This window comes from Rhinoraja longicauda, chromosome 10 (assembly GCF_053455715.1).
Source record: "Rhinoraja longicauda isolate Sanriku21f chromosome 10, sRhiLon1.1, whole genome shotgun sequence".
NCBI lineage: Eukaryota > Metazoa > Chordata > Chondrichthyes > Rajiformes > Arhynchobatidae > Rhinoraja > Rhinoraja longicauda.
Window position 1 is genome coordinate 34971151 of NC_135962.1, and position 288358 is coordinate 35259508.

The window sequence follows — 288358 nt, forward strand, 5'->3', positions numbered from 1 at the left end:
TCCAAACATAATTTCAGTGATTTATTTATTTAAAAAGCAACATTACGGGTACAAGAATCTTATACTTTTAATCATATACATTCAATGGAAATAGCAAGACTGCGGGAATAGGTAGCTTTCAGGCAGTACTTTCAACATATTTACTAATTAGCTCAAAGTTGTAACGAAATCCATATGCAAGATGGCTCAGTTACTTCGAATTGACAAACTTTATAAATACATTTCAATTAATATAATCGGGTCTGATCATTAGGTGCAACCATTACACTCTCAAGTTTTGCAAATAATGCTCCTGCAATTACTATCACATCAGCAATCATTTATGTTCTTTTAGAATAATGGTCTGCATGGAGGTGCAGAGCTTTACATCCGATTTGTCTCTTCAGAAATTTGTTCATAAACCACCCAAACTTGAGAGGTACAAAGTTACATTACATGAAGAGTCCTAATTCTCTTTTCAGATCTATTTTTACCAAGCAAATTTATAATATTGGTCATCTTTAAAAGTGATATACATCATGCAAACATTTGGATTCACCTTACCCTGCAGAGCAAATACTGTAAAATAGGTTGAGCAACTTAAAAGAAAATAGTTAGAGAATAAATGACATAAGAAAATGTAATTATATCAGCAATCCCAATATGTTTTCTCTAATTGGTAAGATTAGATATATTAGATGTCAATATGTCAAATGCTACTTTCTCACAAAAAAGAATACATTTGAATTAATTTTGGTTTATAGGGCGAGCACACAGAAGGCAATACACAGACAATCCTCTCAATTCAAGCAACAGTAGAAACAAAGTCCAAAAGAGCACAGACCCCAAATAAAGCAAACATTAGACCGAAGATCAGTATTGTAAGCTGAACGTGTGGATATCCGAAAGGATTAATAAATGAGACACAACATAGAATTTCAGGTACATTAACAACCATCCACAAATATAAATACTGGCCTCTCTACCGACCACAGCACTGTTTACTGGTCCTTGCTTGATCTCACACTGCAACTCTATTTCTGATTACTAAATAAATGTGAGCCACGGTCTGTTAAAAAATATTCTGTAGTTCTATAACACAAAAAGTCAAATAATTTAATGTACTCACGACAGGATTAAATGTCTTCCTGGCCATTTAAATGAAATATGTTTGATTTTGTAGGAGTGCATAAACTCATGAGGGGGATAGGGTGAATGCACGTTGTCTTTTACCCCCGTTAGAAGAATCAGAGTAATAGAAGAGGAGAGAGCTTTAAGATGAGAGGCAAGATTTAGTAGGAACCTGAGGGGCAATCTTTTCAGAGGTAGTACCTGAAGCAGGTACGAAAACAGCATTTAAAAGATATTTGGACAGGTGCAAGGAAAGATTTCATGGAATATGGGCCAAATGCAGTCAAATGGAACTAGCTTAAATGGGGCACCTTCATCGGCGTGGACAATTTGGGCACAGGGCGTTTCCAGGCTGAGTGACTTTGAATCTATGTCAATTGAATTGTCCTAGATTTGGAATCACATAAGGCCAGGTAAGTAAAGAACTGGCAGAAAGAACATTTGTGATTCAGGTGGGTTTCATGACAATTCAGATAGTTTCATAGTCATGATTACTGATCCAGCCTTAATTAATTATTCAAATTTAATTTTCTTGATGCATACACCAGCATTTCCATTGTTCACTGATGTATTAAGACCCGATGCAAACTCCAACAAAATACTGTGTGTCATTTTTGATGGGCTTTAGGTAGTAATCTAGTAACTTAATCATTGTGTTGCCAGACTAAGAAAGGCAACACAACACATGACATGAATTAATCCTGCTATTCATATCTTGTTTTCTTAAAATAAAGTACAAATAAACATACAACAAAACTTTACAATGAAAAGATATGGCAATGGAGTAATTCATCGGATCAGGCAGCATCTAAGGTGAAGTTTCGGGGCAGCACCCTTGTTCAGACTGAAAGGTGTAAGGCGAGCATGAATCTACTACATTCTCATAAAAACTCTACTGCTCCACTAACAAATCAATGGAACCAGCAAAAGACTAATCGGCTCGGTATGTAACTCAACAGAGCAAAATGGCCCATTCAGTTCAAGATTAGTGATAGGCAATAAATGATGGTCATTGCTTCTTGTGAACCAACAAAATTCATCTGCTGGTTTACAAAAAGAGACAAAAGTGCTGGAGTAACTCAGCAGGTCAGGCAGCTCCTCTGGAGAAAATGGATGGGTGACATTTTGGATTGGGACTCTTCAGATTGATGGTGGTGGGGTGAATTAACATAGATAGAAAATAGGTGCAGAAGGCCATTTGGCCCTTTGAGCCAGCACCGCCATTCATTGTGATCATGGCTGATCATCCACAATCAGTAACCACAATCAGTAATGGAGGAAAAACTGAAAGTGAGAAGGGGAAAGACAAAGCCTGGCAGGTAATAATGGTTACAGGTGATCAAGGGGAGGGGTTGATAGGAAGATGGTTGGACAAAAGCCAGACATGAAAATATAGGTGTGTGACAAAAGGATTGAAGTTGCGAATTGTGAATCTAGATAGAATGTACATGGAAGGAGAAATAGGTGTGTGTCCAGGTGGGGCACAGGGGGAGAATTGAAATATGGGAAGGGGGTGTGCAAGGTTAGAGGAGAGGGGTGGGTTTGGTGGTTACCTAAAATTAGTCAATTTGATCTTCATAATGTTGGGTTGGAAGCTACCCAAGCGGAATGAGGTGCTGTTCCTCCAGTTTGCATATGGCCTCAATCAAACATTGGAGGAAGCCCAGGACAGAAAGGTCAATGGAACGGGACGAGGAGTTAAAATGGTTAGCAACTGGGAGATCCTGTAGACCTTGGAAGTCCAAGCGCAAGTGTTTGATGAAACCTGCTAATGATTTAGAACTTGAACTTGCATCAATATTAATTGGAAATTCTATTCACAACAAATTTTTAGATTCACTCAAAACCATCAGTAAAGACCTAAACACTCCAAATATTATTTCCATTGTAACTGTACGATACAATTTACAAAATCTTACATTATTTTTTTTAATCTCTAAAGATGTTCAAATATAAAATTCACTGTCCTCCTTCATCTTATTCATTAGCTGACAATCAACTGTGTTCCCACACCAGTCTTTGTGATCATTAATTTGAAAAGTTCTTGTGTTATCAATTACTTAAAAAATTGTTTTGCTTTCGAATACATATTGACCAGTTCCATTACCAAGTTTCTGAATTTCATTGCACCAGTGTTAGGGTCATTTTCTCCCCATTCAACACTGTAGAAGAGTACCCAATTGATATTTGTTTAAACGGATATCTTAGTTAATTGATTTTTCTTTTCAGTATTGGTTTTCATGCATCATTGCTTTGTTTGTGTGTGTAATGTGCTATTTCATCTTGTACTATTTTGTTCCACATTGACTGATGTTCAAAATACTAAATTTCTGTTTAGTGGTAAGTGTTTGATAAAACAACAAATAAAAATGTGCTTATACATCAGCACAAAGATAGTGCTTGTTATTTTTTTTTAGAGGAACTACATCAATATTGTTAATTACTCTCCAAATCTACAACCAATTTCTTCTATGTGGATCCATCAACTTAAAATTGCTCTGGCGAATCCTGTTGAATATATCAACAGGTGTGCAGGTACAAACCTTCCTTTGTTTAAAAAACTAAATAGTTAGCCACTCCACCAATGGTAACTATGCCTATGTTCAAGGCCCCAATTCCTCCCTAAACCTTTCTGCATCTCTTTCCTCCTCTAACATGCTCCTTAAAACCTACGTCTCTGTCATCTGCCCTGATCTCTCTTCGGCTTGATGATGTTGCTTTGAGCAATATCCTTGTGAAAGCATCTTGATACATTTTACTTTGTTAATTCTGCTTAAAAATAAAATGTTATTCTTGCGAGCTTCTAATTAAGGATTCATACCAGGCGCAGAACCAGACTCTTTCAAAGTTAGAATGATTTGCTTCACTAAGCTACTCTCTAACAGAATGTTTTTTTTTGCTGTAATGATAAAAATAAACAGGGAACATCCCTTCTGGCTCTACCCACTTCCAATTATTTCTAGGAAATATGAAAACGGAAACATTCACTTAAAAACAGTCGTTAGTTGGGAAATTTAAGTTATGTAGCTTTTTAAAATCTCACTGGATATTATTACCTAAACTATATTGTGGGACATGCAACTTAGCACAAAAGAACATAAGACATACGATGTCTTATCAGACATCAACAAATATAAAAATAACTAATTAAAATATAAACGTAACCCCCCAACTCCAAAATCAAAATCTGCAACTGACAAACAGCTGTATAAACTAACAAGAGGCACAAATCCTGAATACAAATCCCCCAATTAAAAAAATAAGATTGACATTCCTTGAACACACCATTAGCTACAATCAAAATTTACTTTTCTTCTGTCAGTCACTTGCAAAATTCAAGCACCTTAATGGAAATATGAAAGTTTTGAACTATTAATGAAAATATGAACTTGTCAAGGAATCCAATAAACCATTGATGAAACATTTATAACAGGTTTGACATTAAATGCCTCAACTCTCACACTTTCCGATCCCAATTAAACTGATACAGTCTGTCACTTGACTTGACATAAATTTGCAGTAGGATGAATTAAAAATATGCCAAATGTTATCACACCTTGCTGGTCAATTTAGGCAATGTTCAGACCCTTTTTTTTTTTTGTTGCGAAAATTGAAATTATTTTCATTATCAGAGAAAGTGCATTTCAAATATTTCAAGTGTGCAAAACTCAGAAAATATTAAGTGTAGCAGTCCAGATGCAGCACTCTAATGCAGAAAGTTGTTTAATAGACATACTGTAGAACCATAACAATTATCAAAGGGTAAGCTACCAGGAATGTAAACATTGTAAATGCAGAAAATAGAAAACTTCCCAAAAGTCTAACAATTATCATGTATATTTGTATCTGAAGACATTTTGAACATTTGCAATAAATATTGAACTGCACAATAATAGTGCAGATCAATTGAAAATATTAAATTTGGGATTTGGAGTAAACTGCCTCTGATCAAGATAAACAGCTGTTTTTGGTGTACCATCTGTGTTCAAACTTGTTACAATTATCTAGACCACCATAGTTAACCACCACAGATTTCACAGTAACATTCAATCAAGTTTATTTAATCTCAGAAAATTGTTTAAGATTGTGTTTCAGTTAAATAAGTACAACCTGGAAGTCGTCAGGTATTAATTCAATAAAAAAACCTGAATGGTAAAACCTGAATCAAGTTATTTCTATAACCAGCAGTCAGGTAATTTGTAAATAAACACGCTCTTTGCCAAGTAACTATTGCAATGATAGTATCTGATAAGAATGGCTTCTCTAAAAGAGCTTGAAGAAATAAGATTTTCTACAGCAATAAAGACAACCAGTTTCTCTCAGATAAATGCCTGTCCAATGTGTTTGCATTACTGACGCCTGTAAAGAAATTGACTACTCAGGGAGCTTATTCATTGAATTTATTACAATTTATTCAGCTCCAAGGCACATTACAGTCTTCTGTTACTACAGAAATGTATAAAGAACAAACAGAGCATTTTGTCATATACAGTACAGCATTTTGCTCTACTATTTAAAGCATTCGTGCATCCATAAAGCAAAAAAAAAAAACACATAAAAAATTCAGATCACTGAATCATAAAATGAAAGATTTTGCCCTTGGAAACTAATATAAAGAACCCCTCACCTTTTTTAAAAAAAGTCACTTTGTAGACTATCCCTAGGGCTTGTAACATAACTGTAACCATTTTCGTTGTAACAATTTGTTTGCATTTCTGCAGACGTCAACACTGGCCTTGGCAATTCAGCGAAGTGCATACATTTACAAAAACACACCAGCAGCGTTAATTGTTAAGTGCTATGATTCTGTACCTAGCCAACACACTGCCATCGATAAGTGAAAACAGTATTAAGCAGTAATATTGGATATTCTTTCATAAAACCAGGTTCATCCTTCAATTGAAGAAGAGTACATACCTTGTTTCAAAATATAGAAACATACGACGAAAAATGAAAATGTCTATACATAAGACTAAATGCTTAGTTCTTATTCACATTTGACTTCAATCACTGAAGTTTAAACAAAGATTAAGGGTCTCTTTCTTTTTTGACCTTAACGTCCCCGGCTAGGATTGTAGCAATCTCTCCTTGCATGAAGGCCCAAGGAACATTTGAACCTACTAATGGGCATTTTTCTCCACTGGGGCAATAAACTTCTCCATTAGCCCCCTGAGCCTTGATGCTCTCCCGTGAGCAGGGGAAACAAAATTTGTGATTGGGCACTGATGGGCATTGCACAAAGTGAGTGTCCTCCAAACGTTCGTGACAAATGGTGCAGCAGAGGGGCCCATTGTTGGCCATCGGAGAGTCTGGAATGTTTGGGGGGTGAACTGGATCGATGCTGGGGTTGGGGTGGCTGTTGGAAGGAGCAACGGACAGAGCAACATCTCCGTTTCTGGACACCATGCGGCGCTGGCTGCCCCCTGACGCCGGGGACACCGGGCTGTTGCTGTTCCGCCTGGTGTTGGTAGTAGTGGTCGAGTGCACGGAATTGCTGCCGTCTTTCGGCGAGTGGGCATTACCCAGGGTGTCAGCGACGGACATCAGAGCGGCCATGGGCGACTGTCCGTTCTGGGGGCTGCATTCGGGAGGGGTGGTCCGGTTGGGAGGAAGATTGGGAGCCCCGTGCGCCACGCAGGCCGCTCCAAAGGCACCGGATGCCGCCAGGGTGAGCTTTAAGGCTTCGTTTTGGTTGGGCAACCATTGTTGTTGCCGCTCTTCTTTGATGCCACCCGTTTCTGAGTCAGGTTCGGGAGAAGCTTTCCGCTTGCGCATCCCGGGCCTGGAGCTGCTTGGCGGGGGACGGGGCAAGTTGCACAGGGCGGTGGGCAAGATGGGGCAACTAGCGTCGATGTGGGGTTGCGGCAGCATGTCGGCTCCCACTACCTCCTTGAAGAATCGCACCGACTCGGGCAGCAGGTCCCCCAGCAGCCGCCAGTCCCCCGAACCGTGTTTCTTCTCGTACTCGAGGTACTTGAAGCCGGACGAAAGGCCCCGGCCGAAATCCTTCATACAGTCTTGGTACATTTGCTTGGCCACTCCTGAGGCGCTGGAGAAGACATTGGCTGAGCCGCTCGGGTACTCGATGAAGATTTTCAGTTCGTAGTCCATGCCAGGTTTGGAAACGGCGTCGAAAGCGAAGACCCGACCGAGCAGAGTGTGGTCCTTCTTGAAGCGCACGTCGAAGGGGTTGCAATTGGAGAGAGTGAGCAGCGTCTCCCGCACGATCTTGGGCTTGCTCACCCAATCCTCGGAGCGGTTCCGCAAGCTCTCGCCCAGCTCGGCCAGCGTCTCGGCATTGCGCTGTTTCTCCTTCAGTTCCCGCTCCTGGTCACTACTGGACACGGAGCCGGGCCGCTTGTTGACATCGCTCAGCACCTGGCTGCTAACGGTGAGCGAGGTGCCGGCCAGGCTGGTGGAAGGAGACGGCCGGCCAAGTAGCCCGTGCGAGCTGACGGCTCCTGTGCTCGGACCGTTCAGGGTAGTCTGAGGCAGGAGGTTGGGCGGCACCGTCACCGGGCCCGGGGGCACGATGCTGTGATTTCTGCGCGATGAATTAGGACTCTGCCGATTAAGTTCCGGCGGGACGTCCTCCGATTTAGGAAATCCATTGGGTCCATTCAAGCCATTGGGAAGCCTGCCAGCATGGGCGAGCCCTGGGTACTCGAAACGAGGTCTCTCGGCGCTCAGGGAGTAACGATCAAGAGGTGGCTGCGGCCCCTTGTTCGGACCGTCGACGTGGTTGAGCTGCTGGCCCGGGTCTTTGCTGGCAGCCAGCGACTGCACTTTGACAGGCGGAGGCCCCGGAGAACGTCCCTCTTGGAAGCCGTGAGCCCGTTTCAGCTGGCGCGCTGTCTCGATCACAAACTCGATCCGATCGGCCCCTTCATAGTTGACGCAGCCTCGGCACACGGGTTCGGTAAAATCCCAGATCATGGCCCATGGCATGCGGGGCAGATCGCAGAGGTAACACGATTGTCTCCGAGCCGAAGACACCTGTGCGGCCGACATGGTGCGAACGTTTGAATTCCTTAGGTGCAGAGCGTGGAGTGTAGGTAGGCCCGTTGGTTCCGCGGTGTGGCCGGGCCCGGGCTCACTTCGCTCGCCTTCCCTCTCTGCTTTCTCCTCTCTACTATCGGCCGCGCCACCGAGCTCCTCCGAGCACCACGTGACGTCAGCCGCGCTCTGCAGCCTGTAACCAGGCTAACGCGCAGGCGCACCGCCACATTCTTCGCCTTCCCCACCCCCTTCGCTTCTCCTGCAAGTCTGCTCTGCTCCATAAAATCTCAAATCTCTGTTTACCAGAGTACTTGCATTCAGGCCCAACGCATTTGGTAGCAACGCAACCTTCTCCCTCCTTCCCCCACCCGTTTCGCGTGAATCAGCTTGTACTTAACTACACCAAGCAATTTCAGCGTAATGCTGGAAGGTGACGTGTCTTGATTCCAAGCCCATGGATTTTTATGGTAATGCTACAACCTTTCCCTTTGATCACACATCTGCTGGCATGCATTAAAATATGGCTGTTGCAGCGTGAGGAACTCGCACCTCGTGCTTCAGAGAACGTAATGTACATTTAAGCCTGAATTCAATTCGTTTAAAATTTAACCAATTACATTATAAATCCAAGAATGCAACTAAACGATGAAAGTCCAGCCTGAAAGGGCCAAAGCAATATTTACTTTGCCGAACAAGTGACCTCAAAGAATAACATTGCGGGCAAAATGTTAAAATTACCGAAAACAAAACTGCGATGAGGATTTCCTTTAACCGTCATAAAGGCACAGCCCTTCTGATAATAAAGTAGTTATTGTATAAATTGCATATTTAAATTGTGGGGATGTTATGTCAGTGTTTGCAATGTTGTCTAGGTTTTCCCCCGCCTCTCAGCTGCAGCTTTCAGCAGCAGCTTAGGTCCCTCCCCATGACGTCAGGGCCTGTTCTATTTCAGTTCTTTTCACAATGTCGCAACTCTTCGGGCGTTTTGCGCCATGTCACTCACAAATCGACCCCATATTTTATTCTTTATCATCGAGCCACTATGTAAGCTCCCATTATATTGGTCAAAATTCATTCATCCTAACACATTTAAAAATCTATTGCTACATTAGTAAACGGACATTTTGTTTCCCGGCCAGAAACAAAGGGTTCACAAAATTAGAAGGAAAGGAAATCTCAGACTCATTAAAGAGCGATCTCTAGAAGACTTAAAGAGAAATGTTAAGATTAAATCAGAGATGAAAAAGCTTGTTACATCGTAGTCTTATAATGATGCAATTTCCACCCAAATCTAACCAATCCCTTGCCAGTTTCCTGTTGTGCAATTTGCTGCGGGGAAACGGCAATCGAAAACAATAATATGTCTCCCAATGAATGCTTGTTTTTACTTCTCATTAAAATAATTGTTCAATGGTGCGTGACCCGAGGTGAGGGCGGTGCTGCTTGTTTTTCCACTACGGTTCAATCATTAATATGGAGGTAGAACATCAATTTCGGAGGCTACGTCAGCACTTTACAATAAACAATTATTTGGTTACTGTTTGATAAAGTAAACAAAACAACTCGCACTTTTAACGATTCTGGAATAGGAAATATAAAATAACAAAACAAAGAGTTAGGAAAATCGTCGTTAGATTATAGGTCTATCTCTAGATTAGTGCCGATCATGGAATTGCAACAGAAATGTTGTAGGAAGAGACTGCAGATGCTGGTTTAAACCGAAGATAGACACAAACTGCTGGAGGAACTCAGAACGTTTCGGGTCGAGACCATTCTTCAGACTGAATGAAGGGTCTCGACCCGAAACGTCACCCATTCCTTCTATCCAGAGATACTACCTGTCCGCTGAGTTACCCCCGCTTTTTGTGTCTACCCATGGAATTGCAGCAAATATCCATGATTTTTAACAGGGCAAATAATTTGCAGATTGCATTTAGCTATTGTTAAATTTTAAACAGTTCTGAAAGTAAGACTAATTTCTCTGGGACTTCCATTTGGGGGGGGGGGGCAAAATAGCGTTCAAAAACATGCTGCTAAAGTTTAATATATTTTTCAGATTACAAATTATTTCACTGGACTTTCATGTTTTGTATTTATCAATAGTACCATACTGTATGCCACTGATGTCACACATAATAACATTCCAAATATCTGAGCATTTTATACGACAGAAATTTGGACCGAAAAAGCCGCTTAAATGTGAACCTCACATGGGACTCTGTGATGTCAATGACAACTCTATCCTAATGTTGCTTTCTGATCTAATCAACCTTAAAAGCCAACCTGTGCAGCAGACCAGTCCATGAGCCCTCGGGCAAGAAACTGAGAACCTGCCCAACTCCTCTCATTGCTGAAATTTTCAACTAATAATTAAAAGGCATGTTTTAAAGTTTACGGTGACTTTAGTTGAATAAAAATAAAAATCTTGAAATCATATTAAATTTCTATTAACACAATTTAAGTGATGCAAATTAGAAACTTAATTAATGCGGAAAAGAAACAAGCCACTTACCTTCTCCATCGTGAATGGTGATCCATTCAATGCATATGGCAGTGTTAGAAATGCCAGCAAAGTAATGTATAAAGCTGAGGGTTCAGAAGCGAAGTGTTTCTCGTCCCTCAAATCAGTACAGTGAGATTCACTTTGAACTCAGTACAATTCCAACTGCAGGAGATTAGGTAGGCTGACATTTCACCACCAATGTGCTCCATATTTCCACACCAAAGTGTATGGGCACAGACATCATAACCTTATCTGTAATCATCGCCCAAACAGAAGTATATTTTGAAGATAGACACAAAATGCTGGCGTAACTCAGCAGGACAGGCAGCATCTCTGGAGAGAAGGAATGGGTGACATTTCAGAACAAACATAGAAAATAGGTGCAGGAGTAGGCCATTCGGCCCTTCGAGCCAAAACTCCACAGATTCACAACTCTCTGGGTGAAAACGTTTTTCCTCATCTCAGTCCTAAATGGCCTACTCCTTATTCTGAAACTGTGACCCCTGCTTCAAGACTCCAATAACATCGGGAACATTTTTCCTGCATTTGGCCCATCCAATCCCTTAAGAATTTAATATATTTTTATAAGATCCCCCCCTCAGCCTTCTAAATTCCAGTGAATACAAGCCCAGTCGATCCATTCTTTCATCATATGTCAGTCCATATTGCTATCATACAATTCCACATCAACTTATTGATGAGATTGAATGCAAACCATAAAAGAGGCCTCCCATGCCTGAAACTACAACAACAAAGCAAACTTGTCCATCTTAATTTTGCCATTTATCACCACTATAAATGTGGTCTACTCCACTTCCACTCTATAATAATTTCTATTTTTTAAATCTTTGCCATTCATGTTCAGAAGTCTAAACTTAGCAGACTTAAGTCACAGCAGTTAATCCTGTTGCCAAGTTTTTGGTTTGTCACATTCAACAAATCTTTATGCAGAAATATCCAAGAGGAGAAGAAATAAATCAATAACATAAAGGAAGACTGTATTCACTTTCAAATAATTAAAAAATAGATGACACTTAAAAAGGATAAAGATGGAGAGATGTATATTAACTTGACCTGATCACATTCAATTCCTAATGATTGATCATGCAGAGAATGTAACCAGGGGCAACACTGGTTTCCATATAGCAAAGTGAGCCCAGTGTTGGACTCCAGTTAGATTCTCTACCGTCTTAATTTAGTTTAGAGATACAGGCCCTTCGGCTCACTGAGTCTATGACAATCATATGTACAATCATTTCTAAAAATATTGCTCTCACAGATCATATTTAAGCCAATAACATCATCAAAATAAATGTGTATGAAAATACAGCTGCGCATTCACTACTTTTGTTGGAGCAGCAAGTTTGGAGACTGGTCATTATTAACATGTCTGACATTTTCTGACAATAACAGAATTTCTGAAACAATCATATCAGACACATTTCCATCAGTCTGAAGAAGGGTCTCGACCCGAAACGTCACCCATTCCTTCTCTCCCGAGATGCTGCCTGACCTGCTGAGTTACTCCAGCATTTTGTGAATAAATCGATTTGTACCAGCATCTGCAGTTATTTTCTTATATCAGACACATTTCTTGTTTGAATAAATTATTTTCCTCAGAATTTATCAAAAGCTAGAAACCATGTTTAATTATTTGCTTTTATAATTATTTGAATTAAAATTGATGCATTACATTAAACAAATTCGCTCTTCACCCATGTCATCCAATGCAGAAACTGCTACATTGGTGTAGATTAATGAAAAGTGGAATAAATTTGCATTTGTAATTTAGAGTCATGGATGTGCAACAAGGGACAGACCCTTCGGCTATCTTGTCCTTGCCAACCAAGTTGACATATTGGGCTAGTACCATTTGCCTGCATTTGGCCCATTGCTCTCTGTTCCAAAATGTTAGATTTATTTTGTGTCTCAAACATGATTTCTGGCAAAATATTCAAAAACCACTCAGCCACTGTAAATCATTAAATTCACAGGTGAAATTATAGCGTGGTAGTTCACCTCAAATTAGAAATTTTGATATAATGATGCAAGAGAGATCTTATTTCTGTTAATGCAATGCATTCTTGACTGTTAATAGGACACGTTGTACAGTTAATCAGTGTACAGGGTAAGCAGTAGCTAGGAGGACTGTCAATTTATCTTTGGAGTCTGGCTTCAGATTTTTCCAGTTTTGCTCCTGTGGAAGTAAACTCATTATACAGTTCCTAATTTAAGATTTTTGTTAATTTGGACCCAGGATATTTTGTTATGAAACATTCATGTGCCATCCACATTGTAAAAGATATTACAGAGAATGAGGCAATATAAATATTTGGTAGAGATAAAAACATCAATCCACAAAGCCAGAAGATTTATGGTTCAACTCCCCCTTCTACTCCCAGTCTGACCTTTCTGTCATGGGCCTCCTCCAGTGCCAGAGTGGGGCCCACTGGAAATTGGAGGAACAGCACCTCATATTTCGCCTGGGCAGCTTGCAGCCCAGTGGTATGAGCATTGACTTCTCCAACTTTAGATAGTTCCTCTGTCCTTCTCTTCCCCTCCCCATTCCCAGTTCTCCCTCTAGCTTTCTGTCTCCACCCATATACTTCCTTTGTCCCGCCCCCTGACATAAGTCTGAAGAAGGGTCTCGACCCAAAACGCCACACATTCCTTCTCTCCTGAGATGCTGTTTGACCTGCTGAGTTACTCCAGCATTTTGTGAATAAATATGGTTCATAGATGTAATTTCTCTTCTGAGCAATCCACAAATAAATTAAAATACCTGTAAGTTATTTGGACAAATATACTTGCATTATGCATAATATTTTACTTTTGGAACTGTCAGCATTAAACTTTCCAGATTGTTTTCAGACAAGATGGAAAGAGGAGCTCTATTGGTTTAACTTCAACTGTCCCGCTGAATAGAATGAGCATCATATACTCACTCATCTGGCCTCAGTAATACTGCAACATTACAGTCGTAAGTTGATTTGCTGTGCAGTTGTTAAAGATTGAATATTAAAAATCTCTTCCTGTAATTGACACTCCTGTAATTGACTGAGTTTAGAAGGATGAGGGGGGACCTCATTGAAACTTACCGAATAGTGAAGGACTTGGATGGAATGGATGTGGAAAGGATGTTTCCACTAGTGGGAGAGTCTAGGACTAGAAGTCATAGCCTCAGAATTAAAGGACATTCCTTTTGGAAGATGAGGAATTTCTTTCATCAGAGGGTGGCAAATCTGTGGAATTCTTTGCCACAGAAGGCTGTGGAGGCCAAGTCAATGGATACTTTTAAGGCAGAGATAGATAGGTTCTTGATTGGCAGGGTGGCAGGCGTATGGGTGGAAGGCAGAGGAACGGGGTTAGGAGGGAGAGATAGATTAGCCATCATTGAATAGCGGAGTAGACTTGATGGGCCAAATGGTCTAATTCTGTTCCAATCATTTAAGACCTTATAACCTCTACTTATATTCAGCTTCAAAGACACAGGATTTGGGGCTGGAGGTCAGAGTGAAAGTTGGTTAGACTATGAAAAAATGAAAACTTATGAATCATACATTCAAAAGTGGCAGGAGTTGGAATGGTGGTAGCTTTGGCCCAATATATGTAAGGAATAATAGGAATATTAGGTAAATGAAAACATTTAAGTAAAATCAAAGAAAGGAAATTGAAAAAGAACATTTAAACAAAAATATGACAATCAGTATGAATGGTATTCAGAATTTCAGTATTATTGGTTACTTGGCATTAATCATGATATAACCCTTATAAAACTTTACTATTTTGAATGGCTATATTGTAACATATTTTTGCATGTTTAGTGCACAATTAGTGCAACTTCACCCCATTCAAAAGTTTGTATATGGAATTTCTCAGCAAGGTGCTGTAAGAGAGAAGCTTACACAAGAACATGCCAAATCTCGATTCTGTGCTTAACGGTCGCCTGCCACAATACCATTTATATGTTGGCTAGTTGAATAAAAATAGATTAACAATCCAATGAATCAGAATGTTGATGGTAGTACAATCTATTTCATACTCACATATTGCATTTTATACAGTCAATATTAACTATATAAAAGAACATTTTCTCTGTCTGGTTCTTTGCACGCAACAACCCTCTGAGCTGCTGAATAAAGCAAGATTTTAATAAGGCTGAAATCATTAAAGGATGTATATTTGAAATTGATTCTCCGAGTTTCAATTACCAAATATCATTACAAAGCCTCACAGAATTAATAAGGATCACATGCCAATGACGCATTTCACTTTCCTGGTGGTCGGCTACCCCATTTACCAAATTCAACCTGATGATGCACATGACTCGGTTTTAAACTTTGGTATTTCAACAAAGATTTTCTACTTTATTCAATATAACCAGCGACTTATTATATATGTCTATAGATCATAAACATTTCCAGGTGTTAACAATGTATTAAACCTTTTCCTACAGGATGATAAAGTGTTTTGCAAAATTTTGCTGACAGTGAAAATGGATCATATGAGTGAGCAGCTGAAAGCTCCATATTGATCAGAAACACTATGACTCTGTATTATTCAATTCGACCCCAACAGATGGCCTCGGAACTCAATAGTCACATTCCCTTGCATTTACAGCACCTAAACACTTTCAACAGTAAGATTACGGAATAACAATCCTGCTTTTGAGAGAGGGAAAGCAACTCACAGATATTATCTGACTCAATGCTTGAGAGAGATGCAAAAAGACAAAGGATGAAATTTTATTGCACATCCTAGGACTGGAGAAATGTTGGGTGAGAAACTATCTGAGGTGCGATCATGAAACTTTCAAATAAAGGGTGTGGATTTATGGGAATCAGTGGGACAAAATTGCACCATTAATGTGAACAGCAGCAAAGGCAGAAAAACTGAGAAAGACAGCAGCTCAGAGTAAGTCTTGAAGGTCATAATTAGCTATTTGGCTCGTTAAAATTCAACAGTCTAAATAATCAGCCATTATTCAAAATACGTTTGGTACCATGCTTTTACCAACTCAGGGTCAACTTGTGAACCCCTAATTTATCCAAAATCAGCCAATACCCATACGTCTTTAAAACTTTTGTGATAACCATGATTAGAATATTGGGCTCATATTGCTACTCATAAACTTCCTAAGTCAGGCATGATTTAATGTGCAGTAATGAGCATTCATGATTGAAGAGAGGAATTCAACATTTATGCTGCTTTCAGTGCTGTGAAAGAAAATAATTAGTTTACTTCAAAAAACACATCTCCCAGTTACAATAATATGCTTTAACTCCTGCATATGATTACTCAGTATTAGTGTGAATTTTCTATTTCCAACTGCTGGCATTTTTGGTCATGTAGAATGTACAAGGAGGAAAATATTTTTTTCTTATCATTTGTCACTTCAATTTTTCAATTCAGACCAATTTGTCTGCAGCCTCCTTCACCATTAGAAATAAACCTAATGTAAGCTTGAGGAACAGCACCTCTGGTTCTATCCGGACATGTTGCAGCATTCCTGCCTCAATATTGATTTCAACAATTCAGGACTGACCAGTTCTGCTGTAGGAAATTTGATCCGTACTTTTGCCTCCGATTTTTCCCTTCACACACAGCCTGACCTGGGCATTTTCTACAACCTTGCAGTTTGGAGTTTTTTGCACATCCCTTTGTTTGTGTTCTCTCTCTTTGACTGTCATTACTAATCTATCAATCAGTTGGATGCACCAACATGTCATCCCCACAGCAATCCAGGCCTTGCCCTATTAGAGATATGACCTTTGTTTTATTCATCCCTCACTGCAACTAAAACTGCGTTATTTTTTCATTAGAACAGGATGCTGCCTAACTCGCTGGGTTACTCAAGCACTTTGTGGCTTTTTAAATTTTTCATTATTCTGGTTCTGGCTAAAGATTAACCAATTTGCTCTGCTTAGATGTTGCTTGATATGTGAATGTTTCCAATGCTCTGCTTTTATTTCCTCATCAGTATGGTTGAGTTTGAATATAGGTTCCTCAGGTGAAAGGATACCTTGTTACATTCATTTTCTGTAAGACAATATGCCTAAAAACAGGTATAAAACTGTTCACAAGAGAATGAAAATAATAAGATTTACATACAAAAAAATAAAAACAGCAATGTCGAAAACACATTGTCCATAGGATGATTGTGCTTGATCTATTCTAGACTACACATAATGAAATGCTTAGCTTTGCATAGCTTTTGCTCTTCGTATCCACAAAAGTTCAAAATCAAAGCAATGCTCCAAATGGCAGATAATAAAATTATTTTCCTTATTTCTAATAAATACATCTCTGTATTTATTAGAAAATATTTATTTATTAGATGCCAAAAAATCATCTCTGCAACTATAATTGCCAGAAAAACTTGAGTTCAAAACAATCTGTTCTCCCAGCACAATAAATGTTCAGCAAGGAGAAGGCTTAAACAATCTCCTGTTTCCAGCTTCTCAAAGAATGATGATATTAAAAACGAATCAAAGTTTCTGTTATGATTTCACAACAAGAGTTAAGGATGGGGATGAATAAACAGCAAACCTTGGGACATGGAAACCTATGTGAAACAAGCTTGATAACTGAAAAGGAGGAAAAACTGGTCTAGTTTTTTAAATGCATATTATAGATAATTATGAAAGGTACATCATAGCAAATGTATGTGATAAAGTTAGAGATACAGTAAATATTCAGTGCAATGTACATAAAACACCTGCCATGAGACAATAAAAAACAAATTGGCACTGGAAAAATGTTGAGTCTATCAATGAAAATCAGCAAAATTATGTCATGAAAATGTATCTGATTAATTTGAAAAATTGAGGAGAGTCAATGAGGACATGTGGTTGATTTTGTTTATCTGGACATCCAAAAGGATTTAATAAAATAAAACTAATGGGATTAAAGATCAGAAACCAATGCATGATGGCTGAATAGGTGTTTCAGCGTGAAGGCAATACACCCGTGTAACCCAGGGATGGGCATAAGAATCATTCCTCTTTTTGATGTATCTTAATTATTTGTACTTGGGTGTACTGGGTACCATTTGAAATTTGCAGATGATCTGAAAGTCAGAAATGCAGTGAAAAGTGAGGAGCACAGTAACAGACTTCAGGATGACACAAATAGGTAACTAACTGAAAGATGCAGACACCTGGCAGATTAAAATTTACATAGCAATGTGAAGCAATACTTTTCTGGTCGAAGAGTAAGGAGAAGAACTGTAACCCGTATGTTACAATCTTAACAGAGGATGCAAGAACAAATACCTTGTGCACAAAAATCTTTGTGGGTGACAGTATAAGTTGAGAAGACCAATAAAACATATTAAACTTTTGGCTCGACTAGTACAAGCATATAGTGAAATCAATAATAGTAAAACGTCATGTTAGCCTTCAGCCAAACTATTGCATTCATTGTGGGCTCCACATCTTGAAAAATACTGTATCAAGGCCTTGGAAAAGATGAAGGAACATTTATTATGATAATAGAAGGTATGAAGAACATTTGGAAATAAATCTAGGGGGTTGTTCTCATTTCTAAGATACGAAGAGATTTAAGGTATGTTTTTTTTAAAAAGAGTAATTTTGCCAGAGTAAATGAGGAGAAACTGCTCCAGTGGCAGAAAAGGCAGAGAGACAAATGTATGGTGATCGGTAAAAAAAAGAGGCAACATTACAAAAATACTTATTATGCAACAAGGAGTGCATGCCTCAAAATGTGAAGATCATTTATTCAATTGGAACTTTGAAAAAGAAAGTGAGTAAATATCCAATGAAAATATATTACAGCCACAAGGACGAATTCAGGATGTGGGACTAACTGAATGGCTTTTTGAAATGCGGCTCACATTCACTGGACTGAATGGCATTGCTTGTGCTGAATCATTCCTTGGTTCCACTTAATATCCTTTCTGCACTTGGAAATGTAGAAATTATATTTTCCAGTTACAAGGGTTAAGAAAAGCCGAAATTTTGTAGCAATGTCATGGTGAGTGATTTCTTTACAAGAGATGAACCTGTCTTTTTACTTACATTCTTTTCAAATTTCATTTAGTTTTAAGTGTAAATTCTAGAATTCTAAACATCTTATATGTTTGGCAGTGGATGAATCAAAATTTCATTATTTAAAAAACAGTGGATAAAAACATGATGAACACTGTTCGTTGAACAATTAAGTCATAAAAATACTCTGGATTACTTAATATAATTTGTTTTGTTGGAATAGAAGAAAGCTATGTACAACTATTTGATGGTGCAGCACAAACTGGAAAACATTCTGCCACAGATAATAGAGTTGGTTTTATGGAAGTCTTTCTTTACATTTTATGCTAAACATAATTTTCCTGAACTTCCAGCTGCCCAAGTGACAATTTTGAATCCATTTGTACCAGAAATAGGTTAGTAACAGAAATGGGGAATGTGTTAGTTGAAAATCCATGTATATTTATTTCAATAACCCCTTTTGGCCCCTAATAATGAATCCATTATGCTTCCAGTAATCGTGAACAGTGCACAAAAACATCTAGTCTTCACATAATGAGGCAAAAAAAAGAAACAATGCTCATCTCTCGGTTGTATTCAATTTTTAACTGTATGTAAAATGAAAAGCAAATATAACAATATGGACACATGCTGAAACATCTGTTTTTGGAAAATTTGAAGTGATAAATAATAAAATATTAAAAATCAAAATTACTTTAACAAAAAACAAAATAGATTATTTACTTTATTTCATATGTTTGTTGCCATCATTTACACTGCACTGAATAGTGAAGGAAATTAACAATCTCAGTTTGTGCAATCAACTTCATGGGTTAACTTTTAGCTTCCGCTAAGTATTTGGAGAATAGCCAAATAAAGAATTATGGGAAATGAGAGCTTGCCAAGTACAAACTGCCACCATTAAGCAGGCTTGACAGCTATGCTTCTTACAAACTTGGCAGCAGTTCAAAGTGCTTTTTCAATTGAAATCCTGGAACCTTGCCACGTGCATACAGATTTGCTTTGCTTTCTCTCATAAGGAACTGATAAATGCCGTTATGGTAACCATAGAAACAGGATATCAGAGTGGCCTTGTGATCTAGTCTCCTATCTTCGCAGTTTGAGAAGCAAAAAAAAATAATTTGAGTTCATTTTCATTATGTATTTGCACAACATATATTTAGCATTAGAAAGCTTCAAAGTCAAAGACTTCGCAGTCAGTTAATTCGCATTAAGGAAAAAATATTGCTGAGAATATGCAGCTAAGTCTTTTTTTTTTACCTGGACCTTTCTGGATATCTGCTAGCAGTTGTCATGGCAACATTGGTCTTCTCTACAGCATGGGTCTCACTTGTTGGATTTTCCCGATTATTTAGAATGTCTTCCATAAAATTCCTATATCCTGAAACAGTAGAGAAAAACAAAGTTAATGTTACCTGCACAATTTGCCGAAGTAAACAAATAATTGGCTGCTCTGTAAATCTAGGTCACAGTGCTGGAGATACTCCAAATGGAAACCAAAACCCTGAAAGTTTGTTTAAACCAGCACTAAGCACATTAATTTGAAAGCAGGCATATAAAAGCTCTAAAACTACAGCAATCTCAAGAGATATTTATGCAAAGTCACCCAAAAGATGGGTCTAAAAAAACCCACAAGTAGTACATTAATTCAAATTTCTTTTTCGATGTGTGGCAGGAGTACTGAAATCTGAACGCACATCATGTGTTGCTTTGCTTGAACAAAATAAAACCAAGCACAGTATGAAGCACAAGCTGAAAGTATAACCTGTTCACAATATCTAAGCATCACCATTCCAGTCAAGTGAAGCATAATGTTTGCAAAATCAGGTACTTCCTTTGAAGAGAACACGAAGTTTTCCAAAATACTTTGTTCAAGCAACAATATACCAGAATTTTTAAAAGGATAAACATGTCTAATTGTGCTTCACCTGTAGGTGGCAGTGCAAGAATAGTAAAATATTGCCGTTTTACTCCACTGAGTAACATGAAACAAAATACTAATGTAGAAAAAGCAAGGGTAGAGCAGAAAAGAAATGAACCAATGAGCATACAGTAGATTGATGAGAAACAGCACCAAACAAAGTGAAACCCAGAATTAAATTCAGATCGGCAAAAGGAACACATTCAAACAAAGCAAGCAAGGAACAAACCAAACAGCAATCCCCCACCCATCCTCAGTGCCTACCCAAGCCAAATACCAATGGCAATTCATGGCTTATAAACTATCATCTACCAAACTGTTCATTCCTACCCAATGAACAGCTTTACAACCCTATTCTTCAAAATAATATTTGGGATTATTGATACTTTCCCTACGAATATTCCCACAGAGCAGATATGGTACATATTTAACCAAACTGAGCTTCTTCCTTCTATAATAATGCTTTTTTACCCTAATATCTCCTCAGCCTCATCCTTCATACTCCCACTTTTATCGTCTAATTCAATTAATTGCTCCAACACCATTTGATTTAAAGAGCTCCCCTGGTCTCAGCTTCCTGTGGGAGCTATTATTGTTAACATCCCACTGATAATTGCATTAAAATTCAATTTTTTCAGTCAGTATGAATGTAATTTAAAACCAAAATTTATGTGAAAATTAATTTCTATTATTTTAAGCAGCACCTTACATATTCTAATTTTTATTAGCACAATGGGATTTATACAGCATAAACAATAAAAACACATATGTCAGGCTGTTGTTTGTAGACTACACCAACACCATCATCCCTATGTTACCAAGCTCAGGGAACTGGGTCTCTGTACATCCCTATGCAACTGGATCCTCGACTTCCGCATCAACTGAACACAATCAATACGAATTGGCAGCAACACATCCTCCTTGACAACCATTCGTACAGAAGCACCTCAAGGCTGTGTGCTCAGCCCCCTGCACTACTTACTCTATAGCCATGATTGTGCAGCCGGACATAGTTCCAACTCCATGTTTAAATTCACTGTCGACACCACCTTGGTTGGACAAATTACAGATAATGATCAGTCAGAGTATAGGAGGAAGATCGGTCGGCTGAATGGTGCCAGAACAACCTTGCTCTCAACATCAGTAAGATCAAGGAACTGACTTTAGAAGAGAAAGGTCGAGTATCCATCAACCTGTCTTCATCGTTGAATTGGTGGTGGAAAGTTATTAACCTCAAGTTCCTGGGCATGCATATCTCTGAAGATCTGTCCTGGACCCAGCACAATGGTGCAATCATAAAGAAAATCTATCAACACATCTACTTCCTTAGAAGATTGAAGAGGTTCAGTATGTTGACAAATACTCTATTGAACTCTACAGGTGTATGGTAGAGAGCATACTGACTGGTTGCATCATGGCCTGGTTTGGCACCATCGAATGTCCAGGAATGGAGATTATGAAAAGTGGTGCCCAGTCCATCACAGGTACTGACCTCCCCACCATTGAAGGAATCTACAAGAGGCACATTCTCAAAAAGGCAGCCAGCATCATCCTGGCCATGGTCTCATTTCATTCCTGCCATCAGGAAGGTGGTATAGGGGCCTGAACATTTTAATATCCAGTTTCAAGAGCAGTTTATTCCCAACAAACATCAGGCTAATGACCTGTATGTCTTTAGAGTGTGGGAAGAAACTGAAGAACTCTGAGAAAACCCACAGATCACAGGGAGAATGTACAAACTCTGTACACTCAGCACCCGTAGTCAGGATCATCCCGGGTCTCTGGCCTGTAAGGCAGCAACTCTTCCGCTGTGCCCTATATACTGAACTTATTTTTGTTGTTTATTATGGTGTCTACTGAGTACTAAACCGATGAGCCAAAACATTATGACCACTGACAGGTGAAGTGAATAACATTGATTATCTTGTTACAATGGCACCTGTCAAGGGATGGGATATATTAGGCAGCAAGTGAACAGTCAGTTCTTGACGTTGATGTGTTGGATACAGGAGAAATGGGCAGGAGTAAAGACCTGAACGACTTTGACAAGGGACAAATTGTTATGGCCAGACGACTGGGTCAAAACATCTCTGAAATGGCAAGGCTTGTGGGGTGCTCCCAGTCAGCAGTGCCAGATACCACAGGACACCTTCAGGGGTCTTGTAGAGTCCATGCCTCGGGGGGTTGGCGCACAGAGGACCAACACCATATTAGGCAGGTGGTCATAATGTTTTGGCTCATCAGTGTATGTTTACATATCTGTTGCGCTGCTTCCAGTAAGAATTTCATTGTTTGATTTTGGGACATATGACGATAAAACATTCTTGCCTCTCTTAAACCTCTTTATGCTGCTCTATTTAAAAACAACTTGGGTCACAACTAGTAATGTTACAACTATGCTTCTAAAAAAGTTGTACCCAAGATGATTTTCACTTTAATTTTAATAGTGTTAATTTAACAAAATGCATGAGTCCATTCCCCACCTTCCATTTCTTTTCATTGTTCACTCTTCACAATTATACAAACTGATGGAAATTATTTCCCACCAATGGTGGTGGGTAAATAGAACGAGCTGCCAGAGGAGGTAGTTGAGGCAGGTACTATAACAACATGTAAAAGGCACCTGGGGAGGTACGGATAGGAAAGGTTTAGAGGGATGTGGGCATCACGTGGGCAGGTGGGGCTAGTGGAGATGGGGCACCTTGGTCAGCATGGGCAAGTTGGGGCTGAAGGGCCTGTTTCATGATGCATGACTATCCTCATCATGATGACTGCAACATATTAGGAAGGCAGCTTGCCAATATCTATTCAAGGTAATTAGGGAAAGTGACCAAATGCTGAACTTGCTGGTGACCCCCATGACACAGGAATTCGTTAAGTACAGAAATTACTAAGGGGCATTGAGAAGTACATTGAGGGAAATAGGTCCTTTGCTCACCCAGTGCACGCTGACCAGCAACCATCCATTTTAATTAATTTCATGTTAATCCCATTTTATACTCCCATTATATAAGTGGTAGCAGCAGATAAAATAACAATTTTTATAAGGCACTTGCACAGATATTCACGTAAAAAAATATGTAGATGGATACATGGCTGGTACAGGCAATTTGGTTTAGAATAATTGTTGGCATGGACGAGGAGGGCTAAGGGCCTGTTTCTGTGCTGTACGATTCTATGATTCTCCCCCGCAGACAGGAAACGTGCAAGACTCACACAGGCATAGGTCAAGATGAACCCAGGTCTCTGGTGTTGCAAGGCAGCAGCACTGCTGGATGCTTCACTGTGCCAAATTGTAAAGAATGTCAGAATTTAGTTTCACTCTCATATCCAATTGTATGTGTAAACCCTGTTCCCGATTAACCTGCAGCACTTCCAGTGGAACAATAATTGTGGTTAGCTTGACAATACATACAGGTAGAACTCGTCACCAGTGTTTAGAATCGCATTTCTTCGATCAGCAAGAAATCTGAATCTTTCTAATATAGTTTCTATCATTCTCATTAGATTCCTTGCAGTGCAAAACAACTGATGGTGGTCAAAGAAATTACAGAGCAATATAAAGGTGAGGAGAATTGAGCATTTCCAAATAACTCAAGGTTTTAGCTTATTTCCTTGACATTTAATCACTTAGGAATCTTTGGACTAAGGGGTTAAAATTATTCTTCCCATTTACCTATAATAGTATCACTGGATTTAATAGTGGCAATCCCCTGATCAATCAAGTCAAGAAAGTTTGCTATGCATGTGTGTCTGCATACTTTGTGAAACACAAATTTATCAGCATATTCAAACCTCTGGACAGAGGTGAATGCATTTATAACAATGAGGCACATAATTGCTTTGTAAAGGAAGCCAAGACAAGTGATTGCATTATAATTAAACTTTACTAATTTCTATAGTGGGCAGCATGGTAAGAGCAAAGTAGGTAATTATTCCTCTCATCAAGATCACACTATTAATTTCTGAAGCTCTGGTATAAGGAAATGTTAATAACATTTAAGAAGCAGCTTTCTTAGGATTGTGGTCGGCAAAGAAACAAACGGAACAGTGCCATCTGCTGGAAGATATCTGAGTTACTACTATATATAATCGGTATTAGCAGTGCCAATGCTTTGATGTGTTACTGCATGAAGTGACTGCATTGCAGATTGCCTTCTCTTCTATTGTAAGAAAATAATGCAGATGCTGGTACAAATCGAAAGTATTTATTCACAAAATGCTGGAGTAACTCAGCAGGTCAGGCAGCATCTCAGGCGAGAAGGAATGGGCGGCGTTTCGGGTCGAGACCCTTCTTCAGACCCTACTCTTCTATGTTCACTAACTTTTTAACAAAGAATGTTTTTGAATTAATTCACTTTTTGAGATTTGCAAAATGTTTTCAGAGTGTTTGATCCTTTCTGTGGTATTCTCTTTTAATTGTCCTCATCCTTCAATTTAAAGTTACATGAAACTCCTACATAAAACCTTGAGATCATTCCCTCGTTGTGTCTGAAGTTGTTAATGAACTGATTGAAGGTTTAAAAAAAAAACGAGCTCATTACAAGGTTCATGTTAAATTTATGCAAAACCCACAATAGCTATATTGACAGCAATAACTAGATTATGTGGGAGAACTGGGAAGGGGGAAGGGAAGAGAGGGACAGAGGAACTATCTAAAGTTAGAGAATTCAATGTTCATACCGCTGGGCTGTAAGCTGCCCAAGTGAAATATGAGGTGCTGTTCCTCCAATTTCCGGTGGGCCTCACTATGGCAGAGGAGGAGTCCCATAACAGAAAGGTCAGACTGGGAGGGGGAGTTGGAAGTGCACAGCCACCGGGAGATTAGGTTGGTTAAGGCGGACTGAGCGAAGGTGTTGAGCGAAACGATCGTCGAGCCTGCAATTGGTCTCGCCGATGTAGAGAAGTTGACATCTGGAACAACGGATACAATAGATGAGGTTGGAGGAGGTGCAGGTGAACCTCTGTCTCACCTGGAAAGACTGTTTGGGTCCTTGGATGGAGTCGAGGAGGGAGGTAAAGGGACAGATGTTGCATCTCCTGCGGTTGCTGGGGAAAGTGCCTGGGGAGGGGGTGGTTTGGGTAGGAAGGGACGAGTGGACCAGGGAGTTACGGAGGGAACGGTCTCTGCGGGACGCAAAAAGGGGATGAGATGGGAAGATGTGGCCAGTAGTGAGATCCTGTTGGAGGTGACGGAAATGTTGGAGGATGATTTGTTGGATACACTGGCTGATGGGGTGGAAGGTGAGGACAAGGGGGATTCTGTCCTTGTTACAAATGGGGGGAGGGGGAGCAAGAGCAGAGCTGCGGGATATAGAGGAGGCCCTAGTGAGAGCCTCATCTATAATGGAAGAGGGGAAGCCCCGTTTCCTGAAGAATGAGGACATCTCTGATGCCCTAGTGTGAAACACCTCATCCTGGGCGCAGATGCGGCGTAGACGGAGGAATTGGGAGTAGGCGATAGACTTTTTGCAGGAGACAGGGTGGGAAGAAGTGTAGTCCAGATAACTGTGGGAGTCAGTGGGTTTGTAGTAGATGTCAGTCACTAGTCTGTCTCCTTTGATGGAGATGGTGAGATCCAGAAACTGCAGGGAGATGTCGGAGATGGTCCAAGTATATTTAAGAGCAGGATGGAAATTGGTGGTGAAATGTGTGAAGGCAGTGAGTTCTGCATGGGTACAAGAGGTAGCACCAATACAGTCGTCAATGTAGCGGAGGTAGAGTTCGGGGATGGGGCCGGAGTACGTCTGGAACAGGGATTGTTCGACGTACCCAACAAAGAGGCAGGTATAGCTAGGGCCCATGCGAGTGCCCATAGCTACTGCCTCAGGTTTGGAGGAAGTGGGAGGAGTCAAATGAGAAGTTGTTAAGGGTAAGAACCAGCTCTGCTAGGCGGAGGAGAGTGTTAGTAGATGGAGATTGGCTGGTTCTACGGTCGAGGAAGAAACGGAGGGCTTCAATACCATCCTTGTGGGGGATGGAAGTGTAGAGTGACTGGACATCCATGGTAAAGATGAAGGAGTGGGGGCCTGGAAACCGGAAGTTATTGAGGAGACGGAGAGCATGTGAGGTGTCTTGGACATAGGTGGGGAGGGATTTGTCCAGGGGGAGATAGGATGGAGTCGAGGTAGGTGGAAATAAGTTCGGTGGGACATGAACAGGCAGAAAAAATGGGTCTGCCAGGACAGTTCTGTTTATGGATTTTAGGGAGAAGGTAAAATCATTAAGTAATGATTAAGAGGGCAAACTAAATAAACCAAAAACATTGTGCACAAACTATGGATAATTCACCATTAGTTTATTATTAAATGGCACTTCCTATTACAGCCATACAAATTTCTGGCAGGTTTCATTATTTTACTTAAATTATCATTTCAATTTTACTCTTATGATATTCCAAACAAAGAATGTTCCAGAATTGTCAAAGATTTATTCACAGTGCAATAGTGACAGTGCTTAGAATTTATCTTTCATTCCAAACGTTTAATTTGATACTGCCTAAATTATGTTTTCAAACTTAGTATCAGTGCCCATTATTTTGATAATAATTCATTTGCTATTACCTTGTCCAGGTGCAGAAATCCTTGCACTTGCTTTTGCTTTCTGAACAGCAGACCTCATCTTCTGTTGAACGTGAACATCCTTAGACATTGGCACTGGGGCAGACTTGCGGGGTGCTGGGGTCTGCAGTGAACTTCCTGTGCCAAATGCACGAGGACAACTCCGATAAGCTGAAATTAAAGCCACAACATGTGCCAAGTTATTATTTTCCGAAACTATAAACATGTTACCCCAAGAAAGTGGAGGCTTCAATACTTTGCCATAACAAAGCATTTTGGAATGACAAATATTGAATAGATTTGATTACTACTCAACACCTGACTGCAATCATGGCTCTGAGTTTCCAGTCATTTGCCACTTACATCCATAGATATCTACTCTATCCATCTCTCGGTCCTTGGACTTAAACTAAATATAATTATCCTGAAAGATTCCAATCAATAGTCTATTCAGAAGGCAGGGTTTTCAATTAGATAAGATGTAATGGTAGACACAAAAAGTTGGAGTAACTCAGCAGGACAGGCAGCATCTCTGGAGAAGGAATGGGTGACATTTCGGGTTGAGACTCTTCTTCAGACACGATGTAATGTACAACGATGGTGTTAACACTAGAGACATTATTTGCTCCTTCCATCTATCTATCTATCTATCTATATTATATTACTAAAACTGTTTGTTATTTGTTATGGGGGTCCATGTATATATAGGTTAGGATGTTTGTTATCAGCTGTGTTTTTGTGCCCCCGTCACACAATAGCGCTACAATTTTAGGACCACTTTACTCACCTTTGTCCTGGGGACCCTTTCACTCAAGTTTCATTCAAATTGGTCTTATATTTTTTTAAATACCGAGATTTTAAAGTTTAAAATTCCCTTATAAAAAAGATTTCTTGCCATGTTCAGCGTGTGACGTCACAATGGGACCCACCCGAGTGACGGCCAATGAGGGGGGGTGCTCACGATAACAGCCGGGGGTGGGACCCACCAGAGTGACGTCCCACGTGGGGGGACCGTCGCTCTTTTTAAAAAAATCGTTTAAATTTTCCTTCCATCCAACTCAACACCCGAGTCCCGGGTCCCACGTGGGGGGAGCGCCGCCCATTTAAAAAAAAAGGGATTTGATCAAGTGCGACGGCCGATTGGTCCGCGCCCCACTTGGGGGGTGGGGGCGCCGCAACCGCTCGTCCCGCGCTGCGCCCACAGCCCGCTTGCCACCGGCTCCCGCCCACAGACCCGCTCTCCGATCACTGCTCTCCGCCAACAGGTCCAGATCGGTAGGCTTGATTCGCCCACGGCCTGCACGCCACCGGCTCCCACCCAAGGACCGGCTCTCTGCTCTCCGTCATTCCCCCAGTCGCCGACAAACAGCGCTGAACGCACGGGTCTAAGGTAAGTGGCTTTCGCCGCCAACGGGTCCACGAATCGGTAAGGTAGCTGAGCGGGCAGTTGGGGGTGAGGGGAGGGAGTGGGACGTGGGGGGAGTGAGGGGGAAAGGTAAGTCGGGGTGGGGGGTAAGTAAGGGTGGGGGGGAGGGGCCTTGGGGAGAGGGGTCGGGGGAGAGGGGTCGGGGGGAGAGGGGTCGGGGAGAGGGGTCGGGGGCGAGGGGTCGGGGGGAGAGGGGTCAGGGGGGAGAGGGGTCGGGGGGAGAGGGGTCGGGGGGAGAGGGGTCGGGGGGAGAGGGGTCGGGGGGAGAGGGGTCGGGGGGAGAGGGGTCGGGGGGAGAGGGGTCGGGGGGAGAGGGGTCGGGGGGAGAGGGGTCGGGGGGAGAGGGGTCGGGGGGAGAGGGGTCGGGGGGAGAGAGGTCGGGGTAGAGGGGTTGGGGGGAGAGGCTTTATATTTTACAATTACAAATTACTACCAGTTTATAATAGTGTCTCCCTGAACAGTCCTGTAAGCAATAGGATTAAAAACATTCTGAGCAATTTTACAAATGCACAAATTTTTCATTTAAGAAGCTACAATATTGATGCAATGGGAACCACGTTTTAACTGGAATATCATAAAACTAATAATAAAACTCAGGGCAGCACAGTGGTGCAGCAGTAGAGCTGCTGCCTTACAGCACCAGAGACCCAGGTTCAATTCTGACTACGGGTGCTGTCTGGACGGAGTTTTACATTCTCACTGTGACCGCGTGAGTTTTCTCCGGATGCTCCGGTTTCTTCCCACTCTCAAAAGACGTACAAGTTTGTAGGTTAATTGGCTTCTGTAAATTGTAGTAAATTGTCCCAAGTGTGTAGGAAAGTGCTAGTGCCTGGGGTGATCGCTGTTTGGTGTGGACTCGGTGGACCTTGGGGCCTGTTTCCATGTTGTATCTCTAGGTCTAAAGTCTAATGAAGAAGGCACAAAGGGAAAGGAACAAATAGAGTGTAGAATATAGTTTTCAGCATTATGGAGCAATAATGACTATGGTTTTACACCAATAAGCAACATTCATTCTTTTCATATTTCTCCTATTAATTACACTGTAACAAGCATTCAGCTCAATTTCAAAGACACTGCAACTCTGAGTATTTTTCAACTATATTGTATTAGAAAATGAGGCTTTTTCTCTCTGACACAGAATTGTTTGCTCTTCTCACCTTGTGTTGCTGTAGAGGTGTCAGATGGCACATTCCTTAGTGAAACATAATTGATGTTGCTGCCAGGCAAGTGCTGGAGTCCTTGATTCAGTGTCCGTGCTGTGGTACATGTTGCTGAACTTTGCAACAATGTATCAGAATGTTCTGGCAACACACCATCTGGGTGAATACGATTTGTTGTGAATGCAGAAGTGAACATTCGTGACTGAAGGAAAGACAAAAATTGGAAGCAATAAGAGCCACACTGTGCAACATGCAACAAGACCTCCCAGATTCTACCACTCACCTCATGTGGGGCAATTTGTTTACCACCCACATCCCAAAGACATGAGGGATTGTAGGTTAATTGGCCTCTGTAAATTTCCCCTAGTGTGTAGGAACTAGATGCAAAAAGTGAGATGACATAGAAATAGTGTGAACGGGTGATCGATGGTCAGTGTGCTCAGTGAGGAAATATTTATTGGAAATATTGGTCTGACCCACTGGGTTACTCCAGCACTTTGTCTTTTGCTCATCCATTCATGTTATTAGAACTAAATCTTGGAATTTCCTGCCCAACAACACTGCAGGAGTACCTTCACCAAAATTATTTAAAGACAGCAGCTCACCACCACCTTCTCAAGAGCAATTAGGGATGGGCAAGAAAAATGATGTCCTTGCCAGCAATGCCCAGATCATGGAAAATGAATAAAAATACCTGGAGCTCTAGCTGACGTTCTTGAATTTTTTCCAAATGGCTCAGTCGTTGATTCAAGAGCATGCTTAACTGTGCTTCCAGTTCTCTGACTCTCTCTTTGTGATTCTTGGACTTTGGATCCTGTGTCAACACTTTTGCTTGCTGTTCTGCAATCTGCTTTACTTGTTGATCCATTTCCTGAAGTTTAGTTACCAACTCAGTCACAGTAGCAATCTTAGCCCCAAGGTCACACTGAGCCTACAGAAAATAAATTTCAGTTAATTGGAAAGATCTAACAAATATCTGAAAAACTTAAATGTGATTGTGCAAATCAAACATAGTTATATTAAATTCTCAAATGAAGAACTCATGACATCCATCTAAATAATTTGTACGGCATTTGGTCGTTTTTGAGGTTTGTGATTCAAGTTTAAAATTTATTTTCATGGTGATGTGGGCATCGTGGTGAAGGTCTGCATTTTTCTCATATCACTAACGCAATCCTGGTGAACCAAAATCATGAAATGTCTAATATGTAACATTAAAGCAAACCTGGAATTATTTACCCTATTGTAATGTGAGGCAAGAAGAATGGCAGATTCTGACTACTTTAGCAAGGCTGAAGTCTGTGCCGGCACTGTGCAGTAAAACCCCAAATATTACAGCTTCTCATAATGCTGATAAATCACCAAACGTAAAGAAGCCTCTGAAAAGAGATTTGGGCTCTGAGAAATACAACAGATGTGTGACAATAGGAAGGTATTGTGGATGAATTGTAAACTGAAGTCCTTCCAGAAATATTGAGAGACAGCAGTTTGCTTATACATGACTTGAGCATAACTTGTGTCCGACTGCTTTCAACATTGGAGCGAAAGTGCCAGGAGTTTCAAAACTTATTTCTTCACTTGAAAATGTCTTCTTATTATACAATTTTAACGGTGAAATTGGGGGAGGGGAAGGAGCTACGCCGATGCAGGAGAGGCTTTGGGTCCACGGCTTGCTCTGGCTGAGATTTTTTTTTAAATTAAAAAAATTAACAATTTATTTTAAAGAAAAAACACGATTTTCCCAAGTCACAATGGAAACCCTACGAGGAATGGGCCCAACGGGTCCACTTGGTCTAGTTAAACCATAAAAATGAGACCCTCAAGCATCAGAATTACTATATTCAGAACAGGAGATTCAGTCAGGACAGAGCTACAACAGAGATACTGTGTCCCAAAGGATAAACTGGTCATTTGTCAGTTGAGATGCTGACAGGTGGACAACTGGTATACAAACTGCTCTTCGTAAAATAAACTGGTCAATCAGTTCATTGGTACAGTGACCCACGAAGGGTGCCAGTATACATTAAAATTCTGATAATCTGGCACTATTGGGATTTTAGTAAACAAAATACCCTTGCCATGCATATGGTCCTCTTGGGTGAAAACTCTTTCTTGTTTGTGGCGTGTCCCCACCAGACTCAGTCCTTCAAAGTCTAGCAGTTGAAAATTTTAATTGGGTCATGGACAAACTTAATGGTATTAGACAGGAACTTGGTGAAGTTGATTGGAGTAGGTTGTTTGTGGGCAAAAGAACATCCAGAAAGTTGGATGCTTTTAAAGGGGAGATTGAAAGGGCATGCATATTCCAGTTAGAGTGAAGGGCAAGGCAGGTGGGAGTAAGGGAGAGGAATTGTGGCTCTAGTTAGGAATACGAAGAAGCACTAGGACAGGTATAGGCACCTGGGATCAAGTGTATCCCTGGAAGTGTTTTGGGAACCGAGGAGCATACTTAAGAAGGAAATCAGCAGTGCAAAAAGGAGGCAGGAGATAGCTCTGGCAGAAAATATTATGGAAAATTTTAATGAGATTTTATGTACATTAAAGGAAAGAGGGTAACTGGAGAGAGTACCGGAACCTCAGAAACCAAAAGCAGTCATCTCTGTGGGGAGCCACAGGAATTGCGCAAGGTCCTCAATGATCATTATCCTGTTGTTACCATGGATAAATTCATGTAGAATGGGAATTTGGAACAGTTAATGGATATGGCTTGAGAACGTTTATAATACGTTTGAGGTGGTGCTGGACATCCTAAGGCATATGAAGGTAGATAAATCTCCCGTGCCTGATCAGATATATCCGAAGTCACGGTGTGAAGCGTGAGTTAGTGTCATTTATGCAATTAAATCTTATTTAATAAGAATAAAGCATTTAGCAGAAATAAATCAATGTCCAACAACACAAGAATTGCCACAGAATTGCTGCCAACGAACTTTCATCACATTATATTTTTAAAATTATAATCATAATAAAGACCCAACTATGACTGCATATGCAACCAACCCCTAAGTCATGACCAATGCCGGCTGCCAATGGGCCATTCTTAGTCACGTGTGTGACCAAAAATGTGAACAATTGTGGAATACATCTCTTCTAATTCTGAAAGCATTACAGGTATATTGTTTTGCACTGTATATATGACTTATATATGTCGAAGTTTATCAAGTGAAATGTTTATATGTTATGCTGACAATGTTTGTTTATGGTCAGAGGTCAATGATTGGTCACGTGTGTGACCTCATGAGAGAGGGGTGTTGGGGGGGAGGGAGGGGGGAGCAGGGAAGGGGATGGGGGGAGGGTGTAGGGGAGGGGGAGGGGAGGGGGCTGCATGAATGCAGGAGAGGTTTGGACCCAATGGGTCCACTTGGTCTAGTTACTATTATAAATGCATCAACAGATTTCACCAACCTTTAATAGAGGTGCAGTTGCAGCAATGACTGATGCAGTGGCAGCTGCTGTCATAACAGTATTGGAACAATAATTGGTCTCTCTAGCACCCTGTGTAAAAGATTCCTTATCTTCAAAAGAAGGCTTCACCAAAGGTTGTGCTTCTACATATTTTCCTTTGGAACCACTCAGCACCTTTCTGAGGATAAAAATTGTACTAAAGTTCAACACAACTTTAACATATATATGAACACTTATTAAATTGAATACCGTTACCGTCTATGTATGAAGTTCCTTTTATAAAGTTAGAGAGAGATGTTTCTATAATTAATGGAAGCACCGTTTCTGCAATATTTTCACTTATTATATACCCATATAAATAGATTGTACTGTAGAGTAATCAAAAACTTACTGAGACTATTTTAAAACAGCAACATGTGTCAATTACAAAAATAAATATAATTGCATTTTATAACAAAGAATTGGAAAAGCAATGGTACTGTATTGTTGTGGTGTGTGCAGCATTGAACCATCCAGCTTTCCAGGATTCATTGATTTTAATTAGGGGAGAGGAGGCAGTGAGGGGGCAGAGAGTTGGGGGGTGAGGCAGACATCATATTGTCAGGACAACAACTTAACCCTTCATGCCAAGAAGACAAAATAGTTGGTTATCAATCTAAGGAAGCGACGGGATGACCAAAAATAAACCCTCTCCTCATCAACAGAGCTGCTGTAGAGAACCTTGACAGCTTCAAGTTCTGAGATATCCATATCACCAGCAACCTAACCTGGTCCCTTCACACTGAGGCAGAGATCAAGAAAATGCATCAGTATATTTACTTTCTTAGGCGTCTGAGAAGATTCAGCATGTCCACAAAGTTTCTCTCGAATCTCTACAGTATGCTGTAGAAAGTATTCAGTCAGGATGCAGTTCTGCCTGGTATGGCAACTGCTCTGCTTTGGCCACCTGAATCTGCAAAAAGTGGTGAACACAGCTCAGTCCATCCTTACATCCAGTCCATATGCAGGGTGGGTTGCATCAAGAAGGTTGGAAGTATCGTCAAGGAGGCCCTGGCCATTTCCTTTTCTCTCTTCTATTTTCTGGAGGAAGATGCAGGAACTTGAAAGCCCAGTTGTCCAGATTTAACAACTGCTTCCGCATGGCTATCAGATTCCTGAACGAAACTCCTCTTTCACACCCCTTTCTTTCCTGGAGGTGCTGCCATGTACTCTTACTCTATCTCATTCAGTTATTCCATTGTTGTAGTTGTTGTTTTGCACTTGTCATTGTATTTATCATTACTTTATGAATACTGTTTATTCTGTGATCAAGGAATTTCATTGCACCCTGGTGTATATGACAATCAACTGATATACAAATATTAATTTTATTCTGTGGGGATAAGAATTCACACTTGCCAAATTAAATCCAACACATCTAAAAGGATGCTACTGCCAAGCATAAGCCTCCTACTACTATTATTTCAGAATTCTAGATACCATTTTCTCCAATTCCATCTCCGTCAATACCTACACCCTTGCTTGCAAACCACAAAAAATGCACTTTTGGCAATTTTACCACTTCCCTTCTCACTGTCCAAGATTCTAAACACTCAATGTAAGCAAAGAGGCAATTTACGTGTACTTATTTTAATTAAAAACACTATATTCACTACTCATGATGTCTCTCCCAATTTGGGAAGACCAAGCAGACATCGGCTGACTGCTTCGTAAAACATTTCCACCGTCAGGTATAATTTTTCATTTGAAATGTTAAACTTAGTCGCAGCTGCTCTATCAGAATCTACAGCACTATTCCAGACAATGGCTTGATGTTCTGGTCAATATTTATTCCTTAAATCATCATTGATAGAAGCAAACACAAGTATCACGAAATAAACATGTTCATGAAGTTTGTTATAGACAAATTGTCTGCTATCATGCTTTGTGGCTATATTTAGAAATAGCTCGAAAGTGGTTCAGAACATTGGGGGCTTCAAAAACCTTACAGAATACAAGACTGCTTCACTGGAGATGGACTTCAAAAAAGAGTAACCATGTATAAATCAATAAGGATACCAATTTAATGTATGCCAAAAATACACAGAGGCAGCACATCAATAACAAATGTTGTAGGTGATTTCATTTTAAGAATAAATAAATTGTTCACAGGAAGTAGAATAGAGATTTAACTGAAGAAGTAACTGCATTCTAACTGTTGCTATTATAACCCCAGAAACAATTTGATTGGCTATTAAAATTATCACCTTGCAACTTACCGTTGAACAATGGCTTTCATTGCTTCTTTTTGCCCTCCAGTATGGTGGGAAATCAAAATATCATTTCCTGAAAGGTATGCAAATTGAAATTACAACTTTATGCAGCTACCACAGCAAATTACAAATAAAGGTATTGTTATTTTGCAACATTTGTCATCTACACTCTACCATTCAAGAGGATTGCAATATATAATTAAAATACTGCAATCATGCCTCAGGATATTTACAACAGCAAGCTGTTCTCTCATCTCATTTCCTTTCCTCACTGAATAGCACAACATTTGCCTCATAACAATTTGAACAGGTAAAATTAGAAACAGGTAATTCAGATTTGATTCCCCAAGGTAGCATCCCAGGCCTAACCATTTTCAGCTGCTTCATCAATGACCCTCTTTCCATCACAAATACAAGAATGGGGATGGCAACTGATGATTGTGCAACATTCAATTTTAATCATAACTCTTCAGCAAATTAACTAGTTCATGCCACAGGCAACAACACGCAGCAGTGTTAGGCATAGACTGATAACTGCCAAGTAACCAATATAGAACAGCAACAAAAAATAAAACATACGGAATGACCAATTCCAACAAGTGACAACCTATTCAATGACTTTACTATTGAAGGGTCTCGACCCGAAACGTCACCCATTCCTTCTCTCCTGAGATGCTGCCTGACCTGCTGAGTTACTCCAGCATTTTGTGAATAAATTCCTTCGATTTGTACCAGCATCTGCAGTTATTTTATTTTACTATTGTCAAGTCTTGCACCATCAGTATCCTGGGGATAATTGTTGAACATACACCTAAAACCCACTTTCCTGGACCCCACTGTCAGAGGCTAGGTATGCTGCAACTACTGACTGGCCTCCTGATAGCTCAAAGCCTTTTCACTATCGACAAGGTGCAGGTATCACAAAATGCTGGAGTAACTCAGCGGGTCAGGTAACATCTCAGGAGAGAAGGAATGGGTGACGTTTCGGGTCGAGACCCTTCTTCAAATTGTCTGAAGAATGGTCTCGACCCAAAACGTCACCCATTCCATCTCTCCTGAGATGCTGCCTGACCCGCTGAGTTACTCCAGCATTTTGTGATACCTGCAATTTGTACCAGCATCTGCAGTTATTTTCCTACACCATCTACAAGGTGCAAGTCAATAAAGTGATGGAATTCTCTTCACTTGTCTGAATAAATGTAGTTCCAACAACAATCAAGAAGCTGGACTTATCATCATATCATATATATACAGCCGGAAACAGGCCTTTTCGGCCCTCCAAGTCCGTGCCGCCCAGCGATCCCCGTACATTAACACTATCCTACACCCACTAGGGACAATTTTTACATTTACCCAGCCAATTAACCTACATACCTGTACGTCTTTGGAGTTCAATTGGGAGAAAGCTTACTTGATTGGCTCCTAACTGCCTACCTAAACATTTATTTTATTTGCCACCAGTGTATGATGCAGTGTATTTAACTTTCAAAATGCAGTGCATTTACTCACCTGGGGTACCCTGTTAGCACCTGTCTAGCCTATGACCCCATTCACCAAAAAAGAACAAGGGCAGCAGGTGCATGGAAATATCACCACTTGGAGGATGTTCTCGAATTCACATACCTTTCTAACGTTAAAATAAATCACCAATCCTTCATAATCACTGCATCCAAATCCTAAAATACTATATCCAATCGCTTACTGTCACCATCACAATTAGTATTGGGCAACAAATGCCTATCCTGCAACAACCAAATTAGAAAACTGAATAATTAAAAATGAAAAATGAATAATTTGCTTGCATGGAGAGAGGACTGGTTAACAAACAGAAGATAATAGGAATAAACAGGCTATTTTCAGGCTGGGAAACGACAACTAGATGGGTAGCAAGGGAATGGAAATTAATATACTGATGTCTCTTGGATAGAGAATTCCAACAGTTTGCCACCATGAGTGAAGAGATTTCTACACATTTCTGTCCCAAACATTCATTGGCACGTACTGGAGGCGACTGGATTAATCGCAACCTAATCCACCCTATTATGTCCATCAACATGGCCCCAAATTATCAATATCAACAGAAACGTTGCCACAAGAAGATATACCAAAGTATACCAAAGCTCTCAAGAACCCTCTTCTTAAATACCAACTCACAAAAATACTATTAACGCCCAGACGACGTTGCAGAATGTCCACAATTTATGGACTGTTCTGTAGTTCAGCTTATTTCACACCTGCAAAGAGACCTTGCTTATTAGTTTTAGAGGTACAGCGTGGAAACAGGTCATCGATCAACTATCACCCCATACACTAGTTCTATCCTACACTGCAGGGACAATTTACAAAAGCTAATCAACCTACAAACCTGCACGTCTTTGGAAACCGGAGCACCCGGAGAAAACCCAAGCGGTCACAGGAAAAATGTAAACTCCAGAATCAGAATCGAACCCAGGTCTCTGGTGCTGTAAGACAGTAACTCTACCGCTGCGCCACTGTGCTGCCCACTGTGATTCTATATCAAAAACATGGACTGGTTTGATGAGAGCCACGTGGAGACACAGGAGTTATTTAACTTCAAATGCAAATGTCTCAAAGGAAAAGTACCAGCTCTACATGTACCTGATTACCAAGGTCCAGCAGAAAACCAGTATCCTCATAATATGATTGGTCGGAGTCACAACAACCTGCTGTAATATGTATGTGTTCTTCAGCGTTAGGAAAAGGGAACGTACAACGAGATCTGGGTGTCCTAGTGCATCAGTCACTGATAGGAATGGTCTCGACCCGAAACATCACCCATTCCTTCTCTCCCGAGATGCTGCCTGACCTGCTGAGTTACTCCAGCATTTTGTGAATAAATACCTTCGATTTGTACCAGCATCTGCAGTTATTTTCTTATACTGAAAGGAAGCATGCAGGTACAGCAGGCAGTGAAGAAAGCCAATGGAATGTTGGCCTTCATAACAAGAGGAGTATAGGAGCAAAGAGGTCCTTCTGCAGTTGTACAGGGCCCTAGTGAGACCGCACCTGGAGTACTGTGTGCAGTTTTGGTCTCCAAATTTGAGGAAGGATATTCTTGCTATTGAGGGCGTGCAGCGTAGGTTTACTAGGTTAATTCCCGGAATGGCGGGACAGTCATATGTTGAAAGACTGGAGCGACTAGGCTTGTATACACTGGAATTTAGAAGGATGAGAGGGGATCTTATCGAAACGTATAAGATTATTAAGAGGTTGGACACATTAGAGGCAGGAAACATATTTCCAATGTTGGGGAAGTCCAGAACAAGGGGCCACAGTTTAAGAATAAGGGAGATGAGGAAAAACTTTTGAACGGAGATGAGGAAAAACTTTTTCAGTCAGAGAATTGTGAATCTGTGGAATTCTCTGCCTCAGAAGGCAGGAGGCCAATTCTCTAAATGCATTCAAGAAGAGCTAGAAAGAGCTCTTAAGGATAGCGGAGTCAGGGGGTATGGGGAGAAGGCAGGAACGGGGTATTGATTGAGAATGATCAGCCATGATCACATTGAATGGCGGTGCTGGCTCGAAGGACCGAATGGCCTACTCCTGCACCTATTGTGTATTGTCAGCGCAGTTAAGGCCATTTGAAGCTCAAACATTTGAGCTTCCAATGAGAGCTAAGAACGTATAAATCTATCAGATAGAGAGGCAGTCGACACCTGCTGAAAGGTACACTTCAACAATGGCTCTGTTTTTGATGTGAGCACCTTTGACTACTTTCCTTAGCAATCCATCCAGCTCTTCCTAACCAAAAATCCAAAAAGCCCATTGACCAACTAAAAACAAGGCTTTGAGAGCACATAATATCCCAGCTGAAGTTCTCAAACTTAATTATGCAGGATCCTAGTGAGATTGCATTGGGAATAATGTGTAAAAGCTTGGTCTCCCTTCTCAAGGAAGAATGTGTAATTATAATAGAGTGAACACAGCAAGAATTCACTGAATTGATTCGTGGCTGACCATATAAGGAGAGTTTAAGCGGACAGAGACTATGGAGTCGAAAATAATAAAGAATGAACCAGCGAAAACATAAAAGAATTGTGGTAACTAGAACTAAAGGAGTCAAAAAAAGAAATCAGTCATTCCATACAAGGATGAGAACAAATTTATTTACCCAGAGAGAAGTGAATGTATGGAATTCTCTACCCTTGTGAGCTATGGACTCCATCATGCATTTTATATAAAACATAGATTGACAAATCGTTGGATATTCTTGGAACTAAGGAAAATGGAATCATGTAAAAGATCAGGGATGAACAGCAGGCACAATACTGAATGGCCTTGAACTTCTTCTCATGTTGCAGGGGAAAAACCCCAAGAAAGAATAAATATAAATCGCCCATTTTACATTGAAAACTATAAAACTAATCATAACATTTTTGAAGTAACTAGCAAAAGAATTAGTGTGAACTGAGAAAAATATTTTTCACTCGGAGGTACTCACTAAAAGGGTACAACCTAAAAGGATTGTTGAGGCTGAAATCTTCATTTCTTTCAATTCAAGGGAGGTAGAGCAGAGAATTTCCAAATGGATGGAAACTAACCATTCAGAGAAACTCAGAGGTTCATTAATGTAAACTATGCATATTTGCAAAATAAATCCAAAAGCTGATAGAATATTAGCCTTTCTCTCAAGGAGTTTGCAATGCCAAAGGATATAAGTTATACCACAGTTTTATAAAACTCTACAGTAACATACTGAGTACAGAGCTACTACCTCCTGAAAGAATTTACTGACCTAATAAGAGACAGATTTTTAAATTATCAGATTACAATAGGGCAAAATATTGATTAAAACAAGCAGGGTGAATAGACCTGGCATAATATTTCCTTCAGTGCAGAGATTAAAAGTCTAATTAAATTGTTTAGAATGGCTGAACGATTTGGAAAGATTTATTCGATTTTAATGGAGTTCAAAACACAGAAGATAAAATTAAAATTAAACGACATTTGTCACAGGGAATTTGGAGCACAAAAAACAAAATGGTGCTGCAGCCATGTCCATAGAAAATTTCAAGACTAGTATCTGTAACTTTTGGGCAGCTAACATTAATGATTACGCTTAGATTGGGGTGAATGGAGTTAAGACAAAATTAAAAATAACGTAACTCAATAAGTCTGACAAGCCCTAGTCTATTCCAGCCTCTGCTTTCAAAATTAACAAAATATAATAACTCAACTAATAGCATTTTTACAGTAAATAAACAGAAACAGCAGGAACAACTCTTATTCCCATGAACTAAAGTGGAAAAGTATTCATGGAGAACCATGGCAAGTTATTTCAGTCTGCAACTGAAGGAGGAGAGGAAGAGAAAATGTCCGCATTTCACATATTAGTATTAATTTGTTTAGTGTTTAGGGATTCTGACCACAATTTGAGATTTGGAATGCAGCTGGAATTTTTACATCAACACTGATGGGAGATACTACTGCTGTTTATGTGTTGTCCCTTAAATTGAGGAATACCTGCATAGTAAAATATATGTCCAACGCATGTCAGAATAACGTTAAATCCGTATGGAAGGATGTGTCTTAGTCATACCTTTGAGTTTGCTGCCATCTGCTGCTGCTTTTGGAAGGTCTTCCACCGTTCTATGTCCATCAATTGAATTTGACCACTGTTTTAAAAAAATACCAAAAAATGAAATTCTCAAAAAACATTTCATAAATGCATCAGGCCTAAAAAATAAATCAAGAATATATTTTTTAAAACTACTACTTTGTTGGGGCTGGGAGCATGTGGTGTGGTGCTCGTGAAAAGAAACTGGGAGAGAAAAGAGATATGCCAGATATTTCCTCTATTTCCATGTTCTGCCATAATCCCCAACACCCCACCCCCTCACCTTTGTTCCCCATGTCACCAAGTCAGAGCCTTTCTTTTCCTTTCTTTTAATTATTGGACATCACTCTTCTGCCTGTAGTTTCTGTTCGATTCACCTCGACCCCATCGAGGACATTGGACTATGTCTAAGGAAATTATGTGCTACAATGCTGAGAGTTATATTGTGCACGCTGTATCTTCCCCTTTGCTCTATCTTCTGTACTTGAGTTTGAATTGATTGTACCTATATATGGTATATCTGATCTGTTTGGATAGTATGCAAAACAAAGCTTTGCAGTGTACGTGTGACAATAATAAATTTAAACTTAGATTTAAGTTTAAATTTAAGTTTCATGAAGCCAGCAAGTTTAAGGACAAAAGAAAAACCAAAAAATTAAATCCCAAGCTATAGAATGTGACTTAAATATGGTTTTTTTTAAACATTGTGCAACCTACTTAGATAGTTAATGATTTTACTTAATTTGTCGATACATGGTTCAAACAGGAAGACTGGTTTCAGTATTGCAAGACAAGACCTAGAAAACATAGGCACTGAACAGCTACTTGGAGATAGATCTACTCCACAAAGCGGGAGTTATTCACAAGAGAAATAATAGGATTTCAGGGCTATCATATTTCCATAAGAGTAAAAGCGTGTGGAGAACAGGTCCCAGGAACCATGGATGTTAAGAAGATTGACAACTGGATAAAGTTGCAAAAGGAAGCAAATGGGCTCGTCGGGAGTGTAGAAGATATAGACGGGTACTTATAAAATAAGTTAGGAAGACAAAGAGGGGACATGAAATGTCACTGGTGGGCACAGTTAAGGAAAATATCAAAACATTTTAGAAGTATATTAACGGCAAGGGGATAACTAGGGAAACAGTAAAACTAAGCTAAATAGCGAGGGGGGGGTCAGCAAATTGGAAGTGTAAGGGTGGAGTTCAAGGGAAAGAGAGTACTGGAGATGTTACAGAAGTCTTCCAAATGAATGGGACGGAAAGTTCAAGAAGGGATGAGAGTAAGGTCGGGTAAAATCGGGACTGGTGTGAGAAGGGAGGTGAATACCGAATTAAAGATGTTGTATTTGAATCCGCTTAGGACAAGAAACAAAGTGGATGAGTTTGTAGCATAGTTAGAGATTGGTCGGTATGATGTTGTGGGAATTACAGAGATGTGGCTGCAAGAGGATCGGAGCTTGGAGCTAAATATTCGGGGTTATATGTCATATCGGAATGACAGGAAGGTGGGCAGAAAGGATGGGGTAGCTCTGTTAGTTATGAATGAAATTCAGTCCTTAGTGAAGGGTGACATAGGATCAGAAAATGTCGTCATTGTGGATAGAGCTGAGAAATTATAAGGGTAAAAAGACCCTAATGGGAGTTATTTACAGGCCCCCAAACAGCCAGGATATAGGGCACAAGTTACATCAGGAAATAAAATTGGCATGTAAAAAAAGCAATGCTACGGTGGTCATGGGAGATTTCAATATGTAGGTGGACTGGGAAATCAGGTTGGAACTGGACCCCAAAAAAGGGAATTTGTAGTGCCTCTGAGATTGATTCTTTGAGCAGCTTGTAGTGGAGCCTACCAGGGAAAAGGCAATTTTGGATTTAATGTTATGTAATGAACCGGATTTGAGAAGGGAACTCAAGGTATAGGAACCATTAGGAGATTGCAACCACAACATGATAAGTTTTAATCTGCAAATTGATTGCAGCTGGGCAAAAGGAACGACAGAGGCATGAGGGAAAGCTGGCCAAAGTTGACTGCAAAGGGACCCGAGCAGGGAGGATGGTGGAACAGCAATAGCAGGAATTTCTGGGAATAATCTGGAAGATGCAGGATCTTTTCATTCCAAAGAGGAAGAAAGATTCTAGGGGGAGATAGAGGCAACCGTGGCTGACAAAGGAAGTTAAGGACAGAAAGGTAACAGAGAAGATGTCCCACATAGCAAAGATTAGTGCCAAGCGAGAGGATTGGAAAGATTTAAAGAACAGAGGGTAACTAAAAAGAAAATATGGGAAAAGATGAAATACGAAGGTAAACTAGCCAATAATATAAAAGAGGATTGCAAGAGTTTCTTCAGTTATATAAAGAGCAAGAAAAAAGCAAGAGTGGACGTTGGACCGCAAGAGAATGATGCAGGAGAAGTGATAATGGGGAGTAAAGAAATGGCAGAGGAGTTGAATAACTTTTTTGCATCAGTCTTCACAGTGGAAAACACTAGCAACATTCCTGAAATTCAAGAGAGTCAGGGAGTGGAAGTTAGTGGAGTACCTATTACCATGGAGAAGGTGCTTGGGAAGCTGAAAGGGCTGAATGTGGATAGGTCACCTGGGCCGGATGGACTGCACCCTAGGGTTCTGAAAGAAGTGGCTTTAGAGATTGTGAAGGTATTGATTGTGATATTTCAGGAATCACTAGTGTCAGGAGTGGTCGCAGATGATTGGAAAATTGCCAATATTACCCCGCTGCACGAAAATGGAGCAAAGCAGAATAGTGGGAACTATAGGCCAGTTACTCGGACTTTGGTGGTTGGTAAGATTTTAGAGTCCATTATAAAGAATGAGGTTACGGCGTACTTAGAAGTTCACGATAAAATAGGCCGAAGTCAGCATGGTTTTGTGAAGGGGAGGTCTTGCTTGACAAATTTGCTGGAATTCATTGAAGTGGTAAATAGCAGGACAGGCAAAAGATGATGTTTACTTAAATTTCCAGAAAGCCTTTGATAAGGTGCCACACGTTAAGCTGCTTAAGAAGATGAGAGCCCATGGTATCAAAGGGCAAATACTAGCATGGATAGCAGGTTGGCTGGGTGGCAGAAGACAAAAAGTGGCAATAAAGGGGGCTTTCTCTGGTTGGCTGCCAGTGACTTGTGGACACCTCTATTTCCTCAGTAGATTAAGGAGATTGGGTATGTCAGTGAAGACTCTGTTGAACGTGTGCAGTTGAGAGCATATTGAATGGTTGCATCAAGGACTGGTTTGGCAACTCGAACTCCAGGGCAAGGTGGCAAAGTAAATCCAATATCACTTTTTTAATAGGAGGCAGAAAGTGATTGTGGAGAGTTGCTTATGTGAATGGAAGCCTGTGAATGATGGTGCATCCCTGGAAATGGTACTGGGAGCCTAATATGAGGGTTCAAATTTAGGGACCCTGAATATGAGGAAACCTTAAATATTAATACGTTTGCAGATGACATGAAATTTAATAATGAAAGAATAATAAAAATTAACAAATAAAAAATTAAAATTAACGAATAAAGAAAATTAATAATGAAAAGAATAGTTTTAAACTACTGGATAATAGTGATATGGGCAGGGGAATGAAAGGTGAAATTTTATAAACCACAACGAACTTGCTAGAAATTTGAGCAAAACAGTGCTGGATAGAAGCAATGAGTGACGTTTCGGGTCGAGACCCTTCTTCACAGTCTGAAGAAGGGTCTCGACTCCAAACGTCATCTATTCTTTCTATCCTGAGATGCTGCCTGTTCCGCTTTGTTAATCCAGCATTTTGTGCCTATCTCTGGGAGGAGGGGTAGTCAAGTTATTTTGGACCAAACAGGAGTATTCATAGTTTTAACAATCTTTTTGACTGCAAGCTAAACGTACAATCTCATATAAATTCTAGCACAAAGACTATTTGGTTGGGATGGACATGTTAGACCAAATGGCTTGTTTCCATGCTGTATAGCTCCATGACTCCACAGGGAATTCTGTTATAAGGCAACAGCTACGTTATGGCTACAGTGCATTCAGAAAGTATTCAGACCCCTCCACTTTTTCCACATTTTGTTACGTTACAGCCTTATTTTAAAATGGTTTAAATTCTTTTTTTTTTTATCATCAATCTACACACAATACCACATAATAAAAAAGTGAAAACAGTTGTTTAGAAATTTTTGCAAAGTAATTAAAAAGAAATAACTGAAATATCACATTTACTCAGAACTTTGTTGAGGCACCTTTGGCAGCGATTACAGCTTGGGTATGATGCTACAAGTTTGGCACACCTGTATTTGGGTAATTTCTCCCATTTTTCTCTGCAGATCCTCTCAAGCTCTGACAGGTTGGATGGGGAGCGTCGATGCACAGCTAACTTCAGGTCGCTCCAGAGATGTTCGATCGGGCTCTGGCTGGGCCACTCAAGGACATTCACAGACTTGTCACAAAGCCACTCCTGTGTTGTCTTGGCTGTGTGCTTGGGGTCGTTGTCCTGTTGAAAGATGAACCTCCACCCCAGTCTGAGGTCCAGAACGCTCTGGAGCAGGTTTTCATCAAGGATCTCTCTGTACTTTGCTCCGTTCATCTTTCCCTCGATCCTGACTAGTCTCCCAGTTCCTGCCGCTGAAAAACATCCCCACAGCATGATGTTGCCACCACCATGCTTCACCGTAGGTATGGTATTGGCCAGGTGATGAGCAGTGCCTGGTTTCCTCCAGACATGATGCTTGGCATTCAGGCCAGAGTTCAATCTTGGTTTCATCAGACCAGAGAATCTTGTTTCTCATGGTCTGAGAGTCCTTTAGGTGCCTTTTGGCAAACTCCAAGTGGGCTGTCATGTGCCTTTTACTGAGGAGTGGCTTCAGTCTGACCACTCTACCATAAAGGCCTGATTGGGATAGTCAAGGGAAACAGAATGAATCTAAGCTCAATTTTGAGTGTCATAGCAAAGGGTCTGAATACTTATGTAAATGTGATTTTTTCAGTTATTTCTTTTAAATTACTTTGCAAAAAATTCTAAACACCTGTTTTCGCTTCTTCATTCTGGGGTGTTGTGTGTAGATTGATGATTAAAAAAATGAATTTAATACATTTTAAAATAAGGCTGTAACGGAACAAAATGTGGAAAAAGTTAAGGGGTTTGAATACTTTCTGAATACACTGTACAATGGCTACAAGTTTATTTTTATTACTGCAAGCTAAATACACTGAAGGTAGTATGTTACTTTGTTTAATAGAATATAATTGCATAAATGTCAACACGAGCAATTGCTTGTCGATTTCAGTGGCCACCCACAATAAAAAGAGCAGCAGTATTCTGAAGAAAAAATGGAGTTGGACCACTGCAAGAAGGATATGTTGTACGATTTCCCCCCCCTGATACTGTTTATATCCAAGACAGGTTTTGTTTCCAAATTAGCTTTTAAATGGTTCGCTTATAACCACTAGGCTCGCCTAATACAAATTCTGTTCCCTAATTCATAACCTCTATTCTATTCAACACATATTATGGAAACACCCATTCTAGGAAAACTACCTGTACTTCCACTTTCATATTATCTCCTACTCCACTGTCTCAACCAATATTCCTCTGCCCTGCTGTTGTCACTTCCAGATTTCACTGCTCTACTGATCTTCTGGCCAGCCATAGAAACACAGAAAATAGGTGCAGGAGGAGGCCATTTGGCCCTTTGAGCCAGCACCACCATTCATTGTGATCATGGCTGATCACCCACAATCAGTAACCTGTGCCTGCCTTCTCCCCATATCCCGTGAATCCAATCACCCCTACAGCTCTATCTAACTCTCTTTTAAATTCATCCAGTGAATTGGCCTCAACTGCCTTCTGTGGCAGAGAATTCCACAAATTCACAACTCTGGGTGAAAAAATTATTTCTCATCTGTTTTAAATGGTGTCCCCTTTATCCTTAGACTGTGGCCCCTGGTTCTGGACTCCCCCAACATTGGGAACATTTTTCCTGCATCTAGCTTGTCCAGTCCTTTTATAATTTTATACGTTTCTATAAGATCCCCTCTCATCGTTCTAAATTCCAGTGAATACAAGCCCAGTCTTTCCAATCTTTCCTCTTGTGACAGTCCCTCCATCCCGGGGATTAACCTCGTGAACCTATGCTTCACTGCCTCAACAGCAAAGATGTCCTTCCTCAAATTAGGACACCATCCCTACATTCTAAAACATTAGCTCACCACTCACTAAAAAGCATATTTTCATATCCTATTGGACACAAAATTGCACTTAATCATCACCCATCTTTGTTCACCTATGGTATTTCAACAATTTCTATTGATCTGTTTGAATCTTTCATGATCCCACGAAGTTTCACTCTTGCCACTTGCTCACACTGCCCCATGTACTGATTGCACCATTGTGCATTCACTATATCCTAGTGCTAATGTCCTTTGCTTGCTGAGCCACGGTGACATTCAGTTACATAATTTGTTTTAAATTCTTGTTCTTGTCTTTAAATCCCTTCATTTCTCACCTCCTCCTGTCCGTGATACTTTGAAATGCATATCCAAGTTAGGACATCTCAACAAACCAATTTTAACTGTTCCATCTCAAGCAGCACACAATGCTGGCAATCTTAATGTCTAAAATTACTTCCTGGAACTTTCTGCCATTTTATCCCCCTATGAAATACATCTGAAACCCCAATTTTTGATCACCATTCTGGACATCTGCTCTGAAATCTACTTATGTAACCCAATATTGACGCCAAACTAAAGATGCTAAAAAAAAGCAAGTTGCTTTTGTTATCAGTCAAAAAAATGAAACAGTGTGTAGGAAAGAACTGCAGATGCTGGTTTAAATCGAAGATAGACACAAAATGCTGGAGTAACTCAGCAGGACAGGCAGCATCTCTGGAGAGAAGGAATGGGTGACGTTTTGGGTTGAGACCCTTCTTCAGACTTCCAACAGAAATGAAACAGTGCACTTTCATAAATTTGACTAAAATTTGCAAGAATTTTCATTCAGGAAAATGTAGTTTGCATGACCAAACACTGTAGAGGAGTTAAGTTTATAAAACCTTTCTGACAATTGTAAAGTAGCTCTCAATGTATTGATAATAAAATAAAGCATTGTTTAATTGTTTACCCATAGTGGTAACTTGCAATGGTCACATCTGCCTTCTTTTTGTGCTCTCTGCCCAGTTGATTTTGTTCGAGACAAATCATGCACTGAAATCAAATAATCGTAAAAAAGATTATGTGCAACCTTCACATGAGAGACACAACGCATGTAATCAAAAATAAACAATTTCCAAAAAATTCACTAGGCTTTCAAAAGTATTCACATTTTTGACATTTTTTTCTTCAGGCAAGATATATTACATATCTAACAAATGCTGTATTCAAAAACCTAAGTCGCAGTAAAAGACCACATCTTAAATAATGTGTAAGAACGAACTGCAGATGCTGGTTTAAATCGAAGGTAGATACAGGCAGCATCTCTGAAGAGAAGGAATGGGTGACGTTTCGGGCCGAGTCCATTCTTCAGACGTCACTCATTCCTTCTCTCCAGAGTTGCTGCCTGTCCCGCTGAGTTACTCCAGCATTTTGTTTCTACATCTTAAATAATGCTTGCCAATGTAGAAATTGCTATAAAACATCCAGAACTTAATATAATTGATTTTTTAGTAGAGTACAAAAGCTTATCTTGAAGTTAAATGGAATATTCAGGATGCAGACAGATGAGCTGAGTTTCACACTGTTCCTAGGAAAAGGGATACGAAGTCAGTGTCAAGAAATAGGTTTTCTTCTGGGGAGCAAAGACAGTAATTTAGTCCTCATAGTGGTTAACTGCTGCTCATACAGTCTGAAAATGTATAATTAGTTGAGGAGCCAGGTGGGAATGAAAGAGAGCTGAGGATTACAAAAGTGCATGTAAAAACTGTAGTTGTGTTTTCAGATGAGGTTGTGGGGGCTTCTAAAAGGTAGGAAGGGGCGGGATAAACTAACTAATTCTCCTTGGATTACAGCAATAATGCTGCAGGGATGAGAAGTGAAACTATTGCAGGTGATCTTGTGTTGGTAAGAGTGGAAGAAGAAGGTGCTTCCATTCCATTGGCCAATAGAAGCGATGTTTAAAGGGAATGGTATTGTCAAAGATCTCCAATTTCACCGTTGTTCAAGAACTTACTTGTGATTTTAATTGAAGCTACTTTGTGCTACAAGAATACCTATACTCTTAGGGAAATAATATATCAAGAGCAAGAGCTACCCCACAGAATAAAAAGAAAGAAAATTATTTAGGCAGCCTGATTTGAGAATAGACAAGAATGAATTGACATATTTTTGATCGAAAGGTGATGTTATTCAACATGGTGAAGTTAGTATCAATGGGGATATAAATAGTTTACAAGATCCATGCACATGCAGTTTACCAATAAAGAAGCCGTTACAAAAACATCAAAATAACTGATGGAATATTAGCTTTAAATAGAGGTCTAAAATATAAAGCGGTGAACATCAGGTAATCTCTAGCTTGCACAAATTTCTACTAGGAGCACATCACAAATATCACAGAGAATTCTACCATTTTTCAATCTGAAACCGTTATTTCACAAGCCAAGAGTACGGAAAGATATGGAGTGAAGGTAGATGGGACTAGTTTAATTTGATATAATTATTGGCACATATATTTTAGGCCAAAGGGCCTGTTCCTGCGCACAATGTAAGGTGAGCAGGTGATGTTAAGATGCAGAATAGTCATAAGCTTGAGGGACCATTGTGCCATTAATGAGCTCATGGCTTTTATAAGGTATGACAGTCTGAGGGAGGGACGAAGCCTTCCATACACTTGAGATGATACTTGGTCCCTTCTTCCAGCATGTCATCTCCAAGATAGAAGAAATAAAAATGTGAGCAGGTCAAGCTCTGGGGAAACAATGGACAGATGTTTCAGGTCGGGACCCTTCTTCAGACTGATTTCGACCCAAAAGGTGCCTGTCCATTGATTGATTACAATCAATAACCTACGCACTTTGGTTATGGTTATGGATGTCTTAAATTAAAACTTGCCAGTTCAAGACTTTGAAAACTCCAACATGACACCGCTGCAGTGCTCTGCTCCCAAGAACCGTTTGCAAGTCAGAAATCTAATTTCAAACCAAATTCCCATTCAGCAAATGCCTGGAGCCCTGCAGCAACTGGCAAATATCCCGCTGGTTTCCCAAACATTCACTCTGATGGGAGACTGGCAGTGGAATGGTTAAAATGTAAAAGATCATGATTGAGCAAACTTGATGGGTCGAATGGCCCAATTCTGCTCCTATAACATTTGAACATGTTAGGGCATAGCTTTAAGGTGAGAGGCAAAGTGTAAATAAAGATGTGTGAAGCAAGCCTTTTTTTTAAGAGCAGAGAATGAACTGTCTGGAACAGGCTGTCAAGATGGTGGTGGAGGCATATATGATAGTGGCGTTTGAGACTTTTAAATGACACATGAATATACATGGCTGGAGGAATATGGATCGCATGCAGGCAGAGGAGATTAGTTTAACTTGGCATCATGTACTGCATAGACATTGTGCGCCAAAGGACCTGTTCCTGTACTGTATGTTTCATCTGAGCAGGTTAATAGCTAAGTGATGCATGAAATCCGCCCCAAATGCTCGGGTCGTCCATAACACTGGGCATTTGCAAGCTAATGACAACCTGCCGAGACTAGGGAACGACAGATGCTAGAATCTTGAATAAAGCACAGAGTGCTGTTGGAACTCTGCGAGTCACACACCATCTATGAAGGGAATGGACTGCTGATGTTTCAGGCCGGTATCCTTCCACAGTCTGCAACATAAACATTCATAGAGTCCTGGCCCAAAACGTCGCCTGTCCATTCTCTCCCAGGGTGCTGCCTGACCCGATGACTTCCACCAGCATGTTACATTTTACTGGAGAACCTGTACTTGTACATTTCATGCACCCTGTGGAAACCATTCACCGGGATCCTGTTCGATGTTTAACGTTGCACCAAAGTTATGGAAATCCTAACAAATCGAAACACAGGTGAAGAATGTCCATTAACCTCGTGAAGGTGCTCCTGCTGACACATCAGGTGCCAGTATTTTACAGGGTGGTCTGTTGGCCGGCAAGGCGGGTGGGATGTAAACAGAGTCGTCCGCCCAACGTGGAGGGAGAACTTGGCGCAACTTCTCACCCGAAGTCGGGGCTCTGTCCGAGGTCCGAAGAAGGGAGAGGTGGTCGATCTCCCGCACTGAGGGCTCCATTTGCCCTCGGCAGCTGCCACCACCTCCTGGGCGATAAAGAGTAGCACCAACCCGCCCGGTGCCGTGTCTCGCCGCCTTCTTCCCGCTCCTCAAAGTTTAAACCGCGACACCTTCAAAACGATTAGCGTCCAGAAACATAATTTCTCCAGTGGGGAGAAAGTAAAAGGTGGGTGCTTGTATGGGGGAGGAAACGGTCCACTCAGCTCTGGCTTCGCTTGCTACCAAATAAATTTAAGGTAGCTCTTCTTCTCCAAGAAGCCCTTCTTGCTTAAGTCCATACTCTGCCACCACCAGTTTAAATTCCATTTGGAATATTTTGTAGGACCAAGAACCAAGAAGACTGCCAGCTGGGTCGCGCACCCTCCGGTCAGCCCGCGCTCGCTGCCCCGGCGCGCGACCAACCGTCGCCCGTCTGCGGCGCGCGCGCTCCAGGGGAAGTTTCCCGGGCAACTCGGGGAGCCGCCTCACCTCGACGAACCCCGGGGAACTGTAGTGTGATTGAAGCCGGAGTCTTATTTTTACACCGCTTTGGGGTTCAGAGTTACATTAAATTCAAAAGAAATAAAGACTCGCGCCACATCCGGGTCCCGGCGCTGAACGTAAAGCTGCTCGCCGACTCAAATATAACTTTCGGTTATTCTAATCTTTTTTTTTTAAAGTCTTAACCGAAGAACTGTTAGCGGAAATCCCCCCCCCCCCAAAAAAAATCACTGTCAAATGTCTGCATGAAATGAGACAGCTTTATTCCAGGGATCTGTGGTGGTGAATGTGCGAGCGGGAGATCAGTGTTTGCGGCGGGACCAGGGGCGCCGGTAAGTCATGGCGGCGGCGAGGTGGTGAACGCGGTTCACTGGGAGCGCGGCGGGTTTGGCTGCTGACAGACGGTCCCTTGGATGGTGGGGTGGGGACGGGACGTAGGCAAAGCCCCGGTGCTCATGATGTGTGCTGGATTCGGACTGGCGAGTGAGCCGCTTCCTTCGGGTTTGTGACCATGGAAGGTGCGGCGCCGCATGAAGTGCCCAGCTCTTTGCCCTTCCACGTGTAGTTCGACTTTATTGCACCGTCTCTCCTCCGCTCCGGCAGTGGGATGGTGTGAATGTCAAAGCTTGGAGGGCATAAATAGGGTTAATGCGAGAGGGGTAAATTTTAAAGGAGATGTGTAGGGTAAGTGTTTTTTTTATGCAAAGTGGTGGATACCTGAAATCAGCTGCCAGGCGTGGTGGTGGAGGCAGATAAGACAGTGGCATTTAAGGCGCCTTTGGATAGGGGCACAGATATGCAGGACATGAATGGGTACGGATCACGTGCAGGCAGATGAGACCTCCAGTCGAATGAATAATGAAGATACAACTGCAGAAGAAATAATGCGGAAGTCGCTAATTTCCACAAATCGCTTCAAATAACTTACTTTGAGCAAAATACAAAGTGCTGGAGAAACTAAGCAGGTCTGGCAACATCCGTAGAGGGAAATGGACAGATGACAATCAGTCTGAAGAAGGATCATGACTCAAAAGGTCATCTGCCCACACTGATGTGGTTTGACTGAGTTCTTCCAGCATTTTGTTGTTTGCTGTTCCTTGTGTCTCCCTACTTTAAACGCCAGTTTATTCATTGATTGAATGCCAATTTTTGTTAAATCAAGAGTGTTTAGTTGTCATATGTGCCAACAAAAGAACAATGAGATTCTAACACGATATACACAGATAATATGATTAATTAGAAATTCAAAAAACTAGTCCAAAAATATCTAAAGTCCTGAGTGCAACCAAAGACAGGCAATAGAAGTTCATGGTTAAGGTTGGTGTGGTGCAGCAAGTGTTATTGGGAAGAAGTAATTCTTGAACCTGGTGGTCACTAAAGCCATGTAGTTTCCAAGTTCTTCAAGCCCTAAACTTCCCAAGTTAGAAGTTTCCTTCTGCAAGGACAGGTTAGCAAGTTTTGGTTCTCATGCTTTTGTTTTTTCCTACCAATTATTTTCCATCCCACTAGGCTTTATGGTTGATATATTATTTCCATTTTCAAATATTTGCACAATGATCACTTCTCAAGACAGACCTTCCCTTGATTCAAAGGTATTATTTAGAGTAATTTCCAACACGGAAACAGGCCCCTCAGCCCAACTCACTTATGCTGAGCAAACCACCCTATCTAAGGAAGGCCTGTATTCCTCCAAACCTCTCCTAATATCTTTTAAATGATATTTTATCAGTCTCAACTGCAACTCGTTTCATAATCCCACTACCCACAGTGTGTAAAAAAAAGTTGCTCCTCGCATTCTTGATTTTTTTCCATCCTGAGGAAGAGACTACATTCATCCTATCCCTTTCATGATTTTACACTTCTCAGCCTCCTGCGCTCAAGGAATAAAGTCCTAGGATAAAGTACTAGTTCTAGAATAAAGTACTTGATATCCCATGTTTCGTTCCCATGCTTTGACCTTGCCCATCTCTTCCCAAACCAGTTATTTCTCGTTCAGATTACACAGACCAGGCTAAGTCAATAAAAAATATCATCCTACACATGAAATTAGAAGGGTTCCTTATTACCCCATTTGTTAAATTAATCGGAGGATAGTTTGCTAAGAAAGTCTATTATTCAATTGAAAAGACAGGCAGGTGGGCAGAGTGGGTGGGATGACTCTGTTGGGAAGGAAATAAATCCATTCCTTAGCAAGAAACAACATGGTGTCAGAAGATGTAGAATCTTTGTGGGTAGAGTTAAGAAACTGCAAGGGTAAAAAACCCTGATGGGAGGTATGTACAGGCCTCCGAATAGTCAAGATGTGGCGCAAAAATCGCATCAGGAAATAGAAAAGGCATGTAAGAAAGATAGTTACAGTGTCAATGTGCAAGTAGACTGGGAAAACTAGAGAAGCGTGAGAGAGGAGTTGGCTAAAGTTGATTGGAAAGGGACCTTAGCAGGAATGACGTTGGAGCAGCAATGGCCATAGTTTCTGGGAATAATTTGGAAGACGCAGGATCTTTTCATTCCAAAGAGGAAGAAACATACCAAGGGGAGAATGAGGCCACCAAGGGTGACAAAGGAAGTCAAAATTAGCATTAAAGCAAATGAGCAGGCATATAACGTGGCAAAGATTAGTAGAAAGCTGGAGGATTGGGAAGCTTTTCAAAACCAACGGTGTCTGAAGAAGGGTCTCGATCCGAAACGTCATCCATTCCTTTTCTCCAGAGATGCTGCCCGTCCCGCTGAGTTACTCCAGCTTTTTGTGTTTATGGTAAGCAACTAAAAACGTAATAAAGGAAGAAAATATGAAATATGAAGATAGGCTAGCCAATAATTTAAAAGAGGGTATCAAAGGTTTTTTACAGATATATAGAGTAAAACAGAGACAAGGGTGGACATTGGATTGTTGGAAGATGATGCTGGAGAAGTAGTTATGGGGAACAAAGAAATGGCAAATGAACGAAATAAGTTTCTGTGTCAGTCTTCACAGTGTAAGACACTAGCACTAGCAATATGCCAGAAACTCAAGAGAGGGGGAGAGGGGGAAGAGGAGAGGAGAGAGGTGGGGTGGGGGTGGGGGGGGGGGGGGGGGGGGAGGGCAGAAGTGAGTGTAGTCACTATTACAGAAGAGAAGGTGCTTGGGAAGTTGAAAGGCCTGAAGGTGATTAAGTCACCTGGACCTGATGGACTGCACCCCAGGGTTCTAATAGAGGTAGTTGTAGACATTGTGGAGGCCTTTGTAATGATCTTTCAACATCACAAGAATCGGAAATGGTTTCAGATTGGAAAATTGGAAATGTGACTCCACTGTTTAAGAAGGGAGCAAAGTGAAAGAAAGGAAATTATAGGCCAGTTAGTCTTATTTCTGTGATTAAAATTTTAGAGTTCATTATTAAGGATGTGGTTTCAGGTTACTTGGAAGCTTATAATGAAATAGGCCATAGACATAGACAGATAAGGGGATATCTTGTCTGACAAATCTATTGATTTTTTTTTTTGAGGTAACAAGTAAGATAGACAAAGGAGAGTTCATCGATGTTGTTTATTTGAATTTTCAGAAGGCTTTTGATAAGGTGCCACACATGAGGCTTTTATTCTGCAGAAGAGTCTGACGCATAATGTCACCTTTCCATCTTTTCCAGAGATGGAAGAGGGGTTGGAGGGAGGGGAGGGGGGAGTATAGTTTTTTTTAGAAGCAAACTAAAATTGGAGAATTCAATGTTGATATCATTGGGCTGTAAACTACCCAAGCAAAGTACAAGGTGCTGTTCCTCCAATTTGCGTGTGGCGTCATTAGCAATGGTGGTGGCTCAGGACAGAAAGGTCAGTATGGGAATGGAAGAGGAGTTAAAATAGTTAGCAACTAGGAGATCTAGCAGACCTTAGTGAACCAATCGCAAGTGTTCAGCAAAATGGTCACCAAATTTATGCTTTGTCTCGCCAATGTGCAGGAACCCAAATCGGGACACCAAATGCAATTGATGAGGTTAGAGGAGGTACATGTGAACCTCTGTCTTGCCTCTCTCTGTCTATCATAGACAGCATTTTCCAGTAATGGGAGAGTAGTAGAGGGCACAGCCCCAGAAGAAAAGGGCATACCTTCAAAGTTGAGATGTGGAGGAGTTTCTTTCGCCAAAGGATGGTGAATCTGTGGAATTCATTGCCACAGACAGTTGTGGAGGCTAAGACATTGGGTATTCTTAAAGCAGAGATTCATAGGTTCTTGATTGGGAATGGCATCAAAAGTTATGCGGAGAAGGCAGGAGAATGAGATTGAGAAGGACAATTAGATCAATCGGATTGAATGGCGGTGCAGACATGATGAGCTTAATGGCCTAATTCTGCTCCTTTATCTTATGATCTATTTTACCTAATTTGCCTGACTGAATTTAGGAACGTGATTATAATATTTTACCTTTGGTTCTTTGCCAAAGGCTTTGGATTGTCAATCTGATCCACATGAAAAACAAAGTTGCGTATCACTTAACTAAGGCACATTTGATTTATTTAAACGCCATTGTTCTGGTAATATTTGGCCATACAATTATCATTTGTTCTTTCTTTCTCACTCACTCAGATTGGTCGTTGCCTTTGATTTTGCTCCAAAGATTTAAAGTAATTTCTCTCACTGTTTATCCTGTTTCTAGCAATTTGGAATAGGAATGCTGTTGGTTATGGGAGGGAAGGAAGGAATAGATTGCTGCTAGGTGTAGGAAATGCCCTCAACATAAATTGTTGTTAAGTGCAAAGAGTTTTCTATATTTTTAAAAACAGATCTCTCAAACATTGCTGCCTTTTTATCCTTATTTGACACTTTTACTTTTTCTTCCCCTTTGTTCTTACACTTGGCCAATCAATTTTCTCAGCTGTTCTTCACTCTGATGGACAGCTCTGCCATTTAACGACTCTGCCATCTTTCCATTTGTTCTTCCCCCTGTCTCATGTTCTATTCTTTTTTAAATAATATCCTAAAACTCTGAGATGGGAGCTTTCTTGGTTTAGTGTCTGTTGTGATTGAATTGGAAGTAACAAACTGGTACTAACCTTTTGGCATGAGACCTATGAAGAGAAATTGAATAACTAGACACTGTTTATTCTGAAGCAAGTATCAAGGGAGAACTTTTAAAACACAGAAACTGAAAGACTTCCCTCATCCCTTGGCCTTCTGAGAAAAGGGATTCAATATGTTTATTTTTCCTTGAGATGTAACCTCCATTTTGGTATCCTTTGAATCTTATTTGCACCTTTTCTGTTCTCTCCGTCATTTAAGTAACATGATTAGACAACATAACTCTCCAAGGCTAAACACAGATTTAAGATATTTTTCCAATTCTAATGTATATACTGAATTGTTTTGTTGCCAGGTACAGTAATCTTTCCCAAGGCCAAAAAACGTAGTAATGGCAGCACAAATATCAGAAACAGACCAGATAAAACAGGTAATTTTCATTTAATGTTTGCTTGACACTGGAAGTGAATTGATGCATTTCTGTTTCCAATGAAGCCAATATGGGATTTAATGTGATTATTTTTCTCTTCCATCCACGTGCAGTTTAAAGAATTTCTGGGCACATATAACAAACTTACAGAGCACTGTTTTATGGACTGTGTAAAGGATTTCACAACCAGGGATGTGAAAGCAGAAGAGGTATATATTTTATTATGATTTATTATTCAAGTTGTTTAAGCAATCCCAAGCATTACTCATTGCAACTGCTTCAATAGTACTTTTTATCACGTGTAGCAGGGTATAATGAAATTCATTTTTGTATACAGTTCAATACATTTACATACGTAAACACTTATATTTGTTTCATCCACATTCTTTCATACAATAACTGAGAAAGTATACATGTCTTGTTTTAATTTTCAAAATCCCATATGTGATGCTATTCAATGATTTCTCACTGCTGGTCTCAACATATGAGAAACAATTTTAAACATTCAGTAATCCAATTGAAATTGATCCATTTTGTGACTTCTAAAAGTAATTAAAATGTCTATAATTACTCATGAAACTCATATCATGTTGTTAAAATCCTATTGTTCGAGAAATTATGTCTGCCATTTTGTCTAATTTGTCCTATTTGGGACCAGACTCCGAATAATGTTGATTCCGGCAACTCCTTGAAATAGTGTATCAAGCCATTCATTTCATGTGTAATCAGGAACCAGCTAACAACCCTCATATTCATGAATAAATTAATGAAAGCCCAAACTGGACTACAGTAAGTAGATCTTGGATGATCTTGTGTTAATGTGGGATAGAATGAGGGAGGCTTGAATAGTCCGGTCTTTTGGAACAAAGAAATAAAGAAATTCTTCTCCCTCCCCACCCCGTATACACTGAAGCCAATGAAATCACCCTGGAACAACCAGCAAACCATCTTGAACCAAATGGATAAAGCCAGACAAATCCAATACTCTACTTATAATCATCAGGAAAGTGAGTGAATGTGTGATAGTCTGGTGCTGTCAAGCAGTGGGATACTCACCAATAAACTGTCAGTTTAGGCTCATCAAAAACAAGGACCAAGAGCTGAATCCCTTCATATCTTGGCAGTATTTGTCCAAGATGGTATCCAGGAGCCATGGTAAAACAAAAGTCAATGGCCATCACTGAGAACACTTCACTGCTTGGTTTAATAGAGTAAGATGGGTGTGATTGTTGGAGACCAATCATCTCAGCCCCAGAACATTACTGAAGTTTTAATTAGGGAGTGTCCTAAGCTTGTCATCTTCAGCAGCTTCATCATAAGGTCACAGAAGGGGAGGTTCATTGCACAATATTCAAGTCACCAGCAAATCAGCCAGACCAAGGTCAAAACAACATTCAGGCCAAACAGTAGCAGGCAAATATAATTTCCAACAAAGGAGTTCATAAATCAGAGCAAAATTAGACCATTCGGCCCATCAAATCTAGTCCACCATTCAATCATGGCTGATCTATCTTTTCCTTTCAACACATTCTCCTGCCTTCTCCCCGTAACAATAGACAATAGACAATAGGTGCAGGAGTAGGCCATTCAGCCCTTCGAGCCAGCACCGCCATTCAATGCGATCATGGCTGATCACTCTCAATCAGTACCCCGTTCCTGCCTTCTCCCCGTACCCCCTCACTCCGCTATCCTTAAGAGCTCTATCCAGCTCTCTCTTGAAAGCATCCAACGAACTGGCCTCCACTGCCTTCTGAGGCAGAGAATTCCACACCTTCACCACTCTCTGACTGAAAAAGTTCTTCCTCATCTCCGTTCTAAATGGCCTACCCCTTATTCTTAAACTGTGGCCCCTTGTTCTGGACTCCCCCGGTACAACTGTAGAAGGACCTCTTTGCTCCTATACTCAACTCCTCTTGTTACGAAGGCCAACATTCCATTGGCTTTCTTCACTGCCTGCTGTACCTGCATGCTTCCTTTCATTGACTGATGCACTAGGACACCCAGATCTCGTTGAACTCCCCCTCCTCCTAACTTGACACCATTCAGATAATAATCTGCCTTTCTATTCTTACTTCCAAAGTGAATAACCTCACACTTATCTACATTAAACTGCATCTGCCATGTATCCGCCCACTCACACAACCTGTCCAAGTCACCCTGCAGCCTTATTGCATCTTCCTCACAATTCACACTACCCCCCAGCTTAGTATCATCTGCAAATTTGTTAATGGTACTTTTAATCCCTTCGTCTAAGTCATTAATGTATATCGTAAATAGCTGGGGTCCCAGCACCGAACCTTGCGGTACCCCACTGGTCACTGCCTGCCATTCCGAAAGGGACCCATTTATCCCCACTCTTTGCTTTCTGTCTGTCAACCAATTTTCTATCCATGTCAGTACCCTACCCCCAATACCATGTGCCCTAATTTTGCCCACTAATCTCCTATGTGGGACCTTGTCGAAGGCTTTCTGAAAGTCGAGGTACACCACATCCACTGACTCTCCCCTGTCAATTTTCCTAGTTACATCCTCAAAAAATTCCAGTCGATTTGTCAAGCATGATTTCCCCTTCGTAAATCCATGCTGACTCGGAATGATCCCGTTACTGCTATCCAAATGCTCAGCAATTTCGTCTTTTATAATTGACTCCAGCATCTTCCCCACCACTGATGTCAGACTAACTGGTCTATAATTACCCGTTTTCTCTCTCCCTCCTTTCTTAAAAAGTGGGACAACATTTGCTATCCTCCAATCCACAGGAACTGATCCTGAATCTATAGAACATTGAAAAATGATCTCCAATGCTTCCACTATTTCTAGAGCCACCTCCTTAAGTACCCTGGGATGCAGACCATCAGGCCCTGGGGATTTATCAGCCTTCAGTCCCATCAGTCTACCCAAAACCATTTCCTGCCTAATGTGGATTTCCTTCAGTTCCTCCATCACCCTAGGTTCTCCGGCCCCTAGAACATTTGGGAGATTGTGTGTATCTTCCTCAGTGAAGACAGATCCAAAGTAACGGTTTAACTCGTCTGCCATTTCTTTGTTCCCCATAATAAATTCCCCTGCTTCTGTCTTCAAGGGACCCACATTTGCCTTGACTATTTTTTTCCTCTTCACGTACCTAAAAAAACTTTTGCTATCCTCCTTTATATTATTGGCTAGTTTACCCTCGTACCTCATCTTTTCTCCCCGTATTGCCTTTTTAGTTAACTTTTGTTGCTCTTTAAAAGAGTCCCAATCCTCTGTCTTCCCACTCTTCTTTGCTATGTTATACTTCCTCTCCTTAATTTTTATGCTGTCCCTGACTTCCCTTGTCAGCCACAGGTGTCTCTTACTCCCCTTAGAGTCTTTCCACCTCTTTGGAATAAATTGATCCTGCAACCTCTGCATTATTCCCAGGAATACCTGCCATTGCTGTTCTACCGTCTTCCCTGCTAGGGCCTCCTTCCAGTCAATTTTGGCCAGCTCCTGCCTCATGCCTCTGTAATCCCCTTTGCTATACTGTAATACTGACACTTCTGATTTTCCCTTCTACCTTTCCATTTGCAGAGTAAAACTTATCATGTTGTGATCACCTTTGAACCCCTGACTACTCGAGAACTTGTCAAACTCCGATTTAAAAATACCGAATGACTTGACCCCCACAGCCATTTGTGACGATGAATCCCACAGATTCATCTCCCTCTGGCCAAAGAAATTCCTCCTCGTCTCCTATCTAAAGGTACATCCTCTCATTCTGAGGTTTTGACCTCTAGTCCTAGACTTTCCCGAGTGGAAACATCTCCATAGTCATTGAGTCATTCAGCATGGAAACAAGCCCTTTGGCACAACTCACAAACGCCAACCAACATGCCCCATCGACACTAGTGCCACCTGCCCAAGCTTGGCCCATTATCCTCTAAACATATCCTATCCATAATAATCTGTCCAAATGTCATGATAGTACATCCACATCCACTCTGTCTAGGCCTTTCAGTATTCAGTATGTTTCATGCTGGAGCTTCTGGGAGTTACACCTGCAAGAATTGTGTCCAGGTGCAGCTCCTGAATGGACGTGTTGTGGAGTTGGAAAAGCAGCTGGATGACCTCAGGGCCATCCAGGAATACGAGTGTTTCCTGGACAGGACCTACTGTGAGGCTGTCACGCCAAGGGTCCAGGTCGAGCGAAGGTGGGAGGCCGTTTCAAAGGGGAGTGAATGTGGACTACAGGCTGTGCCTATTGCAAACAGGTACACCCTCTTGGGAGCTGTCGGGGCAGAAGACGCTTCCAGTCCGAGCGGCGGACAGGTTGGTGGCTCTAATCCAGGCATGGAGACTCGACCGGGGAGACCGAAGTCAGGAAGAGCCATAGTAGTGGGTGACTCCATTGTCCGAGGTACGGACAGTAGATTCTGTGGCGGCAGGCGGGACTTGAGGATGGTCTGTTGCCTCCCTGGTGCCAGGGTTCAAGACATCACGGACCGGCTTCAGAACATCCTAGCGAGGGAAGGCGATCAACCGGAAGTAGTTGTGCACATGGGCATGAACGACGTCGGGAGGAAGAGGAAGGAGATACTGCAACGTGAGTTTAGAGAGTTAGGAAGAAGACTGAGAAGTAGGACGTCGAGGGTGGTTATCTCTGGACTGCTACCTGTACCTTGTGCTGGTGAGGGCAGGAACAGAGAGATCGGGGATATGAATGTATGGCTGAGCGGCTGGTGCAGGGATTTAGATTTCTGGGCCAGGGGTGACCTGTACAAAAGGGACGGGTTACACCTTAACAGCAGGGGGACCAACATTCTGGCAGGCAGGTTTGCTAGTGCTACACGTGTGGGTTTAAACCAAGTAGTGGGGGGGAGGGGTTAACAAATTGGGAATATGAAGATGGAGTTAAAGGGGAAGCGAATATAGGAGAAATTGCAAAGGACTCTCGGATAAATGGGAAGGGAAGTTCTAGATGGGATAAGAGAGTAAGGTCAAGGCCAATTGTGGGGAGGTGAATACCAAAGTTAAAGTGTTGTATTTAAATACAATACAATATATCTTTATTGTCATTGTACAGGGGTACAACGAGATTGGGAATGCGCCTCCCATACGATGCAATAATTTAATTAGCTAGTCAGTATTAATTTAAACAACCCAACGAAACAAATTGTAACAGTTTTAAAACAGAATAAAGTGCAAGTGGATCTGTGCCGGATCACTGTGCGATGTGACCATCAGGTTCAGCAGGACCGGTTCATGACAGCTATGGCCCTGGGGATGAAGCTGTTCCTGAGTCTGGAGGTGCGGGCGTAGAAGGCCTTGTATCGTCTGCCCGATGGAAGAAGTTCAAACAGACTGTTGCAGGGATGTGAAGAGTCTTTGTAGATGCTGGTGGCTTTTATGAGGCATCGTGTGTTGTAGATGCCCTCCAAGGCTGGTAGCTGTGTTCCGATGGTCCTCTGAGCTCAATGGACTACCCGCTGAAGAGCTTTCCTCTCTGCCTCTGTGCAGCTGAGGTACCACACAGGGATGCCATGTGTTAGGATGCTCTCTATGGTGCAGCGGTAGAATGTCGTCAGCAGCTGTTGGGGTAGACCAGACTTCTTCAGTGTTCTTAGGTAGAACAGTCATTGCTGTGCCTTCTTGACCAGCGCAGCAGTGTTATTGGACCATGTTAGGTCCTCCGAAATGTGAGTGCCCAGAAACTTGAAGCTGGATACTCTCTCCACACTGTCCCTGTTGATAAAGATCGGGGCGTATTCCCCGTTATGTGACCTACGGAAGTTGATGATCAGCTCCTTGGTCTTGGTGGTATTTAGGGACAGGTTGTTATCAGAGCATCAGTCCGCCAGGTTCTGCACCTCCGCTCTGTAGTTTGTTTCATCACCATTGGTGATCAGTCCGATCACCGTTGTGTCGTCTGCAAACTTGACAATGGTGTTGGTGTCGAATGCAGGAACACAGTCGTGTGTGAAGAGGGAGTAGAGCATGGGGCTCAGAACACAGCCCTGTGGTGAGCCGGTACTCGGGGTGATAGTGGAGGACAGGTGCGGGCCCATTCTCACTGCCTGCGGTCGCTCTAGCAGGAAGTCCAGGATCCAGTCGCATAATGACAAGCTGAGGCCTAGCTGGTGGAGTTTGGTGATGAGCTTGGTGGGGATGACCGTGTTGAAGGCAGAGCTATAGTCAATGAATAGCATCCTCGCGTATGTGCTCTGTCTCTCCAGGTGAGTCAGGACAGTGTGAAGAGCCAGAGAGATGGCGTCCTCTGTGGATCTATTTGCCCTGTATGCAAATTGATGTGGGTCCAGTGAGTCAGGGATGCTGGTTTGATGTGTGAGAGGACCAGCCTTTCAAAGCACTTCATGACTATTGGAGTTAGGGCAACCGGACGGTAGTCGTTCAGGTTGGTGATCTTTGCTTTTTTTGGCACCAGCACTATGGTAGCCCTCTTCAGGCACTTGGGGACCGTAGCCAGAGATAGTGACAGGTTAAAGATCCTGGTGAATACCTCAGCCAACTGTTCAGCACATGTGCGAAGTATAAAAAATAAAGTGGATGAGCTTGGGGCTCAGTTAGACATTGGCAAGTATGATGTTGTGGGAATTACAGAGACATGGCTACAAGAGGACCAGGGCTGGGAACTGAATATTCAGGCGTACAGGTGGGCAGAGGGGGTGGGGAGAGGGGGTGGGGTCGCTCTGTTAGTAAGGAATGATATTCACTCCCTTGCAAGGGGTGACATAGAATCTGGAGATGTAGAATGTAGTATGGATAGAAATGAGGAATTGTAAGGGTAAAAAGACCCTAATGGGAGTTATCTACAGGCCCCCAAACAGTAGCCTCGACACAGGGTGCAAGTTGAATCAAGAGCTAAAATTGGCATGTCGTAAATGTAATGCTATGGTGGTTATGGGAGATTTCAACATGCACGTAGACTGGGAAAATCAGGTTGGTAATGGACCCCAGGAAAGGGAGTGCCTCCGAGATGGATTCTTAGAACAGCTTGTATTGGAGCCTACCAGAGAGAAGGCAATTCTGGATTTAGTGTTGTGTAATGAACCTGATCTGATAAGGGAACTCAAGGTAAAAGAGCCATTAGGAGGCAGTGATCACAATATGATGAGTTTTACTCTACTAATTGAGAGGGAGAAGGAAAAATGGAAAGTGCCAGTATTACAGTATAGCAAAGAGGATTACAGAGGCATGAGCTGGCCAGATTTGACTGGAAGGAGGCCCTAGCAGCAAAGACAGTGGAACAGCAATGGCAGGTATTCCTGGGAATAATGCAGAAGTCACAGGATCAATTTATCCCAAAGAGGAGGAAAGATTCTAAGGGGAGTAAGAGGCACCCATGGCTGACAAGGGAAGTCAAGGACAGCATAAAAATAAAAGAGATGAAGTTAACATAGCAAAGAAGAGTGGGAAGCCAGAGGATTGGAACTCTTTTAAAGAGCAACACAAGATGACTAAGAAGGCAATACGGGGAGAAACGATAAGGTACGAGGGTAAGCTAGCCAATAATATAAAGGAGGATAGTAAAAGCTTTTTTCGGTATGTAAAGAGTAAAAAAATAGTCAAAGCAAATGTGGGTCCCTTGAAGACAGAAGCAGGGGAATTTATTATGGGGAACAAGGAAATGGCAGACGAGTTGAACCGGTACTTTGGATCTGTCTTCACTAAGGAAGATGCAAACAATCTCCCAGATGTTCTAGTGGCCAGAGATCCTAGGGTGACAGAGGAACTGAAGGAAATTCACATTAGGCAGGAAATGGTGTTGGGTAGACTGATGGGACTGAAGGCTGATAAATCCCCAGGGCCTGATGGTTTGCATCCCAGGGTGCTTAAGGAGGTGGCTCAAGAAATTGTGGACGCATTGGTGATCATTTTCCAATGTTCTATTGGAACATTGGATAGATTCAGGATCAGTTCCTGTGGATTGGACGGTAGCTAATGTTATCCCACTTTTTAAGAAAGGAGGGAGAGAGAAAACGGGAAATTATAGACAATAGACAATAGGTGCAGGAGTAGGCCATTCAGCCCTTCGAGCCAGCACCGCCATTCAATGCGATCATGGCTGATCACTCTCAATCAGTACCCCGTTCCTGCCTTCTCCCCATACCCCCTCACTCCGCTATCCTTAAGAGCTCTATCCAGCTCTCTCTTGAAAGCATCCAACGAACTGGCCTCCACTGCCTTCTGAGGCAGAGAATTCCACACCTTCACCACTCTCTGACTGAAAAAGTTCTTCCTCATCTCCGTTCTAAATGGCCTACCCCTTATTCTTAAACTGTGGCCCCTTGTTCTGGACTCCCCCAACATTGGGAACATGTTTCCTGCCTCTAATGTGTCCAATCCCCTAATTATCTTATATGTTTCAATAAGATCCCCCCTCATCCTTCTAAATTCCAGTGTATACAAGCCCAATCGAAGGCTTTCTGAAAGTCGAGGTACACCACATCCACTGACTCTCCCCTGTCAATTTTCCTAGTTACATCCTCAAAAAATTCCAGTAGATTTGTCAAGCATGATTTCCCCTTCGTAAATCCATGCTGACTCGGAATGATCCCGTTACTGCTATCCAAATGCTCAGCAATTTCGTCTTTTATAATTGACTCCAGCATCTTCCCCACCACTGATGTCAGACTAACTGGTCTATAATTACCCGTTTTCTCTCTCCCTCCTTTCTTAAAAAGTGGGATAACATTTGCTATCCTCCAATCCACAGGAACTGATCCTGAATCTATAGAACATTGAAAAATGATCTCCAATGCTTCCACTATTTATAGACCAGTTAGTCTGACATCTGTGGTGGGGAGAATGCTGGAGTCAATTATAAAAGACGAAATTGCGGAGCATTTGGATAGCAGTAACAGGATCGTTCCGGGTCAGCATGGATTTACGAAGGGGAAATCATGCTTGACTAATCTTCTGGAATTTTTTGAGAATGTAACTAGGAAAATTGACAGGGGATGTGGTGTACCTGGACTTTCAGAAAGCCTTCGACAAGGTCCCAGATAGGAGATTAGTGGGCAAAATTAGAGCACATGGTATTGGGGTAGGGTACTGACATGGATAGAAAATTGGTTGGCAGACAGAAAGCAAAGAGTGGGGATAAATGGGTGCCTTTCAGAATGGCAGGCAGTGACTAGTGGGGTACGGCAAGGCTCGGTGCTCGGACCGCAGCTATTTACAATATACATTAATGACTTGGATGAAGGGATTAAAAGTAACATTAGCAAATTTGCAGATACAAAGCTGGGTGGCAGTATGAACTGTGAGGAAGATGCTGAGGTTGCAGGGTGACTTGACAGGTTGTGTGAGTGGGCGGATGCATGGCAGATGCAGTTTAATGTGGATAAGTGCGAGGTTATCCACTTTGGTGGTAAGAATAGGAAGGCAGATTATTATCTCAATGGTGTCAAATTAGGAAAAGGGGACGTACAACGAGATCTGGGTGTCCGAGTGCATCAGTCACTGAAAGGAAGCATGCAGGTACAGCAGGCAGTGAAGAAAGCCAATGAAATGTTGGCCTTCATAACAAGAGGAGTTGAGTATAGGAGCAAAGAGGTCCTTCTGCAGTTGTACAGGGCCCCAGTGAGTCCGCACCTGGAGTACTGTGTGCAGTTTTGGTCTCCAAATTTGAGGAAGGATATTCTTGCTATTGAGGGTGTGCAGCGAGGGTGTGCAGCGAGGTTAATTCCCGGAATGACAGGACTGTCGTATGTTGAAAGACTGGAGCAACTAGGCTTGCATACACTGGAATTTAGAAGGATGAGAGGGGATTTTATTGAAACATATAAGATTATTAAGGGACTGGACACGTTAGAGGCAGAAAACATGTTCCCAATGTTGGGGGAGTCCAGAACCAGGGGCCACAGTTTAAGAATAAGGGGTAGGCCATTTTGAACGGAGATGAGGAAAAACTTTTTCAGTCAGAGTTGTGAATCTGGAATTCTCTGCCTCAGAAGGCAGTGGAGGCCAATTCTCTGGATGCTTTCAAGGGAGAGCTAGATAGAGCTCTTAAAGATAGCGGAGTCAGGGGATATGGGGAGAAGGCAGGAACGGGGTACTGATTGAGAATGATCAGCCATGATCACATTGAATGGTGGTGCTGGCTCGAAGGGCTGAATGGCCTACTCCTGAACCTATTGTCTATTGCCATCTGAAAATCCAGGTTAAAAAAAACATCCACTGACTCTCCTTTGTCTATCCTGCTATTTACTGCCTCAAAGAATTCCAACAGATTTGTCAGAAACCTCGTGCTTAATAGTCTATCTACCAAAACTCTTGTTTGTTTGTCTGAACTACAGCCAAAATGGTACACGATAGCGTGACAATTTTAGGCCCATCTTACTTTGGTGCTCTTTTTGTTTTAATCAAAAAATGTATTAAATTATTTAAAAACAATATTTATAATGCAATAAAACAAAACAGAACCCAGCGCATAGTCCCTCTCCAGCACCACTCGGGCGCGGACGTAACCCTTAGTGCGAATAGAAGAGGTTTAATTGAAATCGGTGTTATATTTTTAAAGTTATTCACATTTTAAAGTTTAAATCTATCTCCTCGGGAGGGGGAGGAAGGGAGGGAGGGGGCAGGGGGGGAGATGGGAGAGGGGAGGTGAGGGTGCTGCACCAATGCAGGAGTGGTTTGGGCCCAACGGCTCCACTTGGTCTAGTCAACTCTAAAATCTTACCAATCACTGAAGTCAGGCTAACAAACTCCTATTTTGCCTCACTCCTCCTTGAACAGTAGAGTAACATTTGCAATTTTTCAATCCTCTGGAGGCACTCCAAACTCTAATGATTCTTTAAAGATCACTACTAACGCCTCCACAATCTCTAAAGCTACGTCTTTCAGAACCCTGGGGTGTAGTCCATCTAGTCCTGGTGACTTATCCACCTTCAGAGCTTCCCAAGCACATTCTCCTTAGTAATAGCAACTCCACTAACTTCTGCCCTTTGACTCTCTTGAATATCTGACACTGCTGGTATCTTTAGCTGTAAAGACTGACGCAGAAGAAATATTCGATTAATCTGCCGTTTCTTTATTCCCCATTACTACTTCTCCAGCGTCATTTTCCAATGGTCCAATATCCACTGTTGCCTCTCTTTTTCTCTTTATGTATCTGAAGAAACTTTTGGTATTGCCTTTTTACTTTCCTTCTATTGGTTTTTAAAAGCTTCACAATCCTTTAGCTTCCCGCTCAACTTTGCATTATGTGCCTTCTCTTTGTTGTCTTTAACTTCCTTTGTCAGCTATGGTCACTTCATTTTCCCTTTAGAATCTTTCTTCCTTTTTGGTTTGAAAAGGTCCTGCATCTAATGAATTACTCACGGAAACTCCTGCTGTTGCTGCTCCACCATAATTTCTGCGAGAGACCCTTTCCAATCAACTTTAGCCAGCTCCTCCTTCATGCCTCTTTGAGTTACCTCAAGAGAGAGCTGGATAGAGCTCTTAAGGATAGCGGAGTCAGGGGGTATGGGGAGAAGGCAGGAATGGGGTACTGATTGAGAATGATCAGTCATGACCACATTGAATGGCGGTGCTGGCTCGAAGGGCTGAATGGCCTCCTCCTGCACCTATTGTCTATTGTCTACCTATACTCAACAGTGATACAAGCACATCTGATTTCATCATCTCCTTCTCAAACTGTACGTTTCATTTTATCATGTTATGTGCACTACCTCCAGGGGGTTCCTTTACCTCAAGTTCCCATGTCAAATCCTGTTTATTACACACTAAAATCTGAATTGCTATTTCCCTGGTAGGCTCAACTACTAGCAGCTCCAAGAAGCTATCTCTTAGACACTCTACAAATTCCTTCTTTTGAGATACAATACCCACCTGTTTTTCCCAGTCTACCTGTATATCGAAATCCCCCATAACCACATTAACATTGCCTTTGTTACATGCTGATTCGATCTCCTAATGTAGTTTGTATCCTACATCCTGTCTACTGTTCAGCTACTGTACACAACTCCCATCAGGGTCTTTTTTATCTTTGCATTTTCTTATCTCTACTCAAAAGGATTCTACATCTTCTGATCCTATATCATCCCTTGCTAAGGATTGAATTTCATTCCTTACCAGCCCCTCTGCCTGCCTGCCTGTCTTTACCATAGGATGTGTATCCTTGGATGTTCAGTTCCCAGCTCTTATCCTCTTTCAGCCAAGTGTCTATGATGCCCACAATTTTATACCTACCAATTTCTGATTGCACGATAAGCTCATCCACCTGGTTCTGTATACCACGTGCACTCAAATATAACACGTTCAGTACTCACCACCCCTCTCTCAAATTGGTCCCCATTTTGCGTGATCATACACTCTTATCCCTCTCTAAACATTCTGTCCTCTTACTTATCTGGAGATTACAATAACTTCACCTGTACTCTCCTTCCTTTAACCTCATCCATATAATTACAATATGTTGAACCCATTCCTCCATCCCCCCCCCCCCCCCCCCCCCCCAACTATGGAGTTTAAAGCCCTATCTATGCCTCTGGTTATGCAGGTCAAATGAGTCTGTACCTTGCTTTGACATTCAACAGCATTATACACACAGTTCCCCCACCATCAACAAAATTGAGTTGCTGTCGATCAGAAACTCAATTGGGCCCACTGCACAAACATTGTGGATTAAAGAACAGGTCAAAGGCTGGGTGCCGTGCAACAAGTGAATCGCTTTCTAACATCCCCAAGCCTCTCCGCCATCTAATATTCAGGAGTTGGGAGTGCGATGGAGTACTCTCCACATGCCTATAAGAGTACAGGTCCAATAAATCTCAAAGCTGGATAGCATCCAACACAAAGCCAGCTTCTTCTTTGATACCTCCTTCACCTTCCCAAACATCCACCCCCCACACCACCTGCAGATGGTAAATGCAATGTGCAGAATCTGCAAATTGCGCTGCAATCACTTAGAGGTTACTCCTGTAGTACTTTCTAAATCCATTACTCTCCTAGTCATGCATCATCCTGACCTGGAAATGTGGTGCAGTTTCTTCATTAATATGGAGTCTATATTCTGGAAAACCTTGTCCAGCAGTCACAGTCAAGGTAGCAGCACCCATTTAAGGTCACTTACAGATGGAGAATAAATCCTTGTCTTGCCACTGACTCTCGCATCCCAAAAATTCCAAAACATACTATTTGCACATATTATCTTGAAAATTTGTGATTTTGCTTTCACATTATCAATATATACTGTAAAACACAGTATGTGAGAACTTTATTTTTGTTAGCAATATTCAATCTAATTATATATATTTTTAAACACAGATGACTTGTTCAGAACACTGCCTTCAGAAATATTTGAAGATGACCCAAAGAATATCTATGCGGTTTCAAGAGTACCATATTCAACAAAATGAAGCATTAGCAGCAAAAGCAGGACTAATTAGCCAACCTCGTATGTAACAAAGGACCATTTGAGAGGTAGGGTATAAATGGAGTGCAAGTCACTTGCATGAATAGAAGAATGGCCGCATTTTTAATGTCCAGAATGCTGGCGTCAAGCAAAAGGAGCGTTATAATCAAGTGAAGGTAGATGGAAACAGGAATTCAATACATTGATGGACCAAGCCTTCTGTTTTATTTTGAAAGTGATTGGTACAGTTTTTGAATTAGTTTGTAAACTCAATTCAACATTAAATCACTGAGGTTAGAGTTCACAATGATGGAATAAACTTTGTTGGAGCCGAAGAAAGCGTAAACATTTTATTCAACGTCGTCATCTATCAAATTCTGTCTGTTCATTCCTGCAAGGATACGCTGAAAGGTGGGAAAGAAATTATCAGAAATACTATAGTCAGACACGTCTTTAAATCATTAAAGTCAAAACAATCAATGTGCATTGCAATAATAACTTCACTGGCAAACAGTAGCAAGATTAAAATTTACATTGAGTCAGGTCATTATTGAAACCATGAAATGTTTAATTTGAAGTAAAAATTCTTCACAATCATTGAAGAAAATAATTGAATTGATATGGAAAAAGAAATGGGTATTGTCATACCTGTCGAACAGCTGGCAATCTTTGGACAAGCATTTGGAACACATGGTGTGGTAGTGTTTGCTGGAGAACCTGCAACAGTTGCTGGGGCTGACCACAGACTGACACTGCATTGCTTAAATGATCAATTCCTTTCTCATAGTCACCTGAAAAATCAGCAAAGCAATAGTATGGTGATTAAAGGCATTGTTCAGCAAAAGTATAAATGATCCAGTACCAGACAAATTGCAAAATAGTGTGGGAATAAATATGCCTTCCCATCACCACTAATATTCTGGAAATATTTTTTTAATCAAGATATTTCAATAATGTGTTACAGGACTAATAGTACAATAATCCTGTAATCTGCATCATTTTTTTTCCAAAGAAACTAGCTTAGATGTCAAGCAGCATATATTTGAAGAACAAATCTCATCCTTTTTTTTTACAGTCAATCATATCAGAACAGTAGTGCATCTGTTTGATCCAATCTCAATGACTGCAAGAGGAAACATTTCTCATCATCTATCTGCTCCTTGGCTTAATTTGTATTTGTTGGCTCAAATGAGCAAATAAATCTTTTTGCCCTTTTATTGATATGATTTATTAAATGGGCAAGTAGACAAGGGATACTGCATTTACATGCTTTGAACATATCCAGACTAGATTTCAGTATTTTCCCTATTGATGCAGATGCTGGTTTAAATCGAAGGTAGACACAAAATGCTGGAGCAACTCAGCGGGTCAGGCAGCATCTCTGGAGAGAAGGAATGGGTGATGTTTCGGGTCGAGACCCTTCTTCAGTTTGACGAAGGGTCTTGACCTGAAACGTCACCCATTCAGTCTGAAGAAGGGTCTCGACCCAAAACATCACCCATTCCTTCTCCAGAGATGCTGCCTGACCTGCTGTTTTCCCTATTGATGTCATGTTAACCCATTTCCGTTTTCTTTCCCACTCCTTTAAGTAGTGTAGTTACATTTTGCTTTTACCTTTCTGTAGTAAAATCTATGAAATGTTGGATGTTTATCACTATCTCCAGAGCTGCCACCTTCTATCGCAATCTGAAAGTGGCTGACATTGTATTTTGCTAATCATTTCCTTTTTAAAGATCTCTGGAAACTTTTACAATCTGTCTCGGTTCTTTGCCAAACTACCTTCATATTCTAGTTCTCATTTTCTTTTGTCTGCCCTGGTCCTATTTTGCCAAATTCTTTCTCGATCCTCAAGTTTACTGGGTTTTTGTTTTGGCACAAGGTAAGCCTTTTGCTTTGATCTAATACCATCTTTAGCTTCTCGGTACTTGCAATGGATACTTAACTTTTTTAAATCTTATTATGACTTGCAAATTATATATTCATTTGTTAACAGCCATATCTTGTTATTTGACAATCTACCACAGCCAACTCAGACTCAACTCAGTTTATTTTATTCAGATTTAAGACTCAATTTTCAGATTGAACTCAACAATGAAATAGCTTAAGTGAATACAGTATTAAAAATGATAAAATTGCAGAAGCTGAATCTGATATTAAAAAAATAACTGGAAACTTTCAGCAAGTCATACAGCTTGTGGAAAGAGAAACAGAGTTAATGTCTTTGACTTCAAGTGCTATGTCTGGTTTTTTTCTATAGATATTGCCCAACTGGTGGAGTGTTTCCGCATTTTTTTTATTTTCACTTAAGTAAATACAGTATGATTTATAAATGGTATATGGATGGTGGAAGGAGTTCTAGGCGATGGTTGGGTTGCAGTCAAGTGGCCTGCTTGACCCTGGATGGTTTTAATGTTATGAGATGCTCCTGAGACTGCATTCATCTTGGCAAATAATGTGTCAGTGCAAAATGTGGTCTGGTTGTCAAAATAGATAATGAACAATAATACCGCAGGTTTACCTCTTGCCAATAATTCTTCTCCCAACTGGACTTCTTCAAGAAAAAACTTCTGTATTGCTTCAACATCTTTTAAATCGGGTAACTGGAATTACAACATGATATTGAGAAACAAACATCCTAATTTTCCTTGAACCTGAAAATTGCATTGCGGTTACATAAAGAATCAGCTTGTTTTTACATGATATTTTTTACATTCATCAGTAGTGATAAGTTTGATCGAATCTTGTCACATTGCATTTAACTAAAATGAAAATTTGTTTTCACATTACACATTTAACACAATAAATTATTCCAGAAACAAGAGGTGAGATTAGATGAGACGAATAGATGTCCCATCAAAAGACGACATCTTGAGGAGGAGGAAATTGTCGATATTTAGAAAGGGAATTCCACAGATTGGCAAATTAGCCATTGAAGGTGATGATGGAACAACTAAATTAAGGAATAACAAGTTTGAAAGAGCACATTTATCTCAAAGGATCATAAGATTGAAAAAAGAGAGAGTCCAAGAGAACTAAACAAGAATGGAAATTTTAAAACTGAGATGTTGCAAGCTCAGAAGCAAGATTTGAACAGGACCTGATCCAGATTAGGGGGGACGTGAAGTTTTAACTTGAAGTACATGCAGAGATAAATAAAATATCTTTGAATACTCGTGTTCTAAGGTATAAAAAAAAACTTGGAGGAGGCTTTCAGCAGCTGTTGCGCAATGGGTGCAATGAAATGGAATTCACTGTTCTGACAGCATAGAAACATTTTCTGACATGTCTTTGTTCAACTATGACACCAAAGTTGAAACATTTGATTCAGTTTCAGACAGTCAACAGATAAAGAAACGGAGTCGGTGCAATGGAATGGAATTTAGTGGAGACTGAAGGGAACAGCTGAGGTCTTGCCAGAGACACTATGAACTGCAGATATTGGTTTTTACAAAAAAAACAGAGCAGGAGTAAATCACTGGGTCAGGCAGCTTCTCTGGAGGACATGGATAGGCAACTATTCCGGTTGAGATCCTTCTTCTGGCTGATTGTAGGAGGAGGCAGAAAGCTGGAAAAGCATTGGGGGCAAGACAGTCTGGCAAGTGATAGGTGGATACAGGTCGGGGGGAAAGTTGACTGGCAGATCAGTAGACAAATACGAGAGGTGAAAAGGAGACAAAAAGGTGTCAAATGAGAAACATTTGATTCAGTTTCAGACAGTCAACAGATAAAGAAACGGAGTCGGTGCAATGGAATGGAATTTAGTGGAGACTGAAGGGAACAGCTGAGGTCTTGCCAGAGACACTATGAACTGCAGATATTGGTTTTTACAAAAAAAACAGAGCAGGAGTAAATCACTGAGTCAGGCAGCTTCTCTGGAGGACATGGATAGGCAACTATTCCGGTTGAGATCCTTCTTCTGGCTGATTGTAGGAGGAGGCAGAAAGCTGGAAAAGCATTGGGGGCAAGACAGTCTGGCAAGTGATAGGTGGATACAGGTCGGGGGGAAAGTTGACTGGCAGATCAGTAGACAAATACGAGAGGTGAAAAGGAGACAAAAAGGTGTCAAATGAGAGGAGTGAAATATGAAGCCAGAGGAGATGGGGGGAAAGGGAGGGTGGAATAGCAGGAGAAAAGGCTGGTATATCCCCTGCAGTAGCTGGGGAAAGTACCTGGGGAGGGGACAGTTTGAGTGGGAAGGCAAGAGTGAACCAAGGAGTTGTTGAAAGTGTGGTCTCGGAAAGGGATGGGTAGGGAAGCTGCGGCTAGTGGTGGGGTCACATTGAAGGTGGCGGAAATGTTGTTAAATGATGTGTTGGCTGTGGAGGATGGTGAGGTGAAAGGAATGGACCAAAGGAACTCTCGGACACCTTCTCACGTCTATCTTTTCACTGTGACCCCACAGACGAACGCTGAGCCACCATCTCCCAGACAATTACCAATCTCATCACCACCGGTGATCTCTTTTCCACAGCCTGCACCATTATAGTTCTCAAACCCGTACTGCCATTTCTATCTTTTTCCCAATAGCCCTGGCAGACCCATTGTTTCTGCCTGCTCCTGCCCCACTGCCCTTGTCTCTAAATACCTCGATTCTATCTTATCCCTTCTGACCTGCATACACTTCACACACCCTTCAACACTTCAATAACTTTTAATCCCCAGGCCCCCATTGGCTCATCTTTGGACATTCGGTCCCTCCATTCTCCACGAGGAGGATCTCAGAGCCCTTTGTTTTTTTTCCTTGATCAGAGATCCTATCAGTTCCCCTCTATTCACACTCTCCTCCACCAAGCAGAATTCGTCCTCATCCTCAACAACTTCTCTTTTGATTCTTCTTACTTCAAGTTAAGTGTTGCCAATGGGCACTTGCATGGGCCCCAACTACGACTGCCCTGTTGTTGGTTATGTCTTATTCCAAACATATACTCGCACCATTCCCAACTATTTCTCTGCTACATCGACGACTGTGTCAGGGCTGCCCCCTGCACCTGTGCTAAACTCATTGATTTCAACAACTAACATTAACATACACAATTAGTGGCACCTCTCTCTACTTCCAGCACAGGGGACAGATTATTGATTGATGTTTACTATCAACCCACTAATTCCCAGTTATCTGCACTACACCTGTACTTCCGCCCTACCTGTTGCAGGAAAGTCACCCCCTAGTCTCACTTTCTCCTCCTCCGCAACTGCTCCCAAGATGAGGTGTTCTATTCTAAGACATCAAAATGTACTCTTTCTTTCGTAAACATGGTTTCCCCTCTGCTGTTGTAGATGTATCCCTCATCCATGTCTCCTCTTTGTCCCGCAGTTCTGCCCTTGCTCTCCCTTCCTCCAGATGGAACAAGGATAGAGTTCCCCTGGTCCTAACCTCTCACCTCATCAGCTTCATACAACACATTTGACATTTCCGCCACCTTCAACATGATTCCCCCCCTCCCACCAGTCACTTCTTATCATCCTCACTCCTTTGCTTAGAGACCTCCCCTTCTGCAACTCCTTGGTTCACTCATAATCCTCGCTCCTAAACTGCCCCCTCCCCAGGTACGGCCCACTGCAAGCACAGGAGATGTAACATCTGTTCCAATACCTCCACCCGCAGATCCATCCAGGGACCCCAACAGCCTTTCCAGGTGAAACAGAGGTCCCATGCACCTCCTCCAACCTCATTTACTGCATTCAATGCTCCCGATGTGGCCTCTTTTACATCAGTTAGACCAATTAGTCTAGGCAACCATTTTGCCAAACATGCTCGATATGTCAAGGCCTGCTGGATCTCCCACTTACTTATTATTTTAACTATCCTTCCCATACCGACCTTTATGCCCTGGGCCTCCATTGCCAGAGCGAGGGCACAGATAAACTAGAGGAACAGCACCTCGTGTTCCACTTGGGTAACATACAACTAAACGGTATGAACATTGACTTGTCCAATTTTTCCCTCTTCCCTGTGCTACATCCTGCTGTGCAGCCATTTCTCCTATAATTCTGCCCCCCTCCAATAAAGAATTAGCAATCTGTTCAGAAACAGCACTTCATTATCATCCTTCATATATCAATGTAGAGTATTAAATATAGTTAGACTATTGTCTCCACATTTCACCCCAAGCATGTCCTCGCCATGTATTTCCAGGAACGTTGTATAATGTAACATATACTCCAAACCAGATCAACAAAACTAATCAGAAATTACAAAGGCCCGACTGTGTGTAAGCAGAAACTAGGCACTAAACCCAGTCTATATGTATGCCAACATCTCAACAGTTAAGCATTTATGATAATGCCACTGGTACAGGAGGATGTTACCTTGCCAATACATTCATTTGCTTTATCCTGTTGTTTCAGTTTTCTTCTTCCTGTAATTTTTTGTTAAGTCAGTACAACTATTTAAAAACATAAATATAAACATTGTAATACGAAACACTATTTTGGAATTTGGAAGCAGATCATATATAAAATAAATGTAAAAGCATTTAAATACGATGTCGCTGGTGACCCAGGACTGCAGATTATATGAATGATAACAATGGTGTCTCAATATAAATTGTTCACGAGTATAAATGGTCACAATTTCACACTGTCAGTGACAATACCTTTTATGCACTTCTGAGTTTGTAAAGAAAATTAAAATCCATTATTTACCCAAGGAATAATTACGACAGTTGCAGCAATATATTTATCTTATCTTGTAAATAAAGTATGTCTCATCCAAACAATCACGTTTGTCATTATTAAAAAATATATTTTGCCTCAGTAGTGACTCAAATGACCAGAACTTCAAATGTTCTTTAAAGTTTAAGCAGACGTTTACCTAGATGCATAATGTTTAATTGTGATACAGTGATTATATACACTTTACCCATATATACACTTTACCCATATATACACTTTGCTCTTACACACATTAGTCTGATTGCAGTTGATAAAGTTTTATTTTGCTTTATCAGAGCCAAAAGCACACACAGCCAAGAAAATTTACAGCCAAGATAAAAAAACTGGGCCTTAAATGTCAAATAAATAGTTCTAGTCTCACTTTAGTTTTTAACCTTTCCTGATACTGAATCTGAATTACTAATTTATTATTGTTCTGACATGCACTTTAGATCTGAAATAGTAAACTGTAACAAAAAATCACAGACCTTGGATAATTGCAATAAATCGCATTAACATTGTACAAAAATATATATTTACTTAAAACAATCAGAAGTCACACTTCTTTCTATTATATGAAACAAATAAATCCATAAAACATTAGTCCTACTAAAATTCTGTGACCTATTTTAGTTTTTTTCTTACCCAATGAATTCAACAAAATAAAAGCAGCTGTAAAATGCTAAAATAAATGTATGTTCTGTCCTTGAAAACGTTGTAATTGTAACTAGATTTATTTTAGCTAATTAAATAACATCAGAATACCAACAAGGACGTGTTCTCAAAGTTTGCATAATAGCGATACTATAGCTGGCAAATCAAAAGTTAAAACAAATACTAATTGTTTTGAAAACTTCTAAAAATTCAGTGTTGCAACCTGTTGTTGCCACTCTTACATACTTATGACTGCCAAACAACTTTGAGAAGCCGATAGGGGGGGGGGGGGGGGGGGGACTGAGGGGGGGGGGGGGGATTTGGTGAACCACCATTACTGTTTGATTAAACATTTTTTTAAAGTCAGTATCAAATGAATCATTTGAGTTAAGATTCTCTCCTCATAATGTGTTTGACCTGGTTCCCCGTGGAACTAGTTATTGGCGGGCATGTAGCCAGCCAGCAGCTGTTACTGTAGTATCCCTTTAGCTCAAGCAACCATAAATGATTTTTTACTCCTATTCTTTCGTCTCCTTTTCCACTTCTACTTCACTACCATGCCCTGGTTTCTAACAAGTTTTAATCATGCTTTTGAATTAATTTCTACATGTGAAACACATGTAAATTGGGCACTTCGAAGAATGGACCATTCCCTCAATATTATGCTAAAACGTCAGGCAAGAATATAGACAGACACAAAATGTTAAAGCAACTCAGCGGGACAGGCAGCATCATTGGATAGAAGAACGGATGACGTTTCGGGTCGAGACCCTAAAGGGTGACCCGTCTATCTTCGGTGTAATCCAGCATCTGCTGTTCTTATTACATAGGCAAGAATATATGCGATTTGAGGAAATAACGCCAACATGATGCTGCCAAAATGGTAAACTAATTTACCCAATCTATTTTGGTGGTCAAGTTTTCCTCAGGTATTAACTACTCTAGTAGTTTGGCATAAGTGAAAGTCAACCATCAATAACTTGCATTTACACAACTCTGACAAACATCTCAATGTGATACGCAGAAGGGAAACCAAAAAATGTAAAAAGAGGTACAGCAAAAGACGTAATAATAGAAAGTGTAATGAAAAACGAATGACCAGAACTTAATTAGATGTGGGGATGTACTCATTCACGCAAAGATTTTGGAGTTAATGTTCTTGTTAGTTAACTCTGTTCCTCCTTGCACGGCACTCGGATCCACTCCGCGTTCCCAGTAAACGTCCATGATTTATTCTGATTTTCATGATTTTGCATTAGCATGAAACTCCTTGCACACGTCTGCCGCCACCATTAGATACAAACTCCCAGGTGTCGCTGGTAACAGCGAGGCGAAACCTCGGAGAGGACAACCACTTACTTTCCCGCAGTTTTATTTTGAAATCCGGAGCTGCTCTTCTTTTCCTGTCAAAGTATAGGCAATAACCGATGAACACCGCTCCGAAGACCCCGGCCACGATGGCCCCCGTCCTCCCAACCAGCAGCATTGCGACCTGCCGCCTTTCTCTCCCGCCGGCTCCCGGAAGTATAACCCGGCGGGAGTCGCCTTCACCCTGGCCCAGCCTCCGCAGAGCCGGAGTCCTGCCATCTTTCTGACTGGCATGCCGGCGTTTCTCTCCCTCTCGACAGCAGCACCTCGGCTTCGATTGGACTCAGCCATAAAGTTGTACAGCACAGACACGGGCCACCCTGGTATATTGGGCTAGTCCCAGTTGCCTGCATTTGCTCTAAACCGGTCCTGTCCATGTAGCTATCAGAATGTCGTTTAAAGTTGCAATTCTACCCGCTTCTTGCGAGTCAAGCAACAGCTATGGAGAAAATAAAGGTGACGTTTCGGGTCAGAACCGAACCCTTCTCCAGGCCTGAAGAAGAGTGCCGATGCGAATCTCCAGAGGTGTTGCTTGAGTTATTGCAGCACGTTGTGTCTCCTATCATCTTTCACGCCTAAATAAGGTGACTCCTCCGCCTTCTGTGCTCGAAAGAAAACGGTCCCAATCCCTCTCTATAAAAAGATTGTCCATAGGACCCGTTTAAATCTCTCACATGTGGGCGTTAGTTTGCCCTGCTACAGGAAGTATGTCATTAAATTGGATGCACAAAGTTGTTACCTGGTCTTGGGGGCTTGAAGTATAGGGAGAGAGGTTGGATCGGCTGGGACGTTTTTCTTTGGAACGCAGGAGGCTGAGGGATTACCTTATTGAGATGTACAAAATCACAAGGGGCATGGATTAAGTGAACACTCACCCTCTTTTTCCCCCAGGGCGGAGGATTCTAAAAGTAATGGCCACAAGTTTAACGTAAGAGAGTAGCAATTTAAAAGGACTCAGGGACAGCTTTTTCACGTAGAGGGTAGTCCGTATCTGGAATGAGCTGCCAGAGAGAGATGGATACAATTACAATTTTTAACAGACATTTTAATAGGACATCTATGGATAGGAAAGTTTGGAGGGTTATGGCCCATTTGCAGGCAAATGGGACTAGCCCAGTATGCCAACTTGATTGAAGCAAAGCAGAATGAGACATTAACCCAGACAAAACAATGAGGGAGTTGAAAAATGCAGAGCAGGACATACCACAGTAGGGCAGACTGAGCAAGTCCTCCACTTAGCAAAAAAACCTGAGGCCCAACACAAGCTTGAGAAACAGCATCCAGGCATGTTGCAGACTTCCAAACTCCAAAATCATTTCCACGACTTCAGATAACTTGATTTCTCAGTTGGCATCAGTCATTCATCTATAAATAGAATCCAACACAGAAACGAACCATTTGGCTCACAATGTCCATGCAGAACATGCTGCAAAGTAAAACCAATCTCCTCTGTCTACAAGTGATCCATACCCCTCCACACCCATGTGCCTGTCCAAAACCACTATTGTATCTGCCTCCACGACCACCCCCTGGCAGCACATTCTTGGCACCCACCACTCTAAAAAGTCACCCTCGCACATATTTAAACGTTTTTCCTCCCACCTTAAAACTATGGCATTTCCACCCAGACTAAATGGTTTTGTCTAACAATGTTATTTTCTTTGGGGGTTTTTTCTTTTTAGTAATATTTTGTATTATCTGCATTAGTTCAGGTTTTTTTTCTGGGAGTAGAGGACTTGCCCAATCTTACCTGCGAGGAATGTCCTGCTCTGCATTTCACAACTCCGACATTCTTTTGTCTATAATCTCACCCTCCAACTCCTATCATTGGCCAGATAACATTGTTTACACAGCTTATCCCCATGATCACCCTTGTTTTACCCTGGCAGAAGCACCTCCAACCCCACTCTCCTTGCAGCTTTACAGAATCCTTTATCTCCTTTTCTTTTCTGATGAAGGGTCTCCAACCTGAAACATTGGCTCTGTATCCCTTCTTGAAGATGTGGCCTGACCTGCTGAGTATTTCTGATTGAGTGAAATTTATAATCTTGTTCTTCCTCTGTGAATAAGTGCACCGTGCACTTAAACCTATTGTTAAATAGAGACAGCAGTCAATCAGTGGGGTTTTTATCCATTCACACATCAACAAAATCTGAATTGTGTGAAACCAAGATACCAGATGGCTTCTCACTGACATGGCCAGAAATCCAAAAGAGAGTTCAGAATTAGTCATGCAGCATCTACACACCTAACATTTTGAAATACGAGTACAGATGCTCCACGACTTACGATGAGGTTACGTTCCGATAAACCCATCATAAATCGAAAATATCGTAAGTCGAAAATGTATTTAATACACCTAACCTACCAAACATCATAGCCACCTAACCTACCGAACATCATAGCCACCTAATCTACCGAACATCATAGCCTACCTAGCCTAACTTAAACATGCTCAGAACACTTACATTAGCCTACAGTTGGGCAAAATCATCTAACACAAAGCCTATTTTATAATAGTGTTGAATATCTCATGTAATTTATTGAATATAGTACTGTACTGAAAGTGAAAAACAGAATCGCTAGCCCAGGTAAAGATCAAAATTCAAAGTACGGTTTCTTCTGAATGTGTATCGCCTGTGCACCATCGTAAAGTTGAAATATATCGTAAGTTGAAGCATCGTAAGTCGAGGAGCATCTGTACAATCATGTGTTCATTGATGCAGGTTAAACATTTCAGTCCTTGTTTCATTCATTACCTATTAGAAAAGTTTCAATAGGCATTAATTAAAGAGTAGGGATTAACAGGTCCCTTTCAGAATGGCAGCCAGTGACTAGTGGGGTACCGCAAGGCTCGGTGCTGGGTCCGCAGCTATTCATAATATACATTAATGACTTAGATGAAGGGATTAAAACTACCATTAGCAAATTTGCAGATGACACAAAGCTGGGTGGCAGTGTGAACTGTGAGGATGCTGCTATTAGGATGCAGGGTGACTTGGATAGGTTGTGTGAGTGGGCAGATGCAGTTTAATGTACATAAATGTGAGGTTATCCACTTTGGTGGTAAGAACAGGAAGGCAGATTATTACCTGAATGGTGTCAAGTCAGGAAATGGGGATCTGGGTGTCCTTGTTTATCGGTCATTGAAAGTAAGCATGCAGGCACAGCAGGCAGTGAAGAAAGCTAATGGCATGTTGGCCTTCATGACAGAGGAGTTGAGTATAGGAGCAAAGAGGTCCTTCTGCAGTTGTACAGGGCCCTATTGAGACCGCACCTGGAGTACAATGTGCAGTTTTGGTCTCCAAATTTGAGGAAGGACATTCTTGCTATTGAGGGAGTGCAGCGTAGGTTCACTAGGTTAATTCCCAGAATGGCAGGACTGTCGTATGTTGAAAGACTGGAGCGACTGGGCTTATATACACTGGAATTTGGAAGGATGAGAGGGGATCTTATTGAAACATAAGATTATTAAGGGATTGGACACGCTAGATGCAGGAAACATGTTCCCGTGTTGGGGGAGTCCAGAACCAGGGGCCACAGTTTAAGAATAGGGGGTAGGTAATTTAGAACAGAGATGAGGAAAAACTTTTTCACTCAGAGTTGTAAATCTGTGGAATTCTCTGCCTCAGAAGGCAGTGGAGCCCATTTCTCTGGATGCTTTCAAGAGTGTTAGATAGAGCTCTTAATGATAGCGGAGTCAGGGGGTATGGGGAGAGGGCAGAAACGGGGTACTGATTGTGAATGATCAGCCATGATCACATTGAATGTTGGTGCTGGCTCAAAGAGCCGAATGGCCTACTCCTGAACCTATTGTCTATAATTATAAACAGGAACAAATTAAATTCAGTATTTTTTCCAATTGCCTAGTTTTCAATTTATTTTTTTAAAGTTCAGTTTCTAGAATCACAAAGCTGTTTGGTAAATGGTCAGAACAAAAAATATTCTACTTCAGGGACACTTTTCAATTGTAACATATTAGGATTGCATAACAATACATCGTACTCTGAACAAGAGAGTATTTTGTTAGGATGCAATTAATTTGGAAAATTTCTCACATTTGTTAGATGTAATCTTTGACCCTACCTTCAATTCTCCAAATTGAAAATTCTCCGTTGGAAAATTTAGACATCATATCCAAAACTTTTTGGTAAATGTATTGCTTCGTCCAACAATGTTTATGTGAAAACTTTAACAATAGCAACACCCTAAAAAGCTTATTTTCCAAAGAAAGTAGATACCAAGCTAAAGCCAAATTAATGTTAGCCTAAATGTTGAGCACACCTGGCCTTTTAAAGGACTTGAACAGAGAGCACGGAAGAAAAAGGGGATTTACCAATATTTTCCGAGAGATTAAAATGCAGTCATTAGACCATAGAGATATAGCATGGAAACAGGCCCTTCATCTCAACGAGTCAGCGCCGATCAATGATCACCCTGTACTTAGCTGTATCCTACACAATAGGGACAATTTATCGAAGCCAATTAACCTACAAACCTGCATGTCTTTGGAGTGTGGGAGGAGAGTTCGATAGAGCTCTAGGGGCTAGTGGAATCAAGGGATATGGGGAGAAGGCAGTTACAGGTTATTGATTGTGGACGATCAGCCATGATCACAATGAATGGCAGTGCTGGCTCGAAGGGCCGAATGGCCTCCTCCTGCACCCATTTTCCATGTTTCGATGAAACCAGAGAAAACCCACATGGTCATAGGGACAATGTACAAACTCTGTACAGAGAGCACCCGTAGTCAGGATTGAACCCTGAAGGCAGCAACTCTATTGTTACACTACTGGGCTGCCCTGAAGGAAGTGAAGAAAGTCAAGGAAGGAAAAACTGTCAATGGTGTAATTAAGGCAAAAGTACCAGACAAACATTCAATGGAAGAAAGTGTACGAGTTATAAACCTGTTACATGACTATTTTCTTTTCAAAGTAGTCAAATTGTTAGCTTCCGCCATATGCCTAATTGATATTCATCACGATCATAATTGATTGAATTAATTGAGGCGCAGCCACGCTATGCCCAGTTAAGTTGTTGTAAAACAATAACTGATCCAACAGACCAGTGAAAGTGAAGGATTGAGAAATGGATTGCCAGGACACTCAGCCAGGAAATGGTGGATTAAGCAGTATATCCGGTGGCATAATGTGCAGCAATAAATTCAAAGTAGGTTTCTTAAAACTTGGCCTTTATTAAACTCTGTACGGAGCTCCATTTTATTTCACATTACGATACACCAGCTTTGCAAGTGGAGAGAAAAAAATGCTCTGCTTTTAGAAAGTTAAGCCATTGTCAAATTATTCTCTTCCCCTATACGTGGAAGAAAATAATCCATTGTAATAACTACTACAATTTCACGGTCAAGAAATACAAAAGAAAATCTCAAACATAAAATGAATGGACATTGATTTGTTAGCAGTTCTATGGAATACTATTACAATCCACCGCAGGCCCACTGCTGTTCTGAACCACAGTATCATAATATACAAACAGTCTAGAGCATTCACACTATAACTCTACAGTATTATTAAACATTGGGAAGGGACACCAATTCCTTACAATGTACAGTACATATGGATAAAAATTGATAAAATAATCACATCTGTACACAATACATGTGCAAACTGTATCTTTAAATACATGGTTCTGGAAGAGTTGATATATACAAAGTATGCAATGGAGGCACCATGGCTATACCCATGGCCTGGAAATACTACACAGCCACCTAATGGTTACCGTCATTTCTTGTAGTTGTGCTACTTTATTTTCCCACACATTGCAGTTGAATTTAAGGTAGTAGACAACTTGGCATAGTTATAAGGTTTTACCAGCCAACTTTGTTGAATAGGGCAAATAATATACATTTTACCATTAGGCAGTGTGACCGCAAAGCTAGCTAACTGAACTCTACAGGATACGTAATTCAGGAAAGCGAACCTGCTTTTGAAATTACTGAAATTGTAATTCAAGGTTTGTAACATCTTGTAAATTAAAATGAACAAACCTGGAAAACCGAACTAAGTCTGAAAATATTTTTCTTTCTTGTTTTAAAAATACATAAAAAATACAAGTATTATATCCATTGCCTTGTCTGAATAAATATACTTCACAAGTTGCAAGATAATACATTTTTTTATTTTACACAAAACTCTTCAGGTCTAGAAATTTTTGTTAAATAACTTCATTGTTGTGATATATTTGAAACTTTTTTGTAATAAAATAAAAACTCTGCAATTACATATAAAAAGAGACAAAATAGTCTTGCTATGGAAATTAGTCTACTGAAAACCAATTACTCCGATGACTGTAAACATTACAAAATTTAAATAAGAAATCTCATTTGCATAACTGTGCTCAAAATCCAACAGCAAAATAGAGGAAGACTTTTTCATTACAGTTTCAGTTTTCAATATACTAGATTTCCTGTAACAATCTATTTTGTCCCATTTCCAAATTACACAAAATAGGGCACTCTGCTCACTGTGTACTTTGGCAGTTCAACATAGCTAATGCTCCCACAACTAAGACTGAACTGGAACCACTAACCCAACCTATGAACTGAGCTGAATGGGCTCGTACAAGGCACCTTCCGTTCCGTTACCGGCAAAGCTATTTATTTCCCTGCTGCAGTTAATATTCTGCAAATGTCTTCAGAAGGTGGTCACACATTCATTTCATTCAGTCACCGAGAGGCTTCCACAAAGTGCCATTTCATGTAATAAGAGTGGACAGTAGTCATCAGTGAAGCTCGTCTCATCTCCAAATTACATTCAACTCCGTGCCTTGCAGTGCTAAAGGAACTGGAAGTTAACCAGGCAGAGTGGGAAACTTTTGCTTGAATCCTACTGATAATGCACAAGTCCAATCAGCTGAGTGCTTCCTATGCTAATGTTCCAGGGTTTTTTTAGCACTTGTGTCATGGCAGCAGGCTGCTGGGAAAGGGGTAGAGAAGGGTCATCATCACCTGCACTCTACTGCCACACTGTTTTGGGCTGGTGAAGAGGAAGTGGGACTCATTCCAGTTTCTGAAGAAGTTGAGGATGTACCTGGAGCTGCAGGTGTAACTATAAAATAAAAAATACATAAATTAGTACATTATTTATATGAAGCATTAACATGATTTTTCAGTTAATACAGAAGCTCTTTAACCATATACTAGTGAAAATATCATGCAATAACACGAAAACCACAAGATCTTCTAGATGATGAAAATGTTTTAAGGAGTCGGGAGATGAATCACTCATCCCTATACTGGATCTCTTTCATTTAATCATAAAAATTAAAGACTTGATTGAAAGAACAATGAATTGTACTGCAATTTAGGAAGCACAACAACTGTGCAGCTGAGCGAGAAAAGCATAAAAGGATCATAAACAGATATGAAAAGGGGAAAACTATGATAGCCGAAATTCTGGCAATGTCTTAGGACTTTGGTCAGGGGATGAAGTGATCGATCCCACCATTAGCCACATTTTTCCATCTCCACCCCTTTCCGCCTTCCACAGAGACCGTTCCCTCCGCAACACCTTGGTTAACTCATCCCCTCCCACCCAAACCACCCCCTCCCCAGGTACCTTCCCCAGCAACTGCAGAAGTTGCAACACCTGTCCCCATACCTCCTCCCTCGACTCTGTCCAGGGACCCCGACAGTCCTTTCAGGTTAGGCAGAGGTTCACTTGCACCTCCTCCAACCTCATCTACTGTATCCGTTGTTCAAGATGTGGACTCGTACATCGGCGAGACCAAAGGTAGACTGGGCAATCATTTCCCTGAACACCTTTGCTCAGTCCGCCTGACCTTAGCTGATCTTCTGGTTGCTAAACACTTTAATTCTCCTTCTCATTCCCACATAGATCTTTCTGTCATAGGACTCCTCCATTGTCAGTGAGGCAAAACGCAAATTGGAGGAACAGCATCTCATATTCCTCTCACTTCAGGTAGCAGCACCCCCCCCCCCCCTCTCTCTCTCCCCCACCCAAGTCGCACCAGCTTCTCGTTTTCAACCAACAAAAAGCTAACAATGGCTTGTTTCCTTTATCATTGTCACTTTTTTTGCATATCTTTCATTCATTGTTCTTTATCTCTCGTTTCCCTTATCCCTAACCAGTCCAAAGGGTCTCGAACCGAAACGTCACCCATTCCTTCTCTCCAGAGATGCTGTCTGTCCCGCTGAGTTACTCCAGCTTTTTGTCTATCTTCGAAGTGATCCATCAGTTGTACATGACCATGATCTTCCCAATCTGGACTCCCACATTCAGTTTGGTAGCATACCCAAGGTAGGAGACATTAGCCCAGGAAGGGCTGCAGCACACACTCACGATTATGTAACCAGAGTTTAATTGGGTTACAAAGCAGAAAGTGCTGGAGTACAGCAGTGGCACAGCTGTTGCATCCCAGCACCAGAGACCCGGGTTCGATTCACACCTCAGGTGCTCTGCAGTTTGCACGTCCTCTCTGTGACCATGTGGATTTCATCTGGGTGCTCCAGTTTCATCCCACATCCCAAAGACATGCAGGTTTGTAGGTTAATGGGTCCCTGTAAAATTGCTCCTGGTGTGTAGAGGGTGGATGAGAAAGTGGGATAACATAGAACTATTGTGAACGTGACTGATGGTGGGTGTGGACGGTGGATCAAAGGGACTGTTTCAATGGGCCTAAAGCTCTAATATCTCAAACTAAAACTCAGGCAACATCTGTGGAGGGAATGGACAGTCCACATTTCCGATTGTGAACCTTCTTTAGATTGATTGTAGTAGGGATGGAGAAGGCTGGAAAAGAGAGAACGGGGACAGGACAAAGCCTGGCAGGTGTATACAGGTGTGGAGGGTTGTATTGGCAAATGGTTGAGGTGCAAAGGGTGTCAGATAAGGAGTGAAGAAGGGGAGTGAAATGTGAAGCCAAAGGGAGTGATATACGTGGAAGAGGACTGGGAGGAAGGGAAAGAAGGTATAAAAGGAAAATGAGGGAATCAGAGATAGAAGGCTAGAGATTCCAGCATCTGCAATTCCCCATGTCTCTCTTTCATTGGGTTACAACTTAAATCAAATTTACATAAATTCTCCTTAATTTTCAAATTTAGAACATTAAGGGCTGATCTATTAGAATTACTCAAACGGTAAGAGGATTTATATGATTATCAAAGTTTCAGAATGTTCCCATCCCCCTCCACACAGTCCATTGTAGCAGTCTAAAATCTGGAAGTCCATTCCTTACAAGGCTGTACTTAAATGAAAATTTCAAAATGCAGATTGAAAAATTAATTGGGAAGGAGTGTCATGGGAAACATATTAAATGCTTATTTATATAATTCAACCAGTTTGCATAGTGATACAGATTTGAAACGGCACAATGGTGGACTGCTGTTCCTAAGCAGAATGAATCATAAACATAATTATTTAAGATAATAAAACATCAATTTTATTGAGAACGTTACCTTCTCGTTCTTTCTTTTTTAATCGTTTTCTCCTCCTGTCTATGGATGCTACTTCAGATTTCAAAGACATGTAGTATTTTCTGATCTCCTGCAGCTTGTCCTGTAGGAAACCTATCCGTTCAGTGCTCGTCAGATTGTTCAAGTCAGCTGCGGAAAAAATTAAGTTTACGAACATCAATAAAAAAAATCAAGTGAACAGGATGACAACCTCAAATGGAATGTGCATTATTCATTTATCTTTATTACTACAGAACATTAATTTTCAGGAGGGCAACCTAATGCTCAACTTTTTAAAAATGATTTTCTTTTCATAACATTAAGCCTACCAAGATCTTTATAAGTAATTTCTGTACTTAAGGACAACACAAGGGCAGATATCACTAATAAAAAGTCTTGGTATGCTTCATGTTGCATTAGAGAAAAACTGATGCAGCTCGGCCCACCCAAGTTCCTAGTTTAAGAAAATACATACTTTTAATATGAATAGATTAAGAAATAAATGCTGGGAGACTGAAGACAACCCTAAATTTGTTGTAATAAGAAGGAACTGCGGATGCTGGAGTAATTCAGCAGATCAGGTAGTATCTCTGAAGAAAATAGATGAATGAATGAATGAATAAGTTTATTGGCCAAGTATGTGCCTTGGTGCTCTGCTCACAAATGACAACACAAACATACAGTTAACAATTAAGAATAAAGCATAATTACATCAAAATATGTGGGTGAAAATAAACCAGAGCAAAAAAGAAACTACAGACGTTGGCTATAGTAGAACTACCACTCGTGGAAAAAAGCTACTTATGTCTGGCTGTGGCTACTTTGAGTCGCCTTCCAGAGGAAAGTGCTTCAAAGAGTTTGTGGCCAGGGTGAGAGGGGTCAGAGATGATCTTGCCCGCTCGCTTCCTGGCCCTTGCAGTGTACAGTTTGTCAATGGGGGGGAAGGTTGCAGCCAACAACCTTCCCCCCATAGATCGGTAACTTTTCGGGTCAGGTGATCTGAAGAAGAGTCCCAACCCTAAATGTTACCCATCTATGTTCTCCAGAAATGCTGCCTAACCCACTGAGTTACTCCAGCACTTTGTACCTAAGATTATTGTGTTTGTGGTATTAGTGAACAAAATTGTGACAATCTGAGCCAGATTTTAATGCATAAAACATGAGAAATAGCCTTGAAAAATAATTATTTAATAGTTAAATATGTCAAATATCGCAGAACCAAAATGAGACGATGGAAATAAATATCACATCAGACATCTGTGGGGTGGGCATACACAGACATTTCATTTGTAAGCACTGAATCGACAAATTCTTGAATTTCTAACAGAATTAAAAATCGAGAAAAATCTCCCCCTGCACTCTAGCCAAATGCACCACACACGAGTACAATCACGTCATGCACAAGTACAACAGGTACTGTAATGAGAAAAATAACAGAGTGCAGAATATAATTTTAAAATAGAACATGTCAAATTGGGTTGCCTGTAGAACCCATCTGCATCTTGTGTGAAGTCATGCAAACCGTGATCTCAATAGGTTCTCAGTGTTGAAGTGTCTGTCTAGACTGCATCATTGAACACGTTTCGTCCTCAATCTATTTTACTATAATATTGCACCTCACCTACAATAAGCTGAGTGGGGCTTAATGTGCAAGGCAAGGATCTGATTGTTGACTTTAGAAGAGGGAGACCTTGGAACCACAAACCTGTCTTTCTCGACGGGTGGAAAGTCAACAACTTCAAGTTGCTGGACATGCACATCTCTGAAGGTCTTACCTGGGCCCAGCACATTGATGCGATCATAAAGCCCATCAATGCCTCTACTTCCTTAGAAGATAGAAGAGATTTGGTCTGTCAACAAATACTCTCTTTAACTTGTACAGGTGTATGGTAGGGAGCATTTTGACTTGATTGCATCACAGCCTGGTTTGGCAATTCAAAACTCCCAGTAACGAAGGAAATTGCAAAAAGGTTGGACACTGCCCAGTCCATCAGATATTGACCTCCCCACCATCTATGAGTACTTGCTTATTATGGTGTTTAGGCAGTACTATGTTTACATATCTGTTGAACAGCTGCAAGTCATAATTTCATTGTTCTGTTTCGAGACATGACAATAAAATACTCTTGACTCTTCAATAACAGAATTTCATTTAGTACCTGTTTGACTTTGACGTTCAGCTTTTCCTCCTACTTCTCCGATTTCTTTCACAAATATTAATTAAACCCATTAATTTTATTAGATGGATTCTCACTATTATTGTGTTTTTGTCTTCTGTTCAAACTAATATAAAATATTTGTTTGACCATTTCCTTACATCTCAAATATCTGCCTCTGCAAAAAGACTAAGAAAAATCAGCATGTCTCCAATCACTCTCACTGGTTTCTACAGATGCACCATGGAAAGTATCCTATCAGTTTGCATCACAACTTGGCTTGGCATTGCTCTGTACAAGACCAGAAGAGATCACCGAGAGCTGTACACAGGCCAGTCCATCACACAAAAGCAGCTTCTCCAAGAGTTGGGAGACCAGAACTCACCAGTACTCCAAGTGTGGTCTGATTGAATAAATTTGATTGATTAAATAAATTTTATGAGCCAAGTATGTGTACATGCAAGGAATTTGCCTTGGTGCTTTGCTTGCAAGTAACAACACGATATTCAGTAGACACTGTTACATCACGATGTCCCAATTTTTGCACTCAATACCCTTCCCAAAGAAAGCAAGTGCTCCTCACCACCCCTTTCAGCTGACTCATCACTTTCAGGCAAGTATGCACCAGATCTCTTTGTGTTCCCATGATAGAGTTCTAAATGGATACATTTGTGAGTCTTAGATGTTCTATTTAAATTATATTTGGCACCCGAATTTTTTTTTGTGTATGAAATTTTATTTAATCAACAAATCAGTTTTTGCTACTGAAGCAGCTTGTAACATTCATGAAAACAGTGGCAGGAATCTTATATGAAAGTAATAATAGGAATAACTTAAAAATTGAGTCACTCGAATGATCTGTAAACAAAAATGCTGCCTGAAAAGTTTTGGTCTTTCACTCAAAGGCATGTGCACAAAAAAGTTAGATTGTACTTTAATTAATTAAGTCACTAGAAGCATCAGAATACAGGAATACAGAGCTTTATTTGTCATTCGGTACCGAGGTACCGAACGAAATTACATTGCAGTCACACACAAAAAAAAAGAACACAAGACACATGACCCCAACACAAACATCCATCACAGTGACTCCAAACACCCCCAACATTTTGTTCAAGATGGCCGCGCTGTTGTGTTTGGCTGCCTGCCACTGTAACTTTCTTTTTTTTTTCCTAATCAGATGTGCAGCACTTTGGTCAACGTGGGTTGTTTTTAAATGTGCTATACAAATAAAATTGACTTGACTTGACTCACTGTGATGGAGGCAACAAAACTTCCACTCTCTTCCCCACGCCCACGGACAGACAGCTCGTCCCCGACCGACCCGCACAGTCCCCGCGGCCGAGCCGCACCGGGCACTGAAAAGTCCCGCGGCCGAGTCGGGCGATTGAAGGCCCCGCGGCCGAGCCGTACCGGGTGCTGAAAAGTCCCGCGGCCGATGGAAGGCCCCGCGGCCGTACCGTGCGCTGCTAAGTCCCGCGGCCGAGCCGCACCGGGCGATGTTAGGTCCCGCGGCCGAGCCGCACCAGCGATGTAAAGTCCCGCGGCCGAGCCGCGCCGGGCGATGGAAGGCCCCGCGGCCGAGCCGCACCTGGCGCTGAACCGTCCCGCGGCCGCGCTGGGCGATGTTAGGTCCCGCGGCCGAGCCGCCCCAGCGATGTAAAGTCCCGCGGCCTAGCCGCACCGGGTGATGTTAGGTCTCACGGCCGAGCCGCACCAGCGGTGTAAAGTCCAGCGGCCGAGCCGCACCATGCGATGGAAGGCCCCGCGGGCGATGGAAGGCCCGCGGCCGAGCCGCACCCCGCGCCGTGAGGAAGACCTAAAAAGGAAAGGTTTCCCCCACCACCCCACCCCCCCACACATACACAGCCAAAAAACAAAAACAAAAACCATCCCAACACACAACAAAAAAAAGGAAAAAAGACGAACAGACTGCCAGCGAGCCGCAGCCGTTAGGCGCCGCCACACGTGACCGCCGCCACAGTGAATGGCCATAAAAGACTACAAAAAACTGAACCTTTAAAAATGTCTCCCCTCTCTTCACTTCATCTTCTGGAATCAATTTGATTGATAAGCAAATTAGGTTATTTGAGACATCAAGTGACACATTTTAACTGCTAAATCTAATATAGGTCTAAATTAATATCTGCATGCAAAATAATATTTTCCTTACCAAGCTGGAAACTCCATTTATATGTCCTGGGTGATGTACCATCTAGTCCATCTTTTTCTTTATCCTTGTCCCCATCTTTACTGTTGGGAGACGTCAATGTTGATGGGGACCTGCCAAGTTTTGGAGACTTATTTGAAGTCTTCACTGGAGTGCATTTATTGGAGTTGTCCGAGACTGGTAAGTCCTCACTATCACTGCTGTTGCCTTCAAAATAAATTATTATTATTAAAAACTTGTAAATGAAACGATTTAAAGCTTGTTTAAGTGCCAGCTTCAGAACCTACCAGTTCCATTCTTTTCATTCTTACTGGACACATTTGACCGTTTGTGACTACGCTTTTGTTTCTTGGCAGGTGTCCCATTGTTGCTGTCGCTTATTCTTTTCTGACCTATGTGTAATTGAAATGTTAATGTAAAACATAACACTGCAGCACGTTCACACCACTGAGTAAGTGATATAGTTATCATTACAACAGCTTATAGGTTTCATTTAAATATCAAACATTCACACCCGTAATTACAAATCTCAATGGAGAGACACTGGTTTAAAGCAAGATCAACACTAATTTCTTTCTGGAAGAGATTGGACGTTGAAATTTTGTTCTTATTATTTTCAAAAAGGGAAATGTCCAAATTGACCTAGAACACTTAACAGAATTCCCCCAGTAAACAAGGGTGGCGGAGTTGCACAGCTGGCAGAGCCGCTGCTTCACAGCACCAAAGATCTGGGTTCAATCCTGACCTTGGGTGCTGTCCATGCAGACCTAGCACATTCTCTATGACTGTGTGGATTTCCTACAGGTACTTCAGTTTCCTCCCACATCCCAAAGACATGTGGGGTTGTAGGTTAATTGGCCTCTATAAAATTGTCCCTAGTGTGTTGGGAGTGGATGTGAAAGTGAGGTACCATAGAATTAATATGACTGGGTGATAATTTTTGTTCAATCCCTCTCATTGCAAAAATAAACGTCCCATTGGCTCACAGGAATTAAGTGTAGAAATGAAGGTAGATGTCCCAGCTGAATTAAAAACAAACATTGAAAAATCCTTACAAATATGCAAAATAATTAATGTAAATAAATTAATAAGTATTAAGAGAACAGGAGTTTTAGTGTCATTCACTTGGGACAATAGGCAGTGTTTTTCACGTTAATATCCTGAGAGAAGATTATTCTTGGAAGCAAATGAAAATTCAGAATTTTTATGGAAGAGGAAAGGCCATTCAAGTTGCAGACTTTCTAAAATGTTAAAACTACATTACAAGCTTCTGTGCAAGTCATTTTCTCACCTAGCCAGTCAACAAATGGCTTGCAAAGAATCCCAAGAGAGGGAATGAAACGTCAAAATAAAATGTGCTTTCACAAAAACAAAACCGAATGATAACATTTTTCAAAGTTCAACCTGCAGCTGATAATTCTGCATAACTTTGTAAAGCCCTACCTTTATCCTTGCTCTCAACTTCTTGCACGATGATGCTGCTGCTCGAGCTCATACTGGCATCAAACCCATTGACAGACTCACTCTCACACAGTCCTTCCTGTGATTCTCCTGCAACGCTATCCACTTCAATGGTGATATCACTTTCGCTCTTCACACTGCGAACTTCATCTTGATGAACAGGAGCCGGAGAAGCAATTGGCAAAACTTGCTGCATTGAAGTTGACAAAATTGCTATGACTAATTCAGGAGAATTAGATCTTGAGTTGCCTGCCCCTATATCTTCACTGCTGCTCTTTTCTTTCTCATCTAAGTCATCTAAATCTACCTCGTGACAAAGTAAAGCTTCAGGCCCAATCGGAGGCATTGTATCTTCATCAGTTTTCAATGAAATTTCCTCTTCAATTTCTAAACAGGGAGCTTCCAATTCTTGTTTTATGCACTTCACTGTTTCCATATCTGATGGAGAAACATCACCATTTTCAAGTTCTAACCTTTCAATCATTTTATATTCCTTACATTCACTTCTGAAGATCTCCTTTTTCTCAATATCTTCATCTTTCACAATTTGCATTTTCTCTTCACTTTCCCTCCGAAACCTTTTATCAGGTGTTAACTGCTCTGGAGATTTTCTCTTTCCCGGTTTCTTCTCGTCATCTACAAGTGCATTTGGCAACCCAGAATCAAGAACTGGGATTTCTTCTTCTGGAGCATTAGGGGTCACTGACTGGTTGTCCTCTGAGCTTTCCATTTTTTCTGTGATTTGTTCACTCTCACTCACTGTTTCTGTGTGATTTGCAAGGGCAGGCTTGTTCATTTCAGAATAAATATCTCGTGTTCTACAACTTCTTCTTCCTTTGCCTTTTGGGGATCTGTCCATCAATTCTTTACGAACATCTTCAGCTGGAGATAACACTTTCTCATCATTGCACGAAGGCTGCGTATTTTCTACCTCCTGCTTCACAGGTATGTCTTTCACATCATCATCACAGGGCAACTCTTTATCCTCTTGCACACAACTATCTTTGAGTCTCTTCCCCTCTGGTTTCTCGTCTTCATCATTTATGGAAATATTCTCCTCTTTTACCGATTTGCTGGCTGAGGCTTCCAATTCACTTTCATCTGAAGAGTTGGTAGACTCTAAAATGAAACACATTAATTTCCATTTAAAAACTAAAATGGAATATAATTTGCACCAAAATTTATATTTTCACATCCAATGTAGAGAAATTGCAAAGTCAAATGTTTTTGCTTTGTTCTTGTACAAAACACAATAGCCTTTCAAAAGAAAATCATGGTATATGATGGTCACATTATATGATCAAATAAAGGCCAGAAAGTAAATTTTCCCGTTTTATCATCAGCAGTAAACACCCACCCACCAGTTGGGTAAACTCTTTACTGACCAAGATGACAAATACTTGAACTTTAAAATCTTGCAATACTGGTTGCTGGGAAGCAGCCTGTACAAACAAAGAACCAAGAGATTGTCCAAAAACTGGATGTGCTATTAGGGATAGACAACTGTCACAGGAGCTGTATCATTTTCATTGTTATAAAACAATTGAAATTGACACAATGAGGTTGCTTGTTCGTGAACAACATTATAACCAGCTATTAAAAATGTTTTGTTTTTTTAAAAGCCTCCCTTTAATAAAGATTTTATACACAGACTTTGATCGTCTATATATGATGCTCTGCATGTTGCTATGCAATTGATATTGGCCAAGGAAAAATACGTTTTCTTTTCTTACAAATGGGCCTCATCTGAATCCATCTTATTGTTTGCTTTGAAATGAATAGGTTATATTTTACAGAGACTCAAGAAAGTGCGGATGTTGGAATCTTGAGGGGAAAAGAACAATGCTGGAGGAACTCAGCGGGTCAGGTGTATCTGTGGAGGGAATGGATAGATGACATGTTTGATTGTGACCCTTCTTTAAAGTGATGGGAGTAGGGGTGGCAAAAAGCTGAGGCAAAGCAAAGCCTGGTTAGTAATATGTGGGGGAATGATTAGCAGATGAGTGGAGTAAGTGACAAAAGCCGGAGGTGAAAAGGGTGTCAGATAAGGAAAGAAGAAGCGGAGTGAAAAGTAAAGCCATAGGAAGGGACACGAGTGGAAGGAGACAGGGGGAGGAGAAAGGAGGATAAGGGAGAAATGGGGGTCTCAGAGACGGGAAATGAGTGTACAAAGGGGCAGGGTGGTGGGAGATGGGAGAAATTTGGATGCTCTTCACCATGGTGAGAACAGGGGAAAGGGCAAATGTGCTTAGCTATTTTAATTAGATGAATGATTTATTTTTTAAACTAAACATTTACCACCCCTTGATGTCTGCTTTCTCCAGGTCTTCCTCGCAAATGCATCAGGCGTAGCTCTGGGATAAATGATACTTGAAATGGGGGAATTTCACAAGGGATATGGGGAGAAGGCAGGCACAGGTTACTGATTGTAGATGATCAGCCATGATCAGTGATCACAATGAATGACGGTGCTGGCTCGAAGGCCAAATGGCCTCCTCCTGCATCTATTTTCTAAGTATTTTCTACGTTAATTCTATCTATATGAATTAAAAGTTCATACATTGAGTTGAAAGCTACCCGAGAAGAATGCGAGGTGCTGTAGCACGTTATTTTATTGAGTCTTCAAAACAAAAAGTAAATAGCACGAAAGCACTTTAGCTAGTCTAGTACAGTTGAATCAGACAAATTCACAAAATTAATCTCGTACCTTTTTAATGATAAACATGCAGAGCTCTCATTGGCTTGTGACAGATTCAGACCTTTCACTATTACATCAGCCATGTAAATTATAGTACTGGCTCAAAAAGCATAGCTATTTAGAAGTAGCAGCGCAAGTGAGTCCATCAAAAATTTCCTAATTTAGAGATCAAATTTCAATATGCTATTTCATCACTCACTTTTAAGGACCCGAGGAACAGTATGTTATCACTTAGGATCCTTGTTGAGTCTCCCCCCAATCCCGTTGTTCTAGCCACATGCGAATATTGATACTTGGGACCATCGTGGGCATCAGCAAAAGTTAATCAAGCAAAAGTATTACAATAAGAGGAGCTACTTCTGACCACAAAATACATTCACGACCCACAAAGGTTCAGAATAAAGACACAATCTTAAAATTAGAGCCAGGCTACTCAGAGAAGTAACAAAATAATTTTTTCAACATTACTGTTCTTCACATGAACTTAATTACATAACAATAAGCAGTAAATTCAAGTCAGAGACGGATTTCCGCTGATCTACCGTAAAGGAATGGAACAAAGAAAGGCAAGTGGATGGTGTTAGATCATCCATAAACTCTTCAAATGGCAATGCAGGCCTTATTACCAGCACTCTGAATGCATCACAAATGAGACAAATGGGGAAAATGAGTACCAGCCCCAACAATGGAGATGGTTTTAAGTTAACAAATAGTTATCTGTACCATTTGATGCTTTGTCCGAATCATATATCCCAGAGCTACGCCTGGTGTGTCTGCGAGGAAGACCTGGAGAAAGCAGACATCAAGGGGTGGTAAATATTTAGTTAAAAATGAAATCATTCATCTAATTAAATAAGCCAAGCACATTTGCCTTTGCCAAGTAGAAAGTGAGATGTGAAATCAATTTAATTGAACTTTAAATTTGAGTGTTATTAATTGACAGTGGTTTGTCAAGAGGCCAAATATTCCTATCAAATCACTGGTGGCAACTGTGGAATGTTACCCATTTGCTCATTACAGATGAATGAATTAGCAAAGTGAAAAGCGTAAAAAACAAACTTAAAGACTGCAATGCTATTGCAGGCACGTAACAATAATGAGCATCATTTATTGACTATGAATATCTTGAAACAACCGAAAGTCCCCGAGGGTAGAGTGCGTCATTTAGTAATTTCTATAGATTCAGGATCAGTTCCTGTGGATTGGAGGGTAGCTAATGTTATCCCACTTTTTAAGAAAGGAGGGAGAGAGAAAACAGGAAATTATAGACCAGTTAGCCTGACATCGGTGGTGGGGAAGATGCTGGAGTCAATTATAAAATAAATTACGTAACATTTGGATAGCAGTAACAGGATTATTCCGAGTCAGCATGGATTTACGAAGGGGAAATCATGTTTGACTGATTTTCTGGAATTTTTTGAGGATGTAACCAGGAAAATGGACAAGGGAGAGCCAGTGGATGTTGTGTACCTGGACTTTCAGAAAGCCTTCGATAAGGTCCCACATAGGAGAGTAGTGGGCAAAATTAGAGCACATGGTATTGGGTGTAGGGTACTGACATGGATAGAAAATTGGTTGGCAGACAGGAAACAAAGAGTAAGGATAAATGGGCCTCTTTCAGAATGGCAGGCAGTGACTAGTGGGGTACCGCAAGGCTCAGCGCTGGGACCGCAGCTATTTACAATATATATTGACTTAGATGAAGGGATTAAAAGTAACATTAGCTAATTTGCAGATGACACAAAGTTGGGTAGCAGTATGAAGTGTGAGGAGGATGCAGGGTGACTTGGACAGGTTGTGTGAGTGGGCAAATGCATGGCAAATGCAGTTTAATGTGGATAAATGTGAGGTTATCCAGTTTGGTGGGAAGAACAGGAAGGCAGATTATTATCTGAATGGTGTCAAGTTATGAAAAGGGGAAGTACAACGAGATCTGGGTGTCCTAGTGCATCAGTCACTGAAAGGAAGCATGCAGGTACAGCAGGCAGTGAAGAAAGCCAATGGAATGTTGGCCTTCATAACAAGAGGAGTTGAGTATAGGAGCAAAGAGTTCCTTCTGCAGTTGTGCAGGGCCCAAGTGAGACCACACCTGGAGTATTGTGTGCTGTTTTGGTCTCCAAATTTGAGGAAGGATATTCTTACTATTGAGGGCGTGCAGCGTATGTTCAAGAGGTTAATTCCCGGAATGGCAGGACTGTCGTATGTTGAAAGACTGGAGCAACTGGGCTTGTATACTCTGGAATTTAGAAGGATGAGAGGGGACCTTATTGAAACATATAAGATTATTAAGGGATTGGACACGCTCGAGGCAGGAAACATGTTCCTGATGTTGGGGAGTCCCGAACCAGGGGCCACTGTTTAAGAATAAGGGGTAAGCCATTTAGAACGGAGATGAGGAAAAACTTTTTCACTCAGAGAGTTGTGAAGTTGTGGAACTCTCTGCCTCAGAAGGCAGTGGAGGCCAATTCCCTGGATGCTTTCAAGAGAGAGTTAGATAGAGCTCTTAATGATAGCGGAGTCAAGGGATATGGGGAGAAGGCAGGAGCGGGGTACTGATTGTGGATGATCAGCCTTGATCACGGTGAATGGCAGTGTTGGCTCGAAGGGCCGAATGGCCTACTCCTGCACCTATTGTCTACTGTCTAATTTATACCTTCCACTCCATTAAGAAGGGGTGGAGATTCTGAAGCATTACTCCGCACACTTCTGGTCCCACTTTTCCCATCGGAGCCTGGAGTCCTCGATATACTCCTCTGAGAATTGGAAGAAGGCGGAGATTTCATACTAGGGCGGCCACGTTTTAATTTATTGAGCTTGTCCTCATTTTTGTCCTCCTTTTCTCGGTCCTGCTTACTCTGTAATTTTGCAAATGGAACAATTAGGATCTGCCCAACATATACAGCCCTCCTGCACAATAATACATCTCAGGATGTTTCATACATGAGTTAACAAACTAAATCTTACAATGAACTACAAAACAAATTTTAAAATGTGCGAGTAAAATTTTGGTCATTTTAATCAATGTCTTAAATGAGTCTAGAGACGAAGAGGAAGGGAATTCCAGAGGTTAAGTCCTGGTCAGCTAAACACACGCCACCATAGATGATGATGCGCAAAAGCAACTGATGCATTGTAGATGTTCAAGGACTTTAGAGCTGGAAAAGGTTACAGAAAGAAGAATGAAGCCATAGATGTTATTCGGAAACATCTGAAGAACAGTAATGCCAAGACTTGTGTGAACTTATACATAACGCGTCACTTATCTGGTTTTTCGGGACATAACATATTAACTGTTCTGGTGCCATAGTAAAACATATATACAACATAAAAAAGTAAAGTACAGCACAGGAAATATCTTTTAACTCAATGCCCATGCTGAACACGATGCCAAGATAAGCTAATCTCATCTGGCTGAAGATCAGTTCCATACCACTCCAGTCTGCTGAGGACACTCAGGTCCTTTGGAGTGCAGGGGGCACACCTAAGGACCTTCTACAACACTGTGGTTGCATCAGCCATTTTCTATGGAGTGGTCTGCTGGAGCAGCAGCATCTTAGCAGCGAAGAGACTTGACAAGCTGGTCAGGAAGGCCAGCTCTGTCCTGGGTTGCCCCCTCGATTCAGTAGAGGCGGTGGGAGAGAGGAGGATGATGGCAAAGTTAACATCGCTGCTGGACAACGACTCCCACCCCATGCAGGACACTGTCACTGCACTGAGTAGCTCCTTCAGTGACAGACTCCATCATCCCAAGTGTGTGAAGGAGAGATATAGGAGGTCCTTCCTTTCCGCTGCTGTGAGACTGCACAACCAGCACTGCTCCCAGCAGACGAGTCAACAGTAACAGTTAAGGAATACACAGGAAACTGATGACAATTTATCCTTGTCTTTACGTTTATTTATAATGAATGATCTCTTGCTATTCACTTTGCTGCTGTAACACTGTAAATTTCCCCGGTGTGGGACAAATAAAGAAATATATTATTCCCTGCACATCCATGTGGCTATCTAAAAAGCCTCTTAAATGTCGTTACCATATCTGCCTCCACCATGTTCCAGGCACCCACCACCTTCTTCGTATAAAAACCCGTCCTGTATATCTCATAGAATGTAGAACATAGAACAGAATAGCACGACAACAGTCATTAGACTCACATTGCCTGTGCCGAGTATGAAGCCAAAACTATCTCTTATCTGCATGCACACAATATTGGTTGGCGGAAGTGGCGGCGCCTAACGGCTGCGGCTCGCTAGCAGTCTGTTCGTCTTTTTTCCTTTTTGTTGTGTGTCGGTGTTGGGATGGTTTTTGTATTTTTTTTGGTTGTGTATGTGTGGGGGGGTGGTGGTGTGGGTGGGGGGGGTGGGGGAAACTTTTCTCTTCCTCACGGCGCGGGGTGCGGCTCGGCTGCGGGGCCTAACATCGCCCGGTGCGGCTCGGCCGCTGGACTTTACATCGCCCGGTGCGGCTTGGCCGCTGGACTTAACAGTGCCCGGTGCGGCTCGGCCGCGGGACTTTTCATCGCCCGGTGCGGATTGGCCGCGGGACTTTACATCGCTGGTGCGGCTCGGCCGCGGGACTTTTCATCGCTGGTGCGGCTCGGCCGCGGGACTTAACATCGCCCGGTGCGGCTCGGCCACGGGACTTAGCTGCGCAAGGCTTGGTCGCGGGGCCTTTCATCGCCCGGCTCGGCCGCGAGACGTTTCAGCAACCGGTGCGATTCGGCCGCGGGGACTTCCACCCCCTTGCGGGGACTGTGCGGGTCGGTCGGGGACGAGCTGTCTGTCCGTGGGCGTGGGGAAGAGAGTGGAAGTTTTGTTGCCTCCATCAGAGTGAGGGGGTGTTTGGAGTCACTGTGATGGACGTTTGTGTTGGGGTTATGTGTCTTGTGTTCTTTTTTTGTATGACTGCTATGTAGTTTCGTTCGGTACCTCGGTACCGAATGACAAATAAAGCTCTGTTATACTGTTATACTGTTATCTTATGCCTTTACAAAAGTCTCTTCAATGTCACATTATACCTGCCTCAACCACCACCCCCAGCAGTGCATTCCAGGAACACACACACACACTTCCATCATGGACCTCTGCAGAACGTCACTGGTCATCGACCTCCAGCCTGAATATTGTCCTCTATCACAATCCTGTCTTCTATCAGTAAGACATTTCCGAATCCATACAACCAAGTCACTGTTATTCCCGTGCATCTTAATCTTCTGGATCAACCTACCACAGGGAACTTTATCAAATGCCTTACTAAATCTTTGTAGACAACGTACCCTCCCTCATCGATCACCTTTGTCACATTTTCAAAAAAACTCGATCAATTTAGTAAGACACGACATGCCATGTACAAAGCCATGCTGGCCATTTTTAATTAACTCGCTCTCTTCCAAATGGGAGTAATTTGTATGCTGAAGAATCTGCTCTGCCTATAATTCCCTGGATTCTCTCTATTTCCCGTCTTAAATTAAGGAATAACATTAGCAACTCCCCAGCCCTCCAGGACCACACCCGAGGCTAGAGAAGATGCAAAAATCTTTGTCAGGGCCCACAATTTCTTCTTTCAACCTGATATAGATCCCATCAGCCTGATGATTTATCCACCTTAATGCCCTTCAAGTGTCCCATCACTTCCTCCTTCCTAATCTCAAACTGCCCTTGCACATTAGTATTCTCCACAACGATCTGCATCCTCCATATTCTTCTCCTGGATGAAAATAGATGCACGATACTCGTTCAGTACCACAGATGCAAAGTATTCGTTCAGTATTCTCCTTGTAACTTTGCCCTTCTCATCATAAAGCTAAGCCCACTAGCCCTTGACATTTCCACCCTGGAAAAAAGATTTACATTGTCTATGCTATTTCCCTCCACTTGTCTTTGAGCTTGTAAGGCAGTTTTAGGATAGTCTTCATATTGGAAGCGACATTCACTTCCACCATATAGGTGAGATGTTCCATAGCATTGGAACAACCTCTAAGGAACAGTGAAAACGCCTGACCAGGCAAATGCCTTGACCATATATGCAATCTTATGTTCATTACCAAAATGATCTTTAAGCAGATCTTTTGCTTTTTGATAGCCCTGGGCTGGAGGCAGGTGTTAGCAGCTTGCAGACTAAGTTTTTTGGATGCCCTCTTGTGTATTGATCTAGAAAATGTAAGCAATCACCGTTATCATTTGTCTTTCTTCCCACTCCTCTCGCAAATGCCATGATGAAAACGTCATACTGCAAAGGATCACCATCATAAACAGGAATGTCTCTTGGTGGTAAAGTAGAAGAGAGATTTTGTTGAGCTAGAAGAACAGTGATGTCATTTTGCTTCTGAATTCGGTTACAGATATCAACTTTGTTTCCATCATTCGGGGGGGGGTGAACATGGCCCTGCACACCCTTTTGCTTATGAGTCTTTACATTTTAATTTTGAAGAGTGTGTTGAGTTAGATGGGTCCTATCATGAACTCTAGCAGATGGTCCCCGAGTTGTCTGTTTTGGTCTAACAACCTGTTGCTGGGAGGAAGATTCTGTTCCCATCCACATATTCTGTCTTTGTTGCACTTGATCAGGCAAGTATTCAGCTGCATGTGGATCTAATTTAGCTGATGTCTCCTTTTGAGCATTTCTTTTTCTCAAATACGAGTTCATCCCATCAGATACTCTTGAGCTGCTTCTTGATCTCATGGCCTCAAGTACATTGATTCTTGCATTGGTTGCTAACAGTTCAACATCTAGTTCCAGTTTTTCTTTCTTTCTTCTCAATTGTTCTTCCTTTATTTTCAATTGTCCTCTCAATTGTCCTTCCTCTCTTTCCAATTTTCCTCTCAATTGTCCTTCCTCTCTTTCCAATTTTCCTCTCAATTGTTCTTCCTCTCTTTTCAATTGTTCTTCAATCTCATGCTTGTCTTTCAGGGCAGCAGCCCGTTCCATGAGAGCAGCCTTTTCTGCCTGAGCTTTAATGCGAGCAGAGAATGTTGAAGATGGACATGATGAAGAACTAGATTTGTGGCTTAATTTTGGGTTTAAGATATTTGAAACACTGTCATCAGGTCCAATGTCATCTGAGTTTTCAACACTCGGTTGTATGGCACCTACAGCAATGGAGTGTGTAGTTTGCTGACCACCATCAGATAACCACACCTTTACATCTTGTATAAAACCGTTAAAAGCTTCCATTGTTTGTTGAACCCACTGATTTTGCTTTTCGAGTTAATCTTCAGGCAGTGGTAACTTCACCAATGACTCGTAATTTTCTTTGACTTCATCACAGAGCCTGATTGATTGAATCAGGTTAGATTGTACTTCATTCACATTTTCATTTGATTTCATGAGCTCTCCCAGCCTTTTCATTCACTTGATAGCTTGTTTACATCTCGAGTTCCTTCTTTTCTGGTGCTTTTCAATGAGCAATTCCAAGACTTTGGCAGCGTGTTTAATAACCTTTTTTTCCTTTTCAGAATCCTTTCCAACATCGCCATCTTGTGACTGAGCATCAGATCTGACCACAGACATACTCGTACACTATCCCTTTAAGATGCGTTGAAGTGCAAGCCGTAGCAGCACAAATATTTTGAACAACTGATGTCGTTGCAATTCTCAAGGTCACTTCTTTGTTCTCAGTTCTCCAATACAGCAGCCGTTTTCCAATACAGCTTATCACATATAGCTTCTCCAATAAAGCTTACCGCTGTACGTACTCACTTTCCCTGCGCGTTGGCTTTCAGAGTTCTCAATCTCCGTTAGTCAGATTAGCTCAAGTGGCAACCGTATCCAATTGATTGGGAATAGTGGCATCAAGCTTGTGAAATAAAACCATCCTTGTTCCGTCCAGTTGATTCACAAGCTCCAGACTCACTCATAGAGCTAGTTCTCACTTATGATGTAATGGCAACTTTCCGACTTTTCCAATGACCTCTTTTCCAATTGCCAATACTACATAGGGAGTAGGGGTGATCTTACGTAGACCCAACGAAACAGATCTTCCGTTATTTCCAGTTTAATTGGCTGTTTATTGAAATAGTTGTACAAACAAGGATATAAACATACCAGGCTTTACCTATTCTGCATATAAGTCGTAGCTGGCTGCTCTGTCCCTGGTCTGGTCCCAGATCTGTCCAGTCGTTGGACCGTCCAGGTCTGGTGAGAACTACATGCTCTCCCTTCCTGTCCCTTATGCCCATATATATACCCACCCTGTGCATCTAATGACCACTCCCAAGTGTCCAAATTACTACAGCAAGATTTTTTTTCTAGACAAAATAATATATGCCAACAGTAGCTAGTCTAAACATAAACATAGCCAAAGACTCGCAGCCAAAGACTCGCACTTTTCTTACAGGGCCGCACCCAGACAGGGCCGCACTCCTTGTGCAAGCCTTGTTTATATCAGTCACTAAATTGCCTAATTGGCCAATTTACCAAACTTCCAATTTAATTGATCAGCCAATCCACGTACTCACTTCGATCTATGCGTATCGCTGATTGCCTGCTAGCATCCTTTTGGCACTCTTTTTAAACGGACTTTAACCTGCAATTAACACTTACTTTCTCTCAGCCAACGGTCTTCTTTGCTCCTGCACTCCCGACCTTTACTGACTGACTGCTAGCGTCCTTTTGGCGCTCTTTTTAAACGGACTTTAACCTGCAATTAACACTTACTTTCTCTCAGCCAACGGTCTTCTTTGCTCCTGCACTCCTGACCTTTACTGACTGACTGCTTGTGGACTGACTGACTGATGTTACGGTTGAATTGTTAAACAACTACTTTCAACCCTTAGAATAGATCAGATTGAATATTAGTTTGAAATGAACTTGAAAAACTATTATAATTCATAATTTATATAATGGAGATAAATGGAACTTAAATTCTGCTGAATCACAGAACAGGCCTGAAGGATTGAATTCCAGCATTCTCAGTGAAGGAGAGGAAAAGGCCAAGATACCAATTCAAAACAGTGAAAGTGTTTTGAAGGGCAGTCATCAACAACGACTGAAAGCTGTATTAACTTTTTTCCTTTGTCAAAATTAGTTTTCTTCATAATACATGGTACAAAACAAGGTAAAGTGGTCTCCCCAGGACAGGGATTTACTCAGTACCTTCAGTTTTCTTCTGTGTTTTCCCTTCGGGGCACCTTTTTCTGAAGGCCAGATCATTCGATCACCCTTTACCCATTCATCATACCTGAACGAAAAAAGGCTATTTAAACTTTCAAAACTACACAATAAGGTTAGTAACAATTATGAAGACTAATATAATGCTCAGAATTGTCTAAATCTGTTCAAAATATTGGGATATTATTTCTTTTAATATGTATTATAAATAACTTTTATAAAATGTAATCAAGAAATAAACAACCACAATACAAACAAAATTATCCAGTATTCTCTTTGGTAAACTAGCATCTGCAGATCCTTGAAATGATTCTTTCAATATCTCTGATATCAATCCTGTAAATATATATTTTTGATTACAGAAAGATTATTGGTCTGTTTCACAGTTAACCAATTTGTAATTCAAGCAGGACTGATAATCTATCTATCTATTTGTATATTACTAAAACTCTGTTTGTTTGTGTGTTTTATTAATTGTATATTATTTGGGGCTTGACACAGCCAAAACAGTACACGATAGCATGACAATTTTCGGCCCACCTTACTCACCATTGTCCTGGGGGTGGAATAAATGTTATATATATTTTTTAATTCACTTTTTAATCTTTCAAAATCTCTTTTAAAAGTTTTAAAAATCAATCTTTTCTCCCTTTAGCCGTCACCCGCGTATGAAGTCACAATGGGAAGTCCGAGTCCGCGCAGTTGGGACCCATTGATATGATTAAGGCTTATCTGAATGGTGGCCGATTAGGAGAAGGGGAGATGCAACGAGACCTGGGCGTCGTGGTACACCAGTCATTGAAAGTAGGCATGCAGGTGCAGCAGGCAGTGAAGAAAGCGAATGGTATGTTGGCATTCATAGCGAGGGGATTTGAGTATAGGAGCAGGGAGGTTCTGCTGCAGTTGTACAGGGCATTGGTGAGACCACACCTGGAGTATTGCGTACAGTTTTGGTCTCCTAATCTGAGGAAAAACATTCTTGCCATAGAGGGAGTACAGAGAAGGTTCACCAGATTGATTCCTGGGATGGCAGGACTTTCATATGAAGAAAGACTGGATAGACTCGGCTTGTACTCGCTGGAATTTAGAAGATTGAGGGGGGATCTTATAGAAACTTACAAAATTCTTAAGGGGTTGGACAGGCTAGATGCAGGAAGATTGTTCCCGATGTTGGGGAAGTCCAGAAGAAGGGGTCACAGTTTAAGGATAAGGGGGAAGTCTTTTAGGACCGAGATGAGAATGTTTTTTTTCACACAGAGTGTGGTGAATTTGTGGAATTCTCTGCCACAGAAGGTAGTTGAGGCCAGTTCATTGGCTATATTTAAGAGGGAGTTAGATGTGGCCCTTTTTGCTAAAGGGATCAGGGGGTATGGAGAGAAGGCAGGTACAGGCTACTGAGCTGGATGATCAGCCATGATCATATTGAATGGCGGTGCAGGCTCGAAGGGCCTACTCCTGCACCTATTTTCTATGTTTCTATGCCAGTTCAGCTCCAGCGCAGTAATAAAGTTTAATAATTTACTTTTCCACTTACCTCGCCGGTTCAACGTTGATGTCACAATGGCACCCGCCCGAGTGACGGGAGTGATGGCCAATGAGGGTGGGGGCCCACAATGACCGCCAGGGGTGGGACCCGCCAGAGAGACGGAAGTGGCGGCCAATTGGGGGGGGCATTGATTTTAACAAATGCGCCGCCGCCCGTCCCGGCATGCTCCACGCCTGACCTTCCTCCCGTGGTACAGCGCGGCACCAGAAGGAGCGGGCGAGGGGGGAAGGAGCGGGCGAGGGGGGAAGGAGCGGGCGAGGGGGGAAGGAGCGGGCGAGGGGGGAAGGAGCGGGCGAGGGGGGAAGGAGCGGGCGAGGGGGGAAGGAGCGGGCGAGGGGGGAAGGAGCGGGCGAGGGGGGAAGGAGTGAGTGAGGGTGAAGGGGAAGGAGAGGGGGGATGGAGTGGAGGGGGTGGAGTGGGAGAGGGGGGTGGAGTGAGTGAATGGTGGGGAGGAGAGATGGAATGGGTGAGTGGGTGGGAGGGGGGATGGAGTGGGTGAGGGAGGGGCAGGATGGAGGGCGAGGGGGAGGGTGGATGGTGAGCGGTGGAGGAGGGATGGAGTGGGTGAGAGGGGATGGGGATGGAGTGGGTGGAGGAGGGGTGATGGAGTGGGTGAGAGTGCCGGAGAGCCCCGAGGACTGGAGAGGGAGTAAGGGGGGGGGGGCGAAAAGGGGGGTTGAGGGGGGATGGAGTGGGGGGGGGGGGGGGGGTGAATGGGGGGGTGGGGAGTCGGGGAAGGAAGGGTGCCACACCAATGCAGGAGAGCTTTAGGCCCAACGGATGTCCGCCGGATCAGCGCTTGCACGGTTGAGGGAGGGTTGCCATTTTGTCTTCAGCTCCGACACGTCTGCAGTTGGGGGAGGGTTGCCGTGTTGTCTTCAGTTCCGGCGCATGCGCAGTTGGGGGAGGGTCGCTATTTTGTCTTCAGCTCCGACCACACGCTCGATGCCCAATTTGTCCGGGTCCAACGTGGGGGGAGCACCGACGCTCCCCGCTCTGATTGGTCACCGGCGCGTCCTGATTTGCTCCTGCCACTCACCCCCACGTGGGGTTCATCGATTACCTCCGACCTCCTGCTCGACGCACGATTGGTCCAGCTCCCACGTGGGGGGAGTGCTGACGGCCCCCGCTCTGATTGGTCACCGGCGCGTCCTGATTTGCTCCTGCCACTCACCCCCACGTGGGGTTCATCGATTACCTCCGACCTCCTGCTCGACGCACGATTGGTCCAGCCCCCACGTGGGGGGAGTGCTGACGGCCCCCGCTCTGATTGCTCCCCGGCAAGTCCTGATTTGCTCCTGCCGTTCACCCCCACATGGAGTCCATTGATTGGCTACTACCTCCCACTCGACCGTTTTATTTTACATAGGATCTTTATTTCCTTGAGATTCATTTAATTAAATATATATATTTTAAAGAAAGGGTGAGTTGGGGGGGAGTGTGGGTGCTATACCAATACAGGAGACGCTTTCGGTCTAAGGCTCGCTCTGGCTGCAGCACTGGCGCCACAGCGCTGAGGTGAGTGGCACCCTCTCCCCTTCCCTGTCCCCCCGCGCCCGCCCACGGCCCAGGGAGACACTCCCCGCCCGGACACCCATTTTTGGAAAAGACCTCGGATCCATCTCGGCCTCTTTATTTTACATAGCATATGTATTTCAATTAGATTTTTTTTTAAAAAGCAATTTTAAGGAAACGCGATTTTCCCACGTCACAATGGAAACCCTTCAAGGAATGGGCCCAACGGGTCCACTTGGTCTTGTTTATCACTACAACTCTGTTTGTTTGTGCATTTTATTAAATTGTATATGGTTTGGGGATTGATACAGGCAAAACGGTACACGATAGCGCGAGAATTTTAGGCCCAACCTACTCACCATTCCCCCGTGCTCTCAATAAACCCACTTTTGTACTTTTAAAAACAATTTACCTTAAAAACTTTAATAAGTGTACCCCCCCCCCCCCGAAGGACCTGCGGGAGGACCACCGCAAGTCCCGGCGAGCCCCGCGCCTGACCTTCCTCCCGTGGTGCAGAGGATCCACAAGATGGTCGTCCCCACCATGCTGCAGGAGAGGCTTCGGCACCAACACCCGGGCCGCAGGAGAAATGGTGCCAAGGTCAGTGCCTTCTCCTTGTCCACTCGCCCACCCACGGCCCCGGGAGACACACCCCGCCCAGCAACGGGTCCATGCAGTCAGGGGACACTTCGGCTCCACGCCCAGCCCACAGGAGAAACAAGGCCGAGGTCAGTGCTTTTTCCCTGTCCCCCCGTTACCCGCCCACGGCCACGGGGGCACTCCCCGCCCGGCAACAGTCTACAGTTGGGCTGAGGGGGGAGGGGGAAGGGGATGGGGAGGGCGTAGGAGAGGGGAGGAGAGGGTGCTGCACCAATGCAGGAGAGGTTTGGACCCAACGTGGTCCACTTGGCCTAGTTTATTTTAAAACCTTGCAAAACATTACCGTGTACAGATTGCATTGTGACTGTGGGCAGTAGCTGACAAAATTTAGTAACCGTTATCCAGATCAAAGATCTCCTACTAACAACAAATAATCACTTCCATGAGAACTGAGGCGAGAGTATTAACTATACACACCCAACCAGAAGGCCAAGAACTCCAAATCAAAAATTACACAGATCAAAAGAATACAATGGAATAATAAAAAATAATTTACTAATTTAATGTACTTATTGATGCATGGTGTTCATTTTCTTTATCCCAAAATCGTTACATAGCAAGTGAAGCGAGTAAGGTCAAATAAAGTCACAGTGGTGCAGAACTTCCCAATAATTTTTTTATTTTTAAAGCATGCTGGTTATTTTTTTTATTTAATAGGGAACATAAAGCACTTACTTATTCATTATCTTCATGGGATCTGAAGTTGCTTACACTCGTTTTCAACTTTGTTATTAGAAGTTCCCAGAAAATGGTCTTTGTGTATTATTGCATTAATGGGCCTGTAAAGCTATATCTCATAAGAATTTATTGTTCCTTTGCCAGTACATATGTCAATTAAACACTGAGAAAAATAGTATTTAATTGTCATATGCACCGACCACAGAACTATGAAATTCTTACCTGCTACAGCAACCCAGTAAAGGAGGATGGGAAAAACCATCAAAATAATGTGCGGTGCTACCAGCTCAAGTACTATCACTTTGTTGGCAAGACAACAGAGATTGTGATCGATTTCAGGAAGTACACATACATTGAACATTTCTACTTTGGCGCTGTCAAAGCTTCAAGTTCTTTGGAGTACATATTACCAGCAACTTGTCCTGGACCAGCCATATCGAAGTTTGGCATAACCCCAAATACTCTCACCAACTTCTACAGATGCACCATGGAAAGGATGCATCACAGCAAGGTTTGGGAACAACTCTATCCATGACCACAAGAATTTGCAGGAGTTGTGGATGTAGCCCAGACCATCACACAGACCAATCTTCCTTACATTGACTCCATCTGTACTTCACGCTGCCTCGGCAAGACCACCAGCATAATATAGGGCGTCTCAACCCAGGCACCTCTTCTCCCCTCTCCCATCAGGCAAGAGGGACAGAAGTGTTATAACCCCATACCTCCAGATTCAGGGAGTTTCTTCCCAGCTATTATCAGGCAACTGAACCATCCTATCACCAACTGGAGAGTGGTCCTGACCTACCATCTACCTCATTGGGGACCCTAGCTCATCTTTAATTGGAATTTCCTGGACTTTATCGTGCACTAAATGTCATTCTCTTTATCCTGTATCTGTTCACTGTGGATAGTGTAATTGTAATCATGTATAGGCTTTTTGATGACTCCATAGCATGCAATAAAAAAGCTTTTCACTGCATCTCGATTGACAATACACTAACCTAAACGCAGAAGAACAATTAAAGGTCACACAACTAAGTTTTAAAACAGAGATGAATGTTGCATTTTGAAGACATTTCCCAAGTAAACCTTACCATCACAATACAAAAATAATTGAAAACATCACATTAATTGCAATAGTTTGTTATGCCATATCTATTACCTTGTATTCCAACCATAGTAATGCACCAAATAGACCACCTCTCCATCGTCAACTTCAGAATTTCTAATATTGGCTTCGTAGATTTTCTGATTTTTTCCACGTCCATATTTTACTTTGACTTTGCTTCCAGAAGGAAACCTTTCAAATTCATCATCTTCCTCTTCGTCCTCCTCCTCCCCTTCATCATCCTCTTCCTCCTCATCCCCATCTTCCTCCTCCTCCACCTCCTCATTCCCATCTTCCTTTTTATTTTCATCTTCTCTATTTATTGAGAAAAGAGAGAATTATGATTAAAAATATTGCACATTTAAGAGTCTGGAGCATTTAATTCTCAAATACTGTCTATGGGACAATGAAATACTAAAGCTGCTGCTTTATAGGCCCCTTAACACAATAAATATACTAGTAATGTGTATTTACTAGTATACTAAAATATACTAGTAATTACTGAGTAATGAGGAAGGGTTAGTTAGTAGTTAGTTAGCAGTCTTGTTGTGCGAGGCCCCTTGGGGAAGAGTGATCATAATATGGTAGAGTTCTTCATTAGGATGGAGAGTGACAAAGTCAATACAGAAACAAGTGTTCTGAACTTAAAGAAAGGTAACTTTGAGGGTATGAGGCGTGAATTGTCCAAGATAGACTGGCGATTGATGCTGAAAGGGTTGACGGTGGACATGCAATGGAAGGCATTTAAAGGTCGCATGGATGAACTACAACAAGTGTTCATCCCAGTTTGGCAAAATAACAAACCAGGAAAGGTAGTGCATCCGTGGCTAACAAGGGAAATCAAGGATAGTATTAAAACAAAAGATGAAGCATACAGATTAGCCAGAAAAAGTAGCATACCAGAGGACTGGGAGAAATTCAGAGTCCAGCAGAGGAGGACAAAGGGCTTAATTAGGAAAGGGAAAATAGATTATGAGGGAAAACTGGCAAGGAACATAAAAACTGACTGCAAAAGCTTTTATAGATACGTCAAGAGAAAAAGATTAGTTAAGACAAATGTAGGTCCCTTGCAGTTGGAAACAGGTGAATTGATCATAGGGAACAAGGAGATGGCAGACCAATTGAACAAATAGTTTGGTTCTGTCTTCACTAAGGAAGACATAAACCGTCTGCCGGAAATAGCGGGGGACCGGGGGTCTAATGAGATGGAGGAACTGAGGGAAATGCAGGTTAGTCGGGAAGTGGTGTTAGGTAAATTAAATGGATTAAAGGCAGATAAATCCCCAGGGCCAGATAGGCTGCATCCCAGAGTGCTTAAGGAAGTAGCCTCAGAAATAGTGGATGCATTAGTAATAATTTTTCAAAACTCTTTAGATTCTGGAGTAGTTCCTGAAGACTGGAGGGTAGCTAATGTAACCCCACTTTTTAAAAAGGGAGGGAGAGAGAAAACGGGGAATTATAGACCAGTTAGCCTAACATCGGTAGTGGGGAAAATGCTAGAGTCAGTTATTAAAGATGTGATAGCATCACATTTGGAAAGTGGTGAAATCATCGGACAAAGTCAGCATGGATTTACCAAAGGCAAATCATGTCTGACGAATCTTATAGAATTTTTCGAGGATGTAACTAGTAGAGTGGATAAGGGAGAACCAGTCGATGTGTTATATCTGGACTTTCAGAAAGCCTTTGACAAGGTCCCACATAGGAGATTGGTGTACAAACTTAAAGCACACGGTATTGAGGGTTCAGTGTTGAGGTGGATAGAAAATTGGTTGGCGGACAGGAAGCAAAGAGTAGGAATAAACGGGTCCTTTTCGGAATGGCAGGCAGTGACTAGTGGGGTACCGCAAGGCTCAGTGCTGGGACCCCAATTATTTACAGTGTATATTAATGATTTGGACAAGGGAATTGAATGCAACATCTCTAAGTTTGCGGATGACACGAAGCTGGGTGGCAGTGTTAGCTGCGAGGAGGATGCTAGGAGGCTGCAGAGTGACTTGGATAGATTAGGCGAGTGGGCAAATGCATGGCAGATGCAATATAATGTGGATAAATGTGAGGTTATCCACTTTGGCGGCAAGAACAGGAAAGCAGAGTATTACCTGAATGGTGACCGATTGGGAGAAGGGGAGATGCAACGTGACCTGGGTGTCATGGTGCACCAGTCATTGAAAGCAAGCATGCAGGTGCAGCAGGCAGTGAAGAAAGCGAATGGTATGTTGGCATTCATAGCAAGAGGATTTGAGTTTAGGAGCAGGGAGGTTCTGCTGCAGTTGTACAGGGCCTTGGTGAGACCGCACCTGGAGTATTGTGTGCAGTTTTGGTCTCCTACCTGAGGAAAGACGTTCTTGCCTTAGAGGGAATACAGAGAAGGTTCACCAGATTGATCCCTGGGATGGCGGGACTTTCATACGAGGAAAGACTGGATAGACTGGGCTTGTACTCGCTGGAATTTAGAAGACTGAGGGGGGGATCTTATAGAAACATATAAAATTCTTAAGGGGTTGGAGAGGCTAGATGCGGGAAGATTGTTCCCGATGTTGGGGGAGTCCAGAACCAGGGGTCACAGCTTAAGGATAAGGGGGAAGTCTTTTAGGACCGAGATGAGAAAACATTTCTTCACACAGAGAGTGGTGAGTCTGTGGAATTCTCTGCCACAGAAGGTAGTTGAGGCCAGTTCATTGGCTATATTTAAGAGGGAGTTAGATGTGGCCCTTTTTGCTTAAGGGATCAGGGGGTATGGGGAGAAGGCAGGCACAGGCTACTGAGCTGGATGATCAGCCATGATCATATTGAATGGCGGTGCAGGCTCGAAGGGCCGAATGGCCTACTCCTGCACCTATTTTCTATGTTTCTATGTTTCTATAATAAACAATGCAATACATTAATAATCAGTAATACCTTACCACAAAAGAGCAAATCTGAAGTTCATAATGCAACCAAAATAAAGTCCATAATAGATCACAGTTTTTGAGCAGTGGTTGATGATGTCAATACCATTGCTAGACCAGGCAATCTCTACCACCTACTGCAGCCTCCTTAGTACTTCACATTCAAGTTATTGAACCAGGCCATGGTACAACCAGACAGCCTGCTCTCAAATACATTTGTAGATTTTCACAATGGCAGCATTGTTAAATGCGCTATCACTTGACTCAACACCAAAGAAACCAGATTTTATTCAGGAACTATAAAAGTTTGCAGGTCCCGGGATTCTCCTCAATTTGTCTGCAACCTCTCCTACATTTCTTGAACATTTCCACAACATACTGATTGGTCATTTACGAGATTGTGCTGTGAGCAAATTGTTTGCCACTTATGCCCGCACAAGAGGAAAAAATTGTGGGTTGGGAAATGTTTTGGGGCATCCCGAGATTGTAAAAGGCATGAAAAAAAATCAGGTTGTTGGTTTTAAGATCATTCACATTAAATTTGTGTACAAGAAATCCTGCCCATATCCAATAACTGAGCACGGGTAATAAACAATTTACAAAGACAGCTCATATTCTTCAGTGCCCCTAAAACGCACGCCTTTTTCAAATATTGTTCTTAACAAACCACACTTCACCAGTTACATTCAAGAACAAGATTTAGTGTAATACAAACTTGTTTTGCCTTTCCACTTCATTTTCTTCCCTTTCTTCATCACCTTCCTCCTCGTGCTCGCATTTCTTTTCAGATTCATCTTTCTTATTCCTCTCTGCTTTATTTTTGGGCGAGGGTGTATTTTTCACCTGTGCTGCATCCATTTCTTTCTCCTTTTTATTAGAATCTTCCTTTGACTCTTTATATTCTTTATTGTTTTCCTCGTTCAGCTTTTCTTCTCCACTGATTTCTTTGATTTCTTTTTTGACTGGTGTAGCATTTCTCCTCCGACCCTAAAGATGAATAATTTAATTTAATTTCAACACGTAATTAAAACTACAATGTGCAAAGTTAAGAGTCAATTTTGCAAGTTGCAGACGCTCGTCAACAAAAGTTTGAGGAATAATTGTGTTCTACCAGGGTATTTTGTGGCAAGTTCCACCTTCCGTTTACTGAAACAATAGACAATAGGTGTGGGAGTAGGCCATTTGGCCCTTCGAGTCAGCACCACCATTCAATGTGATCATGGCTGATCATTCTCAATCAGTAACCCGTTCCTGCCTTCTCCCCATACCCCCTGACCCCGCTATCCTTAAGAGCTCTATCTAGCTCTCTTGAATAATCTTATATGTTTTGATAAGATCCCCTCTCAACCTTCTAAATTCCAGCGTATACAAGCCGAGCCGCTCCGGTCCTTCAACCTATGACAGTCCCGCCATTCCAGGAATTAACCTAGTAAACCTACGCTGCATGCCCTCAATAGCAAGAATATCCTTCCTCAAATTTGGAGACCAAAATTGCACAGTACTTCAGGTGCGGTCTCACTAGGGCCCTATACAAGGACCTCTGCTCCTATAATCAACTCCTCTTGTTGTGAAGGCCAACATTCCATTGGCTTTCTTCACTGCCTGCTGTACCTGCATGCTTCCTTTCAGTGACTGATGCACTAGGACACCCAGATCTCGTTGTACGTCCCCTTTTCCTAACTTGACACCATTCAGACAATAATCTGCCTTCTTATGCTTATCACCAAAGTGGATAACCTCACACTTATCCACATTAAACTGCTTCTGCCATGCATCCACCCACTCACACAACATGTCCAAGTCACCCTGCAACCTCATAGCACCTTCCTCACAGCTCACACTACCACCCAGCTTTGTATCATCTGCAAATTTGCTAATGGTACTTTTAATCCCTTCATCCAAGTTATTAATGTATATTGTAAATAGCTGCGGTCCCAGCACCGAGCCTTGCGGTACCCCACTAGTCACTGCCTGCCATTCTGAAAGGGTCCCATTTATCCCCACTCTTTACTTTCTGTCTGTCAACCAATTTTCTATCCATGTCATTACCCGACCCCCAATACCATGTGCTCTAATTTTACCCACTAATCTCCTATGTGGGACCTTGTCGAAGGCTTTCTGAAAGTCCAGGTACACCACATCCCCTGTCAATTTTCCTAGTTACATTCTCAAAAAATTCCAGAAGATTAGTCAAGCATGATTTCCCCTTCGTAAATCCATGTTGACTTGGAACGATCCTGTTACTGCTTTCCAAATGCTCCGCAATTTCGTCTTTTATAATTGACTAGCATCTTCCCCACCACGAATGTCGGACTAACTGGTCTATAATTTCCCGTTTTCTCTCTCCCTCCTTTCTTAAAAAGTGGGATAACATTAGCTACCCTCCAATCCACAGGAACTGATCCTGAATCTATAGAACATTGGAGAATGATCACCAATGCGTCCACAATTTCTAGAGCCACCTCCTTAAGTACCCTGGGATGCAAACCATCAAGCCCTGGGGATTTATCAGTCTTCAGTCCCATCAGTCTACCCAACACCATTTCCTGCCTAATGTGAATCTCCTTCAGTTCCTCCGTCACCCGAGGATCTCTGGCCACTAGAACATCTGGGAGATTGTTTGTATCTTCCTTAGTGAAGACAGATCCAAAGTACCGGTTCAACTCATCTGCCATTTCCTTGCTCCCCATACTGCTTCTGACTTCAAGGGACCCACATTTGCCGTGACTATTTTTTGCCTCTTCACATAACTAAAAAAGCTTTTACTATCCTCCTTTATATTATTGGCTAGCTTACCCTCGTACCTCATCTTTTCTCCCCGTATTGCCTTTTTAGTTATCTTCCGTTGCTCTTTAAAAGATTCCCAATCCTCTGGCTTCCCACTCTTCTTTGCTATGATATACTTCCCTTGTCAGCCATGGGTGCCTCTTACTTCCCTTAGAAAACATAGAAAACAGAGGCATGAGAAGGCCATTCGGCTGTTAGAGCCAGCATTGGCATGGCTGGCTGATCATCCTAAATCAGTACCCAGTTCCTGCTTTCTCCCCATATCCCTTAATTCCATTAGCCCCAAGAGCTATATCTAACTCTCTTGAAAACATCCTGAGAATTGGCCTCCACTGCCTTCTGTGGCAGAGAATTCCACAGATTCACAACTCTCTGGGTAAAAAGGCTTTTCCTCATCTCACTGAACTTTTACACTTCAGCATTATTGGTATCTGGCTTGCATATTTCAAGAATGATCAACTTGCAAAAGTTATTACAAAGCAATTATTTGAAAAAAACTAATTGTGAGGTTTTATCTTCCACGTGAGCAAATAAATGTTGGAATCTTGAGTAAAACACAAAGAGCTGGAGGAACACGGCAGATCAGGCAGTATCTGTGGAGGTAGATGAACAGATAAAGCTCTGGGTTGGGACCATTCAGACTGATGGAGTAGAAGAGTTTGCTGGTAGAAAAATATTAAGGGATGGGATGGGACACGGGATGGCAAGTGAACCACTGTAGCCGATTAGAAGAGCAGGCAACTATAATGAGTTTATGGCCGATGTGGGAAATAAAATTAATTTGTTTACCGTACAAGTTACAGTACGTTGACTAATATTTCAATTTATCAAGAATAATAAACAAGAATGTTAATTACAGGAGTTACCATTATTTACTCTTACTTCACACCATCAAACAATTCTTTACGTAATTAATGCAGGGACATACAATCTTGTTTTGATTTCCCATGCCATCTTCATCTTGTTTAGATTTGTGCCCCCTTCCAAAGTTTACTTCAGTTTAATTTTTTCTCATTAACTTACCAATAGTTTCCTGTCCCATACTGAAACATTAACAAACAAGTTATGATTTTTCCACTCAAGAGTTGTCACTGATAGGAAACCCACTCACATACAGTTACTATATCAGCCTCTAGTTGGCACCAAAGAACTGCAACTGCTTGGGAAATGAGAAGCAATCTCCCACTTCCTGAATAGCTTTCAACACATTAGCACATCCTGATCTTTTTTCACCCTAACCTTACCAGTACTGTGGAAATAGTATTGTAGTCACCAAAAACATTAGTATATGTGTGGAAATTTCTTCTCTCAAAAGGGTAGCGAATCTGTGAAATTATCTGTTCCCGAGGTTGGTGAAGGACAGACCATTAGATATATTTAGAATCGCACAGCACAAAAACAGTTCCTTTGGGTTGACTTGACTATGCCAACTGAGATGTTCTAAACTAAACCCAAATCCTTCTATTCCTTTCCTTTCCTTACATCCGTCCAGGTGCTCTTTAAACATTGTCTGACTACTATTACTTGTTCCTTATTCCCACTACCCTGTGTGTAAAAGATTTGCCCTTCAGATCTCCTTTAAATTCCTTAAACCAATGCCCTCAAGCGTAAACACACCTAACCTTGTGGAAAAAAAGACTATCTATGCCCCTCAATTTTATAAACCTTGATAAGCTCAGCACTCAGACTCCTCTGCTCAAGCCACAGCAATCCCAGCTAATCAATTGAAAATTACATCCAGGCATTTGAACCAGCATCTGCAATTCCTTCCTATACATCAGCCTGGTGAATCTCTTCTGCAATCCTTTTAATTTGACCCATCCTATAGTGTGGTGACCAGAGCTGCATATAATATTCCAACTGTGGCCTAACTTATGTCTTATGCAGTTTCAAAATGAAACTTCGTCAATATAGGCAAGCCAATGAAGGCAAGCCACGCCACCTTCATTACCCATTCCACTTGAATTGCTATTTTCAAAGAGCTGAGAACTTGCACCCAAAGGTTGTTTTGTACATCAATGCTTCCAATGGTCCCAGCTATTTACTGTATATGTCTGGCTAATATTAGACGACCCAAAGTGCATTGCCTCATAATTAACTAAATTAAACTCCATGTGTTGGAAAGAACTACAGATGCTGGTTTAAATCGAAGGAAGACACAAAATGCTGGAGTAACAGCAGGACAGGCAGCATCTCTGGAGAGAAGGAATGGGTGACGTTTCGGGTCTGAAGAAGGGTCTTGACCCAAAACGTCACCCATTCCTTCTCTCCAGAGATGCTGCCTGTCCTGCTGAGTTACTCCAGCATTTAGTGTCTACCTTTAAATTAAACTCCATCTGCCACAACTGGGTTCAATTCTCCATTGATTTATGGCCCTCTGTATTCTTAGGCAACCATCTTCAGTATCTGCAACTCCACTAATTTTAGTCTTGTCAGCAAACTTATTTATCAGATAACAGACATTAATATTCAAGTCATTTATATATGTAAAATAAAGATCCCAGCCCCGCCCCCTGTGGTATCACACTCTTTACAGACTTCCAGTCAGAATTAAGTCTCCACACCATCCTCCGTCTCCAATCACCAAGACAATTTTGGATCCAATTGGTTAAATCACCTTGGTCCCCACATGCCCTAAATTTCTGGATTAGCATACCATGAAGGACTTTGTCAAAAGTCTTGCTGAGCTCCAAACATGGTTTCACATCTACCACTTTGCCTTCATCAATTTTCTTCATAACCTCAAAAAAAAACTCCATCAGATTTGTGAAGCAGGATTTCTAAAGCATAAAATCATGCTGACTCCTCCTATTCAGTCTCTGCCTTGATCATAAATCTCATCCCTAAGAATGTTTCCAATAGTTTATCTCCTACTGATGCAAGACTCATCAGCCTGTAGCTTTCTCACTTATCCCCAGGGTAGAGATAAGTGCATATTTGAAAGATAAAGGAATTGAGGGTTGTGGGGAATTGTCACAGATGTGGTGTTGAAGCCAGCATAGATCAACTACAATCATAACATACAGCAGGACACGCTTGAAGGCCTACTCCTACTTTCATGTGTTCTTATGATTACACTGGAGCTGAGGGTGGAATGTTTCAGTTATGAGGAGAGACTGACCAAAAAACCAGGAGGAAGTCACAGGCCAGGCAGCATCTGTGGAGGGAAATGGACAGAAAACATTTTGGGCCAGGATCCTTCTTCTCCCAAATATGTTGTATTTGATTCCCTCCACAGATGCTGCCTGACCTGCTGAGCTCCACCAGCATTGTGTATTGCCAAAGATTCAGGCATCTGCAGTTTCTTGTGCCTGGAGAGGCTGTGTTTGTTTTCCTTGGGGCTTAAGAGACTGAGGGAGGACTGAGTTGAGAAAATTATTAGAGGCATGGATTGGGTAGATGGTAAGAAACTCCCAATTCCACAGATATCCAAGACCAAAGGACACTAGTTTAAAATAAAGAGCACGTCATTTGGAGAGACTGCAAGGAAGAATTTTTCACCCAGAAGGTGGTTGCAATCTGTAATGCCCTACCTGGGGGAGGCAATGGTGGTCGGTACACTCAGAACATACAAGAAGCATCTGGATGAGCTACAGACGAAGTACTGGTTAATGGAATTAGTATAGATAGATACTTGATAGGCAGTATGGGCACGTTGAGCCATATATTGTGTCATATATGCTATATGGCACCATAACTAGAACCCAAAGAAGGATCTTGACCCTTCAGTCTGAAGAAGGGTCTCAAACCAAAACATCACCCATTCCTTCTCTCCTGAGATGCTGCCTGACACGCTGAGTTACTCCAGCATTTTGTGATACCTCCAATTCAATCTTTTGTCAATGATACCACTGTTGTTGAGCTGATCTACAACAATGATGAGATGAAATGCAGGAGAGTGTGAGAACATATTATTTTGTCAGGACAGTAACCAAGGTCAGCAAGGTTGGAAGGAAGCGAGGCCTGGTAATGTCAACTCTTTCTCCCGTGTCAATGACTGCATCAGGGCTGTCTCCTATATTTGTGCAGTACTCGTTGATTTCATTAACTTTACCACTAACTTCAACTCTGCTCTCAAGTTCAAAGGGTCTGAAGAAGGGCCCCATCCAAGTTCTCCAGAGATGCTGTCTGACTAGATGTGTTACTCCAGCATTGTCATTTTTTGTAAACCAGCACCTGTAGTTCCTTGTAACTAACTTCCACACAATGGCTCCTTGCCCACTGCTGTCTGACTCCAGAACCAATCACCTGTTAAACATCCCATTCCTGAAGATGCTATCACATACTCATTCTTAACTCTACCTCATTCAGTTATGTTATTATTGTACTTTAATATGCTTTTGCACAATTTAGGTTTTGCACTCCTCCAATCTTGCGCCATTCTATTCTTTTGCACTCAGCATTGTATTTATTGTGGTATCTATCTTTTCTGTATGTATACTGTTTACTCTGAGCTTTATGTGAGCAAGGAGGTTCATCACACATTAGTTTCATAATCAAGTGCAATTTCATAACATTTCATTAGATTATGACAATAATCTAATATAGCCTAAGTGATGCACTTCAGGTGAGGAAATTTGCTGCCCTGATTTACATGGAGGGTGGGGTGAGAGAGAAAGGAACGGTTATGGGGTTATGTAGTTACCAAAAATTGAAAGAGTTCAATGTTCATACCGTTGGGTTGTTAGCTTTGTTCCGCCAGTTTGCATGCGGCCTCACTCTGGCAACGGAGGCAGCCCAGGACAAAAAGGGCAGGATGGGCATGGGAAGAGGTTAAAATGGTTAGCAACCAGGTGATCCAGCAGGCTCTACTGGACCGAGCATGTCTTCGGCAAAACAACATGGCACAGGTGTTCTCCAGGAATTGCATTTTAAAGGAAACAGCCCAACTCTTGCAACACATTTCCTGCATTTATCTGTCCCACTCACAGAACAGACCCATCTTTGGTCATACATGAGCTGTGGGCTCCTTAGCATGGACTTCAGGCACCATAAAATCTCATGGCATCTTGTCAAAAAACAAGGAAATAGCTTCCTGATAAAAACAGAATGTCCTCAGCTAACAAAACATTGCTCCATCATGTTGAACTACACTGAATGCAACAAGAGCACAGAATGTGCTCTGAACGAGGGAACTCAATGTCCATCACTGAGAGTGGCTTGGCAGCACCAGCATTGATTGAACTGGCCGAGAGATAAAGAGCACACCTGACAGACTGGTAAGTAGCAAACCAAGACACCAGAGATAAACCGACTGGCCTCAACCTCCCCAATTCATCTGTTGCAAACGCATCCGTCTAGGTTAGTACAGTTTCACACCAATGCCACACCCTGTTAAGCAGCATGGCATCTACCATCCAGCAAAAAACAATAAAACTCAGATTTGATAGCACGAAAAACTGGGCCCAATTGTCCATACGAAGCAGAAGACATGTATCCCCATCACAATCTGTAATGCCAAGGCTCACCACATCTCTCACCCCAATTAGGCCAGAGAAACAACTATGGTTCAAAGTGAGCAAATATTATGCCGAGACTGGGGCCAGGAACACAAAGATAAGGCACCCACCTCATTCATGGCAAAGCTGTAACAGCAAGCAATAGACAAAGTTAAGTCATTCCCAACAAATATCCACTGACTTGCCACATATGATCATGATAGCTACTAGAATTAAACGCAAAGTGGAAGTTCCAAATATGTTCATTTCCTCTAGGATGGTGGGAACTAGCATGTGCATGCCAATGGCAAGACTGGAACATCTACAATCATGCTCAGTCAGTGGTGTTAAGTGCACTAATGATCTTGGCTTCCTCAGAAGATTCCCACCACCATAGAAATTACATTTCCATCGCATTTGAATCAATCCGAGTAATAATAAAATTAGAGTAGGTCGTGTTGATCTGGATGCCTAGGAACTTGAAGATATCGACCAGCTCCATTCAAGAGGACAGGGTTGTGATCACGCCTCCGCTTCCTTAGCTTAATTGATTTGAATAAGTTTATTGGCGAAGTATGTACAAATACAAGGAATGTGCCTTGGTGCTCCACTCGCAAGTAACAACATACAGTAAACAATTAAGAATAAAGCATAAAACATTAAAACATTAAGAATAAAACATTATAGTTTAAACATGTGAATTAAATAAACCAGAGCAAAAAGAGGCTACAGACTTTTAGTTATTGAATAGAGCTACTACTCGCGGAAAAAAACTGTTTTTATGTCTGGCTGTAGCTGCTTTGACAGCTGCCTTCCAGAGGGGAGTGCTTCGAAGAGTTTGTGGCCAAGGTGAGAGGGGTCAGAGATGATCTTGCCTGCTCGCTTCCTGGCCCTTGCAGTGTACAGTTCGTCAATGGGGGAAGGTTGCAGCCAACAACCTTCTCAGCTGATCAAACGACTCGTTGCAGCCTCCGGATGTCATGCTTGGTGGCTGAGCCAAAACAAGACCATGACAGAGAAGGCAAGGACAGACTCTACGATGGCAGTATAGAATTAGACCATCATTACCTGTGGCAGATTGTGTTTTCTCAGCTGCTGCAGGAAGTACATCCTCTGTTGGGCCTTTTTGACTGTGGAGTCGATGGTGGCCTCCCATTTAAGGTCCTTGGAGATGATGGTTCCAAGGAACTTAAATGACTCCACAGATGTGACTGTGGTGTTGTTGATGGTGAGTGGGGGAGGGGGGGGGGGGGGAGCTCTCCGGAAGTCTACTATCAATTCCACTGTCTAAAGAGCATTGAGCTCCAGGTTGTTACAAAGGCACCAGGACGCCAGCTGTGTCACTTCCTGTCTGTAGGCAGATTCCTCCCCATCCTGGATCAGTCCAATCAGGGTTGTGTCGTCTGCAGACTTAAGAGGCTTGACAGAGGAGTCTGTGGAGGTGCAGTCATTGGTGTAGAGAGAATAAAGGAGAGGAGAAAGTACGCAGCCTTGCGGTGCTCCTATGCTGAAGGTCTGCGGGTCCGAGATGTGCTTTCCCAGGCTCACATGCTGCTTCCTGCCTGTCAGGAACCAACTCTTTTATTTTGCTGAAGTTCAGGGCAAAATTATTGTTATGATACCATGACACAAGGTTCTCAATCTCTCTCCTGCACTTCATCTCATTGTCGCTGTTGATCTGGACAGAGGCGAGGTATCCTGTGTTGAACATCCTTTTGACTAAAGCCTTTCATTACCTACAAGGCACAAGTCAGAAGTGTAATGGAATATATGCCACTTGCCTGATACGAGCCGCTCCAACAATTTGCAAGAAGCTGAATGCCATATGGAACAAATCAGTCTGCTCAAATAGCATTCTGTTCGCCATAGTGAACTTTAATTTGTTCCATCACTGCAGCGGAAGTAATCTCCAAAATGGACTGCAATTGCTTGTCTAAACTTTCTAACAGCTCGTTAAAATCTAGAACATTTACCACCAAAGATACAGGCAGCAAGTGCCTGGGTATATCACCACCTTCCAAATTATAACACATCCCAACTTGGAAACAATGTACTATTCCGTCATCATCACTGGATGTGAACCCTGGAAGTCTCTGCCCAATAGCATTGAGGGTATTTTCACCAATATGACTGGAGAAATTCAAAAAGCTAGCTCACCACCATTTCTAAAGGGTTATGAGGAGTGGACTTTAAATGCCAGTCATGACACCCACATCTGAAACAAAGGAATATTTTTCCAAATGCTGCAGCAATGTACTGTGATATGCACAATACAAAATGCAGCTAGAGTGCACAATTCTGATTTATACTCAAGAACGCAGATCCTCATTAGGATTTCAAAGAGTTAAAACAATGACAACAGATGCCAATCAAACATGCAGAGAATATTCTTGTTCTATAGCAATTTCATTAGTTCTATAGCAATTTTGTATTAGAGTTACTTACTCTTGGAGATCTCACTTCTCTTTCGTCTTTTTCATTTTCAGCCTCATCATTTTTCTCAATTTCAGTTTCTTCATCTAAAGCGATAGGTACTTTCTTCGGATTATATGCTCCATTTTCTTCATGAATCTCGAATGTTATTCCTTTGGGTTCCATGTGGTGAATGGTCCTGAAGCGAAGATCAGCTGCACGACAGTATTCTTCAAAGCCATACAAGTACCTTTGATTTAGAGAAAGATAAAAAGGAGAGGCGCAAAACTGATATTAAGGAATGCCCACAACTATGTTGAGTTTCAAACGTGTTCAAGTCTGTAACCTAGCGAGGAAACTTTTAAAAATCCAAACTATTTCATGATTATTGGAGGTACATTTTACAGGCCAACTTTGGCATCAAAGCAATTCCTGTTCAGTTACCGTGCTTCTCACAGATACATAATTACATTGAATTACACACATTTACTACGATTTAAGAGTAAGATTCCCATTCAGATAAGATGATCATCACAAATGCAAAGGCAAATATATATCCTTGGTTACAAATACTAAAAGTATACTGAAGCATCTATTGCCAATTATATACACCTTCTGCATATTCAGTTCCAATGAGGCAAGCACAAACAATGATCGATATTCCTAAGTGCATTGTTGCTGACAATTAAAGACAAATCTCTCCTCTGTATTTTAGACATGTTTAAATAAGGGACATTCACATAAATAATCCATAATTTGTAGTGCTGAAAATATCCATGAGTAATTATAGAAATCAGCAAATCTCTGCAATGGATTTATTTTTAAATTTGAAAGGCTGTGGCAAATTGTGGCAGAATTCAGAACAATGAGCTGAGGCAAAAATAGTTACATCTTAGGCTGAAATGTTGTAAAAGCTTCGGGCATGATTCATGTTTGACATAGGAAGTCAAACACAGCATAAATGTAAAATAAACATTTTTTTATTATATTGCAAAGATTAGAAGGAAAATATAGGATTGGGAAGCTTTGAAAAACCAACAGAAGGCAATTGAAAAGGCAATACGGCGAGAAAAGATGAAATATGAAGGCAACCTTGACAATGATATAAAAGGAGATACAAAAAAGTTTTTTTCAATATATAATGGGAAATAAAGAAATGACGGGCGAATTGAATATGTTTTTTGAGTCAGTGTTCACAGCAGAAACCAGCAACATACCAACGTAGCCTGAATTCAGTGGTTGGTAAGACTTTACAGTTCAATATTAAGGATGAGGTTTCATAGTACTTCAAATCACATGATAAAATAAGCCAAGACAGCATAGCCATGGAGTAGCAGATAGAATACAGTGCAGCAAAGTGTGTGGTGATGCACTTTGGTAGAAGGAATAGAGACGTAGACTATTTTCCAAATGGGGAGAGGATTCAGAAATCAGAGGGGTGAATGGACTTGGGAGTGCAGGTGCAGGATTCCCAAAAGGTTAATTTGCAGGTTGAGTCAGTAGTAAGGAAGGCAAATGCAATGTTAGCATTAATTTCTGGAGCACATATAAATGCACGGATGTAATGCTGAGGCTTTACAAAGCACCGGTTAGACTGCATTTCGAGGATTGAGAGCAGTTTTGGGCCCCATATCTGAGAAAAGAAGTGCTGCCCTTGGACAGGGTCGAGAGACATCCCAGGGAATGATTGGATTAACATTCAATGGGCATTTGATGGCTCTGGGTCTGTACTCGCTGGAGTTGAAGGATGAGGGGGCTCTCATTGAAACTTACCGAATAATGAAAGGCCTAGATAGAGTGGATGTGGAGAGGATGTTTCAACTAATGGGAGAATTTAGGACCAGAGGGCAGAACCTCAGAATAAAAGGATGTAGCTTCAGAAAGGAGATGAGTAACAATAACAAATGGAATTTAATGCTGATAAGTGGATGGTGTTGCACTCTGCAAGGACTAACAATGGTAATAATAATGGTAATAACGGTAACAAGTACAATCAATGGTAGCATCCTCAAGTAGAGGAATAAGAGGATCAAAGCATACAAATCCAAAATCCCTGAATATGGCAGCACAGGTAAAAAAGGTGAAGGCAGCATACAAGGTACAGTGCCCTCCATGATAGTTGGGACAAAGACCCTTCATTTATTTATTTGCCTCTGTACTACACAATTTGAGATTTGTAATAGAAAAAAAAAATCACATGTGGTTAAAGCGCACATGGTCAGATTTTAAAGGGTATTTTTATACATTTTGGTTTCACCATGTCAAAATTACAGCTGTGTTTTTTTTCATATTCCCCCATTTCAGGGCACCATAATGTTTGGGACACATGGCTTTACAGGTGTAATTGCTCAGTGTTTAATTGCCTCCTTAATGCAGGTATAAGAGAGCTCTCAGCACCTAGTCTTTCCATCACCTTTGAAAACTTTTATTGCTGTTTATCAACACGAGGACCAAAGTTGTGCCAATGAAAGTCAAATAAGCCATTATGAGACTGAAAACAAGAATAAAACTGTTAGAGACATCAGCCAAACCTTAGCCTTACCAAAATTAACTGTTTGGAACATTATTATGAAGAAAGAGAGCACTGGTGAGCTTACCAGTCGCAAAGGGACTGACAGGTCAAGGAAGACCTCCACAGCTGATGACAGAAGAATTCTCTCTATAATAAAGAAAAAACACCAAACACCTGTCCGACAGATCAGAAACACTCTTCAGGAGTCAGGTGTGGATTTATCAATGACCACTGTCCGCAGAAGACTTCATAAACAGAAATAGAGGCTACACTGCAAGATGCAAACCATTGGTTAGCCGTAAAAATAGGATGGCCGGGTTAGTTTGCCTAGAGGTACTGAAAAGAGCAGCCACAGTTCTGGAAAAAGGTCTTGTGGACAGATGAGACGAAGATTAACATATCAGAGTGATGGCAAGAGCAAAGTATGGAGGAGAGAAGGAACTGCCCAAGATCCAAAACATACCACCTCTTATGTGAAACAAGGTGGCGGGGGTGTTATGGCCTGGGCATGTAGGGCTGCTGAAGGTACTGGCTCACTTGTCTTCATTGATGATACAACTGCTGATGGTGGTAGCATAATGAATTCTGAAGCATATAGACACATCCTATCTGCTCAAGTTCAAACAAGTGCCTCGAAACTCATTGGCCGGCGGTTCATTCTACAGCAAGACAATAATCCCAAACATACTGCTAAAACAACAAAGGAGTTTTTCAAAGCTAAAAAATGGTCAATTCTTGAGTGGCCAAATCCATCACCCGATCTGAACCTAAACGTACATGCCTTTTGTATGCTGAAGAGAAAACGGAAGGGGACTAGACCCCAAAACAAGCATAAACTAAAGATGGCTGCAATACAGGCCTGGCAGAACATCACCAGAGAAAACACCCAGCAACTGGTGAGGTCCATGAATCTCAGACTTCAAGCAGTCATTGCATGCAAAGGATATGTGATGAAATACTAAACATGACTACTTTCATTTACATGACATTGCTGTGTCCCAAACATTATGGTGCCCTGAAATGGGGGACTATGTATCAACACTGCCATAATTTTGACATGGTGAAACCAAAATGTATAAAAATGGCCTTTATTTTTTGACAAAGTGCACTTTAACCACATGTGATTTTTTTTTCTATTATAAATCTCAAATTGTGGAGTACAGGTGCAAATAAATAAATGATGGGTCGTTGTCCCAAACATTATGAAGGGCACTGTATTTTAACAACATTGAAGCAGCATCTGGACAAGCAAATGAATCTACAAGGAAAACAAGGCTAAAGACTAAGTATTGGTAAATAAGATCTGTGCAGATGGGTACTTGATGCTGGGCATGGACTCATTGGCCCAAAGGCTGCATGACTATGACTAAGCCAAAATCTGGTGGAAAAAAAGTTGCCACAAACTTGTCTGATAACATAATTTTGTTTCCTCAGTTAAAAAAATTGTGCTAGGATTGAAGATTAACAGTAAGTGTTACTTTTAGCATGCAGGTGCCAAAGATAACCATATTTCATTGCTATATTTATTTGGAATTTGAACTCAATGCATTTGATTTGATGTTCAACAACCATAAAATGGCAGTTTTCTGAATTCACACCTCCAGCAAATAATCCTCTTGCAGATAACTCACGCTTCTTTAATTTTTCAACCATTTAATTTAATGTAATATGGAGGAATGACGAGTTGCTGTGAAATCGAGCAAGGCTTTATGATTGCAATTACAAAGGAAGGGCAATGGCATTAAGAAGTTTCAGGATTGAGAATGAACCTCTTTAACCAGTTTGATTCACTTCCCAACAACTCACAAAGTCAAGAACAATCACCACAAGGACTTTGTTATGATGCTGTTTACATGCATGTTGTAAACTTGATTTTACACTGTATACATCTTTTTTTCATATTTCTTTTTTTTTTCTTCATATTTCAGATACAGCGCGGAAACAGGCCTTTTCGGCCCACCAAGTCCGCACCGCCCAGTGATCCCCGCACACTAACACTATCCTACACACACTAGGGACAATTTTTACATTTACCCAGTCAATTAACCTACATACCTGTACGTCTTTGGAGTGTGGGAGGAAACCGAAGATCTCGGAGAAAACCCACGCAGGTCACGGGGAGAACGTACAAACTCCTTACAGTACAGCACCCGTAGTCAGGATCGAACCCGAGTCTCCGGCGCTGCATTCGCTGTAAAGCAGCAACTCTACCGCTGCGCTACCATGCCGCCACCGTACCGTGCTTTAACGAGCTCATTAAAATTGCACCTTTTTTCTTCTCAGAATGCTGTCTGAGAATATTCCCTTCAGGTTGCCTCAATGTGATTACAGCCAATGAAGTACAATAGAAATGAAATCATTATTGCAAAGTAGGAAACATGGCAACCAAATTGCACATGATAAGCTCCTGCTAAGCATTATGGTAATAGTCAGATCACTTGTTTCAGGCATATTGAGTTATGGATTAATATTGGCCCGGAAAACCAGCAAAGATCTCCTGCTCTTTAAAATAATGCCATGGTTCTTTTTTTTAAATTCACCCGAGAAAGCAATTAGAACACAGAACAGTGCAGCACAAGAACAAGCCATCTGTCTGTGACGAACATGAAGCCAAAACCAACTCTCATTTACCTGCACCTGAATAATCCATATTCTTCCATTCTCTGCATATCCATATTTCTATCCAAAAGTCTCTTAAATGCCACTATCGTACCTGCCTTACCCACCACTCACGGCAGCTCACTACCCTCTATTTTTTTTTAAACTTGCCCCCTTTAAACTTTGCCTCTCTCACGTTAAAGCTATGCCCACTAGTGTTTGATTTTTCCATCCTGGAAAAAAGGTTCTGACTGTCTACCCTATGTATGCCTCTCATAATCTTATATACTTCCATCTCGTCTCCTTGCAATCTCCGGCATTCCAGAGAAAACAATCCAAATCTGTCCAACCTCTGAGCCCTGTAGCTAATCCCCCCCCCAAATCCAGGCATTATTCTAGCAAACCTCCTCTGCATCCTTTCCAAACCCTGCACATCCTTGGTGTCATGGGGTGACCAGGACCCATGAGACCACATCCTACAGATAGAACATTCAATAGTGCAGCATTTCCACGAGATTGAGAATAGCTTTTATTTTGAAGATCTGACGCAGTGGTGAGCCCTTGTAATTTTTCCACTCACAAGGAATACGAAGAATACAAGGCAAGCACCTAGAACTCCAAAATGGAAATTAGTTTGGTATGAATTACCATTTGGGTTTTGGCAAATTAATAAAACACTTAGCTCAATAAAGATGCCTGTGGCTTGGCTTCAGTTCTTTGTCGTTTTTCATCCACGTTGTTTACTTTGCAAGTTAAACGAGTAGCTTTGTTAAGGCAGAGAGCACTCAAGTTGGACAAGAATCCCAATATGTAATCGACATATTGCTAGCAAAGCACTCAAAGTGAATTATTTTGATCACATTATAAAGTTTTTCCAACCTTGCATTACACTGACACAAAATATTAACAAAACCCAAATTGGACTTGGCTATACAGCGTGGAAGGAAACAGGCCCTTCAGCCCAACTCGCCCACACGGACCAACATGTCCCATCTACACTAGTCCCACCTGCCTGGATTTGGCCCATATCGGTCTAAACCTGTCCTATCCATGTACCCGTCTAAATGTTTCTTTTTAGTACTAACATTGCCATAGTACTTTACAATATATCTGGACAATAGTTCTGGTTTTTAGTTATATTAGACAGTTGTCAGACAGTTCAAAATGCCTACTATAATTGCATTCATGGTCTACCTTAAGCCCAAATACTTTACTCGATGTCAGGTAATCTTCATACGTGCATAAGCAACCTTTGGTTAGAAACAAAACAATGATCAAATAAGTGAAATACTCTTCGTAGGGTGGTTCTACCACTCTATTAAGAGTATATTTAAATTGGTATGCATGTTCCTGTATTCGGCGTGAAAATTTATCTCAGGGAATGCATCTGTAGAATAAGGAATATCATTAGGTACTCAACTCAATTATCATCTTTTACTGGCAACTTCTGAAACATCAGCAATCCTCAAACACCATGGCCCAACACAGCTCATTTAAAATAAAGAATATGGCTGAAATGGCACTTAGCAAAGTGCGACCATGCCAAGAGCTGTGAGCAATCCATCATCTTTCCACTTCCACCTCAACTGAATATTGTAAAGCTATATCTTGACAAATGTGTTGATACTAGGGCACATTATGGCTGCACATAACAAACTCATCTCACACATTCTAGACTCCAAGGATCTGTAAATGCAATTTAAAACAAGTTATTGCTTTCGGTACTTATTCTACTTTATTAGCTCGATTTCAAAGTACCAATGATTACCCTTAATCTTTTAATTCTTTAATAATAAATTTCAGGGCATGGGCATCACTGCATTTTTGTCAATCCCTAGTTGGAGAAAGTCATGGTGGCTCTTTATTTAAGCTGCTGTTATTTCCACACTTGTCTTGGATTTTAACATAACAAGAATCAAGAAAAGGGACACACGTCCAAGTCAAGATGGGGAATGATTTGGGGACAAACTTGGTGTTCCCATCATCTTACTGCCACGATCTTACTAATTAGAGGAAATTGTTGATTTCTGAAATAAAAAGACATGACCATGACTGCAGTGCAAGTCAGTGATCAGGGTATATGATTAGACGTCAATCAAGTTGACTGCTTTATCTTCAATAATGTCACATTTCTGTTGTGGTTCCTGCGCCCAACAAAAAAAGTGAAGATTGTTCCACCCTGTGCCTGATTTGTGCCTTGTAGATGATTTGAGGAATGAGAAGATAAGCCATGAGAACATTGAGCTTTTGGCATACTCTTGTTACCTTGGCTTAACTGACTGGTCAACGGTGTACTGCAGAACACTGATAGAAAGGGACACAGCATCCGTAATGCCACTGAACATCATTTAAAAAAAAGCTTAGATTCTCTTCCTTGGGATGGAGCTTTTCAAGCTTGAATTCAATGAGCCACGAGGCAAGTTCTGGATTTCAGCCAAGCCTTATAGTATGCAACTATGGGCAACTTTATTATGTGAAGATTGACAACAAAATTGAACACTGGTCAGTCCCACTTCTGACAGAAAGGCAAGTCAGTCATGAAGCAGCTGAAGACAGTTGGCCAAAGGATGCCGTATGAAGGACTCTGTCCTGCGGCTGAGAAGACTAGCATCCATCAAACACAACCATCTTCCATTCTGCCAAGTACAATTCCAGTCAATGGAGGTGGTGTTTCATCCTGCTTCCTAGTGTCTTCAATATTACTTGGTTGCTGAGCACTGTTTCTACTCAAATCTCTCTTGATATCAAGGGCCATCTCCCTCACATGGCCTCCAGAACTCAGCTTTTGTATGCAAGGTAATGAGGTCAGGAACCAACAGGCCCCACTAAAATCAAAAGTGAGCATTGGCAAGCAAATAACTGGTGAGAAGTTACTCACATCATTTCACAAAGCTCTTGACAACTCCTACCATGATTTTGCTATTGACTGGGAACAGGTTATTAGGGCAGTAATTGGCTGGGTTGGACTTGTCCTGCTTTTTGTGGACAGGACATACCTGGGCAAATTTCCACACTGCCGGGTAGATGCCAGTGTTGTAGCTGTACTTGAACAGCTAAGTTAGGGGTGCGGCTAATTCTGGAATACAGGTTTTTCAGCACTACAGCCGGGATGTTTTCAGGGCCCATGGCCTTTGCTGTGTCCAGTGCACTTAGCCGTTTCTTGGATGTCACGTGGGGTGAATCGAATTGGCTGAAGACTGGCATCTGTGATGGTAAGGACCTCAGGAGGAGGCTGAGAAGGATCATCCATTCGGCACCTCAGGCTGAAGAAGGTTGCAAACACTTCAGGTTGTAAAGAGCTTTGGGACATCTGGAGACATAAAAGACGCTATATAAATGCACATTGTTTCTAAAAATGTTTAGCATTTATAGACAATGCCATGGTTTAGTTATTCTACTTTCCTCTTACGTTAAGGAATAGCATGTAATGGTCAACACTGGGAGTCAGTATAAATTGCTCAGCACGTTCTATGGAAGTAGCTTCAAAATAAAACCAAATAAAGGGTAGAGTAGATGCAGGTTACTGTTCTTTCCATTTTTACTTGATTATCTGTTATCAGCACAAGAAAATAACAAGCCTGTGGTAAACAGTAGGGGTTTAAGAAAAAGTTCTTTGAAATACCCGTCCCAATATTACGGTACAATACTTTTGCTAAACGTAGAGCAATAGAATATTCTATTGTCCTGTGCTATCTTTACATCAATTAAGAAAATTAATAAAGCACTAAACACTCATTTAAAATAAAAGGCCATTAAAGAACTAAATTACTTATTGTTGTAATCTATTTGCCCCTTTAAGCTGATGGTTTTTTCCTCATAACATTATATGGAAGTTTATTTAAGTAGAAAAATTACCTGTCCATTAGTGTCCTTCTCGTTGTCCAGGTCACAGACAAATTGAAAAGGTTTACACTCTCCAGCAAGGTGCAACTAAGAAATCTCAGAAATATTTTCACTCTGCTGCTTGTGGATCAAGACCATCTTGCTCAGTGTTAAGTGGAAACAACATTTAGTTTTAATAGAACCAGGTTGAAAACAAACTCCAAGGAAAGTGTTGTTCAGAAAATCAGAACAATGCAAAACAAATCACAACAGTACAATTTATTCCAGGATGATGCACTTGATTGAAGTCAGACCATTTGCAGCTATGCTTGTCCTAATTCAGATACTTGCTCAGGGTTTTAAATTGCTCCATTGGATGGGACGCTCCTCTCCTCCAATTTTATTAATCCCTCCCCACCATCACCTGGTTTTACAGCAGTATTTGGGGGGGGGGGGGATATACAAATACAGATGATGCACATCCACCAAAAAACATCAATAGTACTTACTTCTTATACGCTGTTTTTACATTATAAGAGGCAGCAGTGTTCAGAATTGGAATACCAAGATCCATGTAGATTTGTTTCCACACAGAGCCACTGTCAATCTACAGAAAGAAGTACAACTTAGTGGCAGCATTTCATCAACAGTCCAAGTTTTGCTTTTGAGCTTTAAATAGTGTATTGGGGGGGAAAAAAAAGACACTTCCACATAAGTGATTTCAATTAAGAGTGTAATGAGTATACAGAGAGGTGACAAGTTTTCCTCTGATGACTTAACAGGATGATTTGCTTAACTGACAATCATTGTCATGCAACGTTTTGGCACTCCACATTAACAGTATATTAGTGATCAGTAAATTAGTACATCATATTCACAATCACAATAATACTTTATTAGCCAAATATGTTTTGCAACATACGAAGAACTTCATCTGCCACACAGTCACAACAATAAAAAGCAACAGGACACACAAAATACATTTTATGTTAATTAACATCAGCACACTTTTAAAACCCTCCATTTTGACAGAAAGGCCAAGTACCAAAGTTGAGGAAGAAGAAAACAATTACACCGGCAACAATGATGCAGAAACAATTGCTGAAGTACGAACAAGTGGGAGCAACATAAAAGGAAAGACAGGAGGAGTTTCTACAGGGTGTTCAGGTAAACTTGCTTGATCAGTATGCTTCTGGCCCAATGAGGCAAGCAGCATTGCTTTACAGCATTGCTTTGACCCAGAAAAGCAGGTGTCAGGAAAATCAGTGAGTGTAATATGATTGGGTTTAGCATATGATGGAAAAAGATATAGACCATTCCAAGGTAAAAAGAAGTCAAGTAAAAGACCATTTTAAATGGGATGAATACCACCTGGGTACACTCAAAGCTTGGCGACAAGAATATATTTGAACGACAAGATATTTAAAATGGAAGATGTTTCAGTTACAGTCCAGGTACATCTCCATGAGTGTTAAAGAATAGATAAATTCAAGTTAGAGCGCTTTGTATAATGAAAAATAAGGGCAGAACAAATAACACAAGGCAGACGTAATGTGAAAACCACTCTGCCTGCAAAGTTTAAAAATAAACAATTTCAAAAAGCTTTGAGAAGAATGCTACCGTACAAGAAAAAGGAATTCAAAAGAAAAGAATTGTAAGGAACCAGAGATTAAAAAAGGAAATTTACTGATAGGGCAAAAGACATGACTGAGGTACCAAGGAAAATAATGCTGCTGGAATCTCAGCAATGGAAGATGCAAGAAAATGTGGACTTCGACAACATGTTTTAGGAGGTGCTTTACTACGACCACTGCATTTCTTTATATTATAGATTCAAAATTGGGTATACAAGGCACTATTTTCATATCTGCAGATAACACAAAACCTGGGAGACATTGTGAAATGTGAGATGTCACTGAATAGTTGTGACGGCACCAGAGGTCATTCAGCCATTCATGTTCATGTTAGGTCGCCGAGCAACTCCCTGGTTCCACTTATCAGCCCTTTCCCTGTGGACTTGCAAATTTTTCTCCACCATCTATTTAACCAATTCCCCTTTAAAGTCCACAGTGGAACCCATCTCCATCAAACCTACTAGCAGTGCATTCCAAATTCGAACCAACACTGGATAAAAAAAGTTTTTCCTCGTGACTCTGTATTCTTTTCCTCTTTGTTTACACCAGTAAAAAATTATACCTCTGTCCTCAACCAGAAAGAAACAACCTCGCACTAACCATTATGATCAGACCCCTCATCATTTTATATATTTCTACCAATTCTTCCCTCAGCTCTCTCTTCTCAAAAAACAGATGCAGTTCTTTTCTATCCTTGCAACAGTTATCCCAGGAACCATTCTTGTATTTTCTGGACCACCTCAGATATCTTCACTGCTTTCCAGCATTATGACCACCAGAATTGAATGTAACATTCCAGCTGAGGCAGGACCAATGTTTTAGCAAGATTCATTGCAACCTCCCTCCAATGCTCAGTCTCTATTGATAACAGCTCGTAATTGTGCGCGTCTTATTATCTGCCATTTCAGCCTCTTTCAATGCTACTTTTAATTATATACACACACTGACCTCCAGGTTTCTATGTCCGTGCACTCCCTTTATTACAGCAGTGTGTACTCTGCATTGCCTCTTTTCATTCTTCTGACCAAATCTATCAAACTTAACAACTAATCCCCTTCTGTCATGGGGTAGACTGAGACTGACCCCCCCCCCCTCAACCTTTGCACATCCCTAAAGCCTTAGCACTCGTCACTTTATTTTCATGTTTCATGTATTTTGTTTTTTATGACTGTTGGCAAATTAATTTCCCTCCTGGGATAAATAGTTCTATCGTATCATATCGTCAACTCTATCCATTGTGCCATTGAGAAACTATCAAATTGGCGACACATTACTTCCTCGTGACAAATCCATGTTGGCTTGCCCAAATTAATCCAATTTCCTAGATTTTAGAAACAAAGAACTGCAAATGCTGGTTTATACCAAAGATAGATACAAGGTGCTGGAGTAACTCAGCGGGTCAGGCAGCATCTCTGGAGAAAAAGGATGAGCGATGTTTCATGTCTGGACCCTTCTTCAGGCTGAGGTGGCACAAGGAGGATTTTTTTCCTTGCCCAAACACAAGCAGGTGGCTTTTGTGAAGACAAACATAGCTGGAAACACTTGGATTTGTAATGGTACAAGGGGAGGGGGAGGAAAAAAACCAGCGGAAGTGATCTTGCATTGAAGCTCAAAAGAATTCAAAGATCCAAACTCCAAGTTATAACTGTTCTGTTGTTCGAAAGAAACACCTTACATTTAATAGCCAGATACCCATTTTAAAATGTCTCAATGTGCTCACATGATGTATAATACATGGCAATGCACCAGAAAAAATTACAAGTTGATGACCGAGCTATTTAATTCTGTTTCCCCAACAAACTGCACAATTAGCCCCATATCAAGGAACACTCAAACTTATATCAGTTCGTATACCGATGATTCAATGTCTGAAGAGTCTTGACCCAAAACGTCACCCATTCCTTCTCTCCAGGACTGCTGCCAAACCCACTGAGTTACTCCAGCATTTTGTGTCATCTTCAGTGTAAACCAGCATCGGTTTTACAGTTCCTGTTCCTTCCTACAGAACTATTATTTACTTGTTTTGACTTTGACTATTCAGTTAAATCCAAGCCCACGTTAATATGTATTCAGTGTAAAGGTATTAGCACTCTTCTGATTGTATATGACCTCAACTTTCGTTTGTTATCCATCTCTGAATGAGTACTCTAAGATTATGCTGTCCATGCATCGATAACATACACAAACGTAGCTATTACTGGTGGCTGAATTTATGAGAGTATTGAATCTTTTCTCTCTATGGCTATTGCTAATCCATCACTTTCTGATATTCTGATTTTGAGCAGAACAGGTATTGGAGGCACTTACATATGCAAGTGTTATATTTCATGAGGCAGATAATTTAGTTCTTAGCGCTAAAGGAATCAAGGGATATGGGGAAAACGCAGGAATGGGATACTGATTTCAGATGATCAGCCATGATCATATTGAATGGTGGTGCTGGCTCAAAGGGCCGAATGGCCTACTGCACCTATGGTTTTTCTATGTTGAAATTTTGTGTATCTGTGATTAAGAAAAAGTCACAAATGTTTTTGATATTTGTGTGCATTTTACTTCCATGATTACTGTGTATTGGTTATTTGCTAAATAGTGCAATAGTCAAAATAAGAGACAAACTCACTAGAATAAATCAATTTGCATTTCTTTCATGTCAGTATTTATCAATTATCTAGCACTTCGGAACCCTTGATATTCCTTCAAAAGATCATACAAAGCCCAAGTAAATAGAACTTTTGTATAGAGCCCAAGATTACATGATTGGACATTTAACCTAGAACTTGGAACAGTCCAGCGCAGGAACAGGCCCTTCAGCCCACAATGTCTGTGCCACACATGATGCCAAAACAAACTCTTATCTGCCTGCAAATAATCCATTCCAGGCATATGTTGGGTCCATGAGCCTATCCAAAAGTCTGTAACATGCCATTATTGTATGTGCCTCTACCATCAACCCCATCAGCACATTCAAGGCACTCCCCACCCACTATGTAAAAAAAACCCTGCACATCTTTGAACTTTTCTCCTCCGACCTTAAAAACCAATGTTCTCTGGTATTTGAGACTGGCTGTCTACCCTTTGTATGCCTCGTAATTTTATATACTTCAATCAGGTCTCCCCTCAACCTCTGTCGTTCCAGAGAAAACAATCCAAGTCTCCTTGTAGGTTATACCCCCTAATCCAGGTATCATTCCTGTAACGGAACTGGGCTTGAAAGTTACCAGTCCCATTAACCGTGTCCATCATTACGTTAAAGCTCCTCTGCACCCTTTTCAAAGCTTCGACATCCTTCATGTTATTGGGGGGGGGGGGGGGGGGGCAGGGACAGAACACTGCCCAGTGCTCCAAATGCCTGCTAACCACAGTACTATAAACCTTCAGCATGATCTCTTGACTCTTGTACTCAATGCCCCGACCGTTCAAGGTATGCATACCATATGCCTTCTTTGCCACTCTATCTTGTGTTGCCACTTTCAGGGAGTTATGGACTTGGACCCCAAGCTCTCTCTGTACATCAATGCTGTCAAGATTCTTGCGATTAATTGTATATTTTCCTCTTAGATTAGCCTTCCCCTATTTATAATTAAAGCATAAATTCAAATAAATAGAAACAGAACATTGGACACAGCTTTTAAATAATTTCATGCTTTCAAAAGTGAAAATTTAGATGCGAACTGAACTGCAACCACTGCTTAATTCCATATAAACTGGAATGCAAAATGTTAATACTTGGAGATTAACTTCATTTTTAGTTCAATAATATGGTTATGCTTCTTGAGCTGAAGGAAGTATAATTACTTAAACTCACATTGTCACATCCACCATGTTGATAAACCAGTCTGAAGAGCCTGAAAAGATTCAGATCCTTATAGCCGAGTACTGGTGGTTTATTGATGGGTGTTCCTAGAAAATATTGTTCACTTGGTTAACAAAACATTGTTTCATTCAGGGTAAAAGAGGTACAGGTTCACCACCAATTTTCCAGCAACTGATGGCCCAGCACCCCTTTAATCTGGACAAAATTCCAAGAACACACTCGAAACCGCCCCCCCCTTTCGCGGAACTCCCCTCGAAAATGTGGAGCCTAAGCCGGGTGAGGAGGCCGATCTCGACCTCATCAGGACATCCACGCCAATCGGCAGGTTGAATTTGCCCCCTGTGGCTGGGGCTCTGGAACTCCGGCCTGGCCAGAGCCAGCAGAACCATTCCCATAGCCAACTTTGCAAGCTGGTATCTCAGCTCCTCAGCTACATACGTGCACCGTTCCGGTACTGTTGGGACTCCTCTTGGAGACCATGACCTCTGTTGGTCTGGCAAAACGAAAAATGTAGAAAAGCTCTGGAATCAAGGATGCCGGAAAATCAGTGGTGGACCTGTATATTGCTGAGAATTCCCAAAATGCTCAGCCATGGCATGTATTCTAACTATTGTGATGCCAATATTCACTTAGATTACTTTCCTAAAGTCAATTATATTCGGATCGTACATCATGATCATAATAACCTAAATACCTGTATATCAGTTCTCAGTTAGTTTTTTTTGTGCAAAATTAGGTCATTTTTGTAGAACTTAAATTTTACGTTTCTTAGCATCTCCAGTCAAGATTTACAGTCCTGCTATCACGGTGACCTGCTGTAAAGCAGCATGGTATGTAAACCTTCTCTGGGATGATGACACTGTGACATACATGAGTCAACTATAAATGTACAGGCACCTCGCATTTTACCCTTGCTTGATTTACATTTTTAGAACAACCGCTTGTCTTATTACTATCAAAGTTTAATTTATGTGCTCTTATTTTAGGAATAACACTCAAAAATTTTATGATTGGTATCTTATGGCAGCATAGTCGAGTGTGCCCATGGCATTAGTTTGATTTACACGCTGCTTTTTAAATGCGCATCCCACGCGTAAAATAAAACATTTAACAATTGTTGATATCTGCATTAAATTAGGACCGTTGTACAGACAAAATATTCAAAATATATACACACAATAAAAGAATGGCTTCAATTTTAAGAGAAGTCCTTACCCCTATCCTCCATGAACTTGTAGAGCTGTTGCAAAAAATTGGCTCTCTCTTCTGGATCCTGCTCCTCCTCTACCTGGAGATGGACATATTAATAGCTATACAACAAAAGACAACATCTGGGCTCATAATAAGAACTGCAATTAGATGCCACGCTCAAAAATCGGACATTGTGTTCTTATATCCATTTACAACATCAGGCAGAGGTAAAGAATGGATCGACTGGGCTTATATTCACTGGAATTTAGAAGGATGAGAGGAGATTTTATAGAAACAAATAAAATTAAGGGATTGGACAGGCTAGATGCAGGAAAAATGTTCCCGATGTTGGGAGAGTCCAGAACCAGCAGTCACAATTTAAGAATAAGTGGTAGGCCATTTTGGACTGAGATGAGGAAAAACTTTTTCACCCAGAGTTGTGAATTTGTGGAATTCTCTGCCACAGAAGGCAGTGGAGGCCAATTCACTGGATGTATTCTAGAGTTAGATAGAGCTTTTGGGGCTAACGGAATCAAGGGATATGGGGAGAAAGCAGGAATCGGGTACAGATTTTGGATGATCAGCCATGGTCATATTGAATGGCAGCGCCAGCTCAAAGGGCCTACTTCTGCACCTATTTTCTGTGTTTCTTTGTTAACAGTCACAAAAAAAGATTATACCCATGATTAAAAATATTACGTTCATTTTGCAGAATCTGAGTGTCAGCATTTCTAATTGCCGAAGGCAGTGGCGGATGTGCCATTGCAGTCCTTCTGGTGAAGCTACTTCCGCTATTCAGTTGGGCAGGGAATTGCAAGCGAGATGGATAGAAACACAAGTTGTGAAGATGACATAAGGAGGCAAGAGAGACTAGAAATGGGTTAAGTGAACAACCCATCAATTTTTGGCAAGTGGAATGCGATATTGGGAAAATGTGAACGTACAAAGTGGTTGATTTTGAAATTATACAAGCCAGAAGTCACCAACCAATCAGACCAGTGAAGAGTTTCCTCCCCTCGAAGGGGATTAGTAAACTAGATGGGTATTAATGACAATGTAGTCATCATTACTCAGACTATAAAATTAACCAAATTTAAATTACACAGCTGCCAAGGTAGGATTTGGGTACTGAACTGATAATTTAACCGTTGTGCTTTCGCCATAAATTTAAAAAAAGATTTACCAACAGAACATGCAAATTCCCTTCTGTTTTGAATTAGAAATTAAAAAAGAGATTTTAAAAAAACCTAAGATTGTTACTTCAGTTACTTTTGGTAACTTCAGATGCTTCTGATAGCCAAATTGGCACTGGATAGTATTTTGTTTAATGACAATTTTTTTCACCCAAAATAAGCAATAATCTCAGGAAAAAAGTATCTTTAATGTGTAAATGGTCAATACAAAATGAGTCTCTTGCTATTTTAATCTATCATTGCTAAAATTCAGACAGCCTCTGATTGGCATTGTTTGTGTGGAGTGAAAATTCAATTACAAGAAAGCGCTCCATTTTAATTATAAAATCTCGAGGACTGTTGGCCATAAAATCAGAGTTGTGCATCATAGAAACAGACCCTTTAGTCCACTACATCCACGTTGGCTTTTTATCCACCAACATTGTCCATATTAGTTCTATTTCTTTCGATGTCTTTTCTATTTAAGCGTATGTCTAATTGTCTCTTCAACATAGTGATTGTAACTGACTCCACCACCTCTACCAGCGAATTCCACACAGCATAAAAGTCCTACCCCTCACCTTAAAGCTTTGCCCTGTTTTTTTATATCCTTACCTCAGGGAAGAAAGACCCTGACTGCCTACCATACCATGCCTTTTATAGTCATCTCTTGGCCTCCTTTGCTCCAAGGAAACCACACCCAACTGATCCAACCTCTTCTTATAACTAAAATCCCCCAATTCAAGCCTAGTGAATCTCCACTGCAGTCTCCAGTGCAATCACAACCTTCCTATAATGTGGTGACCAGAACTGCACACAATATTTCAAGTGTTGACTAACTGGTCTACCACTCTCACCATAGATCGCTTAAATTGGATCATAACTGGTAGGCTGATTATACAATGAATTATTAATATAGTTGAGTGGATACAAATTGACAGGTATTTGTCTAATAGACATAATGGGATCATCTTGAAGAAATCTTGTCACACTTATATAGTTGACATTGGCCTATTTTTAACTACACCAGGCTTAACTAAACTGCAGTAGAAATACAATCCTCCAACTGGGTTATACCACCTCGCAGGGAAGTGGTGGCGAATTAAAATTTAGTCACTCTAACTCATGGCAATGTGATCACTGCGAGCACAATTCCAATTTCTCACTTCAGGAAAGGCCACTGGCTTTCTCTCTTTATCCAGCTTTGGTATACATATTTTCATGACATCAAGTGATATAAAAAAATAATGTCCAATACTGAGAAGTGAAATATTCCAAATGTTTTGGCGTATAAATGAAGGAAACTAGAATTAAATTATTATTTTAATCGGCAAAAGACATTTTAAAATGAAATTCTGTTAGCCTGTGTGGGGCACTCAAAAGAAAAACATACTTTATAGCATTTCAACACTATATATCCATAAAGATAAAATATAATCCGTCTGTGCTAAATATAAATCCATATGTTATTTAGTATCCACAAGTTGTATCCACAAGTTTTCCCCCCAATTAACTGAAGAATGCAGTCCTTTAACTTTACTCTTGGGGCCTGGAAAAAATAAACGTAACACTAAATTTGAGGACACGGAAAGCCAATATGATAATATGGCAAGCTTCCATACATTGTCTGTGAAGCTGCTGCAACATCTTTCGTTACTTTCCAGCAGGTTTGCTTAGGAAATCTTGCAGGAAGTGGACATCCAATCATTTCAGCAAAAAATATCCTACTCTTAGTGACATCTCGATCACAACTTAATTCAAAGAACAAAGTTTCTCCTGGTATGAAGCTTGGTGTCATATTGCCAACACAAAAACTTTTCACTGAACACAATCAAAAATGTTAAGAAATTCAGCCAAACTCTTGACTTGAGACTGAAAGTGGATGCAATTTTGTCTGCTTGCAATTTGTTTAACTTTCAAAGCAGTGCATATTAATATGCACTATCAAGCATATTTATTTCAAAATCTGGATTTTAAAACAGGAAAAATCATTGGCATTATGACCACTTAGATTTGCCAGTTTCACAAAAGCAGCAGCTTTGCTACAAGAATTGTTGGCACTTCCACCCAAACAGCTTAAAATTAAAGAGCCTTCAAATGTTTTGTGGTGAGAAATACATTTATATCAGAATGTTTAGCTCAGATCTTACAAGTAATTAAGCATTCAACTTAACTAAGCCTCAAGACAAATATTACAACACAAGAGAGCTATACAGCCCCTCGAGCATGAATTGCCATTCAGTAACATGGAGCTCAGAACTTGACTTCATCGCCACTTTCCTGAATAATTTCTACAACCCTGGAGCTTAAAAATCCATCTCAGTGTTGAAAATACTGTACTTAACTCTCCTCAGCTCATGGACAAAGAAGTCCACAGAACCTTAAGAGAAGTAATCAGTCTCTAAGACTTAAAGGACAATGGCATTTAAAAGGTTTTTAGATAGATATGCAGCGAATGCAAGGATACGAATTGACTTGAAAGCAGAGTAGATGCGTTTATCTTGGCATCATGCTTGGCACAGGCATTGTGGGGCAAAGGACTTGAATCTGTGCTGTACTGTTCTATGCAATTTGATGTGATAGGTCCCGATATGGAATTCGTACATGGCAACTCATCTAATTATCCAAATTATAATAATATCCCACCTCTTGTTTCTTTTCTTCATGTTCTTCTTCATTCTCTATCTCCTCTTCCTCTTCATCACTACTTGAGGATTCTAAAATGACACTCATGTCAACTTTCCAACTCTCAGGAACAATCCGTTGCTGGTGGAATTTGAGAGCTTCTTCAAGTGCTAAGAGAACATTTCTCATTAGAGTGACTGAATATCATAAAACAATAATTACAGAACTTAATAGTATATAGAAGTCAATCAGTTCACCATGCCCAAACCTGCAATTTGAAAGTAGTTTCGAATTGATTCCAATGCCTCACTCCAAAGTCAGTTTCACCATATACACGTGATACACTGCCACAAGAACAATACATGCTCTCTGTTTCAATGTTGTCAAGCCGGAAAGGGTACAGAGATTTACGAAGATGTTGCCAGGACTAGAGGGTCTGAGCTATAAGCAGAGGTTGAGTCAGCTTGGACTCTATTCCTTGGAGCACAGGAAGATAGTGTATAAGGTCATGAAGATTAGATCAGGTAGATGTACAGAGTCTCTTGCCCACAGTAGGTGAAGGGGAATAGATTTAATAGGAATCTAAAGGGTAACATTTTCACACAAAGGGTAGTGGATGTATGGAACAAGCTGCCAGAGGTGATAGTTGAGGCAGGGACTATCGCAGCATTTAAGAAACATTTAAGACAGGTACATGGATAGGACAAGTTTGGAGGGACATGGACCAAATGCTGGCAGGTGGGACTAGTTCAGATGGGACATGTTGGCCGGTGTGGGCGTTGGGCCGAAGGCCCGTTTCCACATTGTATCACTGACTCTATAAGACTGGATACTGTAATTTTGCACTCTTATTGAAATACATTGAATCTACCTGAAGCATGATGTCCAATAAAAGTTGTACGAGTTTGTGAATATTAATTTACATTTCTTAAAATCAACAGAAAATAGTAAACAGCCAAGTGCTCCATGCCAGTCTTCCTATTTCATTGGAACCTCCTCCCAAACATCTTAAAATAACTTCATCAGCATTACGGTTCTCATGTATTTATTCAAATTCTTCCTTAAATTTATCTTCACCGATTATATTAATTACTTATTGTTCCACATAGAAAATTATGAATTCTCTACTGATTTATTAGCGACCATCTTAAACTTTTGACCATCCTAGTTTTAATTTCCCACATGCAAAAATATCTTCTCTACATTAGGTCTTAGATAATTTTACAAATCCCATCTGATCATTCCTGTGGGTTTTTTTTTTATTTTTAAAAGGGGAGAACATCACCCTCACCATCCCAAACATCACATTTTGTCTCTCTCCATCCTAACGCGATACTTGTTGAAAAATCATTACTTCTTTCCCAGTGCTTCTCACACTTCTACAGTAAAAAACAGAACTTCACACAATGTTCCATGTGCTTCTTAACTAAGGTGTGTAAAATAGTGCAGCTTTTAAATTCTATTCCTCCGGAAATGCTTCACTTGTGTATTGAGCTGAAATCAATACCGGATGTGTTCAGCAAAATAAAAAGTAACGGAGGAAAACCTGGCAAGTGATGAGGATACAGATTGCGTGGGGGGGGGGGGGGGGGGGGGATGATTGGCAGATGAGTGATGTAACAAAGACCAGAGGTGAAAAGAAGACAAAAGGATGTCAGATAAGGAAAGATAAAGAATAAGATATAAAGCTGGAGGGAACGATATGGGTGGAATAGAATCCGGGGAATGGTAAGGGGGCGTTAAAGGGGAAATGTGGGACACAGGGATTGAAGATGATGGCAAGGAGGGGAAAGGAGCAGGATGATGGGATGGTGTTAGAAATGTGTGGCACCAGCGAGTGGGGGCAGGGTAAATAGAGGGGGGGGGGGATATGACTTAAAATCAAAGAATGTTCATATTGTTATGTTGTAAGCTACCCGAGGAATTAGGTGCTGTTCTTCCAGTTTGGGTATGGAATTACTCTGGCAATGGAGGAGGTTTAAGACAAAAAGATCGATATGGGAATTGGAAGGGGAGTTAATACCAGATGACCTTTGGATACAGCATTAGAGAAACTACAAATACATGGCCACAGGTGAGGAAACCGTACAACCCCTCATGTATGGAGAGCCAGTCATTGGGATCATGGCCAGCCTCATATTTGCCCACAACTCCATTTTCATGTTGAATACATCCAAGCCGAGCAGCGCATATTTAATGATTGCTTGGGGTACCGAATTACAGAGATTCAATCCTCTACCAAAATTCTGTACTGGAACAGAAATTCATTTTTTGCAAAATGTCATGGAGTACAATTGCAAAAAAGCAAACCATTTGTTATAATTGTTGATTGCTTGGAAAGTTCACCTATTCCTAAACATCAACAACTAATCGTCTCATTGCTGTTATCTTAACAACTATTCAAAATATCGTGTCATAAACATTATTCATAATGTTAATACTGGAGGAAAGAAGCTTCTCATGCCCATATCAAATATTGCACAGGTTAAAGCCAGTTAGAAAGCTATAAATATTTAACCCTTTAATACTTAAAAATCAGCACGGTTCCAGAATAATACATCTTTATTCCAAACGGTATATCAGTAACAATTGCATTTGAATGAAGATAAAAGGTAGTGCAACTCCAGGCAGTTTTGTTACAGAACTCAAATTAACTATTCAATAAACTAAGACTGGTCAACCATAAATCCCAAGAAATAGAACAAAAATTAACCAAATCAGACAATACAGCAGACCAGTAACACAAATGTATTGTAACGTAGAACACAACTCTGCCTTAACTGATCAGGCTTGCCAATCACAACCAGTAACTCCAGTTGCAGCAATTCATTCCATCACAAATACCAACTTACTTACCTTGTTTAATGACCAGGTCTGTGTTTGAAACTTTGTCCCAATCAAGCTCCCTTATATCCTTTCTTGCTATAGGATAGCTATTGTATTAATAAGAAAAATACCAATATTTAATTCAAAATATAAAGTCAAGGCTTTGTTGCTGAATGACACCTTGATAGTTCTGGCATCTGCCACCAAGCAAACTCCAGGCATCTCATTTTCAGCAAATATCTCCATTCACAGAAATGTAAATGTAATTTTAAATTTGAAAAACAAACACAACAGCTTTTGAAATAAATGATCAAAATCTTTTCAAATTTCATTTTACTCTAATTTTACTGCTGAGCAATGATTGGAGTGATCTGATAATGGTGTCAGGGGTTATGGGGACAGGCAGGAGAATTGGATTAGGAAGGAGATAGATCAGCCATGATTGAATGGCAAAGAAGACTTGCTGGGCCGAATGGCCTAATTCTGCTCCAATCACTTATAACATGTTATATCAGTCTAAACACTCCCAGGTGGACTGGCTTGTAATTGAGTTGCACTTAGTTAATTTAGAGCAATCCAGTGCACTTCTAAGAATCAACTACTTAAATCACCTAACAACAACAACTTACAACAATGACACAAAGAATTGCAGATGCTGGAATCTTGAGCAAAACAAGTCCTTGTGTAACTCAGAGGGTCAGACAGCATCCTGAAGAAAGTTCCTAACCTGAAATGTCACCTATCCATTCCCTCTACAAATGCTGCTTGAGTTACTCCAGCACTTCATATTGCACAATGAAATAGGTTGATAGGTTTTACATAGATACACAGAAAATAGGTACAGGAGTCTGCTTTTAGCACCCATTGAGCAATTAGGTTTGCTCAGAAAAACAATGAGGTGCTTAGGAAGATAATTTTGCTCATTTGGAAGTATTATTAAATCAGGAAGCCTCGGGTCATGCAGCCTCAAGGACATTTTGCAGTAGGACAAGGTAAACTTTTCTTCCCAGACATCAGATATTTAGCTTGACAAAATAACCCATGTTCCCATACCTAAGTCAAAAACACATATTTGACTGTTGTTCATAGCCTAGGGAAGAAGCATGGGCTCAAGCATACAAGTGCCTCCAATCCTCAATGTGAAACAATATTTGATAAACAGCCAAACCACTGACATTAGCAAAAAGATATCAGCAATTATTTTTATGTTCCTCCTTACGTGAAAAATAAGTGTTTGCAGTCTCAAAGTTTGTTCTGGTGAACTACATACTTAAGCACAAGGCTCATTGAAACCTCCTTTGAAATAAGGAATCATTGCTAGAAAATAAAATCTTATATTCAAAGAGGAATGAATCAACAATTGGGCCATTCTTAGTCACGCGTGACCAAAAATGTGAAAAATTGTGGAATGCATCTCTTCTAATTCTGAAAGCATTACAGGTATATTGTTTTGTACTGTATATATGACATAGATGTCAAAGTTTATCAAGTGAAATTTTTATATGTTATGCTGACAATGTTTGTTTAGGGTCAGAAGTTAAATATGACTGGTCACGTGTGTGGCCTCACATGGTCACACACGTGACCAGTCATATTTGACCTCTGACCATAAACATTGTCAGCATAACATAAAAATTTCACTTGATAAACTTCGACATATACAAGTCATATATACAGTACAAAACAATATACCTGGAATGCTTTCAGAATTAGCAGAGATGTATTCCACAATTTTGGTCACACACGTGACTGGGAATGGCCTAATTCAGCCTCACTTCACAATGAAATTCAGGCTCATTGTTAAAAATCATTGTAGAATATAATGTAAAACCAGTGTAGAATATTTTGGAAGCTGTATGTTTACAGAGTTGAACAATTTGCATGCTGAAGAACTCTTTTTTTTGTTTCTGTATATTTCATATTGAAACTTACAATTTGGAGTCAGCAAAAGACCGTACTAAACACTGGTCCTTTTTCACAGTGATTTCATCACTGCAGCTTGGAGACAGCACCTGTAACGGAAACGAAGTTTTTGTTTGAAATGGGGTTCCAGCAAACCAAAACGACAAAAAGTATTTGGGTATATTTAAGATTGCTCTGAATCACTAATTACACAGATTCTCCAAAGGAACATCACCCAGCTGGAATTAAAATCTTTTTGATTTTCTTCTGTTTGAGTTTAGTTTCAAACTAAATTGTGGAGAAGGATAGGACAAATCCAAAAGTTTAAATGCTTAATTGGAGAAAACGCAGTTTTTGATGGTATTAGACAGGAACTTTCAAAAACCATTGGGGGAAGGCTGTTCACAATTCAAAGGACACCCAGCAAGTGGGAGGCTTTTAGACATGAGATGATGAGAGTTCAGAGCCAACAAGTTCCTGTTAGAGTGAAGAGCAAGTTTGGCAGAAGTAGGGAACCCTGGATTGCAAGAGATATTGATTGAGGCTCTAGTTAGAGGAAAGAAAAGAGGAATATGTCAGGCATAAACAGGTGGGATCATGAAACCCTTGCGGTGGACAGGTTTAGGGGCACACTTAAGTGGGAATTCAGGAGGGCAAAATGGGGGTTGCCATGGCAGATAAGGTAAAAGAGAATCAAAATAGCTTCTGCAGTACATTAAGGGTAAGAGTAACAAGGGAGAGGGACAAATTTTCCAGACCTGGATTCGATCCAGACCTCGGGTGCTATGTGTGGAGTTCACATGTTCTCACTGTGACAGCACTCACTCTGAATTAACTGTACTCCATTATCAATAGCCCCAAAATAAAACACCCTGAAGCCCTGGTCATTGTAGCCAGAGACTTCACTCAAGCCAACCTCAGGGATGTACTACCAGCATGTCTCGACCCACCAGGGGACAGAATACCCCCGACCACTGCTCAATAAAATATGCCTACCGCTCTGTCCCTCAATCATATTTCAGGAAATCTGATCACCTAGCTGTGCTTTTGCCCCCATGCCTACAAACAAAAATTGAAGCGGGAGGATCCAGTGCAGAGAGTTGTGAAATGTTGATCAACAGACATGCATAACATCTTAAACGACTGCTCTGAGTCAGTGGACTGATCCATATTCAGGGATTCCGCAGTTAACCTGAATGAGAACGCCACTGCATACTCAGGATGCATCACAGCTTGGTTTTGGAACAGCTTCATCCAAGACCGCAAGAAATTGCAGCAAATTGTGGACCGCCCACAAACCAACCTCCCTTCTATTGACTCCATTTATACGTCACGCTGCTTCAGCAAGCCCAGCAGCATAATCAAGGACGGATCACACCCTGGCCATTCCCTCTTCTCCCCTCTCCTGTCAGACACAAGGTATAGAAGTGCGTAAACACACACCTCCAGATTTAATGGCAGTTTCTTCCCAGCTGTTTTCAGGCAACTGAATTATCCTACCACAACCAGAAAGCAGTACTGAACTACTACCTACCTCTCTGATGACCCTCGGACTTTCCTTGATTGGACTTTGCCGGCTTTGCCTTGCACTAAACGTTATTCCCTTATCGTGTATACGGGATGGTTTTTTAAACCAATATGTAGAGGAGCCTGCTAAAGGGCAAGCCATCCTAGACTGGGTATTGTGTAATGAGGAAGGATTAGTTAGCAATCTTGTTGTGCAAAGCCCCTTGGGCAACATTGACCATAATATGGTGGAATTCTGCATTAGGATGGAGAGTGGCACAGTTAATTCAGAGACTAGCGTCCAGAACTTAAAGAAAGGAGACTTAAGGTATGAGGAGACGAGAATTGGCTAGCAAATTATACTTAAAGGGTTGACGGTGGAGATGCGATGGACAAGCGCACGGACAAACTCCAAAAATTGTTCATCCCTGTCTGGTGAAAAATAAAAGGGGAAGGCGGCTCAACTGTGGCTAACGATGGAAATCAAGGATAGTGTTAAAACCAAAGAAAAAACATATAAATTGACCAGAGGAAGCAACAAACCAGAGGACTGGGGGAAATGTAGAACTTCGCCTGGGCAGCTTGCAGCCCAACGGTATGAACATTGACTTCTCCAACTTTAGATAGTTTCTCTGTCCCTCTCTTCCCCTCCTCCTTCCCAGATTTCCCTCTATCTTCCTGTCTCCACCTATATCCTTCCTTTGTCCCGCCCCCCTGACATCAGTCTGAAGAAGGGTCTTGACCCAAAACGTCACGCATTCCTTCTCTCTTGAGATGCTGCCTGACCTGCTGAGTTACTCCAGCATTTTGTGAGTGGATGCATTGGTGATCATTTTCCAATGTATTCTCAACTTTGGATCAGTTCCTGTGGACTGGAGGGTAGCCAATGTGAATCCATCTTTTAAGAAAGGAGGGAGATGGGGAATTATAGACCAGTTCACCTTACATCGGTAGTGGGGAAGGTGCTTGAGTCGATTATTAAAGATGTTATAGCAGCTCATTTGGAAAGCAGTGACAGGATCGGTGAAAGTCATAGAAACATAGAAAATAGGTGCAGGAGGAGGCTATTTGGCTCTACGAGCCAGCACCGCCATTCATAGTGATCATCCACAATCAAGGTGGATTGCGGATCCTTGATATCCATCGTTGTCCAAGTCAGCATGAATTTATGAAGGGGAAACCATGCTCGACTAATCTTCTGGAATTTTGAGGATGTAATAAGTAGAACGGATAGTAGAATGGATAAGGGAGAGCCAGTGGATGTGGTGTATCTGGACTTTCAAAAAGCCTTTGGCTAGGTCCCACACAAGAGATTGGTGTGCAAAATTAGAACACATATATTGGGGGTAGGGTATTGACATGGATAGAGAACTGGAAGGTAGACACAAAATGCTGGAGTAACTCAGCGGGACAAGCAGCATCTCTGGAGAGAAGGAATGGGTGACATTTCATGTCAAGACCATTCTTCAGACCCTAAACGTCACCCATTCCTTCTCTCCAGAGATGCTGCCTGTCCCGCTGAGTTATTCCAACATTTTCTGTCTGTCATATCATATCATATATATACAGCCGGAAACAGGCCTTTTCGGCCCACCAAGTCCGTGCCGCCCAACGATCCCCGTACATTAACACTATCCTACACCCACTAGGGACAATTTTTACATTTACCCAGCCAATTAACCTACATACCTGTACGTCTTTGGAGTGTGGGAGGAAACCGAAGATCTCGGAGAAAACCCACGCAGGTCACGGGGAGAACGTACAAACTCCTTACAGTGCAGCACCCGTAGTCAGGATCGAACCTGAGTCTCCGACGCTGCATTCGCTGTAAAGCAGCAACCTACCGCTGCGCTACCGTACCGTCAAGTCTTCGATTTGAACCAGCATCTGCAGTTCTTTCCTACAGTAGTTTAACAGACCACCTGATTAAGCTCTGGCTTCCTTGGGTGGATGAAGACTGCCAGGTGTGGACTTTCCTGGAAACATGATGGGTACTCTGCCCAAATTTCACTCATGATGCAAAGTACATAGCATACTTGCTCCAAAAGCTGTGGATGCCCTAAGACTGACTTAGACTTTAGCAACAGATTTGGGTTTAGCATACAATTTTCAGCAAACCTTGGTGTCCTGACAGTGCATAACATTAATTTCAAAATTATACAACAAACATATTATTTTCAACAGAGTACAAGTCAAAAAATCTTGAATGTGCTGAAATTCACGATCCATGCAAAATAACAATTTAAAAATTATCTAATAATTATCCAATAAGGCAGCTTACAAGGATGAAACGATCTATCATTGACTGTGTATGCTCACTTACCAAAGCTGGATACCAGCCTTTTATTTTATCCCCATTGCAATCTACATAAACGACTTTGCCCAAAAGTTCATCATTAAGACGTCGTTTATCATCATCCTCCTCTTCACTTGATTCCTCTTCCTTTTCATCTTCAGGTCTGCAACAATGAATCATTGCTTGCATTTTAACAGTACAATAAAAGTTGTTGTCCGGAACATCCAGGCTCGACATGTGCTGATTAATCTAGTTATATCACCTAATAAATGTATTACACTGTACAAAAATACTTGATAAGCAAGAACAACAGTGCACATAAGGACGAGCGGCAGGAGGGGCGAGAGGCGCGCAGGGCATGTGTTTTGCAGAAAAATGTGAGGCGAAATCGGAATGGCGGAAATGAAATAAGAAAGCGGAAACTTTCCAAATTTGGAAGGGTTGGGAGGTCTGAAAATTTAAGCATTCCATTATGCTACAGAAGTACAAAACAAGATGTGGAGTAGTAAGATTGTACTTACACAGGAGCAGATGATGATCTCCTTCCTCTGTTTGTTTTCTTCCCAATTACTGGTGTGCCAAAGTGCTCCGGGTTTGTAAGTGGTAACTGATCAAGGGTCTGAAACCAAGTACAGACGTCAGTGCTCTGAATTATAAATATTCACACGTGACTTCATTGGAAAGCAACTACTCACCTCACTCTCAGCAAAGTGTCGCTCTCCTTTGAGGCATAGAGACGTACGGCGAAGCGTCCTCTCATCACCATCATCAAATACTAAATCAGAGAAAGAGGAAAGCACAATTTAAGTTTATTACTTAAATTATGGCACATGTTGCTTACCAGAACAGATATGCTGCATCTCCTGCTCCAGTCGATCAAAAAGAATATTAAAACAGCACAGCACAGGCACCACAGTTGCTGCCACAGCGCTTTCGGCGTTCGATCCTGACTGCGGGTGCTTTATGGAGTTTGTACGTTCTCCCCGTGACCGTATGGGTTTTCCGAGATTTTCGGTTTCCTCCCACACTCCAAATATGTACAGGTTTGTATGTTAATTGGCTTTCTATTAAAAAAACGTTACTGGACGTAACTTGCAGCAGCACGGGAGCAGCGGGGGACACCAACGGCTCTGCTGGGTCAGGCCGATCCTGAAAAGCCACCAGGACAACAGGCCATACCAACCAGGTTAACAACTTAACAACAGGTTAATAATTTGAAAATGAGGCCAAACCTGGCAACTCTTGCATGCCGTTTCAGTGTACTATTTGCTTACACTTCATGGAATCGAAAATGTACTTATGTATAGTTATACTTTTTAGTTCAGTTTATTTTTGGACAAGGACACGGGCAGTTGGTGCACGGGTGGAACACCACTTACACTCCATTTCTTCATTGTCATTGGCTCCAATTTTTTTCAATTAATGTTTCTTACAGAAACCCATCATAAGGGGTACAACTCCACGTTCAAAGTCAGGTTGAGTTGGGAGAGAGTCCAACTGGTAAATAATTTCTCAAGTTTACCAAAGTAATAACAGCACTCGGTGACAGGAATAACGACAAGTACAAGAACACATGCACATTCTCCCACAGGGATTCAATGTTCTTTTGATGTAACCGGAACCAACCAATTTGATTTGAAAGTGAATACTTTCGCCAACATTGTCAAAAATATAAACTTTCCATTTAGTCCCTGGAAAGATTCCATACAGTCTACAAAGTCCAGAATACAAAGTCCACAGGCAAAGGAGGTTTGGAAAAGTTTTGATCGTGCATCATGGACTTTATATGAAACATGCATATGTTTTACTTCTCTGGGAAATGAATAACTAAAGTCTCCAGCATTACCTTCTGCACATCCTACACTAAGGTGCAAAGTACAATTGAAGGTGTTCAGATTATTTTTCGATTCTAATTGGCCTCGTCTCATTCTCCCAAAATATCAATTCTACCGCCAGCTGCAACTTTCAGTTAGAGCTTCCAAATGAAAATGTTAATAATTCAGATGAACAATATTTGTGACAACAATCAATAAGCGAGTTCAGTATCTCGACCGCACATGCGATTGCAGGCTTTTATATCTTGTGCCCAAATAGGAATAAAGATGGAGGAGTGTGATTGTTGCCCTTGTTTTCCAGGCTTCGCGGCGGAGAAGAAAGAGTCAATAGACAATAGGTGCAGGAGTAGGCCATTCGGCCTTTCGAGCCAGCACCACCATTCAATGTGATCATGGCTGATCATTCTCAATCAGTACCCCGTTCCTGCCTTCTCCCCATACACCCTGACTCCGCTATCCTCAAGAGCTCTATCTAGCTCTCTCTTGAATGCATTCAGAGAATTGGCCTCCACTGCCTTCTGAGGCGGAGATTTCCAGATTCACAACTCTGACTGAAAGTTTTTCCTCATCTCCGTTCTAAATGGCCTACCCCTTATTCTTAAACTGTGGCCCCTGGTTCTGGACTCCCCCAACATTGGGAACATGTTTCCTGCCTCTAACATGTCCAACCCCTTAATGATCTTATACGTTTCGATAAGATCCCTTCACATCCTTCTAAATTCCAGTGTATACAAGCCTAGTCGCTCCAGTCTTTCAACATAAGACATAGAAAATAGGTGCAGGAGTAGGCCATTCGGCCCTTCGAGCCTGCACCGCCATTCAATATGATCATGGCTGATCATCCAGCTCAGTAACCTGTACCTGCCTTCTCTCCATACCCCCTGATCCCTTTAGCCACAAGGGCCACATCTAACTCCCTCTTAAATATAGCCAAAATAACTGGCCTCAACTACCTTCTGTGGCAGAGAATTCCACAGACTCACCACTCTCTGTGTGAAGAAATGTTTTCTCATCTCGGTCCTAAAAGACTTCCCCCTTATCTTTAAGCTGTGCCCCCTGGTTCTGGACTTTCCCAACATCGGGAACAATCTTCCCGCATCTAGCCTCTCCAACCCCTTAAGAATTTTATATGTTTCAATAAGATCCCCCCTCATTCTTCTAAATTCCAGCGAGTATAAGCCTAGTCTATCCAGTCTTTCTTCATATGAAAGTCCTGCCATTCCAGGGATCAATCTGGTGAACCTTCTCTGTACTCCCTCTAAGGCTAGAATGTCTTTCCTCAGATTAGGAGACCAAAACTGTACACAATACTCCAGGTGTGGTCTCACCAAGGCCCTGTACAACTGCAGCAGAACCTCCCTGCTCCTATACTCAAATCCTCTTGCTATGAATGCTAACATACCATTCGCTTTCTTCACTGCCTGCTGCACCTGCACACTTGCTTTCAATGACTGGTGCACCATGACACCAAGGTCACGTTGCATCTCCCCTTTTCCTAATTGGCCACCATTCAGGTAATACTCTGCTTTCCTGTTCTTGCCGCCAAAGTGGATAACCTCACATTTATCCACATTATATTGCATCTGCCATGCATTTGCCCACTCTCCTAATCTATCCAAGTCACTCTGCAGCCTCCTCGCATCCTCCTCGCAGCTAACACTGCCACCCAGCTTTGTGTCATCCGCAAACCTAGAGATATTGCATTCAATTCCCTCGTCCAAATCATTAATATATATTGTAAATAACTGGGGTCCCAGCACTGAGCCTTGCGGTACCCCACTAGTCACTGCCCGCCATTCCGAAAAGGACCCGTTTATTCCTAATCTTTGCTTCCTGTCCGTCAACCAATTCTCTATCCACCTCAACACTGAACCCCCAATACCGTGTGCTTTAAGTTTGTACCCCAATCTCCTATGTGGGACCTTGTCAAAGGCCTTCTGAAAGTCCAGATATAACTCATCGACTGGTTCTCCCTTATCCACTCTACTAGTAACATCCTCGAAAAATTCTATAAGATTCGTCAAGCATGATTTGCCTTTCATAACTCCATGCTGACTTTGTCCGATGATTTCACCACTTTCCAAATGTGATGCTATCACATCTTTAATAACTGACTCCCTTGTATTTGTATCAACTGCAAATTTACTAATGGTACTTTTAATTATGACAGTCCCGCCATTCCGGGAATTAACCTAGTAAACCTACGCTGCACGCCCTCAATAGCAAGAATATCCATCCTAAAATTGGGAGACCAAAACTGCACACAGTACTCCAGGTGCGGTCTTACTAGGACCCTGTACAACTGCAGAAGGACCTCTTTGCTCCTATACTCAACACCTCTTGTTATGAAGGCCAACATTCCATTGGCTTTCTTCACTGCCTGCTGTACCTGCATGCTTCCTTTCAGTGACTGATGCACTAGGACACCCAGATCTCGTTGTACGTCCCCTTTTCCTAACTTGACACCATTCAGATAATAATCTGCCTTCCTATTCGTACCACCAAAGTGGATAACCTCACACTTATCCACATTAAACTGCATCTGCCATGCATCCCCCACTCACACAACCTGTCCAAGTCACCCTGCAACCTCATAGCATCTTCCTCACAGTTCACACTGCCACCCAGCTTTGTATCAACTGCAAATTTACTAATGGTACTTTTAATCCTTTCATCCAAGTCATTGATGTATATTGTAAATAGCTGCGGTCCCAGCACCGAGCCTTACGATACCCCACTAGCCACTGCCTGCCATTCTGAAAGGAACCCATTTATCCCCACTCTTTGCTTTCTCTCTCTCAACCAATTTTCTATCCATGTCAGTACCCTACCTCCAATACCATGTGCTCTAATTTTGCCCACCAATCTCCAATGTGGGACCTTGTCGAAGGCTTTCTGAAAGTCGAGGTACACCACATCCACCGGCTCTCCCCTGTCAATTTTCCTAGTTACATCCTCAAAAAATTCCAGTAATTAGTCGAGCAAGATTTCCCCTTCGTAATTCCATGCTGACTCGGAACGATCCTGTTACTGCTATCCAAATGCTCCGCAATTTCGTCTTTTATAATTGACTCCAGCATCTTCCCCACCACTGATGTCAGACTAACTGGTCTATAATTTCCCATTTTCTCTCTCCCTCCTTTCTTAAAAAGTGAGATAACATTAGCTACCCTCCAATCCACAGGAGCTGACCCTGAATCTATACAACATTGGAAAATGATCACCAATGCGTCCACAATTTCTAGAGCCAACTCCTTAAGTACTCTGGGATGCAGACCATCAGGCCCTGGGGATTTATCAGCCTTCAGTCCCATCAGTCTACCCAAAACTCTTTCCTGCCTAATGTGGATTTCCTCCAGTTCCTCCGTCACCCTAGGATCTCTGGGAGATTGTTTGTATCCTCCTTAGTGAAGACAGATCCAAAGTACCGGTTCAACTCGTCTGCCATTTCCTTGTTCCCCATAATAAATTCCCCTGCTTCTGTCTTCAAGGGACCCACATTTGCCTTGACTATTTTTTTCCTCTTCACATATCTAAAAAAGCTTTTACTATCCTCCTTTATATTATTGGCTAGTTTACCCTCGTACCTCATCTTTTCTCCCCGTATTGCCTTTTTAGTTATCTTCTGTTGCTCTTTAAAAGAGTCCCAATCCTCTGGCTTCCCACTCTTCTTTGCTATGTTATACTTCTTCTCTATTACTTTTATGCTGTCCTTGACTTCCCTTGTCAGCCACGGGAGCCTCTTACTCCCCTTAGAATCTTTCCTCCTCTTTGGGATAAATTGATCCTGCAACTTCTGCATTATTCCCAGGAATACCTGCCATTGCTGTTCCACCGTCTTCGCTGCTAGGGCCTCTTTCCAGTCAATTTTGGCCAGCTCCTGCCTCATGCTTCTGTAATCCCCTTTGCTATACTGTAATACTGACACTTCCGATTTTCCCTTCTCCCTCTCAATTTATAGAGTAAAACTTATCATATTGTGGTCACTGCCTTCTAATGGCTCTTTTACCTCGAGTCCCCTTATCAGATCAGGTTCATTACACAACACTAAATCCAGAATTGCCTTCTCCCTGGTAGGCTCCAGTACCAAGCTGTTCTAAGAATCCATCTCAGAGGCACTCCAGAAAACTCTCTCTCCAAGGGGTCCATTTCCCAGTCTACCTGCATGTTGAAATATCCCATAACCACCGTAGCATTACATTTGCGACATGCCAATTTTAGCTCCTGATTCAACTTGCACCTTATGTCAAGGCTACTGTTTGGGGGGCTGTAGATGACTCCCATTAGGGTTATTTTACCCTTACAATTCCTCATTTCGATCCATACTGATTCTACATCTCCTGATTCTATGTCACCCCTTGCAAGGGAGTGAATATCATTCCTTACCAACAGAGCGACCCCGCCCCCTCTCCCCACCTGCCTGTCTTTTCTATACGTTGTGTACCCCTGAATATTCAGTTCCCAGCCCTGGTTCTCTTGTAGCCATGTCTCAGTGATTCTCACAACATCATACTTGCCAATGTCTAACTGAGCCTCAAGCTCATCCACTTTATTTTGCTGGAGTCCGCTGGAGTTTTAGCCAGGCCTGTCCGCCGTCCCGAGAAATGGGGAAAAAGCCACACGGTTGTGGACTGTGCGGTTGGACTAGCAGGTCTTGCACCTGAAGGGCCACTCGCCGCTGTGGAAGCGCTGATGGATCAGCAGTTACAAGGCACTGCAGTAATCCCTGCCGCACACTTTGTACATGAAAGGCCGCTTTGTCCGGTGCATCCCCAGGTAAGACGGGTTGCAGAACGCTTTGCCGCAAACTTCGCAGCTGAACGGCTGCTCCCACCCGTGGCTGCGCTGGCAGTGGGCTCTCAACTGCAACGGGCTGCCGAAAGCTCAGCAGTGAGACCTCGTAGGCAAACGGGGTCTCGCCGCTGTGCAAGAGCCAGGTAACCGGCGCTGCGGAAATCCTTCAGGCATCGGAGTGGAATGGGAGCCGCCCACTCCGGGCCGCGCACATGTGCCGCGACAGCCCCGAGCGTGCTGCGAATACCCAGCCCCCGATGGATGCGACGGTGTTGCGCGAATTGCAGCCACACGGGGAAGAACTCGCCGCAGAGCCTGCAGCGGAATTCTTGCTCGCAAGCGCTTAGTGTTGGAGCAGTGCCAAGGCTGCATGCCTTGTATTGGAAGGGCCGGTCGCGAGTGTGCCTGTGTCGGTGCCTCGACAAATTTGAGGAGTGCCCGAAGCCCTTTCCGCACACCTCGCATCTGAACAACAGCTCGACCGTATGCATGCGCAGGTGGCCCAACAGCTGGGCAATGGACCAACCGCACAGCCCGGCTTTTCCCCCAGTGCCCGGGACGGCGGACAGGTCAGGCTAAAACTCCAGCGGACTCCCTCTTCCCCACCGCGACTCCTGGAAAACAAGGGCAACAATCACACTCCTTCCTCATCATCTTTTTTCCTATTTGGACACAAGATATAAAAGCTTGCAATCACTTATCACCAGATTCAAGATCCGTTTCTTTCACGCTGTTATCAGCCGGCGAGAAAGTTTAGCTCTTGGGACCCATGACCTGCCCGGTCAAAATACCGAACTCGCTTATTCAACTCTCAGGTTTCCATTTGGGGCAGTATGAAAGGCAACTATTCTCGGTATGTCATTAAACTAAAAATATATAAATATAAACACAATGGGAAGAACACAGTCAAAGCTGGATATGGGGAGCAGAGACCATTGACTAGCTTTAATAGTCTGATGAGGTTAGAGAAGAATGTTACAGGTTTCAACTTCCAAGCTCTCCTAATCACACCGGGTGTCAAGCTGATCATAACTTCTCCGGGAGATTACGGGAATTCAGATACAGTGGGCATTGGACATAGTGGCCTAAACGTTGTACTTGAGTTTGAACTGATTGTATCTATGTATGGTATTTCTGATCTATTCAGATAGCACGCAAAACATACCTTTTCACTATGTCTCAGTACATGTGACAACTGGATAATGAACTCTGAGCAGGAATCAGTGAAAAGGTTTTCATAAAATAAATTGGATAGTACAAAGCATAATACTTGCACTGCAATACCAAAACATAATTCACTCACCAATAATAATAACCCACAGAAGAATAATTCAAAATGCACTCACCTACTGTATACCAGCTTGCATCTGTGAGTTTATTGATGGCAGCCTCTTGGTATGAACCATCAAATCCTTTCACCTCAACTGATGCTCCAATCTGAAGCATAATATGAAGACTTTGAATCAGAAAGGATCCTCCATAAATCTTACACTAAAACGAATCAGATGCACAATAAAGCACACAGCATCTGAAGAACATCCGAAAGTAAATTACAAGAAACAAAATAAATTACCACCAACAAGAATTGCATTTAATATTAAATATGAATCACTACAAATTGTATCAATTATCGTGCAAACTTGTGTTTGTGGACCCAAATAAATTACTGGTTTAAATGAAATCAGTGTCACATCAAGTGTGGTATTATCATGTAAGGTTATCTCAAGTACTTCTATCACATGGATAATGCAGTGAATTACGCCGATGACGCAGCAGGATACAGAGGCACCACCTGTCATCACCATCGACGACTACGAACTTGATGCCGTCCATCAGTTCACGTACCTCGGCTCCACCATCACAGACAACCTCTCCTTGGACACAGATTGACAAGAGGATCAGGAAGGCAGCTACAACTATCGCTCGCCTCACACCTCGAGTGTAGACCAACCCAAAGCTGACAGTGAAGACAAAGATAGCAGTCTACAATGCCTGTGTCAACAGCATGATGCTGTACGGCCGTGAGACATGGACGACATCTGCCAGACTGGAGGGAAGATTCAACACCTTCCACCTTAGAAGCATCTGCCGTATCCTGGTATATCCTGGTAAGACAGAGTGTCCAACGCCGAGATTCTGTCTCGCGCTGGCCTTCCAAGTATGTCCACTCTACTCAGGCAGCGCAGGCTGCGGTGCCTGGGGCATGTCCACCGCATGGAGGATGGCCGTATTCCAAAAGACATCCTCTATGGAGAGCTAACATCTGGGAGGAGAACCATTGGCCGCCCCCAGCTACGTTACAAGGATGTCTGCAAGAGAGATTTGAAGGCACTCAACATCGATGTGGAGTCCTGGGAGAGCTTTACAGCTGACCGTACGAGGTGGAGAAGTACTCTGAACCAACATCTCAAAACGGGGGAAGAGAAACTGATGAACGCAGCAGCAGACCAGCGGGCACACAGAAAAGAGCGCAGCAACTTCAGACCAGAGACCACACACAAATGTGACCTTTGCGACAGAGAATGTCACTCCCGCATTGGTCTCTTCAGCCACAAGCGACGCTGCTCTAGCTGTGGTGTGGAACAAGCAACCAACTAGGATGCACCCATGGTCAGCCATGACCGAAGGGGGCCTAAGAATGTTTCAAAGCCAAAAGCCTCAGAACCCAATCACTTCATATTCCCAAACCAAAGGAGAATGCAATACTAAAAACATTTTCCTACGGAGGTGTGCACATTTAATTTGAAAAGGTTCTTCAAGCATGTTTACTCCAACATTTGGATCAGCAATAACATTATAATGGCTTGAGAACAGGTTTTCCTTTGTTATTACCAGCTCAGAGAAAAGATTATAAGTTCAGATCGATCAATTATCTCAGTCAATAGACAATAGGTGTAGGAGTAGGCCATTCGGCCCTTCGAGCCAGCACCGCCATTCAATGTGATCATGGCTGATCATTCACAATCAGTACCCCGTTCCTGCCTTCTCCCCACACCCCCCGACTCCGTTATCTTTAAGAGCTCTATCTAGCTCTCTCTTGAAATTATCCAGAGAATTGGCCTCCACTGCCTTCTGAGGCAGAGAATTCCACAGATTTACAACTCTCTGACTGAAAAAGTTTTTCCTCGTCTCCGTTCTAAATAGCCTACCCCTTATTCTTAAATTTACTATCAAATACACATGGAGTAGACGATTGTGATACGTTGTAATAAGGTTTACTGGAGTTGCATCCTGAGCTACTCTAACACCAGTGATATGCAATCTTATGCGGACTGTCAGTGACCATCACAATCAAGTTCACTCAGGCATCACAGGACCCGAATTACCGGAAAGCTCTTTTCCACCGCGATTCTCAGCATGCGCCGATGTTAGACTCCTCATTGAGTACAACAGTACAGTGCCAACTTCCTGTAGTTACCTGCCATTGTGGTGCGGAAACTAATGGGGTGTTGAGCTGCCGGAGCTCCCGATGTCGCCCCCCCCAGGGGGCTAGGGCTGTGAGCTTCCGATATCAACGCGGCCCGTGGCCGAAGGCAAGTCGCAGCCGCTCCCGCTGCGTCACCACAGCCTCCGAAGGCAGCCAGCTCCGCAGATGGCAAGTCCGGTCCGCGGTCTCTGTGAACCAGAGCCCAGGTGGAGGCCGCCAGCTCCAAGTGCTTGGCCGATGATAGACCGCAGCGGGAACGGAGACACCACCCAGAAAAAAGGGCGGGTCTCCATTCCGAAGAGACAATTTTACAGGTCCCCCCCACACATAGTACACAACCACAAAAAACGCATCAAATCTACACACTACAATCAAGACAAAAAACAACAAAAGACACAAAAGACAAACGGACTGCAGGTAATCCGCAGCTGCTAGGGCAGCGCCGCCCTAGGGAGCACATGTGGAGGGAAATGGACTGAAGACGTTTTGGGTTGCAACCTTTCTTCAGACACCTGAAGAGTGGCTCCAACCAAAATTGTCACTTGATCATTTCCCTCCACAAATGTTGCCTGACCTGCTGTGTTTCTCCAGCACTTGTTTTTATTGCACATAATATTTATCCTGGCTTTTTTTGATAAACTGATGTCAAATCAATCGCAGGCGAAAGGAAGCATCTGCGCATTAGGCAATGATTACAGCAACTGCAGCGAGATATAGACACATGCACTTAATGTTGCAGAGTGGAAATAAATATTTTTTTTAATGAGTAGATTCTTGAACAATTGCACATTTTGATTATTGCTTGATTAATTCCAACAGAACGTCAGAAAAAAGTCATACATACTCTTAAAGAACCCTTTACTTGGTCATCCTGGACAACTTGCGTCGAATTGTCATTTTTAAAGAGCACCTAGACAGCACAGCAAAAATAAAAAAATAGTTGACTTTAGAAATTATCCTTCATAAAAAGCTACGATGATAGAAATTCAAACCAAAATTAGTTCCACAATGGAACGGGATTTTGTTAATCAGCCACATACCTTAACCTTTACCAGTCGCTTCACGGTCTTAATCTTTGCCTCGCAGAAGGCACCACGGTACTTGGCACTAACATCTGTCCCCACTGTAAGATAGGCAGGCTCATCAGCTGCCTGCAAGTCACAAAAAAAGTATACTTTATTGAAAATGCTTGGGTATAATTAAGTGTGCAGAAGCCCAAACTCTAGAATCTTGTTTACCACTTACAATTCCAGGAGTCAATATACTTGAGAAAGTGTCCACATTAAACAATCAGATCTCCCGGTGGCTGAGCACTTCAACTCCCCCTCCCATTCCCAGTCTGACCTTTCTGTCATGGGCCTCCTCCAGTGCACAGCGAGTCCCACCGGAAATTGGAGGAACAGCACCTCATATTTCACCTGGGCAGCTTGCAGCCCAGTGGTATGAACATTGACTTCTCCAACTTTAGATAGTTCCTCTGTCCCTCTCTTCCCCTTCCCAGTTGAGCCCCGAGACATTTCAGTCATGTATGAAGCTGAATAGGCCCATATGATATCCAGGATGGCTTTATTCTTTAAATGGTGTAACCGACCTTCATTGAGAAAGTTACATTTAGATTTTTTGTTTTTTATTTCACTACATGTTTGATTTCAATTGGGTAGTATCTTTAAACTAAAAACTAAGCCAAGTGTATTTACGATTAATCTTTTTAATTTACCAACTAAATAAATCATTTGTACAGAGTCCATGCTTAGCTTGTAAATTAAAGAAGCTTTTGTTAGCCACTGAGACATTAATAGCTAACAGAGCAATATTTTAAAATATTTTTTGTTAGTTACCTCCAATGGCCTCTCAATTTCCCTACCCACTAGATGCACCACCTAATCCCTGTATTCCCAGCAGTCCAATGCTGAGGTGGGCAAGCAGGAAGGCCTGTGGATATGGTCTCATGACACAACCGATCCTTTTCCACAGAGCTTCAAAGATACGGGGATTCAAATGTTCGCATGAGGCAATTATAATCATGGGACTTGCAAAAGTGTGCATTCAAACACGCAGTTGAATGATGGTCAGAAAAGAGGGGAGGGGAGGTGACGAGGAACAATCTGCCCCAAAATCTTTTGTTAACAGTGTCTGGAGACAATGGCAATGAAAATTTAGGAAATGATAAACGTGCAAGAACATTTAAAAGGGAAGTCTTGAATCTGTCGAGCTGAAAATGATGATTTAACTTCTGCATCAAATATGCTTTTCTACCAATCCCCATTTAATTTGTCATCCTTGGTACCCAACATAGTTATCCTCTATCTTGAATGGCTGCACCGTAAAGCAATTGCAATTTTCTGGAGCACACAATTCATAACACATATGACATACTTGACAAAGAAATTGGTATTTACCCCAGCCCCAAATGGTCAACCACATGCTAATCTCCAATTCCAAAACCATTTTCCAAATATCTACGGTATATGGTAGCGAGCATACGACTCGTTGCCCGGATTAGTAACTCGAATGCCGAAGGAACAAATATAGACACTGCCATCAAAGGTATTGACCTACCCTAATATCAGCAAAGACGCACACCACCCTGGCCAACCTCGCATCTCACTAATACCAGTGGGAAGGTGGGGAGAGGAGTACGAGAACTGTGACCATCACGTTTAAGAACAGCTCCTTCCCAGCAACCATCAGGGTCTTGAACAGTATGCAACAATAACCACAATTCTACCTCAGTAACAATGATCTATAACAAACTGTGGTGGTTGGACTACGTACTTTGGCTTTGCATTACTAGGATCTTGTTATCTCGTATTGTTGACAGTTAATAATTGTATTATTGCATTAATCTGCCCATAAAGATGCAGCAAGTAAGAATTTAATTTGCTCCATTGGCGATACATATGACAATTAAATACAACTACACAATTCTCCATAGCCTTCTACACATTTTCAGGGAACTTCTGAATGGGGCGTGTTAGGAAGCAACATCATGCATCCAGCCTCTCCCTGATTGGGCAGCAGAGTCGATGAGTTCAACATCCAGACGTATTTCAATCTCACTAGTTTAACATGAAGCCACTGAAAGGAAGCATGCAGGTACAGCAGGCAGTGAAGAAAGCCAATTGAATGTTGGCCTTCATAACAAGAGGAGTTGAGTATAGAAGCAAAGAGGTCCTTCCACAGTTGTACCGGACCCTGGTGAGACCGCACCTGGAGTACTGTGTGCAGTTTTGGTCTCCAAATTTGAGGAAGGATATTCTTGCTATTGAGGGCGTGCAGCGTAGGTTCACTAGGTTAATTCCCGGAATGGCGGGACTGTCGTATGTTAAAAGGCTGGAGCAATTAGGCTTGTATACACTGGAATTTAGAAGGATGAGGGGGGATCTTATTGAAACATATAAGATAATTAGGGGATTGGACACATTAGAGGCAGGAAACATGTTCCCAATGTTGGGGGAGTCCAGAACAAGGGGCCACAGTTTAAGAATAAGGGGTAGGCCATTTAGAACGGAGATGAGGAAGAACTTTTTCAGTCAGAGAGTGGTGAAGGTGTGGAATTCTCTGCCTCAGAAGGCAGTGGAGGCCAGTTCGTTGGATGCTTTCAAGAGAGCTGGATAGAGCTCTTAAGGATAGCGGAGTGAGGGGGTATGGGGAGAAGGCAGGAACGGGGTACTGATTGAGAGTGATCAGCCATGATCGCATTGAATGGCGGTGCTGGCTCGAAGGGCTGAATGGCCTACTCCTGCACCTATTGTCTAAGCAAATGTAAAATAACAGCAGCAATTTGCTGCCGGCGCAAGTTTGGGCTCCGATTTAGAATGCACTAAGCTGTGGAGACAATGAAAAATCTCAGCAAGGCAACTCCTTTGTTGCACCAGCAAGTTTGTAGCTTCCAGAGCAACGATGCAAGAAGAGGAGGTAACATGCTTTAACTGCAGCAGTTCAGTAAACAAAATGATATATGTCCATTATTCTTCAACTTGCATTTTAATGCCATTTCACAGCTCTATTCACACTTGATGTGCTTCTATTAAAAATTAACAGGCAAATCGCAATAACCTCTGTCTTTAATTAATCTTAAAAGATTGAATGTCGAATGTATACACCCGATGTACAAGCTATCGGAATGGACGGACAAGGACGGCAAGGTGGCAATCATTAGGGTAGGTAGCATGTAGTTTTGATCAGTCACTTGCAAGATTACATCAAAAGTAGGGAAATGCAACTAATTTCTCATGAATTGTGATTAGCGATGAGGAGTCCAAACCACAACCAAGCTCAAGAAATAAGTGCTCTTATCAAAGTAGTCAAACTCATTAAAGGATGTCTGATTACTGCATTTCCAAATTACAACTGGCTTTAAGAGACCAGATGGCAACAGACTGTTTCCATTGTCAGTAAGTTAATTAGGCCAAATATTCAGTGGATTACAAAAATATTCAAATGAGAGATGAAAAAAAACTTAATTGAGTCTGAAAAAGGACGATGAACACTTAATAAAAATCCAACTCTGTGATTCTTAGTTTTATTTGGAGAGGTTGGAATTCAGAAAGTCACCAGAAATCAATATGAAAGCAAATTTGCAGATTCTTAAAACTATTCAATTGTGCTTTAAAAAAAAGTGGATATCAACAGATGTGAGCAACAAAGTGCAAGAAAAATGGGCACATGGAAGAAAGCTCCTATGCAACCTTGAATGGTTAAAATGGTCTACTCTGCAATAACGTCATAATTCCATAAGAGAATGGAAATAAGCACGAGACCAAAATAGAGATAATAGCTGAGGAAAAAAAAAAGAAAATCGCTGCATGTCTTTTAGGGAACCGTTAAACCATGATCCATAATGCCACCCGGAATAAATGTAATATTAAGCCAATATACCATATTGCTCTCACACTAACTTTTCCAAAAGGTTATATTGCGCATGTCTGGTAATCAATGCGAAACAAACTGACCTGAATAGAGTAAGGCAATCTTAAATGAAGTGATACTGAAAGAGTAATGCTACTCTCTTGCTAAACTTGGTAGAAGCACTCATACCTCTAAAACCAGGGGGTGAACAGCAAGTCATCATTCCAAAGTCTACATACACTGGAATTACAAATCAGCCCTCCCAGATAGGCATAGTACAAAACCAACATCAATACAACAAAATAAACAGTCACTTACTTCAGTGCTTTTATGGTACTCTGGTTGACTGCTGAGTTTTATATATCAACTTGGTAACCATTGATCAAGATAGTCAACATTACAAACACTGGTTTCATGGGGAACATCATATTTAACTAGTTTTCCTAAATTATTAAGCCAGTGGATATTTGTAATGCAGTAGCTGTAACATGCAACTTTTTAAAAGCTGTTAATAAAACTGAAGATTCAAGGTTCTTATTTGGAGCCCACGGACCAACAATAAACTAGAAAGCAAGCACCTCCTAAGCATAAAAATAGAGACTTTACATTATGTAGATGGGATCAAATTGATGTTCAAATGTTATTAAAATCTATATTAATTCTAATGGCATACGAATTGGAATACAATTTTAAAATGTAACTTAAACAGATTTCAACAATGATCAGAAAAGCTATTACATTTTGGCAGGAAAAATAAGGAGGGTTCAAAGAGTTCTGTAAATAAATGTAAGGAAAGGATAAAACATCCATTGAACTAGACATTAATTCAAGCAAGACCAGCATAGCAACTTAGGTTCTCTTCCAAAGTCAAAATTGGGAAGTACAGGGGTCATGTTAAGCTGAATGAATCCTGCAATTAAATCAGAGTGGAGAGCATAGCGCACACAGACACGTATCCGAGGTAGTAAAGCAGATGCAACAAACAAAAAAATCTTTGAGAACTGAGGATACATTCAGTCTAAAAGGTTATGTAGATTAACTTTAGACAAAGAAAAAAAGCTATGTCCTTAAGAAAATATATGGATTCTATAGTATCCTAAAGTGCTTCAGAGGTATGCTATCAAAAATAAAATATGAAAGAAAGTGAAATGGAAAATGAAAACATGAACCAAAACCAGAAGCAGATTTTGTGAAGCATCAAAGTGGACAATGATTTACAAGGATAAAACAACTAAAAAGCAAGGGATGTTGAAGAGAAATTAAAAAGGAAAGTGCAAAAACAGAAATACTGTAGAGCACAAGGAACTTACAGATTAAGAAACATTAAGAAAATATTTCCTCTTGAAATACATCACTTTTCAAAATTTCCTCATTCTGTCTCCTTATGAACATGCGTATAAAAGGCAGCAGACTAGCCAGTCAAATTGTCCATTTTGGTGCTGTGCTGATCTAACTTTAATCAGTGGTAACATCCACTCTGTTCCCATACTTAAATGCAAATATAAGAAACACTTCACGATAAGAATGTTTGATGTAACCCACAACCAATTCGGGGAAATATTTGGAAGAATCACCTTTATCAATCGTAGGGAATCCTCAAGATACTATTTGCCATTCAAATGCATTATGTATCTTATGATCTACTTACTACTTCAACCACGTATCAAATGCAGGTATGATGGATAGATAAAGCATGGACGATGGAAAGACAATTAAGGAACCAAATCTGGGTGACTAAAGGCAAGGCAAGCAACATTAAAAACTGAAGTAGAAGGTCTGCAAGGAAAGCAGATGGCAATAAGAGTTTGAACTTTTCATCAGTAAAGATTATTGCAGAAGTCCACAGTGAACAACAGAAACAATTAACTTGCTTGAGCAGATGCACCAGAGGAAGCTTAAGTCTGAAGTGGGCAATAATGTGATGGTGGAAAGACAATTAAGGAACCAGATCTGGGTGACTGCTACAAAGTCCAATAGACTAAGGTCAAGGCAAGCAATATTAAAAACTGAAGCAGAAGGGCTTCAAGGAAAGTAGATGACAATAGAGTTTGAACTTTTCATCAGTAACTCAGTGGGATAGGCAATATCACTGGAGAGAAGGAATGGGTGACATTTGAGCCTCGACCCGAAACGAGTCTGAAGAAGTGTCTCGACTCAAAACATCACCCACTCCTTCTCTCCAGAGATGCTTCCTGTCCCACCGAGTCACTCCAGCATTTTATGTCTAACTTCGATTTAAACCAGCATCTGCAGTTCCTTCATACACAGGAAGTTTAAGACGTTTGATAATGGAGGAATAGAAAAAAAACACCAAGTCCTTATTTAGCCGATACAGTGGGCAATAATGTAGATATTGAAAAGAGGAACACAGAACAACATATCACAGGAAAAGGCCCATTAACTATGTCAGTGCCAAACATGTGAAAATCCCTACGGCCTGCATATCCCTCCATGTCCAATATCCACTTGCCTCTCTAAAAGCCACTGAAATGCCACTGTCCCGTTTCCACCACAAACCCTAATAGCATGTTCTAGGCACCTATCACTCTGTGTAAAAAAGAACCTGCCCCACATATCTCCCCTCTTGCCTTAAAGCTATGCCCTCTAGTATTTGACATTTCCAACCTTGGAAAAAAGATTCTGTCCACCCCATCCATGCCTCTCACAATTTTCTAAACTTCTCTCAGGTTTCCTCTCAGCCTCCGTCGCTCCAGAGAAAGCAATCCAATTTCATCCAAACTCTTATAGCTAACAACCACTAATCGTGGCAGCATCTTGGTGAATCTCTTCTGTACTCTCTCAAAAGTCTCCACTTCCTTCCTGTAATGGATGATCATGACATTATCTTAAAAAAATAGAGCTCCAAGTTAACAAACAAAGGCCCAAACCAAGGATTACTGAGCTGATTATAAAGTTCATACTCTTGTAATAAACACCATTTCTTGTTTACCACAATTCCTGTTAAAAAGGGCACCCATCCTCCAGTTTTTTATTCATTTCTATAAACACAACACATCTCGGTGCAGGTTTATTCTCCTTACAACTGCAAGCCAGCAAATATGAATTTCATCCAAGTAGTCAATTTATGAAACTTAACCAAGATGATTGTTTCAAGCAATTCCAAAAAGCAAGTTCATGTTTTGTTTAATAATATGAATCACACGATATCTTAATAGCTTAAGACTATAAAAGAAACCAACAAGCAGGTTGTACCAGAGGGATCACAAACTACTGTATTTGAACATTCAACCACAAGTCTGTACAACCAAATATTTACATGAACGTCGACTAGATTTTTAGAAACACTTCGGAAGTTTGAATAATGTGTGTTTAATAATGTAGTAATAACAATGTTCATCACAAACTAGATAATGCACGACCAGGGGTCTGTGAATGCTGCATTATAGCTTTCTATTACAGTTCAATGCAGAAATATTGCAACTTAAATATGGGAACAGTTGTAAGAGTTTCTCTTGCATATTCTGGACAGAGTCAACCACATCTGAATATGAATAAAATGACCACTCGGCACTGTGACTTTTCGAACTGGGACTGGGGATCCACTGGACTTAGAACTGGTAATACTTAACAACCACCTGCTCTTAATTGATATTGACAATAGAAAAAATTCTACATCAATAATCAGTCTGGCATGTCAGAATGAGTTGTGTAATTTCCCTAATTCAAACAGAATCTTTTGATTGTCCACCTTCCCAAAGTACTGCCCACCTTTCCAAAGTAAATCATTACAGAGAATAAATTGAGCCCAAAAAATTATTGCATCACTCATTAATGATATTTGTCTTACAACTAATTGCAGAACATTTCCCTGTACATTAAATTTATGTCCAATTTCCCTTTTGAAAATAACTTGGAGAGTTTTAAATAAGTGAACTTCTTCAGTCCTGAAACTGAATCCTTCCACGTTTCATGACTGCTAGTGACAGTACCATAAAGCCACAGTTTACATGATGGCAGCCACAATCGATATAATCATAATATTTATTTGTTTGCAGAGAATGGTTCTATTCCAGGTTTCTTAAACTGTCCAAAACAAAATTATCCTTCAAGTAATCTGCTGTGTTAACAATTTGTGTTTGTATCAAACAGCTATAGAACGAACAATGTCACCCACTTTTTAAATTCAAGTGACCAAGTTTCAAGTCTGCAGAATCGTTCTTGCCCAAGGGGAAATATTCATGCAAAAATAAGCTCCATATTGATCTCAACATTCCCGACCCATGCTTAGAGCCAAAATATTTTAATGAACCTCTTTGGAGAATCTATCCCTGATGGGAGGAAATGAATTACTAAGTTCATGTTCCAAGAATACCAAGTACGTATTTACTGTCATAAATTTTGACATGTACACGGCATGCAGACTTCACTGCATCATTTTCCTGCAAAGTACTCATAACCTCTTATTTAAAAATAGTTTCAAAAAGCACAAAAGCTTCTTCCCAAAGATAAGACTTTCAATGCCCTATTTCTAAATAACAAACATTTTAATATTCATACTCAAACATTGATCCTGCCAGAACTTAGTGCCTACTACTCATGCTTATAAACAAAGACAGGAAGTGAATTATCATTAGTACGATTTGTGCTTCCGTCAAACAAAATGGTAAAATCCCAAATTAACTAAACTTTAATAGCTAGGCCAAATTATCCAAATATACAAAATGAACCATGAAATCTTATTTATATTCAGAGTACAAAAACAGGCCCTTCAGCCCAACTCTTCCATGCTGACCAGGATGTCCCATCTAAGCTAGTCCCATTTGTCCATGTTTGGTTCATATCTCTCTCAGCCTTTCCTATCCTTGTACCTGTTCAGATGTCTTTTAAATTTGGCACAGACATTGTATACTGAAGGACATATTCCTGAACTGTACTGTTTCAAGTTAGCTCTGTGTAAATGTTGTTAATGTACATTAACATCCTTAAATACATCCTCACACAGCTTGTTCCATATCTCACCATCCTCTGTGTGAGAAAGATGCCCCTCAAATTGCTACTAAGTGCCAAGTTCCTACCTTAAATGCCAACTACTTAGGGCAGCACAGTGGCGAGTAAAAGAATTGCTGCCTTAGATTTCTCCAAGTGCTCCAATTTCTGCTCACGTTCCAAAGACGTACAGGCTTGTAGGCTAATTGGCTTCAATTGGGGGAGTCCCGAACCAGGGGCCACAGTTTAAGAATGAGGGGTAGGCCATTTAGAACGGCGATGAAGAAAAACGTTTTCACCCAGAGAGTTGTGAATTTGTGGAATTCTCCGCCACAGAAGGCAGGAGAGGCCAATTCACTGGATGAATTTAAAAGAGTTAGATAGAGCTCTTAATGATAGCGGAGTCGAGGGAAATGGGGAGAAGGCAGGCACAGTTTACTGATTGTGGATGATCAGCCAAGGCCAAAGGGCCAAAGGCTCGAAGGGCCAAATGGCCTCCTTCTACACCTATTTTCTATGTTTCTAATAAAACTGTCCCTAACGTGTAGGATAGTGCAAGTGTACAGTGATGGTTGGTCGGCAAGGACTCAGTGGGCCGAAGAGCCTGTTTCCATGCTGTATCTCTGAAGCCTATCTATTCATCATAATTTTAAACACCTCGACAAGGTCACCTCTCAGCCTGTACTACTAATACAAATACTTAATTACATAGTTTCAATTAAACAGACAAGGCTTTGAAATAAAGAGTTGACAAGTTATAAACTGAAAATACAGTTCTTTAAAAAGAAACAGTTCTCCAAAGGAATCAAGAGTTTTTTAGTGAGAAAGATCACCTGTCAAATCTGGTAGCAACTCAAGCTTTAAGTCCAAAGGTTAAAAGAGTTATTTACATGCATCACCGTAGCAGCTGCAAAAACCTAATAGTAACCACGCACTTGATATGAGAAATTCAATTACATTTGCCATTTATTTCAAATAACAAGTCTTGCAACTTATATAGAGTCTATCCCAATGGGCTTTGAGTAATAGATACAATTAGTGTAGGATTGTAGTTGATATGTACAGAGGGGCCAACAAAAGACACTCCAAGAAAATCTGTTTTTGTCGCAAGAGATAAATATCCAGACACTTGTCCTGCTGAGTACCGTAGGATCAGAGAACTATCTGGGGATATCCAGCAAAATCTTGTTCAATATGGCACTGAATTTTAAAATGCTATAAATGGACTTGGAACCTTCAATCAACCAACTTGGTGCCACAAACTGATTTACAGATAACAACGAGAGAGGTTTGAATAAAAATAAACACTTATTGGTCTCAGTTAATGTTTCCTGTTTTTGAAGTTAACATAGCGGCTCCCTGTAATATAAAACTTTCAACCAAAGATACTTTTACTCTTAGGGGATGTAGAAAGTTCCTACTATTAAAGAAATAACATACACGTTCACCCAATATCTTGATCATCATTACCCCTTAAATGCTATTTGAGTATACAACACACACATCAATTGCTGGAAATACTCAACAAGTTAGGCAGAACCTATGGGAAGAGAGAGTCAACATGTTAAGTCAATGGACTTCAATGATTAGATTGCTGAAAGAAACCACCATTTGTTGAAATCTAATACAACAAAAACAAATCAAAACCAATGCATATGTTACTTGTGACAGGACAAATGGCCATAAACAGTTTAAACATACTTATAAGCGAGTGCACAATGTTTGAATTCATTCACAAAATTCTGGAGTAACTCAGCAGGTCAGGCAGCATCTCGGGAGAGAAGGAATGGGTGACGTTTCGGGTCGAGACCCTTCTTCAGACTGATTTCAGGGGGGCGGGATAAAGGAAGGAAATAGGTGGAGACAGGAAGATAGAGGGAGATCTGGGAAGGAGGAGGGACAGAGGAACTATCTAAAGTTGGACCGAGCGCAGGTGTTGAGCGAAGCGATCGCTGAGCCTGCGCTTGGTTTCGCCGATGTAAATAAGTTGACATCTAGAGCAGCAAATGCAATAGATGAGGTTGGAGGAGGTGCAAGTGAACCTCTGTCTCACCTGGAAAGACTGTTTGGGTCCTTGGAGTTGAGGAGGAGGTAAAGGGACAGGTGTTGCATCCCGTACGGTTGCAGGGGAAATTGCCCGGGGATGGGGTGGTCTGGGTAGGAAGGGACGAGTGCACCAGGGAGTTACGGAGGGAACGGTCTCTGCGGAACGCAGAGAGGGGAGGGGATGAGAAGATATGGCCAGTGGTGGGGTCCCGTTGTAGGTGACGGAAATGTTGGCGGATGATTTGTTGGATCCGCTGGCTGGTGGGGTGGAAGGTGAGAACGAGGGGGATTCTGTCCTTGTTCCGAGTGGGGGGAGGAGGAGCAAGAGCTGAGCTGCGGGATGTAGAAGAGACCCTAGTGAGAGCCTCACCTATAATGGAGGGGAAGCCCCGTTTCCTGAAGAACGAGGACATCTCGGAAGCCCTAGTGTGAAACACCTCATCCCGGGCGCAGGTGCGGCGTAGACGGAGGAATTGGGAGATAGACTTTTTGCAGGGGACCGGGTGGGAAGAAGTGTGGGATTCATTTACCTGTTTTATTTGTTACTTTGCAAAAGTAGATCTGGAAGAAATCCTTTTCAAGGACATAACAAGGTACAGGTTCAAAGACACCTGCAGTTACCAAATTTCTATCTTCCTTTCTTACCTTAACCTCTTTCATGTGATGTTTGACTTTATCTTTGTTTTTACTTGTATGTATATGTAAGTTTACATGCAAATGTAAGTTTTACCAATTCATTATACTTCAGTTGGTTTGATTAGTTTTGTTCAATATTCTTTTTTAAAGATAGACGACAACAAAGCTTTAATGCTTGCCCTAATATTAGTACCACTTGACCCATCGCATGGATCAGATATAAAATAAAGAATATTGATCAGCATGAGACACTCCAATACTATACTGTGGACAAAAATGGCCAACATATCAAAAAAGGAGTCAACAAGTAATGGAGTCAAAGAAAACTACTTACCTTCATTTTCGGGTGTCCTATCTACTTGAGTACTTCCAGCTCGAAGTTGTGATCACTGCCATTAAAGACAAGGATACAATCTTAGCACATGAACAAGGTTCCAACACACAGAAATGTAAATAACATTTTGCCCTCCCCCCGCTCACCTCAACCTACACTACTGGTCTCCAGAAGCAGATGGTATGAAGTATACACCCTTGAAATTATTTTACAATCTAAACAGAGAACCAGAAATAAATTGAGATACAATTAAAACGGCGAGAGGATTTGGAGGACACTTTGACTGCCCCTTCCCGCTTGCTCCTCCATCCTGTGTCACGTCGCCATTGCTCTCTCGTTTTCTGCACCATGTCAGTCCAACAAGCTCGGATCCTGGAGTACAATTATGGAGGTGTCCCGGCAAATCAGCCGCCTTCTCCACTCATAGATCGACAGCCAAACGCACCCTCCCCCCTTCCTTCCAGCACCCTCCCTCCCAAACACGGATCGTTCATTTTATTTGCACGACTTTTTCGTCTGCAGTTCGAAGCGATTCATCTGGGGAAAGGGGGAAGAACAAGTGAGGGCCAGCACTTTAAAACAGGTCGATGTGAAACAGTGGCGAAGTTAGATATGTTAAAGAAAAAAGAAGCTAGCTACCTCGGACCGCCTTTCAAGCCCACCCCCCCCCCCCTTCTCCCTCCCTCCCTCCCTCCCTTTCACGCTCTAACACAAAAATAGCGACGATCGAGCTTCTGCACACGAATAAAATAAAAGCGAGAGACCTCAGGCACACGCATAAGTCAGCTTATCTAACGTCCCGACAGCTTAAAACCGCGGGGTCTGTGGTGAGGGGAGGAGAGGAAAAATGCGTGTGAACAGGCGAGAAGTCGGAGCTGACTGCCATTCAATGCCCACCTACGTTCACTTTAAACCGAGAGCAAAGGCAGGGGGCGGACGGAGACAGCGAATTCACCTCAGCTCCGCAACCGGGAATCACCCCGTTCCTCCCGCCACTCAAAGGATTTTTTTCCTGCTCTAATCCCACAGAAGTAAAGGGAGATCAGGCCGCTCTCTCTCTCACTCACTCACGCACCTACACATCCACCGCTAACGTCCACTTCCCTGGGTCCCGGCCGTGTAAAAAAAACAAGCTGTTGAGCGAGCCCTGCTGCCCTTTCTCGAACTACCATTGGCTGAATGTTGAGCGAGGCGACCCGCACGGCTCGCCGATTGGCTGCGCGGTCACATGGAAACGGGTCCGAGCGGGCGGCTCGGGCCCAGGGTGCAGCGCATTCCCCTCCTTCTGCGCCTGCGCAGCTTTCGGAGACGGGCGCCGGAGTCGTACGCCTGCGCAGATGGACGAGGCGCCTGGGCGCCATCTTGGTGGCGGTTTCTTTTTGCTGCCCGAGCCGTCGTCGAAGCAGCGGCGACCGTGAGGAGGACGAGGCAGGTCAGGGGAATCCTTCGTCTTTTTGCCGCTAGTTGTGGCGTCTTTCGTCCTTTTTCTCATCCCGGATATAAGAATACAGTCTAATGTAAGTTTTAGGATTGCGACGGGCTACGAAAAAGGTTGCGAAATGTAAATATAAAAGGTCAAATGAAGGCTATTTCGTTTCTCGTCATTGAGGAGTTGATAGGTTCAATGGCGGCTCTGGCTCTTCATGCGTCGTTGATTTGTTACGTACCCGGAAACAGCTGTAGCTGTAAATAGTGTACATGCGGCGCAGGCCAGCGACTCGCTGCTGTCATTTGTCCCGCGTTATTACCATGGATGTTACAGAAATCTCTCAGCCATGGAAAAGACCAACATTTCACTCAAAGCGAGGAAACCATTACTAACATTAATTTAAAAAAAACACAAGATGAGAGAGAGCGACATGGAACTGTTGATGCTGGGGTCTTGAACAAAACACAAAGTGCTGGAGTAACTCAGCGCAGGAAACATCTGTGGAGGGACAGACGACGTTTCGGGTCGGGACGTTTCTTCAGACTTAAGAATGTTTAATTGTCATGTGGACCGGCATGGGGCGGTGATGAAATTCTGACTTGTTGCAGCTTTGTGGGCCCGTTAAAATCAGAATAAAATGTTATGTATACATACAAGGAATTTGTCTTGGTGTATCCCGCAATAACACAGATAAGTGAGCAATCGTCAATAATTCAATTAATTCATTCGTGGCAGAACAGTTCAGTGCAGGGACGCTATCAACGCAGGAATGGAACCTTTGTTTCAAGAGTGTTTATTGGTCAACAATGGAATAATGAAATTGTTACTTTTGAATAATATATAACATTAAACATCAATAAATGAATAACCCAGGCTCTTGTACAAAAAAGCACAATTGAAAATGGTCTTTTGCTCATGGTTGAGATTAGTGGTGTATAGTATCTTTGTTTAATGATAATACTACTAGTGCAAAACTGAAGTCTGTGGTGCAACCAAAGACACTCCATAGAAGATCATAGTTGTTGAGGTTAGTGCTGTGGAGTGTTTGTGAGCCTGTTTGTTGGGAAGAAGCTGTTTTTGAATCTGATGGTCAGGGTATTTAGGCAGCTGTACCACCTTGCTGATGATAGTGAGATGAGAGTGTAGCCAGGGAGATGTGGATATCGGCTGCCTTTTTGAGGCAGCTCCTGTTGTAAATCACTTCCATGGTTGGGTCAATACCTACAATGGTAATGCTAACCACTCTACTACTAAATTCCTGGGTATTTGAGGTGCGGAACTTGATGTGATGCAATCAGTCAGAATGCTCTCTACCATGTACCTGTAGAAGTTTGTTTAGAGCGTTCATCGACATACTGAATATCCTTGTTACTGAATATCCTGTCCTCAGCAGAGGCCTTACCTTTGTTCCCCTCCGCCCCCACATCAACGAGTTCCGCGACCGCCATGACATGGAGCTCTTCTTCCGCCGCCTCCGAGCCTTTCTCCATGGGAAGGAGTCCTCACCCCCCACTGATGACTCCTTCTCCCGTCTCCAACGGACCCTCTCCTCTTGGACCCCCCCGGTTGGCCAACTACCCTCACTAGAACTTTTCATCTCCAACTGCCGTCGTGACATTAACCGCCTCAAATTCTCCACCCCCCTGACTAACTCTAACCTCTCCCCTCCTGAACGTGCAGCCCTCCACTCACTCCGCAACAACCCGGACTTAATCATCAAACCCACTGACAAGGGAGGTGCTGCAGTAGTCTGGCGTGCTGACCTCTACCGGACCGAGGCCAGACGACAACACTCAGACACCTCTTCCTACTTATCCCTGGACCATGACCCCACCGACAAACACCAGACCTTTATCATCAGCACCATCACGGACCTCACCATTTGCGGCGATTTACCCTCCAATGCCTCCAAACTTATAGTTCCCCAGCCCCGCACGGCCCGATTCTACCTCCTACCCAAAATCCATAAACAAAACTGTCCCGGCAGACGCATTGTCTCTGCCTCCTCATGTCCCAACGAACTTATTTCCACCTACCTCGACTCCATCCTATCCCCCCTGGTTAAATCCCTCCCCACCTACGTCCAAGACACCTCACACGCTCTCCATCTCCTCGATAACTTCCGGTTCCCAGGCACTCGCATGGGCCCTAGCTATGCCTGCCTCTGTCGGGTACGTCGAACGATCCCTGTTCCGGGCGTACACCGCCCCATCCCCGAACTCTACCTCCGCTACATCGACGACTGCATTGATGCTACCTCTTGTACCCGTGCAGAACTCACTGACTTCATACACTTCCCTTCCAATTTCCATCCTGCCCTTAAATATACCTGGACTATCTCTGACATCTCCCTCCCGTTTCTGGACCTCACCATCTCCATCACAGGAGACAAACTAGTGACGGACATTTACTATAAACCCACTGACTCGCACAGCTATCTGGACTACACTTCTTCCCACCCGGTCCCCTGCAAAAAGTCTATCCCCTACTCCCAATTCCTCCGTCTACGCTGCATCTGCGCCCGGGATGAGGTGTTTCACACTAGGGCGTCAGAGATGTCCGCATTCTTCAGGAAACGGGGCTTCCCCTCTTCCATTATAGATGAGGCTCTCACTAGGGTCTCTTCTACATCCCTCAGCTCTTGCTCCCCCTCCCCCCACTCGGAACAAGGACAGAATCCCCCTCGTTCTCACCTTCCACCCCACCAGCCAGCGGATCCAACAAATCATCCGCCAACATTTCCGTCACCTACAACGGGACCCCACCACTGGCCATATCTTCTCATCCCCTCCCCTCTCTGCGTTCCGCAGAGACCGTTCCCTCCGTAACTCCCTGGTCCACTCGTCCCTTCCTACCTAAACCACCCCATCCCCGGGCACTTTCCCCTGCAACCGTACGGGATGCAACACCTGTCCCTTTACCTCCCCCTCAACTCCAAGGACCCAAACAGTCTTTCCGGGTGAGACAGAGGTTCACTTGCACCTCCTCCAACCTCATCTATTGCATCTGCTGCTCTAGATGTCAACTTATTTACATCGGCGAAACCAAGCGCAGGCTCAGCGATCGCTTCGCTCAACACCTGCGCTCGGTCCACGTTGGCCAAACTGATCTCCCGGTGGGCGAGCACTTCAACTCCCCTCCCATTCCCAGTCTGACCTTTCTGTCATGGTCCTCCTCCAGTGCCATAGTGAGGCCCACCGGAAATTGGAGGAACAGCACTTCATATTTCGCCTGGGCAGCTTGCAGCCCAGTGGTATGAACATCGACTTCTCCAACTTTAAATAGTTCCTCTGTCCCTCTCTTCCTCCCCTCCTTCCCAGATCTTCCTCTATCTTCCTGTCTCCACCTATCTCCTTCCTTTGTCCTGCCCCCCTGACATCAGTCTGAAGAAGGGTCTCGACCCGAAACGTCACCCATTCCTTCTCTCCTGAGATGCTGCCTAACCTGCTCAGTTACTCCAGCATTTTGTGAATAAATACCTTCGATTTGTACCAGCATCTGCAGTTATTTTCTTATACTGAATATCCTTAATCTTCTAGGGAAGTAGAGAAATTGATGAGCTTTCTTTGTAATCATATTGATGTGCTGGGCCCAGTACAAATCTTCAGTGATGTGCACGTCCAGGAACTTGAAGCAATTCACTCTCTCTAGTACCGTTCTATTGATGAAGCTGCTGGAGGTACATCTCTGGAAATGGAAACAGGACAGCCACTTCAGGTCGACAACCCTTCAGTGGAACACATCGCAGCATTTTTCGAGCGACTATACCGAGATGCGCTTGGTATTACCTATGTGAAGGTGCGTCTGTGAGCTGTAAAAAGTACGCAGGTCTTGAAAAAGCATGTAAAAATCTATACCAAATGATAATGTGGCATATTAGTATTGGCACAGTGTAGAGTTTTTGAGGTGGTCCATTTCAAGGCTATTGAACAATCTGAATCTTCAGTTGTTTTTCTGATCCACATTCAAAACTCTCCTTCATGCTGGTCTCTTTTGCAGATAATTGTTGCCAAATGCAATTTCCTAGTGAGTCATAGTAATGGAAACAGGTCGTTCGGCCCAACTTATCAAGCTGACCATCAATCCGCATTTAACTAGTCCCACTTGGCCCACAATCCTCTAAGCCTATCCTATCCATGTAGGCGTCCAAACGTTTCTTAAATGTTATGATGGTACCCGCCTCAACTCGTTCCATGCCCCCACCATCCTTTGTGTAAAAAAAGTTGCACCTCAGGTTCCTGTTAAATCTTTCCCCACCCTCATCTTCAACCTATATCCTCTGGTTCTCGATTTCCTTCGGCATGACTCTTGTGCATTTTTCCGATCTATTCCCCTCATGATCTTGTACACGTCTATGATCACCCCTTATCCTCCTGCATGCCAAGGAATAAAGTCCTATCCTGCTCAACCTCTCCCTATAGCTCAGACTCTCTAGTCACATCCTCGTAAATCTCTGCACAATTTCCAGCTTGACAACATTATTCCTGTAACATGTAAAACTAAACACAATACTCTAAATGTGGCCTTGCCAATGTCTTGTACAACTGTAATATGATCTCCCAACTTCTATACTCAATACTCTGACTGATGAACTGAATGTACTGAAAGCCTTTTTTGACCACCCTTATCTACCTGTGATGCCACTTTCAAGAAATGATGTACCTGCACTCCAAGATCCCTCTACTATACAACACTTCCCAGAGCCCTGCCATTCATTGTGTAATTCCTGCCGTTGTTAGACTTCCCAACATCTCACACATCAGTATTAAATTCCATCAACTATTCCTTAGCCCACCTGCCCAACCAATCACGATCCTGCTGTAACTTTTGACTGCCATCTTCACTATCTACAATATCACCCACTTTAGTGTAATCTGCAAACTAGCTGATCATGCCTTGTACGTTCTCATCCAAATCATTGATATAGATGACAAACAGCAATGGGCGCAGCACCGAACCCTGGGGTGCACTACAAGTCACAGGCCTCCAGTCCGAATAGCAACCTTCCACCTCAGGTTCCTGTTAAATCTTTCCCCACCCTCATCTTCAACCTATATCCTCTGGTTCTCGATTTCCTTAGGCATGACTCTTGTGCATTTTTCCGATCTATTCCCCTCATGATCTTGTACACCTCTGTGATCACCCCTTATCCTCCTGCACACCGTGAAGCAGATTTTCTATCCAATCAGCTCTCGCTCCTTGGGTCCTATGCGTTCTAACCTTCCAAAACAGCTAACCATATGGAACCTTGTCAAATGGCTTGTTGAAGTGCATATGTACAACATCCACAACACTGCCCTCATCAGTTTTTTTTGGTTGCATCTTCAAAAAACTCAATCAGATTTGTGAGACACGATCTCCCTAATGTTGACTATCCCTAATCAGCCAGCCCTTGTCCATCTAAATGCATGTATATCTTCTTTTGTCAGAATACTCTAGTAACTTTCTGACCACAGATGTTAGTCTCACTGGTCTGTAGTTACCATGCTTTTCCCTGCAGCCTTTGTAAAATAGAGGCACAACATTTGTCACTCTCCAGTCTTCAATGTGTGTTATCATTGTCCCATCTCTTTTTACACTAACTAACAGTAAAACCAGATGATTAAGTTTCAACCAATTACCACAGTTTGCTATTTTTCTAAGTTTTGAAAAATACTGTAGTCTACAGTGCTCTAATTCACCTTGCCTGCATCAAAACTACACAGACTGAGAAAATAGCAGAGTATTTCGTTTTTGGAAGTTCCATAAGCACTCCTTGTTCCTCTGGCCAGGGATGCGAGAAGCACTGCTTCTTTGATTTCAGCATGATATAATTACACAGGTAATTTCCGTTATCAAGATATGGAGAAAATTTGGTAAATTCCAAGCGAATGGAATCTTTTTAATGTTGGCTTAGTAAATATCCCACAGCTTTCCCTTGGGTACAGAATTGTGTGTCCATGTCCTTATGTGTTGTTCAGTCAAAATCACTCAAACAGATTAGCTGGTCATTATTTCATTGCTGTTTGTGGAGCTTAGGTAAGCACAAATTGACTACTGTGTTTCTTCCATTACAAATGTGGCAATGTTTCAGAATTATAAAGCACATTGGAAAGTCCTAAAACATGCTGTATAAATTAAAAAAATGTTATTCAATTTGCACTTGAGAAAGCTTTGGTGAGTTTCGATGAAGTACAGTGTTGAAGGGAGTGAGTTTTTTAAGACGGTTGATCAATTGATATTCGAGTGATTATTTTGTCCTGGATTATGTTACTGGCAGGTGGAGAATATTCAAAGTTTCAATATTTCAAGAGTTGTTCAGAGAAAAGTCAAATTTGGCATCAATTTAACAGGTTTTTGCATTTAAAACTGTAAGAAGACTAAATTTAAAGTTGTATTAAGTCAAATCCAGCGTAACAACATAAATAGTCCTTCGTATGTCATTTGAAGGTGGAGGGTTTAGAAACATAGAAAATAGGTGCAGGAGGAGGCCATTCAGCCCTTCGAGCCAGCACCGCCATTCATTGTGATCATGGTTTATAATCCATAATCAGTAACCTGTACCCAACTTCTCCCCGTATCCCTTGATTCCATTAGCCCCCAGAGCTCTATCTAACTCTCTTAAATTCATCCAATGATTTGGCTTCCACTGCCCTCTGTGGCAGAGAATTCCACAAATTCACAACTCTCTGGGTGAAAATGTTCCTTCTCACCTCAGTTTTAAATGGCCTCCCCGTTTATTCTAAGACTGTGGCCCCTGGTTCTGGACTCCCCCAACATTAGGAACGTTTTTCCTGCATCTAGCTTGTCCAATCCTTTTATAATTTATATGTCTATAAGATCCCCTCTCATCCTTCTGAACTCCGGTGAATACAAGCCTAGTCTTTTCAATCTTTTCTCATATGACAGCCCCGCCATCCCAGGGATCAATCTCGTGAACCTACATTGCACTGCCTCAAATTAGAAGACCAAAACTGTACACAATACTCCAGATTTGGTCTTACCAGGGTCCTATACAACTGCAGAAGAACCTCTTTACTCCTTTGCTGAAATCCTCTCGTTATGAAGGCCAACATGCCATTAGCTTTCTTCACCGCCTGCTGTACCTGCACGCCAAATTTCAGTGACTGGTGTACAAGGACACCCAGGTCTCGCTGCACTTCCCCCTTACCTAACCTGACACCATTGAAATATTACTCTGCCTCCTTGTTTTTGCCGCCAAAACGGATAACCCCACATTTATCTACATTATACTGCATCTGCCCACTCACTCAACCTGTCCAGGTCACCCTGCAACCTCCTAACATCCTCTTCGCAGTTCACACTGCCTCCCAGCTTTGTGTCATCTGCAAACTTGCTAGTGTTACTTCTAATTCCTTCATCCAATTCATTAATATATATGGTAAACAGTTGCGGCCCCAACACCGAGCCTTGCAGCACTCCACTCGCCACTGCCTACAATTCTGAAAAGGACCAGTTTACTCCTACTCTGTGCTTCCTGTCTGCCAACCAATTCTCTATCCATGTCAACACCCTAACCCCAATACCATGTGCTCTAATTTTGCTCACCAATCTCCCGTGTGGGACCTTATCAATGGCTTTCTGAAAGTCTAGATACACTACATCCACTGGCTCCCCTTCATCCATTTTACTTGTCACATCCTCAAAAAAAATCCAGATGATTAGTCGAGCATGATTTCCCTTTCATAAATCCATGCTGACTTGAACTTATCCTTTTACTGCTACCATTTTTAGTTTAGTTATAGTTTACATAGTTTAGTGATACAGTGCGGAAACATGCCCTTCGGTGCACTGAGTCAGCACTGACCAGTGATTACACTGTACACTAGCAGTATAATTTCACACAAGGGAGAATGTCCCTGTCCGTCTTTGGCGTGGGAGGAAAGTGGAGCACCTGGGGTAGCGGAGCACCTGCTACAAAAGAGATTATTTACATATCTTCCATATATCTGTCTCCCTCTCTCCTGACTCTCAGTCTGAAGAAGGATCTTGACCCGAAACGTCACCATTCCTTCTCTCCAGAGATGCTGCCTGTCCCGCTAAGTTACTCCAGCATTTTGTGTCTATCTTTGGTTTAAACCAGCATCTGCAGTTCCTTCCTACACATTTCAAGCTGGGAGCTGCGTTGAACACGTACTCCAAAGTCAGTTGCAACTACAGTTGCCCCATAAAAGGCGATGCTGTTTTTGTACGTTTTGCACTTCAAAAGCAGTACAAAGCTTCATTAGTACTTCATTAGTCTACTTGCAATCACCTATGGAGTGCTGGAAAATACATAGACAGCCCCATCAAACACCATTTATTTATCACCATCGCACCACTTCTCTCTGGACTTGTCCAATATGGAGTTCTTATCAAAAAATGTTATCTTGTAATAGTATCAATGGCCCCCAGTAAAACAATTCAAGTCATTGCAAATAGAGTAACTTCCTTATTCACTGGATCCTTTCTATCATAAAGGAAGGTACTTGTTGAGAGCCAATCATTTCAAGGTGTTTGTTACAGGGATTCTTGAGACAAACGCCTGGGCCCAGCTGTCTTAGCTTCATAAAGGAGTTCTTTCCATGATTTCATAAGCGGGGATACTTGCTGTTGATTTCATACTTTGTTCTATTTGCAACATCCCAAATTTAAGCAGTCCATGCACACATAGCGAAAGGTAAACATTCTGTCTTGTGCTGTTAAGTGGCTAAACTTATGCACTTTAATGACCTATCTCAATAAAGAGTCAAACCATCTCCCCAAGACACTCAGTGGTCAAACCACATCCTTGGGGCCCACCAGTGAACCAAGTTAACTGGCATAATCAAACCCAGATTCAAACCTAATTAATCATACAGCTCAGCATCTACATCACATTGCCTCGGGGAAAGCAGCAAACATAATCAAGGACCTTTTTCACCCCAGTCATTCCCTTTTCTATTGAGTAAGAGTGCCCTTCTGCTGGGTCCTTTCTGTGGGTCTTGGGTGATATGTCCCTTCAAGTGGATTCTTGTGTAATGTGAAAAGACTGGTACGCGGATAGCTACCACATGGTCCCCAACAGAGGCAGACCAGTGCCAACAACTGGATCCCATGACATTTGCCAGCCTCTGACTGCTGCAGAGGCTTGTACCTTCTCTGCCATTGTGAAGCTGAACCTGCTGGCCAACCACCATCTTCTACCTGCTTCACATTTGGGGTCTTTTTCGTGGGCCACACTTTGTCATGAATTTCCTCTTTGACCCACTCTTTATGGGTGATCCTGTCTGCATCATAGCTGCAGATCGTTTAGCTCTAAGGATCAGAGGCACACAAGATGTTCCACTCCAGCAAGATGGCAACTCTCACGAGAAGGTAGAATATACAGAGGCTTGAAAGCATGTGACACCAGTTCCAGGAACAGCTTCTCCCCGCTGTAATCAGACTACTGAATATAAACAAGTATAGATCTGATATTCTACACTCGTATTTTTCTTTGCTCTACCTATTGTACTTGTGCAGGGCTTGATTATACTGTTGTATAGTATGACTTGACTGGATATCATGCAAACAAAAGCTTTTCAGTGTCGGTACATGCGTCAATAATATACCAGGTACAGGGCCTCCAGAAACATGTAAGGATTTGTATTCTGAGGTGAGTTACTCTTATCTGCTCAAATCTGTTTCAACATATTCAAGGCACAAATCAGGAGTGCAATGGGACCTTATCCATTTACTTGGATGAGTATTGCTTCAACGTTCAAGATATTCAACATATCTGGGAAGCAAACTCTGAAATATTTAGAATATGAGCACAAGAGTTGACATTTGCCAAGACTACTCCAAAGATTTTTGAACTTTCTGTCCAACAGCACCGTAGAGTACATCCATCACCAACACGTTACAATAGTTGAAGAAGGTTGCTTATCATTAATTTCTCAAGAGGAATTACAGATAGAAAATCTTTTGATAAATTAAGTTATTTCCATTTTAAATGATGCGTTGACAAAAAGTGAATAAATTAAGAAAAGTGTGATAGCAAAAACATAAGAAAAAGGAAACAAAGTCTTTTGCAAGGAATTGAGTTAAAATAAATAGCTTTAACAATTGCACTCGTATTGTGATGTCTTCCCTGAATGCAGAGATTTAAAATTAACTGTTTATTAGAAACCCACACAAACAAAAAAGTACCAAACGCAAAAGGAACCAATGCCATAAACAAGTGAGATTTTGTCTCCTATATAATCGTACCAAAGACCAATGGTACTTTAATGTCACCTATACCTAGGCATAGTGAATTTTTTTTTGTATAGTTCAGTAAAAATCTTAATGTACATGGGTACATTCAGGCTTGAGTACAAGAATGGGACAGTAGCAGATTACACTGAGACAGCGCACAAGAGTGCTATCTTGTATCCTTCAAGTTCAGAGTTGTTAAACATGTTAGAGTCTTAACTTGGCCATTAAGGCCCATTGTCCTGGTGGTGGCACTGGGTTGTAGTTGCAAGGATCAGCCTGCCCGAGCAATGGTGTCCTCCACTGCCATTCCATGCCACTGTAGGTTGTGTCCAATTCGCAAGCTGGACAACTTAGAGCTGGGTTAGATCTAATCAAGCTGCAGGGAATCCAGCAGCCCGGTCTATCTTTATACTTTTCCATAATTGGCCAGACTCTAAATGAAGATGCAAGAGACTTCAGAAAGTAGAATCTTGAGCCAAACACAAAGTGCTGGTGGATATCAGCGGGTGAAGCCAATTCCTATGAGAGGGGAGGTGCAGGGAGTACATCATACCCGGGCCAGGGAGCCAAAGGAGGGGGGGCCGGGAATTTCCTGAAATCTCAGAAAATGTTTGCATATATTTTGTGAAGACCAGCATTCAGATTTTGTGTGAGCCTATATAGTTTTATATATCGTAATTTGTAGAAATTATGATCCATAATATTATGTAGTGTTGGGAAATGTAGAGGTATAATGAATAATATTATTTGCTTTCATCATAGCATCACTGCATCAGTATGATTTAATGGGCAAGCCATTCAACCAGTCTGAGACGGGCCTCCTGCCCGCATCGCTTTTGTTCGATTTTGTCTGGCATGTCCGCAAAGTATTGATGAACCCTTTAATGGGATATAATAATACCTACGTATGCATATTATATATAATTATCAAATACTACATTACGTGCCTTTTTTAGATGAAATATTGCCTGTAGATGCATTTTAGTACTGGCATGAAGGCAGAATTTGTAATCATGTTTGATGCAGACAGCTAGTTTATTACCATGGATGGGATTCACATCGGTAGTCTGGTGTAGTGACTGGGGATCACGGATCAGCATGCTGAGTAGGCTATATTTACGACAATACATGAAGAAATAGACAATTAGGAGGTATGTTACTGTTCCTCACCAACAGGCATGTTTTAGGGAATTTGAGATTTTACCAATAAGACACTGAATATTCCATGCCAGACTTGACAGGACTAGCCTTTTGAAAATTAATATTTTAGTACCGACTTAATTCCAAGTGCCTCTTTGACAAATAGGTTGGGCAGTATGACGATAGTTGTTTCACCTTGCAACTTGGCGTAGTAGCCTTTGATCACCCCAAAATAAGTCAGGCCTATAGGATTTAGGCTTGGATAAAGACGAAATGCAGCAGTAAGAGCAAAAAGGCAGCAAGTATGCACAGAAACGCATCATAAAAATGGTATTTGTTCTTTTTGAGTTACCTGATATTTTTCTGTGTTGCTATCCAAGGAAATACTGCCACTTTCTGGTGCGTGTTGTCACTGCCGTATAACTAACGTAACAAATGTATTAACTGTAACCTATATTACACATTATTGCAAGAGTTCATAGCTTTTCTAGAACTTTGGCCTAATAATGATAACTATGATCGCCAGCTTGCCTAAGCCTATTCAAAAGAACAGGCATCACATATTGTACGTTCTGATAAGCCAATGATTTTATGCTACAACGAAACTTAAGTAGGTATGCAATTTGTACGTGAATCATGAAAAGGAAAAGTATATATTAATATCTATCTATAATCTACATATTTTATTACTAAAACTCTCGGTTTGTTTGTGTGTATGTGTTTATGTGTGTACCATGCCCTCTACACGGCCAAAATGGTACACGACAGCGCGACAATTTTAGACCCACCCTATTCACCATTCCCCCGTGGTCTGAATAAACCAACTTTTGTTGCTTTTTTAAAACAACTTACCTAATAAACTTTAAATGTGCTTTCCCCCTCCCCCCGGGAGGACTGGCGCCCGTCCCAGCGCGCCCCGCGCCTGACCTTCCTCCCGTGATGCAGCGTGTGACAGAGGATCCATAAGATGGCCGTTCCCGCAGATCGCAGCCGAGCAGCAGGAGAGGCTGCAGCTCCACACCCGGCCCGCCGGAGAAATGGGGCCAAGGTCAGTGCCTTCTCCCTGTCCATTCTCGCCCACCCACGGCCCTGGCAGATACTCCGCGCCCGGCAACGGGTCCATGCAGTCAGGAGACGCTTCGGTTCCATGCCCGGTCCTCAGGAGAAACGGGGCCGAGGTGAGTGTCTTTTCCCTGTCCCCCCTTGTCACGGGGGCACTCCCCACCCGGCAACAGGTAGACGGTTGGGCCGAGGGAGGGGAGGGGAGGAGAGTGGGGTGGAGGGAGGGAGGGAGGGAGGGAGGGAGGGGGATTGGGGGAGAGGGGTGAGATGGGGAAGGGGTGATGGGGGAGTGGGAGGGGAGGGAGTGGTGAAGGGGATGGGGAGGAGCGGGTGCTGCACCAATGCAGTAGACGTTTGGTCGGGTCCATTTGGTCTAGCAGACCTCCCAACCCTTCTGAATTTGGCGGAAAGTTTCCACATTCTTATTTCATTTCCGCCATTCTGATTTCGCCTCACATTTTTCCGCAAAACTCGTGCCTTGCCGCTGGCCCGGCTTCGCCACTGTACTCGCCTCGCCGCTGCCTAGCGTGAGGCCCGTTGATGTTGAGAGGGGATGGGGGGGGGGGGGGGGGTTGGGTTCCAGGGAGGGGGGCGTGGGAGTCGAGGGAGGGGATTGGAGGGAGGGGGAGTGGTGGGGGTGGGGTTGGGTAGTGAAGGGGGAGTAGGGGTGGGGGGGACATGGACCGTTGTGATTTGCTGGAGCAAGTATGTCTTCAATGGAATTAGGTGTGTGCAGTTTTAAATGAAAACTGTTGGAAACCTCATCCCCAAACAAGGAGCAGTTGATTTGGGTAATCATGCAAAGGATTTTGATGAAGGGCCAGATGCAGAAAATGAAAATGGAAAACAAAGAAACAGACATACAGGCGCATGTTAAAGTGAATTTGGAAGACGAGAGGAGTAATCATAATGTAGGCCTTGACATTGGATGTATCATAACCGAGTTTCCATCTCAAAAGGAAACAGAAAGTTATGTTATGAATAAGTCACATCCCTCTGCCTAAAACATTCCCAAAAGACACCTGCAATCACATTTTCCCAGAAAGCATACTGAAATTTCAAAGCACCAATGGAGAACTAAATGTAAGAGACTGGCTTGTCTGGAGTCAACAGAAACAAACATTATATTGCTTTCCATGTCGATTATTTTGGCACGAGACATTCAAGACTAGCACTTCTGTGTCTAAGTCTGCACTGGGATTTGCTGAAGGCTGGGATTCTAATGGGAAGTGGCGGAAACTTTCCCACAGGATCCCAAAACATGAAAAGGGCAATAGTCACAGAGAATGTTACCTAACTTGGCGAGAACGAGAAAGGCGCTTGCTGTCTGGGACAGGAGTTGACACCATTGGAGAAGCATCAATCAAAACTGAAGCTGTGAAATGGTACAATCGTTCAAAGCGCATCATCGATGTTGTACTTTTCTTGGGAGAACGTGGTCTGGTATTTATTTACTGGTTCATCCCATCGAATTGGTGATTCAAACAATGGAAACTTTTTAGGACTCATTGAACTGCTCTCCTGGTGGGACTCCATCCTTCAGGAACATGTGCTAAGTGTAGTCACAGAAAAGGAGTGAGCGGCTTGTAGTTCATTATCTGGCCCTGACTCACAAAATGAATTTATTGCAGAATGCTCGAATCTTGTGAAACAACACATTTTGCTTGAGAGGCAATCTTCAAAGTACTTTGCAGTAATAGTAGATGCCACACCAGATTCCTCCCATATTGAACAACCAACATTTCTTTTGAGATATATACATTTAAAAGAAACGCAGTATGAGATTCAAGAAAGATTTCTCAAGTTTCAGATTGTCGCAACAAAAGAGGGGATGAAATTGCTCAGTTGGTAACTGATACATTGAAAGAACATGCTATTCCTCTCAGTGATTGTAGAGCTCAAGCCTAAGATAATAGGGCAAACCTGGCTGGAAAATACAACGGCGCACAAGCAAAAATACAAGAACAATGCTCAACAGCAATTTTTTCACCTTGAGGTTGTCACACACTCAACTTGTGTGGAAATGATGCTGCTGAATCCATTACCTGAAGCAATAACCTTTTTCGGAACAATTCAAACTGTATACCACCAGTCTTAAGTGGTGGAAATTACAACAAAGGCGCATTGGTTGTTCTCTTCATGGTATGTCTGAAACAAGATGGTCAGATTGTGTTGAATGTGTAAAGCCTTTTGCCGCTCACTTGCCTGGCATTAAATTAGCATTGGAAGACCTCTTAGAACTAAATTTGACGGCCAAAATAAGAAATGAAGTCCATGGAGTTTTATTATTTGTGACATCTTTTGCCTGTGTGTTAATGTCAGCTGTGGTACAAAATATTAGCTGGCATAGATTTTTGTAACAAGGTCATCCAAGCTAGAGATGCCACACTGGATATTGAAGTAGCAAACATAGAAACTCTCCTCACAGGTCTGACAAAACTTCGAAACAACTGGAAATCCATGTGGAATGAAGCCAAATTGGTTGCGTCAAACCTAAAGATAGAAATAAAACTCTCCCTTAGATGTGGTGGAGTTAGGCGAAAGAGAGCAAAGCCACATGATGACAGCACACCTGATGCAAACTTGGAGGAAATGAACGACACAGATGATACGCCAGAAGAGGCCTACTTCAGAAAGTGTGTTTTATTTTTTGGCAGACAATGTTATAGCAGGATTAACTGTCCACTTCAATGCTGTTAAGCCGTTGGCAGAAAATTTTGATTTCTTGTGGAAATATCTCACCATGTCTGAAAGTGATGTGGAGAGAAAAGCTTTATCTTTATCAGAGCAATATCCTGCTGACCTTAACGGTGATGATTTTGAAAAAGAAATGCAACATTTACTCACATTAAGCAAATTTTGTAAATGCACAGTTAAAGCCATTAGATCTGTCAAACTTGTTAACAGAGTACAGATTTGGTGACCTGTTTCCAAATGTTTGTGTTAGCTTAAGATACTATTAACAATTCCAGCAACAGTAGCTTCTGCAGAGAGGTCATTTAGCAAACTCAAGCTGATTAAGAATTATTTAAGGTCTACAATGTCTCAGGAATGTCTTGTGGATTTGGCCAGGCTAAGTATTGAATCAAACATTGCCAGAACAATTAAATTTCATGCTGTGATTCAAATGTTTTCACAAAAAAAGGCCAGGAAAGCTTTTTTAAAGTAAATACTAAGCCTATCTACTTTTTACTAATAATTATGTCTTCTGATGATCTGATCTGCATTGCAATATAAAAGGATGTTTCAATGTGAATTATTTCTCCTTATCTGTATTGTAGCATAAACAAATGTGCTTTCTTCTTTCTGATCCTTTTGTTTTATTTATTTATTTATATTTATCATGGAGGGAGTTTCGGAGCATAAGGCCTCAAATGCAGAAAATCAACAGAGCGCTCCATTCCATCTTCCTTACCCTTTTTGGCCTTACAGGCTACAGCTTATGGCATAAAACCATAGTGGATACCATCAGGCAGCATCTCTGGTGGGAATGGATCGGTGATGTTTTGGATAAGGACCCTTCTTCAATTCTAATGTAAATGAATTCCATTACTGCTACTCATTTTGCTTGCCAAATTCATTCATTTAAAGTCCATTGAAGTCCATCTCTTGGAGTGGGCTTGCAGTGTAATGATTGAGAATGTTCTCCAGACTGCATTTCCAAAAAATCTGTCCTTTGCTCTGTTTCAACCATAAACGTCACCTATTCCTTTTCTCCTAGTAACCTAGCAGGTTACTGCAGCTTTTTGCGTCTTATCTTCTGCAATTCATTGTATAGGAAAGAACTGCAGATGCTGGTTTAAATCAAAGGTAGACATAAAATGCTGGAGTAACTCAGCGGGACAGGCAGCATCTTTGTTGATGTTGGGTTAATAGAAATTCCCTTCAACTACTGCCTTGTTTTCAAGAGAGAGTTAGATTTAGCTCTTGGGGCTAAAGGAATCAAGGAATATGGGGGGAGAAAGCGGGAACGGGCTACTGATTTTAGATGATCAGCCATGATCATATTGAACGGCTGGATCGGAGCCGAATGCCCTACTCCTGCACCTATTTTTCTATGTTGTTACTTTTGCACTTCTCATACTCAAGTACATATTTGCTCTTCTATCTTTGGATCTTATAAACACAGTTTAGGCATATAATTGTTTTTTGTTGAATGCACAGGCTTATTGTTTTTTTTCCGATATTCCATTTCTAGCCAATTGCTAGACAATCTTGTTTTTTTAAGTTCATTTTGGTGAAGCTTGTCCCATTTGTCTGCAATTTCCCCTTATACCTCCAAACCTTTCCTGTCGATATGCCTGCATTAATGTCTTTTGAATAAATTCATGTTCGCATAGAAACTTATTTTTGCAACACCCCATGGCTATTACATTTTCATTGATATAAGCTAGTCTCGTGCAGATTCTTGATTTGATCCAGTTACCCCTTTCAAAGTGTATTCGTTTATCAGTTTAAGATCTGTGTTGTTAAGATTCTGTATATGTTAGTACCTCATTTAGCACTACCCTGCGTTGTGCTGCTTTACGATAGCCTTCTTTCATTTTTAAGCCGCCTTTTGGCTGCATCAATGTTTAGACCATTGTTAAAAAATGCAGATAAGATAAAAGCATCTGTCATGACGACCTCACAGTTATTGAAAAAGAAGGTGACTCAAGGAGCATATTTTGGGGAAAATGAAAGATGTGCTTTGCATTTGGGTGGATGACGAAAAACTGTTATAATGAAGACCCTGTAGAGTGCTGTTTCATTCAGTGCTCCCATTTTCTAGGAACATATTTACCAAGAGCTTATTAAGGTATTACTGCACTCTTTGATTCTGTAATAAATGTGGATCTGTTGGCATGATTCTTAATGTTGAGTAGTGGCATCGATGCACTGAGATGTCCCAGCCTATTTACAATTATGAGGAAGTGGGACAAGAGAAATATTACAAGTTTCTTGTTTATTCGGTATCTTACAAAATAATTCTGGATACAGATGCACCTCGACTTATGATGCTTCAACTTACGATATTTCTTGCAAAGGTTGGGCAACGGCAGCTCGCTGCTGGCCACGTAATCAGGTGTATTTGATGCATTTTTGACTTACGATACTTTCGATTTATGATGGGTTTATCGGAACGTAACCCCATCGTAAATCGAGGAGCACCTACACACTGGATATCTCTTGTCTACAGATAAATTTTATTAAAGCAGCCAAAGGTGCAGGGTGAGAAGTAGGCTTGGCAGATTCAAGAAGTGTTGATGTATTGTCATGAACAGAGGCCATGGGAGTAGTTACCTTACTGAAGAGGTAAACTAAACAGGAAAAGGATGCTTGGGCATATTTTATCAGCAGAGAAAATGTGATGAAAGGATGTGACCTACTGCAGCAGAGAAGTCGAGTAGAATATGGAGAGACTCATGGTACCACTACAATTTTCTTACATTATGTGGAACCTGAAGTGTACTTTCAAAATCTCCAAATGATGCCAAATTAAATATGTACTTAATTCTGAGGACTGTATATTCATGTATATTGCCCTGGTGGACATCAAGGCTGATAAATCAAAGTGCAAAACAGCAGAATTATGCAAGATTGTAGTGTGAACCAAAGAGAGTAGATCGGTTAGATGTTATCCTTGAGACAAGATCACCCTTGTAGGAGAACCACGAAGCTTCAGTCAAGGGCATACTCTTGCAGTGAGAGAAACTTGGGTTGTATGCTTTCTGTTTTTGCTAGCGGGAATTCAGAGGATTGGGCAACTTTCAAAGGACAACAGAAGATAGCAAAATGGGCAATAAGAGCTGAAAAGATGAGGTACGAAGCAGAGCTGGCCAAGAAAATATAAAGAAGGACAGTAAAAGCTTCTTTAGGTATGTTAAGAGAAAAAGATGAGTAAAGACAAATATGCGTCGCTTGAAGGCAGAAACGGGTGAAATTATTATGGGTAACAAGGAAATGGTGGAAGAGTTGAACAGGTACTTCAGATCTGTCTTCACTAAGGAAGACACAATCTCCCAGATGTACTAGTGGACAGAGGATCAAGGGAGACAGAGGAACTGAAAGAAATTTGCATTAGGCGAGAAATAGTATTGGGTAGACTGATGGGACTGCAGGCTGATAAATCCCCAGGGCCTGATGGTCTGCATCCCAGGGTACTTAAGGAGGTGGCTCAAGAAATCGTGGATGATTTGGTGATCATTTTCCAATGTTCAATAGATTCAGGATCAGTTCCTGTGGATTGAAGGGTAGCTAATGTTATCCCACTTTTCAAGAAAGGAGCAAGAGAGAAAACGGGAAATTATGGACCAGTTAGCCTGACATCGGTGGTGGGGAAGATGCAGGAGTCAATTATTAAAGAGATGATAACGGCGCATTTGGATAGCGGTAACAGGATAGGTCCATGTCAGCATGGATTTATGAAGGGGAAATCCTGCTCGACTAATTTTCTGGAATATTTTGAGGATGTGACAGGTAAAATGGATGAAGGAGAGCCAGTGGATGTTGTGTATCTAGACTTTCTGAAAGCCTTTGATAAGGTTCCACATGGGAGGTTGGTGATCAAAATTAGAGCACATGGTATTTGGGGGTAGGGTATTGACATGAATAGAGAATTGGTTGGCAGACAGGAAGCAAAGAGTAGGAATAAACGGGTCCTTTTCGGAATGGCAGGCAGTGGAGAGTGGAGTGCCGCAAGGCTCGGTGCTGGGGCGGCAACTAATTACAATATATATGAATGATTTGGATGATGGAATTAGAAGTAACACTAGCAAGTTTGCGGATGTCACAAAGCTGGGTGGCAGTGGGAACTACGCAGAGGATGTTAGGAGGTTGCAGGGTGACTTGGACAGGTTGAGTGAGTGGGCAGATGCATTATAATGTAGATAAATGTGAGGTTATCCACTTTGGCGGCAAAAATTAGGCAGATTATTATCTCAATGGTGTCAGATTAGGTAAAGGGGAAGTGCAACGAGACCTTGGTGTCCTTGTACACCAGTCACTGAAAGTAAGTGTGCAGGTACAGCAGTGAAGAAAGCTAATGGCATGTTGGCCTTCATAACAAGAGGATTTGAGTACAGGAGCAAAGAAATCCTGCAATTGTATAGGGCCCTGGTGAGACCACATCTGGAGTATTGTGTACAGTTTTGGTCTCCTAATTTGAGGAAGGACGTCCTTGCTATTGAGGCAGTGCAGCATAGGTTCACGAGTTTAATCCCTGGAATGGAGGGACTGTCATATGAGAAAAGATTGGAAAGACTAGGCTTGTATTCTCTGGAGTTTAGATGGGTGAGAGGGGATCTTATCGAGACGTATAAAAGGACTGAACAAGCTAGATGCAGGAAAAATGTTCCCAACGTTGGTGGAGTCCAAAACCAGGGGACACTGTCTAAGAATAAAGGGGAGGCCATTTAAAACTGAAGTGAGAAGAAACTTTTTCACCCAGAGAGTTGTGAATTTGTGGAATTCTCTGCCACAGAAGGCAGTGGTAGCCAATTCACTGGATGAATTTTAAAGAGTTTCTCTGAGAGCTCTGGTTTCCTCCCGCTCTCCAAAGATGTACAGGTAGGTGTATGTAGGCTAATTGGCCTGGTAAAATTGTAAATTGTCATTGGAGTGTGTAGGATAGTGTTAGTGTGGGGGAGATCGCTGATTGTGAACTCGGTTGGCCGATGGTTCTGTTTCCTCCCTGTATCTCAAAACTAAACTAAAAATCATTCCCAGTTCTCTGATGCCTTGTGTTGCAATGCACATTCTCTCCCAGGGATCTTGTAAATGAGATGAGTTTTCTGATTACACTATCTTTTCAGAAATTGAGTTCCAAACCCCCCATCTTTGGGGTTCAAATTCTTCAACTATGAATCTTAATGTCTGTTCATTGTATATTTGCCTTACAATTTTGACCAACTGTCAAATTGTTCCTTCATATCCAGGATCTCCTTATAACCAATTCTTTAGTCTAACTACATCCTTGAATCAGTAATAAAAAGGAACTGCAGGTGTTGGTTTATACCAAAGATAGAAGTGACATGTTGGATCTGAAGAAGGGTCCCTACTCGAAATGTCATCTATTCATGTTATCTAGAGATGCTGCCTGACCCACTGAGTTAGTTAATTTAGTTTATTGTCACGTGTAGCGAGGCACTGAAAAGCATTACTCCAGCACTTTGTGTCTATCCTTGAATTAGCAATTGGTGATGAAATTATACATAGTACTGTACCTGTTTTATATGGTCCTAGCAATACCCTTCCTGCTTGTTATCAGCTGAAGCATAGAATGCATGTCACTTTAACTACTATATCTATCCTATAACCGCAGAGGCCTGTGAACATTTGTTTTAAATTTATTAATTTGCAACATTTCATTGGCACCACAGCATTTTGAAAATCTGTGATTCCTCCCGCACGGAGGAGGCATTTCAAAATCACCTATATCAGTGGGTCTGGATCCAAGATCAGACTAGGAAAGAATGGCAGACTTCCCTACATTGCACAGGTGAACCAGATGAGGGTTTGTGACATTTGGTTATTTCACAGATACCATTCTTCATATTGACCTTTCATTCCACGTTTACTTAACTACTTTAATTTGAATTATGTATTTCAATACATAATGTTGTTGTTACGATGTTGAAATAATGTGGTTAATGGATATGGTGCCTATTTTAATCAATATACAGTAGTTTTACAAATTAACAAGTGACTGTGGCATTACTGAGTCAGCACGCTTGTTAACACACTTGTAATGGCAAATGTCTCTTGCTCCTCCACACTGCCCCGGTAAGATGGTTACTGAACGATTGGCTACCATTGTTCACTGACTGCCTTCTTGGTTAATTTCTTTGTAAAATTGCATTATCCCAGACCTCCCAACCCTTCCGAATTTGGCGGAAAGTTTCCGCTTTATTTCAGTTCCGCCATTCTGATTTCGCCTCACATTTTTCCGCAAAACACATGCCTCGCCGCTCGCCCTGCCGCTGTACTCGCCTCGCCGCTGGCCTGTGGGGGGGCAGTGGGGGTCGGGGAGGTGGAGGAAGGGAGGGGTAGAGCGGGGGGAGGAGGGCAGTGGGGAGGAGTATAAGGGGGGCTAGGGTTAGGGGACGACGACATGGACTGTTGTGATTTGCTGTTGAAGACCACTGGAGCAAGTATGTCTTCAATTAAATTAGGTATGTGCAGTTTTTTAAATGAAAACTCTTTCTTCATAACTTAGTCATACATTTTCTGACCATTGGTCTTTCAATACCAAGAGAATTGGGATGTGTAAGGAAAAAGCAAAATAGAAAAAACAAAACAATTTTTTCTTTGTTGTAAAAAGTATCTGTTCAATAACCTTTCTATAATAGTAGAATATACTCATGATCGGCCTGACATTGTACATGTAGTCTAAGAACTACAGTAAAATTCTGAATTTTGGACATCAATTCTGAATTTGTAAAATCAAATGTTGGGAGGTCTGTTATCCTCATAATTCTTCATTTATTTGCTCAATATTTATCAACCAAATGGATTCTGGTGGTTTTGTTTGGTTATGGGGATTGTGTGTAATAGTAACTCCTCTTCAAGTGCAAATTTTGCAATATTTGTGAAAAGGACAATAAGCCATACAGTTACTGTTAAAATTATATATCCAACTTAAGAAAGTAAGTATCAAGGCTTTTATGGCAGAAATCACCATTTAGTTGGCATGTTAGAAATCTTAATTTGTTGTAGCCACTCAAGGAGCATAGCCATTGTTTGAGATGCTCAGAGGTTATAGGAATAGTAGATCCAAGCTTTAATTTTGTAGATAAATGTGGTCTGGTTTGTCTAAGCAGCTATTTGTCTTATTGGTGATGCACAGTATGTACAATAGTTCTTAATTCTGACATGTGTAGGAAGGAATCTGGTTGGCAATCTGTCTGAAGATGGGTCTCAACCCAAATTGTTACCCGTTCCTTCTCTCCGTGAGATGCTGCCTGCCTGCTGAGTTACTCCAGCATTTTGTGTCTACCTTAATTCTGACATGTTAATGTTGAAACTGATTGCATTTTCTTGGAATACTGTTCTAGAACTTCGAGACCTGTAGCCACAGTAATTGTAGTAAAATTTGAAGTTAAATTCTAATAATATCTGCTGGTAACTCGAACTGCAAATTAAAATTTAATAAAATTGTTTTGATCGAAGTGCAAAGATGCAGCTTTATATGACTTTGGTTTGGCCACATTTGGAGTATGGCATGCAGTGCTGCTCACCCCATTCCAGGAAAGTTGAGGAGGCTTTGGAGGGTGCAGAGGTTTATCAGAATGCTGTTGTGATTTGAGGGTGATTAGGTATAAGAGGTTGGGCAGACATGGATTGATAGGGTAGACAATTTCTGCCTTGTCCCCAGGTTCGAAATATCAAATATTAGAGGACATAGCTTTATGGTGGTTTGAGGCAAAGTTTAAAGAAGATGTACAGAGCAAGTTAATCTTTAGATGGCGTGCCTGGCGACAGAATCAATTGGGGCATTTAAGAAGCTTTTAGATAGGTACATGGATGTAGATCATATGCAGGCAGGTGAGATTGGGGCAACAGTAGTTGAGTTGGTAGAGACCTGGGTTCGTTCCTAACTATGGCTGCTGTCTACACAGTCTATACATTCTCCCTGTAACCATGTGGGCTTTCTCCGGGTGCTTCAGATTCCTCCCACGTTCCAAAGATGCACAGTTTTGTAAGTTAATTGGCTTTTGTAAATTGTCCTGAGTGTCTGGATGATCACTGGTCAGTGCAGACTGTAGGCCAAGGACCTGTTTCCATGCTCTATTTTTAAAACTTAAATTAAATTTGTTTTGCTTGGCATGTTTAGTACAGACATTTCTCCTGTACTGTTTTATCATATTAAGCTTAGCCACACTGAACCTACTTTGCATGGAACAACCTCTGTCTGCAATTAGACCGATGAAGCAAAACCAATCAAGTCAATGGACAGAATTTTATTTTGTTCAGAATCTGACCAATAATATAACATTTTAACAGCAGGAAGTTGTATCCAGCTTCGTTTCTCCAAGGATTTTGGTCAAGTTCAAATTTACAAACAAGAGAAAACACATCAAACTTGATGCTGTGATTTCAGCTTTTAATAATAAAAAGGCAGGAGTCATTACAAACAGCACTGGATATTAGGAAAACTAATTACATGTTGTCTTCATCAGATTCATCATCTTCCTCAAGAGATTCCTAAAGAAAAAACAAAGTCCAGTAAGGAAGAGTCTTTCAGAAAAAGCTACATTAATTGAAATTTGTAAATCTAATAATTGACTTTACTTTGGCATATTTTTCTGCTTCCTCTTTTACATCTTTAGGGACAAGTACATGTTTGCCATTTGTAACTGCAAAACAAGTGTGAAACATCAGCATTAATGTCAATTTCTAAACTCAATAAATATGCAGAGATGTACAGCTCCAGTTCAACCAACCATCATTGATTTGTGCACTGAGCTATGTCCTGAATCATATTCCATTAAGCAGGTAAATAAACCACTACCATGTGAATGAAGTTGATAAACCTGGCTCACAATAGGTTGCAAATCAACTATTTCCATAGATTTAAACGTACAACCAGTTTGTCTGGTGTAGTGACAAAAGAAGCTCAAATTACTGGTTGAGATATAAATTTGGAATTGTAACGAAGCCTTAAACCCAGATAAGATAATATGCAGTCATTTCCCACACATCAAAATGTTTTAAACAGGAGTATTTGAAATTAATGTTATTTTGAAGAGTTATTCACTGAATTAAGGAAAATATATTACTTTCTCCAACCCAGCTGAGCTCCAACTCGAAGGATTTATCCTTTACTTCATCGTGGACAATGTAGATTCTAGAGATTAAACAAATACAATAACTTAAGTTTCACCAAATAAGCAACAAATTGGAACAATAGAAAATTTAAGAATTAGTCCTGAGGTTGAGTTTTCTCCAACTTTCTCAAATGCCTTCATTAATTGTGAGAAAAAGTATACTGGGGAAACTTGTTATTTCATTCAAAGACCCTGAACTGCGGTATTCCACCAGGAGTTGGTACAAGGGCTACTGATTTTTAATATTGTACCATAGCAGCCATAGCGAAACCAAACGCAGGCTCGGCGATCGCTTCGCTCAACACCTACGCTCAGTCCGCATTAACCAATCTGATCTCCTGGTGGCTGAGCACTTCAACTCCCCCTCCCATTCCCAGTCTGACCTTTCTGTCATGGGCCTCCTCCAGTGCCATAGTGAGTCCCACCGGAAATTGGAGGAACAGCACCTCATATTTCGCCTGGGCAGCTTGCAGCCCAGTGGTATGAAGATTGATTTCTCCAACTTTAGATAGTTCCTCTGTCCCTCTCTTCCCCTCCCCCTTCCCAGATCTCCCAGTCTTCCTGTCTCCACCTACATCCTTCCTTTGTCCCGCCCCCCTGACATCAGTCTGAAGAAGGGTCTCGACCCGAAACGTCGCCCATTCCTTCTCTCCTGAGATGCTGCCTGACCTGCTGAGTTACTCCAGCATTTTGTGAATAAATACCTTCGATTTGTACCAGCATCTGCAGTTATTTTCTTACACTTTAATATTGTGCTAATCATATACTCAGTTTTTAAATGTGAATGAGAGATGCCCTTGGAAAAGTATTAGTTCTAAGCCAAAAGCACCCCACTGAATAAAGATGGAGTTCAAAAAGAGAAGGCTGGAACTGTATTGCATTCCAATCTCTCACTTAAGGATTGAAGGCTCCAAAACATGGTGCAGAAAAGATTTACCAGAAGAGCTCTGGCAGTGATTAGTTTCACCTGTGGAAGTTAGATGAGAAATACAAGGACAGCTGTTTATTACCAAACAGTTCAGTGTAGTGTGAAGATTTAAAAACAAACAGTATTGATGAATTCATTAAATATAGGAGTTCTTCTGGATTTGTTACAAATTCACTAAAGTACTTATGGGGGCTTAGATTTGATCTGTCTGCTCCAATGATAGCTGGTGCCTTCTTTGCCAATTTGTCATGCTCCTGATAATTCACCACTAAGTTAAAGTTTTTACATGCAGACCTTTTCATTGCATAGATAGATAGATATATTTGCCTGGGTAGAAATAAAACCGGTCATCTCTGCTATTAAGCATTTCCTCACTTTTTTAATAATCTAGCTCTGATCAGATATTTGTTCTACTTCAACTATGACATCTTGGCCTACATTGAACCTAACACACTGGGCTATATTATGCAGGTTTTCCAGAAAAATTCTAATGTTTGAGACATCAACTCCGAGTCTGATATCAAACAGAAAACATGTTCAAAGTAATATTGTCTCGTGTACAGACAAAATTGTATATTTTAATCCTTTGTCGATCTCTCAACAGAAGTTTTGATCTAACGCCTGAAAAGGAACTGCACAAGGAAGAATCAAAGTTACACCTAATATGTAAGAAGGAACTGCAGATGCTGGTTTAAACCAAAGATAGACACAAAAAGGTGGAGTAACTCAGTGGGACACCAGCGGCATCTCTGGAGAGAAGGAATGGGTGATGTTTCGGCTCAGACTTGCATATTACACTTAATATGTCGGCTCACACAACACACTAGCAGGTGACTTCTGTAGCAGTCATGCCTGCACAAAAGAGAAATTAGCTTCCTATTGCAGCAACAGTTCAAGTAAATCAAAATGTCAATGTATTTCAGCTATTTGTAAAAAAATACTTACATTTTTGCCACTTCTTTAACAACTTCCCTGCATGTCATATCTTTCATCTAAAATGAATCATAAAGAATACTTGTATATCAGATATTATGTTCTTCAGTACACTCCAAAACAAGCCCAGTTTTTATCTTAAGCAAGTGATTCAACCAAGATACAGATTTACTTCATCCTCCCTTTTGAATCCACATTGTTAAATGTTTTTCTATGTAAAGATGTTTTAATAAAACCTCTAACAGGATGTACACTGGCTTGATGTCAATTTGTAATGGACTATGTACATGCACAAAGAAATCAGGCATTTTTTTCATAGTCGTAGTTGAAGGCTCAAGATAAGTATTTTAAGACCGAGGGATGGAACTCTTGTTTCTCTTTATAGACCACAGTAGATGAATAATCAATCCAGCCTGACAGAAAAACATAGTATAACTATAATTACTTTCATGCAAGGCTTATCAGTATTTCAGAACTGTATTTATAGCCTATAACATTCCTGAGTGAAAGATGTGGAAGACATTCATTAACCATTAACACTTGTATAGTATACTTACTGCAGATAAATAATATTTTAGTTGTATCTCTCCCAACAACATTACATTTATACAAATTCTGGTAAGCATTCAAGAATGGAATATGTATGACGACTCGGCCTAATTGTATGGGTCTGTTCCCTCTGCCTAGAATCATTGCCCAATGAAGCTGCTGGGTCTTTGTATTGAAAGAAGAATCTCGCTGCCAGCTAAACTAAAGGTGGAGCTTTGTCAGTTGTAAAAAGTTAAATCACTTTACTGGGCTTTAAATGCCTTACAGTATCATTTAAAAACTCAAGGGCAATACAAACATAATGAAAACAATTGAAACGAAAGATTAATTTTAACAAGAAATTTACCCCCAACTTTGCACCTAAAACTTTGATTTCAAAAGTGGAGCAAAGGGCACCGGGGTCTCAATAGCTGAACCAGGTCAACCAGTGGGCCTGGGCTCCATTGACAGATTTACTTAAGTCCATCACTGAGGCCCAGATTTTCAGAAATGCATGGAAGTATGAGATTTACATCCCCAGCACTGAATGAGTCACAAGATCAAGGTCAATAGCATTTTGATTTTTTTAAACGTCTACTGGGACAGATTCATAGATACAGCAAGAAAACGGGCCTTTTGGCCCATCATGACTACACCCATTTACATTATTCACAATTTCTTTATTCTTTCCAAATTAACTCCTCTACCACTCAACTACACAATTATATTTTTTCCAGCTCTCCCCCTGCAATCAGTCTGAAGAAAGCTCCCAACCGAAACTGTTACCTATCCATTCCCTCAATAGATGCTGCCTGATTTACTGAGTTAGATTCACTTTGTTAATTGCTCCCCCTACTCATCTTTGGGTTATGGGAGGAAACCAACGAAACCCACTTGGTCAACAGGAGAACGTGCAAACTCCACACAGACAGCACCCGAGGTCAGGATTGAAACTGGTACTCCGAGTCAGCAGCTTTGCTCTCTATTGAGTTACCTGAACTTGTCTGACCAAACAATAACAATCATTCGCAGTTTCAAAAATGTACACGTCAGTTTTTATACCTCCACACAGACAGCACCCGATTATACCCTCATAATTCCATTTAAAATCTCTAACATACCTGCAGCTTCTCGATTTCTGTTTTTGCTGCTTCTTTAGCTTTTCCAATTGCGCACCCCCAGTAACCCTGCAGAAACAATTCGAATATTAACGACTATTTTTCCGTTTTCATGCACGGTATCATTAAAAAGGAAATCACAAGGACCAATGATCTTAAAATGTCTCGGAACAGCTTAAACCTACCTTGAACATGCAGATTTTAAGTGCTACGTCATGTTAATAAACACCTACAATCCTTATAAACCCTAGCTGCAATATTGAATTAGTCAACTTTGACTGCTTATAGCATTCAGTAATAACTAAGAAAGTATTACATGGAATAAAATGTTACCAGTTCATGTAGGCATACCAGCAATACATTGTAGAACAACAGGATCGGAGTGAAAAGATGTATAAAATGAGTATAAAAAGGGAATTAATGGGAACTTGATAAAAAAAAAGTAGATATGTAGAATGTGAATGTACTGGTTATCAATTTCCAAAATTCTACAAATTTCCCAGATTAGAAATAAACAGCTGTCACCTGTAATGAAAATACTGGAATCAATTATGAAAGCAGTGGTAATAGGACACATGGAGAATAAATAATGACTTAGGAAAGAGTCAGCATACACTTATGAAAGAGAAATAATGTTCAATTAATGGATGACACAATTGTGCAGCAGTTCGGAGCGGCACAGTGGTGTCGCAGTAGAGTTGCTGCCTTATTGATAGAAACCCAGGTTCGATCCTGACTATGGGTGCCGTCTGTACGGAGTTTGTACGTTCTCACTGTGACTGCAGTTTCTGTGTGCTCTGGTTCCCTACCGCACTCCAAAGACGGAGGTTAATTGGGCTGTGACATTGTTAATTGCCGCTAGTATGTAGGATGCTGCTGGTTTACAGGACAATTGCTGGTCAGCGCAGACTCGGTGGGCCCAAGGGACTGTTTCCACATTGTATCTCTAAAGTAAAGATAGAACCACTTTATCATGGTTATGGATTAGTGCTGCTGCCTCAACTTCCAGGAACCCAGGAGATTTCATTCAGACCTTGGGTCCTATCTGGGTGGAGTTTGTACATTCTCCCCACAACTCTGTGGGTTTTGTTGGGTACTCCAATTTCCTTGCAAAGTCATGCAGGTGAGTTAAAATTGGTTGCCATAAGATAACCCTTAGTGTTGATAAATAACAAATAGGAATCAAGGAAAGTTTAAGGGTAGGTGAGAAAGAAAGCATAGAAAGAATCCAGGAAATAGAGCCGATGGGGCTACTCTACTGGGATCTGATGGGCTGATTTGCCGCCGTCTTTGTCACAATTTGTATACAAATCTGCTGAGCACCCTTTGAAGTTGTAACAGGCAAGGAAGATACCAGTAGATGTCTTCTGATTGATAGGTTGCCACACAAGAGGCAATTGAAGAAAAGTAGTGCATGTGGTATTAAGGTTGGTTAAAGGACAGAGTATAGTAGGAATAAAGGAGCCATTTTATTATTGGGAGGCTGTGACTCGTGGGTAGTGCAGCTGTTAACAATCTGCATCAATAATCTGGATCAAGGGACCAAATGTAATTTATCCAAGTTTGTTGCTGATACTAAGCTGAGCAGAGTCAGTTATGAGAAATTCAAAAGATTGTAGTCAGGCTGAGTGAACGGGCAAGGACACAGCAGATGTCAAGTAACGTGGAGAAAAGACATCTAGTTTGTTTCATAAAATATAATGACAGTACTTGTTTTTTAATGGTTAGGAATTGAAAGGTGTTGGTATTTAGAGGAGCCTGGATGTCCTTGTGTACAAATTACCGAATGTTAGCTTCCAGGTACAGAAAGCAATAAGGCAAAACACAAAGTAACCCAGCAGGTCAGGCAACATCTGAGGAAGAAATGGAGAGCGACATTTCAAGTCACAGCCCTTCTCTTGGCTCATGATTCTAGTATCTACCATTCCTTACGTTTCCATTAATGAGGCAAGCTGTATGCAGACTTTTACAGCAGGAAAAGGTGTGTGCAAGAGTAATAAGTAAGTCTTATTGCATTAAAAAAATATGGATCTTACTACGACTGCAGCTGGAATTGTGTTAAGTGGTCACCTTGAGCAAAGGAATATTATACTTCTAACAAAGAGTGCATTGAAGGTACACCTGATTGTTTCTGCATTTGCAGCTTGCCCTGTAAAGGAGAGATTAACCAAACTGCATTCATATACTTGAATTTGGAAGAATTGTGGCCATCTCTTTGAGACATACCAAAATGTTATGAGTGATAGTTTCCCTAGACAACTTGTCTCAAAAAGGTTGGCCATTCTAGGCAAAGATAAGAATTTCCTTCCCCTTTTGGTTGAGCGCCTTTGGAATTCTCTACTCAAAAAACTATGATGGTAGAATAGGAGAACTAAAGTAATGGTAAATAACAGAACTAACATTGAAATACTACCCCACAAATCCAAATGCACCTGTTTAAATCCCACTATGGCAGCTGAGATGTCGATATACAAGTAAAAAAATCTGCAATCATACACCGGGTTTCAATAAAAGTAATCATGAAACGACTGGATGGTTGTGAACAATCCATCTGGTTAACTTACATAGTCATAAGAGTCACACAGCAAGAAAACAGGCCCTTCAGCCCAACTTGCCCACACCAACCAATATGCCCCATCTACACTAGTCCCACCTGTCCGCGTTTGGCCCATATCCCACTAAACCTATTTTATCCATGTGCCTGTCTAAATGTTTCTCAAATGTTGCTATACTACCTGCTTCGACTACCTCCTCTGGCAGCTCATTCCAAATACCCACCACTGTTTGTGTAAACAGGGTTACCCCTCAGGTTCCTTTCCCTCCTCACCTTAAACCTATGTCCTCTGGTTCTCGATTCCCCTACTCTAGGCAAAAAGACTGCATCTACCCAATCTATTCCTCATAGTTTTGTACACCTCTATAAGATCACCACTGTGCTCCAAGCCTCCAATAAAGTCCTAACCTGCTCAACCTCTCCCTATAGCTCTGGCCCTCGAGTCCTGGCAACATCCTCATAAATCTTTTCTGCACCCTTTCTAGTTTGACAAAAGCTTTCCCATAATATGGTAACCAAGACAATCTTTAAAGAAAGGAATTTTATTATCCTAACTTGATCTGGTCTACCTTTGACCACCCACTGCAGTTGAGTCTTAACTACCCCTCAGTTCAGATAAAATATACCCAAAAGGTCAAATTTTTGGGTGGACTAACTACAAATCTTGAACTTCTGCCAACGAAATTGCAATATTGTGAAATGGAGAAGTCTAATTATACCCACATTTTATATGACATAATGCAAGTCAAACTTAATTTACAATTCACATTTTAAATCAAAAGTGAAAGTTACAGAACTTTTCCAAATTGAAAATCCTATTGGGTGTACATTTGATATGTAAAACTACTGTAATATCAAAAAATAGAATTTTCAATATACGATTGGAGACACTTACATGGGACACTCCTGAAGGGTCAATCATGTACATCTGAGCACCATCATCCTTGTCATAGGACCCCATAATAAAACTATACAAAAAACAACATTTTGGAATACATTTTGGTCAAAGATTTTCAAATTGAATACATTTAAATGCCCTAATTACAGTTGAAGAATTTTATGTAGAAGAATGTAATTTCCACATTACCCCATTCATCAAGTACCTCACATTTCTAAACAATCTTATAATTTTGAAATAATATAAACTGTTCGCACACATTCCCCAATCCTCCCACTCAATGATACGAGAATTGGGAGGACCGCTGCCCGTTCCGGCGTGCCCCCCGCCTGACCTTCCCCCTGTGGTGCAGCGCGGCAGCAGAGGGTCCAACAAGATGGCCGTTGCCGCCGTTCGCCGAGAGGTTTGTGTGTGTGTGTGTGTGTGCGTGTGTGTGTGTGTGTGCGCCCGGCCCCAGCGCCCCCGGAACATCACCAATTATATAAGGGGGGATGGAGTGGTGGTGGAGGGGGAGGGAAGGGAATGGGGGAGGGAAGGGAATGGGGGAGGGGAGGGAAGGGAAAGGAAGGGGGAGGGAAAGGAAGGGGGAGGGAAAGGAAGGGGGAGGGAAAGGAAGGGGGAGGGAAAGGAAGGGGGAGAAGGGAAGGGAGTGCAGGAGAGCCCCGAAGAGTGGGGGGGGGGGGGGGATGAGGGGTGAGGGAGTTGGGGGAGGGGTGAGGGAGTTGGGGGGAGGGGAGGGTGCTACACCAATGCAGGAGAGCTTTGAGCCCAATGGGTCCACCCTGTTCAAAAATCTCATTAAAATTACCTGCTTCCAAATGGCCTCACAGCACTATATAACGTGTAAGCATGGACGTACATTGCTACTCGGTCTGCCAGATGCTTAAAAGAAAGGGAAACGTGTAGTAAATTTTTAAAGAGTAAATTATCAAGACGTAATATATCAGCATTCTAAATCAGTTCAAGTGCCACGTTTCTATGCATTATAAAAATAGTAACGGATGGATTTCTGAAATGATTTTCAAATACGACGTACAATACAGGGATATTCATTATGGATTTAAATTAATAGGATAGAAATCCATGCGATTTAAAATAACCAGATAATGGTAATTTGGCCCTTTGTATAGCAATCTAGTCAGCTTTATTCCCTACACATCAACTTTGATTTTAAGGCTGCAACTTTAATCTGTCTCCCTTATTCTCTTGTTTTTTTACTATTGAGTAGTTTTTCTCTACTGTATCTAAAGCTGGTCAAGATTTCTTTGTACACTTCCATTAAACTTGATTCTCCAGACTTATGGAAACTAACACATCCCTGGAACCTGTCCAGGAAATTTTAATATAGAGAATCACTGCAATTCACTTTTCAATAATGAGTAGATAAGACTTGAAAATATTCCAGCTTCAGTTCAGAGTTAGTAAACTGCAATTAAGTTCGACCCTTCATAACTGGTTAAATGGGAGGCACAAGGGAGTAGGAAATATTTTTAAAGCCAAGATTCATAATTTATCTCTGCTAACTGGCACCCTCAGAGAGAAATGCCTGTAGGTTGATGTATGGCACGGACAGGAAGGCAGTTTCATAACACTGTGGAGCAGACTACTGCCTCTGGGAGGGTGGGAAGATTAGAGAATTTAGTTCAATAGCCATGAACATATACCACCAGAGGGAGCAGGAACATGGAGATAGAAGGGATTTAATAGAAAATCATACATTCGTTACAATTTAAAGCATATTTGAGAGAAAACGTTCCAATAATAGATAGCATATTAAATTTTACATATTGTTACTCAATTCATACAGGGCAAATTAAGAGCCATGCCAAAATAATACTATGGTATAGATTTCGTACCCTCAGTGGAATATCGTATCCGTAATTGGACCTAAAGTTGGAAGCTTCTTCTCTCGCAATATCAGTAAGAGATCGTGCATCTGCCAGAAGACCTGCTACTGCCTGCCAGATGAACCAATTGTAACAACATTTATTGATTAAACTTGTATCGCAATCAAAATATGGTACACATAGCATGATAAATTAAGAAAATATTCCATTTCATTTTTCTTAATCAATTTTACCATGTAATTTAATGTACTAAATTGGTACAAGTATGTTTTTATCTCACCTTTTATCCAACAAATGAACTTTGCCTAATGACAAATATCACCTCCGCGACTGTGCATTTTTGCCAAACTATTGGACTGTTCAACATGCAATGCTGGATGAACAGTAATTTAATCTAGATAAAACAATGGGCAAGTACATTTTCAGTCACCAAGCACCAACTTTGTGTTTTTCCATGGCAATTGTTTGATACTAGGCCAATCTGGTCAAACTTGTCAGATTTAACCTCATGTTGAATTTCAAACCTCATCCTCTCTGTCACTAAGGCAATTTACTTCCATCTCCATAACACTGTCCAACTTATCCCGACTTCAACTTGAACGGAAACCTTAATTAGTGCCTCAATTGTAACACTCCTGGGTGGGGCTGCTTAGCTCAAGTTAACTTGAGGTAATTAAAAGCTCTACTGCAAAAGTTGTTTAAACACCAGTGAGTTTGGTGATTTCTACAAATGTCTTATTAATTTTAAATCCCCATTTATAAATTCCAACATAGTCTTGATGATCATCCAGCAGTACTTAAAATTGTGGCATCCTTAGTGACAATTCATTTTGCCCATCACTGCAATTCACCATTTCATCTGCGCCTATTTTCTTCCTTTAATACTTATAAAAAACCAACCCCATTGAACAACCATTTAACCATCTGCCTCATTATCTCTTGGTGACTCGATTACACTTTATTCAATGATATTATGAAACCCGTGGGACATTCTTGCAACATTAAAAGTAATTTTTTTTTTAAGGAAGCCCATTTAAAAATCTTACCATTCCTACATGACGATCAATGTTAAATATCCGCTTATTAGACCCCTGTTCATATAGTTTAGAAAGAATCAGTTTCTCTACTCCAAAGACGACTCCATCTTTACATCTTATCCCAATGGCTGTGCTGTGCAATCAAAGGAAAACATATTAATATTTTTGCTGTCCCATACAATAGTTAAAGTATGTGTCACTTTTATTTGAAAAGGAAAGCAGAATTTTTACTTTAAGACTCTAGTTTAGCATTCAAATATTTGCTTGTCTTCATCAAAAAAGTGAAAATCAAGATTAACAACTTTCATCAGGCAGAATGAACATAATGAAAAAAACAATCTTCTATCAAATTTAGAAGCAGCTACAAACTACTTTATCCTATAGAGAAAAGTTGGAGACATGACTTCACTGAGATTCGTGTTCCTGATTAACAGAATCAGATTTAGAATAGAATACTTTATTGTCACATGTGACAAGCAACAGTGAAATTCTTTGCCTGCATACCCAATGTATACAAATAGCAGCCACCTACGGCGCTGACAAAGTTACAAAGCACGCCAGCTCCTCCTTTTGTTTTGTTCTCTTCTCCTCTTCTCTCCCCCCCCCCCCCCCCCCCCCTCCGCCACAGCGGTTCCCCCAAGCCTGGTCATTGTCCTTTGTTTTCCCCACCCTCCCCAATTGTCCATTGTTCTCCCCCCACCTCCCTCATGGCAGTCCCCCCCAGGCCGGGTCCTCCATTGTTCTTCCCCCTCATGGTGGTCCCTCCACGCGCTCGTCGACCCGCAAGGCAATGCCGCACCCGCAAGGCTTCACCACCGCCGAGGCCTCATCGTTGCGAGGCTTCACCGCCGCCGAAGCCTCGCTGCTATTGACACCCCATTTCACGCCTACCCGGGCCCCAGCCTTGGGCTCCCATCGGCCGTTCCGCCGACCAGGAGTCCGACCCGCAAGGCCCACCTCACATTTTCCCACAAATGAGCAACAATCCTTGCAAGGGATCAACAGCCACTTGTAAAACTAATACTTTTGGACTAGTACTCCAATGAGGCCTGACACAGAGACACAAGGACACAGCAGATGCTGGAATCTTGAGCAAAACATAAAGTGCTGGAATAACTGAGGAAGTCAGGCAGTTTCTGTGGAGAGAATGGACAGACAACATTTAAGGTCATGACCCTTCTTGACCCTGAAGGCTCACCGAACCATTCCCTCTACAAATGCTGCCAGACCCACTGAGTTTCTCCAACACTTTGATTTGCTCATGACCCAGAAATAAGATCAAGACCAGATAACTTTTGGTCAAACTTAAGGTGTTATTAATTCTCAACAAAAACATTCTGCAATGAATAAGACTTCCTTACCTGCTATTTTCAACAGCTTTCATTGCATATTCAACCTGGAAAACCCGTCCATCAGGAGAGAACGTTGACGCTGACAAATCATACTGAAAATTAAAAAACATCTTGTATTGCAAACTATCAAAATTATCTTGAAGATAGACACAAAAAGCTGGAGTGACTCAGTGGCACAGGCAGCATCTCTGGAGAGAAGGAATGGGTGACGTTTCGGGTTGAGACCCTTCTTCATACTGGTTAGGGATAAGGGAAACGAGAGATATAGACGATGTTGTAGCGAGATAAAGAACAATGAATGAACGATATGCAAAATTAAAATAATCTCTTCAGGTTGAAGTATTACAAAACATGTGGAATATACAGGACACCATCAGACTGCACTCACACCATTAAGTCTTCCCTCAGTCAAACCATCTCATCTCAGCAAGGCTTCCCACCCAACAATATATACTATGCTATTTGCCTCAGTTACTTAATTTTGTGGGTTTCACAATTTAGCAACTAAGATACCTCTCCTTTTTCTCTGGCTTTGGATTTTAATTAAATGGAAACTTGCACATCTATTTCATCCAATATTTTAAAAAGACCTTTCAGGTCACCCATCTCTTTATGAAAAATCCCTAACATCTTCAATCTTTCTCAGTACCAGCACTCCTTTGGTGCCTAATATCGCCTTTGAGTGCATAAAAACCAGAGGTGTACATAGCACCAGGTACAAAATGTAACTTGTTTTTTAAATTCTAAAATCCTAGAATTGTTTGTTCATATTTATAATGCTGATCTGCATTGTTGTTTGTAATAATTTATTCATCTGTATCTATAACTCTTGCATCCCATTTAGTTTCTTATTTCATAAAGATATAGGTATTGTTTGTTTACAAATCTGTATCCAAATTTCACAATAGCCTCGGTCATAAAGTTAACCAAGGCCATTTGAAACTCAAGTATATGGCATGCAACAATTTAACTGCCCCCCCCCCCCACCCCAAAAAGTTTGTCCCAAGACATCCTGTTATCACTCTGCATAAAGACTGAAATATGTTTCAAGAAGATTGGCATTTAGCTGATTGACCTCAAGGTTCCTACCTCCTTCTTGAAAATAGGCCAGTGCCTAAAATTTTAATCGGACATCAGCAAGTTGACCAGTCATGGAATCAGAGTCATACTGCACAGAAACAGGCCTTCCGGATCAACTTGGTCAGTTTAGTTTATTGTCACGCGTCTCCCTCGTCTCCCATCAGGCAAATAATAATAATAATCCTTTATTCGTCCCACAACGGGGAAATTTGCAGGGTTACAGCAGCAAAGTGGATAGCAGAAAGAGATAAGCATTCTTTATATTTAAAATAACGATAAATATCTTTATTATAAGTCTATTGCGAGCAGTGCTGGTTGTGCAGTCTGACGGCAGCAGGAAGAAAGGACCTTCGACGGGAATAGAAGTGTGAAACCACACAGCTCCAGATTCAGGAACAGTTTCTTCCCAGCTGTTATCAGGCAATGAATCATCCTACCATACCCAGACAGCAGTGCTGAACTAATATCTACCTCTGGTGACCCTTGAATTGTCCTTGATCTGATTTTGCTGGCTTTACCTTACACTAAACGTTATTTCCTTATCATGTATCTATACACTGTAAATGGCTCAATTGTAATCATGTACTATCTTTCTGCTGACTGGATAGCACACAAAAGCTTTTCACTGAACCTAGGTTCATATGACAATAAACCAAACTGAACTGAACCGAGGGGAAAATATTTTTGTATGGGCTGCTCTTGCACTCTCCACTTCCTCACCCTCATTTGATTTTTAGATTTAGATTTAGAGATACAGCGCGGAAACAGGCCCTTCGGCCCACCGAGTCCGCGCCACCCAGCGATCCCCGCACATTAACACTATCCTACACACACTAGGGACAATTTTTACATTTACCCAGTCAATTAACCTACATACCTGTACGTCTTTGGAGTGTGGGAGGAAACCGAAGATCTCAGAGAAAACCCTCGCTGTAAGGCAGCAACTCTACCGCTGCGCCACTGTGCCGCCACACTCCATACTTACCGTGACACTTTGTTTTACCATCTGGTAGCAAATGGGGTCCCCAGTGCCACTCTCTGTACAGGGAAGCCTTCCCACTTTCTGTTAGGGATCTGGGGTAGAGTGTGTTGCACAGAGCTCTACTGTGCTTTTTGAGTCATCTGCCTGCCATTTCTACAACCAGGAGGAAACCGGGTGCACGTGAGATGTGTAAGATTGCAGCCCCTCATTGAATAGTTAAAGGGGCTGCTCCTCAAATTCTGTTTACGTTTCAGCCCCATTCTTCTGATCTTTGGGCACCCAGTGCAGAGGTAGGTGGGCCAGTAGGGGGATCTCTAGGTCAATTTGCTGCTGGGCCCAGCCAAGCTGGCCAATCGAGGGTCATGGTAGCGAGCAGCCAAAGGCTCTACCCAGACCTCAGCCTTATGTGCGACCCCGGAGAGGGAGCACACGGTGTCCATGGGGACCTTGGCTGCTTTCCAACTATTTTAACCATCCTCTTCCCATCCTACCACTCCAAATTTAGATGACTATAAACCCCACCCCTTTGTTCCCCTCCCTTTCTTTTCTCTCCCTCTCTCTCCTGCACAGCCTGGACTTGCACCTACTTCTCCCCTCTCCCTTTCCACCTACATTCCCTCTTCCAGTTTCACAATTTGCAACTCTTAAATCCTTAATTTTATATTAGTCTCACACCTTCTATCTTGTAATCTCTGGCCTTTGTCCAACCATTGGTCTTGTCAAAACCGCCCCTGACCCAGGCTTTGTCCTGCCCCCTCCTCTCTTCCAGCTTTCTTCTCAACCCACCCCTCCGATAACTCCCCCCCCACACCTCACCATCACAGTCAGTCTGAAGAAGGGTCCCGACCCGAAACAATACCCACCTATGTTTTCCAGAGAAACTGTCTGGCGCACCGAGTTACTCCAAACTGGTGGCGACAAGCTGGAATAAGCTGTTCTACCTGCACAGCTACTTCAAACAGGCTAAATTTGGCAAATGCAAAGCCTGGCTTCTTTGACAAGTAAAAATGGGAAGCCTGCATGGAAAGGGGTGATGAGACTAAACACACCCTATGCACAAATATGATGCAGCTGTAAAAAAATAGGATCAAGAGTGGCTGTACAGGTGCTGTGAGGTGCAGGTTGATGGGTCTGGTTCGAGCCATCATTAGATGGGTCACTGGAGGCGCTGCAGCAGCCTGGGGCTTGACTGGAGCAGGCACCACACCACGAGGCCGAGTGCGTGGATCGGACGCGGCCTGCAGCGTTGGAGGACACCAACAATCTCGCTTTGCCAGGACATCCAGACAACGGGCCTTTATGGCAGATAAAGAAACTCTACATTTATAACAACTGGAATCATAAAAAATCCTCCAAAACATGGTAACGTATACTGTCCCGGTGTACTATTCCTATACACTTGTAGTCAACTAAGATTGTGTATATATATGTATAGCAATACTTCTACTGAACTGTATGTAAAAAAGATAATTTCATTGTACTTTGGTACATGTGACAACAAAGTACCATTGAAGCATTGTGTTGTTTTTTTATAAACCATCATCTGCAGTTCCTTGTAAAGTACATTCAGCTAGAATATTGTTCATTTTCAGTCACTGCATTATTGGGAGGTTGTGAATGCAGAGGAGGTACAGACAAGTTTTACAAGAAAGGTTCATATAAGGAACCACAATAACTGCAAGTTGGGCAGCATCTCTAGTGAACATGGATATGTGATGTTTCAGGTCGAGACCCTTCATCAGACTGAAGAATCAAACACTACCAGTTACATGGGTAAGAGCTGCAAAAATGAAGCTTTCCTCATATGTTGAAAGACTGGAGCGACTAGGCTTGTATACACTGGAATTTAGAAGGATGAGAGGGGATCTTATCGAAACGTATAAGATTATTAAGGGGTTGGACACGTTAGAGGCAGGAAACATGTTCCCAATGTTGGGGGAGTCCAGAACAAGGGGCCACAGTTTAAGGATAAGGGGTAGGCCATTTAGAACGGAGATGAGGAAAAACCTTTTCAGTCAGAGAGTTGTGAATCTGTGGAATTCTCTGCCTCAGAAGGCAGTGGAGGCCAATTCTCTGAATGCAATCAAGAGAGAGCTAGATAGAGCTCTTAAGGATAGCGGAGTCAAGGGGTATGGGGAGAAGGCAGGAACAGGGTACTGATTGAGAATGATCAGCCATGATCACATTGAATGGCGGTACTGGCTCGAAGGGCCGAATGGCCTACTCCTGCACCTATGGTCTAAGTCACGCATCATCCTAACATGGAAATATATCTGCATTACCATAACTGGGTCAAAATCCTGGAACTACCTCCCTAACAGCACTGTGGGTGTACCTAAACCTCTAGGAATGAACTTACCACCATTTTCACAAGTGCAGGTATGGGCAATTAAATACTGGCACAGCTCAGCCTGCAGAACCCACCTCCCTTGAATGAATTTGAAAAATAAAGAATTTGCAAGACTATGATTGCTCTGATGGTGAGCCAGTGTGAACAAGATGGGCACAATGGCTTCCACCATTTTATGATGGAAATTATCCACTTAATCCTTTTACTTTTGTGCCTCAAATTGTGCAACATAACTAACTAAGAGTACCTTGAGGGAGCAATGAAGTTCGCAGATGTTCCCAGGACTAGAGGGCCTGAAACAGGCCCTTCAGCCCAACTTACCCGCACTGGTCAACATGTCCCAACTACACTAGTCCCACCTGCCAATATTTGGTCCATATCCCTCCAAACCTGTCCTATCCATGTCCAACTGCTTCTTAAATGTTATGATAGTCCCAGCCTCAACCACCTCCTCAGGCAGCTGGTTCCATACACCCACCACCCTTTGGGTGGAAAAAGTTACCCCTCAGGTTCCTATTAAATCTTTACCCCCGCCTTAAACCTATGTCCTCTGGTCCTCGATTCACCTACTCTGGGCAAGAGACTTTGTGCATCTACCTGATCTATTCCACTCATGATGTTATACACCTCGAGAAGATCACCCCTCACCCTCCTGCTCTCCAAGGAATAGAGTCCCAGCTTACTCAATCTGTGCCTTTAGCTCAGGCCCTCTAGTCCTGGCAACATTCTCATAAATCTTCTCTGTACCCTCTCCAGCTTGAAAACATCTTTCCAATAGCACAGTCCCAGAACTGAACACGATACTCTAAAAGTGGCCGCACCAACGTTTTATAGCACTGCAACATGACCTCCCAACTTCTATACTCAATACTCTGGCTGATGAAGGCCAATGTGCCAAAAGCCTTTTTAACCACCCGATCTAACTGCGACTCCACCTTCAGGGAGCTATGCACCTGCACACCAAGACCCTCTTTTCTACAACACTACCCAGAGCCCTACCATTCATTGTGTAGGTCATGCCCATGTTAGACTTCTCAAAATGCAACACCCCACATTTTTCTGCATTAAATTCCATCAACCATTCCTCAGCCCACTTGGCCAATTGATCAAGATCCTGCTGCAATTTTTCAGAACCATTTTCACTATCTGCAAAACCATCCACTTTTGTATCATCTACAAACTTGCTAATCTTGCCGTGTATGTTCTCATCCAAAACATTGATATAGATGACAAACAGTAACAGGGCCCAGCACCGAACCCTGAAGCACACCACTAGTCACAAACCTCCAATCTGAGAAGCAATCTTTCACCATCACCCTCTGGTTCCTTCCATGAAGCCAATAAAGTCAATTTTCAATCTATTTTTATGGTGGTTTACAATACTGATTGGGATAAAGACCTGAAGAGCACCCAAAATGTGGTGACATGTGTATGGATTCAATGTGGTCTACTATCTTGTAATCTTACAGTGAAACCTTGTTTTAACAGACACCTTTACAACAGTTTTCGGTTAAAACTAACAGATCTGTCAATGCCACCCCGCCTCTCAGCCGCTTCTAGCCCCGGCTTCTGACCGCCAACTCGCAAGGTGCACCAACAAGCCCTTCTTTATCCACTGCACGGCTCAGTTGACATGGCTGTTATTGCAGCTCACATTGTAGTACCTGGGGACAGCACTTAAGGCTGCCGCCACCATCAGGACCCACTCGGTCACATTGGAGCTCCCTCCCCTCTCATCAGTTGCTGCTTCTTCCTGTCGCCGTCACTTAGTCCGCTCCCTGCGCCTCATCCTTCGCCTGTCGCTTTGTCCACTCTGCCTCGTTTCCACACCCCACCTCCACCGCCTCCTCCTTCTCTTCCGGAGTCGCCGACATACTCCATCTTGGAGGCAGCAGCTGGTGAGAGGGGAGGGAGCCCCAAAGTGTGACCGAGTGCGTCTTGTCGTTGGCAGAGGCCTGAAGCAAGCACTGTCAGTGAGGGGCTACAACAGGAGCCACAACCACATCACTGGACCGTGCGGCAGCTGGTTATGAAATGCTCAATGATGCAAGCGACACAAGGTGAAACAACAGTGTTGGAGTAACTCAACAGAATGAATCAGTCTGAAGAAGGGTCCTGACATCATTCACCCATGTTCTCCGGAGATGCTACCTGACCAGCTGAGTTACACCAGCATTTTGTGTCCTTTTGTGTATTAACCATCACCTACAGTTCTTTGTTTCAACCACATACAATGATAATAACTTACTGCATTATAGTGGGCAATCGGCAATAACGGACCCATCCCCACCAATGGTTCGTTTTACTTGGGTTTACTGTACTTCATACCATTGTGCATAATGTATAGGAGGATTGTCACTAAACTGCTTGAAAATGTCTTTCTTAGTGTATCTTACTTATGTACACATGACTGAAAATACCATTGAACCATTGATCCTACGTCAGCACTGCCTCAACCATTATCACTTGTTTGCTATGTGTAGGACTATTAAATAGGAGGGAGAGAGAAAACAGGGAAAGGAGGGAGAGAGAATTATAGACCAGTTAGCCTTACATTGGTAGTGGGGAAGATGCTCCAGTCAATTATTAAAGATGTAATACCAGTGCATTTGGAAAGCAGTGACAGGATCAGTCAAAGTCATCATGGATTTATGAAGGGGAAATCATGTTTGACTAATCTTCTGGATTTTTTTCTCAAATGGATAAGAGCGAGCCAGGGGATGTGGTGTATCTGGACTTTCAAAAAGCCTTTGACAAGGTCCCACAAGGTCCCACACAAGAGATTAGTGTGCAAAATTAGAGCACATGATATTGGGGGTAGGGTGCTGACATGGATAGAGAACTGGTTGGCAGGCAGGAAACAAAGAGCAGGAATTAACAGGTCCTTTTCAGAATGGCAGACAGTGACTAGAGGGGTGCCGCAAGGCTCGGTACTGGGACCCCAGTTGTTTACAATATAACTCCACTTCCACTGCAGCACCCATCCACTTGTGTCCTACATGTGGGCGTGCCTTCCGGACCCAGATTGGCCTCACCAGTCACTTCCGGACCCACAGTCACCAATCCTCCAACTGAAAGTGAAGTCATGGTCATCTTCGAACCCGAAGGACGAACAACATTTACAATATATATGAATGATTTTGACGAGGGAATTAAATGTAACATCTCCAAGTTTGCGGATGACACAAAGCTGGATGGCAGTGTGAGCTATGAGAAGGATGCTATGAGGCTGCAGGGTGACTTGGATAGGTTGGGTGAGTGGGCAGATGCAGTGTAATGTGGATAAATGTGAAGACAGATTATCTGAATGGTGTCAGATTTGGAAAAGGGGAGGTGCAACGAGACCTGGGTGCGCTTTGTGTGGGGGGATTTTTTTTGCGAATTTTAAAAGCCGGATATCTTCCTGTAAATAGCCGGAGCTTTCAAGCCGTCACAAGGCCGCTCAACAATAACCTGCCAGTTAACAGGCAGCCATCTCCATGTCCTCACTTTCGCTTTGGCGGTGAGCCTGCCGGTGACTCAGCAACCCAAGTGGCAGAGTCTGACGCGGTCGGAGGGAATTGCCCGCAGTCAGGATGTACAAAGAGGGCCGGACTCCTGGGGGAGCCGGTGCCCGATGCCATGCAGCAACAGAGCGAAGCCCGATCAAGCCCCCCTCGCTCTCTCTCTCTGTACCCCCCAAACCGTGGCGCAGCCAGGCCTGCCGCAGGCCCCGGTTACGGTTACCACTCCCCTCACTCACCACGATTGAAAACAAAACCGCCCGTTTTGCCACACATCTCGCACTAGAAACCCGCAATCCATCGCACGACTCACCCCAGTACCGATGGAGCTCATTCCGAACTCAAAGAATCAAACCAACGCCGCTCACTCGGCTGCTTCCCTTCCCCGTCCGCCCCGACAATGACGCACCTTCTGATTGGACGCGAGCGGCAACCAATCAGTGAGACGGGCAGGCTGGAGTCGGTTGGCTTTGGCTGATGGGAGGAAGGTGTGGGCACAGCGGTTGCCTGCATTGATAGAAGCGAGTGTGTTAATTGCATGACAAGTTTACTGTGGACGACTCCATCCTCAAGAAGTGTCCGATTGCATTATAAGTGTACTGTAAATGCCTCCATTAATTGAAGAAAGTGTACTATATGCAATACCAGTGTTCTCTGGACACCTCCGTCCTCAAGAAAGAAGTATGCATGGTATCTCTGGTATTTTTTAATGAATAAAGTACATTTTTGATAAAAGCCACGAAGACCAATAACATTTAATTTGAAGATAGACACAAAAAGCTGGAGTAACAAAATGGGACAGGCAGCATCTATGGAGAGAAGGAATGGGTGACGTTGTGGGTCGAGACCCTTCTTCAGATCCTGGTTGATGATCTAATTTGATCCTGGTTGATCCATGCTGGTCTCAACTCCTCAATCTACAATGGCAATCTTAAATAAAAATGTACAAGTTACAGTTAAAATTGTGGAGAACCAACGAATGTTTTCAACATTTTCTGTCTTTATTTCAATCTTCAATGGCAATCTTAAATAAAAAGAGTAAGAATACTTCAATATATGGTAACTCAAATTTCACTGTACCTTATGGTACACGTGACAATAAACTGATGTTAAAACCTTGATATTTAACAATAGTGGAGAAAGAACGAATACTTCCGCTAAGAATCAATCAAAGATATTTCAGCAAAAGGCACAAATAAAATAAGCGCCCAACGTGGGGCTCGAACCCACGACCCTGGGATTAAGAGTCCCATGCTCTACCGACTGAGCTAGCCGGGCAGTGAATATCGCATACTACACAGTGCTTTTTGTGCGTTGTAAAAACATGTAATTCATCGCATATGTGTGTTGTGTGAATTAGATTCTGCCTTTTCAGACGCCTGGGGCATTGCCTATACTATTTATGTATGTAAATCCATGTAAATGAGCGGGGCGTGAAATAAGCACCGCGAGAAAGAAAAAGAGGAACAAAATCACTTTAAAATCCTGTGTGTTCAAGAAAAAATTACGTCCTTCGAGCCGGAATCGAACCAGCGACCTAAGGATAACTCTGCACGTCCTACAGTCCTCCGCTCTACCAGCTGAGCTATCGAAGGCACGGAAGTACTACCGCTCAGAACTATTCAAGAAGGGTAAAGCCGGGTGATCCATTTCCTTTTGAATAAAAATTTGTTTTTCCAGAGATCTCCAGATGCTTAATAACAATCACCCTCCCTAAGTACAAGGCCAATGGGGATTTATAATGTACAATTCTGAAGAGAATTTTTGAATTACAATAAAATCAGAAAATTGCGTAATTCCGTGATTAATTGAAAGGACTTAATTCAGCGACATTTGTGCCCAACGTCACAACAAATAACAGAAGATGTTATAATGTTTGGTCACAAGATGTTGCTAAATTGAGTCTCTTAAAACTTGTTCTGAATATAATATTTACAGAAAAATATATCAAGTTGAAAGGATCAAATAGGCATGTTCAATGATAAATCCTGACACATTGTAGTCATAAAATTGTGCCAAGGTAGACAAAAATGGTTGTCAGGACGTATGAGCCTATGGAGCAATTTAAATTTAATGGAAATATACAGATGTTTTTAACATTTTTAACTGACAGGTGGCAAGGACAAGGCGTGAATAAGGCTCAAGAAAGTAGCTCATCAAGATATTCAGGGCATTTAGAAATGTTAGACTTGTCAGCAACACCGGCGCCATGAAACATAAACGAGTAATTACAACAACAAAAAAGAAAAGATGGAGAGAACAAAGAAATTTTCTAGATAAACTGAATTTTCAGCTATGATTTAAGACTTCCACAGGAGGTTTTCTGGTCAGTTTACATCTGCTGATGTAGCGTCTGAAAACGTCACCCATTCCTTCTCTCCTGAGATGCTGCCTGACCTGCTGAGTTACTTCAGCATTTTGTGAATAAATGCCTTCGATTTGTACCAGCATCTGCAGTTATTTTTTTTATACTATCTGCTGATTGACATGGTCAGCAGGGTCAAAACATCTGCAGATTGACTTTAAAACCGTGTTGCGAGTCCGGGTTTTCTGGCTGGAGAACTTGGCATCTCAAGGAAAAGGAAAATAACTTCCAATCTGAATTATAAACACTAAATCATTTAAACCCTTCTTCCGCTCGCTACAGATGAGGCCTTCTGATATGGCCATCTAGTGCCCGGCTAGCTCAGTCGGTAGAGCATGGGACTCTTAATCCCAGGGTCGTGGGTTCGAGCCCCACGTTGGGCTATAAACATTTACTGATGTGAACGTGCCTTTTATTTACGCATTTAAACGCGAACTATTTCTGACCATGTACAGATTTGTGTGACTGTGAGTGAATACAAATTCCACTGTCGATTCTGGATCGTAGTTAAATGCGGAAAGTCCAGATATGTGGACGCAGTCGGATAATAGACACAAAAAGCTCTGGAGTAACAAAAAGTCGGGTCTTCTGACGTTTCGGGTCAAGAAGTGTCTAATCTCACCAACGAATACGATTGAACACAATCGATGTTTGTCAATGCAATGAAAAATTGCATTAATATTTGAATGGAGATACAAGAAACTGATGATGCTGGAATCTTGAGCAAAATATAAAGTGCTGGAGGAAGTCAGCGGGTCAGGCAGCATCTGTTGAGGGACTTGAAGAGCCTTTGGGTCGGGAGCTTCTTCAGATTATTTGTCTTCTTCAACATTAACATTTTAATGTTCGCCTCTTTAAGTATTCTGTCGGAGCAATCTAACGCAAGCCTTTTCTCCAGCGAAACTGTCTGACCCACTGAGTTACTCCAGCTTTTTGTGTCGATCGTCGGTTTTAACCAGCACCTGCAGTTCCTTCCAACACCGTCGGATAGGTGTTGCTTTGAGCGGCTTGCGATGGTGGTGAAGTGAGGTTGGTGCGCTCGCCGGCATTGGGAGCGACCGGGCGGCGGGCGCCGGGCGCCGGAAGTTTCCCATTGCAATGGCAGCGGCCGCGCGGCGGTCCCGGTAGTCGATCGTTGTCATAGCAGCGTCCGGGCAGCGACCCACGAAAGTCGTCTGTTGCCATGGTAGCGGCCAGACGGCGGGCCCCGGGAGTCGGCCGTTACCATGGAAGCAGCCGTGCGTGAGCCGCGTCCGGGAGTCGCCCGTTACCATGCCAGCGGACCTCAGGAGACGCCGCGGTCGTGGGTCGGTATCGGACCCTGAGATGGACGGGGCGCCCAGGGAGAAAGTAGACCTGATCTCCTCTGCATTCGGCACACTGCCAGAAAAGGAACAGAATGAGGCACTGTGGCGATTACTCCGGGCCTGTCAGGTGAGGACGTTGGCAGCAGAGTGTAAAACACATATCATCTCACCAACGAACACGATTGAACACAATCGATGTGTTGTCATTATGAAAAACTGCATTAATATTTTAATGGAAATACAAGGAACTGATGATGCTGGAATCTTGAGCAAAATATAAAGTCCTGGAGGAACTCTGCAGGTCAGGCAGCATCTATTGAGGGAGTAGAAGAGCTTTTGGGTCTTGATCTTCAGATTATTAGGCTTCTTCAACATTAACATTTATATATATATATATCGTTTTCATCATTTGGGTGAGAAAAGAACAGTTAGTATTTAAGGTTAACGATCTTACATCAATGCTGATTAAAGGCTTACGTCAGATTGCTCCGACATTAAAGAAGCCAACATTATGTATAATCTGAAGAAGGGTCTCGACCCGAAACGTCACCCATTCCTTCTCTCCCGAGATGCTGCCTGACCTGCTGAGTTACTCCAGCATTTTGTGAATAAATACCTTCGATTATATATATATATATATAATCCATAAACAGAACTGTCCCGGAAGACCCATTGTCTCTGCCTGCTCATGTCCCAACGAACTTATTTCCACCTACCTCGACTCCATCCTACCCCCCCTGGTCAAATCCCTCCCCACCTACGTCCAAGACACCTCACACGCTCTCCATCTCCTCGATAACTTCCGGTTTCCAGGCCCCCACTCCCTCATCTTTACCATGGATGTCCAGTCACTCTACACTTCCATCCCCCACAAGGATGGTCTCGAAGCCCTCCATATCTTCCTCGACCGCAGAACCAGCCAATCCCCATCTACTAACAATTTCCTCCGCCTAGCAGAGCTGGTTCTTACCCTTAACAACTTCTCCTTTGACTCCTCCCACTTCCTCCAAACCAGAGGCGTAGCTATGGGCACTCGCATGGGCCTTAGCTATGCCTGCCTCTTTGTCGGGTACGTCGAACAATCCACGTTCCGGGCGTACACTGGCACCATCCCCGAACTCTACCTCTGCTACATCGATGACTGCATTGGTGCTACCTCTTGTACTCATGCAGAACTCACTGACTTCATACACTTCACTTCCAATTTCCATCCTGCCCTTAAATATACCTGGACTATCTCCGACATCTCCCTCCTGTTTCTGAACCTCACTATCTCCATCACAGGAGACAGACTAGTAACTGACATCTACTATAAACCCACTGACTCCCACAGCTATCTGGACTACACGTCTTCCCACCCTGTCTCCTGCAAAAAGTCTATCCCCATCTCCCAATTCCTCCATCTATGCCGCATCTGCGCCCGGGATGAGGTATTTCACATCAGAGATGTCCTCATTCTTCAGGAAACGGGGCTTCCCCTCTTCCATTATAGATGAGGCTCTCACTAGGGTCTCTTCTACATCCCGCAGCTCCGCTCTTGCTCCCCCTCCCCCCATTCATAATAAGGACAGAATCCCCCTCATTCTCACCTTCCACCCCACCAGCCAACGTATCCAACAAATCCACCGCCAACATCACCTACAACGGGACGCCACCACTGGCCATATTTTCCCATCCCCTCCCCTTTCTGCATTCAGCAGAGACTGTTCCCTCCGTTACTCCCTGGTCCACTCGTCCCTTCCGACCCAAACCACCCCATCCCCGGGCACTTTCCCCTGCAACCGCAGGAGATGCAACACCTGTCCCTTTACCTCCCCCCTCAACTCCATCCAAGGACCCAAACAGTCTTTCCAGGTGAGACAAAGGTTCACCTGCACCTCATCCAACCTCACCTATTGCATCCGCTGCTCTAGATGTCAACTTCTTTACATCGGCGAAACCAAACGCAGGCTCGGCGATCGCTTCGCTCAACATCTTCACTCAGTCCTCCTTAACCAACCTGATCTCCCGGTGGCTGAGCACTTCAACTCCCCCTCCCACTCCCAGTCTGACCTTTCTGTCATGGGCCTTCTCCAGTACCATAGTGAGGCCCACCGGAAATTGGAGGAACAGCACCTCATATTTCGCCTGGGCAGCTTGCAGCCCAGTGGTATGAACATTGTCTTCTCCAACTTTGGATAGTTCCTCTGTCCCTCTCTTCCCCTCCCCCTTCCCAGATATCCCACTGTCTTCCTGACTCCACCTATATCCTTCCTTTGTCCCGCCCCCCTGACATCAGTCTGAAGAAGGGTCTCGACCCGAAATGTCACCCATTCCTTCTCTCCTGAGATACTGCCTGACCTGCTGAGTTACTTCAGGATTTTGTGTATATATATATATCACTCCTCCTCTTCTCCATTCTTCTAACACCCTTTTGTTCCCTTTTCACCTCTAGCCTTGCTTTGTCACTTACTCCACCCATCTGCCACACAACCCCCCTCACCTGCATCCACCAATGACTTGGCAGGCTTTGCCCCACCCATACCTCTCTTTTCTGTCCAATCTTTATCTGTCCATTCCCTGCACATATGTTAGGGTTGAACCCTGTGAAACCTCTCTACATTACCTCCAATCCTTCCTTAAATATGAAGACCCTAAACTGTATGTAGTACTTAAAGTGATAATTCATCTGCACTGTGTAAAGTTGCATCAAAACTACCCAACATTTATCCATATCCTTTGCTAAAATGGCCGATACTCCATTAGTCTTTCTAATTAGTTGCTGTACCTGCATACTAACATTTCTGTTTCGTGTACTAGGACCCCAAGATCAATTTGTATCATGACATTTGGTAGTCTTACACCATCCTTATTCTTAGCTTATTCTTACTTCCCAAGTGGATAACATCACATTTTCCCATTTTTTTACTCCGTCTTCCAATTTCTTGACCATTGACTTAAATGCAATATACGCAATCCAGAGTGTAGTGTTGCTGGCACCAGATATTCTGATCTTATTTACTGTTCTTTAAAAGAATAATTGTCTGTACCAAGTATTTTGTTAATTAATTTTTTTATTCTGCTAGCTTTTAATGCATTGAATATTTTTTTTTTGTAATTTGTCCTTACTGAATCTGTCTGTGTTTATTTCTATCGTGTGTCATGACGAAGATGGCAGCATCTATATCATTTCTACAATTTGTTGTGTAGGAAGCTGGTAACTTGATGTCACTATAACACTTAGCAAGTGGATACATTGGAGGAAAAACATAGGTATGAGAAATGACAGTGAGATGGGAGGATGTTGGTTTGATCATGCTTTATATTCATGATTGACAAACATTAGATGGGGAGTTGGTGCAAGGGATATGTTGAAATTGGAGTCCTATTATGTGTATTAAATCATTAGTAATTGCTCAGGGGAAGGACAAACAAATGTCTTAAACTGGTACTAAGGAGCCTTGTATAAAAGGGAACATACCTCTAATTCCTTCTCACATGGAAATGCAAGATAAAAAAATAATTTCAAGTTATTTTGGTTTATGTTTAGGAGATTAACCAAGGTTTAATTGAAAGAGAGGTAGAGAGCCAAACAGGTTTTGTGAGAAAGTTCCAGAGTTAGGAAGTTTGCAACTCAAGCGCAAGGCCAGAGATAAAGCAATTAAATTTGAGGTATATGAGGCCCACCGGAAATTGGAGGAACAGCACCTCATATTTCGCTTGGGCAGCCTACAGCCCAGCGGTATGAACATTGACTTCTCCAACTTTAGATAGTTCCTCTGTCCCTCTGTTCCCCTCTCCCTTCCCATTTCTCCCACTGTCTTCCTGTCTCCACCTATATCCTTTCTTTGTCCCGACCCCATTACATCAGTCTGAAGAAGGGTCTCGACCCGAAACGTCACCCATTCCCTCTCTCCTAGATGCTGCCTGACCTGCTGAGTTGCTCCAGCATTTTGTGATACCACAGATATCCTGTAGGATTATTCTATTGAAGGTAATTGAACAATAACAAAGGGGACGTGATATGGAGAGATTGTGAGGCAAGGTTGAGAATTTTAAACTAGAACCATTGCACGGAGACAGTATCAGTCAGCCTGCACATTGACAGCGGAAAGATACATGATTCTGAGTGTCTTTGAATATTACCTCATAACAGCCATTTTTAGTGTTTTTGATCTTTGCTGACCTTTATTTCCTAGATGTCACAGCTGAAAGAGATCTACAATGAACTCTGTTCCTTGTTATCCATTGATTTTGTGTCAACACTACCTCAAGAGCTTGTGGAAAGAATATTTTCATATTTGTCTGCAGAGGATCTATTTGGAGTAGCATGCTGCAATAAATCCTGGAGGGGATTTTCAAACACTGATGTTCTATGGTAAATTATTTAAGTGTCTTAATTCTTTAAGTGTCTTAAGTTACATATTCATCGTGGGTTAAAATAATTTTGGCTTAATTTTGTTTATTATTGTTACGTGTATCGAGGTACAGTGAAATGCTCTTGTTTGCATGCTATCCAGTCAAAGAAAAGACTATTCATAATTATAATAAAGCCGCCCACAGTGCATAGATAAAGAATAAGAGGTACAACATTTAGGGCAGGATAAGGTCCGATTAAAGGTAGTTCAAAGGTCTCCAATGAGGTAGATGGGAGGTCAGGACCGCACTCTAGAAAATGAGAGGACTACTCAAGTGACATTTTGGGTCAGGACTGATGAAGAAGGGTCCCAACCTTAAATGTCGCCTGTCCATTTCCATCCACAGATGCTGCCTGACTTGCATTGTGAAGGATGGTTCACAAGTCTAGTCATCTACATAACATAACATAACATAACATAACAACACTTTATTGTCACTCGGCACAACACCGAACGAAATTTCAGCAGTCACAAGACAGCAAAAAAAGAAAAGAACACAGGACACCCGACCCCAACACAAACATCCATCACAGTGACTCCAAACACCCCCCCACTGCGATGGAGGCAACAAAACTTCCCCTCTCCTCCCCCCGCACCCACGGACAGGCAGCTCGACCCCCACCGAGGCAACCGACACGCACAGCCCCCGCAAGAGGACGGAAGGCCCCGCGGCCGAGCCGCGCCGGGCACCGAAACGACCCGCGGCCGCACCGGGCGATGTTAAGTCCAGCGGCCGAGCCGCATCGGGCACTGAAACGTCCCGCGGCCGAGCCGCACCGGCGATGTTAAGTCCCGCAGCCGAGCCGCGCCGGGCGATGGAAGGCCCCGCGGGCGAGCTGCGCCCCGGGGAAGAGACCTAATAAAAGAAAGGTTTCCCCCCGCCCCACCCCACCCCCCCCACACCCCACACCCCCACCACACATACACAGCCAAAAACAGAAACAAAAACCATCCCAACACCGACACAAACAAACAAAAAAGAAAAAAAGACAACAGACTGCCAGAGAGCCGCAGCCGTTAGGCGCAGCCAACTCCTCTAAGCAGAGACTGAAGGGTTAATAGACCATGGAATCAAAGAATGGTCAAAAGAATCCAGAAGGAGCACAGATGCATTTTGAACTTTAGCCTAGGACAGGATATAGAATACAACACATAGAATACAGAGGAAATATATTCACTTGCAAACATATTACAAAGTAGTTGAGGAGCAACCAGTTGAATAATCTCTTGTCTCAGCATTAAGCAATGGATGTGGATGTCAGGAATAAATGTATCAAAGCTTTAGGTTTCTTATTGTCACGTATACAAATCATACAGTGAAAAGCTTTTTTTTTGCATGCTGTCCCAACTTCAGATATACCATACATAAATACATACAAGTCAAACTCAAGTGCAACAGAAAGAGCAAAGGGGAAGATACAGAGTGCAGAATATAGTTATTTGCATTGTAGCGCATCAATACCTTAGGCAAAGTCCATTGTCCACAATAGGTACAGGTAGAAGAGAAATAAAAGAGTAAATTGATTGTATCGGATGATTGGAGCCCTTTCTCTGGGAAGAGTCACCATGGTCCGACACCCCATCTTGCATTAGTCTTTTCACCTGGGCACATATTTCAACTTTCTATATAAAGGTAATGCCTATTTGTAACTGTTGGAATATCTTCAAATTGTTTCCACTAATTAATGTGAATAAACTGTTTGCATTTTGAGAATGGATCACCAAATGTCAATTCTGTTATTTAACACTGTTCTGTTAATTCAACAGTTTGATGTAATCAGCAGTGTTAGAGAGGCATAGGACTCTAAAGGTAAACTGGGAAGAGTTGTTGTGTTAGTCTTATACATGCATATTAAATTAGATTTGGTTCCAATCCTAGACGTGTCAGGCACTGCAATCAAATAATCAAATGATTTCTGTCAAGAAGGCAAGGATGGAGGAAAATACACAGGCGCAAAACATTTATATTGTTATAAATTATTTTGTTGCAACATAATTTGTGTCAATCTCAAGTAACGGGTTTGATCTCGGGGAAGACCAGGTTACGAAATGCACCACTGATAATAACTAAACCCTGACAGGCCTGTAAAGTATAGCCAAGGACAGAGAATTCTGGTGGTGTTCAGAAGGATCACTATAGCCAGCTGACAAAAAAATAAACTTTGAGATTACATGATTAAGAATGGCTGGGAAACACTGAGGATTCCCTTACAATACTGTGCATAGTGGAATAAAACAATATTTAAATATAACAGAAAAACTGAATACATATTAAGGTACCATGTAGAGATAAGCAAGTATGTAAATAATATGTAGGAAGGAACTGCAGGTGCTGGTTTACACCGTAGATAAATACAAAATGCTGGAGTAACTCAGCAGGCCAGGCAGCATCACTGGAGAGAAGGAATGGGTGGCATTTCAGGTCAAGACCCTTCTTCGGACTGAGAGTCAGGGGAGAGGGAGACATAGAGATATGGAAGATATGTAAATAATAACTTATTTAGCAAACATGAACAAGTGAAAGGCAGTCAAAAACAATGATAATATTGCCAGCTTGATCCCAACAGCTAATCTCCTGCTAAACAAGATCAAATAGCGTCAAAGCCGTCACCAGGACAATCAATCAAATGATATGTAAAGGAACGTGAAGTGAGAACAAACCCCAAATTATGACACTTTGAATGATCAGTTAACTATGGCACAACCTCATATCGATCCAACTGGAGGAAGTATCACAAAATGCAGGAGTAACTCAGCAGGTCAGGCAGCATCGGAGAGAAGGAATGGGTGACGTTTCGGGTTGAGACCCTTCTTCAGACTGGAGGAAGTGCTCATTTGGATTAACAATAGAGGAAGTCTTGTTATTTGGGAACTGCAGTTATAGTTGAATGCAGGTGCAACTGGGCGGATATTGTCCACGGAACTATCACCATATTCTGTTGTGCTGCTGCAAGTAAGAATTTCATTGTTCTATCTGGGACATATGATAATAAAACACTCTTGACTCTTGATTTAGTTTTGGTATAAAAGGGCATGGCAAATACTGTGTCACCATGACAGAAGGCTTGTATAATTATGTAGCATGCATGTAACACCACACATCTCATTTGTTTTCTATACACCCTTCTTACCGGTGACTATCGGGTGCTCTTGCATGATCTGCATATATATGCACAAACGACTTGCATGATGCACTTACCAAATGTGAGGAAATGTGAGCGTCCCTGTGGCTTGAAAATCTAGAGCAACTGAAGTGTGATTTTTTAAAAGTGATCAGGCAATACCACATATTGCAGACTGAGTTAGCAGAGCTAGAAAGGAAAGTGGTAGAGTAATTAAGTGTGCGGTGGGCCTGCCACGACTGAGGGTGTCTTGTGATAAAAGGTCGAAACACCCAGTGACATTGAGGTACACAACTGAAGATGTGTCTGAATGGTAGCAACATCACCTAGTGGTCATCCCAAGAACAACACCATGCCAGTCAATTGTAGTGCAAAACTTCAGGGATTGTACAGCCAGTCCTATTAATGAATGTCATAATCATACAACAGAGAACCAGGCACTTTGGCCTGACATCCATGCTGTTTTTTTTATTCGTGTCATCACACAGCTGTTTGCCAATAGCGAGCAAATTTTAGTGCCATGTCGTTGGCCTCTGCAAGATCCTTTACAGTGCATGTGTCATGCAGTATGTCACAGCTCAGGAGATGTTCCATAGACTGGAGGCCACGTCCGCACTCGCAGTCTGCCGCATCTTCAATATATCCCCATTGTTCGATTTGCTCCTCCCCATGCCCATCCGCAGTCTGTTGAGACTGCGCCAGGTTATCCACGGTTGGTCGGAACCTGGTGGGAGTTTCTCAGAGGGATCGATTGCCATGTGAGTGTCTTCCGGAGATTTCTCTAGTCTCTCTTCCCAGAGTTTGAGCCTTCTGGACGATGCACTGCAGTCCAGGGGATGGACAGAAGAGGAAACTTCTGCGTGATTTCAAATGCTGAGGGGGCCATAGCAGGAGTGTTCTCGTTGCGGTCCCTGTCAGATTCTACAAGTATCTGCGAATCCTGCTACCACACCACACACTGTATCCATCCATGCTGTTCAAGATGCTCCATCTAATCCAGTCCCATTTGCCCATGTTTGGCTCATATCCCACTAAACATTTTCTATCTATGTGGTGATTCATGGTGGGAAAGATTTTTGAATTGGCAATTGACAGTTAATATTCACCCTGGATTAGAATTATATCCCATATATTAGTAATTGTTTAGATGCTTTAGATGTTTACAAAGTGGTTGAGAAAAAAATGATCAGTTGAACAATCTATTGGCCCAGCAGTAGGCAACTGTTATGGATGATAGTGATATCTGGTTTGTAGAATAATTGGCCCCTGTAAATTGCCCCTGGTGTGTAAAAAGTGGTGCAAATGTGGGTTAACAGAACTAATGTGAACGGTTGATGAATGGTCAGCGTCGATTTGGTGGGCCAAGTGGCCTTTTTGTATGCAGTATCTTCCAATCAATCAATATTTCATGTTTGAGCAAATGTAACTTTAAACTAAATTAAATTTTGAAATAAAAAGGCTAAACAGAATCTCACATCAGTTATGTATGCAATTTAATAATTTTCTCCTGAATGATGTAAAACCAAATGACTTGCATTAAAACACATTACTAAGGAATTGAACTCAACATGATGGCAAAAAATTACAGTTAATTTTGTATTATCACTTAGAGAAATTAGGAGGATGCAATTATTTGACAATAGACTGAACATCACTCTTATTGTGAAAGGAGAATTTCTAGAAAATATTTTTAATCTTCAAATAAAATCAAATGTTCAATTAAAATAATCATGGGATCTTTTAGAGAAAAACCAAATGAGGGCCTTTCATCGAAAATAAACAGCATCACAAATGAATAAATGATGTTTGTTCCAACAGAATTTTAATCAATACATTTACATCATTAGTTGTGAAAATAGTTTGTGAATTCTGTCAGAGAATTCAGAGAGAATCCTGTCTCTCCAAACTGATAAAGTATGAACATCGTCTTCTACACTTTGACTGACATTATAAACTTTAAAAGGAAGTAAAAGCACCTCATTTTAGAACTCAATATATTCCAGTTTTAGATATTTCAAGTTCATGAATCTGAAAATAAAGAGAGCAAAACATTTATTTGCATATTAAATTATTTTTTTTGTTAATTTGTCACATATAATCCTCAAATATTGTATTATTTCTGATAGGCAACCATTGTGTACTCTGAAAAACTGGCATAATTTCAACTCCGACGAACAACTCTTTTCAAAGGACCAGTTCAGTTTCAGTCCCACAGGTAACATCCAACACTATGTGTCAGGTGGCAGTGCATTTGTCAAATCTCATTTCAAAATGTATTTTTAAAGTGGAGATACAGTCAAAGTATCTAGTTATGTGTGAAAAGAGTTTTTTTGCAAGAGAAAATTGCTGCATTAAATATTGTTGAATTATTTGGAGAAAAAAACTTAAAAATACGAAATATCAATTGTGACAGAACTTTTACTGAATCTCAACATATAATAGTTATCGCACACTAAATACTATCATGATAACTATCTCGAATAGCCTTTGGTTAAATATTGAAAAGATTTTTGCTTTAAAATGAACATATTTTTCCTGATAACTTTCTGTCAGTGACAATTTGTTACAGCACTATTGAATAAGGTAAAACAATTTATTAGAAATTCATCTTGGGTTACGTGTTAAATGTGTTCTAGTGTCTTGATTGACAATTATACACCCAACTGAACGGACATTACATCCTCTTGGAGTTAACAAAATTGAATCTCAAGAAGGGAGTACATCACATTCGTGCCCCTTGAACTGTAATTTTCAACTAATGAAAATAACTTCATGGTGGCGTTGTGGTGGAGCTACTGCCTTACAGCGCCAGAGACCCGGGTTCAATCCTGACTAGGGTGCTATATATACACAGAGTTTGTATGTTCTCCCCATGACCTGCTAGGTTTTCATCCGAGATATTTGGTTTCCTCCCACACTCCAAAGCCCTACAGGTTTGTTGTTTAATTGGTTTGGTGTAAATATAAAAACTGTCCCTAGTGTGTGTAGGATAGTGTTAATGTGCTGGGGTGCGGACTCGGTGGGCAGGAGGGCCTGTTTGCCCGCTGTATCTCTAAAACTAAAACAAAAAAAAACCTAAATCTAAATATAACGATCATTAAATTGGTACAGAAGAGTAAAAATTCACAATATTACATCTAGCCCTACAAAACTGTCCCTTATTTTATGGTATTTACCTCTGCATCTGTTTTGCTTTCATTTTATACTCGAGCCCTTTATAGGCTTTATTGAATGCGTGCAGTACTTTATGTGGCAATTGACTTTGTTTCATGCACAACAGTGAGTTGTGAAAGTTCATCCTGCTCGAGTTGTAACTGAGATTGCTAGAGATGTAATCATAAATGGGGATAAAATAGTGGAGTGTTTTTTAAAGTCACATTTATAATTTTGAAACACTTTCAGTCATCACACAAAATACATATTCTGGAACAGGGCTGTCTCTGAGAGCAAATGTGAGAGGAGCACTGTCCCACCCCTTTGTTTCATGTCCAACTAAGTAACATGTTGCTGCATGAGATGAATTACCCTGTTTTAAACTAACGTTGAACCAGCTTAATTCTTAAATGGAATTCATTAGCAATCCTTGCCTATGTATTCCACACAGCACTGAACAAATACTGTTTAAGGTGAAGGGATCCATGAATGATTTGCAAACTAATACATCTTCTTGTCTGAACTAGCATAGAAAGTAAATCTTCCTGTATGTTATTTTGGGTTTTACTATTCCAATTCAGCAGGTACTTTCACTACATCAGATATGTAGACAGATTATCGGAAATGATCATGCTTTCACTATAGATGTGTAGGAAAAAAAAACTGCAGATGCTGGTTTAAATCAAAGGTAGATACAAAATGCTGGAGTAACTCAGCGGGTCAGGCAGCATCTCGGGAGAAGGAATGGGTGATGTTTCGGGTCGAGACCCTTCTTCAGACTGCTTTCACTATAAATAAATACATAGTAGTCAATGGTATTATATATTTGCTTACAGCATGCTCTATCTTTTAACCTGCATTTGTATTAAGAACACAAAAGATAATACCAGTAACAAGTATCACATGTTTAGAGGTTCAAGCTTGTTTTCTTTACAAGAAATATCACTATAGTTTAATAACATAGTACTCCAGTCAGTCTAATAATTCATCTCATCATCGGGACGGGTCTAGTGTGATGTGCCATAGAATATGTTTGTCCTTTGATCAGTTAATATATTGCTTTTTCATTTTGTTAGGTCTTACATCTCCGAGGTACAATAAACCGAAACTTTCTGATCTTGCATCGTTGTCTCCAACCTGCCGATGGAAGGAGATATACTGCAGGGCGTGTCACCTGACTCAAAACTGGACATTGGGCAGATATACAGTTCTGCCTTTACTTCGAGGCCACCAAGAAAGAGTGGATTGCCTTGACTGTGATGGTGAGTGAGAATCAGCTCGTGCAGAGAATATGAAGTGAATTGCAACATTTTTTTCTTTAGGGAGCCATCCATTGTAGTTTGGGGAAGGACCATAGTCTGGTGCAGGACACCAAAGGGCTGAGTCTGTGCATCAGCCTCTCACATCTTCATGGAAGCATTATTTAAGGGGGGATTTGAATAGCATAGATACATTGTAAGAAAAGCTATTCAAATGATCAAAAAGGTCTGAAGGTTGGTAAGTCACCTGGACTGGTTGGATTACAACCTATGGCCCTGAAAGAGGTAACTTTAGAGAATGTGGAGGCATTAGTGGTGACCTTTCAAAAAATCACTAGAGGACTGGAAAATTGCTAATGTTGCTCCACTATTCAAGAAGGGAGCAAGGCAAAAGAGGGGAAACTATAGGCCAATTAGCATGACCAGTGGTTGATGAGATTTTAGAGTCCATTGTTAAGAATGAGGTTTCCGAGCATGAAGAAACACATGATAAAATAGGCCGGTCAGCATGATTTTGTGAAGGGGAGATCTTGCTGACAAACTGTTGAATTCTTCGAGGAAGTAAGTCAGAGGATAGACAAAGGGGAACGAGTGGATGTTGTTTATTTGGATTTTCAGAAGGCCTTTGATAAGGTGCCACACATGAGGCTGCTAAACAAGATGAGAGCCCATGGTATTTGAGAGAAGATGCTAACATTGATAGCAGGTTGGATGAGTGGAAGAAGACAAAGAATGGAAATAAAGGGGGCTTTCCTGGTTGGCTGCCAGTGATTAGTGGTGTTCTGCAGGGGTCAGTGTTGGGTCCACTACTGTATATTAATGATTTGGATGATGGAATTGATGGCTTTGTGGCAGATGATGCAAAGATAGATGGAAGGGCATATAGTATAGAGGAAGCAGGGAGACCATAGAAAGACTTGGACAGGTTGGAAGAGTGAAGCAAAGAAGAGGCAGATGGAATACAGCGTATCAAAGTGTACGGTCATGCACTTTGGTAGTAGGAATAAAGGCATAGATTATTTTCTAAATGAGGAGAGGATTCAGAAATCGGAGTTGCAAATGGACTTGGGGGTGCTGGTACAAGATTTCTGAAAAGTTAGAATTTATTTCAAGAGGCCTAGAATGTAAAAGTAGGGATATAATGCTGATTTTATAAGGCACTGGTCGGACCACATTTAGAGTATTGTGAGCAACTTTGGGCCACAAATCTGAGGAGGGATATGCTGGCGTTGCAGGGGGTCCATGGGAGTTTTATGAGAATGATCCTGCAGATTATTCGGTTAACGTATGAGGTGCTTGATGGCTCTGGGCCTATATTTGCTGGGGTTTAGAAGGATGGGGGTGGGGGGGGGGGAACCTTATTCAAATTTGCCAAATAATGAAAGGCCTGGATAGACTGGATGTGGAGAGGATGTTTCCACTAGTGGGAGCGTCTAGGACCAGAGGGCAAAGCCTCAGAATAAAAGGACGTACCTTTGGAATGCAGATGAGGAGGAATTTCGTTAGTCAGATGGTGATGAATCTGTGAAATTCATGAATTAATAATCACAATACTAATGCAAAAAAAACCCAACCCAGAAGTCCTTGGTGCAACCAAAGGTAGTCGATTTAAGTTCATTGTTGAGTTTGGTATTGTGTGCTGTTCAAGAGCCTGATGGTTGTTGGGAAGAAGCTTTTCTTGAACCACAGAAGGCAGTGGAGGCCAATTCTCTGGATGCTTTCAAGAGAGAGCTAGATAGAGCTCTTAAAGATAGTGGAGTCAGGGGGTATGGGGAGAAGGCAGGAACGGGGTACTGATTGTGCATGATCAGCCATGATCACATTGAATGGCAGTGCTGGCTCGAAGAGCCGAATGGCCTACTCCTGCACCTATTGTCTATTGAACCTGGTGGACACGGTTTTCAGACTTCTTCCCAAATATCCACAAATTACAGGAGTTCTTGAATTGCTGAATGATGCCACCTATTCCCTCTTCAGTGTATATCATGAAGCAAAAATGTTCCAAATTAATGATATTTTAGTTTAGTACTTATACCTAGCCTGTCATTATTCTTTCTGTTCGTTCCTATTCCTCTCCCTTCGTTCAAACATTCACAAGAACAGACTTTCTGGTGAGACACAATAGAAATTATAAACTTGATCTTTACATAAGTGCACGTAAAAAACAGTGACTTCAGGAGGTTGCACATTGGTATGTTTAACACCTGCATAATTTTGCCATGTAGAATGCTTTTTTTAATGCAGATTAAATGAAAAAATACCTGACTTTTCCATGTGCAGTCTATCTTTTTAATAAAACATTTGAAGTTATGGTTTTCTCATCCACCACTGTCTCCTTTTTATACCTCTCATGCCTCTTCCATTACAACAGGGAAACGGCTGGTTAGTGGCAGTTCAGATAAAACTGCCCGCGTATGGGATCTGTTCACTGCAAGATGTCTGCATGTTCTGGATAACCACACAGATGCTGTCACATGTGTTTGCATTAAGGTAGAATAATATTTCTCACACAGCCATTTGCAAGAATACCTTTACAAATACAAGAACTGATAGCCGGTTTCAATTCCTGCAAAAGGTAGAATCAAAACACAATCAATTCTCCTAGAACAATTGCTGTAGAAAATTACTTCGGAACTATTTGTAGAAAGCTTCAAACATTTTTGAAAATTTATTTTTCTATTTCTTTGAAATTTCTTCTAAGATTATTTAATTAAAATAGAATGTTTCAAGACATGATTGATGTGGACGAGGCATTGCTATAACTGTTGCATTTTGGAGACTGGGTTCAACTCCACAACACCAGTAGATTGGAAAACTCATCAGTAATTTAGTTCTTCCATGAAATGAGGTTACATAACTTCAATCTATACGTAATTACACAAAGTGCTATTTATTTGGTAAATATTGGCAATTTTCTTCCATAAACTAATGTGCCTTAATTGAAACAAAAGCACATTACATTTCTAAAGTTGGGGCTAAAATGGAATAATAGAACAAATGTAAAGTTATAGAAATCAGAACCTCAACAATACATGGGTGAAATTGATCTTTTAATGAAATGATCCACAACGTCGACCATTTTGTGTAGATACAGAAAAACATCTAGGCAGCACCTAACATGTATCTTGCTTGGAAATACAAAGAACTGCAAATTTTGGTTTACAAAAGAAAACAAAGTGCATTAGTAACTCAGCAGGTCAGACAGCACCTATGGAGGAAATGTAAAGGTGATGTTTTGGGAGGTGACCCTTTTTCAGACTGAATAGAGTCTGAAGAAGGGTTCTGACCCGAAACGTCACCTGTCCATGTCCTCCAGCGATGCTACCTGACCTGCTGAGTTACTCCACACTATGAACCTTGCTTGGATGCCTGAGATTTTGATTCAGGTGCACATTAGTCTCAGAAAGGATCATCATTGATCGTACCCTGGACAATCAAGTTCTCACAGCTCAGAGCCAGACAAAGACCGTATGAATCCGAGTCCATACTTACCTTGCATTCTTCTACTCACCCTCTCTCCATCCACTGATCTTACCCTACCACCCCCCACTCCCCCACCTTCTACAAATTCCTGATTCACCCAGACATCATCCACAGAATGAGCCTTGCTCTTCCCCCTAGTCCCGACACCAAAATAGCGTGATACTTGACAGGTTTAGGTGTATATTGTAACATGTACTGAGGAACAATGATAAATTTTGTTTTGCATGCTATCTAATCAAATCAGATAATACTATACATACATACAAATGAGCCAGGCTGTACAATATAGGTAGAGCAAAGGGATAGACTGCAGAACAAGGTTGAATGTTGTGATCTCCTTTTGCCAGATGGCCCATCTATATACTAAAACTCTTGTTTGTTTATTCCTGAACTACAGCCAAAATGGTACACGATAGCGAGACAATTTTAGGCCCACCTTACTCACCATTGTCCCTTTGGTTCTAATGGAAGAAGTTTCATTGAAATCGGTGTTATATATTTTAAGTTATTCACATTTTAAAGTTTAAATCTATCTCCTAGGGAGGGAGGGGGTGGAGAGAGGGGGGTAGGGAGGGAGGATAAGGGGGGGTTGAGGAGGATGGAGTGGGGGGAGGGGAAGGGGAGGGGGATGGGAGGAGGAGGGGGGTGGAGGGAGGGGGGAGGGAGGGAGGGGAGAGCGGAGGGGGGAGTGGGGAGGAGAGGGTGCTGCACCAATGCAGGAGAGGTTTGGGCAGAATGGGTCCACTTGGTCTAGCACCTTTCTAATTCTGGCTTCTAACTGATTACACCATGTCCCATTGCTCTGATTCCAGATGCCCCAATGCCTCTTTCGCCACCACTTCCACACATCCTTCTTTGCCCCCAACCCCTGATCTTTGGATGACTATTGGTGCCTCTCCTCATCCCAGGTACCGATCCTCTAATCGGTAACAGAATCTCATCAAGAAAAAACTCCTCAGATCCACTTTATCAATAGCAGAAATATGTGAGAGTGAAAAACCCCAATAAAAATGTAATTCTTAAATCGTTAAAAAAGCATGTGATGCAACAAATTTTGGGTGTGATTGTTATGATTATTAATGTCATTAAAAAGCTAAAGCAATGATTTCCACTTTTCAGCATGAGGTTATTGTAACAGGTTGCGCTGACAGCTTGATTAGAATTTTTCAACTAGAGATGGGAACGTGTTTGCGAGCACTGATGGGCCACAGCTCAGCAATTGATCATATCTGCTTTGATGGAACAAAAGTGGTCAGTGCCAGCTCAGATAGGTAAAAGTCAGATTTTACATGTGATCATTCAATAAAATAATATTTTTTAGTGTATCCACTTAAAAAATATAGTCTAAAGATGTATCCATAATTAAAGAAGGGTTAATGTGACGTTATTTTGATTTATTTTCTTTATACCTTGCATCAATCCGAAAAAAACTGGGGCTGTTTCCAGATCAGTCACAGAATGATTTGGATGCTGGAACTTAGATATTATGTCCTATCTTGCAACAAAAAAAATCTAGAATGTTTTTATATTTGAGGTTAAACTAATTTATTTTCCTCCCTTTTCTCTCGCCTGTCTAAGCTTTGAGAAGTTACTAACTTTTACATCTAAAGAGACGTAACAGCTGACCTTGATAGATTTACACAACATCAATTTCTGCACATGTGCACAAAAGCACAGTTCCACTCTGAATTATATAGTTAGCGGAGTCCTTTCGATGGTTCACTGCCTTTACCAGCTAAACCTTGAGTGGAATTGTGCCTAGGCACTTATTGATTATTATGCCATATGCCATATTCTAAACTAAACAATGCAACTAAAACCATCAATTTGAAATAATAGGCAATTAAGCATAGCCAAATTACAGCAAGAAATATTTGTATAATGGTCATTTTATGTTAATTTCTGACAACACATGTTAATTTATCCTCTTATCTCTTGATAATTAGAACTCTTCGAGTTTGGTCCATTCAGGATGGACGGTGTAGGAAAATACTCCGAGGTCATGAAGATGAGATTCAGGTAATGTTATCCTTCATAATGTTATAATAGATATGTGGGACAGAAAGGACTTTGAGAGCAATGAGCCAAATGCAGGCAAACGAGACTAGCTCAATATGCTGACGGTCGGTTTGGATAAAGCCCCAAGCAGTTTCATTTCGATCGATTCTGCTTCAATCAGCCCTATAGGCAGTGAATTTCAGATTAGAATTATTCTCTGGATTAAAATATTTTCCTCACCATCTCCTTTATCAAGCTTTTGACGGCACTGGGCCTGCACTCGCTGGAGTTTAGGATGAGGGGGGACATAGAAACTTACTGAATAGTGAAAGGCCTGGATAGAGTGAATGTGGAGAGGATATTTCCACAAGTGGAAGAGTCTAGGACCAAAGGTCGTAGCCCCAGAATAAAAGAACGTACCTGTGGAATTTCTTTAGTCAGAGGGTGGTGAATCTATGGAATTCATTACCACAGAAGGCTGTGGAGGCCGTCTATGGATATTTTTAAGGCCGAGATTGACAGATTCTTGATTAGTACGGGTTTCAGGGGTCGTGGGGAGAAGGCAGGAAAATGGGGTTGAGATGGGAAAGATAGATCAGCCGTGATTGAATGGCAGAGTAGACTTGATGGGCTGAGTGACCTAATTCTGCTCCGATAATTGATAAACTTTCTAAATTTTACTCCAAAATTAAAAATTTGTTGCTTGGCCCCATAATCACCAGCAAGTGGGTACAACCTCCCTCTATTTACCCTTCCTAAGCTGGCCATGATCTTTCAGAATGTTATTAGATCTCAGTCTTTTATGCTCCTAAATCTCTTATTCACTTTGAGTGAGGCATTGTGGGGTAATACATTTTGTGAAAGCTTAGTGTCCATATATGGGTTGTTGCCCAGTGTAATTGACAACAAGGCAGAGTTATTTTAAACCAAGAATTAGTAGCTAACCTAAACATAATTTTAAAATACCGAAAACATTTTTCAAGTTCTTGTTCCTTCCCCGATGATTAATATAGAAACTGCCGTGACGTTTCTCAGCTTTATCCTTCTTTGGACTCAGAACTGATGCAAGGCCACACTCCAATGTAAATATATTTTACATTGTATTTGAAAAGGACATTTGTATTTGTTTAAGATTGTACTAACCACTTGCTTACTAAACAGCACTTGACAATGAAAGAGCATCTGGTTGCTAGCGCATCCTGGGACCATACAATAAGAATATGGAATATACAAACAGGAGTATGTACAGCTCTTCTAAAAGGCCACACGGAAGGTAATGAAGTAGAAACAAAGAACTGCAGATGCTGGTTAATACACAAAAGGACACCAAGTATTTGGTTAAAACACAAAAGGATGCTGAAATAACTCAGCAGATCAGGCAGCATCCCTGGAGAACATGGATAGGTATCCATGCTCCTATCCACATTTTCCAGTGATGCAGCCTGACATGCTAAGTTACTCCAGCATTTCGTGTCCTTTTTGGACAATGAAGTGCACATTGTCTTAGTATTCCTCTCCCAAAAATAATGGAAATTATGTCATTATTTAAACCAACAAGAGGGGCCTTTTAAAATGAAAAGCTTTCATTTTACGTCAAGACTGTAGCTTTCCACCAAAGACAGATTCATGGAAAGTGCTACATTTAACAATGCTGCTCACCCCCTAGTGATGACCCCTTCTCCCGTCCAGCGGACCCCCTCCTCTTGGACTCCCGCGGTTGGCCATCTACCCTCACTAGAACTTTTCATCTCCAACTGCCGGCGTGACATTAAACGCCTCAAATTCTCCATTCCCCTGACTCACTCTAACCTCTCCCCTCCTGAACGTGCAGCCCTCCACTCACTCTGCAACAACCCTGACTGAGTCATCAAACCTGCTGACAAGGGAGGTGGTGTGGTAGTCAGGCATGCTGACGTCTACCGGACTGAGGCCAGACGACAACTTTCAGACACCTCCTCCTACTTATCCTTGGACCATGACCCCACCGACGAGCACCAGACCTTAATCATCAACATGGACCTCACCAATTCCGGCGCTCTACCCTCTAATGCCTCCAACCTTATCGTTCCTCAGCCCCGCACGGCCCGATTTTACCTTCTACCTAAAATCCATAAACTGAACTGTCCCAGCAGACCCATTGTTTTTGCCTGTTCATGTCCCACCGAACTCATTTCCACCTAACTTGACTCCATCCTATCCCCCCTGGTCAAATCCCTCCCCACCTACGTCCAAGACATCTCACATGCTCTCTATCTCCTCGATAACTTCTGGTTTTTAGGCCCCCATTCCCTCATCTTTACCATGGATGTCCAGTGACTCTACACTTCCATCCCCTACAAGGATGGTCTTCAAGCCCTCCGTTTCTTCCTCGACCGTAGAACCAGCCAATCCCCATCTACTACCACTCTCGTCCACCTAGCAGAACTGGTTCTTACCCTTAACAACTTCTCCTTTGACCCCTCCCACTTCCTCCAAACCAGAGGCATAGCTATGGGCACTCGCCTGGGCCCTAGCTATGCCTGCCTCTTTGTCGGGTACGTCGAACAATCCCTGTTCCAGACGTACACTGGCCCCATCCCCGAACCCTACCTCTGCTACATCGACGACTGCATTGGTGCTACCTCTTGTACCCATGCAGAACTCACTGACTTCATACACTTCACTACCAATTTCCATCCTGCTCTTAAATATACTTGGACTATCTCCGACATCTCCCTACCGTTTCTGGATCTCACCATCTCCATCACAAGTAGACAGACTAGTGACTGACATTTAATACAAACCCACTGACTCCCACAGCTATCTGCACTATACTTCTTCCTACCCTGTCTCCTGCAAAAAGTTTATCCCCTACTCCCAATTCCTCCGTCTACGCTGCATCTGCGCCCGGGATGAGGTGGTTCACACTAGGGCATCAGAGATGTCCTCAGTCTTCAGGAAACGGGGCTTCCCCTCTTCCATTATAGATGAGGCTCTCACTAGGGCCTCCTCTATATCCTGAAGCTCCGCTCTTGCTCCCCCTCCCCCCATTCCTAACAAGGACAGAATCCCCCTCGTTCCCACCTTCCACCCCATCAGCCAGCGTATCCAACAAATCAACCTCCAACATTTCCGTCACCTCCAATGGGACCCCACTACTGGCCACATCTTCCCATCTCCTCCCCTTGTTGCATTCCCCTTGTTGCATCCCTGGTCCACTCGTCCCTCCCTACCCAAGCCACCCCTTCCCTGGGCACTTTCCCCTGCAACCGCAGGAGATGCAACACCTGTCCCTTTACCTCCCCCCTCAACTCCATCCAAGGACCCAAACAGTCTTTCCAGGTGAGACAGAGGTTCACCTGCACCTCCTCCAACCTCATCTATTGTATCCGCTGCTCTAGATGTCAACTTCTCTACATCAGCGAGACCAAACGCAGGCTAGACGATCATTTCGCTCAACACCTTCGCTCAGTCCACCTTAACCAACCTGATCTCCCGGTGGCTGAGCACTTCAACTCCCCCTCCCACTCCCAGTCTGACCTTTCTGTCATGGGCCTCCTCCAGTGCCATAGTGAGGCCCACCGGAAATTGAAGGAACAGCACCTCATGTTTCGCTTGAGCAGCTTGCAGCCCAGCAGTATGAACGTTGACTTCTCCAACTTTAGATAGTTCCTCTGTTCCTCTCTTCCCCTTCCCAGTTCTCCCTCTATCTTCCTGTCTCCACCTATATCCTTTCTTTGTCCCGCCCCCCTGACATCAGTCTGAAGAAGGGTCTCGACCCGAAACATCACCCATTCCTTCTCTCCTGAGATGCTGCCTGACCTGCTGAGTTACTCCAGCATTTTGTGATACCTAACAATGCTGCTACATCTTAGAGAGCAGTCTTAGAGATTGTTTTTTTATGGCATTATTTGAGGCTTTAATTATATGGTACAATTCTTTTCTCTGGTGAATTTTATCACAGATGTGAAAGAAGTAACATCCATACTTGGAGGAATTTCAGGACAGCAGATGGCACAAATAAAGTGCACCATGACAAAATCATGAAGATTGGTTCAACACCAACATTCACTTTAACTGCACAACTCATTCACAAATCTGTTTTTAATGAGACAATGAAAGTGGGAAGCAAATATCATCGAGTCCGAGTTGCAAGGATGTAGCCAATCTTCTTTTTTTGGTCAGATTACTTGCTTCCACTCGATTTGATGGAATAGAAGATATTTGTGTGTATCCAGATAAGAAGATATCTGCTTATCCAGTGTTTAATCATGAAAATCTTAAATACTGCCAAATTTAGAAATGACATCACAAGGATGATTCCACAATACCCAGATCAAATGTGTTGCAAGGGTGACAGGGCAGAAATGCAGAAAATCCTCAGCGGATTAGGCAGCATCCGTGGGAGGGATACAGTTAAAGTCTTAGGACAGAAACACTTGATCACAGTATTTTTCATCACTCATTTCTCTCTACGCAGGTACAATCTTTCCTTCATCTTGTTTCTATTTAGTATAGAAATGAGTATATTTGTGTGTAGGAAAGAACTGCAGATGCTGGTCTAAATTGAAGGTAGACACAAAATGCTGGAGTAACTCAGCGGGACAGGCAGCATCTCTGGAGAGAAGGAATGGGTGACGTTCTGGATCGAGACCCTTCAGATATTTGTGTGTGATTTTTTTCTGTGTGGATGACTGTTGCATGTCAGTTACACACCAAAGTATTAATAAAGTGATGCCTTGGACCAAAGGCAAGGAGGTACAGCTGCATAGGGTCTGCACACTGGTGTATGACGACTCACAAATACATAGTCTTGTCCACACACTCTCCCTCATCATCAACTTTCTCAACTATCTCATCCACATGCTTTTCCTCTTTCAGTCCCTCAATAAATCTGACTCTGAAATTACAGGTAATCATCACCGTTTCAGGAGAGCAATAGCAACCTTAATTTTTTCCTTCATTCTCACAGTGATTTTTAAAATATAAGATGCAAACCCACGCACAAAAAATGTCCTGCTTGTTTTCAAATACGGATACACATTACAATATTTGAATGCGAGCCAAGAAATCTGCAAGGTTTATTTAGTGATTTCTGTTTAATATTATAAATCCAAATTATTTCTATAGTTCAGTCCACCAATGATCTAATTCACACCATTGTCTAAAACAGAGTCTTTAGGAGCTTAACAAAAATAAAAAGCAAAGTATTCAAAATATTATGTAGGTTTTGTGGAAAGTCGATCTGTTTTTATTATTGTGTGTACTTTTTCCTCTGCAGTGGTGAACTGCTGTCAGATTGACAGTCGGTATGTGGTGAGTGGAGGAGGGGATTGTTTAGTTCTTATCTGGTCAGTAGACAATGGAAAGTTGCTGCATAAGTGTCCAGGACACCTGGGAGATGTGGTAAGTAGCTTCTATAAGGTGAAAACCATGTATGGGAATAACAATTTTTCCAAATTTAAAGACAAGAAAATATAACAATGAGACAACATACCTCTTCCAATTGGAGAAAACACTGCTCAAATGGATGTGTAGTCGAATGTAGTCACTACGTTCGGCACGTTTCTGCTTATCCAGTGTTTAATCATGAAAATCTTAAATACTGTCAAATTTAGAAATGACATCACAAGGACGATTCCACAATACCCAGATCAAGTGTGTTGCAAGGGTGTCAGGGCAGAAATGCAGAAAATCCTCAGCAGATTGGGCAGCATCCGTGAGGAGAGATAGTTAAAGTCTTAGGGCAGAAACACTTGATCACAGCATTATTCATCACTCATTTCTCTCAACGCAGGTACTATCTTTCCTTCATCTTGTTTCTATTTAGTATAGAAGGTAGTATCCAGTATACTGATCCAGTATACTGCCTCTCTCAAATTCTGTTCTCTCTGGCATCAGACAATCTAAGAATCGTGCCTTTTTATTTTAGGATTAAAGTTGTCTGAGGCATTTATAGATGATAAGGAAGGGGTATGAACACAAATTATTAATTTACATGAAAAATACAAAGATAACTCATGATTTTGTGATAATAGTTGGACGGATAATAGAAGGAAATACAAAATGACATCATCATTAAATTGAGAGTTGAATTAAAACAAAAAACGGCAATGATGCAGACATCAAATGTCTCATTGACAATTGACCAAGTCAGGGTTTTCCTTGTGTAACATTCATGCTCTTGGGATATCACGAATATTATTCAAACAACTCAGGACAGTTGTACAAAATGAGTAAAAAATGCATTATTTGCATCATTAGCGCTTCTGTCCAGTCAACCAAAAACGTCACAGCAGGATCTACAATTTAAATGAGTGGCAGAATTATAAGGGTTGTAAATTGTGTCCATTTGGACTTACATTCTCAATTATTTATTTCCATCACTTTCTCATTGTTCCATTTGCTTACAATCTGAAACACTGAATCATTGAAGTAAATGCTTGTGAGTCTGATGGTCATCATGATGCAGCCATTTTTGACAACTTACTGCCCGAGTATAGTTGTATTCTGATAGGGTATCTCATGGTGGGAACTCAGTTCTCTAGATTATTAATTCAAACCACCAGATTACCAGTAATTTAAACATTGGTCGAAGGGACTCTTCACTATGGTGGAAGCAAACATCAATGATCTCCTCAACACAAGTAACTGTAGATGATGGTTTACAAAAAAAGACACAATGTGCTGGAGTAATTCAGACATAAAGCGCTGGAGTACCTCTAGAGTAACAAACCCCCTTCTGCCCTGTGCTTGACCTGGACTTGCACATATTTCTCTCCCCCCCCTTCTACTTCCACCTACATTCCTTCCTCGAGCTTCAAAATTCGCAACTCTTCAACCATTTTGTCTCATACCTTCTGCTTCTGGCCTATCTCCAACCATCTGCCCAGCTACAAACCTCCATACTTGGAACCACCTATTATCTCAGGCTTTTTCCTGCCCCACTTATCTTCCAGCTTTCTTCCCCCCAACCCCCTACTGTCTGAAGGATACTTATAAATCACTGAAACATCACCTATCCACGTTCTCCAGCGATGCTGCCTAACCATTGAGTTACTCCAGCACTTGTCTAAATGGTCTCTTGACAACTATTCAATCCTCTACATGATTATTTAGACATAATCGTTCCATTCCTTCTTCTGAGTGCCTTTTCCCTCTATCCATATTGATAGGGCCGCAACAGAAATAAAAATCTAAAACTACCCAAAGAAAATGTGATGAGCTAGTACAATCCAGTTGTAGGTAGCAGTCTTCTCTTGCTCCATTTCCCCAAAGAGTCCAAGAAAATTCAAGCCTAATACTGTAGGATGCAATTTCATCTCATTACCTTTTCACTCACTGCTTTACCTCAATAAGGAACATTCTAAAATATTTTCCATTGTGGTGTAGGTAGCAGTCTTCTGCTAAATTTACCTTTTGCTAAATGAATTTCTCCCCATCTTTAAAAATTATTCACATTTTTCTAATATTCTGCTTTTGAAATATCTGCTTTTCAACATTTTACGCCCCTACGCCTCTATTCGTTTTATCTTTCTTCCTCCTAAAACAAAAACATGAATTATGAGCTAATCATGAGCTAATCTCTAGTTTTTTTCTACACCTAGTCTTTGAGCCTTACACTGCCTCCTTGGACTCTACCAGTTGATCAAAAATAACTATCCTTAATTTATTTCCCTCCAATGTCTGATCACTCAGAAACAATATCCTTGTCAGCTGTAGGATATCTGTGGAAAATTACATAGTTATCACGCATTGAAAGATCTTTGGTACTGTTATATTACTGAAGTATCAGTACTTTTCTTCTACTGAGCTCAATTGTGTGCTGTTTACTTATTACCATCAAATTGTATCTCTTGGTCTGTAATCATTCAGTGCTTTTTCTTTGTGTAGGTACTTTAGCTACTTCCTGTTTCTAAAATCTTGTTCCCTCTCATCCTAAGCACATGCTTAAAAATCCCTTTCCTAGTTTCTTCTCAAAATGTTTGTTGCACTGATTTGATATTTTGATTTTTTTCTCCCCAAAATGAAATAAATGATCTCATCCACATTTTATGTTACCTTTCTCACATCGTTTTTATGTTATTCCCTGCAGTACTGTTTGAAGTTTAATGAAAAGTCAATCTGCTCTGGTTCATCAGATAGCACCATTCGAGTCTGGGACTTTACAGGTGTGCAAAATTAAACAAATTATTATGAATTCAGTTTGAAAGTTCCCTTTTGTCTTCAAACCACAAATATTTTCATGGCAGATAGAAAGCTGCTCATTGTTATTGTTAGCCATAAATCCACTCATAAAAACTTTGAAAAGCTATGCAACACTAACAGTGATTAACTCACCCTTGTTCCTTCTCAGCCACATATATTGAGCAAGCCATAGAGTTATAAAGGACAACAAATAAAGCCCAACTACTCTTTATTGGAATTTAGACCTGTATGAATTCTTATTTTAGTCACATTTTCCCAACACTTCTCCATTTTATTTTATTATTTTAAGTTACATTTGCATCACACCTCCCTTTTATGCGTTTATTGGATCAGAAACTCTGCCAGAAACAGTTGAAACTTATAACTCATGGTGCTGATATAAATATACTCTAGAGTACTGCACTTCCTGTTATATTTTTATTGCAACTTCAAAAACTATTGACACTGTATCTGAATTGCAACTAGAAAATGATGGAAACACCCAGTAAGACAAGCAGTATCTGTGGAAAGGCAGAGTTAATGTTTCAAGTTGAATACCCATCATCCCAACTAGTAAAATTAGAATGGGTCTCTATTTCTGTTTCCACAGATGATACCTCACCAGCTGAGTGTTTCTACCATTTCCTTCTTTATCTCACATTTTCTATTACATTCCTTTTTGTGGGAAAAATTCCAAGACAAATAAAAATGTAATTTCTTTTTAAGTCTTTTAGAGAAAATGCCCTGGTGTTTTAATACTCAAACTCTAGTATCCTGTTTGAGCTTTCTAACAATTGGCAACCTGGGGATGCCAAGCATGCAGAGAAGGCCTGTCCACCAAACATGTTGCTGGTTATCCACAGTACCTTCAGCACACTGATCTCAGCCCTTGGGCAATCTAGCGTAGAAATTGTGGAGGCCCTTGCGCAGGTACTTGCATCATCTTAGCCGTCGATGAAGTTCTGGAAGACTTTAGGGTGGGTAAAAAAGACACAAATCCTGAAGGTCTTGGTTGACCGTGCAGAAATGTTCGGTGAAACTATGCTTGGTCTCGCTGATGTTCAGGAGGCCACATCAGGAACAACGGTGTAGTGGATGAGGCTAGAGGAGGTGCACGTGAACCTGTCTCACCAGGAAAGACTGCTGGGTTTCTTGGATGGAGGTGGGGTAGCAGGTATAGGGATAGATGTTATATCTCTTGTAGTTGCTGAGAAAGTACTGAGGAAGGGGGTGGTTTGTGTGGGAAGGGATGGTGAACCAGGGAGTTGCAGAGGGAGCAGACTGTGAAGAAAGTGGAAAGGAGTGGGAATGGGAAGACGCGACTGGTGGTGGAATCATGTTGGAGGTGATGGAAATGTCAGTGGATGATGTGTTGGATGCAGAGGCTGATGGGTGAAAGGGGACAACGAGGGGAACTCTAACCAAGGGATTTTAATAATTAAAAACACATAAGTTTGTTGAAGAGGGAGTAGTACTTCAATATACACTTGAAGGAAACATATCTCCTGTCTGGGACATGAATGTGACAGAGGCTAAAGGGATGAGGAAAACACAAACGTTAAAACTGTGGTAATTGCTGACTGTAGATGGACAGGGCCAATCAACCCACTTTTCAACCTAGAAAAGGGCATCACAATTCCTTATCACTATCCTTTCTCTTTTACTTACCAGCAAAAAGACGAAAACCTTTGGTGGACATTTATTTAGAGTTTATACAGTCATATTTGACTGCACAACTCCGAAAACAATTTTAGACATTAACATGAATTATGTAATGAGGAAAATAATTCAAGAATGTCCAATATTTCCTCACAGGGAAATGTCTCTTCATCATGACTGAACACATTGGGGTAGTCAGGAGTCTACACCTGAATGGAAATCGACTTGTTAGTGGAGGTGATAGAAAGAAGATTTTAGTCTGGGATATACTGGTAAATATACTTCTTTGTGCAACATACGTTGCATGTATACTTAAAGTCATCTTGCCCGATTCTGAAAGACATAATTTTTATCGTTACTTTTTGGATTCCTTCAAAGATCCTGCAACATTTAGTTCAGCTGTTAATCTTCACATAATATACACTCTCAGATGTTTAACTGATAAAATATATTTGAATGGCGAAATAAACATGTATTATCATTGAGCTAAATCGACCATCTTCTATTTGTATGTTGCCAAATCTAATAATTGTGATACATAACAATATATTTTTGTTGCTGTCTTCATATTCTTGATTTCATGCTTTTTTTCTAGGAAGGGAAGTTAGTTAATGTCGTCCATAGAAACCCATCGCTTCTGCATAAGGTTTGGATCAACGAGACAAAGATCATTACAGCTTCTCCTGAATCACCTGGAATTTTAACAATTTTGAGCTATTGGTAAATTACTGTAGTTAGATATTTATATACCAATTCCTGATTTTATGTAGAAAACTAGGATGATTAAACTTTGTCAACTGAGCAAGGCCCAATGTACTTCCTGGTCATATTTTTTCCCTCCCCCATTCCATGCAGTCAATTCTGGATAATCGCAGCGGAGTTTTCTTTTATGTGACTATAATGTACTGAATTGTTTATTACTACAAACTGATATATATTGCAATATTTTTCATTAAAAAAATCAAGTAAAAATGCTTAGAATTTCCATCTATTTGTTTCCTCAACATTGAACCAATTTAAATTTCAAGTTCCATGACATGAGAATGAAGAAAGCATCTTTCCAAAATCTGTCACTGTTTTATATCCAGTTCAACACAGTTTTAAAAATGGCAATTCCTATAATTGGCAGGGTTTTCCCTAAAAGGATGATAGATTGTGAAAAATAAAAAGCATAGCTGGTAATTTACACAATCGTTCTTCCAACTGGCCACTGTAACCCGGGCAGAATATTCCCCCTTCAATCAATTTTCCAAAACGAATTCATTAACACAAAGGTTGAATTTCAACAAGGTCTCCCCTGCTCTGCTACGATAACCGTATCATATACTTCACATGAACACTCACTGCAACTGTGATTTCCATGAAAATTCAGATGCCAAAGTGTGAGCAGCCTAGCATGGTTCTGCTACTGCACTGCACACTCCCCGACTCACGCAAGAGGCGACTTACGTAAACTCACACTTATGTAAACAATTCCCTTTCTTGAAAGACGTGCGCTATTGCAATTCATAGTTATTAAGCATCACCTAGGCTCACTGCTCTTCCAAATTCAGTCAACATTATCGGTGCAACACTGGGAAGGCGAGCGAGAATGAGGGAGGCGGTGGAAAGCAACTCTCGGCAAAGTCCCCAACATCTTCCACAAGGTGCACCAGTGAGACCTGACGCGGCTGTTGTTGCAGCTCATGGTGTATCCCCTGACCAACAGCACTTTCTTCAGGCTACCGTCACCGACAGGATTCATTCGGTCACCCTGGGGCTCCCTCCCCTCACCTGCTGCTGCTGCTTCCTGTCATCATCAATTTGTCTGCTTTCCCCCATCACTATTGCTTCCTCCACTCTGCCAGTTCTCCCCTTCATCGCCTCCTCCTCCCCCTGCCACTTTGTCCACTCTGCCACTCCTATCGTTGCTGCCTCTGACGCCTTCTCCGCTGACAACTTCCAAGTGGAAGATGTTGGCAACTCCGGGGGAGAAGAAGCCTGCGGTGTGGGGGGAGCAGTGGAGTGGACAAAACGACAGGAGGAGGAAGCGGGGGGGGGGGGGAGCAGACAAAGCTACGGCCAACAGGAAGAAACTGCAGCTGGTGAGAGGGGAAGGAGCCCCACAGTGACCGAGCGCGTCCTGTCAGTGGCGGCGACCTGAAGAAAGCACTGAAGCTACAATATGATCCGCAACAGTAGCCACATCAACCGGATGATGTGGCAGCTGGTGAAGAAGGGCTCACTGGTGCAGACCAGTGCCACCTAGTTTTAAGGTGAGCCAACATAAAGAGCTGGAGTGATTCAGCAGGTAAGGCAATATCTCTGGAATATGGGTAGGTGACGTTTCGGGTCAGAATCCTTCTTCAGACTAATTCAGTTACTCCAGAACTTTGTGTCGATTTATGTATTAACCAGTCTTTGCAGTTCTTTGTTTCGAAGGTGATACTGCATTGCGCAAAATCTGATTTACGCAAGGGTTTACGGAATGTAATCTTTACATAAGTTGGGGAGTGCCTATATTTATTCAATTGGGAAAATAGTTTTACATTGAAAACCCCCCTAGAATTTCAGTATCATATTCGGGAGGTGTGGTACTTCAGCAGTTTTCAAATTACTGATTCAGAAATTCTGAAAAAGATTAAAGACCACATGGAGCATAACATAATGTATCAAAATACATGGCCAGTCGCCGCCACTGACAGGACGCGCTCGGTCACTTAATAGGTAAAACTAAACCTACCTAAAAAATTGATGATGTGTAAATTATTATTAAAACTATTTAAAAAACCGTAACAGATCATTCTTTGATTATCATACAACTGATCAACCAGCTGTAGATGCGTTTCCTCCACTTGATCCCAAGATATGGAATTGCAATAGTATTGCTCTATTACTTTTATTGAACATAGTTTGATAACCAGGATGAAGCTGCTGTAATATCACTCAGTGAAAGAGAATGGTTGCTTTATTATTTGTAGATTTACTGTTATATAATGTTTATTGATTTCATATGAAGTGAGGTGTTCTTATTGAATAGATTGCAAGGTAACAGGTCAGTTTAGTTTGATGAAATGAAGCCAAATCATGGACTGATATAATTGAATACGTTCTTCTCAAAGTTGTAATACCACACAATCAGTTATTTAGGATTCATTTACATTTTTGCCATAAAAAATTGCAATCTTTACTCTAGGTTTAAAAGTATCCACACAGATATTATATGTAATCTAAAGATTAACAGTCTGGTTTATTTTGCAAAATTAAATGGCTGTCATGATTTGCCAAAGATCAGAAACCAAAATAATAGAACTGTACTTAACTGTTCTCAGTCCAGCAATGATCTACTTCCTAACCAAGAATAATGGTAATGTGGATATTTCCTTCCAGAACTATTTTTATATCTGTTGAAAAGTCTGACACCAGAGATACGCAGCTAAATTAGACAAGTTTTCCCAGAAATTTGCTCTGTTTGGGATACAAGACGGCAGACTTAACGTTGCTGCTTCAGAGGCTTACTCAATGCATCCTAAGAAACTATAAAATTAACACCATGTCAAAGGAGATGAGGCGGCATAATTAAAGGTTCAGTGATAGAATTGGGATTTGTATCATTTTTTTAAATGGAGGAATTTGAAGTAATGGAGCCTATCATTGTCTTAAAATGCACGTCAGCAAGATTTCTGTACTTGCATCAACTGATGCATTAAGATGAATCTTCTAGGAACGTAAAGTATGTAAACGCAAACATTTATTGGATTAATCCATTTAAAATGTGATTTTTAAAAACCTGTGTTTTGTGCTCCACAGAACAAACGTTTACTTACAATTATTTGGAAAACAACACTTTATAACTATAGTATATAACAAAGATAAATTTGGTGTGATTTCAAGAATGTTTATTTTTGTAAACTCTGGACCCAAAATGCATTTATACAACTGAATCGACTTCCCAGTCAAGCACCTGCAATTTCAAACTCTCACATCCATCTGTCCCAAAAAACATCCCAAACAGCACTGAGAGCATTCATTTAATGCCATTTTTTTAAGCCTTTAGTAATTAGATCTTAACATATGTTTTTGAAACATGCAGTATTTTGATTAATAATATTAAACTACTTCAAGTAACTGCTCAAATATGTTTGATGCAACATATAGATATTGTGAGTAACATTATTTTTGTAAATGTAAGTTTAGAACATAATTACTAAAAGAATCAGAATATTACTTCTAAATTAGTTTGCCGCAGAACATGAACATCTCTATTTCTCTGTGGAATATGCTCTCTTCATCAATGGAGGAGGTGCTTTACTAGTTTCATACATCATTTCTAGCGGTGGATTATTCAGGCAGCACCAGTCAGGAATACGACCTGTCTGGCTGTAATATTCTTTGGAGACTGAACGACTACCCAAAATGTCTTGCAGAGCACCAAAAATAGCTCCTGAGATTAAATAAACAAAAAAATGTTCATGATAAAACTCAATCATATTCTCTGCCATATAAATCTTTCAGTGCATGTATATTACCTACCTGTCATCATGCCATGATTAGTGCACAATATAAACAGCACATGAAAGTTGAATTGCAAAAGGAAAGTGACTTTTAAAAATTGAATAAATTAGTAATATTTTTTTCATTTGATCTGACATGAAAAAATGCATTCATATTTAAAGACTAAAGATAAAACTAACCAATATAAAGTACCACATAAAAGATTGGTTAATAAAACTTAGACTTATGGAATAGGAAAGTCTATGTCAGCTTGGATTTTTAAAAATGACTAAAGGACAGACGATGTTGACCCATGGTCAATGGTTAATTCTCAGACCAGAGGATAATGAACAGTAGTGTTTCCCAAGGATCTATTGTGTAAAAACTATTTCATATTGGAATATAGAATTTTTGAAATCGCCAATGACAGCAAATCTGGGACATATGAGACAAGGTTCAGAGCAAGCGTTTGGGAGACCGGTGGGATGAATTTGCTGGCTACTGTGGGGCTTCAGCCCTTTTCTGCCAGGAAGAAACTAGGTTTGCAGCAACATCTCTGCATCTTGCAGAGAGATCTGAATGGCTGAGTTAAACACCTGGTTTAACTACATGTTGCTCTTGATTGGTCTATGTTTATAAATATTGGGTGGCCGCATTTCCGGTATCAAAACAGTTATAAACAGTTCTCAAGAAAAGAACCCATTCGTTACCTGGAATGGATTTGTACACATTAATGAGCAGATTGAACTGATGAGTGATGGATGGATGGAATGTAATAGAGAATGGAGAAACTGAACACAGTACTCCATGTGTGGCCTCACCGACATCTTGTATAATTGTAATATAATGTCCAAACAGCTATACTCAATAAGTAAATCAGCGGGTCAGGCAGCATCTCTGGAGAACATCGATTAGTGAGGTTTTGGGTCAGGACCCTTCTTCAGACTGACTATGTGTGTAGCAGTGTAGGGAAAGCTGGAACAGGAGGTACAGGACAAATCCTGGCAGGTAATAGCTTTTTACAGGTGGTAGTGGGTGGGGGGAGTTGATAGGTAAATGTGGACAAAGGGAGTTAATAAAAATAAAGGAATTGAGGAAGGAATGTAGGTGGAAGAGGATGGTGGAGGGGGGAAGAAGAGAGGGTTTGTAGTTACCTAAAATTGGAGAATTCAATGTTCATGCCATTAGACTGTGAGCTACCCAAGCAAAATATGAGGGTTTTTTCCTCCTGTTTGTGGGTGACTGCACTCTAGCAACAGAGGAGGCCCAGGACTGAAAGATCAGTATGGGAATGGGAAGAGGAGTTAAAATGGTTAGCTACCAGGAGATTGTCTTAGCGGCCAAAGTAAAATTTTGGCAAAACTTGCCGAGTCTACGCTTGGTCTTGCAGGTGGCTACATCGGGAATAATGGATACAATAGATGAGATTAGAGGAGGTGCATGTGAACCACTGTCTCGCCTGAAAAGACTGCTGATGTTATAGGAGATGCACGTGTACCTTGATGAGGTTAGAGGAGGTGTACATGAACTTCCAGAGATGCTGTCTGACCCACTGAGTTACTCCAGCACTTTGTGTCTTTTTTTGGAAAAGGTCCTGCCCTGGTTTGACTACCAAAATGCAACACCTCACCCTTATCTACATTAAACTCCAGTAAATAAATTTTATTGCAAAATTTGTTGCAAAAATTTAACTTAAAAAAAGTAAATTGAAATTATATTGGAGCATTGATAAAAACATGCAATAGCCTGGAACATCTGCTAGCCCGGCACCAAAGTTTGAACGTGCTGGATTATTGGATTTTTATTATAATTTGTTGTTTCAGACTGGCAATCCTGGATAAATCCAATGTATAAATGTATTAAGAGACCTTTACTCAATATTAAACCAGGACAGCAATCAGCAGAAATAACCAGCAAAATATGTCAAAGAGATTTGCCACTTTGCATCATTCCCACAGTTGACACACATTATATACACCAAAGCAAATTAGAAACAGACAATAGGTGCAGGAGTAGGCCATTCGGCCCTTCGAGTCTGCACTGCCAATCAACATGATTATGGCTGATCATCCAAAATCAGTACCCCGTTCCTGCTTTCTCCCTTTATCCCTCGATTCCGTTAGCCCTAAAAGCTATATCTAACTCTCTCTTGAAAACATCCAGAGAACTGGCCTCCACTGCCTTCTGTTGCAGAGAATTCCACAGATTCACAACTCTCTGGCTGAAATGGCCTACCCCTTATTCTTAAACTGTGACCCCTGGTTCTGGACTCTCCCAACATCCTGCATCGAGCCTGTCCAATCCCTTAAGAATTTTATATGTTTTTATAAGATAAAAATACAAGATTTTATATATCTAGATGTTCTACGTAGAACTTATTCTCACCTCCTAACCAAGCCACAGAATTTGGTTTTGCAGGTGGAGTATGAACTTTGAACGTCTTGGTAGCCAACACTTCTTTGTATTTTGGTTTCTCCACCAGACACCGAATTTCAGCCATAATACGATGTAGGAAGCCTGGCAGCATAGCAGTTCCACCAATGATCACAAGATTCTCTGCTAGTTGTTTTCTTGTGTCAATAGGGCACTGGTAATATAATTACAACAGAAATATCATTAATATCCTTCTAGTTTCTCAGAATTATACCCTGCATTTATCCAAATGAGTGATCGATGCATAACCTGGCAGAATCACTTGTATCAGAGGCCAAGAGACAAGCAGTAGCTCAGAAATACTTATAAATCACTGAAACATCACCTATCCATATTCTCCAGAGATGCTGCCTGACCCGCTGAGTTCCTCCAGAACTTTGTGTTTTATAAATCTTCATCTTTATTGTTGGATTGTCCAGTTAAATCATTGGAGGTATTTAAAGAGGTAGATAAATATTTGAAGGATCGGGGAATTCAGGGCAATTGGAGTTGAGGCCTTGGGTACTTTAGCCATCATCATAAAGGAAGCGGTAGCGCAGCGGTAGAGTTGCTGCTTTACAGCGAATGCAGCGCCGGAGACTCAGGTTCGATCCTGACTACGGGTGCTGTACTGTAAGGAGTTTGTACGTTCTCCCCGTGACCTGCGTGGGTTTTCTCCGAGATCTTCGGTTTCCTCCCACACTCCAAAGACGTACAGGTATGTAGGTTAATTGGCTGGGTAAATGTAAAAAATTGTCCCTAGTGGGTGTAGGATAGTGTTAATGTACGGGGATCGCTGGGCGGCACGGACTTGGAGGGCCGAAAAGGCCTGTTTCCGGCTGTATATATATGATATGATATGATAAGATAGAGCAGGCGACATAATTATTTTCCTGTGCGCTCCATTTTTCAGATCTGCTTTTCAAAATTGCCTACAAAACAACAGGAATGGTTGTTTGCTGTAAAGCAGGGCTGGGGAGTCAGAGTCAGAATCGGAGCAATTTTGGTGCTGCTGGAATCGGAGTCGGATACACAAGAAATCAAGGTGTCGGGTGTTTTAGGTATCGACTCCACAGCCCTGTATAAAATCCAGGGCTGTGGAGTCGGAGTCGTGGAGTCAGAGCAATTTTGCTGCTGCTGGAGTCGGAGTCGGATACACAAGAAATCAAGGAGTCGGAGTTGGAGTCGGGTATTTGGGTATTGACTCCACAGCCCTGCTGTAAAGAACTTTACAGTATTCTGAGGACATTAATATTGCATGCCTGCAAATTCATCCCTGTGCAGAATACATAAAAGGAGGTCCCCAGATTATGGAATGGTTACATTCCTGAGAACTACACAAACTGTATTTTCCCAATTCGGAAATGAACAATTTCCCTCAAAATCACATGAAATCTTTAGCATCAACAGTCTTGGGGACTGATTTGCAATGAATAGACTGGGGGAAGTCAGCGTAGATGTTAGGAGTTATTACCAGCAAGTGAACATTGACAAATATTTATCTGAATGCAGTCCAGGGGTAGAGACGAGAGGAGCTTATCAGCTAATCAGAGAAAACTATTGGCATTTTAATAAGAAGAAAATATGTGCTAACGAGAAGTGGCTCAAGCTTGTTACATTCGATATTATCTGACGGTGAATTTGGAGAAGACATTGGCTTTCTTTATGCATTCTGTAACGTCAGATATTCACAAGTCAGGTCTTTTGTAATCTTTGCATTTAGTGGTAGCATCTAATGTACTCTGCCAGTACGATTTATACAATTGAAATACAAAGCACTGCTGATACATTATGGTGCAAATTTTGTAATTTAAAGCAGCATCATATGACTGAAGAGCAAGTTTGGGGGATAGTTGTGCAATATCTTGTATCTTTTTACAGAGCCATTCTTTCTTTGAGACTATCCCAAATGCAAACTATTTTGATTACAATATAACATTTTAACTCTGTTATTTTTCACATATTTAAATGACCAACAATATTATATTATCAAGAAACTAAGAATCTTTATAAAAATAAAATAGATTTACAACATTCAGCACAATACACCCTCTGACCTGTAAAAGTGAGTCAAGGATTAATGTTGCAATGGATTTTTCTTCATTATCTTGTTCAAAAAGTATTTCAATTACAGAATCTCTATAAATAACAAAGGTATAAAAATATCCGTGAAATGAAAATTCAATCACTTTACTAGTTTATAGTCATGTTACAAATATCCAATTTATATCATAAATCAATGGTAACAACATAATCTCAAAACAGTACTGTTCCTTAAATAAAATGGGAAATTAAATGTGGGAAATATTTATGAAAAGACCAAGGTAAAATTCACAAGTTAATTTCAACAGAATAGTTTCCTTTAATATAAAACTACAGTTAGCTTTTTTTGTCATTTGCTTGAGCAAGTTCTTTTTAAACTAATTTTATTTTGGCAAGCATGTGATGTGCTCCGAATTTAAGGCCGTCACAGCAAAATATTTATTTGTCATATTTCCCTAAGCACAGGAGGCGGCGGCTAATCAACCTACTGCACCTAGGAGGCGCCGGCTCTCAGAGCACTTCCATCAATCCTATTCTCTCAATTATTTCCCTTTAACCCGTTTTCTTGCACAATCCCAACAAATCCTGCTGATTCTTCCAGTCAACTGTAGTGGAGACAGATCGCAATAGCAAATTAACCTACCGACCAAACAACCTTTGGGTTGTGGGAGCAAAACGCTACACCTGGGAAAAACCAATACAGCTTCATGGAGAATGTGCAAATTCTACACAAAGAGAGCTGGAGGAACCCTGGGCACTCTAACAGTAACCCTAACTGTATTGATCTGGTCACTTGTAGATTTTCCACCAGAATATGATGAAAGAAAGCAAGTCAGCTACACTGAGAATTTTGGAATTATTTAGTTCTGCTTATTTAGTTAATTAGTTATTTCTGCTCTCCTTACTTTCTCTGACTTTTATATTCATGGATAGCTTTATGTTCCACTTTTAAATTTACATTCATGTATTAAAGATATTTTATGGTATTTTTTCTCCTAATTATTATTAATTTGAACCCACTGTTTTTTTTACCATCAAACTATTTTTCCAAAAACTTCACCATTCCCTATTCATCAGCCGTGTTAATGAGTTACTGAGAAGTCTGGCTGTAAAAAAGCCATCCTCTGAAACAGCTAACATTAATCTGAGACAGCAATGTGACTCTCTATTCTGCACTCTAGTTTCCTTTCTCTTTTGCAATACCTCATATGTGGCATAATTTTATCCCCATGCGACTTCTGCAATTAGAAGCAAAATAATTGGTTGAATGCATTCTTTACCCTAACCACAGTACGATACAAAAAATGGCATCACCACCTTACCAAAGATTGGATAAGGGGACGTACAATGAGATCTGGGTGTCCTAGTGCATCAGTCACTGAAAGGAAGCATGCAGGTACAGCAGGCAGTGAAGAAAGCCAATGGAATGTTGGCCTTCATAACAAGAGGAGTTGAGTATAGGAGCAAAGAGGTCCTTCTGCAGTTGTACAGGGCCCTAGTGAGACCGCAGCTGGAGTACTGTGTGCAGTTTTGGTCTCCAAATTTGAGGAAGGATATTCTTGCTGTTGAGGGCGTGCAGCGTAGGTTTACTAGGTTAATTCCCAGAATGGCGGGACTGTCGTATGTTGAAAGATTGGAGCGACTAGGCTTGTATACACTGGAATTTAGAAGGATGAGAGAGGATCTTATCGAAACATATAAGATTATTAAGGGGTTGGACACGTTAGAGGCAGGAAACATGTTCCCAATGTTGGGGGAGTCCAGAACCAGGGGCCACAGTTTAAGAATAAGGGGTAGGCCATTTAGAACTGAGATGAGGAAAAACTTTTTCAGTCAGAGTTGTGAATCTGTGGAATTCTCTGCCTCAGAAGGCAGTGGAGGCCAATTCTCTGAGAGAGAGCTAGATCAAGCTCTTAAGGATAGCGGAGTATGGGGAGAAGGCAGGAACGGGGTACTGATTGAGAATGATCAGCCATGATCACATTGAATGGCGGTGCTGGCTCGAAGGGCCGAATGGCCTACTCGTGCACCTATTGTCTATATAATTCAGTAGAGACCATGGATTAAACATTTTATTATTTATGGATCTATAACATACTGGATAGTATTAACAAAGTCACCGAGGAAATCTAATTTAGCTATTTTTGATTTCTCCACTTTTCCCCCCACTGGTTACAGTTTAATTTTCTATCTAATTTTCCCTCCGCAAACTCTTCATTGGATATACTGATGATTTCTCAACTGAAAAACAATTCCAAATCCACTGCTTTATTTTTTGTCTTTTGGTGTCAAGCTAATTGAAAACAGGACTTCAGAAAACTCAATTTAAACATCAGTATACTATGTCATACCACCATTTTTATCACAACCTGCAGAAAAAGCTTTTGTGAAAGTGATCCAACCTGACTGATCCTTTGACATGTAAAATCCTCTCTCCATCCAGTGGGTATGCCACATCTGGAGGTGACTGTGGGCGCTATGAATAAATATGAAGTAGATATTATTGTCACATGGAGATAACTCTTGTTATTCTCTTGTTGATCAGACTTATTTACTATTTTGTTGCACAGCAAAGGAGCCAGTCATCAACTTTAGGAAGTTGGGTGGAGTACTCGCCCCAATCTAGATCAATGGTGCTAAAATGCAGATGGTCAGGAGCTTCAAATGTTTAGGTGTAAATGACACCAACAATTTGTTCTTGTCCAACTACATTGACGCTCTGGCCAAGACAGCACACCAAATCCTCAACTTCCACAGAAGGCTAAGGAAAATCAGCATGTCTCCAAAGACTCTTGCCGATTTGATTAGGCCGCATTTGACGTATTGCATGCAGTTCTGATCACTTAATTACAGGAAAGATGTGGAAGCTTTGGAGAGGGCGCAGAGGAGTTTTAACAGAATCCTGTCAGGATTAGAGGGTATTAACTAGGGTTGGATTGACTTGATTGTTTACTCTGGAGCATGGGAGGTTGAGAGGAGTATATAAAATTATATTTAGAAGTCTATAAAATGATGAGAGGCATTGATAAGGTAGCCAGTCAGAACCTTTTTCCCCCAGGGTGGAAATGCCCAACACTAGAGGGCATAGCTATATGATGAGAAGGGGAACGTTTCATGGAGATGTGCAGGGAACATTTTTTTTTTTTTACACAGAGAGCGGTGGGGGCCTGGAACGTACCGCCAACGGTGGTGGTGGAGGTAGATATGATAGTGGTGTTTAAGAGGCTTTTGGATCGACAAAATAGAAGTACAGGGAATAAAGGGACATGGATCATGCACAGATTGATGTGATCAGTTTAACTAGGCATCATGTTCGACACAAACATTGGGGCAGAAGGCCTCGTTCCTGTGCTGTACTGTTTTATGTTCTAATTTTTACAGATAAAAAGCATCCCATCAGAATGTGTCACAGGTATGGCAACTTCTCTGCCCAAGACCACAAGAAATTGAAGAGAGTTGCGAACACATCCCAGTCCATCACGCAAATTAGCCCCCCCTCGCTATCAATCGACTCCATCTATACTTCATGCTGCCTCGAGAAAGCAGTCAATAATCAAGGAACCCTCACGCCCTAGTCATTCTCTCTTGTTCCCTCTCCTGCTGGGCAGAAGATACAAAAGCTTGAAAGCACACAAAACTTAATTCAAGAACAGCCTCTTCCATGCTGCCATGAAGTTCTGAAATGCACATTTCATACACTATGGAAGAATTCCCAATCTTTCAATCTACCTTGCTGTGACCCATGTATATTTTTAATCTCCACTTTCTCAGCAGCCGTAACTCTCTATTCTGCACTCTGTTTCTTATCAAATTTGCACTACCTGATACACTCATATATGGTATGATTTACCATTTACAATTTTTCAATGTTTCTCAGGACAAGCGACAATAATAAACCAATATCAATGCTATTTACCTCAGCTTTTCCATCAATGTTAAACTTGGCACCTTGAATTTTCTCACCCCGTTGGAGATCACTCACAAAGCAAGTACGAACTGTAAGACAAATTTTCCCCAAAGTTTAAGTTGTCCTGAAACTCACGAATATTGAGTGTTAAACCGAATGAAATAGGCACTTATTTGGTGTAGTTAAACATTCAAAAATAGTAGTTAGGGACTTAAATTAAAAACATGCCCTTTGTATTGCATCCGAGTTTTCAATGAGAATTTTATTTCCATGTAGCTTAACCACATCTTTTTAGTGTATCAAATCTTATATTAGTAGGTTGAGAAGTATAATTTAAGAGGAAAGCACACAGAAATGGCAGGGCGCATGGCAGGATTGAAGTACAGAGAGATCTTGGGGGAAAATCTGTAGCTTCCCAAAAGCAGCGACAAGGCATCTGCCATCATTGGTCAGGACACTATGTTTAAAAGTCAGGTGCGTTTGATAGCTCTGGGCCTGTACTCGCTGGAGGTTTGAAGGATGAGTGGGGATCTCATTGAAACCTACTGAATATTGAAAGGCCGAGACAAAGTAAATATGGTGAGGATGTTTTCACAAGTGGGCGAGTCTATACCAGAAGGTACAGCCTCAGAATAAAAGGATGCACCTTCAGAATGGAGATGAGGAGGAACTGATTTAACCAGAGGGTGGTGAATCTGTGGAATTCAATGCCTTAGATGCCTGTGGAGGCCGTCATTGAGTATTTTTTAAACGGAGATTGATAGGTTCTTGATTAATAAAAATGTTGTTATTTTTCCTGCCTCCTCTACCACTTTCACTTTCAGCTTGTTTCATATACCCACCCTCTGTGTGAAAAAGTTACCCCTTAGCTTCCTATAAAATCAATAAGCAATATAGTCTAATCGCTCAACACCTGCGCTCGGTCCACGTTGGCCAAACTGATCTCCCGGTGGCACTATGGCACTGGAGGAGGCCCATGACAGAGACGTCAGACTGGGAATGGGAGGGGGAGTTAAAGTGCTGGGCCACCGGGAGATCAGTTTGGCCAAAGTGGACCGAGCGCAGGTGTTGAGCGATTAGACTATATTGCTGATCTCCCGGTGGCCCAGCACTTTAACTCCCCCTCCCATTCCCAGTCTGACCTCTCTGTCATGGGCCTCCTCCAGTGCCATAGTGAGGCCCGCCGGAAATTGGAGGAGCAGCACCTCATATTTCGCCTGGGCAGTTTGCGGCCCGGTGGTATGAACGTCGACTTCTCCAACTTCAGATAGCTCCTCTGTCCCTCCCTTCCCCTCCTCCTTCCCAGATCTCCCTCTATCTTCCTGTCTCCACCTATATCCTTCCTTTGTCCCACCCCCGACATCAGTCTGAAGAAGGGTCTCGACCCGAAACGTCACCCATTCCTTCTCTCCCGAGATGCTGCCTGACCTGCTGAGTTACTCCAGCATTTTGTGAATAAATCGATTTGTACCAGCATCTGCAGTTATTTTCTTATATCTCTCTATAGCACAGTGCCTCGAGTCCTGGCAACATCCTCGTAAAGTTATTCTGCACTTTTTCCAACATAATGGCATTATCAATGGCAGATTTACAGTACTTGCGGTCTTTTGCAGTTGATAAGGAAATATATTTGCTGCAAAAATCTTGTAATTAGAATGAAAGTTTTGTGCAAAATTGTTGGCACAAGAGACCACAGATGCTGGAATCTGGAGCAAAACACAAATGTCTAGGTCTCAACCATCAGTTTGCCTTCACAGATGGTGGTTGATCTGCTGAGTTACTCTGGTAATTTGTATTGTGCAAGGTTTTTTTTTACCTTTTATATCCTCTATGGTTTCTTCTGGAAGTGAGCCTGTTGAAAAATATTTGGGAGCAACATTAAACCCATGCTATATAATATTAAACTATTTAAAAATTAATAAATGACTAAAATATTAATTGCTTAAAATGTAATAAACTTGTATTTGCATTGAGGCTAATAGACTGAACAACAATTACTCTTCCAAAAAGGAATTAGTTGGAGCCAATACATTTTGAAATCAGAAAGAGGTCCCCCCCCCCCATAAAATAGAATCTTTATTGCATCATCATTAATGAATCATCAAAATATTTTTATTCAAGACTTACTCATCACAGAAGCCAACTCTTCTCCAGTATTAGTCCCTGTGTCCACAGTACATTCTTCTAATAACCGAGCCTGCAACTCCCTGCAGTAATGAAATATGTTGAACTGTTCCAGCTTCAATCATTAATTTAAAATAAAATAAATGTGTCTTAACTTTCAATACTTACTTGTGGATTGCTTTTCCTCCTAGTGGTAGTGCTTCCCATGCATTTAAAATCAGAATTCCTTCATATATCTGACAAAGCTAAGGCTACATTTCACATGGACAATAATCTTAATACACATTAATACTTCGAGTCACTATTTTTTGTTCAGACACAGGGATATTTTCCTCCAACTACCCAACAAAAACAACTGATTAGAGCCCCAATTAGATCTCTATTTGGGATCTGTCGTAATTTTGCTTTTCCTTATCTGTGTTTTATTCTACAGATACTTGTCATCATAACTTCTTTTTGAACATGTGGAGTAACATTTGCTATTTTCCAGTCCTCCTTGACTCAAGTGTGATTCTGATAAGATCATTACTGATACCTCCATAATCTCTAAAGCTTCCTTTTTCAGAAGCCTGGGGTGTAGTGCATTTGGTCCAGGTGACTTCTCCACCTTCAGACCTCTCAGATTCCTCCTCCTTAATAATAGTAACTCCACAAACATTTGCCCCCTGACTCACTTGAAATTACAGCACTGTAGTTACCTATACTCAACAATTATATGGGACACATCTGATTTCATCTTCTCCCTCTCAAACTGCAGAGTATATAATATAATTTTATCATATTATGGTCACTACCTCCTCGGGGTTCCTTCACCTTAAGCTCCCTATCCGTTTCATTACACAACATCAAATCTAGAATTGCCCGTTCTCTATTAGGTTCGACCACTAGCTGCTCTAAGAAGCCATCTGGTAGGCTTTCCACAAATCCCATCACTTGGAATCCAGTATCAACCTTATTTTCCCAGTCTACCAACATATTGAAATCCCCCATAACCACTTTCAGACATGCAGATTGTATATCCTGATGTAATTTGTACCCTGCTGTTCAGAGGCCTGTAAAAACTCCCATCAAGGTTCTTTTACCCTTGCAGTTACTTAACTCGACCCTCAAGGATTCTACATCTTCTGATCCTATGTTATCTCTTGCTAAGGATTGAATTCCATTCCTTATCAGTAGAGCCACCCACTCAGACCTCCCAACATTTGATTTTACAAATTCATAATTTTGATGTCCAATATTCAGAATTTACATCAAAATTAATTATATGGCGCGTAATGCAACTTTTCAGCAAAAAAAGGTATGCACGCCAAATGCGCATACGTGTTGCGCTACATTCATGTGTGAAAAACGATTATTATTTCCAACAGTCTGTAGCTCTTGGACTACATGTACAATGTCAGGCCTATCATGAGTATATTCTGCTATTTATGGAAAGGTTATTGAACAGAGATACTTTTTGCAACATAAAGAAAAAATTGTTTTGTTTTGTTTTTTCTATTTTGCTTTTTCCTTACACATCGCAATTCACTTGGTATTGAATAAAAGAACAATGGTCATAAAATGTATGACTAAGTTATAAAGAGTTGATATATGCGACTCGACTAAGCAAGAAGTACTTCTTGAAGTAAATTCGCACATTAATTGATAATCAGCCCAAAAAGGTGGTAATTGGCTTTTCTGTTGTGTTTTATATTTTAACCCCGTCCTAATTAATTAATATAGTTATATAATCTTGCACTTAAATTTAATATTTATTCATTACAGTTCCACCACTGATTTTCTGGCACTCTTGGTTCCAAAGCTTTGCTGGTTTATCCAGCCGGCCAAGGAAGACGACTATGGGGATAGATGTGCTGGCTCCAGCTGGGCTGGAGTTCCAGAGCCCCGGCCGCAGGTTGCAAATTCAACCCACCAATCGGCCGTGGAAGTCCCGATGAGGTCGAGATTGGCTGCCTTGCCCAGCCTAGGTGCCACATTTTCAGGGAGACTTCCAGGGCGGGGGGATTTCTCGCGGAACCCCTAGCAAACTCCAGCGGCCGAATTGACAAATTACAATTACCAACTGTTTTGCGGAAAAATGTGAGGCAAAATCGGAATGGCGGAAATGAAATAAGAAAGCAGAAACTTTCCGCCAAATTCGGACGGGTTGGGAGGGATGCCCACCTCCTCTGCCCACCTGCCCGCCTTTTCGATAGGATGTGTATCCATGGATGTTCTGGGGAATGCCTGCATCATTTACTTTTAACTACATTTTCTACATCTATCCTATTTCTCCACAGAACATTCTAAGTACAAATGCCTTTTAGAAATAAATTCCAACGAGTCTATTTCACTTGTTTCATATTCCTTAGCAGTTTTACTGCCTTATATTGATAATTTTACCAACAATTGGATGACAGAATTGATGGCATTATGGCCAAGTTTGCAGATGGGTGGAGGGGCAGGTCGTGAGGAAGCAGAACATTTGCAGAAAACTTGGACAGGTTACGAGATGGAGAAAGAAGTGGCAAATGGCATAAAGCATAGAAAGTGTGCGGTCATGCACTTTGATAGACAGAATAATGCCAAAGACTATTTTCTAAATAGGGAGAGGGTTCAGAAATCGGAGGTGCAAAGGGACTTGGGGGAAAAAAGGTTAATTTGCAGGTTGATTCGGAAGTAAGGGAGTTAAATGCAATGTTAGCATTCATGTAGAGAGGACTAGAAATGTAAAAGTAAGAATATAATGCTGAGCCTTTATAAAATGCTAGCCAGGCAACATTTAGAATATTGAGAGCAGTTATGGGCTTCTGCCACAGAGGAAGTATGAGCTGACATGGGAGAGGGTCCAGGGATATTTAGAATGTAGATGCCGGGGATGATTGGATTGACATATGAGGAGTGTTTAATGGCTCTCAACCAGTACCTGCTGGAGTTTAGGAGTGTAGTGGGGGGAAATCTCATTGAAACCTAACGAATAATAAAAGGCCTGGATAGAATGGATGTAGAAAGGATGTTTCCAGTGGTAGGAGAGTCTAGGATCAGAGAGCAAAGTCTTAAAATACAGAACGTGCCTTTAGCCAGTGCCTGGTGATTCCGTGGAATTGTGTGTGGAATTCATTGCTACAGACAGCTGTGGAGGCCAGGCCATTAGGTACTTTTAAAGCAGAGATTGATAGGTTCTTGATTAGTAAGGGAGTCAAAGGTTTTGGGGAGAAGGCAGGAGAATGGGGACGGCAGGAGAAATTCAAATGTGACTGGCACAAATGAAGGCACATCACAAGAATGAATGTCTCCAGAATATGGCAAGTAGGAAGTCCATTGAACTGTACTGGGGGAAAATGAATTTATTTTTTAAAAACAACAGGAAGTTTGGGCTCATTATAGTAAAATCTTTCTTTGTAAAGCCACATCAGAATGACATTCAGTCATTAATTTACTTTACTACAACCATGCTTTTCTATTTATTACTATGACTGCTTTACCACAATATATATTGATGATGGTCAAACAAACTAAGTTGTTAGTAACCAGCAATTATTTCATAGAAATAATTTCCAAAAGATACTGGTAATACTAGTGCTTCTGTATATCCACAATCTAATACCACAGCAGAGTTGATACCAAGAGTCAGTAGCGACATAAGATGGCACGGAGCAAAGAGCACTGATGGAACCTGGAAATACAAAATGGGGAAATAATACAACTCATTCCTTAATTTCAATGGAAAATTTAAATGCAATACTTCAAAATATTTACTTCTCAACAAATGCAGTACATTCATTAGAAGGTCACTACTGTTTTGACTATATTATTCATGTTCTGCATTCCATCCAGATAAAGAGCAGATTTGTTTTGCGTGGCACTCCATCTGGTGGTATAGCAAAGGATTGAAACCTGATCAACAATTCAAACCGTGATAAACATTTCTCATCACATTACTTCCATTTTAAACTCTTCAATTGTATTCCTGTTTCCCCCATACTGCATATAATCTTTTAAGTTGCTAATCTTTTTCTGTTTACAATTTACCTGTGCAGAATTTCCCAATGCCACTAAAATCTTGCCTCTCAGAGCACACGAGTGGCCCCAGAAATTTTGCTCAACAACTTTACACATAACATTTTTTTTCTGGATTTCATGAAGGTAAACCATACTCATGACTGCAAAATGGATTAAAAACTGAATTGATTGCAGCAGAGGTTTCCAAATTTATTCAGGAAAATTGCAAAATCGACAAATTATAGAGAAAAATTACTTGTCAGAAGCAGATTTGTGTGGTCTGCAAATTAGCAAACATTTAACTAATTTCCAATTAGGTTCTGCAGTTAAAAGTTCAAAGGTCTGTTCATTGTCACATGTGCCAACTAAGGTACAGTGAAACTCCAATTACCATTCAGCCATACTAACAAAAAGCAACAAAACACACAACTACATAAAAGTTAACACAAACACCCACCACAGCGGATTCCCCACATTCCTCACTGTGATGGAAGGCAATATAGTCTAATCTTCTTCCCTCTTTATTCTTCCGCCGTCGGGGTAGTCGAATCATCCGCAGTCGGGACGATTGAAGCTCCCACAGCCAGCAATCAAAGCCCCCCGCGTCGGGGCGGTTGAAGCTCCCACGTCGGGGCAGTTGAACTCCTGCAGCTTGGAGCGCCCGAAGCCGATCCCTAACCAGAGACCACGAGCTCCACGATGTTAAAGTCCACAGGCTCCCGGTTGGAGCTCAGAGGTCGATCCCCGACAGGGACCACCAGCTCCACGATGTTGTCCTGCAGGCTCCCGTGGTTGGAGATCCCAAAATTGATCTCCAGCAAGAGGCCACCAACTCCACGTGCGGACGGAGATATGATAGGGAAAAGAATTGCATCTCCGTCGAGGTAAGAGATTAAAAAAAGTTTCCCCCAACCCCCCATAAAACAAGCTAAAGAACATTAAAACATACATTTAACACATTATATAAAACAACAAAGAAAGAAGGGACGAGATAGACTGTTGGCGAGGTAGCCATTGCGGACGCCACCCAGTGGTCAGTTAATCATTGCCTAATTCCTTTCGGTTTGAATGCATCGCTAGCAACAGGTTCCTACCTCAAAGTGTTTAAAGAAAACTTTTGTGAGTGTTTCTCTAAAGTGCGATGGACACAGGATAGATTCAATGACAACAACTCGACGATCCCTTGGATTTACGAGCAAATGTCTGATAAGAGAGGGAAAAAAAGACATCCTTAATAAAATACAAATCAAATAAAAACAATTAGAAACCATAGCTGTTTATTAGAAATGCAAATTAATTAATAATGACATACTTAAGGTGCAACCATACTGCAATTTAGAACATGTTGTTATCGGTAGTTATTTCATTCCGAAGAAACAGGAGGTGGTGTATGGAGATCTGAGTAGGTTTTACAGACACGGTTCCACACACCATAATTTCAGTTTAGTTTAGAGACACAGCACAGAAACAGGCCATTAGGCCCACCGGGTCTCCGCCGATCCCTGAACACTAACACGTTCCTACACACAATACGGACAATTGTAAATTCACCGAGCTAATTCACCAACAAATTTGTACATCTTTGGAGTGTGGGAGGAAACCGGAGCTTCTGGAGAAAACCCACACAGGTCACAGAGAAAACGTACAAACTCCATATGGCAGCACCCATAGTCAGGATCAAACCCGGGTCCCTGGTGCTGTACGGCAGCAACTCTACTGCTGCACCACCTGATATCCCCTAAAAAACGTGGGGGATTATTTTCTACAAGAACTCAGAAAAATAAAATTGTATGGTCCTAGGAATCCATCTTCTATGAAGTTACGGCAGAACAAGAATTGATTTTCCTCCATTCAACACCCAAACTGAAATTTTACTATGTTGTCTTGTTTTATACAACAACAACAAAATATTTTTGTATACATTCTATCAGCCAGATCATTAACTACAATTAAAGGAGTCAAAAGACTGCACTCTCCTATAGAGAAAGATAAATACCGTAACAAAGTACAGACACACCACCAATTTTCCGGCACCTTTAGTTCCAGAGCCTTGCCAGACCAACAGAGGTCATGTAAAAATAATTCAACAATACACCTCTGACCCACTAATTATACACTACCTGTTTCTCTGAAACACAATGGACTGCTAGAAACTTAAATAAAACAAATCCTAAATGTAAATTAAATGCGAATTAAATGATTAAATGACCACAACTGACCACAACTGTCACTTGGACCTTGTTTAAAAGGCCATAGCTAGAATTAAATATAAGCAAAATAGGCTAAAAATCATCACCAACAACTGCAGATGTAAACAATAAATTATTTTGGGACAGAGGCACATATTTAGCATGAAACATGGCATTTAAACATCAAATTTATGCATGTAAATTTTTTTAATTTGTCCTACCTAAAGTACAGCATGTGAATAAATTCTTTCAAATAACCATAAAGTTCTTCAGTATTGATGTTATATTGAACTACTTTAACAGCCTGCAAAACAAAAATTCATAAACAAACATGAATTATTAACATTCCAGATTCTTTACTTGGGAGTTTATAATCACTGCATGTCTATTCTGATTTATCTCCCCAAAGGAATTAACAAGACAAGAACTATTCCACACAAGTGTTTTACTCTCAACCAAGTAACACTTATTAATGCATAACTCTGCCTACAAATATTCGCTATTTATTTGCCATGTGAGAAACAGACAGAAAGTTGTTAATAACACATGTCTTATCTGCTGCCTTGGTATAATCCCAAAAGGATAAAGTGCTAGGGTCATTCAGCAGATCAGGCGGCATCTCTGGAGAACATGGATAGGTGACGTTTTAGATCAAGACCCTTCTTCAGACTGCTTAGTAAATTCTTAACCAACTAGGACTGGGCAATAAATACTGGTCTCGCCTTAACACGCTATGTTGCACAAGTTAGTTTCATCATATAAAAACAAAAAGTACACTAAAAATGTAAAAGAATGACAAATTATTTTTATAAAACTGTAACCTCAATTTCAAAATTCAATCATAAATCATCAGATTTGTTAATGAAATTGTAAGTTTCTGTATTCTACCCGGTAGCATTATAGTTCTTGCAGCAGATGTCACAACCCTAAATATGACATGACTTAGAGCTGTTCTTAGTAAGCTATATGGTTTTAAATAGAGAATGTGTTACACCATAACAAGCAAAATCGTCAATGCTGATCAGCAAATATTTCACTGTTCAAAGACTGCAGGCAGAAAACTGCTTTTCAAACAATTTATCTGCTGAATATTTACAAGATACTTAACAGTTATATCCCAAAGACGTGCGGGTTTGAAGGATAATTGGTCTCTGTGAAAATTGCCCCTAATGTGAAGGGGTGAATTAAAAATTAGGATAACATAGAATTAGTGTGAATGATTAGCATGGACACAGTGGGCTGAAGGGTGCTTCCATGTTATATCTCTAAAATAAAAAATTAAACTATAACAAACACTTTGTTAAATCCAGGTAGATACTGCCCTGATGCCTTATATCAATATTACATTAAGCGTCAAAATTGATTTATTTTTATTTTTAAAGAGCCTAATAATCTTACATTCCTAAGTCAGTTCAAAAGTGGATTTTAAGAGCTGGCTTTACACGCAATTAAGAATTTGGATATTTCAGAGGTTGCCGACACACAATTCAACTCTTTGGGCTGGGAGTCAATAATTGTAGATTTACTAATCTTCAAGAATATGGAAGCAAGTTTAATATGTAGCCTTGGGCACAAATTGGGTATGATTTTCCAATTTTGTTTTCATTATAGACCCAGCAAGAAAAATGCCCTTTGGCCTTGCTTGTCCATGCTGACCAAGTTTGCACACTGGGCAAGTCACATTTGCTTGCATTTGGCCCAGAACAGTCTAAACCCTTCCTATTCATATATCAATCTAAATATATTTTAAATTGACAATTTTACCACTTCTACAGCTTCCTTTGACAGTTCATTCCAGATATTGACTATTCTGAGTGAAAAAAAAAAAAAAATTTCTAGATCTAAAATCACTCATAATTAAAAATACAGATATTTTGATGAAAATGCAGATTTTGAAGTAGTATGCAATTTAAGAATATAGAATTTTGAAGATTATCATACATGTTGTATTTGGTGAGCATCTTACTCTCTGCTGAAACTTCTGAATGTACATAGTGTAAGCAGAGGAGTAAATCTTACCTGGGTTTTTCCCGGCTTCTTGATTTCACTGGGGATGATACATCTTGGTCCACTTTCTCCAGCAAAACCACATCTAAAAGTTGAAGAGAAATCTTCAAAGTACCTGATACAACTAAATACTATAATTAATAACACTTGAACATGCACTGAAACTTGGTTGGGGTAATTGGTCTAGATTGAGCTTTAGACTCATAGACAATAGACAATAATAGACAATATGTGCAGGAGTTGACCATTCGGCCCTTCGAGCCAGCACCGCCATTCAATGTGATCATGGCTGATCATTCTCAATCAGTACCCCGTTCCTGCCTTCTCCCCATACCCCCTGACTCCGCTATCCTTAAGAGCTCTATCTAGCTCTCTCTTGAATGCATTCAGAGAATTGGCCTCCACTGCCTTCTGAGGCAGAGAATTCCACATATTCACAACTCTCTGACTGAAAAAGTTTTTCCTCATCTCCGTTCCAAATGGCCTACCCCTTATTCTTAAACTGCGGCCCCTTGTTCTGGACTCCCCCAACATTGGAAACATGTTTCCTGCCTCTAACGTGTCCAACCCCTTAATAATCTTATACGTTTTGATAAGATCCCCTCTCATCCTTCTAATAACAGTAGGTTGATCACCTTAACAAAAAAAATGATAAGCGGACGTTAGAAAAATGAAACAAAGACTAATTTGACCTCTTTAAAATGAGCGGCTTATACCAAGAGGGGAGAGCGAGACTCATCTTATATTCCCATGAGTTAACAGGACTGTGGTAATTTGATTGAAATCTATACATTTAGGTTTAGATTTAATATTGTCACATATACAGAGGTACAGTGCAAAGCTTTGTTTTGCATGCTATCCAAACTGATCAGATAATACATAAATACAATCAAACCAAGCTCATGTACAATAGAGCAAAGGGAAATATACATAGTGCAGAATTATAATGCATCAGTATTATAATTATAATGCATCAGTATTATAATGCATCAGTTCCATAGACAAAGTCCAATGTCCACATTGTGTGAAGTGGTGAATCAGACAGTATCCTGGCTTATGCAGGGACAATTCAAAAGCCTGGTAACAGAGGGGAAGAAGCTGTTCCCGAGTAAGAGGGTGTAGGCTTTCAAGCCTCTCTACCTTCTGCTTGAAGGAAGCAGGCAGAAGAAGGAATGACCAGAGTGGGATAAGTCTTTGACTTTGTTGGCTACTTTTCCAGGGCAGTGTGAAGTTAGAGGAATCAATGGTGGGAAGTCTGGTCTGTATGATGGACGGGGTACATCTACAACTTTCTGCGGTCTTGGCCATTGTTTTTCCCGAACCATTCTGTGATGCAAATCAACAGTATGCTTTTTAAAGCACCTGTAGACATTTGTAAGAGTCTTCTTAGCTGTTGCATCAATGTGGTTAGTCCACGATAGAAGGTTCTTAATTATAATTTAGAGTCACATCTAGTTGGGCCAAGCGAACGGGTGCCTGCCATCCTGCACTCATATTAATGGTTCAACAACCATTAACTCTTGGCACTCGAAAACACGAACAAAATTATGAACTCTTAATTGCACGAAGGACTTCTGTTTTTTTTAACATTAATCTTAAGGCATTTTTTTGTTGGTTTGTTTATTATGTTACGGGTATTGTATTTTATAGGCCTGTTGTATTGCTGCGAGTTAGAATTTAATTGTTCCCTTGTTTCATTGGACACATGACTCCTGACAATGGTACTTTATAGTCACACGTACCTCAATCTCAATTCTAATTGAGTTGTCAAAGGAACTGGAGCTTTTAGATTTACAATACTGACAAGTCTTACAAGTGATTAACAGCCTTATTTGGAAAAATAACATCGTCCACCGGCCGCTTTGTGTCAGATGCGCCGCGGTTTGTTGTCCATTTAGTGTCTTCCCCCAAGACTGGGATGGGTTTTATTTACGGGCGTTCGGCCTGGCGGATTTATACCAGCATTTGCCACCGCTTGGAGTTTATACCCACCGGCGCCTGCACCCACCCAACCCACCGACCGGTGCCTGCACCCATCCGTTCCCCTCACCCCCCGCCACTCACTTGGTGTAGGCGGCCCCCAGGTCGATCACCACCGCCGTCTTCTCGCCGCCGGTGCCCAGGCCCTCGAACATCGGCATCCTGCGTCTGAACGAGCCGCGCGTTCACTCGCCGACAGCGAGCGCCCGACCCGACCCTTTCGTGGACACGCAAACACTCACCAACCGCTCCTCAGCGGGCGCACACGCCCACCACTCGCGGCCACACGCACGTTCCCCAACCACTCCTCCCGCGGCCGCGCGCGCGCCCACCCCACAACCTCTCGCGGCCGCGCGCACGTTCCCCAACCGCTCCCCTCGCGGCCGCGCACGCGAGTCACTCAACAGCGGCCGGCGCTCGAGACCGCCTGTTTGTCTATCCTACGCTCACATTAACGTATTTACTCCCTCCCTTTGCTTTTCTTTCTTTAATGATTGGTTTGTTTTTGGAATAATTTGTCGATTTTTTTTTTTCTTCAGGCACTAATGTGAACTCCAGAGATCCGCGGCAGGTGTTGAGCGAGTCCACAGAGGGAGAGGTGGGGTAGTCAGTGTTTCCATAAATAGGTGCAAGTGTATTAATTTATCATGCCTTTGCCTGCGATTTCTGTCCTATTGTGTTTATGCAGGTGTACTTTTTTAATGAAAGAACCAAATTTTATTAAATCGCGGCTATTCAATTTAAACCGATTTGATCATAAGTTTAGAAGAATGAGGGGGGGACCTCATTGAAACATACGGAATAGGGAAAGACTGGATAGAGTGGATGGGGAGAGGATGTTTCCACCAGTGGGAGAGTCGAGGACTGGATTTCATAGCCTCAGAATTAAAGGACATTCTTTTAGGAAGGAGATTAGGAGAAATTTCTTTAGTCAGAGGGTGGTAAATCTGTCGATTTTTTTTGCCACAGAAGACTGTGGAGGCCGAGTCAGTGGATATATTTAAGGCAGAGATGGATGGATTCTTGATTAGCACAGGTGTCAGAGGTTATGAGGAGAATGGGGTTAGGAAGGAGAGATCAGCCATGATTAAATGGCAGAGTAGACTTGATGGTGAATGGCCTAATTCTACTCCTATCACTTATGTCCTAAGTTTCACTGGCTCAATTGCACTTTATTGTCACATGTGTTTCCATAAATTAGTGAAATTAGTTGTTTTGCATCAGTCATGTAATTCATGCAGGAAGAATGAAAAGGGAAAAGGGTTCATCCAGATGTTCCTTTCACACTTCAGCTAGTAACCCGAACAAAATTTAGAGGATCTAAATGATCTCATTGAAACATACAACATTCAAACGTCCCTGTGCATTCCTCCACAGATGCTATTTGACCCATTGACACTTTGTGTTTTGTTCAAGATTCCAGCATCAGCTGTTCCTGGTGTCTCCAATGTACATTCTTGTGGATTGTTCTTGAGCTTGACAGGATAGATGCAGAAATGTTGTTCCCTGCCTAGGGTGTTTTGCACCAGAGACAAGTCTTAAAATTGTGAGCAAAACACAAAGTGCTTGAACAACCTCTGCACTGCAAAGACGTGCAGGTTTGTAAGTTATTTGGCCTCTGTAAATTATTCTTAATGTGTAGGGAATGGATGTGAAAATGGGATAACAGCACTAGTGTGAACAAGTGATCGATGGTCGGCATAGAGTCAATGAGCTGAAGGTCCTGCTTCCATAATGTATCTTTAAAAAAACCAGCAGTAGAATACAAACTCAGCCAAATTATTACAGGACACATCACACAAAAGGCCAGCAGTATCAACTAAGACCTGAATGGGGCACAGGGATGTGTTTTTTTGCATCTTGTGAGTTCTCGAAGCAATTAACGAAGTATAAGTGTGTAGGTAAGAACTGCAGATGCTGGTTTAAATCAAAGGTAGACACAAAATGTTGGAGTAACTCAGCGGGACAGGCAGCATCTCTGGAGAGAAGAAATGGGCAACGTTTCAGGTCGAGACCCTTCTTCAGATGATGTCATGGGAGTAGACGGGACAGAGATAGAATGTAGTTGGAGACAATAAGACTGGTGGGAGAACTGGGATGGGGGGAAGGGGGTGGAGAGAGAGGGAAAACAAGAGCTATTTAATGCTAGAGAATTCAATGTTCATACCGCTGGGATGTAAGCTACCCAAGTGAAATATGAGGTGCTGTTCCTCCAATTTGTGCTGGGCCTCACTCTGACAATGGAGAAGGCCCAGGACAGAAAGGTCAGATTGGGAATGGGAGGGGGAGTTAAAGTGCTGAGCAACCGGGAGATCAGGTAGGTTAAGGCGGACTGAGTGGAGGTGTTCAGTGAAACGATCGCCGAGCCTGCGCTTGGTCTCGCCGAGCTACAGAAGTTGACACCTGGGACAGCGGATACAGTAGATGAAGTTGGAGGAGGTGCAAGTGAACCTCTGCCTCACCTGAAAAGACTGTCGAGAAACCAGCCAATTTCCGTCTCCCAATCTCTCCTCCGGCTAGCAGAGCTGGTCCTTAACCTCAACAACCTCTCCTTCGACTCCTTCCACTTCCTCCAAATCCAAGGGGTAGCTATAGGCCCTAGCTATGCCTGCCTTTTTGTAGGGTACATCGAACAATTACTGTTCCAGGTGTACATTGGCCCTATCCCTAAACTCTACCTCCACTACATTGATGACTGCATCGGTGCTACCTCCTGCACCCATGCAGAACTCCCTGACTTCATCAACGTCATGACTAATTTCCATCCTGCACTCAAATTCACTTGGATCATCTCTGACATCTCCATACCGTTTCTGGATCTCACTGTCTCCATCACAGGAGACAGACTGTTGACTGGCATCTACTACAATCCTACTGACTCCCATAGCTATCTAGACTACACTTCTTACCACCCTGTTTCCTGTAAAGACTCTATCCCCAACTCCCAATTCCTCCGTCTACATTGCATCTGCGCCCAGGATGAGGTTTTCCATACTTGATCATCAGAGATGTCCTCATTCTTTAGGAAACGGGGGTTCACCTCTTCCATTATAGATGAGGATCTTACTAGGGTCTCCTCGATATCCCGAAGCTCCGCTCTTGCTCCCCCTCCCTCCATTCGCAATTAGGACAGAGTCCCCCTTGTCCTCACCTTCCATCCCATCAGCCGTCGCATACAGCATATAATCTTCCAACACCTCCAACGGGATCCCATTACTGGCCACATCTTCCCATCCCCACCCCTTTCTGCGTTCCGCAGAGACCGTTCCCTCCGCAACTCCCTGGTCAACTCGTCCCTTCCCACCCAAACTACCCCTTCCCCAGGTACTTTCCCCTGCAACTGCAGGAGATGCAACACCTGTCCCTTTACCTGCCCCTTTGACTCCATCCAAGGATCGTCACAGTCATTTCAGGTGAGGCAGAGGTTCACTTGCACCTCCTCCAACTTCATCTACTGTATCCGCTGTTCCAGATGTCAACTTCTCTACATCAGCGAGACCAAGTGCAGGCTCGGCGATCGTTTCGCTGAACACCTCCTCTCAGTCTGCCTTAACCTATCTGATCTCCTGGTTGCTCAGCACTTTTATTCCTCCTCCCATTCCCAATCTGACCTTTCTGTCCTGGGCCTCCTCCATTGTCAGAGTGAGACCCAGCACAAATTGGAGGAACAGCACCTCATATTTCACTTGGGTAGCTTACACCCCAGCGATATGAACACTGACTTCTCTAACTTCAAATAGCCCTTACTTTCTCTCTCCATCTCCTCCCCCTTCCCAGTTCCCCCATCAGTCTTACTGTCTCCGACTCTTAGGCCCCCTCGATCATGGCTGACCATGGGTGATGCATCCTAGTTGGCTGACTGCTCCACACCTCGGCTAGAGCAGCGTCGCTTGTGGCTGAAGAGACCAATGCGGGAGTGGCAGTCTCTGTCGCAAAGGTCACATTTGTGTGTGGTCTCTGGTCTGTTGAAGTTGCTGCGCTCCTTTCTGCGTGCCCGCTTTTCTGCCGCTGCGTTCATCAGTTTCTCTTCCCCCGTTTTGAAATGTTGGTTCAGGGTACCTCTCCACCTTGTACGGTCAGCTGCAAGGCTCTCCCAGGACTCCACATCGATGTCGAGCACCTTCAAATCTCTCTTGCAGACATCCTTGTAACGTAGTTGGGGGCGGCCGATGGTTCTCCTCCCAGATGTTAGCTCTCCATAGAGGATGTCTTTTGGAATACGGCCATCCTCCATGCGATGGACATGGCCCAGGCACCGCAGCCTGCGCTGCCTGAGTCGAGTGTACATACTCGGAAGGTCAGCGCGAGACAGAATCTCGGTGTCGGACATTCTGTCTTGCCAGGATATACCCAGGATACGGCGGATGCTTCTAAGGTGGAAGGTGGACAATGATGACCGGCCTCTCTGGAAACCCAAAGGACATCAGCGATTCCATGAAACAGCTGTCATAAACAACCAGCTCAAGAGACTCAACGCAGACATAGCCACCCATCAGGAAACAAAGCTGGCAGACTCGGGCACATTGAAGGAGAAGGACTACACGTTCTACTGGCAGGGGAAGAACTCTGACGAGCCCAGAGAGCACGGAGTAGGCTTCACAGTAAGGAACAGCCTGCTGAACACAATGGAACCAGGCAGAAATGGCTCAGAGCGACTCCTGCCTCTCCGCCTTAACACCACCGCAGGCCTGGTCACCCGTGTCAGCATGTATGCCCCGACACTGTCCTCCACATCAGACACAAAGGATGAGTTCTACAAGAACCTCGTATCCATCATCAGCAGCATCCCCAGCAAGGAAGAACTGTTCTCGGGCGACTTCAACGCCAGAGTGGGCGCAGACCACGAATCATGGTCTTCCTGCCTTGGGCAGTTTGATGTGGGCAAAATGAATGTGAACGGACAGTGAGTGCTCGAGCTGTGCACTTACCATGGCCTGTGCATTGCCAACTCGTACTTCCAGACGAAGCCCCAGCAAAAGGTATCCTGGAGGCATCCACGCTCAAAGCATTGGCATCAACTGGATCTGATCCTAGTCAGACGTGCCGCCCTCAACGTTCTCCACACACGCTCCTACCACAGTGCGGACTGCGACACAGACCACTCCTTGGTGTGTTGCAAGATCAGGCTGCAACCAAAGAGGTTCTACCATACCAAGAAGCAGGGGAAACCCCGCATTGATGTCAGCAAGATGCCCCATCCAGACCTCGTGCAACAGTTTGCAGAGGCTTTTGAGAGAGAACTTGGCACCTCATGTGCTGGAGACTCTGCAATAGAGAAGTGGGAAACTCTGCGGGACACCATTGCACCGCACAGCCTTGGCTAGCTTTGGGAAGAAGACCTCAAAGGCACACAACTGGTTTGAGGCCAAGTCAACCGAGATGGCTCCCGTCATCGAAGCCAAGCACGCTGCTCTAGCCGAGTACAAGCGGTCAGCCAACGAGAAGAACCTGCAGATCCTCAGGGCTGCCAGGAGCAAGGCTCAGCAGACTGCCAGGCGTTACGCCAATGAGTATTGGACACAGCTTAGTGAGGACATCCAGATGGCCGCCATAACAGGGAACATCAGGGGAATGTACAATGGCATTAAGAAGGCACTAGAAGCAGTCCAAAGCAAGACAGCCCCCCTCAAATCCTTCATTGGGGAAGTAATCACGGACAAATGCCAGCAGATGGAGAGATGGGTGGAACACTACTCCGACCTCTACTCGAGAGAGAACACTGTGTCCCCCTCAGTCTTTGACGACATCGAGTGCCTGCCGACCATGGATGAGTTAGATGGAGAGCCGACGGTAGAAGAGCTCAGCAAGGCCATTGACAGCCTGGCCTCAGGCAAGGTCCCAGGCAGCGATGGGATTCCCCCTGACCTGATCAAGCACTGCAAGACTACCTTATTGTCTCCGACTACATTTTATCTCTGTCCCGCCCACTCCCCGACATCATTCTGAAGAAGCGTCTCGACCTGAAACGTCACCCATTTCTTCTCTCCAGAGATGCTGCCTGTCCCGCTGTTACTCCAGCATTTTGTGTCTAACAAAGTATGTATTACTTATGCCTGGAGTCAGATATGCGTTCCCTAATATCAACTGCAAGAATTTCTCACTTATACATTATTATGAAGAATGGTACTACTTACTGACAATTATATTCGTTTTTCTGTAAAATAAAAGTAATGTTTCGCATGAGTCAATCAAAACATTGTGTACTCTAAGGTCTGAAATGTTTCTAATCTTTGTGTTTTAATACAAGGCAAGTTATAATATGAAACTATAGAATGATAATATAGTTTGTGGGGCTGTCATGAAAATTAAGCACTATCAGCTTCTGTTAGGCTTGATACTTGCGGCTCGGACAAATAGTTCTTAAAACAGACTATGTTAAGAGGGAATATCATTGTTTCTACAAGAAATTGAATCTTGGTTATTTTCATTTCTGCTTGTATTATGTCTGATTTTCAGTGTCTGCACCCATTCCTAATCTTATTTTTCTCCTTGCCCCTTCCACTTTAATGTACTTTCACAGGCTGATCGCTTGCCATTGTGATATTTATCTCGCACATACTGTCACAGTGTCTGAATTTGTTGATGCAGTTGAATTTGTTGCAATGTTGTAAATAATCATTTTTCAAATCAGTGAGAAATGTATTTGGACTGTTTCATAACAATCCTATTACAACTTTTTTAACATGCATAAGCAGTCAATTGTCAATGGTGAGTTTTGAACTTATTTGAGATACTTAACTGAGGATCTGAAATGAATCGTGTCACTATTGTTATAATAGTGCAATGGACCATTGATTGTATAGACTCAGAGAAAGCTATGTGTCCCATGCTTCGTCATAAGAGCATTACCATTAAAATAAAGACATAAGTTGCCAAAGGAGATATTAGCACTAGCAATTAAAAACATGATCAGAGGTTTTAAAGTTGTTTTCAAAGAAGAAAGAGAGAAAGAAAGAGAGCAGAGGAATGCAAACATTATAATACAATGATGGAAAAGGACAAGATCAAGGAAGAATTTGAAAACAAGCAGAAAAAAAATCAAGACATTGTTCGATTCTAAGCATTGTGGGTCAATAGGTGAATGGCTTGCAGAGCAAAAATCTCTTGGGTCTCAACACTCGAGCATCTTTAATAAAACTGCCACAAACACTGGGAGAAAGTTCCAGTTTAAGGCCCATTCTGTTTTTCCATACTGACAGGTTGGATATCACTCATGGAAAGAAAAAGATTCCTACTGATATAGGTTTTGTCAACAATAGGAAATAATATATCTTGTACTGAGAGTAGCAAACCGTGAATGTTCTCTTTAGTTTAGAGATACAACACAGAAACAGGCCTTTCGGCGCACTAACCAGCGATCCCCGCAAACTAACACTTTCCTACACACTAGGGACAAACTACAATTTTTACTGAAGCCAATTAACCTACAAACCGGCACATCTTTGGAGTGTGGGAGGAAACCGGAGCACCCGGAGAAAACCCACGTTGTCACGGGGAGAATTTGCAAACTCCATACAGACTGTACCTTTAGTCATGATCGCACCCAGGTCTCTAACGCTACAAGGCCTCAACTCTACCACTGCACCACTGTGCTTCCCACATGTACTCTGTTTTCAGACTTTATTAATTAATTATCCAACACTTCTTAATGTGCAGGTGGCAGAGCGGGTGATCTTATACAGGTGTATAAAATCATGAGGGAAATGGATAGTGTGAATGCAGTCTTTTTCCCAGGAAGGGGAATTGAGGATTAGTGGGCCTAGGTTTAAGATGAAAGGGGAAAGATTTAACAGGAACCTGAGGGGCAGGAATCTATGGATCAAGCTGCCAGAAGAAGTAGTTAAAGTAGGTACAATTTCAGCACTTAAAAGGCATTTGGACAGGTACATGAATGTTTACAGGGATATGGGTCAAACATGGGCAAATGGGACTTGCTTGGAATGGGCATCTTGGTTGCAATGGAAATTAGGTCCTAAGGGCCTCTTTCCGTGCTGTAAGCTTCTAGACTCCAAGTATAATCCTGATCTCCACAATGCCATGGGTATTCTGTCACTGTTACTTGGTATGGACAACACATGTGAAGTCTGCTGAAGCCAACAGGCTTTGGGAGGGTGACATTTTACTGAAGAGGACTGAATTCAGATGAGTGTATTTGTGACCTGTAAGACTTGCTTCAGAGTGGGTCATTCTGACTTCACCCACAAAGAGTCAAGTTGTTTGAAAATAAGTTGTTGAGTTGTAACCCTTCGATCACACAGCAGGTAGAGTGGCGGACTGTAGTACAGAGAAATCCTTAGGTCGCTGGCTCAATTTCAGCTCAAAGGACTTATTTTTTTAGGCGACGCAATGACGTAGTGGTAGAGTTGCTGCCTAAAAGCACCAGAGACACGGGTTTGATCCTGACCACGGAGTTTGCATGTTCTTCCTGTGACATCGTCAGTTTTCTCCGAGTGTTCCGGTTTACTCCCACATTCTAGACATGCTGGTTTATAGCTTAATTGGCTTTTGTAGATTACAGAATTTACAGAACTAATGTATGGGTGATCATTGGTCGGCATGGACACAGTGGGCCAAAGGGCCTGTTTCCACACTCTCTAAACAAAACTAAACTAAAAGAACAGAAACACCCTTGTTACTCTTCACTGTGGGATCCTTCTTCCCATTCTTTGTCAGAAACAGGAGTCCTGCCTGTTTCATGGCAGTGGAACTTGTCATCCAGGGACAAAGAGACTTCCAGCTCTGTTCTGGGCCAATGCAACCATCAGGCTTGCTAGGATGGAGAAATCACCCTAGAAAAGAATCTGGTCAGGAAAAAATGATTTGCATTCATCTGGTCTCGATATCCTGCACCAAGGAAATGCCTTCGTGTTCATTGAGTCATACAAGTGGTTGACAACCACCTACACTTTGGTTTATCTTGAGTCTTGAATCTGAAGAAGGATCTTGATCCGACAAGATGCTATCTGATCCGCAGAGTTCCTCCAGCACATTGTGTTTTGCTCAAGATTCCAGCATCCAGGGTAGGGGGTTGGATTGGGTTGAAGATTTGTTTGGTCTGTTGACTTCCCTCACCTGCACTCAGTCACACCCCCCTCCTCAACCCCTTTTATTCCAGGGGAAGTATTTTCTGGTCTATTGTAAAACCATGGGTAGTCGGAGGTCACCCTGTCTTTCAAGTATGTTGTGCCCTGTCACCTAGAATAAACCAATATTCCGCATCAGCAATTTCAACCATATCGCACCTTTACCTTAAGTTTCCCCACAAACTCCAACGCGAGATCAGAAAACCACTGCATTAAATAACCAGACTGCGCCTTTCCCTTAATTAACAACAAATGTGATTGTTGAACTGAATCTCTGGAGGAGATGTTTGCATCATCGGTTTCTTTTTATTGCCACGGGGAATGATGTCATTTTAGGTGAACGTTTCAAAAAAAATGTTTCCAGCCTTTGCAGTTGTGTTAATGAAGAAGCGAGATTGGCAGAGGGCTGGCTCCCAGCCTGTGTGGCTGCGGACACTAAGACTGGGCGTGCACTGCTTCATTCAAAACGCACGACGTGGTGGAGCAGAGCCAGTGACGAGGGTTGAGAATCATTTTCAGCGAACGACACTAAAAACAGATGCATTGCAAGAATTCGCAGCCAAATAAAGAATGTAAATTAAACCGGTAAGTGCAGATTTCATTTTTAAATCACCAGATTATTATTTCATTTTTATCAACAGCAGTGCTACGAAATTACATATAACCAGTGAATTAAGACAACATAAAACACACCAGCTACATAAATTAGGATGATCTTGCATCTATCCGTAACAATATAAATCTGATACAGATAAATATTCCATATTTAATCGAAGGTTTTTGTTCCTTCTGCAGAAATAACAGAATTCGTAATAAAATGCAATCCTGGCTTTCTTTCAACAGCATTTTGTTTGCCCTTTGAGTAATTAAGGTTTAATATTGGGGAAAAATAGTTTCAATCCTGAAGCGTTAACCGTGGTCATTGCGTTCGGTTGTCCCGTTACGTTCAGTTGCCAAGAGCTGTCTCTTCTTTGCAATGAGCATGTGTGTAGATGCTGTGTGCCAGGTTTATCAGCAACATTTTCCTGCCGGCCTTGTACCATGTGTCATACGGAATTGCACAAAGAATATGTAACCTTATGAAAATGACCTACCTCCACTGCAGACTGATCTAGTCTAGATTTCCTTTTCTATCCCCCCTTGCCCCACCCCTCGCGTTAGGTATCCAATTAAACGTTGAGGACCTTGATATTTTAAATTCCAAAATTAGTGTTAATGTGACATTCTACTATTGCCAGGTTTAATATTTTTAGATTAAGTTCTGCAATTCATTGTTATATTTTAATTTTTTTCAGTTTCATTTTATTTTAAATGATAACATTTTGCATTTAATTCTGTTTCCTAGAGGGCAAGATTGTAGATTTGTTTGTGTGATTTTATTTTATTCCTTTCAGTTCCAAATGGTCAGCGATGTTTTTGGTTTCTTTCCAGTGTGAATTGACATACTCTTTCCTCCCACCACTCCATCAAAACATAACAAGCATCTTTAAAAGATGGTTGATGGCTCTTTATTGCAGAGGCTTTCATAAGTCACATTTTATTTTAATTCGGTTGGCTAGATATGTTAGCATTTAACGAAGGTATTAATAATTCAATAATCTTTGCCTCCTTCCATCCCCATTTAGATATAAATAAGCAAAACCATTGTTGCGTGGATGTAGGTTTATTCCTAGTATAGTTTGATTTATTATTTATTACCAGGTACAGTAAAAACCTTTTGTGTGCTATCCAGTCAAAGAAAAGATTATAATGAAGATAGACATAAAATGCTGGAGTAACTCCACAGGACAGGCAGCATCTCTGGAGAGAAGGAAATGGAGATGTTTCGGGTCGAGACCCTTCTTCAGACTGATCTCGACCCGAAACATCACCCATTCCTTCTCACCAGAGATGCTGCCTGTCCCACTGAGTTACTCCAGCATTTTGTGTCATTTAAAGCTTCGATTTAAACCAGCATCTGCAGTTCCTTCCTACACAAAGAAAAGATTATACATGGTTGCAATCAACACATTTTTAATGAATAACTATATAAAAACAATAAATAACATGATTATAAGCTCAGAAGGTTGGTGTTAACAAAGAGTAACCAGTTCAGATTTTGAAAATGATTGAAGCAAGTTATTTTCCAGTTTAATCTAACTTTCTTTAAAAAAAAGAGATGTAACACAGAATTACCACCATTTTTCCATAACATGATAACGTAACTTTGCAGTTATATTGCAATTACAGCAAACCCATTGAAAAAAATTGGACAAAGTTTATCAGTGGTCACTAGTTGGTCAACCTTTAGGTTTTCAAAGAGTAGATATTTCAATTGTCAATCTGCATCAGATTTACGTGCACAGAACAATGCAGAAGGGCAGATCGCTGCTTAAAACTGTTCTTGGTTGAAGTATTTAAAAATAAATGAATTATTGCAGACAAAATAGATGATGCAGTACAAAGATAAACATAAAACTGACCACATAACAATTTTTTTTTCTCATTCTTGCTTTCAGTAGTTGAAAAATATTCCTTTTGTGGCTTCTCATGTGAGTTGCAATATTCTCGTTCTGAAGGTGAACGAAGACCACTTGTCAGTACGGCAT

General features: G+C 41.7%; 9 protein-coding genes, 1 long non-coding RNA gene and 3 other non-coding genes across 23 annotated transcripts in view; 4 read left to right on the forward strand and 9 right to left on the reverse strand.

Moving 5' to 3' along the window:
- Positions 1–5496: 5496 nt before the first annotated feature.
- On the reverse strand, positions 5497–8824 carry irf2bpl (interferon regulatory factor 2 binding protein-like). The gene has a single exon (XM_078406612.1). The coding sequence runs from the start codon at positions 8119–8121 to the stop codon at positions 6139–6141; it is 1983 nt and encodes a 660-aa protein (XP_078262738.1). The 5' UTR covers positions 8122–8824; the 3' UTR covers positions 5497–6138.
- An 11053-nt stretch (positions 8825–19877) lies between these two features.
- Positions 19878–51740, reverse strand: LOC144597525 (protein TALPID3-like). The gene is made up of 9 exons (XM_078407005.1): positions 50962–51740; positions 48031–48113; positions 40906–40981; positions 35352–35418; positions 33094–33271; positions 30383–30619; positions 29686–29890; positions 27106–27273; positions 19878–20002 (listed from the first exon to the last, which is right to left on the reverse strand). Exons 1-9 carry the CDS (start codon positions 51161–51163, stop codon positions 19878–19880), a joined length of 1341 nt encoding a protein of 446 aa, XP_078263131.1. The 5' UTR covers positions 51164–51740.
- Positions 51741–51918: 178 nt separating this feature from the next.
- timm9 (translocase of inner mitochondrial membrane 9 homolog) lies at positions 51919–71804 on the forward strand. Of its 4 annotated transcripts, none has more exons than XM_078406615.1 (4): positions 51919–51975; positions 56992–57066; positions 57180–57275; positions 70321–71804. In XM_078406615.1, exons 2-4 carry the CDS (start codon positions 57028–57030, stop codon positions 70456–70458), a joined length of 273 nt encoding a protein of 90 aa, XP_078262741.1. In that variant the 5' UTR covers positions 51919–51975; positions 56992–57027; the 3' UTR covers positions 70459–71804. The 4 variants fall into 4 exon arrangements, with proteins under 4 accessions (XP_078262741.1, XP_078262742.1, XP_078262744.1 ...); XM_078406616.1 differs by lacking the exon at positions 51919–51975 and adding an exon at positions 51996–52327; XM_078406618.1 differs by lacking the exon at positions 51919–51975 and adding an exon at positions 51996–52161.
- On the reverse strand, positions 70518–79225 carry LOC144597348 (mitochondrial import receptor subunit TOM20 homolog). Its single transcript, XM_078406613.1, has 5 exons — positions 79076–79225; positions 76718–76767; positions 72927–73008; positions 71057–71199; positions 70518–70812 (listed from the first exon to the last, which is right to left on the reverse strand). Exons 1-5 carry the CDS (start codon positions 79200–79202, stop codon positions 70759–70761), a joined length of 456 nt encoding a protein of 151 aa, XP_078262739.1. The 5' UTR covers positions 79203–79225; the 3' UTR covers positions 70518–70758.
- A 5051-nt stretch (positions 79226–84276) lies between these two features.
- arid4a (AT-rich interactive domain 4A) lies at positions 84277–177097 on the reverse strand. Of its 5 annotated transcripts, none has more exons than XM_078406619.1 (25): positions 176990–177097; positions 175915–175969; positions 164141–164251; positions 163945–164010; positions 161020–161110; positions 153740–153819; positions 153566–153663; positions 153072–153207; positions 149273–149352; positions 147371–147447; positions 144536–144684; positions 140742–140814; positions 139518–139612; positions 134588–134685; positions 125180–125396; positions 115225–115496; positions 111673–111933; positions 106094–106178; positions 99656–99857; positions 97726–97788; positions 94287–95423; positions 93131–93235; positions 92847–93050; positions 88521–88667; positions 84277–86151 (listed from the first exon to the last, which is right to left on the reverse strand). In XM_078406619.1, exons 2-25 carry the CDS (start codon positions 175918–175920, stop codon positions 86048–86050), a joined length of 3957 nt encoding a protein of 1318 aa, XP_078262745.1. In that variant the 5' UTR covers positions 175921–175969; positions 176990–177097; the 3' UTR covers positions 84277–86047. The 5 variants fall into 5 exon arrangements, with proteins under 5 accessions (XP_078262745.1, XP_078262746.1, XP_078262747.1 ...); XM_078406620.1 differs by having other exon boundaries at positions 176982–177083; XM_078406621.1 differs by lacking the exon at positions 176990–177097 and adding an exon at positions 176870–176977.
- Positions 177098–200670: 23573 nt separating this feature from the next.
- Positions 200671–221104, reverse strand: psma3 (proteasome 20S subunit alpha 3). Its single transcript, XM_078406624.1, has 11 exons — positions 220976–221104; positions 212757–212839; positions 211405–211528; positions 210368–210469; positions 209320–209393; positions 208509–208581; positions 205063–205128; positions 203426–203472; positions 201505–201572; positions 201017–201081; positions 200671–200929 (listed from the first exon to the last, which is right to left on the reverse strand). Exons 1-11 carry the CDS (start codon positions 220994–220996, stop codon positions 200885–200887), a joined length of 768 nt encoding a protein of 255 aa, XP_078262750.1. The 5' UTR covers positions 220997–221104; the 3' UTR covers positions 200671–200884.
- Positions 221105–221867: 763 nt separating this feature from the next.
- Positions 221868–221940, reverse strand: trnak-cuu (transfer RNA lysine (anticodon CUU)). Its single transcript has one exon. It is a non-coding gene; the product is annotated as a tRNA-Lys (tRNA).
- A 231-nt stretch (positions 221941–222171) lies between these two features.
- trnay-gua (transfer RNA tyrosine (anticodon GUA)) lies at positions 222172–222257 on the reverse strand. Its single transcript is given in 2 exon segments — positions 222172–222207; positions 222221–222257. It is a non-coding gene; the product is annotated as a tRNA-Tyr (tRNA).
- Positions 222258–223337: 1080 nt separating this feature from the next.
- Positions 223338–223410, forward strand: trnak-cuu (transfer RNA lysine (anticodon CUU)). The gene has a single exon. It is a non-coding gene; the product is annotated as a tRNA-Lys (tRNA).
- Positions 223411–224040: 630 nt separating this feature from the next.
- Positions 224041–252486, forward strand: LOC144597352 (uncharacterized). 3 transcript variants are annotated; one of them, XM_078406625.1, is made up of 12 exons: positions 224041–224461; positions 228513–228691; positions 233980–234068; positions 236083–236268; positions 238637–238755; positions 240868–241019; positions 241695–241767; positions 242908–243019; positions 247007–247131; positions 249821–249896; positions 251728–251843; positions 252167–252486. In XM_078406625.1, the coding sequence occupies exons 1-12, from the start codon at positions 224300–224302 to the stop codon at positions 252293–252295; spliced, it is 1518 nt and encodes a 505-aa protein (XP_078262751.1). In that variant the 5' UTR covers positions 224041–224299; the 3' UTR covers positions 252296–252486. The 3 variants fall into 3 exon arrangements, 2 of the variants coding, with proteins under 2 accessions (XP_078262751.1, XP_078262753.1); XR_013547741.1 differs by lacking the exon at positions 249821–249896 and having other exon boundaries at positions 252167–252284; XM_078406627.1 differs by lacking the exons at positions 242908–243019; positions 247007–247131.
- On the reverse strand, positions 233623–238532 carry LOC144597353 (uncharacterized). The gene is made up of 3 exons (XR_013547742.1): positions 238301–238532; positions 235030–235176; positions 233623–233881 (listed from the first exon to the last, which is right to left on the reverse strand). It is a non-coding gene; the product is annotated as an uncharacterized LOC144597353 (long non-coding RNA).
- Positions 252487–255434: 2948 nt separating the features above from the next.
- actr10 (actin related protein 10) lies at positions 255435–276982 on the reverse strand. The gene is made up of 13 exons (XM_078407175.1): positions 276772–276982; positions 274720–274792; positions 272922–273004; positions 271606–271714; positions 270078–270185; positions 266699–266766; positions 266534–266613; positions 266223–266258; positions 264416–264495; positions 262902–262975; positions 260514–260595; positions 258430–258631; positions 255435–255994 (listed from the first exon to the last, which is right to left on the reverse strand). Exons 1-13 carry the CDS (start codon positions 276846–276848, stop codon positions 255813–255815), a joined length of 1254 nt encoding a protein of 417 aa, XP_078263301.1. The 5' UTR covers positions 276849–276982; the 3' UTR covers positions 255435–255812.
- A 287-nt stretch (positions 276983–277269) lies between these two features.
- The window catches only part of armh4 (armadillo like helical domain containing 4), an 88747-nt gene continuing 77658 nt past the window's right edge, over positions 277270–288358 (forward strand). Inside the window, exons 1-2 of one of the 2 annotated variants that reach the window (XM_078406628.1) lie at positions 277270–277285; positions 286135–286355. The gene's annotated coding sequence lies outside the window, so the exon portion shown is untranslated. Of the gene's footprint in view, positions 277286–286134; positions 286356–288358 lie in introns of those variants that run through there. The other variant, XM_078406629.1, reaches the window with a different exon arrangement.

What these genes read in the sequence shown, in the direction of transcription:
- irf2bpl (XM_078406612.1), bottom strand. Translation starts at nt 8,121, where the DNA reads ATGTCGGCCGCACAGGTGTCTTCGGCTCGGAGACAATCGTGTTACCTC.
- LOC144597525 (XM_078407005.1), bottom strand. Translation starts at nt 51,163, where the DNA reads ATGGAGCCCTCAGTGCGGGAGATCGACCACCTCTCCCTTCTTCGGACC. An exon ending in AGCAGGAGCACCTTCACGAG is followed by an intron (nt 48,114 to 50,961) that starts GTTAATGGACAT and finishes ATTTGATTTCAG; the next exon opens with TGCATGATTTGTCTCGAACA. An exon ending in GATTTCTGCACCTGGACAAG is followed by an intron (nt 20,003 to 27,105) that starts GTAATAGCAAAT and finishes CTACTGTTTCAG; the next exon opens with GATATAGGAATTTTATGGAA.
- timm9 (XM_078406615.1), top strand. Translation starts at nt 57,028, where the DNA reads ATGGCAGCACAAATATCAGAAACAGACCAGATAAAACAG. An exon ending in AAACAGACCAGATAAAACAG is followed by an intron (nt 57,067 to 57,179) that starts GTAATTTTCATT and finishes ATCCACGTGCAG; the next exon opens with TTTAAAGAATTTCTGGGCAC. An exon ending in GGGATGTGAAAGCAGAAGAG is followed by an intron (nt 57,276 to 70,320) that starts GTATATATTTTA and finishes TTTTAAACACAG; the next exon opens with ATGACTTGTTCAGAACACTG.
- LOC144597348 (XM_078406613.1), bottom strand. Translation starts at nt 79,202, where the DNA reads ATGCTGCTGGTTGGGAGGACGGGGGCCATCGTGGCCGGGGTCTTCGGA. An exon ending in CAAATGAATGTATTGGCAAG is followed by an intron (nt 73,009 to 76,717) that starts GTAACATCCTCC and finishes TTGTAATTCCAG; the next exon opens with TTACCCGATTTAAAAGATGT. An exon ending in AGAAGAATTATTGGCAAGAG is followed by an intron (nt 71,200 to 72,926) that starts GTAAACCTGCGG and finishes CTGATTTTTCAG; the next exon opens with GTGACTATGAGAAAGGAATT.
- arid4a (XM_078406619.1), bottom strand. An exon ending in TACTATGGTTGGAATACAAG is followed by an intron (nt 106,179 to 111,672) that starts GTAATAGATATG and finishes TTTTTCGTTCAG; the next exon opens with GTATGATGAATGGGTAAAGG. An exon ending in AGTTGAGAGCAAGGATAAAG is followed by an intron (nt 93,236 to 94,286) that starts GTAGGGCTTTAC and finishes AATTACACATAG; the next exon opens with GTCAGAAAAGAATAAGCGAC.
- psma3 (XM_078406624.1), bottom strand. Translation starts at nt 220,996, where the DNA reads ATGAGCTCCATCGGTACTGGG. An exon ending in GTGAGGCCATTTGGAAGCAG is followed by an intron (nt 208,582 to 209,319) that starts GTAATTTTAATG and finishes TTTTTTGTATAG; the next exon opens with TTTTATTATGGGGTCCTATG. An exon ending in GCTCAGCTGGGTTGGAGAAA is followed by an intron (nt 201,082 to 201,504) that starts GTAATATATTTT and finishes CTTGTTTTGCAG; the next exon opens with TTACAAATGGCAAACATGTA.
- LOC144597352 (XM_078406625.1), top strand. Translation starts at nt 224,300, where the DNA reads ATGCCAGCGGACCTCAGGAGACGCCGCGGTCGTGGGTCGGTATCGGAC. An exon ending in GTTCAGTTTCAGTCCCACAG is followed by an intron (nt 234,069 to 236,082) that starts GTAACATCCAAC and finishes TCATTTTGTTAG; the next exon opens with GTCTTACATCTCCGAGGTAC. An exon ending in TTTTAGTCTGGGATATACTG is followed by an intron (nt 251,844 to 252,166) that starts GTAAATATACTT and finishes CTTTTTTTCTAG; the next exon opens with GAAGGGAAGTTAGTTAATGT.
- actr10 (XM_078407175.1), bottom strand. Translation starts at nt 276,848, where the DNA reads ATGCCGATGTTCGAGGGCCTGGGCACCGGCGGCGAGAAGACGGCGGTG. An exon ending in TTTTCTTTAAACACTTTGAG is followed by an intron (nt 270,186 to 271,605) that starts GTAGGAACCTGT and finishes TTGTATTTCCAG; the next exon opens with GTTCCATCAGTGCTCTTTGC. An exon ending in AGAGTTGGCTTCTGTGATGA is followed by an intron (nt 266,259 to 266,533) that starts GTAAGTCTTGAA and finishes ATTTTTCAACAG; the next exon opens with GCTCACTTCCAGAAGAAACC.